The sequence below is a fragment of the Trachurus japonicus genome, chromosome 5, assembly GCF_045865225.1.
Source record: "Trachurus japonicus isolate A0001 chromosome 5, Traja_1.0".
NCBI classification, from domain to species: domain Eukaryota; kingdom Metazoa; phylum Chordata; class Actinopteri; order Carangiformes; family Carangidae; genus Trachurus; species Trachurus japonicus.
In genome coordinates, this window is record NC_140911.1 from 3,505,649 (window position 1) to 3,794,006 (window position 288,358).

Consider the following 288,358-nt stretch of genomic DNA (forward strand, 5'->3'; position numbering starts at 1 on the left):
TTGCAAACTTTTATTTCGGATGCAAACTCTAGGTAGATTACAATACCGGTATGGAGCGGCGAATAATATACACGAAGAAGACCAACGTCTGGTTTGGATTGGACCTATGGCGGCGCATTTGTCCCTGTAGACGGGTACTCTTGAAAAATGTTGCCATTGTTGTGTTTTACTTCCTCCTATGTACCACAGAGTAATGTCCTCCCAGTTTGGTTCCACTTAAAGGAGAATTCCGGTCATTTTGACCCCTAAATCGTTGTCCTGATGGTCACCCAGTGTTGGTTGGAGCAAAAAACGCGACTAAAATTGATGCAGGCAAACCGGAGTTACACCATGGCTACCCGGCGCTAGGGATAGCGACAACGCTAACCCATGGGGGCAATTCTTTCAACCACAACAAACACTCAGAAAACAATCAAATATCTCTGGTACAAGACTGGAATCCTTGGACACACCACTGAACTCATATAGTGTACAGTATAAACAGTATAAACTTTGTGTTTTTGCATGTAGCCACTCACCTCAGACAGCCGAACTCTGGAACATCCTGGAAAGACATTACTATCCGATCACAGAGCGCCTTCTCTCCCCGACACAGAAACAAACACTTTCTCCTCGTTGTGATGATTTCTTTACTAAAATAAACGGTGGAGCAGTGCAGTGGTAATGTCCAAAATATCTCAGACCTTTTATTGTTGTGGTTGATAGAATAGGCTATATGCCCAGCTGGCTAAAATCCAGGAAGTAGTGGTACTTCCTGGTTGGTACTGCCTGAATTTCAGCCAGCTCCTTTATTTCCTGTTGTACATGATTGGCCAAACTGATTAATCCCGGTGTGTCTGACCTCAAAACAATAATCAGACACACCTGGCTGGCTGAAATTCAGAAAGTACCAACCAGGAAGTACCACTACTTCCTGGTTTTTAGCCAGCTGGGCATATAGCCTATTGCCCCCATAGGTTAGCGTTGTGGCTATCCCTAGCGGCGTCTAGCCATGGTGTAACTCTGGTTTGCCTGCATCAATTTTACTCGCGTTTTTTTTTTTTTTGCTCCCCCCAACACTGGGTGACCATCAGGACAACAATTTAGGGGTCAACAATGACCGGAATTCTCTTTTAAACTGGTGTGAACGCTGCTGGTTCTCCAGAAAACACAGAAGTTCAGAGACTCCAGAACATGAACCAGAACCAGAACCCGAGCCGTGTGTGTCTGAAGCCGACCACTGAGGATCTCCACTCACCGACGCTCTGAGCGTGGTTGGACAGCGTGGACGGACATCGCTGGACTCCTCTGTTGCTCCTCAGGAAGAGAGCTCCGCCCAGTCCCTCCATCTCCTCCACCTGCAGCAGGCTGCTGGCGCTGACGGGGACTGGACACACCACAGCAACCAGACACTCAGTAACACTCAGAGTCATTAGAGCAAGGGGATAGTTCACCCAAAATTGAAATGTCACTCATTATCTACTCACCCTCATGTGGACTAAGAGCTGGGAGAAGTTTCAGAGTCCTCCGTGGCTTCTCTGAGTTACAGGGGGTCTCGGCGTAGCAGTGCATGTCCATATAACGGTTGCAAATGGATACCAACTGTCTTCGTAACAAAAAGACACACCAAAAAACATCCAAATACCTCCATGCTGCTCGTATGTAATGTCCCTCTTGTATTGAAGGCCCGAAATGTGAAATTAAATAAGTCTATATTTCAAGCTTGTTTTGTAGCGGAGGCTTCTCAAAGCTCCTCTTCCCGGTTTGTCCAAATTTGATGAACCGGGAAGAGGAGCTTCGAGAAGCACGGACATTACATACGAGCAGCATGGAGGTATTTGGATGTTTTTTGGTGTGTCTTTTTGTTACGAAGACAGTTGGTATCCATTTGCAACCGTCATATGGACATGCACTGCTACGCCGAGACCCCCTGTAACTCGAAGAAGCCACGGAGGACTCTGAAACTTCTCCCAGCCCTTATTAGTCGACATGAGGGTGAGGAGATAATAAGTGAAATTTCAATTTTGGGTGAACTATCCCTTTAAATATAAATCAGTGTTTCTGAGATTTTAAACAAATCCATCACCAAAGAAAAACACAAGACTCGCACAAAACTTGTAAAATCCCTGATGGTGCTGTTTTTGCAGAGGTTTTGTTTTGCATTCTCTTGCAACTTTTCTCTCTCTCTCTGGTTCAGAAGTCTTAAAATCCAGGGACCAGGACTCTGAGTCCCAAACTCTACTTTATTTTTTTCTTCTTCTTTTCTTTTCTTTTCTTTTAACTTCAGCAGCTCAGGGTCATCGAGTTCTGTTTCACCTGCAGCTTCACAAAGAAAAGAGCCGTCGTGCAGATTTCTTTCTCACTGTGCACGACGCTGTTAAACACCACAGTCAGGTGAAATATGAAATACATTTAATTACAGCTTCTCCATGGCTGCACAGGCAAGAAGCATAGAATCATATTGTGCAAGTGAAGTTTTAATTTGATACTATTCCTGATTCCTTTTCTGGTCCTCTTTCTCACTATGTTGTGTTTTGTTTTTGGTCCAGTCTTTGTCCTTTTCTATAAATGTTGATATGATAATTTGCATATTTATTATAAAGGCTATCATGTTGTTTATTAGTTGTTTATTGACTCCTTTATAGACATGGAGAGCTTGTGTCAGATTTGTCATGATCAAACTTCCAAAATCAAATCTGTGGTGTTGGAAAATAGTTTAACTTTGATGCTTAAAGGAATAGTTCACCAAAAAATGAAATTCAGTCATTAGTGGCTCACCCTCATGCTGATGAATACTCCGGAGTAGTTTTTTATTCCTCAAAGTGCATCTGGAGACCCGGGAGAGTCAATAGCACCCGACACAAAAACGTCCATAAAACTACACAAGAACCATTTAATATTCCACCACACTGCTCGTCCACTGCAATCCAAGAGTTTACTGGAAACAACCTCATTTAGGACATGTTTACAGCCTAAACAGTCCTGGATTGAATTTGCCTCTGGACTATCTCCCTTCAAGACACTTGGATTGCAGTGGACGAGCAGTGTGGAGGAATATTAAATGGTTGTTGTGTAGTTTTATGGACGTTTTTGTGTTGGGCGCTATTGACTCTCATATAAGGATTTCGTTGGACTAGGAACCGGCCTCCCGGGTCTCCAGATGCACTTTGAGGAATAAAAAACTACTCTGGAGTATTCATCAGCATGAGGGTGAGTCACTAATGACTGAATTTCATTTTTTGGTGAACTATTCCTTTAATGTCCAGATTAAACATCTGCACTAGCTGAAATTTTATGAATTGTATTTCTTTTATATGAGAGTGTGTGTGTGTATTTATGTGTGTACATATATATATATGCATATATATAGGTGATAGTTTGTATATGTGTATATATGTATAGGTATATTTTATTTTATACTTTATTTTACTCTTTTATATTATTGCTACATCTGTCTGCATTAGCTAAGCACTTTCTTTCAGAATGTTTGGAGCAGCTGACAGATGAATTTCCTTCGGGATTAATAAAGTATTTATCTATCTATCTATCTATCTATCTATCTATCTATCTATTGCATCTATCTAAAAAAAAAAAAAAATCTAAAAAATCAAAAAAAAAAATTTCCCCTCATCGTCTCAAGGAGTTCAGATAGAAACGCTGTCTGCCCCCTCACCTGGGCTCAGTCCCTCGGGTCCAGGGTCTTTGACTCGCCCGTTGAGGCCGAGCGGAGGCGCGGCTCGCGGCGGCCGCTTCCCCGGCACCTTGACGGTCACACGCAGCAGGTCCATCTCCTTCCCCGGCGTGTTGAGCATGTAGTCCTGCCAAAGCAAACAGCTGCCATGAACCGTCAGACACCAGCTGTCACATGCAGCCGCCCACTCTCTGCAGATTAGAAAGCTCTGGGGGACCGGTGATGAGAATAACAGCCTTATAAATAAACGGCGTTACTAACGGCGCTACTTTCTTCAGTAACGAGTAATCAAAAACGTTACTCTTTCTCCTGTTGTAACGCCGTGACCGTTTCTGACAATAAAATGCGCACGTCCACATAGATGCAAGTTATTAGTGGATCTATAGACATATATAACAACAACAACAACAACGGCTGATTAAAGTATCATATCTATAAAACTTAAGTTGATAAGTGTCTGTAGCATTGTCCCACACAACAATGCAGTGTAGTGGAGATAAGTGCACAATGTTAATAATAATGATTTGTTCTATTAAGTGTCAGTTTCATTCATTTAACATATTCAGTGTTGAGTTTCATTACATACAGTTGAATTTAAAAGTGTCATGAGGGGGTCCATGTAAAAATGACTATTTGCACTGCAAAAACTCAAAATCTTTCCAAGAATATTTGTCTTATTTCTTGTCAAAATGTCTCAATTTTAGTCAAAATTAATCTCTTTCCACTTTAAATAAGACTTAAAATAAGACTCATCAATCAAAATCTGCCAGTGAAAGGAAGTTTTTTGTGCTTGTAATAAGAAAGAAAAACTTGCTCCATTATCAGATTGTTCTACTTATTTCAAGTAAAAATAGGCTTGAAATAAGTAAAAAGTGTCTAAAAACAAGCTACTTTATGTGATGAGTCTTATTTTAAGTATAATTAGATTTGTTTTGACTAGAAATAAGACAAATATTCTTGGTAAGTTTTTGAGTTTTTGCAGTGTGGGCATTTTATTTGAAAAAAAAAAATGCAATAGTTGCTTTTCCTGGTAGTGAGTTACTTTTATAACGTTGTAACTCAGTTGGATGAGTTGGGTCACATACAGGGTGTGGAAATCACCACATCGTCAGCTAAAGTGAAAATGGAAATAAAAATGGCCGACTTCCTGTTGCTTTTAGGGTATAGGTCTTATTGACTTTTTTGTACATCTGGGTGTGATACATACGTGCACCAATTTTCATCCGCCTACGCCAACGTCACTCTATTCATTCTTAGCAAAATAAAATTTCAAGGGGGCGCTGTTGAGCCAATTATTCCCGTCCATGTCCAACAACTTGAAATATGAAACTTTTGTGCAGAGTTTCATGAGTGTTTGAGCATGGGAAAGGCTCCAAAAAGGTGATTGTTTGGAATTAAGTATCATAATAATAATAAACAGACCGATTACTTTTTAGTTAGTAAGTAACTCACGTTGACACTGGAGTGGTAGGACAGGATGCCGTCGTTGGACAGAGTGACGTACTTCTTCTTCCACTCTTTGTTGAGCGAACTCCCGCTGCGCTTCAACAGGAAGCCCTGATAACGGAGGAGAGGAAATTATCTCTGAGTCTCATGAGTTCATCTAACATTATATTATATTATATATATATATATATATATATATATATATATATATATATCTGTGCAGCGTGATGAAGAGTTCTGGCTGCCAACAACTCAACTCCCACCGGATGTTCATCATCAGGGCGAAACTTCACGATGATGAAACTCCCTGCACACGTTTTTTTTTTTTTTGATTCTGACGGTCGTTAGATTCATTCATCATATCTGATTCTGTGTCAAGTGTAAATGTGAGATCCGTGACCGACCGGCTCCTACCTGTTTGATGGGGATGGAGCGCCCGCTGCCCAGATCTCCTTTATAGTCGGCACTTCTTCTGTTGGAGTCGCTGCCTCTCCGACCCTGGACACAAACGCAACGGCTGCATCAGATTCGTTCAAAACATCCGAATGTGAAGAAGATTTGTTATTCTACCAGAGGATGTGTGCAGAAATGTCATGCTATATGGAAACCTTTCTGAAGATGCATGGAGATGTTGGACGCCACTAATATTCAAGTTTTATGCAAATGATCCCATATTATACATAATAAAACCCATGATTTTTTTTATTACATACTTTTTTGAATACTTTTTTTGGACCCTCCTTGCACCACTTTTAACTTTGTCTGTAATTTGTCTGTTTGTGGTTGATTACAAAATCAAAATTAGTTTATTAATACGCTTATATTACAGTATGTATGTTCAGTTAAGTTTCTTATCTCTATATATAAGCCAATTAAAAGACTTGGTGTATATATATTTACTGTGTATATCAAGTATAACTCAAAGTGCAGAATCTTTCCCCATGAATAACTGTGCATTTGATAAAAGCTATAGCCTACTGTCTTATAAAAGGCCCATTTACATCAATCAAATAATTAAGAAATTGATACATTTACAATGAAAGCAGAGTTTACTAGTCATCTAACAAGCGTCACTTGTTTTAGGATCTTTCAGCTCTTTGTTTTGGTTTTAATCGACTGTGAAAAAATGGCTTTGAACGAGTTAAACAGTTCAAGTTGAGTTCACAGTTTGTTGCCTGTTATAAAACTCCTCTAAACGCAGAGTCAGATTAATCCAGCGGCAACAGACTGATCAAAAACATCACCGATAAAAATCTGAAAACACCAACAGCTTCTGACTTCACATCATCTGTTCAACCACTGATCAAAGTGTAATGTTGAATATTTAAGATGAAGGACCAAAGTTTCACAGCAGCCAGATCCCAAACAAAGTTATGGGCATGTCTTCGATATGAATTTCTTTTTTTGGTTCTTTTTTTTTGTTGCAAAAACCGTCCTGCTTGATCTATGGTTTCGCTTTCAAAAGAGAAAGTGAATTTCTACAGACTAACGCCATGTGACCGGCCTCTTCGCCCACCATTTCTTATCAGATAATCTGTGTTGTTTTGACAAATAAAGGAGTTTCTACGACAGCAGAGCTAAATCCACATCGCAGTACGTCTCTGCTGCTGCTGCTTTTTACACTGAGCGGTTAAACCACCTGGTCCTAGTTCATGGACACCAACTGTGGATATGACAAGCTTTTTTGGTAAACCTTTAATTTACAGGCCGTTAATTATGTGATAATGTCAAGAAATAGCCAAGAAATAACAACTTATTGTGTTATAATGTCTAGAAATAGCCTAAAAATATCGCCAAGGAATAACAATCAATTGCGTAGAAATAGCCTAGAAATATCGGTCTATTGCAACAACCCAATTTAGTGGAGAAAAATTCTGGCCTTTCCTAAAAAATTCAAACCATAAAAAGCATGTGTAATCTTTTGCCTTTATGAAAAACATGACATTACTATGAAATTGACTGTTATTTCTTGGCTATTTCTAGACATTATCACATATTTAGGGTCAGTTTTTGGTGAAATGTGAAGGGAATAAAAAGCTACTGTACATCTGAAGTTTGGGTCTCTAAAAATAAAAAACAAAAACTCGATCAATACGTACAGCAAATCGAGAGGTCCGCCTGCGGGTGGCGCTGCGGACCGACCCCGGCGTGGCGCTGTCCTGCTTGTCCCCTCTGGTCGTCCTGCTGCCGATCTCCTTATGACTGATGACGGGCGTGGAGGGAAGGGACGAGGAGTAGTCGCTGCTCTGACCGCCGTTACTGGCCTGAACAGAGAGGAGCGAGATAACTGAGTTTAATGTGCAAGATGCAACCTTTTATTTTCTTTCTTTCCTTCTGCATTAGGGTCCTGATTAGCACCAGTGAAGCACCGGAGCAGTGTTCAACCTGCAGTCCTCGTCTTATCGAGGTAACAGGGTTCAGACAGAAGAGAAATGTTCCTCTCAGCAAAAAACAGATAGATAGATAGATAGATAGATAGATAGATAGATAGATAGATAGATAGATAGATAGATAGATAGATAGATAGATAGATAGATAGATAGATACTTTATTTATCCTGAAGGAAATTCAATTTCTCAGCTGCACAATAATCAAAATAAATCTGTCATATTTCTATAAGAAACAATCTGGAAGTACTGGAAAATATTCAGTTTTATACAAAAAATACTTTCAAATATGACTCTCAATCCTAAAGTTATCCATCTCACATATTCACTCTAAAGGAAACAAGATATTTAAAAACACATCTTACTGCAAAAGTTAGGACTAAATATCACTCAGACAGATCCACTTGTTCACAAAACGCTCTTCATTTATGGTCGCCCAAATATTTGAAGATGTAAAGTAGTTTTGAACCCATCTTGGTTTTTCCTTGTGCTTGTTTTCAGTGAGAAAGAGAAGGTGTTGAAGTGTTTTACCTGTCCTGGAAAGACACCCGACACCGGGGTGGATCCTCCGGAGTGACTGGGTGAGTTTGGGAGAGATTTACAAGACGCCAGTAGAGCTGCTTGTTTCTTGGCTGCCATGATCTTCTGAGCAGCTGCGGCACAAAAACAACAACAACATCAGAAAAACACATATTTTATACAGTTTCGCCCTCATTTCATGAATTTTATAGAAGTCAGTGTTGACTGAAAAGAAAAAGACAGAAGACAGAAGCTGAGAGGATGAAACCTGAACTGTGTCAGAAACAAGTCACACAACATGAAATAAAGATGTTTTAAAGGGATAGTTCAACATTTTGGCAAATTGGAGTTGTTTTAGAGGTAAATTCATGCAAAATCGCTGATGCGCGTTCCCGTCAGGGGCAGTTTTTCATCAAGCAGTCTCTGAATTTCCCTCTAAAACAACTCTGTCTGGTAACGTTCTGTTATTATCTCATAGCGTGGTGAATGTGCAGGTCACAACTTGTCCACCAGAGCGTTTTGGAGTTGTTGGATTGTGTATTTGATGAGTTTGATGACGGAAACCAAGAAATCCTCGGTAGCGTAGCTCTGAGCAGCTCACGGCTCTGCTCTGCCGTTCTAAAAATAGCTTGCACCGACAATTAAAGGTAACGAACCTACTGCTAACACTATAGGGATTATGGCAATGGGCCAATCTGCCAAAATGTTGAACTATCCCTTTAATAGTTTAAAAAAGTAATGCTTTCATGCTCATTAAAACATTAAATATTGTCTAATATTACCTTTCTGTATTTTTTTTTTTACCAACTATAGCTACACTTTACTCAAGCAACTCTTGATAATTTGTACAAAACTGTAGAGAAATGTGTCTCTTTTTCATATTTTTCACCAAAGAAAAGAAAAGGTGCACATCCTTCATATCTGTGGTTGTTGTTATGCAGCAGCACATACCGTCAGTGAAGACTCTGTTCACGTTGAGTCCGTAGGTTGCACAGGTTTCGTAGTATGTGCAGCGCCGCACGTCGGAGCACAGCTGCCGAGCCCTGGCGTCATCTATCACTCTGGGGTTGGTGCTGCTGATCTTATCTGGAGAGGGAACAAACAGATACGGCGCCGGTGAGTTGTCACCTCGCTCTGTGTGAACAACACCTGAGCCAAAGCACATGTGGCGCTTGAGAGTCTCACCCTGAGTGCCAACCACTACAAAGGGGATCTCGGTGACAGGTCTGAAGACGGCAAGCTGGTGGTAGATTTTGTAAACTTCCTGGAAGCTGGATTCGTTCTCCAGGCTGAAGACCAAGATAACGGCATCCACCCAACCTGCAAACTATAGGAGAAGAGAGGAGAGGAGAACAGAGAAATGGCAGTAGAGTAAAGACTAATTCATGCAAAGTGTAATTAGTTGTTCCTTTATCCCTGGTATTAAAGCTGTAAACCCACCTGAGCACCTGGGAGCTCAGTCTCCTCTCTGATTACCAACAGGTGGCTCTGTCCGTCAACCTGGACGTCTTTAATATACTGACGTCCTGCAAATAAAACAAGAGCCATGAGACGCTTTCAGCTGTGAAACTAATAACATACTGTATGATCATCCAGAATTAAAGGGATAGTTCACCCAAAACTGAAATTTCACTCATTATCTACTCACCCTCATGTGGACTAAGGGCTGGGAGAAGTTTCAGAGTCCTCCGTGGCTTCTCTGAGTTACAGGGGGTCTCGGCGTAGCAGTGCATGTCCATATGACGGTTGCAAATGGATACCAACTGTTTTCGTAACAAAAAGACACACCAAAAAACATCCAAATACCTCCATGCTGCTCGTATGTAATGTCCGACTTGTATTGAAGCCCCGAAAAAAATTAAATAAGTCTATATTTCAAGCTTGTTTTGTAGCGGAAGGTTCTCAAAGCTGGAGAACAGACCCTGGTTCGTCCAAATTTGACGAACCGGGAAGAGGAGCTTCCGCTACAAACAAGCTTGAAATATAGACTTATTTAATTTTTTCGGGACAATTTCGCATTTCGGGGCTTCAATACAAGACGGACATTACATACGAGCAGCATGGAGGTATTTGGATGTTTTTTGGTGTGTCTTTTTGTTACGAAGACAGTTGGTATCCATTTGCAACCGTTATATGGACATGCACTGCTACGCCGAGACCCCCTGTAACTCAGAGAAGCCACGGAGGACTCTGAAACTTCTCCCAGCCCTTAGTCGACATGAGGGTGAGTAGATAATGATTGAAATTTCAATTTTAGGTCCCTTTAATGTTATTAATTGCAGCGGTGCATGACAAAGCGAAACAAGTTTACAGTCACATTTGTAATTCATGTAAATGATATGATGAATCCAACCTTCTGCGTTTTCCAGCGGCAGGTAACTTCCCGTCATGTGTCTGTGGACCAGAGCAGACTTCCCGCTGCACAAACCTCCCAGAACACCCTTCAGAGGAAAAGGAAAATTGTTCATATGGTAAAAAAAAAATCCAACCTCAGTGGTTTATAAGAAAAAAACAAAGAAAGAAACAAAAAAACTGTGTCCTTGTACGTACCAGGTGAAGCTCCTGCACAGTTTGGCTCATGGGCCACTCTTGACTGCTGGTGCACGGAGCTGGAGAAACACACAAAAATACACAGGTGGAGGATTCATTAATAAAAAAAAGTTTTAAAGAAATAAGATCAGAATCACAAAGATTGCATTTAATATAGAGAATATACACCAACTCTAATCTTCTCTGTAGTTTATCTGTAGTTTATTATAAACTACAGAGAAGATTAGAGCTGGTGTAGGTTAGGTTATATCATGGATGTATTATAAATTAATATTAAATTATTTGTTATATTATTATGTTCTTATAATTGTTCCATGGGTTATTATGCACTTAGAAAAACGCTAATTTAGGGGCTAACAGTGTCCCCTCTAGGCTAGGCTAGGTTAACCATTGCCCAAATAAATTCACTTTCTTTCACCTTATCTGACATTTATCAAGAAGTCTTTAAGAAGTGTGTGATTTAGGAGGACTGAAATCTACAAACAGAAAACAGAGGTGGTTATTGTCCATTAAAAAACAAAAAACAAAAATACACATTTGAACAAATTCAAAAATGGCATCTACGCTAGGCTAGGATAACCATTCCCCAAATAAATTCACTTTCTTTAACCTTCTTCAAGAAGTCTTCAAAAAGTGTGTGATTTAGGAGGTTTAAAATGGTACAAACAGGAAACAGAGGTGATTATCGTCCATTAAAAACCAAAGAAATAGCATTTAAACAAATTCAAAAATAGCATCTAGCTAGGCTAAGCTAGGCTAGGCTAACCAAATAAATTCACTTTCTTTAACCTTCGTATCTGATATTTTCCAAGAAGTCTTCAATAAGTGTGTGATTTAGGAGTTCTGAAATGGTACAAACAGGAAACAGAGGTGGTTATCGTCCATTAAAAACCCAAAAAAATACACATTTGAACAAATTCAAAAATGGCGTCTTTTCACACTGCGGCTACAAACAAAACAAACACATCTGACTATGAGTCACCAAAATGTGCAAAAAAAAAACACTGCTGGGATTCAGTGTTTGGAGGTTACTGATCAAGAAAAACCTTCAAATATATAAAATACGAGCTTTAAAAACCCACAACATCTTGTGTTTGCATGTAAAACAAGCTAACTGAGCTAACACCGCCTGCTTTCAGCCTTTGTGCTAAGACAAGCTCAACAAGACAGCTGTTTACCTTTAAATTCTTTAAATCAATAAAGTTCACAGCAACAAAGTCAGAGTTGGTGAACAAATAGAGCTCATTATAAAGTCGCTGTGGCCTGTAGTTGTAGTTTAATATCTGTATTTAAACAGCTCAGTCAGACGAGGCAGGGGGGTCCAGGCCTCCAACAGAGGCTGCAGCTCCCAGAAAATTCAATCAAGTGTACAAATATGCATGTCTACACCAGTTAGCGAGCATGCCAGATATCTTTAGTTTACTCTAACATTATTAGGCATGCCACTTTTTTTTCTCTCTTTTTTGGTTATCTGGCAGAAAAGCCCTAACAAGTCATTTATTATTTTATTCAGGCTTGAATAGGCTACTGAGAGAGAGAAAAGGAAGAACTCAGGCGGCTGTGGTGAGATAATTCGTCTCATTCCCAGAACAGTTTCTCCTCTCATTTCATGAATTTTATAGAAGTCTGTGTCGACTGAAAAGAAAAAGACAGAAGACACTGAGAGGATGAAACCTGAACTGCGTCAAAAACAAGTCAAACAACCTGAAATAAAGATGTTTCAATGCTCATTAAAGCACCTACATATCATCTACTTCTAGTATGAAACTCTTAATAATTTGTAGGCTACAAAACTCAGAATTTGTCTCTTTTTTATATTTTCCACCTTGTTTTTGTGAATGTCCCATCACAAATACACAGTAATTCTGCAACTCCATTATCACCACTCACAAGCACTTCACCCCATGTAACCTGCCACGTTCGTGTTTGTGTCCTTGTCTTCTACCTCGTTCTTTGTTTTTATGTTGAAGAGTGTTTTTCTGTTTTATGGGTTTCCTGTTTTTATAATGTGCAATGATTGTGTGTATGCTAGAATACCACTGTGATGAGCACTGCAGTTGCAGTTTCACTGTATTTTAAATGCAGTGACAATAAAGGCCTCTTACGTTATGTTATCTTATCTTAAGTGGGATCAATAAAAAGTCTTATGTCGAGTCCTGTAAAAAATGTCAAAATTTCTCAAAATATTCCATTAAAAAGGGAAAAGCGAATAATGAATATACAAAAATATTGGTTTTAAAGGGAGAATCTGAAACCAAGTGTTTCATTGCTTCGATATTTGGTGTTTTTAGTTTATGTGAAGCTTTATTTTGTATCAGACAGGACATAAACAACAAATAAAAACGAAGAAATTTCATTTCCTGTTTTCTTATAAAAGTCTGTGACCTGCACCAGAATTTAATCAAATCTAAGTATTTATTAAAGACAGACAGAGAACAAAAGCGTGAGTAGAATTTCAAGTCAATTCACATTCCTCCATAATTCAATTTTTACATCCTTTTAAAATATCAATATCAATATATACCGAATGTTTAAAATTCAAAGCGAGTTTTGCTTGTGTTGGTTTTCTGCCTTTGTTTCTATCTGATAAGAAGCGTCGACTTGGCAGCAGCTACACGGCGACTCTGTGCTAATATTAAACGCTCACATTATGTTCCAAGTGTCACTGTGATAAATAGTTGTGAGATTATTGAGATTAAAACCCAAACATATCCGCTCCACTGGTTAACTGTGACCGTAATGATCGTCTCCCAGTCGGGGCTGATTTATTGAGTCTCTTTAGCAGTCTTAGGGTGGAATTTTTTACAGCGCTACAGCGACTGTTGTCATTATTATTCCTGTTATCATTATATATTTCCCTAGTTGGGAATAAAAGACTAACATACAAACTTGGTGCTGCTGTGATTAAGGCCTGAAAATGCAGTTTTCATACAGTTTCAAACTGGATGGACAGAATCTCACCAAATTTGTCGTAAATGCACATTTTTTAGATGCAAACCTTTTTGTCTGATTGATAATAAACTGTCTGTGCCTCATTATTATTGGACCATAAATAAATGAGCCCATCACAAAACAAAACGTTGCACTATAACAAATCTCAAAATATACTTTTCCATATCGCCTTCCAGTGGCCTAAAGGATTTTAGAAGGCTTTTATTTTGAAATTTTGCAAAAGTAGATGAAGTTAACGGCGCAGATTTGTACCATTTTTCCTCTTGAACACATGTTGCAGTGAAAAACGAATCTTTGAAAACGGCTCTATTGTCTTTCAGCTGTCATAACTCTGATTACTGATGAACTGCAAACACAGCTGAGGTTCATTTTCTCACAATATGAACAATATGAAAACCAGAAGCGACTAATAACACAGTCGTTAACGAAAATAAGTCGTTTTACTTGTTCCAACAAGTTATTATTTGAGCACAAAAAAGCGGGTTAGAAGAAGCCATGAGTTACTGCTTGCGGCTACATCTTTTATTATTTTTTATCGCTCCCATAACTCAGTCGTCATTTAATTTTGTGGTGATAGATATAAAGTATTATTATGTGTCTTATATATTCAGCCCTAAAGTTCTCCTGGAAGCTGCTACATTACGACGGCTTTGAAAAGAATGAGTGTCATTAGGGTGAATGCTGAAAGCATTCACACTATTGTTATTCAAATCTTTATTATTATTATTAATATTATTATTAGGGTGAATGCTGAAAGCATTCACACTATTGTTATTCAAATCTTTATTATTATTAATATTATTATTAGGGTGAATGCTGAAAGCATTCACACTATTGTTATTCAAATCTTTATTATTATTATTATTATTCTGTACACTTCTTCCGTTTTTCGGTCTTTAACTACTTCTTCATACTTTCTACTATTCAAACAATTCATATATCAAAACGTGCAGCTTCTTCAGGAGATCATTGGATCCATTCAACTTTTTCATTATCATTCATACTTTTCAAAATATTCAAACTTTATTGAAAAATTTTTCCCATAGGAATACATTGAAACTGTCTTCAAACTCTTAAAATCTTCTCCTTCTTTGAACTTCAACTGCTTCAACATACTTTCACCTACAGACTTCATTCAACTTTTAAAACATTCACAAAACTTTCAAGTATTCACGGTACATTCAACTTTTTCATATCTTCTACCATTATTGATCAGTACCCTTCAACTGTTCATGATAATTTTTTGACAAAATTCAAATTTAACATGCAAGTCAATGGCACGGAATTTTCAGAGCAAGAGTGGTGATGACATCAGCTAGAGTGACAGAGGTTCAAAAAATCCTCTGACACTTTGCTCTCTAACCTGTCACCACGGCCACAAATTTCACTCTGGACACATAATTTTCCCCCACTTTGGTAGACAAACTTGTCCTGTGTCTCACAGTGTGCTCGAAAACGCAGAGAGGCTAACAGAATTTAAACTGGGAGCCTCTAAGTGCAGCCAGTTCCCTCTCTTCCTCTCATTGACTCCCATTGTAAAGTAGGAGCAGATTTTCTGAGAAAAGCAGAAATGACCTCCTTATCTTTCCTGCGACTGTGAGAAAAGTTTTTGTCCTACAAACATTTAATGCACATTGGCTCGCTCAGGAAGGTCTCCTTGCCCCGATAGTCATGACCACATTCTGGTAAGAGGTACGGTTCTCTTTTCAGAGGCTGTTGTTCGGAGCTGCACAGAGCTCAAAATCTCACTGCTCTGCTCTGTGTGGTGCAGACAGAGAGAGAGACACACACACACACACACACACACACACACACACACACACACACACACACACACACACACACACACACACACACACAGACAGAGAGACACACAAACACAGAGACACACTGGCTTACAGCTCATAATCAGCCTCTAAATGAGTTCATATCTTTGAGGGGAATTTTTAAACATCTCTAATAATTTATTTCTCTTACATACATTTCAGTTCTCTTGTAATGGAGATTTCAGGATTTGGAGCTTCTTCATGTCCTGACTTTCCTCTTTAACGCTTTACTTTGAAGGACTTGAACTTTTTCTCATTAATTCCAACAATTCAGACCATTTCTCAATCATTTAAGGACTTTCACATTTTTCATTTATGAATGTATATCTTCACACTCTTTTTTTAAACGTATCTTAAAACAATTCTGGCATCATTCAGTCTCTTTCTTTCTTTCTTTCTTTCTACTCCCTTTCTCTTTCTTTTTACTTCATTCCTTGTTTCCTTGTTTCTACCCCATTTCTATATATACCCCAGTTCTCATAATGGATATTTCAGGATTTGGAGCTTCTTCATGTCCTGACTTTAGACTTTTCCACCTTCAATCCTTACATTTTACTTTGAAGGACTTGGACTTTTTTCTCATTAATTCCAACAATTCAGGCCATTTCTCAACCATGTAAGGAGTTTCATATTTTTCATTTATAAATTTATATTTTCACACTATTTTTTACACCTAAACAATTCTGGGATTTGCATCCATTCCCTATCATTCAGTCTCTTGCTTACAAGTTATACACTTCAGGTATTGCTTCATTTTTATACATATTTGTTCAACAAATACCTTCAAGCTCTTAATATATTTATTCATTTGAGTAGACCTATTTTTTCCACACCAATCTTCAAAAATTCAAGCAATTTTCCAACATCCTTCTTATAAGTTCTTCTTTTTAATTTTTTTCTCACCTATTTCAGATTTCAACCATTCAACTGTTAAACTATAAAGATGCAGGATTTCTACATTTTCCTCAAACTTTTTATTAACATGTTTAACTTTTACCCTTCAGATATGTTGTAGTTATTTTTAGTTATTCTGCCCTGATTGTAACTACTTCTATATTATTCTACTTTTACACTTCAGATATTGTTTCATCTATATTAGTAATGGTTCAAAAAAAAATTTTCTAACTGTTTTAAATAACAACAAATGCATCCATTCCATATCATTCAGCCTCCTGCTTACAAGTTATACTCTTCAGGTATTGCTTCATCTTTATTTATATTTGTTCAACAAATGCTTTCAAGCTGTTAATATATTTATTCATTTGAGTAGACTGAAATGTAAATTTTTTCACACCAATCTTCAAAAATTCAAGCAATTTTCCAAACATTTCATACAAATTCAACGTCCTTCTTATAAGTTTTACTTTTTAATCTTTTCTCACGTATTTCAGATTTCAACCCTTCTACTCTTACATGCTCGACTTTTAGCCTTCAGATATGATGTAGTTATTCTAACTTATCCTTCCCTTTAAAGGATTGTAACAACTTCTATGTTATTTTACTTTTATTCCTCAGATATTCTTTCATAAATTAGTAATGGTTCAACAATGTTTTCAAGCCACCAGTTTTAAACTTCTTTGAGTAGACTCAAGCTTTTCAATTCATTCAGACTATTCTTCATTAATTCAAGTAATTACCACCCATTTCATACATCCTCCATCTTTCATCTTCTACTTTTACTATTCAGATATTGTTTAATCTACATTAGTAATGGTTCAAAAATGTTTTCAAACTGTCAGTTTTAAGTAAATCTGAGTAGACTTCAGACTTTCAATTTCTTCATACTGATCTTCAACAATTCAAGTAATTTCAAACCATTTCATACTCTTCATATATTGTTTCATCTCTTCAAGATTTCTTCAGCAGTTTCTTAACTTAATTCAGCATAGTTTCAACAATTTATTCAGCTCATTCAGCTTCCAGCTTCCAGCATTCACCCGTATTTCCTTCAGGAAATGCATTTTCTAGTTATTCTTACTTCTTCCCTTTTTTGGCCCTTAACTACTTCTTCATACTTTCTACTATTCAAACAATTCATATATCAAAACGTGCGGCTTCTTCAGGAGATCATTGGATGTATTCAACTTTTTCATATCATTCATACTTTTCAAAATATTCAAACTTTATTGAAAAATTTTTCCCCATAGGAATACATTGAATCGGTCTTCAAACTGTTCAAATCCTCTCCTTCTTTGAACTTCAACTGCTTCAACATACTTTCACCTACAGACCTCATTCAACTTTTAAAATGTTCACAAAACTTTCAAGTATTCACGGTATATTCAACTTTTTCATATCTTCTACCATTATTGATCAGTACACTTCAACTGTTCATGATCATTTTTTGACAAAATTCAAATTTAACATGCAAGTCAATGGCACGGAATGTTCAGAGGTAGAGTGGTGATGACATCAGCTAGAGTGACAGAGGTTCAAAAAATCCTCTGACACTTTGCTCTCTATCCTGTCACCACGGCCACAAATTTCTTTCTAGACACATCATTTTCCCCCACTTTGGTAGACAAACTTGTGCTGTGTCTCACAGTGTGCTCGAAAACGCAGAGAGGCTAACAGAATTTAAACTGGGAGCCTCTAAGTGCAGCCAGTTTCCTCTCTTCCTCTCATTGACTCACATTGTAAAGTAGGAGCAGATTTTCTGAGAAAAGCAGAAATGACCTCCTTATATTTCTTGCGACGGTGAGAAAAGTTTTTGCCCTACAAACATTTAATGCACATTGGCTCGCTCAGGAAGGTCTCCTTGCCCCGATAGTCATGACCACATTCTGGTAAGAGGTACGGTTCTCTTTTCAGAGGCTGTTGTTCGGAGCTGCACAGAGCTCAAATCTCACTGCTCTGCTCTGTGTGGTGCAGACAGAGAGAGAGAGACACACACACACACACACACACACACACACACACAGACAGAGAGACACACAACCACAGAGACACACTGGCTTACAGCTCATAATCAGCCTCTAAATGAGTTCATATCTTTGAGGGGAATTTTTAAACATCTCTAATAATTTATTTCTCTTACATACATTTCAGTTTATTCTTGTAATGGAGATTTCAGGATTTGGAGCTTCTTCATGTCCTGACTTTCCTCTTTAACCCTTTACTTTGAAGGACTTGAACTTTTTCTCATTAATTCCAACAATTCAGACCATTTCTCAACCATTTAAGGACTTTCACATTTTTCATTTATGAATGTATATCTTCACACTCTTTTTTTACACGTATCTTAAACAATTCTGGCATTTGCATCCATTCCACATCATTCAGTCTCTTTCTTTCTTTCTACTCCCTTTCTCTTTCTTTTTACTTCATTCCTTGTTTCCTTGTTTCTACCCCATTTCTTCAACAGACTCTTCAACTGTTACATTTAATAACGCAGGATTTTCCAACATGTTCCTCTTTCATTTCAACATTTTTACTGGTTGTAGACCTTTGACACATTTTTTCTTTTCTTTCTATTATCTAAATCAGTTCAGGTATTTTTCCACCATGTCATGTGATTCAGCCTCCTGCTGTCATGTTATACGTTTCTACTTGAGATATTGTTTAATCTATATTAGTAAGAGTTCAAAAATGTTTCCAAGCTGTCAGTTAAACTTATTTGAGTAGACTCAAGCTTTTCAATACATTCATACTATTCTTCAACAATTCAAGTAATTTCCACCCATTTCATACATCCTCCATCTTCAATCTTATACTTTTATTCTTACGATATTGTTTCATCTATATTAGTAATGGTTCAACAATGTTTTCAAGCTGTCAGTTTTATATACGAGTAGACTTCAGCCTTTCAATTTATTCATACTAATCTTCAACAATTCAAGTTGAAATCACCTATTACCTATTACAAAGCCATGGATTTTTACATTTCCCCTTAAATGACTTAAATGTTAATTTTTTCATACTAATCTTCAAAAATTCAAGTAATTTTCCAAACATTTCATACAAATTCGACATCCTTCTTATAAGTTTTACTTTTTAATATTTTCTCACCTATTTCAGATTTCAACCATTCAACTATTAAACTATAAATTTGCCGGATTTCTACATTTTTCTCAAACTTTTTATTAACATGTTTAACTTTTACCCTTCAGATATGTTGTAGTTATTTTTAGTTATTCTGCCCTTTAACGGATTGTAACTATTCTACTTTTACACTTCAGATATTGTTTCATCTATACTAGTAATGGTTCAAAAAATGTTTTCAAACTGTTTCAAATAAATTGTGCACTTTAACCTTTCAATTCATTCATACTATTCTTCACTAATTCAAGTAATTAGCACCCATTTCATACATCCTTCATCTTTCATCTTCTACTTTTACTATTCAGATATTGTTTAATCTACATTAGTAATGGTTCAAAAATGTTTTCAAACTGTCAGTTTTAAGTAAATCTGAGTAGACTTCAGACTTTCAATTTCTTCATACTGATCTTCAACAATTCAAGTAATTTCAAACCATTTCATACTCTTCATATATTGTTTCATCTCTTCAAGATTTCTTCAGCAGTTTCTTAACTTAATTCAGCATAGTTTCAACAATTTATTCAGCTCATTCAGTTTACAGCTTTCAGCATTCACCCGTATTTCCTTCAGGAAATGCATTTTCTAGTTATTCTTACTTCTTCCCTTTTTTGGCCCTTAACTACTTCTTCATACTTTCTACTATTCAAACAATTCATATATCAAAACGTGCGGCTTCTTCAGGAGATCATGGGATGTATTCAACTTTTTCATATCATTCATACTTTTCAAAATATTCAAACTTTATTGAAAAAATTTTCCCCATAGGAATACATTGAATCGGTCTTCAAACTGTTCAAATCCTCTCCTTCTTTGAACTTCAACTGCTTCAACATACTTTCACCTACAGACTTCATTCCACTTTTAAAACGTTCACAAAACTTTCAAGTATTCACGGTATATTCAACTTTTTCATATCTTCTACCGTTATTGATCAGTACCCTTCAACTGTTCATGATCATTTTTTGACAAAATTCAAATTTAACATGCAAGTCAATGGCACGGAATTTTCAGAGCTAGAGTGATGATGACATCAGCTAGAGTGACAGAGAGTCTAAAAATCCTCTGACACTTTGCTCTCTATCCTGTCACCACGGCCACAAATTTCTTTCTAGACACATAATTTTCCCCCACTTTGGTAGACAAACTTGTGCTGTGTCTCACAGTGTGCTCGAAAACGCAGAGAGGCTAACAGAATTTAAACTGGGAGCCTCTAAGTGCAGCCAGTTCCCTCTCTTCCTCTCATTGACTCACATTGTAAAGTAGGAGCAGATTTTCTGAGAAAAGCAGAAATTACCTCCTTATATCTCTTGCGACGGTGAGAAAAGTTTTTGCCCTACAAACATTTAATGCACATTGGCTCGCTCAGGAAGGTCTCCTTGCCCCGATAGTCATGACCACATTCTGATAAGAGGTACGGTTCTCTTTTGAGAAGCTGTTGTTCGGAGCTGCACCGAGCTCAAATCTCACTGCTCTGCTCTGTGTGGTGCAGACAGAGAGAGAGACACACACACACACACACACAGACAGATAGACACACAGACACAGAGACACACTGGCTTACAGCTCATAATCAGCCTCTAAATTAGTTCATATCTTTGAGGGGAATTTTTAAACATCTCTAATAATTTATTTCTCTTACATTTCAGTTTATTCTTGTAATGGAGATTTCAGGATTTGGAGCTTCTTCATGTCCTGACTTTCCTCTTTAACCCTTTACTTTGAAGGACTTGAACTTTTTCTCATTAATTCCAACAATTCAGACCATTTCTCAACCATTTAAGGACTTTCACATTTTTCATTTATAAATGTATATCTTCACACTCTTTTTTACACGTATCTTAAACAATTCTGGCATTTGCATCCATTCCACATCATTCAGTCTCTTTCTTTCTTTCTTTCTTTCTTTCTTTCTACTCCCTTTCCCATTCTTTTTTACTTCATTCCTTGTTTCCTTGTTTCTACCCCATTTCTATATATACCCCAGTTCTCATAATGGATATTTCAGGATTTGGAGCTTCTTCATGTCCCGAGTTTAGACTTTTCCACCTTCAATCCTTACATTTTACTTTGAAGGACTTGGACTTTTTCCTCATTAATTCCAACAATTCAGGCCATTTCTCCACCATGTAAGGAGTTTCATATTTTTCATTTATAAATTTATATTTTCACACTATTTTTTACACTTAAACAATTCTGGGATTTGCATCCATTCCCTATCATTCAGTCTCTTGCTTACAAGTTATACACTTCAGGTATTGCTTCATTTTTATACATATTTGTTCAACAAATACTTTCAAGCTCTTTATATATTTATTCATTTGAGTAGACCTATTTTTTCCACACCAATCTTCAAAAATTCAAGCAATTTTCCAACATCCTTCTTATAAGTTCTTCTTTTTAATTTTTTTCTCACCTATTTCAGATTTCAACCATTCAACTGTTAAACTATAAAGATGCAGGATTTCTACATTTTCCTCAAACTTTTTATTAACATGTTTAACTTTTACCCTTCAGATATGTTGTAGTTATTTTTAGTTATTCTGCCCTTTAACGGATTGTAACTACTTCTATATTATTCTACTTTTACACTTCAGATATTGTTTCATCTATATTAGTAATGGTTCAAAAAAAATTTCTAACTGTTTTAAATAACAACAAATGCATCCATTCCATATCATTCAGCCTCCTGCTTACAAGTTATACTCTTCAGGTATTGCTTCATCTTTATTTATATTTGTTCAACAAATGCTTTCAAGCTGTTAATATATTTATTCATTTGAGTAGACTGAAATGTAATTTTTTTCACACCAATCTTCAAAAGTTCAAGCAATTTTCCAAACATTTCTTACAAATTCAACGTCCTTCTTATAAGTTTTACTTTTTAATCTTTTCTCACGTATTTCAGATTTCAACCCTTCTACTCTTACATGCTCGACTTTTAGCCTTCAGATATGATGTAGTTATTCTAACTTATCCTTCCCTTTAAAGGATTGTAACAACTTCTATGTTATTTTACTTTTATTCCTCAGATATTCTTTCATATATTAGTAATGGTTCAACAATGTTTTCAAGCCACCAGTTTTAAACTTCTTTGAGTAGACTCAAGCTTTTCAATTCATTCATACTATTCTTCATTAATTCAAGTAATTACCACCCATTTCATACATCCTCCATCTTTGATCTTCTACTTTTACTATTCAGATATTGTTTAATCTACATTAGTAATGGTTCAAAAATGTTTTCAAACTGTCAGTTTTAAGTAAATCTGAGTAGACTTCAGACTTTCAATTTCTTCATACTGATCTTCAACAATTCAAGTAATTTCAAACCATTTCATACTCTTCATATATTGTTTCATCTCTTCAAGATTTCTTCAGCAGTTTCTTAACTTAATTCAGCATAGTTTCAATAATTTATTCAGCTCATTCAGCTTCCAGCTTTCAGCATTCACCCGTATTTCCTTCAGGAAATGCATTTTCTAGTTATTACATCTTGTTTCAAGATACAGAGACGGAGACAAGGTTTTTCTTCACTGCTGAAAGATATTTCTGGGATACATGAATATAGTACATAAATAGTTGTTTGCTTGTTTGCTTTTATCTCAAATCTCTTTATTCTCACTATGTTTTGTTGTTAGTTGTTTGCTTGTCTTTCGTTTGCTTGTTTGTTTTTATTTTAATGCTCTTTACTTTCACTGTGTAATGGAAATCTTAATGTACAAAGGGTATATCCTAGGCATAATGAGCTACTGCTTCAGCCTACTACACCTTTTGGCTGCATGTGTTACTGACCAGTCTATGCATTTAGTCAGTCTCTTCTTTTTTTTAACCCTTCTTTCTGTCTCTCCATCCCTCCTTTCTCCACTCCTTTCCTTTCTTTGTTCCTCCATCCTTCTTTCCCTCCTTTCTCCCTTCTTCCCACCATCATTTCCCTTCCTTCCTTGACCCAATCTGTTCTCTTTCTTTCTTTCCTCCCTCCCTTCTTTCCCTCCATCCATCCTTCCTTCTTCCTTGACCCAACCTGTTCCCTTTGCCCATCCTTATTTTCTTCCTTTCTCCCTTCCTTCTTCCCACCATCCTTTTCACTTCCTTCCTTGACCCAATCTGTTCTCCTTCTTTATTTCTTTCCTCCCTCCCTTCTTTCCCTCCATCCTTCCTTCTTCCTTCATTCCTTCCTTGACCCAATCTGTTCCCTTTGCCCATCCTTCTTTCCTTCCTTCCTTTCTCCCTTCCTTCTTCCCACCATCCTTTTCACTTCCTTCCTCCCTTCTTTCCCTTCGTTCTTCTTTCTTCCCTGACCCAATCTGTTCTCCTTCTTTATTTCTTTCTTTCTTTCCTCCCTCCCTTCCCTCCATCCTTCCTTGACCCAATCTGTTCCCTTTGCCCATCCTTCTTTCCTTCCTTTCTCCCTTCCTTCTTCCCACCATCTTTTTCACTTCCTTCCTCCCTTCTTTCTTCTTCCTTCCTTGACCCAATCTGTTCCCTTTGCCCATCCTTCTTTCCTTCCTTCTTCCCACCATCCTTTTCACTTCCTTCCTCCCTTCTTTCTTCTTCCTTCCCTGATCCAATTTGTTCCCTTCCTCCATCTTTCATTCTTTACTTCCTTCCTTCCTTCCTTGACAAAGGAGGACAACAGGAGGTTTGACTAAATTAATAAAAATATATCATATCATATCATATCATATCATTGATCATTCAAAAAACCAAAGGCAAATGAATGTAGCCGACATTATACGCCTGCTTGTATCATTTTGCACATTATGATCATATAAATAAAATTAAATATATAACATATAATACATATATCATGTTGGAATAAACAATGTGCTATGAGTGCATTATAGGCCACACACACACACTCGGGTCAGGCTGTGTTCTGGGGCGGGGCCGTGGTGTCGGCCAACTTCAAACCACACACACACACACACACACACACACACACACACACACACAAACACACACTAACACCACCACCACCTCCACGCCCACTCCCCACCCCCCTTCCCCCCCTCTCCCCTCCATCAGCCGCGGCGTCACGCCACAGACCAAATAGCATCTCTCACGGCTTGCTGTTGCAACTCCATTTTCCAGAAGCCTCCAGCCCAGGTCTCCATACAATAAATGGTCTCTCATGGATACAGCGACGTGAGTGTGTGACTGTGACTGTGCTGCGAGTGTGTGACTGTGTGACTGCGAGTGTGTGTGTGTGTGTGTGTGTGTGTGTGTGTGACTGTGTGTGTGTGTGTGTGGCGTAGAGAGACACTGACCATGTCCACTTTGAACACACACACACACACACACACACACACACACACGATGCTGTAAATGTGCAGCCGTGTCTTCTTTTTTTTTTTTTTTACATATTTTTGCCGACGCTCTCCAGCTTCGTGTGGATGTGATGATGATGATGATGATGATGATGATGATGTGGTGAAGTCGGTCCGGCCTCATGTTGACGATGCTGCTCACACACACACACACACACACTGAAACACACACAAACAAACACACACACACACAAACAAACACTGAAACACGACGAAGCATCAACCAACCAACGAAGGAGTGGATGAATGAATGAATGGATGAATGAATGGGCTCCATTGGACGAGTGATTAACTCAGTGCACAGAGCAGGAAGCAGCAGGTCCGGATGAAACACAGCTCTGTGTCTCCCCAACCTTAATTATTCATGTCCCACTTACTCCTGACAAATTATTCAGAGCTTACTCCGATCCTACACTCTCTGTCAAAGATGATTGTCTTTCAGAATATGTTAATAAAGATTAAAGATTGATATAGTTGCATCATTTCCTTTTTTTAAATTTTTTTTTTACTTCTAATAGCAAACGACGCTTTAATATTTCACGAGGCGATTTCATGGCTTGATTTGGGGTTTTTAATTTTTTTTTTTTTTTTTGATTGAAAATCTGAATTAATTTGTGTTTGTTGAAGCGTCTGTTGAAGGGTTTCAGGAATTCCCCAAAACCAGTCGATGCAGAAGCTTCAGAGATGCAGAGAGAGAGAGAGAGATCAAAGCCTTTTACAGTAACAGCATTTCACAGTCGTCACTATTAACGCCTACAGTGCTGCAGAACACTCTGTACTAACTTGCAAAACTTTGCCGGTGACATTTATTTAAAAAAAATCTAATTACACATTTTTTAGGGGGCTTGACTGGTTGCCACGTCTTTACCTTAGCAACAGTAACATTTGACTCCAGATTAATATCTTCATGTTTCATTCATTTCTTTTAGCAACAGATGGAGCCTTCGTTCTCAATCTGCAAACCTATTGATCATTTAAAAAGGGGCTGCGACTAAAGAGCTGTTTTCATTATTAATTAATCTGATTGATCCGATTATTGTCCTGAGGGCTTGGTCTATAAAAACACAATTTTGTCTTTATAGCAGAGAAAGCTGAAGTTACGAGCTCATGATGCAGTAAATCCTCACAGCCAGAACCAGGATCCATCTCTAGGGGAGAGCTCTGTTTGAAAAAGACTTAACTCAACTTAACAGGTTTTATTTTTATCAATTACTTTAACTTCAGTCGATTCGTTTTTCCGTCAATTGAATAGAAAACCAAACCAAACACACACACACACGTCCTGCAGCTTTAAGTGGAAAAGTAGAAGATCCTGTGCTTTTATATCGCCCCTCCTTCCTTCCTCGTCTCCTCTTAAAGACGTGTGTTATATCTCAAAGGGAAACCACTTTATTTGATCTGAGGGGAATCTTCACTAAAACTTAGTTATTTTCCAGTTACGTGTAGTTTCAGATACACTGAGGCTCAGGGGGCTGTAATAAAAACTGCTGCAGAGCTGATTCACCAAAGTCAGGAGAGATTAGCAGCCGTGTCTCTGTCCCTGTACGTGTGATTCACTTATCATCATCATCATCATCATCATCATCATCATCATCGCTGTAAATCCACCTGTAGAAATCTCAGTTCCCACCTGATGACACTCACGTTTCACTCCTCCATTCATCTTTAAACAAAAGCAACAAAACAAGCAGACCGACGCGAACAACAGCTGATTTTAACACAGTATGTTAGTGCAAATCCACCGTCTGTGATAATAAGCCAAATATATTCCCTCTGACTCGATAATTAAACAACACCACAACTGTTGCCGTGCCCCAAATAAATGCATTTGTGAATTGTAAGAGGGTGGAGGGATGGATGGATGGAGGAGGGGCAATGTAAACGGTTATAAATATGTGATCCTGTTTAATCACATTGAACAAAATGGTCTCAGTTGCTTCGTCTCAACCCAAGTCAGTGAGCAGTGATGGATGAGCCACAGCAGCACTTTTTTTTCTCCTCCTCTTTTCTCCTCTGTTTTTGTTTTTGTTGCTGTTTTTGTGAATAAATCTGGGTAACGCTTTAATTTACAGGCCGTTAATTACATGATAAAGTCAAGAAATAGCAAATAAATAACAAGTAATTGCATCATAATGTCTAGAAATAGCCTAGAAACAACGGTCAGTTTCATAGCAATGTCGAAAAATATAGCCAAGAAATGTTGGTCAATTGCTAGAAAAATGGAGAAAAATTCTGGCCTTTCCCAAAAAATTAAAAGCATGAAAAGCATGTTTAGTCTTTTGTCTTTATGAAAAACATGACATTACTATGAAATTGACCCTTATTTCTAGGCTATTTCTAGACATTATGACGCAATTAATTGTTATTTCTAGGCTATTTCTTGACATTATCATATACACACTAAAACAGTTGGGTTAAAAATAACCCAATTTTAACCCAACTGCGGGGTTGAAAAAGGACAAACCCCTTTTTTGGGTTGTTTTAACCCAACGTTGTAGTTAAGTATAACCCAACTTTTAGGTTGAATATTGGGTTATTTTTAACCCAACTATTGGGTTGTGTATAAAGTGCTTGCTCAACCCAATAGTTGGGTTAAAAATAACCCAACGTTGTAGTGGCACATGGTAAATTCATGCAAAACCACTGATGTGCGTTGCCTTCAGGGGCAGTTTTTCATCAAGCAGTCTCTGCATTTGCCTCTAAAACAACTCTGTCTGGTAACGTTGTGTTATTATCTCATAGCGTGGTGAATGTGCAGGTCACAACTTGTCCACCAGAGCGTTTTGGAGTTGTTGGATTGTGTATTTGATGAGTTTGATGAGGGAAACCAAGAAATCCCATTAGCCTACGTAGCGTAGCGCTGAGCAGCTCACGGCTCTGCTCCGCCGTTCTAAAAATAGCTTGCACCGACAATTAAAGGTAACGAACCAACTGCTATGACTATAGGGATTATGGCAATGGGCCAATTTGCCAACATGTTTAACTATCCCTTTAAAGTCATATCCGTGACATGCTTTGGTCAAAATTCCCCAAGGATCAAACATCACAGCTCTCTCTGTTCAGAACAGCTGGTTTCAGTGTCTGTCCCTTTAAATGCAAATGAGCCACTCCTCACCAGGCCACGGCCCCTCTACAGGTACCTGCACTCACAGGTAGGGGGGGGATTATGCAAATACAAAAACTAATGACATCATTGCCTGACAACTGAGGGAACAGCTGGTAAAACCACATGGATTTCAACCTCAGGAGCCTTTTGGAGGTCGGAGGGCAAACACCCAAATATACGTTAAAGGGATAGTTCACCCAAAATTCAAATTTCACTCATTATCTACTCACCCTCATGTGGACTAAGGACTGGGAGAAGTTTCAGAGTCCTCCGTGGCTTCTCTGAGTTACAGAGGGTCTCGGCGTAGCAGTGCATGTCAATATGACAGTTGCAAATGGATACCAACTGTCCGAAAAAAATTAAATAAGTCTATATTTCAAGCTTGTTTGCAGCGGAAGCTCCTCTTCCTGGTCCGTCCAAATCTCGCGCGATTTTGACACCGGCGCAAATCTCGCTGCAAAAAAGCTTGAAATATAGACTTATTTTATTTTTTTCGGAACAATTTCGCATTTTGGGGCTTCAATACAAGACGGACATTACATACGAGCAGCATGGAGGAATTTGGATGTTTTTTGGTGTGTCTTTTTGTTACGAAGACAGTTGGTATCCATTTGCAACCGTTATATGGACATGCACTGCTACGCCGAGACCCCCTGTAACTCAGAGAAGCCACGGAGGACTCTGAAACTTCTCCCAGCCCTTAGTCGACACGAGGGTGAGTATAGATAATTAGTGAAATTTCAATTTTGAGTGAACTATTCCTTTAAAGAGCCTTCAGAAAGTTATATTTCCATTTCCAGGTGCAGGTGCAGCAACATGCTCGGGGGTGAACTCACCTTCCTCCTCGCTGGAGCCCCTCTCCATGGCCGGGTAGAGCGGCGGCGTGGTGTTGGCGCTGCTGGGCGGAGCCGCTGCTGCACTTTTGGTGAAAATCCCGCTGATGAACTTGAGCATCTTGCGGTCGCGGGGCGGAGCAGCGGCAGCAGCAGAACCAGCAGCAGCTCTGTGGATCGTCGCCCCGTGCAGATCGCTGTTGTCCAGCGTGCGACTCGTCCCTTTCCTCTGAGGCGGAGGAGGAGGAGGAGGAGGTCCCGGCAGCGAGACGGTCACGGTCTTGAACCCTCTCTCCCCCTGAGGGCTGTCCCGGGCCATTAGGCCTGAAAACCCTCCGCCTAAAGGAGGAGCGCCGGGGCGGATGAGCGTTCCTCTGCCGTCGCTGTCGGCCCAGGACGCGCGGTACGGCCCGAGGGTCGTGGCCGCCATGAGGGGCGACTGGTCCCCCATACGGTTGTCCCGGCGGTCCAGAGTCTTAGCCGAGTGGTACAGGCTGGCGTTGGCCTCCCTCAGCTCCCTCCAGGCGGCCGAGTTGCTCCCTGCATGTGACCTTTTAGGATTAGATTAGATTAGATTAGATTAGATAATATTTATTTCAAACCAAACAAAATGATATCTCATGTAGGCTACAACATAAGAAAATCCACAGGACACCATATAACCATATCCACCACTTTATTTTCCCATGATCCATTGCGTCACACCACAACGGAAGTGGGTTTTAGTAGCATTCTAGCGAGCGGCTAACTGGTAGCGTTAGCCACCGGTGTAGGCACCAAATGTGGGGGCTCCGGGCTGCCAAAACCGTTTTGACTGAATCTGATGTTTGTTAAGTCTATAAAACGAATTATTGAACAAACATTACTATTTCTGTGTGCACGTTTTTGTAATTAGTCATGGTTGTCGTAGTTGTTAGCTTTGCTGCTGCTGACAGCTAACAGCAGCAGCTAAGCTAACATCAGGACGTCAGCTGTTAAAACCCTCCCTTTGTCGGACACGACATGAAACTACTCCAGTTAGCTCAGTCATGTTGGAACTAGGATATCTGCTGGAAAAATGTATTTTTTTCATGGGCCGTTTATTGAGTTATTGTTGACACTGCTAATGGCTAACAGCTAACGGTTAGCCCAGCTAATCTAAAATGTTTGTTCAACAATTCGTTTTATAGACTTCATAAACATCGGAGTAGTCGCAATGGTGATATAGTGACGTGAAAATGTGACATAGCTAAAACCTCGTCCGTATTGTTCTAATTAAAATTACGTGATGATTATAAATAAAGTCATCACGGCCAATGTCTATCAACCAGTCTATCTATGCTATCAACAATACAGTAACGGTGGAATGGAGTGTCATGGCCACACCCAGCGTCATTCTCCGGAAAGTGGTGGATAGAGAGCCGAAGTGGAAGCAGGAAGTAGGCCTAACGGTCACCATGGGACCTCAATTCGGAAAAAGTCTCCATGTAAGTGAACGGTCAAAGTTTTATTTCGTGATCTGATTGAATTGTGCCATGAGAAAAAAATATGACCTCTACCTGTTTAAAACATCACGTTTAATGCCAAAAAATCAGCAGTTTATCGTAAAACGGCAATGGAAGAATGTAGTTTGTGTGAAGACGGACTACAGATCTGGTAAAGGACGGCATTTAGTGCGTGATGTCACCTACGCGACCTATAGTCTTTCTGGTTACAGATTCTTCGGAATTTAAAATTTCGATTTAAAAATCGTCCAAAAAAAATATTGCCCACCCCTAATAATCATTCAACTGTTTCACTGGTGGTAAAAATGCAGACTAAAAATCGAGAAAATCTGCAATATCTTAGAATCGCAATTTAAATTGAATCGGCATCCAAAAAATTGTAGAAGAATTGAATCGGGAGAAAAGCATATCGTCCCAGCCCTAATGTTTACTCTCTTTTCAAAAGCCTGGACTGCATGAAAGAGGCAAAAATAAAAGAGTATAGAAAAATCAGGCTTCTGAAACCTTTCTGACAGAATGAGATATAGACTGAGGTAAACTGCTACATTTTAACATTCATCTGCACACAAGAGCCTATAAATTAACAAACTCCAACAACACCCCCCCCCCCCCCCCCCTCTGACTGCCCCCTCATATATGCCTGCCTAGAACCGGCCCTGAATCAAATCAAATTATTATTATTTTTTTTTAAATCGATTTTTGAAAATATCGCGATACTTATGTACTACTAAAAATCGAGAAAATCGGCAATATCGTATAATCGCAATTTAAATCGAATCAGCATCCAAAAAAATCGTATAAGAATCGAATCGGGAGAAAAGCGTATCGTCCCAGCCCTCCTACCTCATCAGGACCTCGGGCCCTCGCTGGCCGACTTGCAGCAGCGCCGGCGGCGGCTGTGGCGGCGGCGGCGGCGGGGGGATGGAGAACGGGAGGCTGCAGCGCGAGCGGCTACCGCCCAGCTCCGCTGCTGCTGCTCCGTTCTCGCCCTTCAGGAACAGCAGCGGCGGCGGCTCCCGGTACAGCTCCGTCTTGGGGCGCATGGCGTCGGAGCGAGGCCCCTCCCGGCGCACGGGTCCCTCCGAGGAGGACGTTGCTGCTGCGTACACTTTGACCATTTGCCGGATCTGAGGAGGAGGAGGAGGAGGCGCTGCTGCTGCTGCTGCTGCTGCTGCTGCTGCGTGCACGAGGGAAGTGTCTTTGCTTTTGCTTTTCCCAGTGGTGGCGTTGATGAAGTCTTTTTGGTGTCCATGATGAGATTCCCGCCTCTCAACAGGTTTCCCTCTGCTGCTGTACTTCAGCTGCACCGGCGGCTCCACGCCTCCTCCTCCTCCTCCTCCTTCATCTTCATCTTTTCCCACCACTTCTGCTTCCCTCTCCTCCTTCTCAGGGACATGTCTCACCTCCACATCCTCCACCTCCTCATTCTCCTCCTCATTCTCCCTCTCCTTCTTCCCTTCCCCCTCTGGAAGAGCGTCTACATCCTCTGGCACGGCCTCAACCTTCACCAGAGTGAGGGAGATGAGGTAGGTGGTGGTGCGTTTCTGTGGGTTGCCCGCCGCTTTGCTCATTTGGGATGAGCACCAGCAGACCTCAGCACAGCGGTGGCGGCACCGGCTCTTCTTCTCCTCCTCCTCCTCCTCCTCCTCCTCCTCCTCCGCCTCCTCCTCCTCCGACCTATCCAGATCCAGATCCAGACCTGCTGCTGCACATCTCAGTTACGACAACCGGGACGAAACTGAAGCAGAAAAGAGACACTGAGATAAAACACAGACACATGATCAAACCTTGTGTTGCTGATTATGTCTGACACCAGGCTTATGATGGGTTTGCTGCTACTTTAATGAAGACACAAGGAGGAGGAGGAGGAGGAATCCTGTGAATTGCAAATTTTTTCCAGAATATAGTTAAAAAAGGCTGACCCAGTGGTGAAACAAGTCTAGACCATTTTTTTTTTTTAAATGCCTCCATTAATCCTCTTCAATGCACACCACCTCCACCTCCTCCACCACTACTACTACTGGTCTCCACCACTGATTCATTCATAATTTCAGCTTTTAAGCGTTTCCATCCTTACTAACTCATTTCATCTCGACAGGTTAAATGAAACACATGGAGAGACATTAGGAGACATTTTTTTTCCCTCTGCACAGTCTGTTGATGTCTTCGCCCTCAGATCTCAGACTGGAATTATGCAACAGTCAATACGTTCGACTGCTGATCCATTTCTTGCCTATATACGTACAGGGCTGAGATGAATACTGCTTGAATAATGCCACCTTTACTACACTGGTAGGTCTCTCTCTCTCTCTTTATTTTTTTATTTTCTCATATCATACCTTCATTTTTCCTGAAGAATAAGCCACTGCACTCTCTCTCTCTCTCTCTGTGTGTCTCTGCTTACGGCTCCTTGTGCGTTTCATTTGACGAGGAGGGAACAATTTTTATCTTGCCATCAGATTTTGTCGTTCGTATCAAAATAGCACATCAAACAAGGCTGAGAAGAAGAGGAGGAAGGAAGAAAAAAAGGAAAAAAGAAGAAGAAGAAGGAGCTCCAGCTGATGATGAGTCAAAGAGAGAGATGAAAAACAGGTGAGAGCAAACCGGGGGTTGGTTGGTTGAAAATGGGAAATCATTCACATGTCACGAAGCGTCTGGCAGCTGGAGCCTCAATCCGACAATGTCATGCATAACATTATGTATGCACGGTGTGAGGGTCAAAGAGAAAAGAAAAACCCAATAAAAAAACCCAAAAAAACAGCTGTTACAAATCCAGAAAATGAAAAGAGAGAAGAGATAAAGTGTCCGGCTCCATCCTCCTCCTTTCCTTCCTCGTGTTGTGCCTGATTCTGGATCTGTATCCACCTTCCACAGCTTCCTCTCGGTCACCGCATCCTCTCTCTCTCTCTCCTCCGAGTGCCTCATCCAATTAGCAAGTCAATAAAATGTGTCTGTGAGGCAGGAGGAAGCCCACCAGCTTCACCACAGCCCCTCCTCCCTCCCTTTTTCTTTTTTTCCCTCCTCTCTCCACCCCCTGCTAGCCGCCGTTAGCCCGGCTGCTGCTGCTGCTGCTGCTGCTGCTGCTGCTGCACACTGGGACTCATGAATCCTCAGCTCTGGGGATGAGGAGGCTCTGCACTGAGGGGAAGAAGGTGGTGATGGTGGTCGTTGTTGTTGTTGCTCACGTTCATCAGATTTTTATCTGTGCCGACACAACAAAAGAGACAAGGAGAGAGAGAGAGAAAAAACACCTCAGCTCTGCTCCTGCCAATGCATCTGCTCTGTCTCCAACCCTCTCTCTCTCCCCCTCCGCCTCACAGTCTGTCCCCTCTGAGCCAGAAGAAACAAGTGGAGGAAGAAAAAAAAAAAAATCTTGAATGTCTGTGCACGACGATACAAGAGAGAGACAATAATGAATAGAATAAACAATCAGAGAGAATAAATAAATTAAAATTTTAAAAAAAAAAAGAGGGGGAGGGAGGGAACATCTAATTAAATTGCATGAGAAGAAGATGAAGACGAAGAAATGATGGATAATTAAATGCAGGATGTTATAATGAGATGGAAAAAAGGGGGAAAATCCGTCGTGGAAATTAAAAGAAATGCATAAAAAAGGACATAAAAAGAAAAACACATAGTATTTGTGTTTACTCCATAATCTCCCCTCAGAGGGAAGCTGCCTGTCATCCCTCTGTGTCCTCGTCATAAACCTGTCAACACAACACGCGAGAAAATGAGTCAAAAATCATGTTAATCAGCGTTTTAAAGCTTCGGCTCAGTGATCCTGGATTTACTGTTTTATATCCACGTTTGAGCTTTTATTCTGATGAGACGGAGCCACTGCAAACGGCTGATTATTGTGGATATACGAGAAAACAAACAAAGTGGGTTTAACAGTTCAAACTTTTTGGGGGGGAAAGGTTATTATTAGTTATATTCAATCACTATTTAAACAGTGACCACAGCATTAGCCCAACAACACTAATCTAATCTAATACTTGTGTTAAACATGTTAAATCTGCCATTTGTTTGATACAGAAACTTAAATATAATAGTTTCCAAGACAACTAGGCTAGTTGCAAATGCATTCCCCTAAATCTTGGACTATTTTTTAAAAAAAGGTACAGTTTGTAAGATTTTCCTATAAATAAAATAAAATATAGACTTATGCAAAAGAAATAAATCGAAATAAATAAAATGTGGCGGTGACTGTGTCTGTAGATTTGCCAAAAGGTTGTATATGCATTTTATTGTGATAATGATATATATAGCCTATATATTTTGTATATTGTATCGTATTCCTTTTTTCAGTTGAGAGTTTAATGAGAAGTTCGATATCACTGAGGAAACACTGTGACTACTGTAAATCTAGCAGCAGGTTAGTTTAACACTAATCAAGCGACCTTGGGGTTTTTTGAAAGGGGCTATATAAATTGAAGTTGTTAATTCTAAGCTAACACTAACACAACCAGATGCTCTCAATAAAAAAAAAAGCATTTTTTAAAATGTTGGACTATAATTACCTGCAGCCTTTACAGGTGCAGCTCAATAAATAAGAATATGATGGAGGTCAGTGGACTTCTCTATTGAACCAGACAAAGAGAACATTTAAACCTCTGCAGGTGTTTGGAGTTAATAAGATGATCAGAGTGCGACACCATTAGATTTGATTCACTGAATATTTGGGTTTTCATTAAATATAAGCCATAATCATAACAATTAAAAGAAATAAAGACATGAAACTGTAATATACATGTTTCACTATTTGAATTGAACGAAACTGAACAAAATTAACTTCTTCTTATTTATTGAGATGCACCATTACACAAGATTATTGGCTGTATGTGCATTTTTTAATTATGACACTGTTGTAACAGTAGTTTATTCACCATATTGTGCCTTTAAACTGTGAAAGTTTCAAAGAGGAAATTCAGTCATACATTCTCTCTTTTAAAATTTCCAGTCGATCACGACGGAGACTGAAACTCACTGTGCAAAAACGGTTGCACACGTTTGTTTTGTTTTTTTTATAAAAGTTTCTGTGGGTGTGAAGAAAGCAGCGTTATTGAACTGGAGGGTTATTTCTAAATGTCTCTGCAGCTCAACCTGCAGGAAGATTTCAGTTCTGTGTTTCTGCTCCTACATAAACACAAGCATGACACTAAAAAACAAAAAAAACAGATAGAAAAAACATCTCATCTTTCTTTTTCCAGCCACATTCATGACCGGTTTATTTAATCACTGTTAGTGGGTTGTTAGTGGACATTGACTGTTTTATGTGGACTACCATCTGTATAATAATAATAATAACAATAATAATAATACACAAGTGAAATCTGAAAGTGATTAAAACTGTGTTTTATTCATTGGTAGTTGCAGTGCTGGTTTATTTTAGCAGTTGAAGGGAGAAAAAACAAAAACGTGTCAAACATAAAATGAGGTGCAAACTCTCCGTCCTCTGATAAACAGAAGAGCAATACCAGTATTTTCTGTCATATATACGTCTTTCTTGTGCGTTTTCATCTTTTTTTTTTTTTGTTCTGCTACTTTTAGACATTTTTTTTTAATACATTGTTTAATATAACGTTTGTACAGGTTTATATTTCTGTCAGAGATACAGTCAGATCACAAACGGCCGTCGCTCGGAGGCGTCAGACTGGTGTCAGCCTGTGACAGGAAAGAGATGACACGTCTGCTTCCTTCTGTCTAAACACTGTACAAAGGTAACAAGAGCAGCAGCGTTGGAGAAGAGAAGAGACGAGACGACAGACGACGAGTCCCCGCTGATGAGACTGAAATCAAAACTTCAAAAACACTGGTACTGTCCTTGAAGACGTGGTGACGACGCAGGCCGGCGTTACCATCATTAACTGTGACATCGTCGTGTTTGACGGCTTGCCACTGATCCTCAGGTTCACTCCTCTTCTTTTCATTTTTATGGTCCGTTTTCTTTTCTTTTCTTTTGTTTTTTTGATGCAGGAGCAGCACAATAAAAATCCAACAGCATAACCCAGACATCTCGGGGGGAGAAAAAAAAGGCAACGAACGAACGAACGCACTGAACGGAAATTGATAAATCCTTTAAGGTGATGGTCCAGGGTCCAGTGGGACTTAAGACACCGTTTTACCTCTCATGGCTTCTTCAGCTTTTTGTCTGAGTCAATGTCTCCTCATCCTGGAAATATGGATGTTCTAGTGCATTCAGGGCCGATATTCGCTTTAAGGGGTCGAACGTCAGCATGTTCTGTGGAGGAGACAACCAACAGCATTTAGGCATCAGATAAGTTTAAAAAAAACACAACCTTTATCTAAGGTGAGACACTACAGGGTTTTTCATGCACTGGTCAATTTGGAGATTTTGTGCCATTTTACTTCCTTAATATGTCTTCTTTCAGAATAGTGGAAAGAAATTGTAGAAAATCCACATTAAGGTTTTTATTTTACTTCATTTTGACTCTTTTTTTGTCTAAATTTCTCCTTACAAGTTAGTCTGAGCCATATGTCAGTAAGCTCTCTATCTTCTGAACAATGGCGCGGGCTCCAAAAACTGTAATTTCCTCCGTATCAGCAACAAAATCGTAAAAGTACGATTGACAATAACAATTCAATAGGCAAAAGGCTGTTTTCTCAGATTTTGTTTTTCCTCAGACTCTGAGCTAGAAATCTCCACTTCAGCAGCACTTACAGACACCAAACCTTCCAGTTTGATCCCTTTCTATATTCTGAAGGTTTTTGCAGAGGGGTTTGTTGATATATCATTCACAGCCTGATTTATAGGCTACAACATTTTATTCCTGAAATCATGGAGAAATTTGATTTCTTAGGGCTGGTATTATTCTAGTATTTTCTCATTTAGCCTACAGAGTGATAAAAAGAGATATGCAAAATCCCCTCTGTAAAAACCTTTGACTTGAATAGCTATGTCAAAACAAAACAAGAAAAGTAAAAGTAGCCTAGCTTTATCCATTGTCCAGATTTCTGTTCTGGAAAAGTAGGCTATGCATAGCACACGTAGCACACATTTAACTAACCTGCTTAGCTGCGTTTAGCTTAGCATAAAGCCTGGACGCTGAGGGAAACTTTAGCCTCAGGTGATAAAATCCACAATCCAGCTCCTCTAAAGTGTTTTAATTAACCTGTTACATCATGTTTGTTTTAATCTGTGCAAATAAATTATATATTATAAAATAAAATAAAAGGTTTATGCACCAGACTCTCAGTCTTTAGCACCAGTTGCCAGGCAACCGGCAGAAACTCCAGGCAGTTCCTGGTTGAAAAGGGTCGAACTCTCTCTGTGTTAATGTACACGGAGGAAAGTCATAAAAACTGAGCTGATAATAAATCGTAGGTTAATTTAGTTGTTAAGATTGTGTTGATCTAATTTAGTTATTTATGTTGTGTTGTTTTTGTTGTTTTTTGCACTCTGTCTGCAGATTTGAGCTTTCTGTTGGTCTATTCATCTGTAAAGGCTACTGCTATCTGGCAAATTATTTTATTATTAGGCTATTATATATTTATATCTATTCATTTATTCATTCTTTTTTTTGTCTCATGGATTTGATGGTTGTTTTTATTTGTATATATTTTTTATCATTACTTTTAATAGCTGCAGCACAGGTGGTTGCCCTTGACCTTGATTTCAACACTGTGGTTTTGTATTTACAAAAATATATTTTCTATTATATAGAAGCAAAAATGAACACATCTTTATATATCTTCTGCTTTATAATATCTCAGAAAAGTCACATTTACTGTGAATGTCCCTGTTTGGATCAAATATTGATTTATCAGACAATCTGTGACTTTAGGTGTATTTCAGTTTTAATGATGCAGAAATCACACTTTGTCTTTAAATAAAGCTCCTCTCTCCTCTCTGAAGCAGCTGATAATAAACAGCTTCTTCTGTTGCACCAGTGACATTTTTGTGGCTTGTTAGTTGAACGTCAGCCGACTGTGAGCAGCAGCGGAGAAAACATTCCTCTGGAGTCTGAGGTTTAAGCTGCTGATCTGTTTCAGCCGTCTCTCTGTTTACAGCCGCTGACTGTCTGTGTGTGTGTGTGTGTGTGTGTGTGTGTGTGTGTGTGTGTGTGTGTGACTCTCTCTGTTACCGGGCAGAAAAATGGATCAAACGGATGGAAGTCGAGTCACAGACCATGCAGAGTCAGACCTCACCCACCTGCAGTAGTTGTGCCCCCGGCTCATTTATCTCAGAAACAAAGTCGGCGACGGGCCGAGGCGTGAGCGGAGGGAAGTTCTTCCTGGAGAGCGTGACGTCGGTCGGCCACTCGTCCTCTGGCGGGAGGCCGATCAGTCTGAAACCACACGTTCATCTGGATTAAAAACAGCTACAATATGAACCGTGTATCTAATCTACCTGTAGGCTACACACGTATGGATTTTTTTTTTTTTTTTTTTACTCACTGAAATATTTTCCCCAGTTGATCCACTTCTGATTCTCCACAGAACAGCGGCCTGCAGACAAAACAAATCAATAAACAAATCAGTTTAAGATGTGAATATGAGTGTGATTGTGGTTTTCACCAGTAGATGGAGCTGCTGCGTCCGGCACCGACTGCTGAGTTAAATCCTTAAATCACCCATCACCTCAGCAGGAAAATACTTGGACTGTTACGTCTCGTCCCTAAATTCACTGGTTGTGTGTTTTGTTGGCAAAAAACTATTTGTGAAAGAACAGGTCATTGTGTTTGAGCTCCGTTTCTAAGCAACAACTACATTTCTTCTATTTCTGTAATATTACAAGCATGAATAAGCAAACCACACTGCAAAAATGTAATTTCTAGTCAAAACAAATCTCATTATACCTAAAATAAGCTTGTTTTTAGACACTTTTCCTTCTTTCAAGCATACTTTCAATTGAAATAAGAAGAAAAATCTGATAGTGGAGCAAGTTTTTCTTCCTTATTACAAGCACAAAAAACTTCCTTTCACTGGCAGATTTTTCTTCTTATTGCAAGTGAAAATGTGTTTGAAACAAGCGAAAATGATCTAAAAACAATTTAGTTTTAGGTGACGAGTCTTATTTTAAGTGGAAAGGGATGAGTTTTGACTAGAAATGAGACATTTTGACAAGAAATAAGACAAATATGGACAGAGTTTTTGCAGTGCAGTACAAACTGTTATGGCCCATTTTACAGTATCAACATAAAGAGAGAGCAAAAACAGAAAGACCATGCTAAGAACAGAAGAGAAATTAAAAAAAAAAAAAGATACAGTGAACACTGTGGTGCAAAAATATTATTTAGTGCATTTTTAATTCTCCATTCCTGTCCAACAGGAGATAATTGGCCCCTAAATCCTGTCAAAATCTTCCAAACTGTTTTTCTAAGTGGAGAGGGTTCATTAGCATCGTTAGCCAGGAGTTTAGAGACGGCAAGTTTTTCTTTCAGTTTCAGTGGGACAGAAGACAACAACACACTTAAACTCTGGGTCAGGTTTAATATTAGAGAGAAATATAAATATTATATCACAGACCAGAAATCTTGCAGCTTTGGAGTCTGATAACAACTTTAGAGAGACCTGGAATTAGCAGGTACAGTTATAAAACAAAACAATGAGTAATGCATTTAACTGCCATGGCCTCTATGAATGCTCACCATGCAAGTCTATTGATACATTCAATACTTATTTTCCCTGCTGTGTATATCTATGGTGTTATACAGGTTCAACTCTGTGGTGTCACAGTCTCATCATCTGATTAACTCAAAACACCTGCAGCCTGGTTCTCATTGGGGACGAGTGCTGGCGTCCATCATATTCTCATTTATTGAGATGCACCTGTTTATAAATGAGACAAGGATGTCTGTCCATTATAGAAAGTCTAGAGTATAGAGTCTCTGAGACATTTCACTTGCTCTGCACATTCAAAAATAGGACAATATGTCTTCACAAAATGTCTGATGTGGAGATATCTAAACAAATATTTGTCCTGAAGCTGCTGAAAAACATGAATGTAACGTCTGAAGTCCCTTAAATGCACCAATAATCAAGTTTAGGACCATTTTAAAAAGCTGCTATGAAGCTCTGCCCCTTCAACTTTGATTAAACGTCGTGTTTCTGCAGCGGGTTTTGGTTTCATATGTTTTCTTGCAGAAGGTTCAGACTTGTAGGAAACGTTTTATCTCTGCTGTGACACTGTGACTGTGTCTGGCAAAGCTCGGCTGTTTTTCACCGGTTCACCTCCGGACAGATTTCCCCTGAGCTGCAGATAAAAACCTCGTAATGAGATTCACTTAGAGATGATATCTGGACACTGTACCTGCTGCGTGTGGTCAATGTGAGACACGACCACACGTGGAGGCAGCCTCTCTATTCACACACGCTGGAAATCTATTCTCACGCTGCTCGTTGGGAGTTTCATTTATTTGCCTCCACTCACAGAGACTGAAGCAACAAGTTATTGTTCAAGAGTTTTGTTGATATTTAACCAAAGTCACGTTTTTCCTTGAACAACATCCCATGCTTTGTGTGTGTGCCATATGATTCATGTGCAGTGCAGAGAATGAAGTAGGAATTTTCCTCAAAAACATTTTTGTTAAATCAAATCAAAGTAAAAAAAAAAAAAAAAAAGCACCAAACCAACTGAAGTCAAACTCCATCACAATCTGTTTGGTATCAGTTCATATTTTCACCCTGGATTCAAAAACAATGACGCAGGGAAAACACAAACTCAGAGTCTAATCTCATCATAACATGAGCCACACACACAAACAGACTGTTTAGTTAGTGTGTGTCTGTGTGTGTGTGTGTGTGTGTGTGTGTGTGTGTGAGTGTGTTCCTCTGCTGACTCACTTGCGTCTGAACATCTCGGCGAAGATGCAGCCGGTGCTCCAGATGTCGACAGGTGTGGCGTAACTGGACTGAAGCAGAACCTCAGGAGGCCGGTACCACAGCGTCACCACCTGACACACACACACACACACACACACACACACACACACACACACACACACACACACACACACACACACACACACACACAAACACACAGACACCGGCTTCATCAACTCTGCTGAATCATTTTGATGAGAGTTTGTGGAGAGTTTGTCAGAACAAATCACTGTGAACACGTCAGTGAGCTCGGAGCTGCAGATGCTGTCGACTCAACTCTTTAAAGAGGAACAATGCAGGATTTTTACCTCAACGTAACGCGCCCCGTAACCCGTAATCTCTTGTTGATGACAGATAAGACTACACAGATATACACATGGTAACATGGTAGATGATAAGTAAGGGATAATGTACGCTTCGCGTCAGGGTTCCATACAACCTGTCGGGGTTTATTTCTCCACAACAACCTCCACACTATACATTAACCCGCTTATTACACAGTTTACGAGTTAAATCAATAATTTGAAACATAATGTTGATCAAAATACGGCTTTCATCGATTTAAAATTGCATCATTTAGCGAATCTGCAAGACTGCACGTCCGCTGTTTTGCTGGGCCTCCTCCCGGTCGTGCATTATGAAGCCTTTGATAATCAATCAGTGGATCGATGGATTACCATACAGGTGTTACGGTGTGTGCATTGTGTGTAGTCGTATCTGTTATAAACAAGAGATTAACTTTACTGTTTACGGGGTGCATTTGTGTCGCGGTGCCACCGAGACGACAGGAGAGCTGTGACACCGGGTCTGAGGCTCTGATGCAGGTCTGGTTTCCAGCCACGATGTGGAAGGAGCCTCCAAGTCATTTATCTAACATCACTATTAGTCCCAAGCTGTTTAATGACGTTAAAAATGAAACATAAGGTAAATATATCCTGCATAGTTTCTCTTTTCTGTGCTGCGCTGATCAGAGCGGCGTCCCTAGCAATGGTCTGTTATACTTGACGACGGTCATTATTCTGAAATAACGGACCGCAGAACGCAGCGATGGACCAATCAGAGAGCAGCATTCAATAGAGCCGTGTAATAAATAACGTTATCCACCGCTCCATGGATTGATTTCTCACCGGCTTTTAAATCATTGGTTTAACCAGCACTAGGACTCTGGAGCTGGTTAATTTAGGGGAAAATCCTGCATAGTTCCTCTTTAATGACACCAACAACTGCTGCTCCGTCTTGGATCCTCACCACAGGAGTGAGAGCCATGTGGCAGCTGTAGATCCGGGCCAAGCCGAAGTCGGCCAGCTTCACTTGGCCCTGACTGGTCACCAGGATGTTCTCTGGTTTCAGGTCTCTGTGCATCACACGGTTCGAGTGCAGGAAGGCGAGACCACACAGCAACTGCCTCATCAAGTCCTGCACAAAAAAAACAAACAATAAAAGACTTTTAGTTTAGTTGAAGTTTCTGTCCCAGATGCAGCAGGAATTCGTTCAGACTGTTCAGTTTTCTCACTCTGACGCGGTCGGGAGATAAACCCGGAGCCGGAGCTCTCTCCAGGTACGTCTTCAGGTCCTGGTCCACGTGCTCGAACACCAGAGTGACTTTAGTCTCCTGGTCCGACCGCTGGGTGGCGCACACGTCCATGAGCCTGGAGCACGGAGAACAGACGGTCAATTTGTGACTGTGGGAGGTTTTTAACTTTCCTCTTGTGTTCGGGTCACCAATGACCCGTTTTCAGCTTTTAAAGGGACAACGAGGAGTTTCTCCATCGGCAGAACGAAAAATTCCGCGAACAATAAAAAAGTCTCATATTAATGTGGACGAATCTACGTTACCCACACTTGTTAATGGGCCCATTTTCGATAAATATATCGTTTTATCTCTATCGTTATTTTGTTATTATTAGTGGTGGCGGAAATGCTGGGCGAGCCGACCAGCGTTTCCTTACTTTCGGTTTCGTGGACGCTGCCCGGCGAGTCATGAGAATAACGCCGCCGAATCGTCGTTTATGGTCGGAACTACGACGGTATGTGATCGTCTTTGAACCTCTGACTTTAATTCTTGATGAATGAAAACATGAGTCTGTCTTGCGCCGGTCAAATAATTTCACGGTGCGCGGAGGCTCATAAATGTAGTGTGAAAACTCCTCGTTGTCCCTTTAAATGCATAAAAAGTACCACATAAATTTGTTTATTGCATCAAGGCTTTTTGACTTTCTCTGGAACCTCTATTTAAAAACAACATAAAACATTCTTTTTTACACAAAATTTTAAAATGCTCTGGTTAAAATTATAGCATTTGTGGTTTTAAACCTGAAATCGTAAGTGCAAAACCAACCATTTCATGCATAACGACACCTAACAATGTAACCACAAGATGAGAACCAAATGAGATGATAAACAATTGTTTTTTATTAAGTGTTTAATGTGTTTTACAGCTGATTTAAGACTCAGGTCAAAACTGACCCCAACACAAGAGATGGTAGCAGAAAGCTACAAGAGGAAGGTTAAACGGAGGCCAAGGGGTAAACTGACAAAAAAGGCCCAGAGGCTGACACGAAAAATATTAAAACCAATATTTTCATGGATAAGGAAGTCTAACAATGTAACCGAGAGAAGAAAAACAAAATGTTTTAGTGTATTTTACAGCTGATTTAAAATACAGGTCAAAACTGACCCCAACACCATAGATGGTAGCAGAAAGATGACACAAGAGGAAGGTTAAAGACACGCAGACGGCTCCGATGGCGAGGAGGGAAGTCTCACCTGACCACGTTGGGGTGGTCGAACTGCTCCAGCCTCCTCAGCAGAGCCACCTCCCTGACGGTGGAGATGGGGAGGCCGTTCTGGTCCGTCTGCACGCGGACGCTCTTCAGGGCCACAAACTGGCCGCTCTCCGTGTCTCTGGCCTTGTAAACCGTCCCGTAGGCGCCGCCGCCGATCTCCGCCACTGGCTCGTACTGGATACTGGTGGCGTGGGCCATGGCCAAGATCCAACAGACTGACACACAAACACACGGAGCTCAGATTAGACACATTAACCTTAATCCTTGTCGTAAATAAATGAAATGGAGCTGATCTACTGGGCCCAGTTGTTCAAAAGTAATCTGATTGGATCAAATCTTGAAAATAGGTCCTTCAAAACCCAAAATGGATTTTGAATTGGATGACAAAACAACGGGATTTCAAAATCTGGATAATCTAGATCCAGATTGCACCTTTTTCGAACAGCTGTGCCCTGGAAATGTCCAAACTAAACATTCCTGGACTCAGACCTATGAAATCAGGAGCTTTTTTGCAACAAGAATCTGACGCATCAACTGGACAGAAAACCATTAGAGGAGAGGATACTGAAAGGTGGTGAGACATAAAACACATCAAAACAGGGATCAGGGATTTAAAGGAGACATATAATGCCACCTTTCCACAAATTAAAATAGTTCCCGGGTGTCTTAAAGAAATGTCTGTGACATCCTTCGGTCAAAATACCTCAAGGATCAAACATCACAGCTCTTTTCATCCTCTCTAAACAGCCCTGTTCAGAACAGCTGGTTTCAGTGCCTGTCCCTTTAAATGCAAATGAGCCACTGCTAGCCCCGCCCCTAGGGGTGGGGTTATGCAAATTTGAAAACTAGTGACATCACTGGAAGACAACTGAGGGAACAGCTCGTAAAACCACATGGATTTCAACCTAGGGAGCCTGAAAATTACAGATTTATTTGTCAATTCTCACATTTTAGGGGCTGAAAGGCAAAACAAACACCCAAATATCTGTTAAAGAGCCTTCAAAAAGTGACATTTCCATAATATGTCCCCTTTAAAAAAACACAGACTTCAACCTCACAGTGGCACCAAAGGAAAAGTGAAGTTGTAACCAGATCTTCAAATATTCATTCATAAAAAACAACTATGAAGAAGCTGCAATTCAATTCATGCAGTAGCTTCAGAAACTTAAAAAGCCATCAGAGCAGCGTTAACGGGCTCCAGGTGATCGTTGTGTCCAGGATTCACTCGTCTCTGCTCGGCCGTAAAGACACAACAACTGTCCTCAGAGCGACACTTTACACAAGCTGAAATTCATTGTTGTTTCCCTGCAGACGTTTCACAGCCAACATTTACACATCCTCCTCCTCCTCCTCCTCCTCCTCCTCTTCCTCCTCAACAACAACAGCTCTCGTGCTCCAAAATAATCTTTTGAATGAACATTAAATCTATTTCTATCCAGGCAGGTTTTGCTCGTGACAATCTCTCTGTCCAGTTTCCTCTTCTCCATGAGACTCGTGTCTGACTTAACATTTAAATGTATTCCAGCTTTTTGCCCTCCAGCTTGTTAGTGCAGCGGTGTCGTCGCTGGAGTTCGTCAGGGAGGAGGAGGAGGAGGAAACTTCATTGAATCTGTCACAGCAGCTTTTAAGATATCGAGCAGCAAACCCGTCTCTCGTCTCTACGGTAACGGGATAACAACAGCTTCTTCTTTTTTTTGCTCCTGTACAAGTTCAATCTGTAAAACAAAATAACAACCAGTGTGCAGCAGCAGCAGCGGGTCCAGAGCTGCAGCTGGATCTGCTGACGACGACGTTCTGGTTCTGTTTTGCTGAACGGTTCAAGATACAAAAAAATACAGTTTCAGCTGTTTGTGAGTCAGTAATATGAATAAAATCCTGTCAGAGAATGTGCAGTTTTTTAGTCAACGATATCAGTGCATTTTGTTCTAGAAACATGACAGCTCATGAATAAAGAAAAAAATCTGAATGGGAACGTCCAATCCAGAGAATCTAAGACTTTAAGAAGCTCTGTTTTTTGCAGGATAGCTACAGGTACTGATCCAGGAAAATACACAGTTAAATCTAATAATAACAATTATAACATTGCTTTGATTTTGCTCATTTTCAGGCTCCGTATCTGAGGGACCTGATTGAAGTCCACTGTTGTTACATTTACTTGAAATCTAGAGGTGTCACTAAGGTTACAGGTATGAGGTGCACGTGTAAATAAAACGTAGTCATCGCATTTCAAGCAACCTTTTTGCGATGTGTTTATTATCGTGCATATCGTGATATCACGATGATGATGAAAATAAAGATTAATCAGTCAGCACTACTATAGGTTATCATAGGGCTGGGCAATCAAATTTATCGATTAATTCGAATGTGTAGTTCAGATCGATTTGTTTTAATGAAATCAAGAGGCCTTTGACCCCTTGGTGAAACGGTTAGCATCGTCGCCCGCGGTGTGGCGGCTAGCGATACTGAAGTTAAACTCACTCGCCCATAAAAAAGACATGCTAACCCACTTGCCAAGTGGTCACTGACCTCTTGGTGAAACGGTTAGCATCGTTGCCCGTGGGTATAGTCACAGTCACGCGGTACCAGTGAGGAGAAGTGATGGCGTGTGGCGGTTAGCGATACTCAAGTTAAACTCACTCGCCCATAAAAAAGATGTGCTAACCCACTTGCCAAGTGGTCATTGACCTCTTGGCGAAACGGTTAGCATCGTTGCCCTCGTGACTGTGGCTATACCCGCGGACTTTGTTTTGAACAATTTCTGCAGATTAATTTTAAGTAGGGGGGAAAATCCATTTAAATAGTGAAGTTTTTTTTTTTTTTTTTTTTTTTTTTTTAGGTGTCGGCATCGGTTATGAGAAGCAGGAAGTTATCTGTATCAGTAAGAAAAAAAAGTTATTGTGCATCCCTGCTCTTTATCTCTTCTCTTCTCTGTTTGGTTTAAACGTCTGGTGCTGATGAGATCGGTGAGAGGAGAAACAGTGGCGTCAGGAGGATGCAGCAGAGCTTCATGGAGCTGCTCACGGGTCCTGGTGGTCGTCTGACTCTGACTAATGTGAAATATCGATCGGTGCAGCAGCTTTAACTAATGACAGAGACACAGGCAGCGAGAATCTGAGTGTTTCACCCACAGATCAACCGTACTCACAGTCAAGTGCACGAGAGTGAAGCCTCTAGACTGAAGAGTCATCAGACGAGAGCTCTTCAGACACTTCACGCTCTGAGTGTTGGAAAGTGCAACGTGTTCTTAGTCATATTCACCAAATGTTTAATAATCTACGAGCTGCAGGACAAAGTACCTGACCTCCTCTTCCTCCTCCTCCTCCTCTTCCTCCTCCTCCTCCGGTGACTCACTGAAAGGCGCGACACTATTGAGCCAACACACTCGCCGGTGGCTCGGCCAACAGCCGACAGGAACAACACAGGAAACACCTCCGGCCGATCTTTTGTGTCCCGTCGCTCCTCGACGTCTCCACTGACTCCGTCACGTTTCTCCCAGCTCTTTCCCCTTTTGTCTAAGTCTCAACCTGCCCGGTCCGTCGTCAAACCAGTTTGGTGCAGCCACAGCCAGCAAAGCCTCGGGCTGCACCATCACATCACATCAGTTCAGATGCAACAGATCCATGCATGTGTTTCCAGTCCAGGTTGTTTTAAATGGGATTTACAATAATGGAGGATAATTTAGTTTCTAGGTTCATGTTATCTCATAGCGTGGTGAATGTGCAGGTCACAACTTGTCCACCAGAGCGTTTTGGAGTTGTTGGATTGTGTATTTGATGAGTTTGATGAGGGAAACCAAGAAATCCCATGAGCCTCCGTAGCGTAGCTCTGAGCAGCTCACGGCTCTGCTCCGCCGTTCTAAAAATAGCTTGCACCAACAAATAAAGGTAACGAACCTACTGCTATGACCAATTTGCCAAAATATTGAACTATCCCTTTAATAACTGTGTAGCACTCTGGTCGACTGTGACTTGACTTGACATAAAAATGCATGAAACTAGAGATGAAAATAGGAAATTATTTAGTTTCAAATATTTTCAAGGCGCTTAAAAAGTGCGACTTGGAAGCATCATTTCTTCATATACAAGGAAAAACATGAACATGTTGGGGATTTATGTGTTTTAGTGCATACAGAACTATTTGAATGTGCTATGGAATTGACCTTGGGTTTTAACTGCTGGTTGGATTTAATAATGATATAACTACGTCATCCTTGGCTCTGAGAAACTGCTGTTGGCTATTATCACCACTTTTTAACAGACAAAACCATCTATTATTCAAGAGAATAATCAAATAGTTTAAAATAAAATAATAATAGTTTGTCAAATGCAACTTTCCAGGTAGAAACAGTAGAAACACCAGTGTCAGACTGTGAGAAAACACAGTGAACTTATTAAGGCAGGAAAAAGTGTGAAAGAGAGAGAAGGAGCAGAGCCTGAGTTAAATAGTTTCTGTGTAGCAACAAAAGAGAAGAAACACAATCCACTGGAAACCAAATACACAAGAGGAATTCATTCTGTAAATGTCTGAACGCTGCTGCAGACTGGGGCTTTATAGGAAACGTTTGCCTGCTGAACCTGCGGTGAAATGGAGATAAACACAGCGTAAATGTCACTGTTGTGTCTGAGGACGCAGACGCCTCTGATCACTGATCGTCACAATCACAGGACGAGTCTGTGAATAATAATGATGACATTTAGGATCTGGATGCAGAGTTGCAGCCCGACACATGTTCTGCTGATGTGTTGAATATTAAAAACGCCCAAAACAAGAAAACTTGCCACTGTGTACTGTATATAAAATTAGGGATATTTGGCTTTCGGATAGCCTGACAAGTCAGACTAGCTATATCATTAAAATGTCTAGTCTGGCAACGACCGGTAGACCTCGGCTCAATCCAGGGGGCGGGATGAAGGCTGTCTTTCAAACTGCCTCTGCACCAATAGGGTAGCGCTACGACCAATCAGAGTAAAGAGCAGGATGACGTCGGTAGATTAAACTTTTCCCATATCCTGTTGGCAAAACACCAAATACATCCTTCTTCAAAATGAATGACTTCAGTGCAGTTTCTTGCTCAACTTTTAAAGAAAATGACAAGTTTAATTCTTTCAAAGTTGATGCCAACGCCGATTCCTTTGCCAAAGCCATCTTGTCAAGTTTTTCACCGTCACAAGTATGTCGTCATGGCATTAAGCCGCCCAACGACTCTCTAAACAGATAGAGCGCTGTGATTGGTGAACACAAACAGTGTTCGAGACTCAAAAAGTTCCTATGGCTCGTTTCTAGTCCCACCTACGGAGCAAATAGATTTGCTGCCGCTAGGGTGCGTCTAGATTTCTAGGCTAGCTTTCGGATGAAATGTATGGAAAATGATGCTACGGTGATATCACATCATGACAGTAGGGCATTTAAGTAGAAATATTTCTTCTCCATCTCCAACAATGTATTGAAACCAAAGCTAACAACAGTGGTGGATAAACCACAACAAAACATGTCCATGTGTCAATAAGTTGTCATGTGACCAAAGGACGTCCACTTCTCTGTCTTCCTGTGTCTCTGTTCAACCTGCCGATGACACTCTAGTATTCACCACTTTATTTTCCCATGATCCATTGCGTCACACCACCCCGGAAGTCGGTTGTTTACGTAGCAACAGCTAGCGGCTAACGTAGCAACCGGACATCCACAACTCTTGCGATTGGCTTTATGGTCGTTACAGGCTCCATTCATAAAATCTTTAACTTTCCTTGAGTTGTTTGTGTATCCAACAACAGCACATGTCGTACCGGAGGACATTCTATGAACTTGTAATAATAATAAAAACACTTCTAAGACAGACTGCTAGGCTAGCTCCATTCTGCTTGAAGTGAGACAGAAGTGCGAAACCGACTTGTCGGTGAATTGAGTGTCATGGCGACGCCCAGCGGCGTTCTACGGAAAGTGGTGAATATAGTATAGTAATTTAGAACACGGCTCTCTTGAATACTCGATTCTGATTGGTCAATCACCAATATTCTGCGGTGTTTATTTCTCGATAGACCACCGCTGAGCGGACCGTTGCTAGGGACTCCATAGCAACGGCCGACTCTGCATGTCCGGTCACGGCCGCTGTTTTGCTGAGCCTCCTCCCGTTCGTGCATTTGAAGCCTTTGATAATCAAACAGTGGATCGATGGATTACCATACACGTTACGTGTATTTTGTGTAGTCGTATCTGTCATAAACAAGAGATTATGGGATGCGTTTGTGTCGCGGAGCTACAGAGAGGAGAGGAGCTGTGACACGGTCAGAGGTTCTGATGCAAGTTTACTTTTCAGCCACGACGTGGAAATAACTTAGGAGCCTCCACTCTCCCTGTAACAGGTTACAAGTCGTTTATCTAACATCACTATTAGTCCGAAGCTGTTTAATGACGGTAAAAATGAAACATAAAGTAAATATCCTGCATAGTTTCTCTTTTCTGTGCTGCGCTGGTCAGAGCGGCGTCCCGAGCAACGGTCTAATTTTACATGAATAAAATCTCTTTTTATCATTATTTTGTGTTACATTATTGAATGATTTTGTTGTAGGCCGTGTTCTAAGCGGGATAATGTATAGTTGGTCGGTTGTTCGCGTCGGGGTTCCATACAACCTGTCGGGGTTTATTTCTCCAGTATAACAGTAGGATGAAGACGACTGATTCAATACAAACTGGTTTAATCATTGAACCAGAACATTTAGTGGTGGATTCATGGATCAGACAGTTTGTTGTTGTGATGTTTTTGTGGTTAATCACCTTGTCAGAGAACAGCTGGTTGTGTTGTAAGGACTGAAACATTGAACAGTTGAACACGTGCATTCAAAAGCTTAGAGAAGGTCAAACTAAGTTCACCTGTAAAGGTTGAAGTGCATTCTGACATTTCATCTCAAAGCCAACTATATCTCTAACTTTTTGCAAGTAGTGTATAGATATATATGTGTGTATATGTGCAGCCAAACCACAGTAATTGAAGTGGTTTTCATAAAAACTGATATTAATGAGAAGGAGGAAGTGAAGATGTCTTATTCACACTGAACTCACCACATCTCTTCCTCTTGTACAGACAAAGTTGAGTCAGAGCGTCTGCGGACAAGAATCCGCCTGAATTCCTTCACACCAACTAAATTCCTGCCAAAAACATGAATGTGGAAACTCGGCTGTGAAATAAAGTTTCTCTCTCTTTGTCTCTCTTTCTCTCAAACAAACAAGATCGAACCTCAGAGACGTTTTCAATGTGACGTCATCAAGATGTTTTATTTTCCTGAGCAGATTTTCCCTCCAAGACGCTTCGATTAAAAAACCTCTAATTTCATTTCAGTGATAAAAACCTGTGATTTTTTAAATCTACAATGCGACAAAACGCGCATTCAACACACATCACCGGACGGATTGTACCGCATGAAGAATAAGATCCCAACAAAACTTTACCACCACTGCAACTAACGGCATACAGAGAAATATCCAATCAGATCTGAATCAATAAAGCGACATTTTATATGTGGAAAAAAAGATGTTTTGAAAATATCTGTATTTTCAAAACCGCAGTTCATACACATCCATTTTCTAATAAAGATACTTTCAACCCCATTCCGTAATACAAGCGTAGGTTTCTTTACATTTTCTGTTCTAACATTAGGGTTGGGTAGTAATACAGTAGTAAGGTGGTAAACCACGGTATCTTAAAATAGCAACCGTTTCAGTTTCATTACCGTCATTTAAAAAAATTGGGGCCTGATATATAACCAATTAAGTATAATTTATTTCACTGCCTAAATAATGAGTGTATGTCCAGCAGCTACAGGTGTGTGGCTGAGTTTTCAGTTTTACCCCAACAGTAGGAATGTTTTCCTTTTGGGAGATGTTTGATGATGTTGATGGACATGACATCATCATGTGACACCTCAGAGAAGAGAGAAAGAAAAAGACGGCAAGTCGCACATAGAGTGAGTTGGTCCTCGAGAAAAACTCAACTTCTGCAAAAACCTTGGATGTTGCCATGGTTATCATAGGCCTGTTTCTACTGCAGGAGTTCCTGGTAAAGAGAGGGGGGGGGACTTTTACAGGAACCGGCCGTGTCTCCCCTGCAAACCAGGACCTGCCTAGCCTCGCGTCACCAGGCTCTTCATACAGAGGGGAGAAGAGCCTGCTCTGTTAACTAAGCGAATCCAGAATTCACCAAATTCACCAAAGTAAAAGTGTTAAACTTTACAATAACTTGTAATACAATTACATACAATAAATGAAAAAGGTTATCTTAATGGCTCGAGGATTTTCTTGTAAATTATATTCTTTAAATTAAAAGTTTCACCGCATTTTATTAGCTTGGTGCTTTTATTATGACGGAAAGGCCTGTCTTTCTCGCCCTGGTTCCGGTTGCTGACCAAAACAGCCACTAAACGGCGACAGACCAGGACCTGCCGGGCTCTGGTGGTGACGTGCAGCAGTTTCAATCATCGCACAGACGTCGTGCAGCTTTCTATCTTTTGTTTTTACTGGTCTTGTTGTTGTTTTTCCGGCAGCATAGATGCTTTCTAATAAAACTGGGTTTTTTAATTGCTATTTCGATCACGTATTAAACATACGTTTTTTTTTACTACTACTACTTACATACGTCTTTTACCAACTTATTCTCTCTTTTTTCGGCCATGAAGATGCTTTTTTAATAACGCTGGGTTTTAAAAATGCTGCTTGTTTAGGGGCTTTCTCTGACTGGTAAACTGTGTAGGAGGTTTAACGGTATTGACATTTGGATAGCGCCCAACGCTAACTGAGATACTTAAAGAACAAAATGTACAAACTTAGAGACCATTTGAAAAATGTAAGAATAATCTAATTCAACAGTTACATTTTGTTTCTGTTTGGAAACCCAGAACAGAATTTCCCAAAACTTTGCGTGACTGAGCCTCCGTACAAAGAGAAACTACAGTCTGTTGTGAGTTCTCTGTGTTAAACTCTGAATGTGATGAAAACATTTACATTTTAAGGCTCTTGTGGTGATTTAACTACGACACGACGACTCTCTCCAGACGTGTTGAGTGTCTGGTGAAAGTGAAGCTGCAGCTGATCTGAAGAACAGTTTTCCATCCACAGCTCATTGTGAGAGTGAAACATTCCTCTGCAGGTTGTGTGGCAACTGGTGTGGGAGGCAGCGGCGCCACAAAGAGACGCAAAGTCCAACAAACACAAAAAAAATACTGGAGGAGGAGGAGGAGGTTCCTGTCACAATGTCGGAAAGTTACTGCTTTTCTATTTTGATCCCCAGTCAAAGCTGAAACTGATACAGATTGACATATTTACTTTTTAACGTTCATAATTTTGTCGCAATTATGAGCAACAGTTGAAGCTGCCTTCTTCTGTCAATATGCATGTTGATATCAATACATCTCTGATCAGTCAATCGAGATCCTTCTCTTACCAATATCAATAATATCAGTAAAAATGTAGTTAGTTCCTTTTGACTGACTTAATATTATTGTTTTAATATTTAAAGGGGAATTGCCGTTTTTTTACAATCTGGACCTTATTTCTAGCATAAAATACGATCATTTCCTCACCCAGATAACTTTGGTGTCATTACAAGTCGTTGTGATGAAATTAGCTCCAGCCGAGAGCCGCGTATATCCGTATAATGGAGTCTACAGGGCAGCAGAATGCAGCCTCTAAATAACACATTATCTGCAGAGAAACTCCTTCATTTCACCAATATTTAGTTATGATAGGCTAGTGCTATTCCCCTCTGAGTCCGGGGTTAGCTGTTATCAACATCCGGGGTCTGTAGGTTGACCTACTGACCTCTGACCTGGATGATGTCATCTCTGAGCGCCGCGCGGCTCATTCTGATAATAATCATTCCACTTCGGCATTCGGGTCCATTTTTATCTCAACTAGCCGGAGCTTTAGTGAGTCCAGGTTGAGGAGAGGAAGCCTGTGGAAGCTGAACTTCATCCAGCTGCTCATTTTGTTCTGACAAGTCAGAAACACGCAGAAACGGACCGTAGCATTAGCGGTAGCAACAAGCCGCGTGGCGCTCAGAGATGACATCATCCAGGTCAGAGGTCAGTAGGTCAACCTACAGACCCCGGATGTTGATAACAGCTAACCCCGGACTCAGAGGGGAATAGCACTAGCCTATCATAACTAAATATTGGTGAAATGAAGGAGTTTCTCTGCAGATAATGTGTTATTTAGAGGCTGCATTCTGCTGCCCTGTAGACTCCATTATACGGATATACGCGGCTCTCGGCTGGAGCTCATTTCATCACAACGACTTGTAACAACACCAAAGTTATCTGGGTGAGTAAATGATCGTATTTTATGCTAGAAATAAGATTGTAAAAAAAAACGGCAATTCTCCTTTAATCTTGATCTTGATCCATCTGGTCCCTTGGATCCTAACTCTATACTGTGTGTGCTCTCCCTGCTCTGCACAGGCTGAAGGACAGAGTGAAGAAAATGTCCAGTCAAATGAAACACGATGAGGAAAAGAGAAAGTCTCTGCAGGTTATTATTGGTTTCTTCCTATTCTTGGTGTTGTGTATCACAGGTAGTTTGAGGACACGCAGACACGTGTGAAGGAGCAGTAGCAGGACAGGTTCAGATGTTCAGGTTAGATCAGATCTAATGAACTGGAGAGGAAGAACTCGTCTCCTGCTTCCTTCCTCACCTCCTCCTCCTCCTCCTTGTGTGCACTGCAAAAACTCAAACTCTTACCAAGAACATTTGTCTTATTTCTAGTCAAAACAAATCTCATTCTACTTAAAATAAGACTCATCACATCAAAAGCAGCTTATTTTTAGACACTTTTTACTTATTTCAAGTCTATTTTCACTTGAAATAAGTAGAAAAATCTGATAGTGGAGCAAGTTTTTCTTTCTTATTACAAGCACAAAAAATTTGCTTTCACTGGCAGATTTTTCTACTTATTTCAAGTGAAAATTAGTTTGAAACAAGTGAAAATGATCTAAAAATAAGATTATTTTTAGGTGTTGAGTCTTATTTTAAGTGGAAAGAGATTAGTATTGAGTAGAAATTAGACATTTTGACAAGAAATAAGACAAATATTCTTGGAAAGATTTTAACCCTTTACTTCACTGCAAAAACTCAACAGTTTTTGAGTTTTTGCAGTGAAGTAAAAAGTAATGAAACAACATAATAAAACTCCTCAACATGTGTGTTTTGTCTGTGTGTGTGTAGGTGCAGAGCGAGCCATCACACTGAAGACAGAGAACCCCTCTAAATTATCATAGGGGAATCACTGTGGCTCATGTACAACATAAAACCACCGTCACCATGGAAACTATTGATAAAATATCAATACAGCTCCTCAAAGAATAAACACAATATCATGCCATTAAAGAGTAATTGCTGTTTATTTTACGACCTAGACCATATTTCTATCATAAAATACGATCATTTCCTCACCCAGATAACTTTGGTGTCGTTACAAGTCGTTGTGATGAAATGAGCTCCAGCCGAGAGCCGCGTATATCCGTATAATGGAGTCTACAGGGCAGCAGAATGCAGCCTCTAAATAACACATTATCTGCAGAGAAACTCCTTCATTTCACCAATATTTAGTTCTGATAGGCTAGTGCTACTCCCCTCTGAGTCCGGGGTTAGCTGTTATCAACATCCGGGGTCTGTAGGTTGACCTACTGACCTCTGACCTGGATGATGTCATCTCTGAGCGCGGTGCGGCTTGTTGCTACCGCTAATGCTACGGTTCGTTTCTGCGTGTTTCCGACTTGTCAGAACAAAATGAGCAGCTGGATGAAGTTCAGCTTCCACAGGCTTCCTCTCCTCAACCTGGACTCACTAAAGCTCCGGCTAGTTGAGATAAAAATGGACCCGAATGCCGAAGCGGAATGATTATTATCAGAATGAGCCGCGCGGCGCTCAGAGATGACATCATCCAGGTCAGAGGTCAGTAGGTCAACCTACAGACCCCGGATGTTGATAACAGCTAACCCCGGACTCAGAGGGGAGTAGCACTAGCCTATCAGAACTAAATATTGGTGAAATGAAGGAGTTTCTCTGCAGAGAGGCTGCATTCTGCTGCCCTGTAGACTCCATTATACGGATATACGCGGCTCTCGGCTGGAGCTCATTTCATCACAACGACTTGTAACGACACCAAAGTTATCTGGGTGAGGAAATGATCGTATTTTATGATAGAAATATGGTCCAGATCGTAAAATAAACAGCAATTACTCTTTAATGGCATGATACTGTGTTTATTCTTTGAGGAGCTGTATTGATATTTTATCAATAGTTTCCATGGTGATGGTGGTTTTATGTTGTACATGAGCCACAGTGATTCCCCTATGATAATTTAGAGGGGTTTTGACACTGACTGAGGCAGATGATTATTTACCATGATGATTTATTATTCACTTCCAAAACTGTTTCTGAGCCTGAATGTATAAAGATAAACTGCATTATAGACACAATATATCAACTTATAGTATAATATCACAATATATCATATATGTCACCATGTCATACGTGTCATATCATGAGATTCTTGTCAGTAGCTGCAGCATGAAAGGAAAATACAAATATGTCAACAACACTGTACTGAAGTGAATGGACTGAATTTAAACTTCAGAGTTCGATCAGATCAAAACAGGTTTGACTAACCCTACTCTACTATAGTTAGTAGTGTCAGATATAATCATCAGTATAGTCTAATTGTCCTACGGGGACACAAATAAAGCTGAACTGGACTGAAATGAGTCTCTCTCTGTCTCTACCTCCACTGTTGTTGTGTTGGTGCTCTTGTTGTGAACTTGTTGCTTCTGTAAACTCTGTTAGAAAGAGAAAGTCTGGACCTGCTCTGCTCTGAGAAAACTTTTCTGCTGCTGCCACAGTTCATAAAACTAAACTTAACTTGAGTTTTGAACTCTACAACAACAACAACAACAGTCACACACATAATGAATGACGACGAGGACGAGGCCTGAATGGTGTGGTCCTCTGGTCCTGCACAGCACAGCACAGCACAGGAAGTGAGTGGTCGGACTGTCACTGAGAAAACATCTCCTCATTTCCTTTTAGACTAAAAAAGAAACGAGAGAGAGAGAAAGAGAAAGAAAAAAAGAAAGAGGCAGAAAGAGAAACAGAGAAAAAGAGAGAGAGACAACATCTGGAAGTTTCACTGACACTGAGGTCATCGACCTGCGCCCTGAAACCAGCTGCTGCTGCACAGCCAGACTGTCAATATTGATCAGCTCAGACTTTTCATTCATTCATTGATCAGATCAGATCAGCTGGGTGAGAGGAGGAGGAGAAGAAGCATAAGGAGGAGGAAGAGGAGGAGGAGGAGGAGGAGGAGGAGGAGGCCCTGCTCTCCTGACACGTGGTGCTGGTGGCCCGGGCTGGTTCCTCCATAGCTGCTCCTTTGTTAATTAAAACGGGAAACACGGTGCAAGGCCACACACACACACACACACATGCAGTAACACACATATACACACAGTAACACACACACTCTCTCTCTCCAGCTCCTCGCCTTCTTGTTCACTGACGTGGCGGAGAGAGAGACAGAGACCGGGAGCGGATGAGACAGTTGACCGCCTGAGAGTCGCCTTTCTCGGCCACACGTTACATAAGACCCCGCTCCCAGGCTCCGTGCACCTCCACCTGATACACACACACATAAACACACACAAACACTCAGTGAACTCCGGCTGACACTCACCACTCGGCTCAGTCCCGGTCTATGAGGTTGACATGCTCATTAATCTGCCACGTAGGGACTCGAGCTTCCCCCCAGAACCAGAACCAGAACCAGAACCAGAACCTGAACCGGTCCAGTTCCCCGCAGGAGGATCTGGATCTGGGTCTGCTGCTGCCGGAGGAGGAGGATCAGGTCCGGGCCTCTGTCTCTCCTTCTTCTCCTCCTTCTTCTTCTTGTTGTTCTTCTTGTTCTTCTTCTTCCAGCCCGCACTCTTTGGCTCGTCGCTTCCTGTTGATTCAACTCCTGAGGTGGAGGAGGCGGAGCCACAGACCAGAGAGCGGCTCCTCATGGAGGAACTAGGCTACTTAAAGCTGCTGCTGCTGCTGCTGCTTTGCAAGAGAAAAACTACCAATAAACAATAATATTATATAGACTATAATCATACAGTATGGTTTAGTATATAATTAATAAAGGGAGTGGTGCTTCAGGCAGATCTAGATGTTAGAAACAAACAGAAGGCTGAAATGTACAGCCTACATCTTTATATATATATATATAAAATGTTTTCTTCTTTTATTTATATATATATATTTTTTTTTTATGCAAGTCAAAGACAAATTTAAGGACAATAAAGTAGTTCTACCCTTCTATTCTAAATGCATCTTGACTTTTTCTAAACTCCCTTTAAAGGGATGGGCTACTTCACCCAAAATCGATAATTCACCAATCATCTACTCACTGTCATGCCAGGGTTTGGAGAACCCATCAAAACGCTTTTGGAGTAGGCCTACATACAGATTCTATATGACACACAACTATAACTTAAGTTATAACACTTCACTGTTCAGCTTTTATTCATTGTGTTTGTTTATAGCCTAATAAAATACAAAACAAACAAACAAATGGCAGCACCAAAGTGGGTGGAGTTGGTTGGACTGCAAGAAAAAATGTCCCATGAAAAAATGTCCCATGAAACAAGAAAACATCAACAACAGCAGCTTCTACAATACCAATAAAGTTTATCAATGAAAATAACGATAGATAGATAGATAGATAGATAGATAGATAGATAGATAGATAGATAGATAGATAGATAGATAGATAGATAGATAGATAGATAGATCATTTCACAGAAAAATAACACTATACCAGATTATTAGTCTGATCAAACAAACTCCGAGCCTCTTTTACTCTTTTGCACAAACATTTTTAATTCATCTCTGACATATATATGGAAATCGATTACCATCAATCTACTTTTTTTTTCATGTAATCACTTACTTCATCAAATTGTTGGTTCAATGATAAAGAAGGAAAAATAAAACTGATCATTTACTTGAATACATCAATACAACCATGCATCAACACAGAAATGTACAAATGTCATTGTATCTGATAATATTCCATGTTTGTTACACAACTTCTTATTATTACATGTTTAGATTATAATGATAAGGGGAAAAATTATGTTATGTGGGAATAATGTGTAAAAACAACAAAGAAAGACCAAATATCTCAGTTAAAGGTAGAGTCTGTAGGCTTTTTCTAAAAAACAAAAACAAAATATAGACATTATACAAAAGAAATCCTGCTTCATCATCACCTATGGGCTTCTACTCATGTGGTTTGAATGTTGTATTTACAAACTCCAACGAACAAATCTACAGACTCAGCCTTTAAAGTCTTATTTTGGATTGAAAAGTAAGTCTGACTGGGCCTTGTTGCTGCTGTGTGTGTTTAAATGATTAAAATCATCAGTTTTGTTTAATTAGATTTGTTACAGAAATAAAAAATAAAATGGTGCTTATCAATACGGTGGTTTAGTGTTTAGTGTTTTAAGTACCCACCTCTATTTTATAACTTCATAAACTAATATGAGCTGATATTAGATAAACTTTTAACTGTAAAAAACATAATTTCTTTTTCAGTGAATGGTCTTTTCACACTGATGCTCATCCTGCCTTTTGGCATCTGTGCTTTCAGGAAGCTGCACCAATAACATGAATAAAGACACTTTTATGACTCAGTCAGCACTGACATCCAATAATAAAACCTTAAAAGCCAATTTCTGTTCTTTTATGGACATTCATGACACAAACTGCATGATGTAGATGTGACTACAACATTTTGAAAACAGCATGTGATTTTTAGAGGAAGCATGAATGGTGCATTTGTGGCCGTCTATAAATAAAATGAACAAAAAAACAAAAAAAAACTCCAGTTGGTCAGTTACACTTTATGAATCCTGGTGACCTGCATGCATGACAAATTTGCGTTGCCGTCTTTCAGAGCTTTTACAGTTTTACTCCCCAGTCATTTATGATCCTGCTGCTGGAGGCGGAGAAACTGAAGAAGAAGCGCTGTCAGTATCTGCTCTTGTGTGGCTGCTGCAGGAATGTAGCACAGTGACAGCGGCAAGAAGACGACTTGGTCTTGGTGGCTGGTTAAAAAAAAAAAACAGAAAAAAAAGGCTAAAACAAGGCAGCGCTTCTCTGAAAATGTGAAGTTGTACTGCAGGGCTTCCTGTCCCAGCAGCTGAAGAAACACTCTGTCCTCCACAGTCACACAGAACCAGTGCACATGGTAAAAAAAAAAAGAGAAGAAAAAGGAGTCTGAAAATCTAATAAATAAATCAAAATCCTTCATATTTGGTTTTTATCAGTTTATTACTGTGACATGTCAGATTGTCGTATATATAAAAAGACAGATTACAGTCTCTCTCTATCTGTTTATATTTATTGGCGATAATGGAAAATATTTACGAAACACATTCTAAGTACATCAAAAAATATATTCGGCTTTCAAATGAAGTTTGCTGCTGATGTTATGAAATGTTTTCTTTTCTTTCTTTTTTAAAATAAATGTACATAAATCTTTTTTTTAAATAAAATGTTTTCTTCTTTTTTATATAGCCTACAGTAGGCTATATAAATGTGTTTTTATGCAAGCCAAAGACAAATTTAAGGCAGACAATAAAGTAGTTCAACTCTACTATTCTAAATGCACCTAAAATGCACTATAACCTTTACCAGCTGAACTTAATTTGACTTTCTCTACACTCTAAACTCTCTTTAAAGGGATACTTCTCCCAAAATCGATAATTCACCAATCATCTACTCACTGTCATGCCAAGGAAGGGTCTGGAGAACTTCCAGAGTTCTCAAAACTCTTTAGGAGTTCCAGGGGGGGTCCGGCTGGTGACGGATTTTCATATAATGGCGGTGGATAGAGTTCACTTTTGAATGGTCCAAAACACACACTATGAAACATCCAGATACCTCCATACTGCTCGTCTGTACTGACCCAAGTGTCCTGAAGCCGCCACATGGAAAAGTTGTTCTGAAAAAATTAATGTGATCTCTGTTTTTTAATCCTTGTTGTAGCAGTAGCTCCCAGTGGCTGCGCAAGATGTGCAAGATTTGCTGCGAGATGTTCTTCCGTGTTTCCATCATACATCCAGTGGTTTACAATGATGAACCAACATCTCGCAGCAAATCTCGCGCATGCGCACAAACATCAACAGAGCCACTGGGAGCTGCTGCTACAACAAGGATAAAAACTGAGATCACATTAATTTTTTCTGAACAACTTTTCCATGTGGCGGCTTCAGGACACTTGGGTCAGTACAGACGAGCAGTATGGAGGTATCTGGATGTTTCATAGTGTGTGTTTTGGACCATTCAAAAGTGAACTCTATCCGCCGCCATTATATGAAAACCCGTTGCCAGCCGGACCCCCCTGGAACTCCTAAAGAGTTTTGATGACTCTGAAAGTTCTCCAAACCCTTCCTTGGCATGAGGATAGAAAGGGTAGAAAATGTAGAAAATTGGTGAATTATCCCTTTAATAATACCAAATGGTGTTGGCGTTGGAAAGCCTGATTAGTCACCTTTACAACGAGGTACAACTTGTAAGGATTGTGCATCCGTGGAATGACCACTACAGTACTGCTAAAAGTGTGAGTAGCGCCTCCCAAAAAATGTGCGAAAATCCAAAACACGTCCTGCTTCAATGACAGTTTGTATCTTCATCAGGCTGTTCACGTCCTGACATCATGAGACCAAGACCACACCTGTATAACAATCCATCAACAGGACCTGGTACCATGTGGAGGCTTCAGACAGATGATGGGATGGACGTCCTTTGGTCACATGACGACTTCTTTACACAAGGACATGTTGTTGTTGTTGTGGTTTACCCAGAAACTGTTGTTAGCTTTGGTTTCAATGTTGTTTGAGAAGAAGAAATGACCATTCACTAAACTGTCCTACTTTCATGTTATTATATCACTGTAGCCGGAACTTTTTTTTTTTTTACATTTTCCATAAATTTCACCCCAAAGTGGAATATCCCTAGAGTAGTAGTGTATTTCCACAGCCATACACACATCCTGTCTTGGTTTGTGGTAACAGGAAACACTGTGGTAAATTGAGTGGTTAATTTACTGTTGCACAAGCCTAATTATTAATATTTTATACAGCCTATTTATATTTAAAACCCTCAATATCAATGGCACCAGTGAATAAATAATCAATCACAAGAATATTAGAGGGATTTAAAATCGGAAATCGCCTGCACCTGAGCTCATGCAGGTAATTTGACCATATGATATAATAATTTAGATATAGCACTGATGTTTCTGCACAGATGTGTGTGTGTGTATGTGTGATAATTACTGTGTGTTTGACATGTTTGTTTACATCCTCTTTGAACTGATGAGCTCCTCCAGGGATCTCGTTGCATCAGCTCACTCAGGACATAAAACGGCCTCTGGCTCTGCACTAATGTTTCACTACAAAGCTCCAACAACCTCCTCAGACGATGCTGCTGCTGCTGCTGCATTATCACACAGATAACGACACACTGATCCACTTCTGTGATGCTCATATTCATATTCATGTTCATAATATTCTGTGTGAAGCTGTGACAACTCCTCAGATTTCTTTAATTGGCCCAAATCTTCCCAACTTGAAAGTGACTTTTGTGTAACACTGTTTGTCTCATCATGATTAGGCTATCAGTCAGAACTCATCTCTCCTTACTATACTTTACTAACCCTCCTATACTGTAAACTGTATTTCATATAATCTTCCACCACCAACTTCTTTTTGGCACCATGAGACACATAAAGAAATACCAACATGTATCCTCCTCCTGCATGATATATTGCATTGAATTTAAAGCTTACATACACATACATGAATGTAAAAGTTCATAATAATGTAAAAGTAATTAGGATAACACAACACAACCAATAAACCAGCGCTCAGAGATGACATCATCCAGGTCAGAGGTCAGTAGGTCAACCTACAGACCCCGGATGTTGATAACAGCTAACCCCAGACTCAGAGGGGAATAGCACTAGCGTATCATAACTAAATATTGGTGAAATTAACGAGTTTCTCTGCAGATAATGTGTTATTTAGAGGCTGCATTCCGCTGCCCTGTAGACTAACATTGTATGGATATACGCGGCTCTCGGCTGGAGCTAATTTCGTTGGACCGGTAATGACACCAAAGTTATCTGGGTGAGTAAATGATCGTATTTTATGCTAAAAATAAGGTCCAGATTGTAAAAAACAAACAAAAAAAACGGCAATTCCCCTTTAAGCTATGTTAACACAACACAACACAACACAACCATAGACTGTAAAAAGAATGGACGTAGCGTCCGTGACGTCACCCATTGGTTTTGGGGAGTCGTTTTTGTGACTCAAATATGGCGGCCTGAACAGCGCCATGTTGGATTGGCCGGCCGAGAACCCGCCCACTGGCCTCGAAGCAGCTGTCCACGGAGCTGCTCGGACCTGTCACTCAACGTTTCCGCGCCCTAATTGGCCAGAGTTTTAACCTAATAACAGTAAAACAGTAGAGTTAAAAAAAAAATTCACCCCCCTCAGAGTGTGTGCGGGGGTAGAAACTATCGATTGAGACGAAAAAACGTTCTGACACCAGGCTTTTAACATGTTTACTGAGGATGTAAAGTCGGCGATTTTAACATGGGGGTCTATGGAGAATGCTCCCTTCTGACACCAGCCCCCAGAGGAATCCGAGGGGATTGCAGTTTTTTGAACGCGGAAGTGAGCTTCACTTCTCAGACCGACAACTGCCCCCTTGAACACAACATATGTTTCACGGTTGTGTTCGCTGATGTTACTGTGAAGATGTGAGTTAGGTAGCGGGCGCGGCAGTTAGCGACCGTTCTTATTTTGTTAGTATGTCGACATTGTATAGCTTTATATCGTATGAAACTTTTGTCTTATAATGTTTTTTAAGTTGTTTTAGAGTGTCTGTATAGTTTTATGGTGCGTTCCAGGCAACCCGTAACTCGTATTTTTCCGACCTGTTTCTATGGTTACCCGTTAGAACGTACAGTCAAACTCGTAACTTCCCACCTGTGAACTCGTACTAGATCGATCTACTCCCAGTTCCCAGTTCGTAACTCGTAACTTGCCTGGAACGCTACAAACTCGTAACTGGTGACTTGAAGTCGTGACTTACGGGTTAAAAAGCCTGCCTGGAACGCACCATTAAATTGTTTCACTTTGAGTAACTGTGCTAGTTGTCAGAGGATTTGCCAGGGTTACCGTTTGCCCCGTTGTCATGGTGACCACTGTAGTTCAGAGGAAGTCCGGTAAAAAGTCGCTACCGTTTTTATTTGTTTGTGTGTTTACAGATAAGTGAGTAGCAGCAAAAATAAACCTCACAACACCTGAAACAAGAACATCTGATTCAGTGTGATTTACACCTACTGTGCACTCATGCTCTACTGGCCGATGCTCCGCCGAAACCGTTGCTCCCTCGTCAACAAAGCGCGAGGAACCGCTGTGTTTACGTTGCCACGGAAACCCCAGAAGAGCAACAGGAGGAGCTAAAGCTACACTGAGCGGACGGAGAAGCTGCGTTAACCGGTAACATGATAACACTTCCACTGAGTTCTCACCACATATAAGAGCTTTTCTTTTTTCTTTTCTTTTACTTTTTTAGTTTTTCCCTCTTTCAACAATAAACAGAGTATGATAGCAGCAGGACCATGTAGCTAAGAAGAGCTAATGACTATGAGCTGCCGATACCATGACATGTTGTTTTTGTAATGACATAGAATTCCTCTAGGGGTCGACATGAGGTCATGGTTTTATCTGGACCTATCTCTCTGAAAACTTTATAATAGGCAATTGGCCTATTATTATTTCTTCCCAGTGTTGTCTTTGCTGTCAGGCTCCTGATTCAAAACATGCCATGAGTAGCCTACCTTTTTAACCTGCACTTTTAAACTTGTAGGCGTATTTAATTATTTCCTAACTCTTTTAGCTGTTATATCTATATTTTTACATTTGTAATTTACATTTTCTTAATTTTAACTTAGTTTTTACTCAAGTGACAGGCAGCACAGCCTGGTGGGTGTAGTCAGGATTTCATTTCACTGCTTGTTGTAAGTGTACACTATTACTATGCATGTGACAAATAAAGTAGCCTATCTTATCTAGAAGATAAGTTGAGTCAAATACAAAATACAGCTGTATTGACCCAATGACCTCATAATAATTGCACATGCTGCTGCGATCAATTAAACCCATAAAGGCTAATCTTCAATATTTATTGAATAATCTAAGTGGCATGTACAGCAACATTACTCTGCGTGGGGTGCGGTGGGGGTGGGGTATTTGTTCTGATCGTCATGAGTCTGACACACATTAGTGTTGTTGTCAGTAATTGTTCAGCTGATGAGCAGCAGCACGTGGCCTCCTCCACGTCACGTGAGTATCAGCACCTTGGACAGCAGCCTCTCTCTCTCTCTCTCTCTCTCTCTCCTAACACACACTGGTGGAGCTGCAGCAGGATGGAGGAGGATGATGATGATGATGATGATGATGATGATGATGATGATGATGATGATGAAGACAATGAGAGAAGTTTGTTTGAGCTTCCTTCAGAAGAAGAAAGAAGAAGAAGGTGAATGCAACTTTATGAAGATCGATGAGGAGGAATGAGTCACCGCTGCAGCTGTCAGCGTGATCACTGTCTCACTGATTCAGTTAATTAGGCTAGATGATGATGATGATGATGATGATGATGATGATGATGATGATGATGATGATGATGATGATGATGATGCGCGTATAGTTTCCAACTACTACCCCGGAAGACAGACTTGCAGCCGGCTGTCGGGAATCCATGTCTGGCTTCCTTGCGCTCCTCCTGAGCGGTGGCGCAGGGATGGATGGGAAAAGAGGAGGAGGAGGAAGAGGAGGAGGAGGAGGAGGAGAGGTGGCCGCCGTCGCACGAGTGAGTTGTCGAGGATTTTTGTACCGATTCTCATCTTTTCATTTGTAAAATACCGGCTAGAGTGAAGAGAGAGACAACTTTGAGACTGAATGGACCGCGTGAGGTGGGGAGGAGGAGGAGTGGGCTGAGATCCGCCTGATGAGCCAGAGCCCAAGACGAGAGAAAGAAAGAAAGAAAGAAAGAAAGAAAGAAAGAAAGAAAGAAAGAAAAAGGAGCTGAGGCTACAGTGAGGAAGAGGAGACGAGAAGAGGAGGAGGTGCATGGACAGACGGATGCATGGATGGAGAGATGGATGGAGGGATGGATGCCACTGCGAGACAACAAAGGAGACGCGCGTGTCACCTGCTGTAATTTCACCCCCCCCTCCTGTAGGTAAATGAGAAACTCAAACATAAAATCGGATTTGACTTAGTTGTTAATAGGATTTAATATCAACCCCCCTCTCTCTCTCCTCTCTCTTCGGAGCAGCAGGAGGAAGAGGAGGAGGAGGAACAGGAACAGACTCTGGCTCCTTTTTGTTTTTCCATCTTCGGACACATTCTGATTTTTTTTTTTTTTTAACAAAAAAACAACAGCTACTACCGACAGACCGGAGGAGGAGGATGACTGACTCTGTCGGTGCTGGTGGTGTTGGTGTCGGTGCCTCCTCTCAGCGTCCATTGAATCCCGACAGAAAACGCCTGTGTCCATGAGAAATAATCCCTCCCCATTGGCTGGATCGCGGTGCACATGCTATAACAACAGGATATGCAAAGAGTTATGGGCTGATCTGAGAGCCTATCATGTTGTTCCGCACGCGTTTTTGACCCAGCCAGGTCCTTTATTATTATTTGAGCGATTTATTAAGAGGATGTGAAAAACAGATGTTCCAAATGCAATAATAATAATAATAATACTATTTATAATAAATAATAATAGTGATGGAGCTGCCACAGCCAGGCTGAAGAGAAGACACTTGGCTGTCCTGTCTGTCCTGTCTGTGTTAAGTAAAAGCAGCTGAAGAATGTTAAAGTATCAGATCCGGATGTTTTTCAGTGAACTCAAAGTGTTGCTGCTGATGCGCTCCGGATCGAGCAGGAGGACTGACACAGGCACAGACCCGGACACACGCACCTCCAACACCGACACCAACACCACTAACACTAACACCTCCAACACCGACACCACCGCTGGTACCACCGACAGGAGGATGCGAGGGCTCGCCATCGGAGGCTGTGGTTGGCCGCCGCTCAGCTGCTCGCACCAGGACGACGAGGAGGAATATTACGGCTCTGACCCGCGGCCACGCAGTCTGGCGTTTGAGGAGAATAATAAAGATAAAGACCAGGAGGAAGGAGGAGGAGGAGGAGGAGGAGGAGGTGGGGGTCTGGACTCTGCCTCCCTGCCGAGTCTCTCCGAGAGCGGATCCAGATCTCTGCAGTGCCGGATCTGCTTCCAGGGCCCGGAGAAGGTAAAGTTAAAATCTGACTGTTTTTTGTTTTAAAGAAAAGCTGCTGAGTGTGTGAACTGACTGACCCTGAATTCAAGGTTCCGGTGCATGCTGCGCTCCTGAGGACAAAAGGCTCCCCCAAAAATATAGCCTAAAACACGTGGCCAGCGCCGCTCAGATGGAGGAAGAGTGTTTAAGCAGGTCACCCTTGAATTTCCTATTTATCTCCCTGTGCGTTCTTTTGCTTGTTCTTTCTTCTGTCCTCCACAAATAGGCAAACATAGCCTACTGTTTGTGTAAATAAGTGACCCTGCGATTCTTATTATTGTAATGAATTTTGTAAAGTGTATCGATGTTGCACCATGGTGGTTTTACACTTTAAATAAACTAAACTAAACTACTCCACCGAGAAGTCTGGCAGCAGCAGAATTAACTTTGAAATAATAATAATAAAAAACCTTTGTGGGGGAACTAATCCAATCTGGCAGCTCCACTGAGACAAACAATGTTCAGGAGGATCATTTCAAATTTAAAGCTCTGGTGCCACATTTTACAGTAACAGGCAGGTGATGGTGGTGTGTTTTCATTCACCTGCACAGCTCCAGACTTTCAACATAAGAGACCATCCAAAGTGAAGCTGCAGAACTGATTTGACTGGACCACACAAGTGATGAAACTCTGTGTCAGGTGCATCTTCTGTTTATAAAACAAAGCAAAAGAGAAAAAAAAGCAGGATTTTCTGTTGCAAATGAGCCAGAAGGTTGAGTTTGTGCCACAGGAGACGTGATGATGCAGCTGTTGTGAGAGTGTCCATTCAGGCCGACGGTGATGAGTAGCTGATGAGTCATTACACATGAAGCCCAAACTGTTTCACATCATCTGTTGTTGTAAGTTAAAACAAAAAAGAAAAAACAATCCAGAATGACTATAGGATTAGAAAAAAAGAAGGAGAATAAGAAGAAAGAGAATTAATCTATCAGCAGTGATCTGAAAATAGCAGTGGGCAGAGGAAGGGCATCATCAGGAGGAGCTGTGTGTTTATTCTGTGAATTCCTCCTCGCAGGAATAAATTCAGCATCTGATGCTCGAAATTAGGCCATAAAAAAAAAGAAAAGAAGAAGCAACGAAGAAGAAAGATTCCTCGCCATAAAAGACCCTTTTTAGGCTATATACAGTATTATTATTATTATACAGGAGAGTCTGAGTGACGGACGGAGGCTCAGGAGGATCAGTTCAGGAAGTTGCTGGAGGAGGAGGAGGAGGAGGAGGAGCCATAACTGCAGGGATCAAACCTGTGATCAGTCCTGCAGGGGACAGGGAGGTCAGGCGTGCACGGTGCAGCTAGAAGGAAGACAGACAGAGCGGATAAACAGAAATGTAATGTTATTTTATTTACTAAAGACGACGTGATCTAACATGTGCAGATTCTGACGGATGAAATCAACCTTGAAGAGACAGAGAGAGAGACAGAGAGACAGAGTTTGCAGGAAGTTTTTTTGTTTGTTTGTTTCCTCCCTCCAGATAATTCAGCTAAATTAAAGGGATAGTTCACCCAAAATTCAAATTCCACTCATTATCTACTCACCCTCATGTCAACTAAGGGCTGTGAGAAGTTTCAGAGTCCTCCGTGCCTTCTCTGAGTTACAGCGGGGCTCCGCGCAGCAGTATTTGTCCATATAATGGTTGTGAATGGTGTTCACTTTTCTTCGTCCAAAAAGACACACCAAGTCCCCACCATGTCCCTCTTGTATTGAAGCCCCAGCATGAGAAATTGTTCCGCCGGTCAGTGCAAATCGCTACAAACAAGCTTAAAATATAGACTTATTAAATTTTTTTCAGAACAATTTCTCATGTTGGGGCTTCAATACAAGAGGGACATTACAGACGAGCACTATGGAGGTATTTGGATGTTTTTTGGTGTGTCTTTTTGGACGAAGAAAAGTGAGCACCATTCACAACCGTCATATGGACATGCAGTGCTGCACGGAGCCCCGCTGTAACTCAGAGAAGGCACGGAGGACTCTGAAACTTCTCCCAGCCTTTAGTCGACATGAGGGGGAGTAGATAATGAGTGAAATTTGAATTTTGGGTGAACTATCCCTTTAAAAGACCAATCACCAAGAGTCAGAGACAGAAGATGTAAATTGAGATGCGCAGGAGCGTTGTGTTGTGTCAGTGTGACACTCCCCGAGGCCCCGCGGACTGACAACACAAAAACCTGCACCAGATGTCCTGTGATTTCTTTTGAGGCTGCAGCAAAATGACATGAGAGGAGAACATATCAAAATAAGAGCGTGATAATAAACTCCACACTTTATCGTATATAAATATATATATATAAAGGCTGATTGGTGATGCAGTCATGGGTCGAAGAGGCCCAACTGAGAACATCAATAGTGAAATTTTCCCTTTCAAGCCGACAGCACATAAAAAAAAACGTGCGTTCACTTCACATGACGCTTTGGGATATCTCCACAATAACGAGGTGCTTTGCTTTTATTCCCATAATTAATCACAATTACTAAGTGTGAAATGAAAAAGCTTCCCCCCCGCTGTTATTTTCTAAAAAGTGTGTCGGGTTTGGAGGAGCCCCAAAAAAAAAAGAATCCACTGAACTCTTCTTTGACAGTTTACAATGCTTTATTGCTGCCATGAAGGAATATATAATAAGTGTGTGAGTGGCGGTGCTGTTCAGACTTGTCCTGACATTCACATGTGCTATTTTAGGCGCCTGATGATTTGTGCTTTGATAGGAAGCCCCACAGCACTGTACCACCACCACCACCACCACCACCACCACCAGCAGCAGCAGCAGCTCTCAGAAGTTTGAACAGGCAGCAGCCACAGTTATGGGTGCATGCACTTGTGCTCTGTTCACGTCGAGTGGAGCCACATAACCCACATGTCAGGTCTCTAAAAGCTGCAGGGAAGTCGAGTCGAGTCAAGTCGCGCTAAGTGGTGTGAATTATTAGTTCATGTTGTTTTCTTAGAGTAGGAAACACACCGTGCCTGTACAGAAAGTCATCATCAGTCTTTACTCACGGTCACATTACACCCTAGAAATTACAGTAAAGCTTCTTTTTGAGCTGTTTGTATGTACAGAATATAACCTTCCTCATCGCAGTGAAAATAACATTTTAAAACATTATGGACAAATAGTGAAATGTTTGTTTTCTCAGGTGCAACCAATCAACTTTTTCTAACTGGTTAGGAAAGCACCGATATCCGGCCCAGATAGTGACTAAATGGCTAGATTGGGTGTTGGATATTGGGGCTGATCTATGACACCGATATATTCACTTCAGTTCTATGTTTGTGACGCAGCATCAACAAACACAGAGCAACAACGTTTTTACAAAGTTAGGAAAGTATAATGTTAAAGTGGTATCGGCTATCGGCTGGTATACCTAAACCCAGGTGTCGGCATTGGGACTGAAAAAGCCGGATCGGTGCACCTGTAGTTTTGATTCCTTCTGAATAAAAGCAGCTGTTTCTTGAGAACACGGTGCTGCAAAGAACTCAACATGGTTGAAAAAAGTGCTTTAAAAGACGCCCAGGATAAAGTTGGAAGTCAAGTGAAAAGCTGCAGAAAAAGGATTTATTTATCCCTGTGAGAACCGCTCAGAGCTTCATTACAGTAAGAAGTGGAAAATGCACATGGCACCACCAACACCACCTACATCCAGATGACCAAGACATTTGAACTCAGATTAATTCTGCAAAGAAGAATGGGCAAATATTCCCTAATCTAAAGCTGGTAGAGAGAAAACCAGAGAGACTGATGGCTGTAATTACGGTAAAGCAAACGGTGGATCTATGAAGTATTACTGTAAATCAAAGGACTGACGACTTCTCCAACCCTGTTATTCTAGGTTTTTATAATTATTTTCATTAGTTTGATGTTGTAAGGGTTTTTTTTTACGTAAGATAAAGACTGCGTTTTACTGGGTTTTGATTGCAGGTTGTGTGACACCAATGGAGTAGAAGTTTTATTTGGGTCCTGCTCACTAAGTAGAATAAGAGGTAACAGGTGTCTTCAGGGAATCGAGTCATCGGCCGTTTGTGTGAGATGAGTCAGTAAGTGACCACATCAGTGATGAACTGCAGCAGAACGACTGTAGGTTTGTTTTCTCTTCTCTCAGCAGTTCTGCAGCAGCTGGTGGGAAATAGTTACTTGGCAAGACGAAGAATGTTCAAAATAGGACAAAGAGACGGTGAAGATGGAGAGAAAGAGAGAGAGAGAGAGAGAGGAGGATGGAGAAAGGAGGATCAAGAGAGTGCAGGGTGGGGAAAGAGAGGATGGATGGAAAAAGGGGTGGAGAGAGGATGGAGAAAGAGGAGGATGGGAAAGATGAGTATGGAGAAAGAAATGGAGAAAGAGGATGGAGAAGGAGGGATGATAGAGGAGAATGGATGAAGAGAGAGAGGATGGAGAAAAAGAAGAATGGAGAAAGGAGGCTCAAGAGAGTGAAGGCTGGAGAAAGGGATGGAGAGAAATGAGGATGGAGAGAGAGGAGGATGGAGAAAGAGGAGGGTATAGAAAGAGAAGGATGGAGAGAGAGTAAGAGGAGGAGGGAGAAAGAGAGGAGTAAACGTGGAAAGGCAGTGAAGTGACCAGGTGTTGAGTTCAGGAGTTTCTTCACCTTCAACACAAAACTGACAGAATCAAATTCACTTCAGAAAAACGTGAAGCTTGACTGAAAAGAGTCATAAAAATAGAAGTTAGATTTTCACCACCTCAGTCTCTCTCCTGCTTTTTTATCACTGCTAAACCACTTTTCCCAATTACATATCTATTATTCTAATAAGCTGTTTTCATATTTCATTAATCAAACAAATAAATAAATGTCATATTAGACTAAACCACAAAAATGTGCGTTGGTTCAACCTGATGATCTCTCTCCAGTTCTTTTCCACCTCATTCAACTTGATAGAAACCCATCACACAGACTGGAAAACTCTTTCTGCTCCTCAGTAGCTGATGTCTGTCTGTAGCCTAATCACCACCTCATGTAGCAGCACCTTCACTTTGCACAATAATTTGCACAATATTTATTATTACTGTACATACATGCATATTGCACATACAATACATTCTCTACTACCATTTACAACTGTTACCCCCATCTGTGTTTAGCATTTATCTTATTTAACTTCTTTTTTTGTATTATTCTTATTCTTATTATTCTTAACTTATTGTTCAGTTGTTGTTGTTGTTGTCGTACGTCTTTTATGTGAGAGCTATGCAAACCAGAGTCAAATTCCCTTGTATGTACGCAACATAATTGGCCAACAAATCAGATTTTGATTCTTTTAGGTTTTTTTTTTTTTGTATTATTATTATTATAGTATTTTTGTTGCTCTTTAATTGTTTTTCTATTTCTATACTTAGTTTTATATCTCTTGTGCTGGTATTTTTGATGTGGACAACAAAGAAATAATTTAATTGTCGAGGAAACATGTTTCCTTCTGTGCAAAATAAACACTTTGAATCGTGAATCTCCATCTCATAAAATCTGACAGTAGCTGCATCAGAGCTGCTGAGGATTTACGAGCTGAGCCGTTCATGATAACATTAATCATCTTTATTTTTTTATCTTATTGACCGTCGTCTGCACCAAATCAGTGGTGGTGACAGGCTGAGTGGACAGCAGCAGCAGCAGCAGCAGTTGTCTCTTTGTGAGTCTGGTCTTTGTGTGTGATGCAGTGCTGTGTGTGTGTGTCCTTCAGGGGGAGCTGCTGAGCCCGTGTCGCTGCGACGGCTCCGTGCGCTGCACCCACCAGTCCTGCCTCATCCGCTGGATCAGCGAGCGGGGATCCTGGAGCTGTGAGCTCTGCTACTTCAAGTACCAGGTCCTGGCCATCAGCACCAAGAACCCACTGCAGGTACAGCATCCTACTGTATAGAGAAACACTGTGGGGTTGCCAGGTTGCAGGGTTGCCAGGTTGGAGTGTCTGTCTGTCTGGCAGAAAAGCATAGAAATCATATGAACTCTTCAGAGTCTATTGCATTTTCCACTGTATTCCTCTCTCCTGGTCTCTTTATGTATTAATCCTGGTTAAACCTCAGTCCTGTGATGCACAATCAAGTAATTAACATCCTTTTTTTCAGGACAACCTGGACTTTCAGAATATTCGCCCTGTAGTGTCATACGAATGTAGAAAAAGATATACAGCTCTGGAAAAAATTCAGAGACTACTTAATAAATCAGCTTCTCTACATGTTTGGCAGTTGTTTGAATATGAACTTGTTTTCTTTTGCATTATTATTATTATTATTATTATTATTATTATTATTATTATTATTATTATTCAAGGTCTGAAAACACTGGAACTTTTTTGTTATTTTGACCAGTTGCCATTTTCTGCCAATAAAAGCTCTAAATGACAATATTTTTTATTTCACATTTGCGAGAAATGTTGTCAGTAGTTTATAAAATAAATCAAAAGTTTTTAATTTTACTCCAACACATACCTATAAATTGTAGAAAACCAGAGAAAGTGATCATTTTGAAGTGGTCTCTTAATTTTTTCCAGAGCTGTATGATCAGAAATAAGAAAGGAACATTCATATTTGTTGGAAACACGCAATAAATGATTGTAAACTTCTTTTTAGACACTATATAACTGTTCTTTGAGGTGTTTGGGATCAGGGGGAAAAGAATAAGGGCTCTAACTATGATACAAAATATATTATTTACATTATTTACAAAAATACCACACTCGCCTGGCATGAAAACAGGTCTGACATTTCTATTGGCTGCACTGGCTTTTTTGTCTTGTTTCCTGCAACTTTATTATCCCATATCTTGGTCTTAGCTTGTGTAAAATGTGTAAATGTTAAATCTATGCATTATTTATTGCATTTACGGCTGATTCTCCAATAATCTCGATCATGTAAGGCAACAGAGCATCAACCATCTGGATGTAAATGAACTCTCTGTGGCACACGGGTCTCCTACAGGACACGGATGTTTGAGGCAGGATTACTCTGCTTCTGTGTGAGCTACAGACTCACCAGTGGACTCTTTGTAAAGGCCCAAGTGTCCCGCTTTCAATAAAAAAAAGAATCACGTTGCTATCATACAAATCAGTAAAACAATCCCCCCGCCGACCTCAGAGGGTTAAGAGGGTCATACAGTGACCATGAGGTGAATGTGCTGGTATTTACAGTAACAGATTAATTCATTACCACCACACACCACCCAAAGGATCTTGTCTTTTTTGGGGGGTTGTTGGGGGGACTGATTCTGTCCAAAGCGACAGGAAGCACATGAGCGTTGTCTGTTGGCAGAAAGACGAAGCTATTTATACAATTTATTTATTTATTTTTTCTCTGTGGACAAATGGAGAGGAGGAACGGTGTTGTGGTGAGGAGGTAAAAAGGAAGATGCCAAGAACAAATGCACTGAATTCAAAGAGTTGGCAACATGACTCAACATGCTTGTGTGGAGTGTGTGTGTGTGTGTACGTCCATATAGAACACACACACACACACACACACACACACACACACACACACTCAGACGGTGTCACTGAGAGATTTCAGCCTGTGAATGACGATGGAACAAAGACCAGATCAGATCAGATGAAATTTCCCGTCCTGTCAGTCGCTCTTCAGGCCGGACGACAACATCAATCAGTCACAAAATGATCTCTTTTATACTTTATTATTCTTTATTGAACGTTTCTCATATTATTTAACATGACAGAAGAAGCACAGACGTCTGTAAGGAGCCCAAATAATCAATATAAATGACAATTATATGTATAATGCCCAATACGGACTCAAACCCAACTGATTTACATGTTCTTTGTTCTTATAAATAACCAAAGTCAAATATTATTGTACACATGCTCATCCATTTTCATTGGTTACACTATTGGTTGTGTACTAAGATGAATATTCACATTTCCTCCAGTAATAAGTAATTTTTTTCACATTTAAATCCAGGCGGAGCATTAGTTTCTCCATGTTGTATGCTCCTATAATAACATAATAAGGTGTTAGTGTTTTTTTTTTTAGTTATCCACCCTTTTTTGTTTAAGCCATTTGAAAAGCTTTAATACCTGGAAGAAATGATATATGAGATGTGACAAACTCTGGATCTGCGTCGACATTTCTGTCATCAGAGTGTGAAAGCATCGTATAGTTACATCACTGTGAACGTGTTAGTGAGCTGCACTCAGAGACCCAGAGTGAAGAGTTTCTCCCACAGAGGATGAGATGTGACGAGCGACATTAAAACCAACAGTGACACCAGAGACTCACTGCCAAGAGGAGGTTTAGACTCTCTATGAACCCTGATGGAAAAGAGAAGCTTCACTATTTGATCTCACTGTCACAATGTGTGGAGACCAGGACCATCGACTATCTAATATAATATAATATAATAATAATAAACAGATAAACCTCATATACTAATGAAAAATAACGTGCAATTCCTCTTTTTGACCTGTTATTATGGATCGTGACCATGTTTGAAACATGGAGCTCATTCAGACACATGACAGATGTGATATTTACACTTAGGTAGAGAAATTAGGGTAACAATTTATTTGACGCCTATCTCTATAACGCATTATGACCATACTTATAATGGAAAGATTAATAAATAATAATAGCACATTATAGAGCATTTTTCGAGGTAAATTCATTTAGTTTTTCGGCAAGCAGTCTCTGCATTTCCCTCTAAAACAACTCTGTCTGGTAATGTTGTGTTATTATCTCATAGCGTGGTGAATGTGCAGGTCACAACTTGTCCACCAGAGCGTTGTGGAGTTGTTGGATTGTGTATTTGATGAGTTTGATGAGGGAAACCAAGAAATCCGATGAACCTCCGTTAGCGTAGCTCTGAGCAGCTCACAACTCTGCTCCGCTGTTCTAAAAATAGCTTGCACCGACAATTACAGGTAACAAACCTACTGCTATGACTGTAGGGATTATGGCAATGGGCCCATTTGCCAAAATATTGAACTATCCCTTTAACGGCACATTTTCATGTGGGTTCATGTAAATGAAGAGTTTTTTGAAAACGATCTGGTGTGAACGATGTTATTTTTGAAAAACATAGAGGGGGAAATCTCTGTTTTTGCTGATGCAGTGTGGAAACGTGGCCTAAAGCAAAGAGACAAAGTAAATGTGTGTTGAGTTTCATAATGAGTCAAGTCTGAGTCAGAAAACACAAACGCTGTCGTCGTCACCTGTGAAACTCACCCGTCTCTGAAAACATGAACGGAAATGAAGTGAATTGAAGCTCAGTTTCTCTCTGCAGCTCCGCCTCTGTGGTTTGCAAAGACTTAAAGGGATAGTTCACCCAAAATTCAAATTGCACTCATTATCTACTCACCCTCATGTCGACTAAGAGCTGGGAGAAGTTTCAGAGTCCTCCGTGGCTTCTCTGAGTTACAGGGGGTCTCGGCGTAGCAGTGCATGTCCATATAACGGTTGCAAATGGATACCAACTGTCTTCGTAACAAAAAGACACACCAAAAAACATCCAAATACCTCCATGCTGCTCGTATGTAATGTCCGTCTTGTATTGAAGCCCCGAAATGCGAAATTTCCAAATTGGACGGACCAGGAAGAGGAGCTTTGAGAAGCTTCTGCTATAAACAAGCTTGAAATATAGACTTATTTAATTTTTTTCGGAACAATTTCGCATTTCGGGGCTTCAATACAAGACAGACATTACATACGAGCAGCATGGAGGTATTTGGATGTTTTTTGGTGTGTCTTTTTGTTACGAAGACAGTTGGTATCCATTTGCAACCACTATATGGACATGCACTGCTACGCCGAGACCCCCTGTAACTCAGAGAAGCCACGGAGGACTCTGAAACTTCTCCCAGCCCTTAGTCCACATGAGGGGGAGTAGATGATGAGTGCAATTTGAATTTTGGGTTTAAGTCAGAGACTGAGATGAACTATTATCTCTTATCAGCTTTTATCGTCTCTTTTCTCTCTGTCTCTGTCTCCCTCTGTCTGTCTCCAGTGGCAGGCCATCTCCCTGACTGTGATCGAGAAGGTGCAGATCGCAGCGATCATCCTCGGCTCTCTGTTCCTCCTCGCCAGCATCTCGTGGTTGGTGTGGTCGTCGCTCAGCCCGTCGGCCAAGTGGCAGCGACAGGACCTGCTGTTCCAGATCTGCTACGGCATGTACGGCTTCATGGACATCGTCTGCATAGGTGAGTTTTTACAGATGTTTCCTTATGAGAAAAGTGTCATTGTTGAGAATATAGCGACTATGTTTATGCATCCAGGTAATTAATCACACAACTGGTGAGTGTACCATTTAACATATATGATAATAAATAATAGGTTAGGGTTTAAATAGGGCAGTTCTCTTATGTAGAGTCATGTTTTTCTCTATAATTAGTACAATGACATCATTACTTCTTATGGAATTATTATTCAGATGCTGTACAACGCAGCACGACCAATTTATCTTCCAGTGAACACGTTGCATATTTGTTTATTCTAATTTCATGGACACCAATGAAACTAATTACATTTGTTTTGCATGAACATGTTTGTTTGTTTGTGTGACACAGAAAACATCAGACATATTTATTTTAAGACACGTGTACCGTCTGTAGCTCCATAAGTACTTCCTGGTACTTAACTCATTGAATGCCAAAGACAAGTGTGTTCGTTTTTTGTGCCCATGCGTTCAGTGCCAAAAACGTAATTTTACATTTTTTGATTATTTTTTTAAATTACGAAAATAGACACTAACACACCTTATGTGTGAATTTGGGAACTCTATGATGAACAGAACTGAAATACATGAAAACTCAAAAACTCACAATGACATTTTATCATAATTCGGCTTTTGATGGTGACGCATTGGGACGAATCAGTGGCGCATGAACGCGTTAATGTCAGGTCAAAACCAGGTCAAAATCTACCGTATTGACCTGAAAAAAATCTGAAAAAAGACATTTGGTGTCATCTGCTGATATGCAAAAAAGCTTTGGAAAACAGCGTGGAAAACAATGAGTTAAAGATGTTCAGAAATGGCCGTTTGTCCTGTTTGTCGCGCGTCCTTCCACAAGTTTCCATGAGTTGCCACACGAGTTTACCAGAGTAAGGAAAACAAATTTGATTGGTCGTTATCGAGCGGGCGGGATATTCAATGTTTGGGGCGAGACTGAGCTCTGTGTGTGTATGTGTGTAGCTAATGTAGCTAACTGTTAGCTAGTAGGCTTGTAGCGAAGTGATGGAGCGCAGGGATCCGGAGGAGGAGAGTTTGTGTCGGTGGTGGACGAGTCTTCTTGTTTTTCTCAGACGTTTGATTGACGGATGACGGATCCAATATCATTGGCTGATGAATCGTGAGCAACGTGACGCATAATTCGTGCGCCTGCATTATCCAATGCGAAAAAAAGCTACTAACTACCTACTTCAAACGCCCTGACGAAGACCGTCTGGTCGAAACCGGTCGGCGTCTCATATATTTTAATTGAGATATGCCCTAAATAAAATAAAGGCTTTTTAAAGAATTCCTTGGCTCAGTCGGAGTGCCTGAAGTAAGCGTTTCGCTTTTGCTTTTACTACCTCACTTTCACCCCAGATTTACGGGAAACTAGAATTTTGCACAAAGTTTGGGCTCCATCGTCTGATAGATGAGTTATTACACTAATGTTAAGACCCATAGTGGGCTCAAATTCAATGTTCTTTTCTGAACACCTTTAAAGGTACATTGTGTAGGAATTCCTCCCATCTAGGGGTGCAGTTGTATATCACAAGCAACTCAGTCGTATTTTTAATGCTGCATTCACGTGAGATTGGGCAGACGGCAGACAGACGACAGCCGCTGCACGTAACGGCATAAACAAGCCTCTAAGTAAACAAGTGGTCCGTCAGCACGAGGCAAAACAATACACGTGACAACATGTTGTCATGGCGATGTGGTATTGTTTTACCGGCTTTCTCTGGACTTCTGTGGCTAAAATGACATCTGGTTTGTTAGCGACGGCCGTCTGCCCGACTGCAGGTGAATGCAGCATCAGTGTAACGCTCCATTCCTCCTCACTGCGTTACCGCGGTGACTTTTCACAGACGCCACCTCGACCTGAGCTGACAGCTCCGGTGTCTCCGCTGAGTTTCCGTGGTTTCCTACCGTCACGCTGCCACTGGACGTAAAAACATGGCGACACCACATGGCAGCCAGCACCGAGCTTACCCGCTCCATGTAGATATGAATGATATGAACGGCTAATTCAGAGCTGAAAGGAACACTTCAGTTTGTTGATGGGGGGGATTACTGAGTAATGAAAAACATACTTTTAAACCAAATAATCGATTTTCGTGAATATATAACAGGAGAAGTTACACAATGTCCCTTTAATGAACAAACAACTGTTTGTCTATCTGCTTCCTGCCAGTGCTTCCTGCCTCTGACCTTTGTTTGTGTTTTTGCGCCCCAGGCCTCATAATCCACGAGGGATCGTCTGTGTACCGGATCTATAAGCGCTGGCAGGCCGTCAACCAGCAGTGGAAAGTGCTGAACTACGAGAAAGCGAAGGACTTGGGCGACCGGCTCGGCCCCGGCAGTAAAGGAGCCGATCGCGGCGACAGGAACTCTTCTCACGCCGACACGGGGCCGAGGCCGAGCCGCCACATCAGGACTATTCTGCACCACCACTGTGGATACACGATTTTGCACATCCTCAGCCAGTTGAGACCCAACAACCTCCACAGTGCCAACCACGAGGTGGTGATGAGGGTCACCACCGTATGAGGCCCAGTATTTACATATATCAGTATATGTACTTGAAGGCGTCGACTGGGATTTGATCCGACTCGGCCACAGAAACACTGCCGACTACGTCGACGTAGTCTCTGATGTTTTCACTGATTCTCCCTGAACTCAAAAGTTGGACGATGACAAAAAATCGAGCAAAGGGGAAAAAAAACATTGAGACAGAGACAACAAATAAAAAACTTAAAGACACATTTTTGGAAACAAACAAACAAAAAAAAACGATTCTTAACCATTTTTTTAAAAGCCACCATGAGCAGTGTTACACGATGTCATTGAAGTGTTTTTATGTTTGTTTGTTTTTACAGGATTCGATTGTGGAAACGATTGTGCTCCTTCACACTGCAAAAACTCAAAATCTTTCCAAGAATATTTGTCTTATTTCTCATCAAAATGTCTCATTTCTAGTCAAAACTAATCTCTTTCCACTTAAAATAAGACTCATCACCTAAAAATTAACTTGTTTTTAGATAATTTTCACTTGTTTCAAACTAATTTTCACTTGAAATAAGTAGAAAAATCTGCCAGTGAAAGGAAGTTTTTTGTGCTTGTAATAAAAAAGAAAAACTTGCTCCACTATCAGATTTTTCTACTTATTTCAAGTGAAAATATGCTTGAAATAAGTAAAAAGTGTCTAAAAACAAGCTACTTTTTAAGTGATGTTTCTTATTTTAGGTACAGTATAATGAGATTTGTTTTTACTAGAAATGAGACATTTTGACTAGAAATAAGACAAATGTTCTTGGTAAGATTTTGAGTTTTTGCAGTGCACATGTGACCACAGCTTCTCCGATCTGAAGCTGCACTCGTGGATCCGACGTTAAAATCACGTGACACAGTTGCTGAAAATAAACAAATCCTTAGTGTACATATCATATTTTATAATAAAGACCTTTGTCGATCTCAAAGGAAACATTTTACTTTGTACTGTATTATGGTTTTATTTTAGGAGATGGAGGCTTAAATGAACAAACAGATGTTACAGTCCTGATATATGCAGATTTGCGGATTTTTTCCTGTTAGAATTAGATTCATGTCACAATGCAACTAATGGAGAAAATATAAAGTTAAAGGTCGAGTCTGTAGATATTTAGTTTTCCTACAGACTCTACCTTTAAAGGAGTTTTTAAATGCAGTAAAAAATCTTTTATAAAATATATTCACTCTTATATTAAGTCGGCCTCTGGCAGATATTTGTCAAAACTGTGAAAATGAAAATGGTATCAGCATTGTTAAGGTTATTAGGTGGGAAAAAAAACTTGAAATGAGAGATTTCTTTTGTCATCTGTCATTCTTCACTCTCTCTATTCACTGTCAACAACCAAATAAAACCATGTTTTAAAAAAAATACTGAGACCTGATTCATGTTTCTGCTCTGTATTTTTAAAACTGTAACTCAAACTGAGGCTCAAAGAATCAGAGGTTCATGAAATGTCACTGAGCTGTTGACAGAGTGAAATGTGGAGGAAATTAAAGACGACAGAGACGACGCCCAGAGGAGCCGCTGCGTCTTCATTCAGAAGATCAAACAGGATGAAAATAATCACTGGGTTAAATAACAGTTTGGTGAAAACTGGACTGTCACTTAATGCATTTGTGTGATTTCACATAATCATAATATAATTGTCACAAATTGTCCTCACCATTAAAACAAGGTAGGATCAGGATGAATGTTAAATTTATCTATTTAACATTCATCCTGATCCTACCTTGTTTTAATAATAATAAAAATAAAAAGTGTATTTCTTTTGTTTTTAAGGTTATAGCGAAGGTACATTGCCATATTGATTGGTCTATTAATTATTATTTTTCTCTGTGAACTCGTTGTCACTTATACACTTATAAGAATTAATATAGCCTACACATTTCCTGTCCAGGGTTAAACACCTCTGAATTACAGATGGGCTCAGTTGCTGCTCTGTTAATGGTTTAGGGAGGTTCTTTATCATTTAAATAACATTATTTTTTAAATATGTTTAGTGTAAAATTGCTCATAATGTGATAGATTAATTCTCCTTTCCATTACTGTAATCCTCATAAAATAAACTATAGGTTTATTCTACAGTAGTAGCTAAATACCTGTTTTGTTTTATGGGGTGAAAACTCGTGTACATATGATTTTATATTTTATAAATGAAATATAATATATATGTATTTGAATTTGATACAGATAGTTTATCAATACTTCAGTCCGTGAAATTGTAAATGTGTAAATGTCACAAACCTGGCAACCCTGAGAGAGGACGCTCAGCGCGATGACGTCAAAACGCCGCGACTCACACAGCCGGTGGTGAAGTGGAGGAAAACAACGTGACTCGCTCCTCTGTTTATCTAACATTACACAAATATATATCGATCTGTACGACAGAAACATTTCGAGACCGGAGTGAAGTTTTTATTTTTATTTTTTATTCAACATGACGTCATCGATGCCTCAGAAACGTTTCTACAGGCAACGAGCTCATTCAAACCCGATGGCTCATCACACGTTTGACTAGTGAGTCCATGTGTTTATATCTTTGTATTAGGCTAATACTAATATAAAGTTACTGTGAGGGAGTCCATGTGTTTATATCTCTATATTAGGCTAATACTGAACTAATATAAAGTTACTGTGAGGGAGTCCATGTGTTTATATCTCTATATTAGGCTAATACTGAACTAATATTAAAGTTACTGTGAGGGAGTCCATGTGTTTATATCTCTATATTAGGCTAATACTGAACTAATATTAAAGTTACTGTTAGTTAGTCCATGTGATAAAGCTCTTTATTAATACTAAACTAATATTAAAGTTACTGCTCTGTCCATGTTTACCTGTTAATGTGAAGGTTTCTATGTTTCCTCACTTTTTAATCCACCAGTGACTCAGGATTTAAACTTTAAAGTTCATCTGTCCTGAAACAAACTCAATGTGACGCTGGATAATCCACAGAAAACACTGTGGAGGGTTTTGTCAAACTTTATCAAACTTAATTTGTAGAGCACTTTTCATACAGGAAGCAGCTCAAAGTAACCCTAACCCTTTACATGATTAAAATAAATAAATAAATGAAAACAGAAAGGACATTTATACACAAGCATTCACACACCTAAAAATTTAAAGTTAAAAATACTGAGGACATGCTGTCTTACACTTGGCAATTTGTACTTTTCAGTGTGGAAAACAGTGGATTAAAACTAAGATAAAATAGGTAAATAAATTAAATTAAAATTAAAATATAGAATCCTGGAAAACCTTGAAAATGGTTGGCCAATTTTCCAGTCATGGAAACACATGGAACATGAGTCAAATGTCTTGGAAAAGCTCAGAGTTGCTGAGTGTTTCCCGTATTGGAGCTGTCGTCTCCTCTGCTGAGTGACAGATAGAGGAGCAGCTCAGAGCTGGAGCGGCCTGGTTTACAAATAAAAACTACATGTTTTTGTGTTGTTCTATGATAAATTTGTCATAATTTCTGAGCGTGTAAGAGATTATTTCATAGATAATGTTTGAGCCACAGACTGCACATCTTTAAATCAGAGAGATGAATAAACATAGAAACAATCATGTACAAAATACTGTTGAAAAGAAAACTTCTCCAAAGCATGAATGGGACGGGGGATGTGTTAGTAACATTATTTTATTTAAATGTTTATTTAACAGGGACAATACATTCAACATTGCCACAGAAAACGGGAAAATGTGATGCATATTAAGACGTCTAGCTGCAGCTAATTTGCAGTCTTTGTCCCTGGTGGTCAGGCTTTAGAATAGAATAAAATATACTGAATACAAAAAAAAATAAAATGCAATGATACAAACACAGTGAATAATACAATGAATACGTACCATAAATAAACACAGAGTTGCAGTTGTACATTTCAGATTCAAACACAAGTTAAATTTAACATTAAACATTAGTAAAGTGCTGTATTGACAACAACTTGTGAGAAATTAGTGTTCACACTTCTGCCGCTGCTGGAGCCAGTGTTTAACTTTCACACTGAACCTCTTCACTTCTGTTTGGGATTTAATTTCTGATGGTAAAGAGAGTCTGTCTGTCTGTCTGTCTGTCTGTCTGTCTGTCTGTCTGTCTGTCTGTCTGTCTGTCTGTCTGTCTGTCTGTCTGTCTGTCTGTCTGCCTGTCTGTCTGTCTGTCTGTCTGTCTGTCTGTCTGTCTGTCTGTCTGTCTGTCAGACTGTCTGTCTGTCTGTCTGTCTGTCTGTCTGTCTGTCTGTCTGTCTGTCTGTCTGTCTGTCTGTCAGACTGAAGCAGCTATAAATGATTTCAAGGAAAGAGTGGGGACCCTGATATAAATAATTCAAAGGAATAAAAATGAAGATAAACACTTGTTGTAACCCTGGTGATGTGCTGTTGTCTCCTCAGTCCTGTGTGTCCCGAGGAGATGGACTGGTCCAAACTGTATCCACACTTCTTCACCGGAGACAAGTGTGAGACGGAGACGGAGACGGAGACGGAGACGGAGACGGAGACGGAGACGAGGCCTCGGGTGGAGTTTGCAGACATCGGCTGTGGATACGGAGGCCTCTTAGGTGTTTATTATTATCACGTCCACAGCTTCTCCATCGCTGTCCTCATCCTGTCCTCCTGTTCTTCTCTAACCTGTGTGTCTCGTGTCCCAGTGGAGCTGTCTCCGCTGTTCCCAGACCAGCTGCTCCTCGGTCTGGAGATCCGGGTCAAAGTGTCCGACTACGTCCAGGATCGGATCCAGTCGCTACGGACGTCTGAGCCCGGAAGTTACCAGAACATTGCCTGTCTCCGTAGCAACGCCATGAAATACCTCCCCAACTTCTTCAGTAAAGGACAGGTAGGTCTGATCTGATCCTCTGTGTGTGTGTGTGTGTGTGTGTGTGTGTGTCACCTGATTATACAGTATATATGTAAGTCGTACGATGATTAATAAGTTTAATAACATTTATGAGAGGTTTCAGTTTGACAAATCCAGACGGTTTCTGCTCCGTCCTGTTGTCATGAGCTCAGCTGAGTGAGGACGAGTCAAAACATCAGACAAGTGTCACAGAGAAAACAGGAAAAGTCACTGATTATAGGAAAAACAATTCATCTAAATTCAGCCTTGTGTTAAAGCAGAAGTAAGCGATCTGGTCGTTTTGGCTAATGCTGCGTTCCAGGCAGGCTTTTGAAATCGTAAATTACAGCTTCAAGTCACAACTTACGACTTTGTAGCGTTTCAGGCAACCCACTCGTGTTTTTCCGACCTGTTTTACCTGTGAAAGTCACTATAACGGCCACTCGTAACTTCCGACCGGTGAACTCGTACCGGATTGAACTGGTATGACTTCACAGGTCGGAAAAACACGAGTTACGAGTTTCCTTGAACGCACCATAACAGTCCTCGTCCCTACGTCACCACATTCACGGCGTCCCTTGGCTGCACACACAGCCCTGCATGCCGTTCTCTCTCCTCATTGGATAAAACTTGTAGGATACGAGAAAAGTTTTCTCCTCGGCTCAGAGCAGAGCAGAGTGACTGACCAAACACTCTATGTAAGTGATTGCTGTCGGAAGATACAACTATTTAAGACTTATATTAACACAAATATATCACTTACTTCTGCTTTAAGTTTCCCCTACCAAACAAAAACTCAACTGAGGTCGCTAAGTGGGAAGGTAACCGAACTGGGTCCTTACATTATTTATATTTATTTATTTGGGGTCTGAAAGGCGATGGAGAATCTTGACTCTCACAAACACCCACTAAGTCTATCAAAATGATAGATTAACAAAAACAACGGACCCAAAAGCAGAAGTAAGGAGTCACTGGGAGGAGGGATTATAATAACATAAATATACGTGTTGCTATCAGCAACCAATGGCTTCAGACGTATGAACAGGCCACAAAACCATTTCATTTCATTTCATAACCTTTATTTAAACTCGGAGATATATTGAGGAGTAACCTCATTTACAATATAGCCGAGATGAAACACAAAACATGTAAGGACAGAAGACAAGACATTTGAAACATACAAAAACATAACAGAATACCAGAATTTAAAGGTGACTATAGGGTAAATTGAAACATAGTTAAAAGCAGGAGCAGTTAGAGGTAAAATAAGATGTAGTTATAGTTTTAAATTGTCCTATTGGTAAAAGTGATTTTGCAGAGTGTTCCAGGTTGTAGGTGCAACGGTAAGAGAAACCGGTCTTTCCAAGTCCGGTGTGAACAGAGGGAACCTGCAGAGTGAGCCCTTCTTTTGAGCGTGTGCGATAGAGACCTGTATTAAAAGATACTAGTGAGTTAATATAAGATGGCAAGAGACCAGTAAGAGCTTTAAAAATAAATAAAATCCCGTGTCGATCACGCCTGGTAGATAGTGAGGGAATACAGGTCACAGTGATGAGTGTTGTAGCTGTCGCCAGTAATAAACCTCAGGGCTGAGTGATAAACAGTGTCAAGTGGATGTAAAGTTGTGGCTGATGCATGCCTGTAAGTCTTCCATAAGCTAACCATAAGTCTTCAAAACATCAACTTAAATAGCCTCAATCGTAAGTAACTTTACCCATCTTTCTCATTTTTTAATCACAACCACAAAATTGCAACTTAGTAATGAATAACTAGAACAGAAAATATCCAGTAGGTAGAGTCAAGCACCTAGCTTAACTTAATGTTTACTCGTGATAGACAATCAGCTACCAAGTTGTCTTTTCCCTTGATGTGGCGAATTTCAAGGGTTAGCTCCTGCAAAGCTAAACTCCAGCGGAGGAGTCGGCGGTTAGCAAAAGGCGATCTTTGCAGAGATAATAACAGAACGTTACAAGTTGTTTTCAAGGTAAATGCACCTAAAAAACAAAAAAAGTACTTTAAAATGGACTCACGAGTTGCTTTATAAAAGATTATCATGATGTTCTTGCAGAAGTCTGCGCAGGAAACGGAGACGCTGATGTATTTTGGCGTCGTCCAGATTCATCGTCAACACGGCTCTGATCAGAACCAATCAAATCTGATTTTTTTTCTTCCTATTGAGTGTAGAAGAGAGGATTTAAGCAGCATGAGAAGATGTAGAAAATGTGTGTGTATAACTCCTGAATCCACATTCCTGCAGTAAAAGCCCTGAAGTTCTTTACATTAACAGTTGATCCGGTGTGGACATTAATAACCTTAAATCCGAGCTGACAGTCTGTCGGCCATCGCGGCTCTGCCAAGGTAATAATACTAATTTTAATAACAACGATTCGAGGCCAAGAGTTAAACATAATTACTCTCCTCATGTTTGACATATGGACTGAATTTAATTACGCTGCCGTTGCTCAATAAATCTGGGATTTCACAACAATGGGGTCATTGACTGACACGCAAAGGCGTCGCCATCAGCTGAGAGCGAAACGCCGTTCATCCGTTCCAATTAGCTGCGGTAATCTGTGACTTGTTGAAACTCGCATTAGATTACACAGCAGCCGGCTTTTTAGTGCACCGGGGTTAATTTAGGTAAAGAAAAACACTTCACCTCAAATGCCCTGAGTGGGAATAAAACCTCAGAAAGAAAGAAAGAAAGAAAGAAAGAAAGAAAGAAAGAAAGAAAGGAAGGAGCAGAGGAGAAGTAACGTTCAAGTTTAAATCTTTAAATAATAATAGGTATATATAATATATAATAATTTGTTCAGTTTGAGCAGCTGCGTCTTTGCCAAAGTTGAGGTTTGAGGGAACTTTCTTTGGCTTTCATTTTGTGTTAAAGGGATAGTTCAGTTTTTTTTTACGGCTGTAAATGGACCCAAACTAACAGCTTTGATCTGTTGACCTTGTTTTTTTGTCCATTATATTCCAGGGAGGGGTCAAAAGGAAATGAATGAATGAATGAATGAATGAACAAGAAGTCTGGTCTCAAAATAATACACGTGTTTTAAGTGTAGGCTGTATACAAACTTTTTTACAGTGCATCGACTGGTTGGAAAAAAGTATTTTATTCGGGATTCGCTCAGTATTCCTCTGTGCGATACTCCGCCTCCTTCAAACACTGCTATTTTTTTGTTTTGTTTTATTATATTGAATAAGAATAATGCACAAATCCAACAAGATACATATACAGTATATGGATACTGAGCAGCACATCAAACTCCATAAACAGTCATAAACATTATATAATAATAATAAATAAATAAATAAATGCAAAAATATAGTTTAAGGATAAAGAAAAACAGCGATCAGAGGTAGCGTTTTTGCAAATTTTTGTTTTTGTGAATAAAAGAAATTTGCAAAAAAGATAATAAAGTTTCATCAGGTGTTCAAGAGCGCCATCTTCTGGATCAACACAGTATAAATAATATCTTTAAGGTAAAGGGAAAAGACAGATTTAGCAGCATTGAAAAAAAGTGATAAACTCCATTTTTATTTTATTTTTTATTTTTTTGGTAGATGGTCAGAATAAAAAAATAAATGTGAAATTGTTTCTGTATCACTTTTATCTTTTATAAAAAGCACAGGAGTCATCCACATCTGTAAATTTAGCAGACGTTATTACAATACAGTTAACAGAGTATTCAATTAACGTCCTACTGATCCAAACAGCTGATAGGCGGAGTGATACAGCGTGTTGCACAAAAGTGACTGTGACTGTGCACTGTAAAAAAAAAAACATTGTATATATCGTACAGTTAAAACAAGTGTGTTATCCTAGATGGGACTTCTTGTAGGCAGCGAAAACACACGGTTAGTTTGGCTCCGTTCACAGATATTATAAAACCACACTTAAAAAAAAAAAACCTGAACTATCCCTTTAAGGTTCTTTCTTTAAATTATCATTATTATTGTGCAGACTCAGAAACCACATCTCTTAAATCACATTCAGTTGGACTTTTTTCTTTTCCCAGTGTCAGTTTTTAGTGTTTAGTCGTCGTCGTTGAACAAAACCTGCAGAGGAATAAAAGCCGACCACCCAGACCAAGTCCCAATCCCTCTCACATGCATGAACGGACTTGAGTGTTGAAGCAGCATTTTCTAAAAAAAAAAAAAAAAAAAGACCCGACACGTTTTTCTTTTTTCTTTCCTTCGTCTTTGAATTATTTTTGGGGTTTTTTAAAAAAAGAAAAAAGCTGCAAAGTGCAAAAGGTTTTTCCATCTTCCATCAGCGGAGACGAGGCCCCCGAGGCGGCAGCAGTCCCCGGTGATTATCCCCACGTCTTTCTGTCTATACCTGACGTTATTTATTTTAACTAATAAAAAAGAAGAAGAAGTTTCTGGAAGGGGTTTTTAATGTATCAGTCAGTCAGACTAATATCACTGCTGCGCTTGTCAAAAACAGAGACGTGGGGGAAGTTTATGGGAAAAAAAATCAAGAGGGGGGAAATTCCAGTTTTTGCAATCCACACTGTTTAACAATCAACCACAATATGCCGCGGAGCGGGAAGGAGAAGTGATGACATTTATATATTTAAGAAGCAAATGATGGATGTGGATATAAAGATAAAATTTAAATAAAAAGTTTAAGTTTTGATATTGTGTTTTTTTGTTTGTTTGTTTGTTTGTTTGTTTGTTTCTGATCGGTTTTGTTTGTTCCAGCTCAGTAAGATGTTCTTCCTGTTCCCCGACCCGCACTTCAAGAAAACCAAACACAAGTGGAGGATCATCAGTCCCACGCTGCTGGCCGAGTACGCCTACACGCTGAGAGTCGGGGTACGTACACGACCGGTAAAACCTCAAATTGACTCAGATTCTGTTCAATCAATCAATTTTCTGTTTATGTAGTTGATTTATATAGCACTTTTTATACAAATGTGAGCAAAACAACACACACACATGCATAAACACAAGCGATTTCTTACTCTCTTTCCTCACTACTTTTTTAATGACATCATCACGCTGCGCCCCCCTCTTCTTCTTCTTCTTCTTCTTTGGTTCAATGGCACATGAGTGGAGCCACAAACTGTTTATTTCTGATATTCGATGAGCATCTATTGACATCAGCATCATGGATTTAGCTGCAAAGTTAATATGTGTTTCTTCTTCTCCTTCTTCTTCTTCTTCTTCTTCATAAGGTCTATGTGTATCATTAATTCAGGCTTATACTATACTATAATAGCAGCGTTAAATGATCAGAAAAAGACAATTAAATCGTAAATCACAATTATTATTATGGTAATTAATCATCAACTAAACTTTAATGATTATAACAGCCCAACTCTAACAAACTCAAAACAAAACAAATCTCAGAGATCGCTGCTTCAGTGTCATTGAAGGATAAAGTGACAGTATAACGATCATTCAACTGTAAAACTGTTTATGGTGATGAGTTAAAAACATGAGAAGATATTCTCACAACACAGTTTTAAATAACTAAAATGGTTTTAAAGATCGAATATGTAGTTGCAGTTGATTTATAAACCTTTCTAACCAAATAAAGATACTGTGGCGTTGTAGTCGGAGGTTTATTGGATGAACTGGATGAGAAAGGTGCAATAAACTGATTTAGATAACGGGGATAATAACTGAAACTAATACATTTAAACACCAACCGTAGCCGGTGTCGTTCTTCGTTATTTAACGTCTGGTGCAGTGAGAAGTAAAAGGTTAATTGCGTCAGTGACTGACAGGTTAATTAATAGTTAAACTAGTTGCTGTTTGCAGGCAAGTTCACACACACACACACACACACACACACACACACACACACACACACACACACACAATTACAGATGAAAACTCACAGGTGAATTATAATCTGAGTACGGGCTTGTCTTAAAGGTCGGATAGGTTAAAATAGAGAAAGAAAAACAAAATTATCGTTTGATTACAGTGCAGAAATCCATGAATTCACTGATGTACAAGTGGAGCAACGTGTGTGTGTGTGTGTGTGTGTGTGTGTGTGTGTGTGTGTGTGTGTGTGTGTGTGTGGCCTGCAGCTGGAGGACGTCTGCACACACCCTGCTGCTGCCTGACACAGCTGTCGGAGCAGAGCTGGGACACGAGTGTTGATGGAGGCCGAGGAAACAATGGAGGGCTTGTTTCTAAATTTGGCTTTATCACTTTAACTACTCCAGTGTGTGTGTGTGTTGTGTGTGTGTGTGTGTGTGTAAGTGTAAAAGTTTTCCGCCTCAGTGTGTTGTCAGATGTTACTGAAGTATAATTACAATCATTTCAGAAGTGTCAAAGTCTTTTATTGACAGTTACATCAAGTTTATTAAAAGCGTCCTTGATGGGAGCGCCAAAGAAGGTTTAGAAACCAAGAGTCAGTTTCCTGTCTCTGTGTCCCATGGGTTTCTCCTTGACTCCGCCCCCTTTAGGAGACCAGCAGACAGACCGTGACTCTGCCCCCTTTAGGAGACCGGCAGACCGTGACTCCGCCCCCTTTAGGAGACAGGCAGACCGTGACTCCGCCCCCTTTAGGGGACCAGCAGACCGTGACTCCGCCCCCTTTAGGAGACCAACAGACCAAGATTCCGCCCCCTTTAGGAGACCAGCAGACCATGACTCCACCCCCTTTAGGATACAAACAGACCGTGACTCCGCCCCCTTTAGGAGACAGGCAGACCGTGACTCCGCCCCCTTTAGGGGACCAGCAGACCGTGACTCCACCCCCTTTAGGATACAAACAGACCGTGACTCCGCCCCCTTTAGGAGACAGGCAGACCGTGACTCCGCCCCCTTTAGGAGACAGGCAGACCGTGACTCCGCCCCCTTTAGGAGACCGGCAGACCATGACTACGCCCCCTTTAGGGGACCAGCAGACCGTGACTCCGCCCCCTTTAGGAGACAAACAGACCAAGACTCCGCCCCCTTTAGGAGACCAGCAGACCGTGACTCCGCCCCCTTTAGGAGACAAACAGACCGTGACTCCGCCCCCTTTAGGAGACCAGCAAACAGACCGTGACTCCGCCCCCTTTAGGAGACCAGCAGACAGACCATCCGTGACTCCTCCCCCTTTAGGAGACCAACAGACTGTGACTCCGCCCCTTTTAGGAGACCAGCAGAGCGTGACTCCGTCCCCTTTAGGAGACCAGCAGACAGACCGTCCGTGACTCCTCCCCCTTTAGGAGACCAACAGACTGTGACTCCGCCCCTTTTAGGAGACCAGCAGAGCGTGACTCCGCCCCCTTTAGGAGACCAGCAGACCATAGCTCCACCCCCTTTAGGAGACCAGCAGACCATGGATCCTCCCCCTTTAGGAGACCGGCAGACCGTGACTCCGCCCCCTTTAGGAGACCAGCAGACCGTGACTCCGCCCCCTTTAGGAGACCAGAAGACCATGACTCCGCCCCCTTTAGGAGACCAGCAGCAGCAGCAGGTCTTGAGTCTATTGACTCCAATGGGAGAAATAAACGTGAGCTCAGATTATGATCCATTCTTTCGCTCCAGAGTCACTGAAGTAAATATTGGACTCATTTTTCACAAGACACATCTCTTCTGAACATTCTGACACTAAAACGGACAAATTTCAGACAAATCGGGAGAAAACTAACTTTGTTTTTCCATGGTAACATCAACTAACGTTTATGAACGCCCGCGCTGACTTATTTTCATAATGCTAACAGTCATATTTAGCATTGTAGCATTGTAGTGTACATATTTAATGTCGTAAGAAAATATAAACATCTCACTTTACTCTACGACAACGTTTATGAATCCACACATGTTCACAACACGGGTTGGAGGGACAGTGACCACGCCCACTTTAGGAGACAGGAAGTGAAGCTGTAACATTTCATATCATTGGTCCAGCTTGTAGTGAGACATCTTGTCATAGTAGAGGATCTCTAGTAGCGTTAATCTTTTCTTCCCCAGACGCCCCTAACAATCAGAATATAAGAGGAAGGAGGTACATAATACATGCAAAATGAGCTATTAGAATTAAAGTTAATAAAATATAGACAAGGACAACTACAATAGACAACAGACAACAAGATCTGATCACTTTCCATCACATTCTGGAGTAAATGCAGCAGACTTTGTGAAAAATTAATATTACTGTCATTCTCCAAACTCTAGTGTGTGTATATTAAACAGTTTCGCATCAAAATCCGACCCGAGCAAGTTTTTTTAATAAATATAAAATCTTAAAAATCTAAAACCGTTCACCTGAAGCAGGAGGCAGGTGAGGTGGACGTGACGAATCGCCGCTCACGCACTCGAGTGGATGAGAAACTGTGCCATGGCTGCATCCTTCTAAGAAATCCCCGTTCTACTAACGTTATCTGTGTAAAGTAAACGACAGCAGCAGGTGATTAACCTCCGTGTCGTCGCTGTGGTTATTTTTATCTCTTTAACGTTTAACTGTTTGCTCTGCAGAGGTGAGGACGCAGAGACTTCACTCTGAAACGTTTCAACACGGTGCAAAGATAAAAAAAAAAAAAGACATTTTGACAGTTTGTCTTTGACCCTTTCTTCTTTAATGGTTCACACACACACACACACACACACACACACACACACACACCCAGAGTGACTGGTATTTTCTCAGAACTGTGTCCATAACCTTTCCTCCTGTTTGTCTGCTCACGTCAGGGTTTGGTCTACACCATGACAGATGTGGAGGAGGTCCACCTCTGGATGGTGAAGCACTTCACCGAACATCCGCTGTTCACACGTGTCCCCGATGAAGAGCTGGTACGTTCGCAGGTCCTGGGAAAAAAAAAAACAGGTCGAATTCAGAAATAATCAGAATCTGAAGTTTTCTGAAGTTCACTTTTTAATTTATTGATCAGAGACAGTTTGTCTGCTTCTCATTGGTTAGAGGTTGACTGATTGGACTTTTTATAAACTGTTGATATCGTCGTCATCTTACTGCAGCAGATCTCCACACAGACGGTGAAGGTGAAGGTGGAAACCCAATTTGACAGAAATAGAAACAGCCTTTTTAATTGCATCATTGCATATTTATTAACTGCAAATATCTGATTTCAATGCTGTACACCAATGGTTCTCAAAGTGGGGTCTGGGGCCCCCTGGGGGTCCTTGAGAGGGTTCATGGGGGTCCCCAATTTTTTCTTGAGATTTTACCACTTTTTTCTAGAATTCTTAATTTTTTTTTTTTAGAAGTTTTCACCACTTTTTTTTTTTAAAGAATTATCTTTTAAAAAAATATATATATATTCTATCACTTTTTTTTTTTAGAAATTTTTACCTAAACTTTTTTTTCCTTTTTAAAAAAAAATCTTACCACTTTTTTCTAGAATTTCTTTTTTAAACTTTTTTTGGGAGAATTTTTACCACTTTTTTCTAGAAATGTTTAAACGTTTTTGGAGAAATTGTACCACTTTTTCCAGAAATTTCTCTATAATTTTTCCACAAATTCACGCCATTGGCCCTTATTTGAACATATAAAATGACAAAAAAGTAATCTTCTTCAGTCTCAGAACAAATATTTGTGTATTTCTAGTAATTTAGTCCAATGGGGTCCACGGTCTAATTTGTGTCAATTTAGCTGTCATTGATGTAAAAAAGTTTAAGAACCACTGCTGTACACCATCTTCCTGTGTGAAATTTCACAATAAAAGAAAAGCCCAATTAAAACGATGCTTGGGGTAGTGTGGGCCTCATAATTTGAAAAGAACACCGGAAGTGTTGAGTTTGTAGTAAATTTAAAAAACTCAGAAAAATCTCATAAAACTGCTTTGCGCTTAACTGTAATTGGGTTTTTCCTGCTCTGACCGTGACCGTTGTCGACCGTCTCTCTGCAGGTCGATGACGTCATCATCAGTCGCCTGGGAACCTGCACAGAAGAAGGAAAGAAAGTTCAGAGGAACGGAGGGAAGAACTTCCTCGCTGTTTTCAGGCGAGTCGAGGACGGTTTGAACAAACAGGAACAACGGTCAGTGGTTCAGACATGAGCTGGACGTCAGCGGTTTTCTTTTTTTTTTTAATTTTATTTACTGGAACTGATGATGGAGAAACATTTTCAGCTCCTCATGACACAGGATTTGTTTTTGATGGGGTTTTTTTCCACATAATTTTACATATTTCACTCCTCCTCAGAAAAGACGACGACCAGAAAAAGACTCACTAACTAACTTCAGACTTTTTTTTATTTTTTATCATTGCATCTTTTAGATTTTTTCCTCAGTTTGTTTTACCTTCATTGACGGAGCTGTTTTGGATTTTTCTGTAAATTCCTGCAATTAAACTTTATTTCTCTCAGTAAAACGACTTTGCTGTCCCAGATCAGTTTGTTGAAATTACTCGTATTATGATATGAGTTTATATTCGTGACATTAAAGGGACAACGAGGAGTTTTGGAAAAGCGAAGCGTTTTCACACTACATTTATGAGCCTCCGCGCGCACCGTAGAATTCTTCAACCGGCGCAAGACAGACTCATGTTTTCATTCATCAAGAATTAAAGTCAGAGGTTCAAAGAGGATCAGTTACCGTCGTAGTCCCAACCATAAACGGCAATACGGGGGCGTTATTCTCATGAGCATCTGCGAAACCGAAAGTAAGGAAACGCTGGTCGGCTCGTCCAGCATTTCCACCACCACTAATAATAACAAAATAACGATAGAGACAAAACGATACATTTATCAAAAATGGGCCCATTAACAAGTGTGGGTAGCGTAGATTCATCCACATTAACGTGAGACTTTTTTATAACCAAATAGAAACTCCTCGTTGTCCCTTTGATTTACCATTTATTAGTTTAGGAGGATAATCATCGTCTGGTTTAGAAATAATAACATCATCATATACGAGTTAAATGCAGTTATATTTTACAGTGCATTGAGAAACAACATGAAACTTGTTTAATTGCAGCTTTTTGTTTGTTCTCTTTAACTTTAATTCACTCATTATCCACTCATCGTGTCTGTTGTGGATCTTAAAGGTCGCTGTGTTACAGAAACTGGTGGTTTTTTATGATTTTAGCCGAATATTGCAGCAGGTAGGTATCTGTGGAGCGGGACAGTGCAGGTCTAAAGCCCGGCTGCTGTTAATGCTGCTGCTGCTGCTGCTGCTGCTGCAGGGCTGGTGATTAAGAACAGGACAGCACATGCCTTAATGACAGAAAACCAGACACTTGGAAAAACTGTGGGCGATTTCAGAGTAATTGAAGAACTCATAAACTAAATGTCATGTTAATAATATGAAAGAACATGTTCTTTACTTCAGTTAAATCTTTCCCTGTCGACATTCCACCGTTTTTGACAATAAAAAGTTTTCCTAATCATAACACAGACAGTGTTTTGTTTTCTGCTCAATTCCTGAAACAACATCTGTGTTTTCAGTGTTTAAACTGTTTTATTTCCTCTCCTCCATCACAAGCATGAACACATAATGAAGATGCCGTCAAAATAGTTATTTGTTCAAACCCCAGAATAAAAAATTAGCTTAAACTCCGAATGATACAACAACAAAACTCATCTGGCGTCTGTTTTTTGGCGACGTAGAGATGATTTGTTGATCCGTTTATCAGCCACATCTTGTGGCCTTCAACGGCTGAAACGTGTGTGACTGAAACCTTCAAAAAATTCAAATGACATCGACAAGTTTTTACTAATTTCTCAGCTTCAACTCTTTGACTCGTCTCCTCATTCCCTCACATGTTTTGATAATAAACGCATATAATGCAATAAAATGCATCACGTAACATGTAAGTACCATCAGGCTGTCGAACGAGTTTAATAAAAGATGTAAAAGCTGTTGCACCTTAATGTTACAGAGTGATCGACGCTGCTCATACACGATTTAAAAATACCCGTCTGAACATTTCACTCCTCAGATTATAACACACAGGGTTGTTGTGTTTTAACTTAAACTGGAAACATGAGGAGCCTGAGTAGCTGGACCTGATGGTGAAATGATGCCCTGGACATTTTCTTTTGTTCCACTAAACACCAAAAACCACAGTTTGTGTTCATGCTGCAGATTCTGCACAAATTAAACAAATTAATTGGATGGATGGATGGATGGATAGATAGACAGATAGACAGACAGACAGACTTTATTGTCATTGCAAAGTACATCAAAATTCAAACAAATACACCACACAATCATTCGAGTCATAGTATATAAAGAAAACATTTTTAAAAAAAACATAAAATGAACATTTTGTGGACAGTGTTGCACAAATTGTCCCATTTAGCTGCAGGTAGTTGATGTTTTTGTCGTCCTACCCGACTGTTCGCTGTGGTTTTTGCACAAATACAATGGAATTAAAGTAGAGACTCAGATTTGTTCATTTGATAAATAAAGTTTATTATTATTATTATTATTATTATTATTAATAATAATATTAAAAAGGAGATCAAAGAGACAGAAACAACAGAAAAAAAAACTCATTTAACTCTTCCAGACTTTGTAGAAAACACTCAACGACTTTCCAACTCTGCCTCCATAATCACACCCTGAAGCCTCCTCCCTCTCTTCCTCCTCCTCCTCCTCCTCCTTCTCCCTGGTGCTGATTTATTTATTTTTATTTATTTATTTATTTAAGGAGGACAATGCACATTAATGGACATAATAAAATGTAAAAGTGCCAGTGTTAGCCAACGGCTAGTTTCCGACTGTAGTCCTCCTGGCAAGGTGTTAAAAGCCATTAAAATAAACACAAGGACATAACAACAGAATTCATAACACAGGAAAAACACACATGTATCCAACAGAAACCAACAGACAAAAAAACTACAAAGGGAGACAATTAACATGACGCTACTATGACAAAAGGATGATGCTGCCTCGGCTCCGTCCAGTGTCTCTGCGTCTCAGTCCAGAATCCGTCCTCCTTCGTTTCCCACAGCTTTAACGACCCTGCTGAGATTCTTCAGAGCCACATCAGAGCGGCTCGTCTTCCTCCCCACAGGCCTGAATCCACCACCAGATCCTCTCTGTCTGTCTCACTCTGGTCTGGACTCTAATGAGAGAAAAACCTTCTCCTGGGCCCGAGGAGGTTTCAGCCCAACAAAGAAAGAGACGACGAAGAAGACGAAGAACTGTTCACTTCTTTATTAATCTGCTCCCTCAGCTGCCGACGCTGCTCATGACTTCACATCTAAGGAGGAAAAAAAACATAATCACCGTCGTCGACTTCCCCAGACTGGTCTCTCAGGCTGCAGGGAGGAAGGAGGAGTCTCATCGTCTCCTCTAGAAGACTTCATGTCACACTTCAGTTTCTATTCTCTGAAACATTTACACGGCAGGACTTTAAAACAACAGATACAACATTTTTATTTCCCTATATTCACTTTGCACTCTTGATTATTTCACATGGGACAGTTTGAAGCCAGAGTCGTGTTTCAAGCCTTCAGCCGCTGAAGAACTTAAAGGGATAGTTCAACATTTTACGAAATTGTCCCGTTACCATAATCCCTATAGTCATAGCAGTAGGTTCGTTACCTTTAATTGTCGGTGCAAGCTATTTTTAGAACGGCGGAGCAGAGCCGTGAGCTGCTCAGAGCTACGCTACGGAGGCTCATGGGATTTCTTGGTTTCCCTCATCAAACTCATCAAATACACGATCCAACAACTCCACAACGCTCTGGTGGACAAGTTGTGACCTGCACATTTACCACGCTATGAGATAATAACACAACGTTACCAGACAGAGTTGTTTTAGAGGGAAATACAGAGACTGCTTGATGGAAAAACTGCCCCTGAAGGCAACGTGCATCAGCGTTTTTGCATGAATTTCCCTCTAAAACAACTCTGTCTGGTAACGTTCTGTTATTATCTCATAGCGTGGTGAATGTGCAGGTCACAACTTGTCCACCAGAGCGTTTTGGAGTTGTTGGATTGTTCTAAAAATAGCTTGCACCGACAATTAAAGGTAACGAACCTACTGCTATGACTGTAGGGATTATGGCAATGGGCCAATTTGACAAAATGTTGAACTATCCCTTTAATGGAAACATCAAAAAGTCGATCTGATTGAAGCAAGAAGTGACTCGGTTCCTTTAGGTTTTGGTTTCGATCAACTTTTTATGTACTAAAGTCCAAAGGCGACGGGTTCCTCTTTCATTCAGGCTTCATGCTGCTGCACAGTTTCCATCAACATTTACATTTAATGAAGCTGATTCTGTAAAAAAAAATATTTATGAAAACAAACAAACAAAAACCCTTGGAGGATAAAAGTCAAAGGAAGGTGATTTTTCTTGCTCCAATGAGAAATATTAATGTATGTGCATGATAAACAGTGGGAAACGTGATCCGTGTAAAAGTTTTTAAAGTAAACTCTGCTGCTGACGGACGCCGGGGATTAAACATCTGCAGCAGCTGTGACGCCTCACACCTGCTGCTCGCCACATCAGGCCGACTGCAGCATTTAAACCAGTTTAAACCATCAGCATAAAGACACGGAGCAGCAGCAGCGTCGTCGTCGTCGTGTCTCCGCTGCAGGTGAATCTGACTCTGTTCTCTAACAGGAAGTCACATTTTAAAACATTTCATCCACTTTGTTTTTGGTCTGAGGTTCGATACGTGTGGTGAGTCATGGCTGGTGATGATGCAAGGACGTTGTTGTCTCATTTCCAGCGATACGATTCTCTTTAAAGCAGATATCAGTGGAATGTTTTTGTTAATATAAGTCCTAAATAGTCCTATTTTCCGTCAGCAATCACTTACATGAAGTATTTCAGCCTAAACACGAGTCTCTCCGTCACTCTGCTCTGCTGTAACCCGAGGAGAAAATTTTCCTTGTGGGATACAAGTGTTATCCAATGAGGGGAGAGAACGGCATGAAGGGCTGTGTGTGCAGCCAAGGGATGCGCGTGAATGTGGTGACGTAGCACGAGGACCAATTGATGCCTGACAAGGGCGGGGGCTGCTAACTCATGGTGCGTTCAAGGAAACTCGTACTTTGTGTTTTTCCTTCCTGTGAAGTCATACCAGTTCGATCTGGTACGAGTTCACGGGTCGGAAGTTACGAGTGGCCGTTATAGGGAACTTTCACAGACAACAGGACGGTAAAAACACGAGCTACGGGTTACCTGGAACGCTACCAAGTCGTAGTTGTGACTTGAAGCTGTAACTTACGGTTTCAAAAGCCTGCCTTGAACACAGCATTAGCCGAAACGGCCGTGCCGCTGTTATCTGCTTTAATCATTAGAAATTGATGCAGAAACTCTATTTTTAGCCAAAATTTAACTAAATATTCATATAAAGTAGATACATAGTAAACACAACAATATTATTTAACCAAAAGTCAGTGCAACTTTGGATTTTTTCTGACGGTTCTTTGTCTTTTAACCCATCCTGGTCTCAGTACGTGAACATACAGTGTGTACAGAAAGTATTCAGACCCCCTGCCATTTTTGAAGAATTGAATTGAGGAGTTGAAGGTCAATTTAAATACTTTCTGTACACACTGTATACTACATTAGTGTGAAAAACTACTTCCTGTTTGAACTTGAGACATTTTTTTTAAAATATTGATTTAGTGAAAAATCATTGTAGATAATTCTTAGTGTAGTTTTTATCTGTTATAATCAGTAGTTGTGCAGCAGCAGCAGAACGTCCATAATCAATCACATGTACAGTGTTGAGGGCACATCTGGAGTCCAGATGTTGTTGTTAACTCAGCAGCTTGAAACACATGACACAAGGTATAGGTACTGTACATGTTTCTCTTGAATTAATTAAATGCACCAATAACACAGACACACAGGTGACGTGTGGTGTTGGACTCGATTTCCGAAACGAATCGAAGAGCTTTAAGCTTCATTAATGAATTCATTAATGAATTATCTTATCTGAACTAACAGAATTTAAAAGTTAAAAAGTTGGGGAATCAGCTCATAAAAATAATAGTGAAACTGTTTATGTTCAATAAAACTGATGAATGAACAGTTTTAAAATATGTGACTCAAAGGAAACATTAAGTGTCCAATAAATAGTTCTGGAGAAGATTCACCCGGCCAGTTCAACTGTATGAAAGAATATTGAATCATATACGTATATGTATATATATTACATTTTTATATAGTCAACACTGTAAAAAAGAATAATAATCTGTAAAGAACCTGATTTACAGTCGGAGGATGAATCACTAACTCACTTTTTATTTCACGCCGACCGCTGAGTGAGGAGGGAAAACACTACACACAAGTTTAACACACACTCATTCATGTGTGTGTGTGTGTGTGTGTGTGTGTGTTGCACATCTGGGCACATGTGCAACACACACACACACACACACACACACACACACACACACACACTATATGAGTTGAACTGAGGCTTTCAACCTGGTTTTAGATTTAGGATCAGGTTAGAGGGGGACGATGGGGGTGTGTGTGTGTGTGTGTGTGTGTGTGTGTGTGTGTGTGTGTGTGTGTAGGGAGTGTATTATGTCAATTACAGCCCCCCATAAATACAGTTATACATAAAGGTACAGTGAGGTCCAAAAGTCTCCTGATCCGTGTGTGTGTGTGTGTGTGTGTGTGTGTGTGTGTGTGTGTGTGTGTGTGTGTGTGTGTGTGTGTGTGTGTGTGTGTTCTGTGATACCACCCAGACAGGCAGACTCTGCAGCCATGAACTTTAACACACTAGTCTGCTGGGAGTCTGGGCTCGCTCGGGGCTCGGGGCTCGGGGCCGGTGCAGTAACAGTGAAGGAAACGGCTCCGAGGCGTTCGCTCGCTGCCACAAAGGAACCTTTCTTCTTCCTCTCCTCTCTCTCTCTGTGTTATAGGATTTCTTCTTATTCATAATCAATAGCTGATTAATCCTCTGTTTCTCAGGAGGGGGAGGGGGGGCAGATTAATTTTTAAATCAGCCTCGTTGTGTGTGTGTGTGTGTGTGTGTGTGTGTGTGTGTGTGTGTAGTTTCTTCTTGTGTGGTCTTCAATTAGCAGCTGCAGAACGACTAAAGTGAAGATGAGTCGGATCTGAGCGGTTTTTCATTTGACACCCGCTTGTATTTCCTTTTGTTTTAAAGGGACAACGAGGAGTTTTGGAAAGCGAAGTGTTCTCATACTACATTTCCCATGAGCCTCCGCGCACCGTGAAATTCTTGGACCGGCGCAACATGGACGTCTTGCCAAGAATGTTTTCATTCATCAAGAATTAAAGTCGGAGGTTCGAAGACGATCAGATACCGCCGTAGTTCTGACCATAAACCGCGATTCGGCGGCGTTATTCTCATGACTCGCCGCAAAACCGAAAGTAAAGAAACGCTGGTTGGCTCGACCAGCATTTCCACCACCACTAATAATAACAAAATAACCATAGAGACAAAATGATATATTTATCGAAAATGGGCCCATTAACAAGTGGTAATGTAGATTCATCCACATTAACGTGAGACTTTTTTATAACCAAACTCCTCGTCCCTTTAAATGAAATTTTGAAATTGTGTTTATTATTCTGCCACTTTTGTGCACGATGATCATTCCTGTTATTGAACCAGTGTTTATTATTATTATTATTATTATTATTATTATTATTATTATTATTATTATTATTATATATTATTTAACCAAGTTTGTCCCATTGACAAGATGGGAGACCTGGCCAAGAGTGGCAGCACGTATAGTTAGAAAACAAACAGTTTAGGGCTGCAACTAACGATTATTTTCATTATCGATTAATCTGTCAATTATAAGTATATATTTTTTGGCCTTTTTGCCTTTATTGGACAGCACATAGTGAGATAGACAGGAAAGGGGGAGGCAGAGAGAGGGGGAATGACATGCAGGAAAGGTCTGCCCGACGCGGGATTCGAACCGGGGACGCCTGCGTTGAGGACTGTAGCCTCTACATGGGGCGGCTGCCTTAACCACTGCGCCACGCACCGCCCCTAATCTGTCAATTATGTAAACAATTAATCGATTAGTTGTTTGGTCAATAAAATGTTAAAAAATGTTGAAAAAGATCAATCAGTGTTTCCAAACCACCAGACGATGTCCTCAAATGTCATGCTTTGTCCACAAACCAAAGAGAGACTCAGTTTATTGTCATAAAGGAACAAAGAAACCAGAAATATTCACATTGAAGAAGCTGAAATCAGAGAATTTGGACTTTTTCTCTTAAAAAAAAACTACTCCAACTGATTGTTCAGTTATCAGAATAGTTGACAGTTAATTTAATAATCAATTATTGTTCGATTAATCTATTAATTGGTGCAGCTCTAAAACAGTTTCAGCACAGTGTCACATTAAACATAAAAGATACAAACAACAAACAATTGAATTTACAAAATCAAATAAAACAAACATTTCCACTCAATACACATGGATACTATGGGATGTATCATGGACTTAGAGATACCAGAGTTTGGAGTTTGAGCTCTGACTGCAAGTTGTTCCATGTAGTTGGAGCAGAAAATCTAAAAGCTTCTTCTCCATTTCTGTTCCGACCTTAGAGGAACAGTGAGATGTAAACACATTTATTAAAATAATAAAACTTTATTATTCAGGATTAAAAGAAATGATAAATAAGAAGGAATCATCTCAAGAATAGTGATAAAAACCAACGAATGTCTGCTTCTGTTTTATGTATTTGCATCTGCATCTGCATTGCCCTTCAGGGACAGTAAAGATTTACTACTATCTGAGCAACAACAACAACAAAAAAAGGGAAACCTGTGAAGATCTGTGCACGTTCCTTAGGTAAGCAAAAAAAAAAATCAAAGAAGTGTGAGTGAGTGAGTGAGAGTGTGTTTGTTTGTTCTTTGCAGTGTCAAGCACACGTCTTATCAGCAGACCGAGAAAAAAAAGACAAACAGAAGAAATCTTAGGTTTGGTTTGTTTGCAGTAAAGAAGATAAATGTTAAAACAAGGTCACCGTGGTTACAGGCTGTTTATGTGTTCATGTAAATTTCAGAGGTCAGTGTTTATCTGTCTCTGCTGACCACTGACTCAGCTTCTTCCACCCAGGAAGTCTCGTTTTCTCGTCTCGTGTCTCGTGTCGTCTCGTGTCTCGTGCATATGGACGGCTTCCCCTGACACACTGAGCTTGATCTTTGCTCCGCGCTGCACGTTCATGATCGTTGCCGAGCGTCATCGTTGGAGATCTGAAGTCTGCATCACATGTGCAGCAGGTCAGAGGAGCAGAGTGAGGTCAGATGTATTGAACCTACGGGGCTGGAAGTGGAAACGCCGCTTTCCTCAATAAGAGAGAAACACTCTTATTCAAAGAGGAAGGGTTTTTATTGCTCAATGCAGCTGCAGCCGCGTTTATCAAACGTCTGCATCGATTTCACGTTCCATCCTGCGATCGCACAACTCTATCTTCGTTATGTAACCGTCTTTTTTTCTCATTCATTCTTTTGTTACGTGAGCAGCTTGCAAAACCAAACCTCAGATTGTGATGTGTCTGTAGTAGCCGTCTGTCAAACAATCCAAAGTTTCAAATCAAACATCATCAAATCATAAAAAAATCAAAGGGCTGCACTGCTGAAAAACATAATGTCCAATGAAAAGCCCAGTTTCAATAAAAAAAGGTGGTTTATTTGACCAAAAAGGAGCAAAAAGCAGCCCTACATATGTATCTGGTGGCCTAAATGAGATAAAAACACAAATACCAAACAGGAAAACACCTAAACTAAACAAATAATAAACTGAATACTACAGTATAGCAGAATCTCATCATAATTACCTTTTTTTAATTACATTTTGGCAAATTGGCCCAATGCCATAATCCCTATAGTTTTAGGAGTAGATTTGTTACCTTCAGTTGTCGGTGCAAGCTGTTTTTGGATCGGCGGAAATATGATATGAGATAATAACAGAACGTTACGAGTTGTTTTCAAGGTAAATGCAAAGCCATTATAGTGCCAAAAAGAGAGTGCTTGCCGAAAAACTGCCCCCTACGGAAACACGCTTTGGCGGCTTTGTATAAATTTACCTCAAAAACAACTCTGTGCTTTGTGCACTGGCATGGATAGAGATAGGGGCCCACTGACATTACGAGTGCATTACAGGGCCCAGAATTTGGTGCTACGCCCCTGCTCATAATCACCATGTGTCTTGATATTTACATTATTCCTCCTCAGCTACAAAGAAAAGAAGATTTGATCTAAAATCTAAACCATATTTAATGTAAACAAAGTTAGGATTGAACAGGATTTGGGTTGTTTTTATCAACATGAGGTTGTGAAGCTCTTTGCTTTGACCCATGATGATGATGATGATGATCACAGGATTGCTTTCTAAACTCTGACACATTCCTGCTGCTTTCTTCTCTTTCATTCCTTTCTGCTCCTCCTCACTTTCTTCTTCAAATCTTCAATACGTATTCACTTTATTACCTAAAACTTCATTTATTATGGACATTTATGTTCTGATTTCTTTACTGTGGTTGTTGCCAACATCTGGTGAGAGTTTCATGTCAACGGCCCCATTAGAAATACTATATTTCCTTCAGTTTTCCCCTGCTGTATAGTATGTTAACACCAGTAGATCCATGTAAACAGCAGCAAAACCAGCCCAGAAGAAATGAACAAGTCTGGTTCAAGTTTTTGCCCGGAGTCAAAATAAATCATGCATTCTGAACGTTGACCTTTTCTTGAAATCAGCCCAGAAAATAAACACCAGAACACAAGGAGTTAGTGTTTCTGCACCAGATCCTATGACACCTGCTAACTGCTAAAAAAAAGAAAGAAAGAAAAGAAAAATAACGTCAAGTCGACCTTCTGACCTCGCAGCGAATTTGACAGGACATGTGATGTCATGGTGACACTGCAGGAAATTTAATGACACTCGAGCATAAAAATAAATAATAAAACACTGCACATCATCATTATCATCATCATCATCAGGAGACAGAAAATATAAGATGAGCTCATCTGTCATTAGTGTGACAGGATAAACCGTGAGCTTCACCCTCAGGCTGCAAACATCTGTATAGAAACCTATGGAGTCGTAACATCTGGGCTGATTTATTGGCATCATAAGTAACGTTCAATTTAAACGTTAATTATAATAATGGCGTTTGGTTTTATAGATTGTAGGGTCATTATTATTATCATTAATCATATCGTTCAGAGGAATCACACACATTATCATTAAGTTCCATATAAATCCATCTGTTCCAGTCAGTGATGATACAACTTATTATTATCATTATTAATCTAATTCTGTGAAATATCTTAGGTGTTATTATAGATAATAAATCTTCTGTATGGTGATATAAATAGTAAAAAACAACAACAATCAGTCATCTGTAATTGTTGTTAAATATCTTGAATTATGCTGATGTTGTGAACCATAAACAGTCTACTATAGTACTACAGTACAGTACAGTACAGTGGTGTAGTCTGAGTGATACTCATGTATACAGTACTCAGTATACTCACTGAAAATGCATTAATATTTCACTATACCCACTACAACAAAGCTATCGAACTATAGTCTATGTCAGTGGATCTCAAACTTTTTTACATCAAGGACCCCGAAATTGACACAAATTAGACCCCAGACCCCCATTGGACAAAATTTTGAAGCAAACACCAGAAATATACAAATATTTGTTCTGAGACTGAAGAACATTACTTTTTTTTAGTCAATGTACGTTCATTTTAGGGCCAGTGGTGTGAATTTTTGAAAATATTGTAGAAGAATTTCTGGAAAAAAAAAAAGTGCTTAAAACGTTAAAATATTTCTAGAAAAAAGTAATCAACAATTTTCAGGAAAAAAAAAAGATAAAACATTTCTAGACAAAAAGGGTAAAAATTTCTCCCAAAAAACGTTTTAAAGAAATTCTAGAAATAATGGAAAAATTTCTATAAAAAAAAATAATAATAATAATTTCTCAAATGATTTTTGAATTTTGAAGCAAACACCAGAAATACACAAATATTTGTTCTGAGACTGAAGAACATTACTTTTTTTAGTCAATGTATGTTGATTTGAGGGAATTTTTGGGTAAAAAAAAAGTGGTTAAAACGTTAAAATATTTCTAGAAAAAAGTAGTCAACAATTTTCAGGAAAAAAAAGTAAAAAATAAAAAAAAATCTAGAAAAAAAAACTGGTAAGATCTATATAAAAAAAAATTCTAGAAAAAAGTGGTGAAATTTCTAAAAAAAAAAAAAAAAAAAGCTTTAAAAAAATTCTAGAAATTGTGGTAGAATTTCTCCCAAAAAATAATAATAATAATAATTTCTCAAAAAAACAAAAAAAAAAAGATTAAATATTCTAGAAAAAGTTGGGGTCCCCCATGAACCCTCTCAAGGACCCCTGGGGGTCCCCGGACCTCACTTTGAGAACCACTGGTCTATGTAATACAGGCTAAACCCACTGCGACAAATAAAACACATGACTAGTACAGTATTTACTAATTCAATGTTATTTACAGTCATGAGTCCAAGCAGGATTTCTGTTGTGTAAATCTTTATTTTAGTTTTTTAAACTCTACAGACTCTACCTTTAAACCCTTCATCATGAAAACCTTGAATCCAACATAAACTCAACATCTTCTCGTCTCTTTTCCAATTCATATCTTTCTAAAAAACATTCATTTTAATGTCTATTTGAAGCTGTTTTCTTTGTATAGTATTTACAGGAATCTGAGTCACTTTGATCAGATTTCTCTCTCTGATCCTTCATCCTTACAAAAAAAAAGTGTATTCATTAAAATTCGGCCTACATACACAGTACAGTACAGTATATCTGCACCACCAGCAGTGGTTTCATAACATGCAGCGAGTGTTCATACTGTATGAGCAATAAATATGAAAGTGCATGTGAAAAATACAGTGTGAGATGTAACCCACTCCTCATTATTTCACAGCTGAGGCTGGATGGATCGACCAGTCAGCAGTCACTCTCTCTCTCTCAATCCTTCCTGTGTTTCTGTGAAACGGGGCTGATCTCCACGTTTCTGGTTAGTTGGAGCATTCGAAATGTGGGATCAAGTGTCAAAGCAGATTCTGAGTACTACACCCCCCCTCAGGGTGCAGGGTGGGGGGTTTGTTACTTCACAGTCCTCCGCACACATGCTGCATTTGGACGAGTTCCAGTTCGACTGAAATCAGGTCAGGATTTTCTCTTTCTCTCTTTCTCTCTCATTCTCTCGTTCTTTCTCTCTCTCTCTGTTGCTGGGAAAAGCCACCAAGTCAGCAGAAGATTTAGTCTAAAGCTGCGTAAAAAAAGCAGCAGAAGCAGCAGCAGCAGAAAAAAACACACAGGTTGTTCAGACTTATAATAAGAATATAATAATGTTGCATTGTTTTTGTTCTTCTGTAATAATTAGTGGCTCTTATTAGTGGATCAACTCTCTGCTGTTTTTTCTTTTAAGGTGGAACTGACCTGCAGCCCTCTCTCTCTCTCTCTCTCTCTCTCTCTCTCTCTCTCTCTCTCTCACACACACACACCCACACACACACACACACACACACACACACACACACACACACACACACACACACACACACACACACACACACACTGCAAAAACTCAAAATCTTTCCAAGAATATTTGTCTCATTTCTAGTCAAAACTAATCTCTTTCCACTTAAAATAAGACTCATCACCTTAAAAATTAACTTGTTTTTAGATCATTTTCACTTGTTTCAAACTAATTTTCATTTGAAATAAGTAGAAAAATCTGCCAGTGAAAGGAAGTTTTTGTGCTTGTAATAAGGAAGAAAAACTTGCTCCACTGTCAGATTCTTCTACTTTTTCTACTTACTTTGGAAAATTTGCTTGAAAAAAAAAAAAAAGCGTCTAAAAACAAGCTACTTTTTAAAATGTGATGAGTCTTATTTTATGTATATAATTAGATTTATTTTGACTAGAAATGACATTTTGACTTGGTAAGATTTAGATTTTTTTTGCAGTGCAGGTTAAATAAGCTGAATCAAGGATCTATAATAGGCTACCATTTTGGCCTCGAAGATCACAAACGGATCCACAAGTGCAATCAGTCAGTCAGTCAGTCAGAGCTGCACGATCATCAGAGAGCAAAGTGCTGCACAGAGATAAGCAGCCTGGACAGTAACTGGAGGGAGGGAGGAGGAGGAGGAGGAGGAGGGGGGGGGGGGGTCATGTCATGTATTATTTATCCATGGGAGCTCCACGTGCGCCGCTGCATTGCCCTGGGATGGTCTGAGCTCTGCGCTGTGATTGGACACACCTTCCTCCCACCAGCCGCTCCACGCCTCCACAGTCTCATCCGGGCGGAGCCACCATGCAGGCAGCGCCGGGTGGATTCCCCCAGGAAGAAAAAAAGTTCCAGCTTTTTTTTTTCTTTCTTCCTTTCTTTCCTTTCTTTCTTTTTTTTTCTTTTTCCTTATCTCCGCAGGTTCGAGCCCCCCCCCCCTCCTCCTCCTCCCTCCACCTCCAGCCGGTCTCTGTCTCTCCTCCTCATAAATAGAGGCTCCGTTGCGCTGCAGCAGCTCCATGATCGTTGTGAGGAAGATGCTGCAACAAGCTCTCAGAGTGTCCGGCCGCAGCGGCTTCTTCCCCCCTCTGGCCAAGTGGCTGGACCGCTGGACTGAGGGTCCGGCTGCAGCAGCGGCGGCGGCGGCTGCAGCAGCAACGGCCCCGGAGGGAATCGAACAGCAGCAGCAGGTGGTGGCGGCGGTGAAGACGCTGGAGCAGATGCCCGGACCGTCGGTCGCCAGCTTCGCCTGGGACCTGTTCGCCAGACGGGGGCTGTCACGGCTACACGAGCTACAGGTAGGGAGGAGGAGAAGTTCTTCTTACTGCTACACTGCAAAAACTCTCTGCAAAAAAATCTTTCCAAGAATATTTCTTGTCAAAATGTCTCATTTCTAGTCAAAACTAATCTCTTTTTTTCACTTTAAATAAGACTCATCACCTAAAAATTAACTTGTTTTTAGATCATTTTCACTTGTTTCAAACTAATTTTCACTTGAAATAAGTAGAAGAATCTGCCAGTGAAAGTTTTTTGTGCTTGTATAGAAAAACTTGCTCCACTATCAGATTTTTCTACTTATTTCAAGTGAAAATAGACTTGAAATAAGTAAAAAGTGTCTAAAAACAAGCTACTTTTTATGTATAACTATGTATGTATATGTATAAATATACTTATTTTAGGTAGAATGAGATTTGTTTTGACTAGAAATGACATTTTAGTTAGAAATAAGACAAATATTCTTGGTAAGATTTTGAGTTTTTTTCAGTGCAAGCAGTTAAAATGTGAAGTGGAGATGCAAAACAGACAGAAACATCCAGTAATAAGCTTCTGGATAACTGTGTGTGCCAGCTATCAGATGATTTCGAAATGAAAATATGCTTGAAAGAAGTACAAAGTGTCTAAAAACAAGCTACTTTTTACTGTGATGAGTATCATTTTAAATATAATGAGATTAGTTTTGACTAGAAATGACATTTTGACTAGAAATAAGACAAATATTCTTGCTAAGATTTTGAGTTTTTGCAGTGTAGCTGACACAGTAACCTGCTTTATAAAGAAAAAAGAAAAAAGAGTCATAGTAGAAAAAAAAGACTGATGCACAGGAGGACAAGATGTTTCTAGGAATATTTTTCATGTTCTCCTTTAAAAAAAAAACTCCCAGGCAGATTTTCCTGCAAGTTTGCAGTTTAGGAACAAAATGTCTCCTTTGCAGGTTTCTTATGTTGCACCATGATCTATGTGGCTTCTCTAGGCTTAGACTGGATCTGATGCTGGGACAAAGAAATCTCAAATGTGAAAATCAGTGACAAGCAAAAGACTTAATAACTTTGGATTCACTGATAATGATGTTTAAAATACAGAAAAATGTGATAAAATGAAAGAAAAAAAACAACAAAGTGTCTCAGTAACCACAGCCACAGGACTACCAACTTTATTTATAAACCACAGTGGTGCATTACAGAGGAAGAAAGATATATATCTATATAGATAGATGAAAGATACAAACAATACAAATAAAACAGATACAGATCAAACAAATCAAAGGATAAAAAACTTGAGTAACGTGAAGAGAGATCAGTAAAGCAGCGGTGAGTTAGATGCACCTTGACTTTGTGATTGATCGAGTCTCTGGACTCTGATGGAGAGACGAACATTTACCCTCATCAGGTGAAGGTGAAGATAGTTGGGATGAGATCTGGTGTCTGCAGAAACCAGATCTCATCATTCACACCATTTTTAAGTTTCCTGCGTGTTGATTTGCAGGTGTCAAACACTAAAAACGTTGATACTGAAGTGAAGTCAGCTGAGCAGAGCAGACAGATGTTCATTACACAGCAGCTCCTGAGTGGAAACATCTGGATTAGTCTGCTGTGTCTCCACCCACTGATCCAGATCTCTTCCTCTTTGCTTCATCACCAGTCTGTCTGTGCTGCTGCTGCAGGTTTCCTTAAAAACTCACCTGTCAACACCAAACAGTCGACCGATCAGATCTAGACTCATTCGGCCGATCAAAGCAGATGAGATTAGTGGTTTAGTTTAGAGAAGGAAGCTGCAGGCGACTTCGTCTTGGAGAGCAAAGTCTGAGACGATGCCAGTCCGCTTGAACAACGCCTTTTTTTTCTTTTCTTTTTTGTAATATATTTTATTGATTTCACAAAAACAAACAACAAACCATACAGCACAGACACAGCCAAACTGCAAAACAGAAATACACTATAATTCACATACATGAATTGCACATCATACAACATACAAAAATTGACATGGGGACTATATTGGGAAAAAGGAGAAGAGAACGGAAATGAAAGTGTTCTATGACTTACTGATGAAGGCAAAATATGGTCACCAGGAAGATAATTCAAGGAAAGGTTGCCAGACACTATAAAACAAGTCATCATTGCCCTTTAATGAGGCACTGATGTGTTCCATAGGAAAAAGAACAACGCCTTTTTACAGTAATACGATCCTCTCTCTGTCTCTGTCTATTCAATTCAATTAGCTTTACTGGCATGAACAAGAATTTGTTATTGCCAAAGTATTGTACAAACTATTTACAAATACATTTCAATATAACAAATATATATATACAGTATTACATATTTCAATATTCAACAACAAATCTCTGTCTCTGTCTCTGTCTCCGTCTCCAGCTGGAGGGGGCTCAGCGCTACGGCCCCATGTGGAAGGCCAGCTTCGGCCCCATCCTCACGGTGCACGTGGCCGAGCCGGCGCTCATCGAGCAGGTGCTGCGGCAGGAGGGACAGCACCCCATGCGCTCGGACCTGTCCTCCTGGAAGGACTACAGGAAGCTGCGAGGACACCACTACGGCCTGCTCACCTCGTGAGTGTAGATGCTGTTGATGCTGTTGTTGCTGTTGTTGTTGTTGCTTCAGTTTCCCATCGCTGTCTCTCACAACGACATCATTTCACATGCATGGTCATAAATCAGTTTTGCAGAAAGCATGTGCAAATAGATAGATAGATAGATAGATAGATAGATAGATAGATAGATAGATAGATAGATAGATAGATAGATAGATAGATAGATAGATAGATAGATAGATAGATACTTTATTAATCTCATCTGTCAGCTGCTCCAAACAATAAAATAGACAAGGGAAGAGAAAAACAAAACAAAACAAAACAAGTAACAGAAGAATGCAAGACAGAATATGTTTTATTTATTTATTATATAGGTTTTTAGTTTCTAATATTGGTTCTTAGGTTCTTATGTTATTTATTGTCTTCTTTTGATATTTTTTATCCCGACAAGGGCAAACACGCTGCAAACGGCTAAACACTGCAAACACAGGAATGATGAAAAACCAGAAACACATAAAACAAATGCAACAGAAGAACGCTGCAACAGAGAAACACTGCAATCACAAACGATGCAGAAGCAAAAACTTGCAAACCCACAAACAAATGCTGCAAATACCAAAAAGAAAAAGTTCTTCTGTTGCATTTGTTTTATGTGTTTGTGTGTTTTTGGTTTTGCATCCTTCCTGTGTTTGCAGCATTTGGGCCTTGTCGGCCACCGTTCACTGGTCCTGAGACACTTTTCATTCTCCGTGTTTTCTCTAGACGATTGTATCAAGTCAACTGGACTTAGTGTTTTGTCTCTGAAGACATTTCTGCACCTGATCCAAGTGGTTTCATCAGTTCGTGTGGACTAGACTAACTTGATGGTGTGGACTAAACTGGAGGAGAAACGTCTTCAGAGACAAAAAACTAAGTCCAGTTGTCTGGAGAAGCCTTTGACCTGGACCAACGAGAATTTGCACAGACAGTTCTCTGTGTTTTTAATGTAGAATGACAAATAAAGAATCAGAATCTGAATCAAAGCATCTGACTCTGTGTGTGTGTGTGTGTGTTTGCAGTGAGGGCGAGGAGTGGCAGGCGGTGAGGAGTCTCCTGGGGAAGAACATGCTGCGTCCGAAGGCGGTGGAGGCGTACGACAAAACCCTCAACAGCGTGGTCAGTGACCTCATCGCCAAGCTCCGCCTCAGCCGCCGGCCTCAAGGCCTCGTCAGCGACATCGCCAGCGAGTTCTACCGCTTCGGCCTCGAGGGTGAGTCACAGTCAGAGTCACAGTCACAGTCACAGTCAGAGTCAGAGTCAGCGTCGCGTCACGACTCGCTGGGCTCCGTGTAAACGCTGGTAATCAGTGCCAGACGCGTGTACAACACAGCATAACGTAATGTCAGTGACATTTTAAACACAAACGCCCGTCACAGCGCGATGACTTCAACTTTCCACCTTAAAACTACAGCAGCTAACCTTCACCTCTCTCTATTTATATAAATATATATATATACTCTATACATAATACATATAAACATAAGTTAATGTACTTTACTGTTACTCTCCTTTGTGCAGGATTTTCCAAATGTGATTTAAGAGGCAGAACTTTACAGATATTTGCGATCGAGTTTCTCGTCATGAGACAGAAAGAAAACTGAGGAACGGCCGACACAGATCAGGATTTGACTAAATATGTATAAAATATGTATATATATATATATATAATAACCGTACTCTGAGACTCAGTCAGGAAAAGAGATCTCCATCCATTCACAGAGATTTCCCCCAGACACCGGTTCTGTGTTGTTGAACAAAAACTGAGCCAAGAAAAAGACTGAGATGCACAAGAAAGAAACTAAATATTTCAACCTTCTACTCTTTTCTACTCTGAAAGAACCAAACAATTCAGGATCAACTCACCTGAGATATTTTGCATGTATTTATCGGGTCCTGCACATTAAAACTCTTTGATATTGTGCATTTAAACAGAGTAAAAATACTTTTTCCAGTTAGAAATAACAGCTTCTCTGTTTGTTTTCTACAATTATTTAAACTAAGAGAAGGAAATTATCATTTAAAAGGATGAGAACCGATGTAAAATAAAGATAGAGTTCATATTCTTTCTTTTGCACTGCTGATATTCTGGGTTATTTTATTTTATGGATTGTATAAAATAGATTTAAAAAAACGCCCCGGGGCTTCAGCCTGTTGCTTTTTTAGTCACTGAGTGAATGTTGTAGTGTGAAATGAACGGGTGTAATCACGTCTGATGATGTGTTGCTGTATTTAAGCATCGTGTTTATATCTGTGCTCTGTTATTATGACGGAGCAGGTGACGACTTGAATCAACTCTAAGATGTGGTTTCTGGAGTTTATTTCCGTCTTTCTCACCTCCTCGTTTATTAACTCATCATTTTCTCTCTCTCTTTTTTCCTGTCTCTTTTTTTTTCCGACAGGTATTTCCTCCGTGCTGTTCGAGTCCCGGATCGGCTGCCTGGACCCGGTGGTTCCCGAGGAGACGGAGCGTTTCATCCAGTCCATCAACACCATGTTTGTGATGACGCTGCTGACGATGGCGATGCCGAGCTGGATGCACCAGCTGTTCCCCAAACCCTGGAGCGTCTTCTGTCAGTGCTGGGACTACATGTTTGACTTCGGTGGGTCTCCTGCTTCGGTTTAAAGGAAACTTACAATCAATAACAACTAATGATTCGTTTTGTGTTGTAAAAGAAGAAAAAAAACTGCTGTGAAATCGGTCAAACTGATAAAACACAGAAGCCTCGGTCGATAGTAAAGATTACAAACCCAAAACAAACAAACATGGCGGATTGAGCACAGTTGTCGTCTTTGCACACTTCATGTAATTAAATTCCCTCCTTCTCAGCTTCCCATTGGCTGCTGCACGACTGGTTCTTACAGGACGTTAAGACTTTATCCGGATCTGAATTAACCATGTTTTTAAAAGAAATAATCAGGAGATTAAAGGCCTTAACCCTCACGCAAACCCTCAACCAATGTTTGAGTTTAGATCTTGAGCGTCAGTCACGAATCGATGATGAAGTTGTGGCTTTAATCTGCCTTAAAAGTTGTGTTATCTTTACTGTGCATTATTAATATTATTATTATTAATGCTGTATAATGTCTGTGCTTGCAGCTAAAGGTCACATCGACCAGCGCCTCACGGCCGAAGCAGAGAAAATCGCTCGTGGAGAGAAGGTGGAGGGTCGTTACCTCACCTATTTCCTGTCCCAGACGGGTCTGCCCATGAAGACGGTTTACAGCAACGTCACCGAGCTGCTGCTCGCAGGCGTCGACACGGTAACCACCACCTCTTCTCTTTCTCCATCCCTCCTCCTCACTGCAAAAACTCAAAATCTTTCCAACAATATTTGTCTTATTTCTTGTCAAAATGTCTCATTTCTACTCAATACTAACCTCTTTCCACTTAAAATAAGACTCGTCACCTAAAAAACAATCTCATTTTTAGATAATTTTCACTTGTTTCAAACTAATTTTCACTTGAAATAAGTAGAAAAATCAAATAAGTAGAAAAGTAGAAAAATCAAATTTTTTGTGCTTGTAATAAGAAAGAAAAACTTGCTCCACTGTCAGATATTTTCTACTTATTTCAAGTGAAAATAGACTTGAAATAAATAAAAAGTGTCTAAAAATAAGCTGCATTTGATGTGATGAGTCTTATTTTAAGTAGAATGAGATTTGTTTTGACTAGAAATAAGACAAATGTTCTTGGTAAGAGTTTGAGTTTTTGCAGTGCTCCTCCTCCTCCTCTTCTTCTTCTTCTTCTTGGCTGGTTTCTGTGTCTGCAGCTTTGTCTCCTTGCTTTTCTTGTTTTACCTCCTATATATATATTTGTTCAGTCAAAATGTAAAGCACTTTGAACGGCATCTATTTGCTTTGAAAGGTGCTATGTAAATAAAATTTGATTGATTGATTGATTGATTGTTTAAACGTTGTGTCTGTGACTCCTCAGATCTCCAGCACCATGTCCTGGTCCCTGTACGAGCTGTCCCGGCACCCGGAGGTCCAGGCGGCGCTCCGGGACGAGGTGCTGGCGGTTCTGGACGGTCGGAGGATCCCCGAGGCTGCAGACGTGGCTCGCATGCCTCTGCTGAAAGCCACAGTCAAAGAAGTGCTCAGGTAGAATACAGATATAACATAATAACATCAGTTGTTTTGTGTTTTTTTTACTGTCAAACACCTTGTAACATCCGAAGCACAGGATCAATCACGCTTTCTTTTCTTTCACTTTTCAGGTTATACCCGGTTATTCCTGCAAATGCGAGAGTGATCACAGACAAAGACATTCAGGTCGGAGGATACCTCATCCCCAAAAATGTAAGTGTGCGTTCAGACACTGAACATTTGAAGTAAATCACAACCAGCGTGTGCCAAGGTGCCAGAAAACCACAAATAAGTGTACAATAAAGGAGAGTATCTATCTACACACTTGGATCAGATGCAAGTTTCAATATCTTTAAAGCACCAGTATGTAACGTATTTGGCTTTTTATTAGCAAAAATCAAATCTGTCTTTCATAAATACATATTTCACTGAAGTGGAATCACAGCCGCATACAAATGAAAGCTTTCTCGTACCTTAGAATGAGTTGTTACAAGTCGTTACAAATACATAAGTGGGCGACGCACCGAACCGAGGCGGCCATGTTGCATCGCCATTTTTAACGTTGAGTGGCAGCGTGACCGTAGGTAACCACGGAAACTCAGTGGAGCTGTCGGCTCGGCCTGTTAAAACTGTCACCACTGTGTAGTGTGAGGAAGGACGGAGGCACTGGTGTTGCATTCAGGTGCAGTCAGGCAGACGGCCGTCGGCAAACCAACCGGATGTAATTTTACTCCACCAGAGAAAGACGGTAAAACGATACCACATCACCATGACAACATACTGTCACACCTGTATTGTTTTGCCTCGTGCTGGCGGACCACTTGTTTACATAGACGCTTGTTTATCCTGTTACATGCAGCGTCTGTTGTCTGTCTGACGTCTGCCCCATTTCACGTGAATCAACATCAAGAATATGTTACGATATGCAACCGCACCGATAGATGGGGGGAATTCCGACATACTGGGGCTTTAATACTGAATATGTTCAGATTTAATCCAGGTGTGCAGATATTCTCCTTTTTTGTACAGTCAACAGATTTATTAAAAGGGAAAAACTGAAACGTCACTTCTCTAAGTTGCTCAGCTGAAGCATCTTTGTGCACAGCGTCCTGGATGATTCGGGGGATTTTGATCCTCTCAGGGTCTGTGGGGTTGGAGGACGAGGACGTTATTATCAGGTCTCTGCAGAGACATATGAGAGTTTCAGTCTGTCCTGTCCTGCAGGCCGGGGGCCGTTGTTTCAGCTCGCTCTCAGAGTTCAGCTCCGTCCCCCAGCCGATCGGGGTCATTGTGTTCTGTGGGAGGGGGAAGCTCTGGCCCGGTGTGAGCTCCTCGGGGCTCTGGACCAGGTCTCCGTTACAGATCTCTATTCTCTACTTCGCTCTGAACCCCGACCGCTGTTGAACAGTGAACCGTGTCTGCAGGTCGACGCTGAATTAAGAACTCGAGGCCAAACGGTTTAAACTAAGGAGGTTTACATCTGGTGGAGGGAGGAGAGCAACATCCTCTCTCCTCTCTTCTTATTGTTCAGTTTTTAGTTTTCCTGCTTGTGCCAAATCCGTCCATTTCTATCTCAAAGCTCAAATCCTCCTCCAGATCTGTGTCCGTATACGTTCATGTCAGATCAACTGAATTTACCACAGATGTTATTGGTCCTTCAGTTTTTCCTTTTTAATAAAGTTGCATTTCTACAATCTTCTTAACATGTCATTAACAGTGTAGATTGACAAATAAATAATTAATATTTTTGCATAAGGCTGCAACATGGTCTGAACCCACACAGAAATATAATATATGACATATACGGTATGTCCCTTTATCCAGAGTGATGTCACCTATATTATTATCACACATATAAATCCTCTGGTTATATGAAGATATAACTGTGTAAATGTTTAAAACATACACAAAAATCAATAGTAAAGTTACTTAATCTACATGTATTGAATATTCTAGTGATTTTACACATGATATAAGATGTTGCAGCTATAACAATATATTAGATTAAATAGATGCCTACATAAAAAAAAACATATACATATATATGTCTGTATAATTTTGGCATAGATGCTTTATTTTGTATATAAAAATGTAATATATGGACATATATTATATTTGCATATGGGTACTTTCTGAATGCATGTGATGTGTTGTGTTGATCGTATTTCATCTTCTTCCCACCCAGACTCTCATCACTCTGTGCCACTTCGCGACGTCTCGGGATCCGGCTGTGTTTCCGAAGCCGAACGAGTTCCTTCCTCATCGGTGGCTGAACAAGGACCAGACTCATCACCCGTACGCCTCGGTGCCGTTCGGCGTCGGGAAACGCAGCTGCATCGGCCGTCGCATCGCTGAGCTGGAGCTCTACCTGGCCCTCGCCAGGGTGAGTGCACTGGATTTAGTTGGATTTAATCCAGACTGAGCCACTAGTTTTAGTGAAAATAAAGACAAGAACTTCTTTATTTGATGGAAATGATGGTAACCCTTTAATTTACAGGCCGCTAATCACGTGATAATGTGAAGAAATAGCCAAGAAATAACAATTAATTGCGTAGTAATGTCAAGAAATAGCCAAGAAATAACAATTAATTGCATAGTAATGTCAAGAAATAGCCAAGAAATAACAATTAATTGCGTAGTAATGTCAAGAAATAGCCAAGAAACAACAATTATTGCATCATAATGTCTAGAAATAGCCTAGAAATAACGATTGATTGCGTAGAAATATCAGTCAATTGCAACGATTTGCAAACATTCTAGCCTTTCCCAATTAATTGTTATTTCTTGGCTATTTCTTGACATTACTATGCAATTAATTGTTGTTTCTAGCCTATTTCTTGACATTACTATGCAATTAATTGTTATTTTTAGGCTATTTCTTGACATTACTATGCAATTAATTGTTATTTCTAGGCTATTTCTAAACATTACTATGCAATTAATTGTTATTTCTAGGCTAATTCCTGACATTTCTATGCAATTAATTATTATTTCTAGGCTATTTCTAAACATTACTATGCAATTAATTGTTATTTCTAGGCTTTTTCTTGACATTACTACACGATTAATTGGTGTTTCTAGGCTTTTTCTTGACATTACTACACGATTAATTGATATTTCTAGGCTATTTCTTGTCATTATCACGTAATTAGCGGCCTGTAAATCAAAGGGTTAACCAATGAAAGTCACTTATCACATGGTGGCAACTTAAATTAGTATATTATATTATCCAATGAGCTTGTGTTAAATCAGTTTCCTCTCTCTTTCTGCCCGTGGTCAGATCCTGGTGGAGTTTGACGTGAAGCCAGACCCAGAAGGAGTTTCTGTGAAGCCCATGACACGGACGCTTCTAGTCCCTGAAAATGTCATTAACCTCCAGTTTATCGAACGGTGACCTACTGACCCCACGACCGAGCTGATCGTCGCCGGTTATGTGAACGTGAACGTGAGCGTCTCTCTCTGAGCCCCAGAGGGGAGGAGGAGGAGGAAGAGGAGGAGGAGGAGGAGGAGGAAGAGGAGGAGGAGGAGGAGGAAGAGGAGGAGGATCACGTCCGAGTCCGAGTCGACCTTCAACCTTCGACGCATCAGAGACCAAAGCGCCGTTTGCACAAACCGAAGGACAAGCGAACACACGGGAAAAAGGACGAGGAGTGGCGGCTCGTCACTGAGGACTTCCACCGCCGGGCGCCATGTGACTCCATATTAAAGGGATAGTTCACCCAAAATTCAAATTTCACTCATTATCTACTCCCCCTCATGTGGACTAAGGGCTGGGAGAAGTTTCAGAGTCCTCCGTGGCTTCTCTGAGTTACAGCGGGGCTCCGCGCAGCAGTATTTGTCCATATAATGGTTTTGAATGGAGCTCACTTTTCTTCATCCAAAAAGACACACCAAAAAACATCCAAATACCTCCATGCTGCTCGTCTGTAATGTCCCTCTTGTATTGAAGCCCCGACATGAGAAATTGTTCCACCGGTCCAGGAAGAGCAGTGAACTGAGACACTGGGAGCTTCCGCTACAAACAAGCTTAAAACATAGACTTATTAAATTTTTTCCGGAACAATTTCTCATGTTGAGGCTTCAATACGAGAGGGACATTACAGACGAGCACTATGGAGGTATTTGGAGTAGATAATGAGTGAAATTTGAATTTTGGGTGAACTATCCCTTTAAATACTGTCACCACAAAGCACTTATTTATTTGCACGGAGGCCACTGACTGATCTCTTTCACTTTATCCTCGTTTTGTGAGCCAGAAACTGAAGCAGAGTTTTCTCTCCACCCAACTCTTCCTCCTCCTCCTCCTCCTCTTCTTCCTGACTCTGACTCTAAACTGTGATCTCCTGCACACACACGGTGCTGCGTTATCAGAACGTTTCCTGATTGTGCAAACATTTAATCTGAAGAGCGTTTCTGTAAATGTCATTCCTGTGTATTATAGGAGGCGTCGTGTTGAATTTCTGAGTCTCAGATAAACACGGTGATGATGATGAAATGTAAATTATTCAGGAGGAGCATTCGCCTCAGAGTGGAGACACTGTTTTCTAAAAAAAAAAAAAAAACCTCCGGCTCTTATTCAGAAGCTACTGTGACAGAGTTGTGTAGATATGATGATCTATGTGTATTTTATAAGGTGCTAATGGTGGAAAAAAAAAACCCTTAAGTGACTGGTTTCTTTAAAGAACATGGCAGCTGTGTGGGAATATGCCACTGAAATCTAAAAGTAGGCTGTAAATCTGTTTGTATTGTCTTTTAATTTGTCTTATTTTATTGTTTTTTATGTATCAACTTATGAGTGATATACCACCGTTTTTGTAAACTTGCTAAGCTTCTTGTATTTATTTTCTAATTTAACACATTTTGAAAACTATATTGCTCTAAAAACGACAAAAATTAAAAAGGTTTCAACTTGCGCCCTGGGTCTGTTTGTTGATTTTTTAAATTTTTTTTTATTCAGGCAGCTTATTATTATCACATGAGAATCCAGTTTATATCCATTATAAAACACTTGTTTCTTTTGTGTTAACACGCTGCCGACTCAAGCATGCAAATCTCCTTAAACACCATCAGCTGCATCAGATTATGTCGAACACATCAAACGCTCTCTTAATAGTCGTTAGTTTGGGGGTTTCTGGGCACGTAGGCAGTAATACTTTCTAGGAAACAAGATTGCTGAGTATCAAAGTTCCTGTGTGACATGTGGACCGAGTTGAAGCTCCGTGGAGCGGCAGGTCGATAATTTGGACCAATAATAAAAGGAAATCACTCGTTCATCACTCCGACCTGCCCTGCAGAGAGAGGGGAGCAATAATGTTTAACATCAAACACAGAAATCAGAGTCATTTTGTAATCTGTAGATGTCTGATATGAACCAGCGCCTCATTTTTCTGGGTAAAAAATTAAACATGGACGCACTGAGAAGCCCAAAACTGCATTAAAATCAATATTTGACAATGGAAATAAGAGATGGCGGTAGAGAAAACCTCCACTGGCACTGGGAAAAGAAAAAAAATCATACGACAAACTAACACTGGAAAAGTTTTAGTTTAGTTTCCTGTTGGGAAAAGGGAAAAGGAAAAAGAAGCTCCGAGCTGTAGAGGTTTGGAGGAATAACTCTGTAAGTATAACACGACATTTCCTGAGGTGCCCCCGTGGTCGTTTATGATGCTGAAGGTTATGTTGGTATGGACGGTGGTGGTGGTGGTGGTGAGTTAGGTCACTGGAAAGCAAGAAGAGAGACAGAGAATTGGTTTGAAATGAGAAAATACTATTTATTGTACTATTTATTTGTCTTAATTGGTAAATGTATAGCCTACTTACATCAGTAGTTGTGACATATAGGCACAGGGGGAAGGGAGCCACTGTGTTATTGTGCCAAAGGCTGCTCTTCTCTGATGAGAAAGAATGGAAGAGAAACCAAAACTAAATTTTCATGTATATGTGAATCATGTACATACAGAAGAACATGCAAAAGTTTGTCCACTCATGTTCAAAATGTCTGTTACTGTGAGCGGTTCATCAAGTGGAAGATGAAATGATCTCCAAAATACATAAAGTTACAGATGACACATTCCCTTTACATTTTAAACTATGTTTATAAGTTATCTGAGAGCTCAAGTCTCCTGGGTTTCCCATTATTTTGCAGGCTGCTGCTTTGTTTCCCTTTTTCACTCTGAAACTGTAGAAAACTAAAATAATACACTGATATTGATGAAAATATTGAAAAAGAGTGTTTCATGTTTAACTTTATGTCTTTTGGAGATCATTTCATCTTCCACTTGATGAACTGTTCACATTAACGTTTTACAAACTTTTGTATGCAACTGCACAGTAAGAGGAAGAAGAAAACAGCAGAGGAGCTAATCCTAAAAAATATGGGTACCTCCTGTAATTTATCAATGACTAATATCAGAGCCGTTCTATATTGTACAGTAGCCTATATGATATGAAAAATATAGGCCTTCAGGGTCAAGTAAAAGTTTGCCCCCCCTGGTCCTAAATGTGTGTTAATGTGAACGGTTCATCAAGTGGAAGATGAAATTATTCTAAGTTTTCACAGTTTTAAAACGTATAGAATTGCCTGCTCTGTGTATAAATGCTTTCATGGTTTGGCTCCACCACCACTGAAAGAGTTCATCAAAAAAAGAACAGTGAGAGGCATGAGCACCAGGGCTTGCGAGAGAGGTGACTGCGAGATTCCCCACAGGCGCACCTCATTTGGGACGTTCCTCCTGTCTGTGGTGGGGGGAGGCATTTGGAACAGTCTTCCCTCCACTATAAGGGAATGTCCCACTTACTCCTCTTTAAAAGGGAATCTCAAGCAGTGGCTTAAGGACACACAAGAGTGCGACCATTAACTGGACCTGGGGCGATATGACATAATTGTTTACTTACTGTGCTGTCTGTATGTTGTTATGTCTTGCACATTAATGTTTGTCCTGTCCAAGTACCGTGTCTAACATTGTTTTTATTGTTTTGTCTTTCTTGTCTGTGTAGTACACTTTTATGTATTTTGCTATATGTATTGTATTTATTGTTTTGTTTTTATTCCTTGTGGTGTACTGCTGTATTTTATTTATTTATTAGGGACGTCGGACGCAAATTAGCCGCCTGGCTATAATCCGGCATATTTACAGCAGTAGGCCTATTTCTTTTAGTTATACTAATGTTCATTAATATGCACTGTCCCTATTCAAATAAATGCTATTATTATTATCTCCAAAAGACATAAAGTTAAACATGAAACACTCTTTTTCAATATTTTTGAATCAATATCAGTGTATTATTTTAGTTTTCTACAGTTTCAGAGTGAAAAAGGGAAACAAAGCAGCAGCCTGCAAAAGAATGGGAAACCCAGGAGACTTGAGCTCTCAGAGAACTTTGACCAAGGTATCAGACAAGATATTTACTATTTACACAGTGTGATAGTTTACAAAAAAAACATAGTTTAAAATGTAAAGGGAATGTGTCATCTGTAACTTTATGCATTTCATCTTCCACTTGTTAAACTGTTCACATTAACAGACATTTAGACAAACTTTTGCATGCCATCGCTGTACAGTAGCAGCAGTAGTTGGTGTCTGTTCCCTCCAGAGCAGCAGGCGGCGCTGAAGCTCCGATCCAACTCCCAGGAAGAAGAAAACAGCAGAGGAGCTAATGCTAATGCTAACAGTCAGACGTCAGATTACATGTAGCCAGGCGGCGGCTAGCATGTAGCTAGCGCACATTGTGTTGACTAAAAGAGGCAGAAATAGTTCGTACAGGCTGCAGCTGTCGGACGGGATACACGAAACTTTGGAAAAAATACCGCGCAAAGGTGAGTCACGAGACCGGCTAACTGGTTTCCTTAGCTCGTAAAATGAAACCAACGTTTGTGCTAAGCTAATGCTAATGCTAACTAGCACAACATAAAAATTATCTTTATTTTTTAGATCAAATTAAAGTCGCGGGACAAACAGTCGGTGCTGCAGTGTTATCTCTGTTTGCTACTTTATCCGTTAATGTAGTTTAATTCCACATTAGTTATTAGCTTTTTAAAATAACGGGTTATAGCTACAGCTAACGACAGATGTAAACAAAAGACACTGCTAATTTGACTAGCATGAGGTAATAACAGCTTTAATATATACACAACATGTTACAGAAATGTTTAATACAATTGTTGATAATTTAATTTACTCTAAGACAAAGTCCTGGTTTGCACCTTACGTTTCTACATAGTTTATTGCTGAAATATTATAACTACAGGATGTCTCTCTGTTAACTCTTTTTAAAAAATATATTTGTATACCCATGTTTTATGTCGTTTTCTATTTCTATATTTGCATATTTAATTATATATATATATATATATTTTTTATTATTATTTATTTATTTATATACAACATTTAAAAAAACAACCCAAGTTGAGCAAAGTGCTGTACAACATAAAACCCATTTTATTTTTATTTAAAGACGGTGCTGCAGTGTTATCTGTGTTGACTACCTTATCCGACTATGTAGTTTAATTCCACATTAGATATTAAATATTAAATGTAACGTGTTATATCTAAAGCTAACGACAGATGTAAACACAACTCCCCCTGACTGCAACAACAGCTTCAGTAAAACACAGCCTGTTACAGAAATGTTTAAATAAAACAGTGGGTAATTTAATTTATGTCTGAGACGAAGTCCAGGTTTGAACCTTATGTTTCTACATAGTTTTATAGTTGAAATATCATGTTGTCATGTAGTGAGGATGATAGCAAAGTAACAACATACATGGTTATGAACAGATGACTGCAGACCTATGTGATTGATTGATTGATACCTTTATTGAAACCTTTATTTATCCTCATAGGAAGACTCAGGTGTCCGAAACAGCAACATTTAAAAAAGGAGAAGCAGAAGTACAAGTAAAGGCACTCAGTCATTAAAAAAAAAAGATAATTGGTTGAAGAAAGGTAATTTGCTACTAAGGTTAATAGATAAATAAATGAAAGGACAGCATGAGAGGCATAACCAACTTCTGAATAAGTATTACAAAGTCAAGATCCAATTTATTTCTTCCTCTTAATTCATAATGTTTAGTTTTTGTTTATTTGCACATTATGTAGCCAACATAAAAAACAATGAAAATAGAGAAGTTAAACATTGTCCAGGAGAGGTGGAAGCCCAAAAAAAGGCTTATGAAAATACCTCCCCTGTGTAAAAACAACAGCGGTTGTCTTCAAAGTCAGAAAAAGATTATAATGCAAAAATTTCATCACAACAAGGCAATTTACATACACAATGAACGATGAAGATTAACATGTGTGCATCAAAAACTGAATTATTTTTGTATATATATGTATGTTGTATTATATATATATATTTTTTTTTAATGCTGTGTCTGAGCAGATGCAAGCAGGTGACCCTGTGGTTGGAGCATCTATGGGAGTCGCTGGTGCCCAAAGTCGCTCAGAGGACGAGGAGTCACTGGGGGTGAAAGATGTGAAAAGGACAGCGACGCAAGCATTTGGCAGCGGTGTTCCCAAACGTAGAAGTTCCTCCAGGTTTGTTGTCGTGCTTTATTATGAACTTTAAACCATCGGCCATCAGCTGTGTACAAGACAAGTTAGACAGCTTTAATAAATCTTGATAAAACTACATCCTCAGGTCAATAAAGAGGAAGAAGTTTGACGATGAGCTGGTGGAAAGCAGCCTCGTGAAGTCCTCGAGTAGAGTCAAAGGCCCGCCTGTCATCGAGCCTGTTCGCTGTTCAGGGAGCGAACCTTCATCGAGTGAGAAGAAAAAGGTTCGTATCAACATTGAATCCACAGAAACCATCAGGAAGAGAAGTAATGACTGAAAACTGAAGTAGTAGAGCTCAAGGATCATTTCTGCGTCTTTGATTCTGTCTCTCAGGTGACAAAGTCAGGAACTGCTCTCACGCCGCCGCTCACCATGGTAATAAACCCTGCACCCATCACCAAAAGAGTGAAGAAGAGCAAACAGCCGCTACATATAACAAAAGACCTCGGGCGATGGAAACCCACCGACGACCTGCTGCTTATTAATGCAGTGTTGCAGGTGAGTAGTTAAGGTTAGGTTAAATAGCTTATAGAGGACCTATTATGCTCATTTCAGGGGCTTTTAATGTGATCTTGGACACCAGTGGAGCGCTATAGAAAGTTAAAAAATGCCATAACTATTGCGTACAAACTGTCTGTGCACTGCAGAGTGACACACCTCCTCTCACATTCAAGGAAGTCGTCTCACTCTGTATCCAAAAAGTACAGAAATTGACTTGTTTACTATTTCAGCATATTAAAAAATGTCGACCTCATCCATACAACCGTTCGTTTTGGACCCAGACAGCGAAAACACAAACACGCAGCCTGAACCAATGTCGTAGGAATGACTTTTGTGAGACGTCTCTGAACGGTAAACGCTAAAATCCACCACATCTCATATTATTATCATCGTACGGTTCGATATAACATCAACCTCCGACTTAAAATCTGCAGATTATTTACCACTGGGCGCTGAAGCCAGAGCCAGACGGCCAGTTGCCATATAGAAAACCTTCCGTCAACCTGTGACTGTGTTTATTTATTTGTACATGGATTCCCGTTAGTTGTCACTTTTGTGAGGACCATTCTTTTAAAGACGTTTAAAGACAAACAACTTTAAATCACAAGATAGTCAAGATAGTTGAACAATTAGGTCAAACTACATACACTATCAACAACAATCCCTTATAATTATAAAGTACAGCAAATAGGATAAAAGGCTTTAAACTAGCCTAGCTTATTAAAAGCTGGTAATAATTTGCTCAAAATATGATTTCTTCAAGCACGACACCTTTCTCGAGTGTCTTTTTGAATCTTGATTTATTATCAAAGTGAGACATTGGAAAAAACGTTTCAAACTCGAGCGTTTGCTGTGACTCAGAGCTCCTGAAACTTCAACACACTCCTACCTCATGATACAACACTTCCACGTCCTCCAGAACAACAAGTATCCAACATTTTAAACATATTTACAAGTCTGAAAAGCTGGAGAAGCATATTAATAGGTCCTCTTTAAACTAGTACAAAAAGAGTCTGATTATTATATGAACTACCAGTGTCAGACATGAGCACGGCGTGAATCTTTGTGTTTGTGTGTTTCTCTTTGCAGACCACAGATCTGACCTCGGTTCATCTGGGCGTCAAGTTCAGCTGTCGTTTCACTTTGCGGGAAATTAAAGAGAGGTGGTACGCCCTGCTGTACGATCCCGTCATCTCAAAGTAAGAGACTTTACCTTCCTGTCCTCAGTTTTTTTTGTTTGTTGACAACCTTATATCTTTTTATCACCTCTAAATCTCATTCTTGACGTTGCTTGTCTGTGTTTCCAGGCTGGCGTGGCAGGCCATGCGGCAGCTCCACCCGGAGGCCATCGCTGCCATTCAGAGTAAAGCTCTCTTCAGTCAGGCTGAGGAGGCGCTGCTGGCCAAGATCGGCTCGGTACGTTGATTTATTACCTTAAAAAGACAATTCCAGTCAAATTCAACCTGGGCTCTAGTTTTCTAATATTTTAGCTCTAAAAGAATGAATCTGAAGAACGTCAGACGTCTTCAAACACACACCATGTGTAAGGCTGAAAACGCAAAAGTCTGCTCCGATTGCTACGACCTGTGGAGGGCAGCGTTACGATGGCTGGTGTTAGGGCTTTGACATTTGCCCCAAAAAACATATTCGAACTGTGTTTGTTTATTAATATTAATATTCTAATATTTATTGATAATATTTGCTCCATCGGGCGATCCGGTCGCTTCGGGGGGCGATCGGACCGTCCTATATATAGCCTGCGCGCTTCTGTGTGTGTGTGTGTGTGTGTGTGTGTGTGCGTGCGTGCGCGTGTGTGAATGCCAATAAGAAACAGCGCTATGCGGAGATGAATGAACGGAAGACATGCGGCGGTGGTGTATTTGCGACAGTAAAAAAAAAAAAAAAAAAATTTGAAGGAGCTAAATGAATGTAGAGGAAACACTGTATATTTCAACTTCTTCCTCCGTGGTTTGTATATATCTATGGTCGCACTCGCAGCCTTTTGCTCTGCCATTGTTTTTCAGTGAAGAAGTGTGAACAGGCGTCAGGCGCTAACGACGTGATAACGTCATACTGTAAGTACAGGAGCCCCAGGTGATCAATGCTAATGAGCTCGCGTTTCAAAACTTCAACAGGCTGAAAAAAGCCTCGAATCTGGATTGAAAACTACGTTTTCAGGCAAACAACATTTACCAAAAATAATGCTTATTACAGGTTTGAATATTTAGAACTGCCCTAATATTCGTTCGAATATTTTTTTTTATATTCTAAAAGGAAGTTCGATGTCAAAGCCTTAGCCGGCGTACAGCCTGCTGCAAATCAAGAAAATTAAGAATTCTGGGTTGTACAAAGGTGTGCAGACTTAGTGGTGTTGTGTGTTGTGTGGCACGCTGCCACCGAGGCGCCTGGCGTGCACACAACATTGAACCGTCACCGTATGCACGCGGAATTCCACCCCAAAAATGCTTGTCTAAACGCAAAATAAAAAGTGAGAACGCAACGCCACTTTTGCGTTTTCTGTTCAGATCGTTTCCGTGTAAACGTAACATTACTTTTACTGTGAGGGAAACGTTGTGCCTTTGATTTAATCTTCCTTTATTGATAAAACAAAGGGGAGCTTCAGACCTGTAAACATACTCAGCACGAGACTTTGTATTACCGCTCCATTTCCAAACATGTCGTCTTTCTTGAAGTGAACAAACCCTTCGGTGTACGTTTGAAGACATCTGATGTTGTCTGTGATAAAATAAAATTGCAGTTTTGTGGGATGTAAACAACTTAAAGGGATAGTTCACCCAAAATTGAAATCTCACTCATTATCTACTCACCCTCATGTGGACTAAGGGCTGGGAGAAGTTTCAGAGTCCTCCGTGGCTTCTCTGAGTTACAGGGGGTCTCATTTCGGGGCTTCAATACAAGACAGACATTATGAAGGGGCAGCATGGAGATATTTGGATGTCTTTTGGTGTGTCTTTTTGTTACGAAGACAGTTGGTATCCATTTGCAACCGTTATATGGACATGCACTGCTACGCCGAGACCCCCTGTAACTCAGAGAAGCCACGGAGGACTCTGAAACTTCTCCCAGCCCTTAGTCCACATGAGGGTGAGTAGATAATGCAATAATAAATAGCCGAAGATCCGTCCACTCCCATTCTACGCTGCTGTGGCGATGCAGAGACAGACAGAACTGCTGCAGAACAGGAAGAAAATCTGCAGATTCATTCAGTTAGAACTAAAATATTAGGAAACTAGAGCCTCGGGTTGAATTTGCCTGGAATTGTCCTTTAAATTATCTCCTAACAGTGCACATTTAACCTCACTGCATGTTGTTCTGTTAACATTTGTCATCCAACAGACCAGTCAGCCCAAACTGGACGTGTTCCAGGATCTTCTGAGCAAACACCCCGGCGTCTTTCACCCGTCTCGAACACCCAAAAGCCTCCTGGTTCACTGGCAGCTGTTGAAGCAGTACTACCTACTGGACGACCAGAGCGGTGAGCTTCACTGCTCCTATTGGACAGTTTAAAATAAAAACCACCATTAAGGGACATTCTGACATTTAATAGTGTGTTGTCATTTAAATTTGTAAAGTCCTCTATTAAAACATGGACAGAGGGGAAAAACTGCCTAGTTGGAGTGACGACCAGGGAGGTTGAATTACTGCAAACAGCACTCGTGTCCTGGCAGCTTTAGACAGCCATAAAATATATTTTGACTTTTGGTTTTTTCTTCTTTTCACACAACCAAACTATTCAACTCTTAATTTGGCGAGCCAGAGTGCTGGGAGTCTTAATTAAATTACCGCTGCGCCTGCTGGAGTTGTCAAACTTAATTTGACTCGATGGTTGTCACTTTGCTCCTAGTTTTATTACAGTTATTTAGCACGTTAATGATCATGTTTTAGAGCCGACCAATGCTTTTTAGAAGCCAGGCGATAATAAAAGTCTGAGTGGATGAAATCAAATATGCCAAACATCTGTCGTAGATGAAACTTCTGATGCTTTTTATTATTTAAAAAGCCTCCCGGAGTTGGTTTTCTGAAACAATGTGAAACATGTGGTTTTGCTTGTGTGTTGCAGTCCAGCCGCTCCCTAAAGGTGACCAGGTCCTCAACTTCTCTGATGCTGAACAGATGGTCGATGACGTCAAATTAAAGTAAGGCAGTCTCTTCAAGGATAACACAGACACACACACACACACACACACACACACACACACACAAAAAAAACAAAAAACAGTTGTCCATCTTCTCACGGAAATATCGTATGTTCATGGGTTTTCAATGCCGATCATGTTTCTCTTCACACAGGGAGAGCAGAGACGAGGTTTTGGAACATGGTAAGAAACTATCATGAAGAACAACTCAATACAGTTCATATAACTCAGCATAAGTTACAGTGGATGAGCTTTAAAGGACAATTCCGGGCAAATTCAACTCGGGGCTGTATTTTCCTAACATTTTAGGTCTAAAAGAAGGAATCTGAAGAATTTCAGTTTAATTGCTCCTCTTTTGCGGTAGTTGTGTCTGTCCCCGCATCGCCACGGCAGCGATGAATGGGAGCGGATTGAAGTTCCGCTGCTTAGGCTGTTTACATCCCTCAAAGCCACAGACAGTGTCAGATGGCGACTCAAACATGCACCGAGAAGTTTATTTAGGAGCAATTAAACTGAAAATCTTCAGATTCCTTCTTTTAGACCTAAAATGTTAGGAAAATACAGCCCCGAGTTGAATTTGCCCAGAATTGTCCTTTAACCACAGTACAACACAATATTAGATTATTATTATTATTATGGAGAATAATCATAACAAATATAGAAATTATTTTCTCTTTCTTTTCAGAGCTGATGATTTCTGATCGCCACCAGAAAAGAGAGATCAGACAGTTGGAGCAGGAGTTGCCTCGCTGGCAGGTTCTTGTTGACAGTATCACAGGTGTGTAAAGTTTCTCAGACGGCTGTGTCAGAGTCTGGAGGAACTTATTTCTTATTTGTCTGTTTGTTTGTTTGTTTGTTTATTCATTTATTCTCCTCCTGTGTGTCTGCGTCGCCAGGGATGAGCATGCCCGACTTCGACAACCAGACACTGGCGGCGCTACGAGGACGGATGGTACGCTACCTCATGAGATCGCGAGAGGTGAGTGATTTAGTTGTTTAAGAGAAGATAGCCGAGGTTTAAAGGGATAGTTCAACATTTTGGCGAATTGGCCCATTGCCATAATCCCTATAGTCATAGCAGTAGGTTTGTTACCTTTAATTGTCGGTGCAAGATATTTTTAGAATGGCGGAGCAGAGCCGTGAGCTGCTCAGAGCTACGCTACGGAGGCTAATGGGATTTCTTGGTTTCCCTCATCAAACTCATCAAATACACAATCCAACAACTCCACAACGCTCTGGTGGACAAGTTGTGACCTGCACATTCACCACGCTATGAGATAATAACACAACGTTACCAGACAGAGTTGTTTTAGAGGCAAATTCATGCAAAACCGCTGATGCGCGTTGCCTTCAGGGACAGTTTTTCATCAAGCAGTCTCTGCATTTACCTCTAAAACAACTCTGTCTGGTAACATTGTGTTATTATCTCATAGCGTGGTGAATGTGCAGGTCACAACTTGTCCACCAGAGCGTTGTGGAGTTGTTGGATTGTGTATTTGATGATACGACTACACAAAATACACACATCGTAACATGTATGGTAATCCATCGATCCACTCATTGATTATCAAAGGCTTCAAATGCATGACAGGGAGGAGGCTCAGCAAAACAGAGGACCTGACCGGATTCGCTGAATTATAAATCGATGAAAGTCGTATCTTGACATTATGTTTCTTTTTTTTTTCCAAATCTTTTTATTGAGGTTTTCAAACAAGATGACATTAAGTGATATTGTACAATATGGGAAAAAGACATTTTGACATTATGTTTCAAATTAATTATTTCACTCGTAAACCGTGTAATAAGCGGGATAATGTATAGTTCGGAGGTTGTTATGGTTTATTTCTCCATAACAACCTCCGAACTATACATTATCCTGTACTTAAAACTGCATTTTAATTTAATAATAAAAATGATTTCATGATCTTAAACATTTAAGTGTGACAAATGTGCAAAAAAGTAAGAAATCAGGAAGGGGGCAAATACCTTTTCACAGCATTGTATTTTCCATGTGATACTAATTATTTTTTTGATTCGTGGTCCTACAGATTACGTTGGGAAGGGCGACGAAGGACAAACAGATCGATGTTGATCTGTCGCTAGAAGGACCTGCCTGGAAAATATCAAGAAAACAAGGTGATTAAGGCTGTAACGTCACATACCAAACACCTGAGAGAAGGAAAAACAACAGAACCAAAAGCCGGTGAAACATCCGTGTGGAGGCAACGCTGACAGACTGAACAGCTTGTACTTGTACAACCAGTGGAATTAGGTTCAGGCTTTGTTCCTGTTGCGTAGGTCCTGGTTTAACTAAAAAGTCCCAGCGGAGAGAAGAGTCCTCTCCAGGAATCTTTGGTGTGGGAGGGAAATACGTATAATCAGCTTTGTTTCAGTGTTAAACCGCAGTCAAGCTGCAGCTTTTGCTTTAAGCAGTTAGACAAACACAATCTGCAGAAGCTGCATAATGAAGTGTCACAGATTTTGGATCTGATGTGTGACAGATTTTACATTTCACAAGGTCGAGGTTTTTCATCTACATTTGTTTCTTTTATTGGTTTTAATCTCATGTTAAAGCTTCACAGATGTTTCAACTAACATCATTTGTGTGATGCTGTGGACAGAAAATGTAACTATGAATCATCATCAAGATTTAATTTAAGAAATATATACTGGTACATACTGTACATATACAGACTCCTGCACACTGTGATACTTGCACAAGAGAAATTTAATGGTCACAACATTTCGGTCCTGTGACCTTCTTCAAACAAACAGAAGTCACCTAAAGTAGGCAGCAGCTGCACGCCGGCTCCCAATCACAATGATTGTACAAAAAAATCAATGAATATATAAGCAAAAGATTATAAATACACAAGCAAACAATAATTGTGAACACATGTCAGGTGCACTGCATATTAAAGTTATGGTGCAGCACTGTATGGATTGCTCCAGAAAACAGTAAGAGCCTTTCAAACAGCTAATTTCATCGATAAATGCAAACCAGAAGATATGAGATGAACAAACAACATCATCATGAAACAGGTCATACTGCCACTGTGTACAAGGATTACAAGTGTAGATGAAAAAACCAATGAATAAACATATAGATTAAGGCCTGCAGAATCATTTGTATGCATGTCTATATGTATTTCTTTTTCTCTTTGTCAAATACATGGTGACCTTTATATGCTGTTGACATTCACAGGAATTATCAAACTGAAGAATAACGGAGATTTCTTCATCGCCAACGAGGGCAGACGACCCATCTACATCGACGGCAGACCGGTGCTGTCGGGCAACAAGTGGAAACTCAATAACAACTCAGTGGTGGAGGTGCGTGCTCCGAATAAGACGCATTAGAATGAATGAATGAATTTTATTATTGTGTCAATACAACAACAACAATGCCAGGGTTCAAGGGAAATAGTCAGAAATTAATTAAACAAATTTTCCTGTCTTCTTTTCCAGGCTTTAGAAATAAAACTAGCTTAGTCTTAAACACACTTGAAATTAAACAACCACTCCAGCTTCCACCAACATATTTCAGGGTTTTGTAATTATACCTCCCTCAAATCTTCATACTTTGTTCAATATAAAAGGAGATGAGACTCACTTTCTACTTCATCTAACTCATTTAACACATTTAACATATTCTGCTCTCCTCTGGAATATTTTTTAAAACGACCAACCTCAATGGCCAGAGGAAGACTACCAGATCTCAGATTAGTTAGACTTATTAGATTTAAAAATAAACCACAATATGTTTGTTTGTTTGTTTGTTTGTTTGTTTGTGTGGGACCTAATTGTTCTGTCTCTGTCTCTTCAGATTGCAGGTCTTCGCTTCGTGTTTCTAATTAACCTGGAACTCATCTCACTAATAAAAGCTGAAGCAGCCAAGATGACGCAGCAGTGAACGGCGGCCACCCAGCAGACAAATCGTATATATATAAATATATATATATATATATATACATGTATGTACAGGACGAACGGACCAGTCAGCGATGTCACAAAGAATCAGATCGACATGTGAACAGGAAACGTGAATTATAAACAGGCTACAGCTAAATCCTGGAACAAGATGAGTGACAGGTTTTTACTTGGTGTTTGAACATTTTTCATGTTGTAATGTAGATACTCTCACGGTAGAGCCTTGTTTTTTTCCCTCCCAGTTTTTCATAATATTGTATTTAAATTCTGTAGTAAATCTTTTTCAAGATATTAAACTTGTATACACAACGTGCTGACTGAGGTTTTCTTCACAGTCCAGTCTAATGTTTGGACATTAGGTTTAACATATTAACACAGAACTACTACAGCCTGTATCTATTGAACTGCGAACAACCAATAATAATAATAATAGTCAATTATTTAAAGGTTTAAACAGAGCAGTGAGCCTGATTGTGAAGAGTTGATGCATCCTGTTATAGGAAACCAGTCAGTCTCAACCTCTTTTCTTTCTTTCTCTGAACTTGAACAGTTTGGTGTTAGTAGATGCTTTTATTGTCCAGATGGGGGAGACTGTGTAGTAACACATATATTTTCCTGCAGACACTTTCCAGCGTTCAGGCCTCATGTTATCATCAGATAGAACAACCTGCTGTAGTGACAGTAGGTAGAGCTAGAGAGCTCTGTTGACAGAGACAGCAACTTCTCCACAGAACCAAATATGCACACTGATCTATTTGAAACTAACTCTAATTTTACTCAACTCATAGAACTTGTCTAGATTTTTTAAAATTCTCCTTGTCTAGTCAAGCTGAAATAGTTACATTAAACAGATAATTAACTGCAGAAATATACGAATATACACCGCCCGTCCAAAAAAAAAAGAAAAAAAAATCACCACTTGGATGCGACTAAACTAAGCTAATAGGTCAGAGCCTCCCATTGGATAATTACTGCATGGATGATTATGTTTCAGCTATTTCAACTTATCTAACCCTAACTGATGCAGTCTCATGTCTCAAACAACCATTCCTGTGGTCGTGGAGAAGATGTTCATCTGTTTCAGAAGGGTCAAATTATTGGCATCAAGCTAATAAAACATCTAAGGAGATTAATGAGACTAAAACTGGGTTAAGAACTGTCCAACGCATTATTAAAAACTGGAAGAACCATCATCTTTAAGGAAGAAGTGTGGTCCAATGTGACCACAGAGTCCAGACCTTATATTATTAACCCCATTGACAATCTTTGAACAATTAATGCAACTCTGGACAGAAATAAATGTTGTGACATTGCAGAAGCTTGTTGAAACGATGCCACAGGAAATGCGTGCCGTAATCAAAGTTAAAGGCGGTCCAACAAAATAGTACAGTGTGTGACTTTTTCTTTGGATGCACAAACTACACACGGGCCCAGCGTCTTTCCAAGAACTGGTATTAAAATGGGATTTACACATCATGAAATATTCATGGTTACTTCAGACACGTGATCAGAAAGCAGCCGACTGCTCACAACAGACACTATTGTTCCTGAGCAAACATTTATTTAAGGAGTGGGTAAAGTTTGAGTGTATTGTATTGTACAGTATGTGGAAATAGCTTCTCTCTGAGTCAGTAAGGAACATTATGTCTGTAACAAACGACCTGGATAAGTAGGAAATCCATATTAACCAATTACCTCGGTCCATATCCAATATCCTTCCCTGCGACTGCACAATCGTAGTGTAGAGGTTGGAAATATATTGTCATCAAAACACAGACGGTGAATCTGCTGTTGCCAAAGCAACTCAATCCGAGCTCAGTTAGCGATGTGCCACAGGGTTACAGTGTGTTTTCACTGGAAACCCAGTGTAAAAAACGTTAACGTAAACTATGCAAAGTTTATAGCATAGGTTTAAACACAGGAAACAGACATTTTACTCACCGTTCTTTTGTAATGTTATGTCAGTCTAACGTTAACATGTCATCTGAGGACACTGGAGTTTCAGCAAGAGAAGAAACTTCATTAAAAAAGAAAAGTTTTTTGCAGGATTTGTGGTGTTTATTTGAATTTCTTGTCAGTGTTCCCACTCACCGTCCGTCTTCTATTGTGAATTTTAGTCAAATCTGCACCACATAACATCAGTGAATCATGCTGTGTTTACTGATGTATTAAAATCGTACATTTAATACTTTTATATTCATGTTTTGAGGGAATAAACTGCATTAGATGAGATGCAGAGTGATGCTGTATGCTACAGGGCAGAGAGGTAACAAATATGTTGTCAGGTGGAAAATATGCTATGGGTAACTGTGTCTTAAACAAAAATGCATCTTAAAACATATGTAATAAAATAAATAACATAATTTTCCCCTTCATGCAGGAATGTAAAAGTCAAAACGAGAAATTCTTCCTACTTTCACTTTTGTTATGACTGATTCATTGTGGTCAAATGCTTTTTCCAGTTTGTACGCCCACAGCAGCAGGACACAGTTTCTCTGGTAAAACTGTAACATTTCACCACACACACATCTATCTACTACATTATAGCAATAAAGCTTCCTGATAAAGGGCCTTCTCATTGACTCACACAGATAAATGACACCAGTCGACATGGGCTTCTTGTCTGTGTTCAACTAGGTGTCCATCTGTAGAGGCCGTTGGCCTTTTGAGGAAATTCAGGTCCAACATAAAAACCAAAAAGCCAGTGGTGCGCAATGGTGATATGATTTACACAGGCAAATAAAAAAAAGAATAATTGTCTAAAACAAAGCCATTACATTTTCTTATCAATTCATTAGTCCAAACAAGCAAACAAACCAAAGAGAAGGGGTTCATGTTTCCTGAGGCCTCTCCTCCTCCAGTTAAAACAAACAAACAAATAAACAAACAAACAAAAACACAGATACTAATAAGTTATTCCTTCTGGTGTGTGGCCATCACATTGTTTAATTCCTCCCTCTAAGAATGATCATATCATATAGGCTATTTATGATTATGAGTTATTATTATTTTCTTTTTAATGTATTTACATATGTGAAATGCACATTAACAATTTCCCACTGAGGATTAGTCAAATATTCATGATTTTTACTGTTATTATAAACTACAACAAATTAATTACTTTCTTATTCAATCAATACTATATTACAATATTGCGTAATTAGCTGGCATTAATGTGGTTTATCCAAACCTTCAGTGAACCTCCCTTTATGAAATCAGTGCTGTCAACTGAGGTGCCTTCAGGGCTCGTCGGGAAAGATTTGCTACTTGGCAAAATCAGCAGTTGAATAAAGTTATTAATGTTGATTATCTATTAATCCATTTCGGTGTAGATTAGTTTAGTGTTTTTCGCACATGTTGGCAAACAAAAGAATGCTTTTATAGTGTCTTCTTTTAACTAATTAAGCTTTGTTAAACGGTTTAAAAACGAATAATGTCATCATCAGTAGTCAAAGGTGTCGCGGAGGGAGATCGTGTTTCATTTCCTGCCCGGGATGGATTTTTTTTTTTTTTTAGTTGTGTTCATGATTCATCCATTAATCGATCTAAATGTTTGTTATGTCCCTTTAACGTGACTTTATTTGAGGTGCAGGCAGCAGGAGAGAGGTGACTGACCTGTCCACTGCTGCCAGCGCGTTTTGTTTCCGCCGTGTGACGATTGGAATAAGTCCCAGTTTTCTTGAACGCTCCTCGGTCAGCAACGTTCTGGAGCTCCGGTCGGTGCTACCATAGCTACGTAGCCGGTGATTAGTAGTAGTAACGTTACGTACGGACGGGTGTTAACACCGTGGAGAGCATCTGGGTTCAAGCCGGCGGCGACTGACGCACCAGAAGTGAGTAACGTTAGCTCGGTTTGGTTTAGAAACATTCAACTTTTCTCCTCCTGTTTGTCATGAACTGAGTGAGTGAGTGGTGAGTGGGGGTCAGTCAGTCTCAGTCAGACCGGCTGTCGGTGCTAACTTCAGTGTTAGCTAAAGTTAGCCCAGAGGATGCTGCTGCTGCTGTGCCAGGTTTTTAATGCAGCTAATGGATCTGGTTTACACTCATGTAACGTTAAACGGTTAAAGCGGTTTACATATTTGTGAATGAAAGAGTTTAAATTTGACTGACAGGCAGCAAACGTCGTTGCTACCTGAGCTGAGCTGAGCTCGCCGAGATGTTTTGATGTGGTGTCCCATTAGTTTACTACCAACGGCACACGTTGCTAACTGGATGATATAACTTGTTTTGATACTTCTCATCGCAAACATATGTTGAAGGTGTGTATTTTTTTTATTTATGTATGTATATATATGTATATATTACCTTTAACGCCAAATGTGTGATTTTTGTTGTGGTTTAGTGTCAAATGTACGAAATATGTTCTAATATTTTTAAAACCGTTTTCGAATTTATTTTTTTAACGTACGTGGAACGTTGAGTGACCTGACGTCACACACCTCAACTGCCACCCCTGTTGACCTCGCGACAACAAGTGTAAACAGTTATAGGCTACTGTTTGTTTCAAGAGAGTTTATTTGTCACAAACAATAATACAAGATCATTGCAGTGAAATGACTTGTGCATGAACACACTCCAATGACTGTGCAGGTTAAAAACATGATGACAACATTAACCTGACTGGGAAAAAAAAAAGCTAAAAAGTAAGAAATGCTAAGACACACAGATATATTCTAAACTAAGGAACATACACACCAACAAACATTCAAAAGGCATAGTGCCAAAGTGATGATAATACAAGTTAGATTGGGGGTGCAAATGTAAACAACATAATTAGCTGTAAAAAAAAAAAAAAAGAAAAAAGAAAGAAAGAAAAAGAGACATACACATGTAATAAATGTGTGTTTACCAAAATCCTTTGGATGGTCAGTGGTAATTAATATTCTGCTTTTAGACCTTTAGTTATCACAGCAACAAGTTGAAGTCCAGTTGGCAAAAGCCCACTGATTAATTAGCCTAATAAAGTTTTATTCTATAGCACGATGTTCTTCATCTATTAAAATCAAAGTCGCTCAAAATCAGCACTTGATAACTGCAGAGCCAAGGTCAAGTCGTGACTGAAAGTCCTTTGTAGCCATTAAAGTGTGTGTGTGTGTGTGTGTGTGTGTGTGTGTGTGTGTGTGTGTGTGTGTGTGTGTGTGTGTGTGTGTGTGTGTAAAACACCTGTGAACCTTGGTGAACTATATGAACCTCATACCTGCTGCAATCCATACACTTCAACTTTAGGAAAACACAATGCGAAGAAACAAAGTGTGACAGAGTGTGAGTGTTGGGATTATTATCATGTCAGTTATCATATAATTCAAATGGTTTTACTTTTATCTTAGCATTTAGATCTCTGGATCTAGTTCACTTTGATGTGTCCTTAAATGACACTTTAACTTTTGTGCAAGTTTGTGTCTTTTGCATGTGTTTTCCGTAGAGCATGAAGCTCTCAGGCGGTCACTGTTATAGTCCTTCAGGTATTTCTGGATGAACACTGCCAACAAACAAACATCTGCTGTTTTTGCGACAAGTTCTTCTTGCTCACTTGTACAAATACCTTAAATTATCTTCGGCACAATTTCTTCAGAAACTTTCTAGTTACTTTCGACAAACTTCTTCAGAGTAGCCCATGTTAGAAATACACAACAACATCCTACATGATGTAGTTTAGTTCAATATATTTCCAGGTTGGGGAGCTTGGGAGAATATTAGGAGCAGAGGTGACGGTGTGAATCAGATTATTATCAAAAATAGACAGAAAAGAGCCTGGAGACAGTCTAACTCAAGGTTAGGGCTGCAGCTCATGTTTATTTTGTTACAAGTTGTACATAAAGTTAATGGGAAATGCAGCTGGTGACTGGTTTTGTGTGAGAGCAGTTAAAACAGGAGGTGAATTAGTGAAAGCTGGCTGCAGATAACCCTGGGCTAATCTTAATAGCCAGCTGATAAGACAGGTGCCACTGATTGATAAAGCAGCGTAGCACCGCCGCCACGATGTGCTGTCAGTGTACAAGAGCTTTTCTTTAGCTTTTTAAATTCCCCTCATTCTCTTCAAGAAAGAGACTGTGTTGTTATTTGTGGATCTTGTGTTGGTTTGGTCCCTGGATCAGACTGTGGAGTCATTATTGTGTCATTACTGTGAACAACAGAGGATAAATCCGGTTTTATTATTACATCTACCACTAAATACTAGTAACATGTTCCAGTGTGTCGGTCTCGTTGTGACTCTGGGCAGCGAGTCCGTCAGTGTTTACTATAACCACAACACTTGAGCCTTTCTCTGGTGTTTTTGGGGGGAGAGGGAACAGAAACTTGGCCTTCTCCCTTTCTCTGTGTCCACTCCCCCTCCGCCGGTTGGCTCCCGGTGCAGGATGAAGTCACTGCTGGTTGGTTGGATCAGGAGGAGTTGAAGAGTTTAAAGGTTCAGTTCAGTGTTTTTAAGGGAATGTGTGTTGAAAACTGCATGAAAACTGATGTTAGATTCACTATGTCGCTGACTACGCCTGTACTCAGGAGCTTATTATAGTCTGTTACAGGTTTTTACAACCTGAAATAAGCTTGTACACTTAACATATTTTCTAGCCTGAGTGTGCACTCTTTTTTAAAGACATATAAGGATAATTGTGCGGAAAGTATTTGAAGCTGCTGACGGTTCACAGAACAGGTTATGTATACGAAATGTGGACAAGAAAATAAACTTCGACACCGACTGAATGTAGGGAAATGTGTTCTGTGAAGGGAACTGGGATCCAAAAGGGTCAAACGTTTGCATGAGGAGACCATTACATCATGTAATGGATGTAATGTCAGAATTGAATGATTAAAATGTCAGTAATGCATGCATGGTCATCATTTTTGATCCATGCTCAGTTGCTTAGAATAACATACAGTGAAATTAACCTTAAAGAATGCAGAAATCACCTGTGTTACGGTGCATGACATCATTTATACAGTTAAATTGGCATCAATACAGATGGAAATCACAGTCAAGTGCAATTACTGTCAACTTTTCACTTGTGGAAATACAGAATCATAAAAAAATGAACTCTAGAGTAGGGCTGTCCTAGATGATTATTTTTCTCCCGATTAACCTATCAACTATTTCAATTAGTCAAACGATTAATTTTTCGACTAATCTAGTGATTATTTTTGTGGTTGACGATTTTTAATTTACAAAAACACTGTGGTACGCTGTCGCTGTCTCCGTTTTTCGAAGGCTGCACCAAGTCATTTGGCTTCTCTTTAAAATATTTCCACACTATTGACATCTTCGATCATCACTGCCTTCTTCTCCGTCTGAAACACTCACAGCTGGAGCCTCCGCCATCTTGTCCCACTTCTGTTTGTGAACGTTAACATCTGCGGTGCGTGTTTGCGTAATCAACGTATTCAACAACAACTCGACGGTATGTTGTAAGCGTCAACGTTGCATATTTATCTCACCGATGTAATGGATTGATCGGGACAGCCCTACAGTAGGTGTTTTATCTGAGCCTCCCCCCGCCCCCCCCCCCTCACCAGAGACTGCCTTCATCAACTCCTGCTAACATTTCCATATTTCGCACATTCTGTGACAAACTGTAAACTGTTTTCTTGTCTGTAACAACATCTATTGCACGTCTGTCCGTCCTGGGTGAGGGATCCCTCCTCTGTTGCTCACCCTGAGGTTTCTCCGACTTTTCCCTGTTAAAAGGGTTTCCATGGAGTTTTTCCTCAGTCGATGTGAGGGTCTAAGGACAGAGGATGTTGTTACGATGCCATGTAAAGCCCTTTGAGACAAACTGTTTGTAAAAACGGGCTATACAAATAAAATTGCCTTGCCTTGCCTTGCCTTGCCCTCCGTGTTCACTTGCATTTGAAGTGCACTTACAGTACGTCTAGAGTTTAAAATTTAAAAGTTTAAATCCATCATGGTTTTTGTGCTGTATTTCAGATTATTGGAGGAAAAGTCAATAATTAGTTCAGAAAGTCGAGCTTTGTTTATTGCAACTCCGTGAAATGAACCTTTTTCTCCTCCACTTGTTTTCTCCCTAGAACATCAATGCCATGCTGCTTCTCAGACGTTGCCACAGCCTGACTCGATTTGGCCCCCTCAGCGCTCAGAGGTAAGGAAAAGGAGCTGTGTCATGTCATCATGAGATGAATCATTTCCTTCATTTGTCACCGCCGATATCATACCTGATGTTTTATACTCTGGAATAAGTAGTAAATGTGGCGTACCACCAACAAAGTGATCTCCTGCTGGTCAAAGGTCTCAGACACTAAAGTTAACAACCTGAGCGTGTTGTGTTTTAACAAAGTCATTTTGAATTTTTAACATGATACATGCTGTAAATTTACTATCGATGTGAATGAATACTTCACAGGCATCAGGCGGCTCCCGCTGTGTCGGCGTGTGCAGCTCGACTCTGGAGCAGCAGCAGCAACCACCAGAGCTCCCAGCAGCAGCAGCAGCAGCAGCAGCAGTACGGTCCCAGCTGGAGATATGGGCTGGCAGGACTGCTGGCGGGGACGGGCGCCGTCCTGGTTTACGGCCTCCACCGACACAAGGTTGGCAGCAGATAAAATCTAGATTTAGATTAGAATAATTTATTGGCACAATAAAGTAAACAAGCAAGCAAATAACTAAAATACAATAAGCAGATTGTGCAGGTGAGATAAAAAAAAAAACAGACCCATAGTGGGAAAGTAAAAGTCCACAGCAGGAAACAGAACAAACAAACATAGAAACATAAAATCAGAAAGCACAAGTAACTCAAAGGTCACATATAGGACACAAAAAGTGTGTTAAATACCTGTAAATACAGTCTTATGTCACTGAAATATGTTTTAACTGCTCAGCAAAACATGCCAAGATATTTTTTGTTTATTCTGTTTATTTATTCAGCACAGTTTTAGTTTTTTTTTAACTTTGTTTTTCATTTTCATTTTGCGACAACAAGACAAGCTCATCAAAAAAGCAACACAAGATCACAGCCTTCCGCTGTCACAAAGCACAACATAATAAAGCACAACACAATAACAACAAAAAGCACAGTTTAATATACAGAAATATGTGCAGGGAGCGGCGAAAAACAATGCTGCCGAAACATAAAAAGTATGTTTGATAACAACAAATATACAAAACAAAATGATAATACGTATTTAAAAGTGTGTACATATATAGGTGTCTGTGAGTAGAATTAGTTTTTTGTTATTGCAATAGTAATAGTAGTATACATAATAGTACACATCACTAGAGATAAACAAATACAACCTGGACAACAATTCAAAACAGTTTAAAGAACAGCAAATGTGATTTTTTAAAAATATATACCATATCTCACAGCCACAGCCATTCATTCATCATTTACCACGTTTACATGATGTTTTTTAAATCGGAATTCAAGCTCTCATGTAAACGGGGCAAGTGTCTGAAAAGTCTGTTGTTTCTAAAGCAGCTCATATGTAGTTTAATTATTATCCAGGTTTACATGGTTTAACAACATTAAATCTAGTGCAGAAGGTTTGGCTGTGTTCCCTTTTACGGCAGTGACCTGTTGCACTCTGGGTTTTCTCCCGTCAGCTCGTTTCTCAGTTTTCATCACTCCGTCTTTTCATTCATGTTGAGTCAACGATGTGCGGACAAGAAAACTCACAGGAAGTAGAGTCTGAAGAAACCTCAAGTTCACATTATGACATCTGCTGACTGGAAATGTGGAAGTGATATAGTTGCATGTCATTGTTCACATGTTTTCATTTACCAAGCCTGAATATTTAGAGTTGTTTGTTTATTGTAAATCAAAGTGACAGAGAAACTGATTTAATTTGATATTTGAACGAGCAGAAGGGCGACTCGACCGACCGTTAAATCCTGTTTACTGACCCATCAAACTGTCTCACGCTCAGTTAGAAAACATTAACTTTTCCAGGCAGCAGTGCAGCAGTTGTTCTTCTTTATAAACATGTGAATAATTAACACAGTGATGATGCCGAAGAATGAGTGTGTGACGGCTCTGTGTGTGTGATGGTGGTGGTCGAATGAATCATGCAGCAGCTGTCTTAATCTTAATCCTCCATGTGTGATCAATCAATCAATCAAACTTTATTTGTAGAGCACTTTTCACACAGAAAGCAGCTCAAAGTGCTTTTACATGATAAGAGATAATAAAAACAGAGAGGACATTTACACAAATAGACGCATACACACACCCAGAAATCAAAACACTGAGGAGTTAAAAATACTGAAGAAATGCTGTTTTACACTTGACAGTCTGTCTGTACTTTGCAGTGGGGAAAACACTAGAGAGTGGATAAAAACGATAAGATAAAATAGGTAAATGGAATGGAATAGAATAAAATAAAAATAAATAGATCAAATAAAATATATAAATATGTGTAATATATAAATAATTCAAAGGAATAAAAATGGAGATACTGCATAAAATCAAAGTTTAGATCTAATAAAACAATACATCCTTCCTGTGGTGTGGTCGAATAAAGTCAGAAAATTACAGTTAAAACAGTGACAACAACTCTTTGCATAGCTGTATTTTCAGTTTATACATTATGCATATTTAATTTGGTAGTTTTTTCTATTTATTCTATTTTTTTAGTAATTTTTTCTCATCACATATTGATGTACATCATTTTATATGGATGTTGTTACGCGCGTCCCCGTCTCCTCCTCCCACTGTGGATGCACACCTGAGCAGGGAGAGGGAGCATTTAAGGGTGGAGGGAGGTGCGACTCTCTCTCTGACCACACACACACACACACTCTCAAACACGGCAAGAGGAGGTCCGTTTTCCTTTCTCCGTTTTTCTGTTTCGTTCCAAGCGTTATGGTTTTCCCCTTCTCCTGTGTCTCCCATGCGTATTTACGTAGATCGCTGGGCTTTGGTGTTTTGATTTGGTTTTGGTTCTTCTGTTCTTTAAGTAGTTTCCTTTTGTTAGGCAGCTTTAGTTGTCGGCGGACAGAGATCCTACTGCTGGTCCACTGCTGGGTCGGTCTCTGTCCTCCTCCTCGTCTCTCTTTTGTTTTGTTCAGTCGGCACCTACCTTCCTTTTTGAGTTCTTTGGTTTCGATTCATACTTTTCATTTTGTCTGAATTCAAAACAAAGCTTGGATCATTGCTTTTCAAAGTGTAAACCTTTGTTGGCGTCCTTAATTTATGTTACTGGCCTCTTTGCATCCAAGCCTTTGTTTCGTAACAATGTATATAGTGTCGTTTTTATTTAGCTTCTTATTGCTTGTTTTATTTTTGCTCTACTATGCCCTTGTATTATTGTATGTGCGCAACTGGATACTTTAGTTTCTTTAGGGATCAATAAAGTATCTCTAAGTCAGTCAGAGCTGTACCATACGTAGATGTTTTCAGGTGATGAGCTCTATATTTATTTATTTCAAACTAAATTAGGCATGTTTCTGTTTGTTCCTTTGTCTGTAAATAAGATAGTACATAACAAATTCTCGTGTCCTCTCTCGTCCAGGCTGAACAGGCCGACAGCGTCCGGGTGAAGCCGATAGAGGAGACGTCCTCCTCGTCTCTGCCCGTCTTCAGCCAGGACGAGGTCACCAAGCACCGCTCCCTGGAGGACGGTGTGTGGGTCACGTACAAAGGCGGCGTCTACGACATCACCCGCTTCGTGGCCATGCACCCCGGCGGGGACAAGATCCTGCTGGCGGCCGGCGGCGCGCTCGAACCGTTCTGGGCTCTGTACGCCGTTCACAACCAGGAGCATGTGCTGGAGATCCTCTCTGAGTACAAGGTGAGCTCACGTTTAGGGTCCAGAACCGATTTTCACATCAGGGTTTAAATGTGTTTCAATCGGTTTGTGGAAAAAGAAACATCCATGTCCATTAAAGGGATAGTTCACTCAAAATTGAAATTTCACTCATTATCTACTCACTGTCATACACTGAGTCGGCAACCAAGGAAACGTCACTTCCGGTCAGAGCCGTGGGGGAAAACAAACTGATTCCCCCATAGACATACGTGTAAAAACACAGCATTTTAAACTTTTGTCTAACGCTTGTCTGCTGTCATGTCTTAGTTTGAATCACTTGTATATGCTGACAAAGAGCTATATATTAAAAAACTCATCACGATCCGGGTCGATTGTTGTCCGTACATTTTAAAATATTGGCTCTTTCACAGTCAGTCACATCTCGCCTACACCGAGTCGGCAACCAAGGAAACGTCACTTCCGGTCAGAGCCGTTACACGGTTGGGTAAGATATAAAAGTTCAGGTTGTGGTTTTTCAATTTATTTGTGGTGCAAAATGGTACACAACAACTCTAGGCATTGTCTCCAAGTGTCTAGAGCCGGCCGGCGGCGACCAAGGGAACGCCACCTAAATGTCAGAGCTGTGGGGGAAGACAAACAGTTCCTCCATAGACATACATATGTGACTGACTGTGAAAGACCCAATATTTTAAAATAAGGACAACAATCGACCCGATCGTGATGAGTTTTTTAATATATAGCTCTTTGTCAGCATATACAAGTGATTCAAACTAAGACATGACAGCGGACAAGCGTTAGACAAAGGTTTAAAATGCCGCGTTTTCACACGTATGTCTATGGGGGAATCGGTTTGGTCTCCCCCACGGCTCTGACCGGAAGTGACGTTTCCTTGGTTGCCGACTCAGTATATGTCGACTAAGGGCTGGGAGAAGTTTCAGAGTCCTCCGTGGCTTCTCTGAGTTACAGCGGGGCTCCGTGCAGCACTGCATGTCCATATGACGGTTGAGAACGGAGCTCACTTTTCTTCGTCCAAAAAGACACACCAAAAAACATCCAAATACCTCCATAGTGCTCGTCTGTAATGTCCCTCTTGTATTGAAGCCCCGACATGAGAAATTGTTCCAAAAAAATTAAATGAGTCTATATTTTAAGCTTGTTTGTAGCGGAAGCTCCCAGTGTTGCTCTGCCGGAATCTCGCGCGATTTGCGGAGCCGTGAACTGGGTGTCAGTGCAAATCACGCGAGATTTGGACGGACAAAGCAATGAACTGAGACACTGGGAGCTTCCGCTACAAACAAGCTTAAAATATAGACTCATTTAATATTAGTCCACATGAGGGGGAGTAGATAATGAGTTTCAAAATTTAAATTTTGAGTGAACTATCCTTTTAATAAAAGGTCTGGTGGTTATTCAGTTTTTTTTTTGTTTTTTTTACAGTGAAAGCAGTGAGCCGTGGGTAAAATATTAACAGAGGAAAAAGTGTTTTCAGCAGATAAAACTGTAAACTGATCTTGTGATTGGACTGAGGCTGAGAATCAGCTGCCAACACCAAACACTAGGTTTGTGAGGTTAGGAATAAAAATAAGAATAAGAATAATGACTTTATTAATCCCCAAATTCAATTGTCTGGCGGCTCATCTACCATTTGCAGAAGAATTAGAAGGTACAAAGGATCTTCTTTATCTCTCCATCCTGCAGTGAAGAGTTTTTTTTTTGGTGATGCAAGTCCCATAATAGTACAGTGTGGAAATTTGGATTTCTCCAAACATCACATTCAAAATTTAATGGAAATATCTGCAACTTAAATCACCTGATCGCTGCAGAAACAGGAAGTAACAAAAAAATCCAAAGGGAGATATTTTCCCTCAGAGTTTCCAGTCGAATACACAGAGATTAATACCTAACCCTCTCTCTAACTGTATTCAGAGCTGTTGAATGTTATGTTGTTTATTCAGTCTTATCTTGTATTTGGTAACTGAGGACAAATATGTGAAGTGTGCAGTTTGTACTGAGGGAAAAAAGCTGCAGGTTACAGTTTTTCTTCTCACATCACTATTAACATTTGCACAACAGTTCGTGCATTTCTCAAAACAATTAGTTCAAACTGCAAAACCAACTGGATAACCTGCAAAAAAGCATCAAGTTTTACATCAAGGACCCCTAAATTGACACAAATTAGACCACAGACCCTACAAATGGACAAAATTCTGAAGCAAACACCAGAAATACACAAATACTTTTTTATCAATGTACGTTCAAATTAGGGCCAATGCCGTGAATTTTTGGAAATGTTGATGAGAAATTTCTGGGAAAACATGGTATAATTTCTCCAAAAAACGTTTAAACGTTTCTAGAAAAAGGGCTAAGATTTCTTTAAAAGAAAAAAAAAATCTTTTTTTTTCTCCAAAAATCTCCCCCCAAAAAAGTTTTAAAATTCTAGAAAAAGTTGGGGACCCCCTTCAAACCCGTCACTTTGAGAACCATTGGTGAAACTAAGCCAGTGTTTGTCTCCATGGTGACCACCAGGTGGGCGAGCTGAGGGCCGAGGACAGGAAGAAGCAGCAGGCGGTGAAGTCGTCGGACCCGTACGCCTCCGACCCGGAGCGCCACCCGGTGCTGCGCATCAACAACCTGAAGCCGTTCAACGCCGAGCCGCCGCCGGAGATCCTGACAGACAGCTACATCACGCCGTCGGCCGTCTTCTTCAAGAGGAACCACCTGCCCGTCCCCCAGGTGGACGCGGCGTCCTACCGGCTCCACGTGGAGGGTTTACCCGGCGGCACGCTGACGCTGTCGCTGGACGAGCTGAAGACCAAATTCCCCAAACACACGATCACGGCCACGCTGCAGTGCGCCGGGAACCGCCGCTCGGAGATGAACAAGGTCAGGGTATCCGCGGGGTCTTGAAAAGTATTAAAAGGTGATAAATCAATTTTGGGAAAATTAAGACCCTTAAAAAGTATTAAAATAAAGTCTTTTCACGACTTTATAAAGTCTTAAATTTTGAAGGTATTTTTTCTGAATTAGCTGTCCAAGAGTTTGAGTCCTAAAAAAACATTGTGAAAGTGTGTGAATTTATTCATTTTATTAAAAAACAAAGATGAACCAGTACAGAAAAAAGAAAAGAAGATTGTTGTTTTGGTTTTTTGAGAGTGGAGCAATGTTTTTTTTAATTTTTTTTTTTATTATAAACTTTGCCCTTTATTTATTATCCTAGCCTGTTTTGAATACTGTTATTGTATCATAGTGGTCTATAGTCTTTATCACAAACTAGAACTGTTAAAGGGATAGTTCACCCAAAATTGAAATTTCACTCATTATCTACTCACCCTCATGGGGACTAAGGGCTGGGAGAAGTTTCAGAGTTATCTGTGGCTTCTCTGAGTTACAGCGGCGTCTCGGCGTAGCAGTGCATGTCCATATAGCGGTTGCAAATGGATACCAACTGTCTTTGTAACAAAAAGACACACCAAAAAACATCCAAATACCTCCATGCTGCTCGTATGTAATGTCCATCTTGTATTGAAGCCCCGAAATGCGAAATTGTCCCGAAAAAAATTAAGTACGTCTATATTTCAAGCTTTTTTTGTAGCGGAACCTTCTCAAAGCTCCTCTTCCCGGTTCGTCAAATTTGGACGAACCGGGAAGAGGAGCTTCCACTACAAACAAGCTTACGAGCAGCATGGAGGTATTTGGATGTTTTTTGGTGTGCCTTTTTGTTACAAAGACAGTTGGTATCCATTTGCAACCGTTATATGGACCTGCACTGCTACGCCGAGACCCCCTGTAACTCAGAGAAGCCACGGAGGACTCTGAAACTTCTCCCAACCCTTAGTCCACATGAGGGTGAGTAGATAATGAGTGCAATTTCAATTTTGGGTGAACTATCCCTTTAAGTTACTGATGTAAATGGTTACAGCTTGAAGTGGCGGTGAGGTACAGTATTGAAAAATATTGAGAAGGTCTTGAAAAAGTCTTAAAACGGTATTAGAATTAACTTCTAACTCCTGTATTTACCCTGAAGGTGAAACAGGTGAAGGGGCTGAACTGGGGCATCGCCGCCATCAGCAACGCCACATGGGGCGGCGCCAAACTCAGGGACGTGCTGCTGTCGGCGGGATACGGCCCCGACGTGGCGCGCTGGGCTCGCCACGTCCAGTTCGAGGGTCTGGACAAGGACGTGACGGGGACGACGTACGGCGCCTCCATCCCTCTGAACAAGGCGCTGAGCGAGGACGGCGACGTGCTGCTGGCCTACGAGATGAACGGCGAGGAGATGCCCGCCGACCACGGCTTCCCCGTGCGCGTCGTCGTCCCCGGCACGGTCGGCGCGCGCAATGTGAAGTGGCTGGGGAAGGTGTGATTTGATTTCATTTGATTTTTATTTGTCTCAAACAAGCACATCAAAAGACAAACAGTATATGAATTGAATTGAATGAATTTATATTTATTTACGTGTCGTGCACCAATTAAGGCGCCCAGCCTATAAGGGCTTACAAGACACATTATCATCATATTTAGACACCAAACAAAATCATCAGAGCACAAACAAAAACAAACAAAAACCACATGGAATTCACATAAATAATTCACTTTTTCTTTTTGACCAGGCACTTTTTATGAAAGTAGCTATAGTAAAGACTTCTTTTCTGAAGAACCATTCCAACTTTACCTCATCATCAACCCAAAACAACTCCGGTTTCACATTTTGCATTTTCTGAAACAAAAACTGCCTGGCTTCGTCATATAACGGACAATGAAACACAAAATGCAGTTCATCTTCAATTACATTTAAATTACATAATGTGCATAGTCTTTCATCCTCAGGTACTGTGTTAAACCTGGGTGGTAGCGGGAACTGAGGCACTCAGAGTAGGAAGGTGATTTTAAAAAGCCTTTATTGCAGCATGGCCAAACAAATTAAAACCAAGCCAACGCGTTGCGGCCACAGGCCTTCATCAGGGCTGGTATAAAATGGCCGCCCATATGTAACCTGTCCTGTATATATAGAGAGAGGTCACATGACTGGGCGGGCCCCATGGTAGAAGCACATGTGATGCCAATCAGCAGAATACAATATACATCCACATCCAAACAGACATAAAAGGAGAATCCATAGGCGGCGCTAGGGCAGAAGGAATGGGGAAGCTACGGGACAAAAAAAAAAAAAAAGAAAAGAAAAAAGAAAGTCTTTACCCAGGCAGATATACTGTATATAGTTTTGATGTTCATCAAACTGAGATGCAGCAGAATGATTCCTTTCATTCTCTACTTGTTTTTTTTTTTTTTTTGCTGTTGTAGTAGCCCATAATTAACCTAATCAATGTTCTTACCCTAAGCAGCATACGCCACGGGGCGTTTGTGTCATATTTCTCAACTATTTCTTCAGGTTTAAAGAAGTTTCTTAGTTGTCGCTCTCGATGTACAGAAGCAACAGAGTTGACATCTGCTGTGCCATTGTCCTCATCCAGTTGCGCAACTGCTGTATCGCTGAGAATGTGCGCTCACACAGGTGTCCGTAGGTAGGCCGGTGACTGGAGGAGGGAGGCAGCGGGCTTTTTTCTTTTAATTTCGCTGGACTGTCAGTGACTAGCATAGCGAGGCAAAGGGGTAAGCTTCTATGCTGCGTGTTGTAGCTACGCCGTGTGTAGGCCTACGTAATGACGCAGGAAGCTAAGCTTCCCCTAGCCTATTGATAGCGCCGCCTATGAGAATAACACAAAAGTTATTGTGAGTTAAACCTATCAACTTCTATTGCCAGAGGGAGAATCCCAGCCCTCAACTGGGCACATAAAGATCTCTTGGATCTATCCAATGGCAAAGTCACATAGGGTTCTGAACAATATAACAGAATTCCAATACTTCTGGATACTTTGGAGCACAAATATTTCACGTGAGATTTCCAGCAGAGCTTATGATCAATTAAGACACCAAGGAACTTACTTTCGTAGACTCTTTCAATTTCCACATTTTCAATTTTCAAACATACCTCTTGCTTAATTGACCTAAGGCTAAGCTCCGCCCCCTCCACTCACTCAGACAAACAGTCAACGTTCGGTGACAGTTGCTATGGCAGCTGTCACAGTAGGAGACATTTCACAGGAGGCAATTGATGATTTTTGGAGACAGAAAGATTAAATATCATCTCGAAGTCACCAAAACTTCACTTAGCTTGACTGCTATGGCTGTCTGTTGCCGCGAAACGCCGATAGCGACGGGCTAATTTCTGTTAGCCTGTCTATGGAGTTTTACATTATACGTTAGCATTAAGCTAGCGGACTTTATGCTTAGTTGTGATACTGGCTAACATCTAAACATCTCTGACAATATGTTGCCTCAAATACGTTGTTGACTTAACTTAGAACAGATGTAGACATCCTTGTTAAGTTTATCCACGTTTAGTTGGTGTTGTGGTCTACAGCATAACTTTATCCAGAGCAGACACTTCTCTCGGTTGAGATGTGGCTTGGGAAAAGGTAAAAAAATCCCCCCCGTGGCTCAGCCTCTCGGGATACCTAGTGTCAGAGTTGCATGTACCCCATGCACACCGTTTGACCATTTTAAACTTAAAATGTCAAGAAAAAACATATAAAAACGAATGAAAACTGACTAACTGCAATGCATTTCAATGGACGTGGAAGCAGAGAATGTCCGAGTGTATGGGGCTCGCTATGCGCACTGTGATTGGCTCGTCGCGTTTGGGGGCGTGGCTTAGCCATAGGTCAACTGGACGATTTCCGAATGTCATGAACTTTGTTTTGTTTAGGAAAAAAGAAAAGAAGGTTCCACCGCACTCAATGGGGTACATTCAATAAATTTATTTGTTAAAACCGCAGCAACGCGTTTCGCCCCGTGGGCTTCATCAGGCTTGTGGGTCAGGCACTGACACTGCTCCTTTGTAGGCTCCCCCGGCAATCAGTGGGATCAGCCACAGCTTGCCATGGGCTGGCCTGCCTTCAACTCGTTACATCTCAACTCCTGACAAATAAGAACAAATGCTGCTACAAATGCCAATATACAATACACACATGTCTAAATTATACAAAATAAATCTGAGGAAAGACATACTTCCTAAGAAAACCCCTGTGAGGGAAGGGGAAATGCTGCTCTTACTCCTCACTTGGTGGCTCATCTGAAAGCATAACAAACAAATCATGAGCTACCGACACAAATGCACCACATGCAGTAGCATACAAAAAACATACAAGAAACAACAAATATAAGGACCTATACAAGTCAATAAACAAGTCAATAAACAACTGCATGAATATAATTCCCATCTCAAGACATCACAATGATATTAAATATACATAATAATGACATTCAATATACATATGAACTGAAATACTCAACTATTTCCAATGAAGGAAAAAAGGGGGGAGAAGCGGTCTCTTGAATATACTACCTGTGTGAAAAGAAGGTAGGTGTTGTTTAGGATTAACGATAATTTGTTTTCATCGAAGGTGGTGGTGAGCGGCGAGGAGAGCAGCAGCCACTGGCAGCAGAACGACTACAAGGGCTTCTCGCCCGGCACCGACTGGGACACCGTGGACTTCAAGTCGGCGCCGGCGATCCAGGAGCTGCCCATCCAGTCGGCCGTCACCACGCCGACCGACGGCGCCGCGGTCGACCGCAGCGCCGAGGAGGTGACGGTGAAGGGCTACGCGTGGAGCGGCGGCGGCAGGGAGGTGGTGCGCGTGGACGTGTCGGTGGACGGAGGGAAGACGTGGACGGTGGCCGAGCTGAGGAGCAGCGACAAGAAGGGACAAGAGGAGTCGTCGCCATCGCCGTCGTCAACGTCGTCATCGCCGCCGCCGGGCCGGGCCTGGGCCTGGAAGCTGTGGGAGGCGACGGTTCCTCTGCCGCGCGGCGCCAAGGAGATGGAGATCGTGTGCAAGGCGGTGGACAGCAGCTACAACATGCAGCCGGACACGGTGGCGCCCATCTGGAACCTGAGGGGCGTCCTGAGCAACGCCTGGCACCGCGTCAAGGTGACGATCCGAGAGGACGAAGAGGAGGAGGAGGAGGAGAAATAAAAATAAACTCAGCGGTTTCCGGTCCGATCGACCACCGACGGAGAACAAAAACAAACGCACAAGTTTGAACAGTGGACTTTAATTATCCATGATGTGTCATTCGGTCTTTCCATTTTTTTATTGGCGATCAAAAATCCAAAAATGAAGAAGTGACCGATTATTTTGTTTTTTTTAATCTAACGCACAAAAAACTAAAACTATTTTTTTATATTTAAATTTTAGGCTCAGATCAAAAACACAAAATGTAAAAACAAACCACAGGACTGAATTTGATTTTGATATTTAATCGATCGATCGTTCGCTAAGCCCCGCCCCCCTTGGTTTTTACTGTTGCATAAAAAATAAGGAGTTTTTAGTAACACTTTTTAATAAGCACACACTATTAAGCATTAAATACTGAATGTATCATTTATAACACATGAATACTCATTAGTATGTAGTTTGTAAACACAGTTAAACATGTTTTACTCATCAATGATAAGCACTAACTTTGTTTATAAACTACATACTAATGAGTATTCATGTGTTATAAATGATAAATTCAGTGTTTATTAATGTTTAACTAATGCTTAATAGTGTGTATTTATTATAAAGTGTTAACGAGTTTTCTGCATTGGTTTCAAAGCAAATTTCAGGAAGTGAAAGCTTTACAGACGCAGCAGCAGTAACGATCGATTAAATATCTAAATCAAATTCAGTCCTGTGGCTTGTTCTTTCCATTTCATAACTTTGATCTACGCCTAAAAACTGAAATATGAAAAAACAGGCTTTTTTGTGTGTGTGTATTAGATTAAAAAAATAATAATAATAATCGGTCACTTTTTTCATTTTTTGAGTTTTGATTGCCAATTGAAAGTGGAAAGAACGAATGATACATGGATTGGGGGACTTTGTCTGAAATCTGTTGGAGGACATTTAAAGGAGGGATGGTTTCACAAAGAGACAAAGAACACACAATATTTTAAAGTATTATAACAAAATCTATCAGGACTTAAAAAGTCAGTCTTAAAGTCTTAAGTTGCCTTCAAGATTTAAAGGCTTTTTCTCAGCAGCGGTACCGAGCTAAATGCAAATGACTAAACCAAAACATGTTGAGTCTCATCTGGTGATGAGTCACCGACACTTTGGTTATGAGTCTTTATAAGGAAAAAAAGAAAAGAAAAACATTTATTTTTATAATAACTAGGAACTTTCTTAACACTTGCACGTTATATAAAAAGGATTTGTACGATTACCATGCAGCTTAAAAGCCTCATTTTATTATTATTATTGTTATGCTTAATATGGAATTTAATTGAAAAGTAGGAAAGTTGTGACTTTCTTATAGAGTTATTTGCTTTAAATGAGGGCGACTTGACGTGCTTCTCTTTTTTTATACCAGTTCACGGAGACTGGAACCTGGCCTCGCTGAAGATCAGATAGTGAAATAACTTTTTGCAAGAAGTTTGAGTAGCTATAGAAGAAATAACCAGAAGTGGATGAGATCATCGGTTCTCGCTTTTTAAGTCGGCAAATCGCAGGTGAACTTTGTGTTTTGTTTTAAACCAGATGTGAGCTGATGTGTAGGAACAGGCCGGTCTTTGTGCTTCTTCCTTCCAGATGAATGAAGGCGACTCCCTACGATCATAATAAATCACGTGTAAATCCAGGTAAACCACAGGTAAATTGTTGACCTACATATTTTCACCCTGTTGGAACTCATTTGACCTGGAACAAACGGTGCAGCTTTGTGTTTTCCCCACAGTCGTGGAGATGTTCAGTCGTATCGATGTTAATTTTCATCTGAGTCATGTTTAACTGGGAATCTGTCGAAGCTGCCGAGCTCCTTGTTGCGGCTCGCAGCCTGTGATCAGCACTGCATTACACTGTTGGGTGTAAGAATGAACATTAAATCGACGTTGAAGATCGAAGAATAAAGATCTCTAATTTAAACTCTGGCCTTTTGATTCACTAAAGAGACGGCTTCTTGAAATCTGAAAGAAATCGGCCTGTTGGAATTAAAACAACCACACACAACACAACCAGTGCAAATCCTGCATCACATTATATTATTATTTATCAGAATCACAGGTCACATCACATCTTCTTCTTTTTCTTTCTAGGAAATCCTACTTCCCATACATGAAAAATCCCCACACTTTGCACAAAGCTTCAGTCCCATGCCAGATTTGCTCAACTCCAAGCTCATGTCAATATTCCTCCTTAATTTAAACACAATAAGTGTTTAAATTTGAAAACTTTGAAAATTCCTACCAAACCAACCATACATGCTACAGTTTTACAACTTTCACCAAAATGTCGCCCCCAGTACATTAGAAACTTTTGTACGTTTTAACTCAGTGCACATTATGAAGTCCATCACTGTAAAACTTATTGAATCTTTCTTGTCCCACAATTTTTGCTCAATTGACACCAAATTTGCTGCGACTGCATCTTCAGACCGTCCTCCACAAAGTTTCCTCCCAGATTTTTGACTGTAAACATACAGTATACCATCCAATTCTTGATGAATACATTCTCGATCTTACTGAAAAACAATGACAATATTTTAGAGTCATGGTCGATAAAGTTTGGCAAATATCAGTTTTTTAAAAGCATTTTGAATTCTGCTCTCATGGGAACAACTGGAGTCGATGTAAGAGTGATGTTTTTAAACATTAGATTTTCTCTTACGAAGCAAAACACTTATCGTTAAAAACAAATCACCAACATTTCTATGCTGTCAAGATGCAATATACAGATATGTTTTATCAGATTTTTGTCTTGATAACAGAATTTTTGACATTTTTGACAATCTTTGAAATCCCATTTTGTCCAAAATTGCCCCCAAACCGCTGCAGCAATGTAGCTTTTATTTTCCATTGATCTTCTGCTGTTTTTACAGAGGGAACAGGAAGTGAACTGACTCAGGCAGCCGCGCAGGAAAAAAAGAAAAGATGTTGCAGCAGGCAGCTGGCAGGAAGGAAGGGAGGACACTTTACTGCAGAAGATGAGTTGTCATGTCAGCTAAGTCTATTGTTACATTATTATTATATATATATAAAAAAAAAACATAAAACACAGTGAAATCTACAGTAACTTCAGGATTTATTTGTCTAAAACATTTGCATCTTGGAACCGATAATAAACCAGGATTTAAGTTCCTGTCTGTGATTTCTTGACGGATTTACTGAACTGGGAGTTACTGTGTTGTCATGACGATGAGTTTTATGTTTACAGCGATATGAATGTTCCTCCTCGTGTTTCCTCTGCTGATAAACACTGGGATGTTTCAGCTCTCCCCTCCATGATGGATGCTTCGTTTGTGTATCAGTATCTCGTGGAGTCGTTGACCTACTGAGGAGGGATTTTCTTCTTTTTTTGTTTGGCACCGATGTTTTGTATAAACTTTCCTCTGTGATCTGTCTCTGACTCAGAAAGTGACTAAAGTTGCGGTAAGCTGAACTGCGTCGAAACGGATGCAGAACAGCGCATTTTATGGAGAAGAAGTGCAGCTGAGCCAGAAGCTTCATCCGGGGAATTAATTTTATTATGTTGGTTTCACACAAACAATGAAAAGCCGTGAGTGCAACCAACACACAACAACACTCACCAGGACTGAGGAGAAATGACAGAAGAAGAAGAGGAGGAGGAGGAAGTTGGGTCAGCAGCAGCAACGAGGTGACGAATATCTGTTTAACTTTAGTAAGACGTGACTGAACTTCATCACATCAGGGAGGAAAACCTCGTTTTCATAAGCTCGGGTTTACCCATCGGTCATGGGGTTTGCTCTTAGGTCGTCCATCCATGGAGAACCCACACAGGAACATGGAGAACATGCAAACTCTTGGAAAGACCCAACATTTTGTCAAATTGGTCCATCGCCATAATCCCTATAGTCATAGCAGTAGGTTCCTTACCTTTATTTGTCGTGCAAGTTATTTTTAGAACGGCGGAGCAGAGCCGCGAGCTGCTCAGAGCTACGCTACGGAGGCTCATGAGATTTCTTGGTTTTCCTCATCAAACTCATCAAATACACAATCCAACAACTCCACAACGCTCTGGTGGACAAGTTGTGACCTGCACATTCACCACGCTATGAGATAATAACACAACGTTACCAGACAGAGTTGTTTTAGAGGGAAATACAGAGACTGCTTGATGAAAAACTGCCCCTGAAGGAAACGTGCATCAGCGGTTTTGCATGAATTTCCCTCTAAAACAACTCTGTCTGGTAACGTTGTGTTATTATCTCATAGCGTGGTGAATGTGCAGGTCACAACTTGTCTACCAGAGCGTTGTGGAGTTGTTGGATTGTGTATTTGATGAGTTTGATGAGGGAAACCAAGAAATCCCATGAGCCTCTGAGCAGCTCACGGCTCTGCTCCACCTTGCACCAACAATTAAAGGTAACGAACCTACTGCTAAGACTATAGGGATTATGGCAATGGGCCAATTTGCCAAAATGCTGAACTATCCCTTTAAAATGGCTTGACATAGTCATGATGGATCAAAGCTCCCAGTGGACGCTGTGGCCTCTTTCTGCAGGATAATGTTGCACAGTGAGTTCATCATGATGCTTTCAGGAACCCGACAGGTTCAAGGCGTCGACTCGAGTCCGATCAAGCGTCTCGACAGGTCTGAGCTGGGTTTTTGCAGCTACAAGGTTGAAACTACGTATATCAGATCAGACAGGTGGCTGTGACGTCGCTGTGTGTGTGTGTGTTTGTTTTGGAAACAGACGGTCGTCGACTCGGCAGCTTCATCTCACTTTTCCTTTCAGTCTTTTTCTGAACGTATCACTTATTACTGTCCTGCTGCTCATCATCCTCCCACGCCCGTTCTGTTCCTGCTTTCTGTTCCTCTCCCCTCACAGTCAGTAATAATATCATCATCATCATCATCATCATCATCATCATCATCATCATCATCATCATCATCACCATCATCATCATCATCATCACCATCACCATCATCATCATCTTCATCCAGGAAACAGAGGAAGCTGACTCGGACCAGTTTCGCTGCGCTCTGTAACTCGGTCAGAGAGATTGTGTCACATTGGTGGTAAATGCAAAACCACACACACACACACACACTCACACACACACACACACACACACACACACACACACACACACACACACACACACGGAGCTCTGGTTGACTTTCACTCTGCAGGGAGTTGTGATAGAGTGAGGAATGTGCAGCTTGTGGTCGGAGGTGGGATCCAGATACAGAACATACGGCTGTTAGAGGTTTATCTATCTGAGAAAGGGAGAAAAGCAGCCGTCGTCCTGCTGCATGAGTCGTTCTCAACTTAAAGGGATAGTTCACCCAAAATTCAAATTTCACTCATTATCATTATCTCCTCCCCCTCATGTCGACTAAGGGCTGGGAGAAGTTTCAGAGTCCTCCGTGGCTTCTCTGAGTTACAGCGGGGCTCCGTGCAGCACTGCATGTCCATATGACGGTTGTGAATGGATACCACTTTTCTTCGTCCAAAAAGACACACCAAAAAACATCCAAATACCTCCACTAATGCTCGTCTGCAATGTCCCTCTTGTATTGAAGCCCCAACATGAGAAATTGTTCCGAAAAAAATTAAATAAGTCTATATTTTAAGCTTGTTTGTAGCGGAAGCTCCCAGTGTCTCAGTTCACTGCTCTTCCTGTGTCAGTGCAAATCACCGGAGGAACAATTTCTCATGTCGGGGCTTCAATACAAGAGGGACATTGCAGACGAGCACTATGGAGGTATTTGGATGTTTTTTGGTGTGTCTTCTTGGACGAAGAAAAGTGAGCACCATTCAAAACCGTCATATGGACATGCAGTGCTGCACGGAGCCCCGCTGTAACTCAGAGAAGCCACGGAGGACTCTGAAACTTCTCACAGCCCTTAGTCCACATGAGGGTGAGTAGATAATAATAAAGAGATAATAAAGAGTGAAATTTGAATTTTGGGTGAACTATCCCTTTAATGCTAATCTGGCCCATTAACACCTACAGTACTGCCGACTTTTTGTAGAGATGAAAAGGTTGTTCCTCTTTCACTCCTGGAAATGTGGATTTAAGTTGGAGTTTAAAGTTTATATAGTGTTTAGTCTGTGCAGCACATACTGTATGATGATAACCACGCACTAACATCTGGAGTCCAGCTGTTTCACACATTCATTCACACACAACAGCCCTGAACTGCAAGGACGGATACAGCTAGGTAGAAATAACTCACACAACTACATGAAGATGTAGAGAGAGATGATCAAAAAGGAAAAAACTGACACTGCTGTTGTGAATCTAACGGGAATTAAATGTAGCTGACGACGAGGCCTCGGCTCGATTCATCTCCTCCCGACAGAAATAGCAACAACAAAACCTGACGAGATGCAGCAGCAGCAGAAAAACTTCTTCTTCACACTGAGCTGTCATCATAACACACAAAGTGCAAACGACAACAACTTTCAGATCTTTATTTATTTATTTTTAATATTTTGTGGGATGATATTTCCACTCAGAAGTGCAGAGGTTGACCTAAAAGGGATAGTTCAACATTTAGTCAAATTGGCCCATTGCCATAATCCCTACAGTCATAGCAGTAGGTTTGTTACCTTTAATTGTCGGTGCAAGCTATTTTTAGAACGGCGGAGCAGAGCCGTGAGCTGCTCAGAGCTACGCTACGGAGGCTAATGGGATTTCTTGGTTTCCCTCATCAAACTCATCAAATACACAATCCAACAACTCCAAAACGCTCTGGTGGACAAGTTGTGACCTGCACATTCACCACTCTATGAGATAATAACACAACGTTACCAGACAGAGTTGTTTTAGAGGTGAATACAGAGACTGCTTGATGAAAAACTGTCCCTGAAGGCAACGTGCATCAGTGGTTTTGCATGAATTTACCTCTAAAACAACTCTGTTGGTAGTTTGTTCCAGTTGTGTGCAGCATAACAACTAAATGCTGCTTCACCTTAAAGAGTGGTACATATTTTACAAAATCTGCCCTGGTATGTAAACATATGAGCACTGTAACTGCAACTGTAAGTCATTGTGTGTTTGTTGTGTGTTTGTGATGGAAATGTTACAGAGGAGACAGGAATGTGAAGGCGTCTCCTGTGGGTTTAGGTCCATAACTGAGCTGTGACACCTCTGTATTAACAGACGGATACAGGCCGTAATCCTGGAGCAGGAACACAGACGAGTCGTAGTCGTAGTCGTGCGTGGTGGAGGTGGGCGGCCTCTGCACTGCAAAAACTCAAAATCTTACCAAGAATATTTGTCTTATTTCTAGTCAAAATGTAATTTCTAGTCAAAACAAATCTCATTATACCTAAAATAAGTATATTTATACATATACATACGAAAAGTAGCTTGTTTCTAGACACTTTTGACTTATTTCAAGTCTGTTTTCATTTGAAATAAGTAGAAAAATCTGATAGTGGAGCAAGTTTTTCTTTCAAGCACAAAAAACTTGCTTTCACTGGCAGATTTTTCTACTTATTTCAAGTGAAAATTTGTTTGAAACAAGTGAAAATGATCTCAAAACAAGTTCATTTATAGGTGATGAGTCTTATTTAAAGTGGAAAGAGATCAGTTTTGACTAGAAATGAGACATTTTGACAAGAAATAAGACAAATATTCTTGGAAAGATTTTGAGTTTTTGCAGTGTGCTCAGTGGTTTGTAACTAACTGCAGCTTGTTGTCGACTTTATAAACCAGAGCAGAGTGTATAGTAGTAGTAGTTGTTGTGGATGGATGGACGGACGACGTTGCTGCTGCAGCTCTGAACCAGCTGTGCAGCTTCACAGCAGCAGACAGACTCAGCGCTGGCTGGGGGTCAGCTGGCTGCTCTGTAATCCTCATTCTTCAGAGGTGGATCATCGCAGCCGCAGGTCTGACTCATGCAACGGGGCTGAGTTTAAAAACTGCTGGAGGAGCGCTCTCCCTCACAGAGCCAACAGAGTCTCTCTGTCTGTCTCTCTGAGCTGAGCTGCTCTACTTCTACTGCTGCAGCTTTGATTCATTTAAAAAGCGTCGGCTCTGGATATCTGAGAGAAGGAAAGAGACGGTGGATGAAAACTTGGAGAAACATGGAGCTGAAGCTTCTGCTGCTCAACCTCACTGGAGCTTTGTGTGCTGCTGTGGTGCAGTGGACGGAGTTGGATGAAGCAAAGGTTTGGATGAATGTTTTATTTTTTAATCATCTTTACAAGCTGCTGTATGTTTGTACTTAAATAAGTTGGACTCACAGTTTCCTTCTTGTTTCTCCTCAGGCGTATCTGAAGCAGTACGGTTACCTGAACGAGCCGGCCGACCCACTGGACCCAAACCACCTGGAGGAAGTCATCGATGCCCTGAGGTGACGTTTCCCTTCTGACAGGAAGTGAAGCTGCAGGAGGAGGAGGAGGAGGATGTGGGGGAGTGAGTTTGAGTGTGAGTTTGACTGTTAGTTAGTGCAGATGTTGACTGAGCAGATGTGTGCAGGGTTTTCCAGAGGGTGAACGATCTGCCACCTACTGGCGAGCTGGATGAAGCCACGGTGGCGGTGATGAGGCAGCCGCGCTGCGGCCTGGACGACCCCTTCAACAAGAAGCTGCACAGATACAGACTGATGGGTGAGTCCAAGATACAACACAACGGTGTCCTTACTCACAGAGAAATAATGTCAACTTTAGCTGAATTCAACCTGAATTTAAAAATATCTCCTTATTAATATGAAACTATAAAGCTGCGGGTGAAAGGACAAATGTTTTTTATGTTGTACTAGAAGAACAGATCTTTTAGTGGAAGTGAAATGTTCTGTTATATATTATAACATATTTCTATCAGTGACTTTCTCTTTATGAAATATTGTGTAAAGTAAAAACATAGTAGAAATTTGAACAATAGACCATATAAACCATATAAATATGCATAAATAATACACACTTAGACATAGCATGTATATAACTATTCATATTTATAACTTATACATATTTCTTCATAAATGTATAATATATAACACAAACTTGGAGTCTGCTGTTCGCATTTATATGATATAATGTGTCATTTTTACTTATATAAATCATATGTGTAGATTTTACTAATAAGAAAGTTAATCAATCATTTAATCATTTAATTATTCCTTATTTTCTTGTCTTTACTTGTAAGTAAGAAATTTGGTTTTTGAATACGTATGTTCTTCATGGGTGAGATTTTCATATAAGCCCTTTTGGGTTTCATACCTCCCCTTCACACTCTCAAATAGTATGATTGTTCATACTATTTGAAATGATATGTTTGTGCAAAAAACAAAAAACTCATATGTTTACACATAAACGCATGCATGTTATATGATTATACTGTTTGCATACATGGTACGTATGTGCATACAGTATATATTCAAACCAAAGCTCATTGATATGTGTTAATATTATACATGTATGTTTACTCACTGAAAATCTGTATAAGCATAATATGATGTGATATGAAGATATAGTGTCAATATATTTGATTAGGAAGGTTAATATCTCCTTTTAATGTACATTTGTTGAATAAACTGTTGTTATTGTTGTTGTTGTGTGTCTGTCTCTGTGTCTCAGGCCGGTGGAGGAAGAGGAGTCTGACCTATCGTATCTACAACTTCACCCCGGACATGAAGAAGTCGGAGGTTAGAGCAGCGATGCGCTCGGCCTTCAGCTACTGGAGCGACGTGACCTCTCTGACCTTCAGGGAGATCGACTACGGCCGCGCGGACATCCGGATCTCCTTCCACAAGAAGGACGGATACTGCTCCGTTCCCTTCGACGGCCGAGGTCAGTTTCCACTACAGGCAAAAACACTGTTTATTCATGCACTGATCAATTTTGAGATTTTGGGCTATTTTTCTTCCTAACAAGTATTCTTTCAGAAAGTCGAAAAAAAATGGTATAAAAACCACATTAAGGTGGTTATTTTACTTCATTTTGTCTCTTTCATCAGTAGATTTCTCCTAAATTTACAAAAAGTTAGTCTGGCCCATGTCATGTCAGGTGTCATTGTAAAGCTCTCTCTCCTGAACAATTATATACGGTAGGCTCCAAAAATTGTCATTTCCTCCGTATCCGCAACCAATCGTAAAAGTACGATTTACAATAACAATCTATGGAATTTTACACTACAAATCTCTAAAGGCCGTTTTCTCAAAATGAGTTTTTCAGACTCAGACTCTGAGCTACAGTAGAAATCTCCACTTCAGCAGCACTTACAGACACCAAACCTTCCAGTTTGATCCCTTTCTATATTCTGAAGGTTTTTACAGAGGGATTGTTGATGTATCATTCACAGCCTGATTTATACAACATTTTATTCCTCAAAACAGGGCGAAATTTGATTTTTTTTTAGGGCTGGTGACAGTATTTTCTCATTTACCGAGTGATAAAAAGAGATATCCAAAATCCTCCTCTGTAAAAACTTCTGACTCTGATAATATGTCAACAAAACAAAACAAGAATTTTGAAAGTAGCTTTATCCATTGTTCAGATTTCAGTTCTGGAAATGTATGCAAATTAGCTCATATTTCATTACACATTTACATATTTAAACATAAATTTTGACAAAACTTGTAATAGAAAAAATATTTGTCTTAATGTGAGTGATAAACTTGGGGAGTTTCATAGTGATGTCTGTTAGTTTTTTGTTTTTTGTTTACCCTATTCATCTGTAGTGTCTCCCCTTCAGCAGAAACACAACACAACACAACACAACACAACACAACACCATGACTCTGTGTGTTTTCCTCCAGGTCACGTGCTGGCCCACGCTGAGTCGCCAGAATCCGGTATTGTTCATTTTGATGAGGACGAGTTCTGGACGGAGGGAACTTATTATGGGACTAATCTGCGCATTGTGGCGGCGCACGAGATCGGCCACGCGCTCGGCCTCGGCCACTCTCAGTTCAGAGCCGCGCTCATGGCCCCGGTCTACTCCGGTTACCGGGCCAACTTCAGGCTGCACGCGGATGACGTCAGCGGCATCCAGGCGCTGTACGGTGAGTGAGTGGGAGGATGGAGACGGAGGGGTTCACTTATTAGTCATGTTTGTGGATTTGTGAACTTTCACAAACTCCTGAAGCTCAGAGAAGTTGTTTGTCTCTGAAAAAGAGGCAACGACAGGTTGTTGTCCTGCTGTGTCATAAACTATAAACTGTTTTCTTGTCTGCACTGCAAAAAATCAAATATCTTACCAAGAATATTTGTCTTATTTTTAGTCAAAATGCCATTTCTAGTCAAAACAAATCTCATTATACTTAAGAATAAGACTCATCACATTAAAAAGCAGCTTGTTTTTAGACACTTTTTCCTTCTTTCAAGCCTATTTTCACTTCAAATAATCTGATAGTGGAGCAAGTTTTTCTTCCTTATTACAAGCACAAAAAACTTGCTTTCACTGGCAGATTTTTCTACTTATTTCAAGTGAAAATTTGTTTGAAACAAGTGAAAATGATCTAAAAACAAGTTAATTTTTAGGTGATGAGTCTTATTTTAAGTGGAGAGGGACTGTTTTGACTAGAAATTAGACATTTTGACAAGAAATAAGACAAATATTCTTGGAAAGATTTTGAGTTTTTGCAGTGTGTAACAACATCTATTGCACGTCTGTCCGTCCTGGGTGAGGGATCCCTCCTCTGTTGCTCACCCTGAGGTTTCTCTGATTTTTCCCTGTTAAAACGGTTTTCCATGAAGTTTTTCCTCAGTGGATGTGAGGGTTTACAGTAAGGGCAGAGGATGTTGTTGTGATGCCATGTGAAGCCCTTTGAGACAAATGGTTTGTAAAAACGGGCTAAATAAAATTGCCTTGCCTTGCCTTGCCTTTGTGCCAGACTATAATAATACAACCTCTGGCAAAAAATTATGGAATCACCACTCAAATCATCACGCAAATCACAGATATGGCACAAAACAACTTTTATACAAAACACCAACCTTCTGGCTTTAAGAAACACACAAAAAAAAGCAAGAAAGAAAATTGTTGTAGTCAGTCACATTTTTATTTTTTTAGATCAAGTAGAGGAAAATCACTCAATTCTGAGTAAAATATTATGGAATCACACTGGTAGCGTCAAGATAGAAAACTTAAAGCAGTATGTTTTGAAAACAGAAACTTCACAAGAAAACAAATGAGGAACAAATGGATGGAAACTGGAGTCGACCGTCTGTGACCAAACTATAATAAACCGTCTGAAGGAGATGGATTTACATAGAGTGTAGGCAATATTCAGTGATGAATCTTAATTCATCAATGAATTCAGTCATTACATCTTCAATAAATGCACAAGTTCACATGGACACTTTTCTGATTCCATCGATTGAAAGGATGTTTGGCGATGATGACTTTTCAAGATGATAAATGAATCTTGCTATAGAGCAAAACTGTGGAAACTTTCCTTCAAAAAATTCATAACTGAATATGACTTTGATCCAGTCGTCCACAGTCCATGATGCTTTCCATCAGCCCACTGTCACCTTGTTTTGTTCTGTTCAGGTGTTAATGACGACCTCAGTTTGTTTCCTTCAGGCGGTTTCTTACAGTTTGTGAAACTCTGACTGTTCAAACTGAGTTTAAACTCATTATTCATGAATGTTTAAAGTGTCAGGTGAAGTTGAGCTGCATGAATTCAACCTGTAACTTGTGTCTCCTCTGTTTTTTTACAGGAAAACGTGTCACCAGCACTTTGGCCAGTCCGACGACCACCGACGGTCTGTTCCCCACGGAGAGCAGCCAGAACACGGAGCCCGTCCCCGACCCCTGCACCGCCGCGCTGGACGCCATCATGCTGGGTAAGAAGAAGAAGACGACTGTAGCAGAGCTGGGATACTAAATGTCTGAGGTTTAAATAGGACAAACCTCCTTCAGAAAGCTCAGTAACAATATTCAGATCATGTTCACCTGATGTGTTTGATTTCAGCCATATTAAGTGGGAATAAATGTGGGCGTGTCCTAACTTATTCCTAAGAAAAAACTGCTTTTTTTTGTTGGAATATTTTATTTTTGCTTTTTTCCAAGAACAAAGTTACAGCGACAAACTGACACAACATAATCAAATCAGGGGAACATTGTCCACAAGGTGGCAGAGTAAAATGACAAGACATGACAGCACAATAGAAAATGAAAAAAGAAAAGAAAAATTAATAATAACAATGACAGTAATAAATGAATAAATAAATAAAGTACATTATACAGTAATCAAAGATAGCGAGAGAGACATGGGGTAGCATCGATGAAATTGGACCTTCTGACAAATAATAATTAAAAAATATAATTTAAAAAAAATTGCATATGAGATTTACATAGAAAATGACCTTACATACCTACTGTATCTATTTTGATGCACACATTTTCAACGCGGTACTACTATAAAATAAGTTGTAAAATATTAAGTAATTTTACTTTGCATCAATACAGTAATTATTCCTATTGAAGTTTCAGTAACAATTTTAAAGTTTTTCTTACCTTAACTTTTTCAAAATTGGCAAAAATATCCATGAGAAAACACATTTGGCGGCCATATTGGATGTCCCAAGTGAAGGCTGCTGGTGCATAAATAACTAACTGCACCCTGGTGGATTATCTGATCATTGCATCTACAGTATCTACTCAAATCAAATTTGATACAAATGGCGACATATTAAAGATGTTTAGGTGTCAGTAGTTCATAGGGTTTCCTGCTTATTTCACATGACTGATGCGTCTCTTCAGGTCCGTGGAGGAAGACCTTCGCCTTCAGCGGAGACTACGTGTGGACGATCTCCGACCTGGGACACAACACGCCGATGAGGGTCGACCGGCTGTGGAGGGAACTCCCCGGAGACCTGGACGCCGCCGTGCACTCGCCCAGAACCAACAAGACCTACTTCCTGAAAGGTGAAGCTGCTTCCTGGTTCAGACTGAGGCCGATGATGAGACGTTCACTTCTTTTCTTCCAGCTGAGATTTAAGAATATTAAAGGGATAGTAGCATTTTTTTAAAGTGGGGTTGTATGATCTACAAATAGCCCCTAAGTACTTTAATTGCAGTAGAAGACTCTCTGCACTCCTCCCGTTAGCAACGCCAGTCCATAGCCCTGCCCAGAGATTTACAACATACAGTGTTGTCAACAGACCCAAAGAAACGGCCTATTTTCGCGGCCTAAAAGAGGTTTTACCTGAAAAAAAAACACACAGTTCCATTGTTCGCTATAATATAATCAACTCACGTATCCCTCCGCCCAGGGTTAGCGCTCGCCGATCAGCAGTTGGTTAGGTCCAAATAAAAACTGCGTTTTTCCTGCACTTTGAAGGGCTGGAAAAATTATATTATAGCGAACAATGGAACTGTGTATTTTTTTTCAGGTAAAACCTCTTTTAGGCCACAAAAATAGGCCGTTTCTTTGGGTCTGTTGACAACACTGTATGTTGTAAATCTCTGGGCAGGGCTATGGGCTGGCGTTGCTAACCGGACTTAGGGGCTATTTGTAGATCATACAACCACACTTTAAAAAAAATGCTACTATCCCTTTAAGACTGTTTGTGTTCTGCCAGGGAGCAGAGTGTGGCGCTACACCCGGTTCCTGCTGGACTACGGTTACCCCAAACAGGTGAAGAGGATTCCTCCCAACATCGACGCAGCTTTGTACCTGGAGAGGAACAAGAAGATCGTCTTCATTAAGGTATCACTGATCACACAGCAGCTTCTTCCACATGAAACCACCTCCACATTCATCCTAATCTGAATTAAGCGCTATTGAATGTGGGATCCCTCAAGGCTCCGTCTTGGGGTTTGTATATAAAATAATATCTGTGAGGTATCAGATTCATTGCAATGTGTATTGTTTGCAGACGACACAAATTTTTTTTAGTTCGGGAAGTGATTTAAAAACTGTAGTAGAAAATATAAAAATCATGATATGGTGGTCACACTTAAAATGTGGTTTGATGAAAACAAGTTTAAAAAAAAAATCTGAATAAGACTAAGTTCATGACACATCTCATCATCCATCGATGGAGTTTCCTTCCAAATTTCGTTATTTTAGGTGTGATCATTGATGCAAACATTACATGGAAAGCTCAAATAACACAGGTCAAAAAATCAAAAGTGTCTAAGAACACATTTAGTTTGAATAAGGCAAAGTTTGTTTTTGATTTGATGAACTACTATTTTTTGAGAATAACTCATAAAGTGAATAATAGAGAATGCACAAGAAACTATAAGTTCATATGAAGTGTGCAGGTAGTTGCTCTTTGCTTATTGACTTTAATTGGGAAGTCATTTGCCAGAATTGATTTACTTACTTACTTACTAATTCAGCAGACCATCTAGTTCTAATTTCAAAAGGAAAGGCAGAGAAAATATGTTTTCTTCATCCTGCTTCTTCCCGGGCATCGAATATGTGAATTAATATTATCATTTTGTCTGTTTTGTTTCAATAATCCATGTGAAAATGATGATAATTGACCGTCTCCACCAATGTCTCATGTCTCAAAATGAAAAAAAAAAACAGAAAATGGGGTCATTTGTCTCTGCATCATGTATAATTCAAAAGTTGTTTAGATTTTACATTTTCCTTTTTCATGTTAGGAAATCCAGGGTGGCAACCAAATCTAGCCAAAATAAACACACATGGGACAATATTTCAAGTTGAGATCATCAACATTTGTTAACTAGACATTTCAAAGATTGTAAAAAAATATATATAAAAGTTAGAAAAAAATATCAATGGGCTACATGGGGGAGGAGTTCCTGTGATCTAATTTAGCCATTTTTTAAAACTTTTTTTGTGTTTATTTGAGTTTTTATGTACCAGTGGCCTCAAAAGTGCCTCAATAGCAAAATGAGCTGTTTTTAAACCAGGTTTTCTAATAGTTATGAATAGTTATTGTCACTCAAACTTTTGTGGATGCTTAATGAGGCACTTGACTTTGATATAATATAAGCATTTTTACTATTTAAAGTCAGGTTTCCAAAGGCTTTAAGGATTACAAAATCCTACTTGACTAGTAATGTAATGAAGTGAAATCCTTGATGCATGGAACAAATACAGATGAAGTGTCTCCTCTCTCAGGGTTCGGAGCACTGGCAGTGGGACGAGCTGAAGTACAGCGACCTGAGCATCTACCCCAAACCGCTGTCGCTGCTCTTCACCGGCGTTCCCTCCGCTCCGGACGCCGCCTTCACCTGGACCAACGGAAAGATCTTCTTCTTCAAGGGCGACGAGTACTGGAGGGTGAACGAGCTGCTGCGGGCGGACAGAGGATACCCGCTGAGCAAGAAGGAGCGCTGGATGAGATGCTAGTGACGGCGTCGTCTGACCACCAGGTGGCAGCAGGCGCTCAGTCAGAGGCAAACAGAGAGGCGCACTGCAAAAACTCAAAGTCTTTCCAAGAATATTTGTCTTATTTCTTGTCAAAATGTCTCATTTCTAGTCAAAACTAATCTCTTTCCACTTAAAATAAGACTCATCACCTAAAAAATTAACTTGCTTTTAGATAATTTTCACTTGTTTCAAACAAATTCTCACTTGAAATAAGTAGAAAAATCTGCCAGTGAAAGGAAGTTTTTTGTTCTTGTAATAAGAAAGAAAAACTTGTTCCACTATCAGATTTTTCTACTTATTTCAAGTGGAAATAGGCTTGAAATAAGTGAAAAGTGTCTAAAAACAAGCTACTTTTGTATGTATATGTATTAATATACTTATTTAAGGTATAATGAGATTTGTTTTGACTAGAAATAAGACATTTTGATTAGAAATAAGACAAATATTCTTGGTAAGATTTTGAGTTTTTGCAGTGTGTGTGGGGGTGTGCTGGTTTCACTCCAAATGGGGCATTGGCAACAACTGTGCAACCTCAACAACAACAACAACAGTGATCAATTGTGAAATATCATTTAACATGAAAGAAAAAGAGAATAACAGTGTGAGGACTGGTTTTATTTCACTGGACGGATCGATTCCCTCCCTCTGGAGCAGAAACAGGCCGATTCCTGTGAAACTGTGTTTGTGTGACTGTGAGAATTATGTAAGCTGAGCTGTGATCTCAGGGAGAAGTCGAGGGGAGGCCTTGTTCTTCTGTTGTGTTTTTCAAATCTCAAACATATGTGTTGCATTACGTCCTAATACTTTCAGTACGATGTAACATCATCATGGTGATTGGGAGTGTGCAGCAGCTTCCTCTAATGTTCAGTTCAGCGTTCGTCATCGTAAAACATTTAGCAGCATCATTACTGTGGCATGAAGCAAAAGTTTCTGTTAATGTGAACAGCTCATCAAGTGGAAGATGAAATGATCTCCAGAAGACATAAAGTTACAGATGAAACATTCACTTTACGTTTTAAACTATATATTTATTTATTTCCATCTTCTCCATGTTCAAACTGCAAGAAAAGGAAAAGGGCCATCAGCAAAGGTCTGGGCCCCTGCATAGTTAGTAGCTAGTAGCCCCCCCTTTGGAAACTATCCCAGTGTGTAAATAAGTGTTTTTCAACCTGAAATGTCTAGTATTTGATTAAAAAAATAAAAAATTACTGATAAAAATATTTTTTTAAAGCCCCAGTATGTAACTTATTTGGCTTTTTATTATCAAAAATCAAATCTGTCTTTCATAAATACGTATTTCTCTGAAGTGGAATCACAGCCGCATACAAATGAAGGCTTTCTGGTACCTTAGAATGAGTTGTTACAAGTCGTTACAAATACATAAGTGGGCGACGCACCGAACCGAGGCGGCCATGTTGCATCGCCATTTTTTTTTTACGTTCAGTGGCAGCGTGACCGTAGGTAACCACGGAAACTCAGCAGAGCTGTGGGCTCGGCCTGTTAAAACTGTCACCACTGTGTAGTGTGAGGAAGGACGGAGGCACTTGTGTTGCATTCAGGTGCAGTCAGGCAGACGGCCGTCGGCAAACCAACCGGATGTCATTTTACTCCACCAGAGAAAGACGGTAAAACAATACCACATCACCATGACAACATATTGTCACGCCTGTATTGTTTTGCCTCGTGCTGGCGGACCACTTGTTTACATAGACGCTTGTTTATCCTGTTACATGCAGCGTCTGTTGTCTGTCTGACGTCTGCCCGATTTCACGTGAATGCAACATCAAGAATACGTTCAGATATGCAACCGCACCGCTAGATGGGGGGAATTCCTACATATTATACCTTTAAATAATGATTACAGTAAAAACACCACGCACAAGCTTAAACAACAGCATTCAATACGTTCACGTTCTCAAATATAAATTGCATTCAAATAAATTGCAGCAGATATCTGAGCTGCTGCATCTTGACTGACGGCGGCGCGGGGTCGCCAGACATTTGTGATGTCAGAATGGGGTGATTAAAATATTGAAAAAGAGTGTTTCATGTTTAACTTTATGTCTTTTGGAGATCATTTCATCTTCCACTTGATGAACTATTTTAACATTAACACACGTTTAGGACCAAACTTTTGCATGATGACACTGAGAAATCATGTGGCATGGATTCTTCTTCCCTTTCCTTCCTTCCTTCCTTTATTCTTTTTTTTCTCCACATGGAAATCTAACATTTTGTAAAATTAAACAAGACGTACTGTCAGTGTGTGTGTGTGTGGCTCGACATTCCCACAATAAAAAGAAAAAGAAAAGGGATAAAAGGATAAAAGCTGTTTAATGTTTGCTGTGATGAAAGGCCGCTCTGTGCTGCATTGTGTTTGTCTGGAAAACCCCCCCCCCCAAAAAAAAAAAACCTCAGAAGCGCCATGGCAACCTCGACCAATTGCAGCGTAGGAAATCCTCCCCATGACCTCTTTATTGCCGATGAGAAATCTGGCCGGTGACGACGCTGCTGCAGTGTTGCTATGACACCGGAGAGACAAACAGCGAAGACAGACAGACAGACGGGTCGTTTTTTTTTAGTTGTTTTGTTTTGTATCAAACAAAATTTATTCATCTTTGAAATTTCTATCAACAGGTTATTTACAGATTCAGGTGACAAGTGCATCGTCCCTGCAACAAAACAAACAAACAGAATGGATAATTATTTAAAAATCTACAAATTAACATCAAACATGCTTTGTTTTTTAAAATTTTTTTGTCCTTTTTTGTCCCCAACACTACTTGGTTGTTGTATAAAATAAATTATAAAACGTTTACTTTACTCTAAATTCTTCACCTACTTTTATTCTGACGGAGCTTCGCTGCAAAAACAAAAACACAAGAAGGTGAAAGAACTGAATTAAGAGAAAAAGTGGTTTCCTGCTACGAGCTCAACACGTTCAGGAGCTTTGAAATACAAACGGCTGAAAGTTTTCTTTGCATCGTTTAGTTTTTTTGCTTCACGGCCTCGGGAAAAGTTCACACACACACACACACACACACACACACACACACAAAAACACACACACAGGATAAAAAATAAAATAAAAAACACACATCCTATGACGACGGTTAAAAAGTAAAGACAGGTAATAGTAACACAACAACAACACTTCATGGCGATGATGACTAAACTGTGTGAAAAGTTACAGTACAACAGTCAACGTTTCTGTGGCTCGTACTCGCTGTGATGGTGCGTTTTTAAAGGGATACTTCACCCAAAATATCGATAATTCACCCAATTTTCATCTACTCACAGTCATGCCAAGGAAAGAAGGGTTTGGAGAACTTTCAGAGTCACATAATGGCGGTGGATAGAGTTCACTTTGGAATCATCCAAAACACACACTATGAAAACTCTGTTTTTAGCCTTGTTGTAGCAGTAGTAGTGTGTTTTGTGTGACCTTGGCACTGTTGAAGATGAGTGAGTTGCGTTTTCTGCTTCATTGTCCTCCGTATGGAACCGCATCAGCGGTTTTGCATGAATTTCCCTCTAAAACAACTCTGTCTGGTAACGTTGTGTTATTATCTCATAGCGTGGTGAATGTGCAGGTCACAACTTGTCCACCAGAGTTTTGGAGTTGTTGGATTGTGTATTTGATGAGTTTGATGAGGGAAACCAAGAAATCCCATGAGCCTCCGTAGCGTAGCTGTGAGCAGCTCACTGCTCTGCTCCGCCGTTCTAAAAATAGCTTGCACCGACAATTAAAGGTAACGAACCTACTGCTATGACCTATAGGGATAAACTGAGACATTCCCTGTATGAGAAATCCCAGATGAAGAAGAACCCAGACTTATTCTGGATGTCTGAACGTGAGATGTTGTGTTGGTTTTTTAAAAGAGGAGGTCTACTGTATGCTCTATCTAGATTCATTGATGGAGCTTGGGAATTGAGACAGGAAGGATTATATCCCACATAACATCATGGTTTGCTGCTGCTTACTGGTCTGTATCCTGGAAGCCTGTTTGTTTGTTTCTGTCTGTTGTAATTCTAAGACGACACGCTATAGCCACTCTTGAACGTACAGTAGCCTATGTATTTAAATGTTTAGTGTCTTATAATCCCATGTGCATGATGACACTTCAACAAAACAATCAATCAAAATCAAGCAGTAGCTCCCAGTGGCTCTGTTAGATGTTCGTTCATTGTTGAAAACCATTGGATGTTTGATGTAAACACAGAAGATGTGTTCCCCCTGGAACTCCTAAAGAGTTTTGATGACTCTGAAAGTTCTCCAAACCCTTCCTTGGCATGACGGTGAGTAGATGAAAATTGGTGAATTATCGATTTTTTGTGTGAAGTATCCCTTTAATGCACAATGGGAGGAAATGGGAGGACCGCGCTTCACTTCAGTCAGCGTCAGTGTGTGTGTGTGTGTGTGTTGTAGTGGTTTGTAGCAGAGTCAGTCACTTCTGCCTCCTCCTCCTCCTCCTCTAAAGAATAAAAAGCAGCATCTTCCTCGTCTCCTCGTCTTCACACCGACGCTCCGTCCTGGCTCTGGCTCTGGCTCTGGATCAGTTTCAGTTTCTTTTTTAAAAACAAGTCTCTCTCCTCCGGTCTCCTCTCCTCTCCGGTGTCAGACCCTGACGACGGGCGTGGTGGCGGTGAGCGGAGCCGTGGAGCCGGTGTCGTAGTCCAGGTCGATGGTGGTGTGGTTGGAGGTTCCCAGGCTGCTAAGGGAAGTACCGGTGCCCATCTGTCTGTCCCGCAGACTTTGCAGGTAACTCTGAGGAGAGAAAAACAACCACATGAGACAACGGAAATTAACCTTAGAAACAAGAAACAAGTCCTTATATTTCTGTATATACATCTCTACTGGTCTTAGGGGAGAGTCGGGGCAAGATGAGCTAGGAAACCATAAGAAGAATTGAGTCATGTGACCGAATATTTAGGATCATCATTAATACATTTTTTTTAATTTTTTTTTAATTTGGAGGCGCCTTTCATGGCACTCAAGGTCACCTTACAAAGCAGAAAATAACAATAACAACAAGAAGTAAATACTAAATCACTAAAAAAACAAACAAATCTGCAATCTTCAAAAATGAAAGATGCAGGGGTGGGGAGGGCAAAGAGAGTTTAGAGGGAGTAGGCCTGTTTAAAAAGGTGGGTCATTGCATTTCATGGAGTCTGTGAAGGTAAAAACCACATGAGTAAAGGGGTTTGACATCACAAGATCATAAGTTTTTAATGAGAATTGTGGGTAAAACTTTAATTTACAGGCCGTTAATTACGTCATAGTCAAGAAATAACAAATAACTGCATCATAATGTCTAGAAACAACGGTCAATTTCATAGTAATGTTGAGAAATATCACCAAGAAATAGCGATTGATTGTGTAGAAACAGCCCAGAAATGTCGGTCAATTGCAAATTAACTCTGCAAATTCATTTCTAAGCTATTTCTTGACATTATCACCTAACGGCCTGTAAATTAAAGAGTTACGGAATTGTCTTTAGACCAAAAGAGATAATTATAAATGTGTTTTATACATCAGTTGTGGTATCTATGAGCTACAACATGAAGTATGAAAAGTGCCCATCTGTCTGTCCCGCAGACTTTGCAGGTAACTCTGAGGAACGAAAACAAGCACACATGAGACAACGGAAAACCTTAGAAACAAGTCTTTATATTTCTATTCATCTCTACTGGTCTTAGGGGAGAGTGGGGGCAAGATGGACGAAAGCGAAAACATTTGCCAAAATGTTTTCATTCATCAAGAACGAAAGTCGGAGGTTCGAAGACGATCAGATAGCTACCGTTGCAGCTCCGACCATAAATGGCGTTCCGGCTGCGTTATTCCCATGACCCGCCGGGCAGCGTGCGGGAAACTGAAACTAGGAAATGCTGGATGAGTCCACCACTAAATAATAATATCACAATAACTATAAAGACAAAACGATATATTTATCGAAAATGGACCCATTAACAAGTGGGTAATGTAGATCCATCCACATTAAAGGAATAGTTCACCAAAAAATTAAATTCAGTCATTATTGACTCCCCCTCATGCTGATTAATACTCCAGAGTAATACTCCAGAGTAGTTTTTTATTCCTCAAAGTGCATGTGGAGACCCGGGAGGCCGGTTCCTAGTCCAACGAAATCCTTATATGAGAGTAATAGGACCCGACACAAAAACGTCCATAAAACTACACAAAAACCATTTAATATTCCTCCACACTGCTCGTCCACTGCAATCCAAGTGTCCTGAAGGGAGATAGTCCAGAGGCAAATTCAATCCAGGACTGTTTAGGCTGTAAAAATGTCCTAAATGAGGTTGTTTCCAGTAAACTCTGGACTATCTCCCTTCAGGACACTTGGATTGCAGTGGACGAGCAGTGTGGAGGAATATTAAATGGTTTTTGTGTAGTTTTATGGACGTTTTTGTGTTGGGCCCTATTACTCTCATATAAAGTTTTGGTTGGACTAGGAACCGGCCTCCCGGGTCTCCAGATGCACTTTGAGGAATAAAAAACTACTCCGGAGTATTCATCATCAGCATGAGGGGAAGTCAACAATGACTGGATTCCATTTTTTGGTGAACTATTCCTTTAATATGAAACTCTTTTATAACCTTTAAAGAGAACGGTTTGTTTGAACATCCTATGGCCTTTTGTTTTGGTCTTACTGGGGTATGAATAATTTCAGACAGGGGGATTTTTGTTCACAGTTTAAATAAACACCTTTAACAATGTAACTTTACTTGAATAAACTGGTCATGGCTCCAGACTTTTCCTCCGTGTCCTATTTATGTAAAAAATTAATAAATTCCTTGTATTTGACATGGGAATGAATAATTTTGGGGCTTAAGTGTACAGTATGAAGAGTGTATATTAGTCAGCAACAAAACTCTAATTGTCTTGATGTAGTGTAGCTGCTCATCTTACCCCACTCTCCTCTACTGGTAAAAGCACAACAACAACAACGACAACAACAACAGTTTATCTAGAACTACCACAGCACACACGCCATGTGGGGCGACACTGACCGGCGCCAGTAGGTCCCCAGCGTAACGTTTCACTGGGGTGGGTTTACGACGGTAAGTGCCTTCCTGCCCACCTGCCTGCTGCCGCTTCTTGGCGTCCTTCTCTCGGATCCGCATCAGCTGCACGCGCTTCTGTCGCCCCCTGATGACGACTGACAGGACACAGAGGACAAGAGTCACATACTGTAAATACATAATAATAATAATAATAATAATAATAATAATGAAGCACATCTGTAGTTAAGTCCTAACTCAAACATCTGGAAATGAAAAGTTAGATTCTGGACTTTCTTTCTTTACAACTTTAAAATCATCTTTAATCTCAGAGAGCTGCAAGTTTTATTTATGTTACTGTACAAAGACTAAATAACTGCTAAAACATATGAAATAAGTTCATTTTAGCCTTTTACAGTTTTTCTCGATTGTTTACACACATTTTCTGAATGCATGCCTCATACTCTCAGAACTCTACACACAAATCCAAAAACACACACACAATGGGCAAAACCCCTAACTTCTCCTGCAAAATGAAACTTTACATTCAAAACAATGTTATATATTCTCAAAATGCTATTTTAGTCTCAAATGACACACACAAACCATCATATGACTAGACATTTATAACAACCAGTTGAACACTGATGTGCTCAGTGTAAAACACTAGGATGAATGGAAAACACTTCTACTCCATTCATCATAATGACTTAGGTTTTTTTTTTTACTGTAACTACAGACAGTACATATTTTAGAATATTGTTTTGATACTCAGAACACTCAAATACACCTTAACAAATGAAATGCGTGAAGACGCGACCGAGGTGGTCGTGTGACTATGCAGCCGTGCTGCTGTGACCACAAAAGAAGAAAAAAAAGAGTCGGTCGGGGTCAGCTGGTTTACGGCCGAACAATTTTGAAAGACTGAATACATAATTTTGACAAGATGAGAATACTGTAACATGTAGCTCACCTAGTAGAGCAGTACTCTTTGTAGTCAAAGACTTTGTTCTAGTCTAGGTTCGAATCCCTCTATCAATATGCAATTTTGGTGATCAATGCATTTTCTTTTCTCATCATCATTATGATCACTGCTATGTGTGTGTGTGTGTTTGTGTTGTGTGGCCTCTCTGTTTGGTTTCTCTCTTTTTGGTGTCAGTCCATCACTGCCTGTTATGCTGCCCTTTTTTGCTAAAGCTCTGATTGCTAATTGTAAAACTGTGTGACAGGTGTTTACCCATGTGATGAGTCAGTGTGAATAGTAGGGAAAGTAACTTTAGAATTTTGAATAACAGTGTGTTACTCGTGAAAACAAGAGATTTTCTTCATGAAAATTGTGCCAAATGCAGAGAATTGTGTGTAGTGTTTTGAAAAAAGTGTGTTATAGAACTGCAAATTGAGTGTAAAGCAGGAATTGTGCTTGTAGTTTAGCAGATTTGGTCAAGGGAGTTGGTGCATGAGTTAGATGTTGAGGCCATTGTGTCTCAAGTACCAAAAATTGTGTGTAAACAATCGAGAAAAACTGTAACTGCATTAATATGAACATTTTATACAATGTTTTTGTTTAACATTGATTTTCTTTGCAATAACTTTGATGTATCTTCACTGTAGGTCTCCTCATTCCTGCTCCAGAGTCATTTTCTTTTTCCGTTTCCATTAAGAATAAGAATAAATATAACTTCATTGATTCATTCATGATTATTATTATTTATACATCTATGTAATATCAATAAATTACATTGATTTCCAGTCCAATGGATTTATTAAGGATTTCAGGAACCTAACATGAATTGAATTGAAACATGAAAAAAAAACCTTTTCCCTTCCCAGTGAGAAAAGTTCACATGAGACAGAACAAAGAGGCAAAGTTTGGTTTAATATCTGTCACTGATCGGCTCATGACTCCTGCAGCGAGCGTGAATAAGATCAATCATATGATCGTTAAATAAGATCAATCATATGATCGTTGAATAAGATCAATCATATGATCGTTGAATAAGATCAATCATATGATCGTTGGACGCTGAATGTTCCTCCTTCATTAAAGGAGGTCGTCGTCACTGGAAAAATAAATGTCTCATTTTTCATTTTTTATTTCTACTTTGGCTCCTTGAAGCCGTCAAACATGTAACTGTCTGGAGTCACAGGCCCCGCCCCTTTATATTGTTATAGGAGAGGAGAGGAGAGGGGAGGGGGAGAGGAGAGGGGAGGAGAGGAGAGGAGAGGAGAGGAGGAGTGGAGAGAGGAATGTAGGAGAGGAGAGGAGTAATAGGGTAAGATAGAGAGGAGAGGAGAGGAGAGGAGAGGAGAGATAGAATAAGATAGAGAGGAGAGGAAAGGAGAGATAGGATAAGATAAGATAGATAGGAGAGGAGAGATAGGATAAGATAGAGAGGAGAGGAGAGGAGAGGAGAGATAGAATAAGATAGAGAGGAGAGGAAAGGAGAGATAGGATAAGATAGAGAGGAGAGGAGAGGAAAAGAAAGGAAAGGAAAGGAGAGATAGTATAAGATAGAAAGGAAAGGAAAGGAAAGGAAAGGAAAGGAAAGGAAAGACAGGATAAGATAAGATAGGAGAGGAGAGGAAGGACTTCCCACTTCCCAGTCTCTGCTGCTTTATAACAGTAGTAAACAACAACAACTCTTCTAACAGTAATAAACAACAACTCTTCTTCTTACCCTCGGTGTGTGAGGAGAGGAGGGGAGGAAAGGAAAGAGGAGAGGAGAGGAGAGGAGGAAAGGAAAGAGGAGAGGAGAGGAGAGGAGAGGAGAGGAGGAAAGGAAAGAGGAGAGGAGAGGAGGAAAGGAAAGAGGAGAGGAGAGGATCGTGTTCTTACCCTCGGTGTGAGAGAAGCTGTCGTCGGTCAGCTTCCACTGCACCAGCACTCCGATGAGGCTGAGCGCCGGCCAGATCCCCAGGATGACCCAGCTGTACCAGCAGAGCGGCGGCCCCGGCGCGAGGCGCAGGCACTCGTACACGTGCGTGGCGAGCGCCAGCATCTCCACGAAGTAGTCGGCGCACACGGTCATGATGGCGGCGCCGAACACGGCCGTGGACAGCATGGTGAAGAACTTCTGCCACTGCAGCGTCAGCACGGCGAACAGCATGCCGGCGCCTAGCAACGCGCCCAGCGGCACCCACACCGTGGCGGGCGTGTAGAACTGGTGTGCGACCAGCAGGGCGGCGAGGGCGAGCAGCAGCCCCAGCAGCAGCCCCGTCATGAAGAGGCCGACGCTGCGCACCAGCATGGTGACCAGGCCGCACAGCAGGCCGATGCCGAGCCCGATGCCGGCGCTCGCCTCCACGCTCAGCTGCGTGTCGAGGACGTGCTCCTTGTGGCACAGCAGGAAGATGATGACGGAGCCGAACATCAGGCCCGACAGGAACATCACGGCCTTGAAGCAGCGGTAACCTGCAGCAGAGAGGAGGAGGAGGAGGAGGAGGAGGAGGAGACGCCCATATAAGGAGGTTTTTATTTTTTTAAAGTATATTTTTCGGCTTTTTGCCTTTATTTGATAGTGATGACAGTAGAGATAGACAGGAAATGGGGAGGCAGAGAGAGGGGGAATGACACGCAGGAAAGGTCTGCCCGACGCGGGATTCGAACCGGGGACGCCTGCGGCGAGGACTGTAGCCTCTACATGGGGCGGCCGCTCTACCCACTGCGCCACGCACCGCCCCATAAGGAGGTTTTTATTAAGGGGATAGTTCAACATTTAGTCAAATTCTCCTCTCACCATAATCCCTATAGACCAGAGCGGCATTTTTATGCAAATGAGAATGACTGATGCATCCTGGGTAATTTAGGGGCAGCACCCGGCATTTTTAAATTGCACTCAGTGGCTTTTTGTGTTTTGATGGAGCGTAGACTAACTAACAATCAATTTGAATGTTTTATTTTTTGTTTCTTTTGTAGCACTATGTCTCATAATTATTTTGACACCCTCTTTGAAACCCACCGTTCACGCTAGTATCTTGAAAAATTACAATTAATTAATCTACCGGTATGCTCATTTAGCCTCCCACAATGATCAATGACTCCACACAGTGGCCAGAAATGTCTTACCCAGACATCTACACGTATTTGGTCGAATCACCGGGTAGGTTTTGGCTAAGTGTTGTCTGTAAATACCCTGTTAATAGCCAACTTTTTGTTAGTTAGTTTGTCAAGCCAGTTAGGCTGAACTTTTCAATGGAGGGATGCCAGGCGCTGCCCCTAAATTACCCAGGATGCATCAGTCATTCTCATTTGTATAAAAATGCCGGCTCTGGTCTATAGAACGAATCACCTTGTTGTTTACAACTACTTCCGGGTAGAAAATCAGCATGAGAACAATAATGATGGACGAGAGTTTCGCTACAAACATCTCATTTTTCACGTCACTATATCACCGTTTAGACTAATCTGATGTTTGTTAAGTCTATAAAAACCAATGATTGGACAAACATTACTATTTCTGTGTGCACATTTTTGGAATTAGTCATGGTTATCATAGATTAGCCGGGCTAACAGTTAGCTACCTGTTTAACTTTAATAACTCAGTGACTCAATAAATGAAATGAAAAAATATTTTCTCCAGCGGATATCTGAGTTACAACATGACTGAGCTGACTGGAGTAGTTTCATGTCGTGTCCGACAACGGGAGGGTTTTAACAGTTGACGTCCTGATGTTAGCATTGCTACTGCCGTGTCCCTGTCAGCTGAGCCACTGATGCTTTCTAGACACTGTGATTCCCCCAAAACTGAATACTGTAAATACCACACATAGCAACACAAAACACACACACACAGAAATAGTAATGTTTCTTTAAACATTTCAGATTTGTCTCAACGGTGATAGGACGTAAAAATATGATATAATATAGCTAAACTCTGGTTCGTTACTACTGTTCTCATTCAAATTCGATTCAAGACGATTCGGTCTATAGTCACAGCAGTAGGTTCATCACCTTTAATTATCGGTGCATGTTGTTTTGAGATCAGCGGGGCAGAGACGTGAGCTTCTCAGTGAACACAACGGAGGCGCATGGTATTTTCGCTTTTGTCTCATCAAACTCATCAAATACACAATCCAACAACTCCAAAACGCTCTGGTGGACAAGTTGTGACCTGCACATTCACCACGCTATGAGATAATCATGCAACATTAACGAGACAGAGTTGTTTAAAGGTGCATTCACACCGGACCTTTTATTTTTGTCGCTGGCGACGAGTTTACATATTAAGTCAATGCAAACGAGCGATTGAGCGATTAATTGCTCAGGCGAAAAATTGCTGGGGCTCCGAGTGACAGCGACAGAGCGAGAAATCGTTTTTTCATGAATCTAAGTCCAACACCCGCATTTTGTTATAATTTGTTGCATTATGTAACAACTTATTAGAAGTTTATTACATATTGCGTCCAAGAATTTTATCACAAAATGTGGCAGATTGTTACCAAATGCGGCGTTATTACATCATGAGGTGAAAATTGATTACACTATTACATAATGAGGCATTATAACATAGTTGGTGCAGGTGTGGCGTGCAGGAAGTCTTCCTTTTATAAATAATTAAATAGATATACAGTATAGTCATATATCAAAACATAGTTACTGCCTACTGAGGCTTTATTGCATAACTTAAGTTACAGGAAGCTCATGAGCCGAGAAGAAACACCAGGCCGAGGCCACGACTCGTGCATAACACAGGAAAAGTGCGTCATCAATTATGTTTCTGAGCAGAAAATGTGCTTGGATCAATTACGACCGGTTATGTTGGCTGGATTTGATTTTTAATGAATCCCTCCCTTACACCACAGAGATCTAGAGTGAGGAACTGACAGAGTAAGAGAAACAACTACCCCCATTATATGACTGTAATTCACACGTGTTGCTGCACATGGATCCAATCAGAGTGTGAGTGTGAGTGTTATGTCATTGCGTGTCCTCACCAAAGAAGCAGTAAATGATGCCGAACAGGCAGCACATGGAGCAGATGACGGCAGGGATGATGTCATACTTCCTCTCGATCTCCAGGCTGCAGGCGTTGACGTCGGTCGGCCCCGCCCCCGCCGGCCCCGACCCCGCCCCCGAGCCGAACCCCGAGCCCGAGCCCGGCCCCGGCGGCGCCAACCCCAGCCCGGTGGGATCTGCCATCGGTTGGCTGAAGGACAGACGGACGTGGGCAGGATGGACGACGATGAAGCTCAGGACGAGGGGCAGAAAGCTCTGGAGGTGGAGGAGTTACCTCAGGTCCATCGGAGCAGCTGACACGTCTGAGAAGAAGAAGCAGAAGAAACAAAACAGATTTATTTTTTGAGCACATTTGTAGCTCTGCAGTATGTAATAACGCTGCTATATGTAAAAATGTAATACATTTTAACGCTGCATTTTGTAATAATCCGCCACATTTTGTAATAAAATTCTTGAACGCAACATATAGGCTAATATACTTTGCCGCATTTTGTAATTAGTTTTTACTCTTTATGAAAAAAATGTAATAATTCAGTGTAATATGTAACAACTTATTACAAAATGCAGCAAAGTTTATTAGCCTACATATTGCGCTCAAGAATTTTATTACAAACTGCTGCGTGGTTACATCATGAGGTGACATTTCTTTTACATTTTTACATAATGTGGTGCTACAACATTTAAAAACAACAAATCTTGACCAAAGTGCTTCACAATTATGTGCAAAACAAGAACAACAATGACCAAAGAATATTAAAAAGAGAGAAAAAAGACAGAAAGAAAGAAGATTTAAAACAGTGGGTACAATAAAATAAAAATCAGAGGACGATGGAGTATTTGTACTACGCCGAATCAAATGCCATGGAGACAGGTTTTTAGCCGTGTTTTGAAGAACAAACTGAATGTGGCAAATTATTCCACAGTGTGAGTTTGTGAGGACAAAGTTACAGTTGACCTGAAGATTTCACACTTCACCTTCACTCCTGAGTCAAACTGACACTCTCACACACACACACACACACTCAGCTCATTCACATCCAGCTCCGTCACCTGGCGACAGCGTTTTGACTTCACTCACTGAGTTTTTAACGTAACTCAATTAAAATAATCAAGTTAAACCTGAGACACGATGACACGCTGAAGAGGGGGAAAAGTTGAGCAACACTTTTCTGTGACTCATTTGAAAACTTTTTCTTTCTGTTTTTTTATAACTGGGATGTCCCTTCTCCTCCTGCTGCTGCTTCACCAGCTTTGTTCATTGTTACGGACAGAAAACAACCACACACTTTACTTTAGTGGTGATCTTCTTCGCTGGGGCAGTTCACACACTCTGCTCCTCATTATTTATTAACTTATTTGTTATTATGTTGTTTACATCAGTGGTTCGCAAACTTTTTACATCAAGGACCCCTAAAATGACACAAATTAGACCAAGGACCCCCATTGGACAAAATTTTGAAGCAGACACGAGAAATACATAAATACTTTCTTAGACTGAAGAACGTTACTTTTTAGTCAATACATTCAAATTAGGGCCATTGGCGTGAAGTTTTGCAAATATTGTAGAGAAATTTCTGAAAAAAAATGGTACAATTTCTCCAAAAATGTTTAAACATTTCTAGAAAAAAGTGGTACAAATTCTCAACAAAAAAAAAAAGTTAAAAAAAATGTGGTAGGATTTCAAAAAAGTTAAAAATATTCTAGAAAAAAGTGGTAAAATTTCTCAAAAACAATTCTAGTGGTAAGATTTCTCAAAAAAAGTGGTAAGATTTCTCAAAAAAAAAAGTTTTAAAAAAATTCTACAAGAAACGTGTAAAATTACTCAAAAAAGTAAAAAAAAAAAAAAATTCTAGAAAAAGTGGTAAAATTTCAAAAAAAAAAAGAAAAGTTAATGAATAAATAAATAAATGAAAGTGGAAAAAAATTCTCAAGAAACTAGAAAAAAGTTGTTAAATTTCAAGAAATAAAGTTGGAGACCCCCTTCAAACCCTCTCAAGGACCCCTTGGGGTCCTCGGACCACACTTTGAGAACCATTGGTTTACATTAACTTTTAATTTTTTATCATCACTTTGCACAGTACGGTCACTTTGGCACTTTGCCTTTTAATTGAATTGTTAAATGTTTGTTGTTGTCTGTTGTTTTACTAACTGTTGTCTTAGTTTTTTTGGATTTCTTTTCAGTCAGATTAGTTGTCGTGTCCTGTTTTTAACCTGCACAGTCATTCTGAGTCTATGCACACGTCATTTCACTGCAATGATCTTGTATTATTGTATGTCACAAACAAACTCTCTTTATTCTTGAATCTTAAATAATCACACAGCAGCAGCAGCAGTAGACGTGAGCGACCTCTCTGCTAAAACCATCTCATGCTCTTAAAATATTAGGTCTGGTATCTAAGCTGGTGGCTGAGGGTTTGCTGCTGCAGGGTGGACCGGCCTGTGTGTGTGTGGAGCTGCTGGCGGCCTCGTGCATGATCTCACCACAGCTCAGATCCGATTACAGCGAACTCACGTTTTCTACTCAAGACAAACACTCGGCCTTTTTAGCTTCTCTCCAGATCCACGTCACTCTTTCTCTCTTTCTCTCTTCTCTCTTCCGTCTCAATCTGTTGTCCCACATTGAATCTACATTTTCTCCACAACACTCAAACGTCGTGACACAGTTTTGGTTTTTTTTAAAAATATATTTTCCGGAGACACACGGCTGTGTAATTTAGTGTCCTGCCTGTGAGTGACTTTACTTGGAAAAAATGAAAGTCTGTCGGAAAGTTTTCTTTTCTTCTTCAGTCACACACACAGTTCTCTCACTACCTATCTCTCTCTCTCTCTTTCTCTGTTTCTGTTTTCTATCAGTCACAACTGAATTCAGAGACTGAAAATGTGTCTTCAATCACCGGCTTTTTTCCTTTTGGAGTCTGTTACTTTGCAGGAATTATTACTGCTTTGAAGACGTGCATGTAAAATAAGAATGTGGACTGGAGTTGAAACGTGTGTTGGATTAATAATCAGATCAAGACTCAGTCAGTTTCTTCTTTTCACAGACAAACTATCACAAAATGTTCAATAAGAATCATTGATTGAAAGTTCCTTTAAGTTTAGCCCTGATATATTCAGTATTTATGCAAAACAGTTTGAAGGGAGTGAAGTCATGTAGTTAAGTGTGTTTACAGCTGAAGTGAAGACTTTGGCTCAATGAGACAGAGACAGAGCATTAATAAACTAATTTAAAATGAGAAAAGATGAGAAACCAAACTCTTGCTAGAGGATGAAATAATAAAAAAAGAAAAAACGACACATGGTCGATCAATGAAAGGAGTTTAAATCTCCAGATCTGAACTCGTCAGCGAGTTTGCCCATATGTCGTGTCCGTATGTTGTTGTGACACACTGGACTTCCCTCGTGACCCTGAACAGGATAAGAGGGTTAGAAACAAAAAAAAAAAAGGGACGAGCAGCGACAGGAAGAACTTCGCTCTTCTGGGCTTTTGTTTCCCTTTTGGTTTTTGGGCGTTTCTCAACTTCTCGTTACTGTTGATTCAGTCACAGGAGACGAACAGGAGGTGTTTTATGTTGACGTTAACTTTTACATCTGAAGAACAAATATTATAGCTCTGCCTCTGACTTAACACAATAATATAACCAACAGCATCACGATAGTGTTGTTTTCTAATCACAACAAAAGCAACAACAGTTATGACTCTTAAAAAAAAATCAACATTTACTATTGTTTCAAATCAATTCAGGGGGAAAACTGACTGAAAATGAGCAAAATCAAGGCAACGTTGGCTTATTTGGCTCAAGTAATCGGCAAAAAGTAAAATTATCTGACTTGTCTGTGTATTTTGTTAATAATTATTGGCCAATTTCGGGCCGATAGTTATCATGTATCCCAAAAAATAAAGAAGTATGTTTAGGTTTTTCAGATGAAGCAGCAGCTTGGAGCTTCATCCAACATTGCCTGGTTGGTTCAATCTCCAGGGTCGTTGATCACACTAGTGTGATCAGATCACATGTCATTTTCAAAGCGCCGTAACAAAATATCCCGTTCACCTGGAGCGCTGCTGTCAACTTCTCTGGAAAACGCAGATTTGAAACTCTCTCCCAGTTTTTGTTTGACATTGATGGACCATGTAAAACCGGAGATATAATGGTGTTAATTTGATATTACAAGCGTAAAGATGGGATGAGATGAACAGTTTTTGTCATTTTTGGTTTGGTTTTGGTGAAAGCAGTTGATAATGCTCGATGTGATTTTTGTCAATTTTTGGGCCGAACATGTCAATAAAGTAGGTTAAAGTGAAAAAAGAATTGTCAGATCATAGCTGCAGTTGTGATGAAAAAAAATATATATTAAACATGAGTATGGTGAATCATTTTCTACAACAAAACAACCAAAACAGGCTCAGACCTTTACAGCAGCATGTACTGGTTGTGTATTTGTATATGGGGGGGTTGGATAATAAAATAGACGACATATCACATTACAGTAACTTGTTTTTTTTTTACTGTAATTACTGTAAGTACTTTCTCTAATGGCTTCAATCGGAGCAGAACTGTGAGTGGATGTTCTGTGGTGCAGATTATTGCATTTGGTGAAACCATGTAAATAAGTCATCATTGTCACTAATAGACCATAATAAAAGCAGCATTTTGCCGCCGGTAATGTGGCACTTTACTGTACATGAACACCTGTGGACTCTCTCTCTCTCTGTCTGTCTGTCTCTGTCTCTCTCCTCATGTTTCCAGCTCGGGGAGTCACAGTGGTGTCCTGTGTCCTGAGTGGAGCAGCCTGGGAAGTCTGCAGCGCTGCTCTGGGAGAATGGAGCCATTATGAGGCACAGAGAAACAAAAAGGCCCGAGAGGGGAGAGAGGGGAGGGAGGGAGGGGGGAGAGAGGCCCCTGGAGCTGTGACCTCTGGTGGCACCAAAAAAAAAAAAAAGAAGAAAAAAAGAAGAAAAAAACTGGAGCCCCTCAGAAAGAAAGAAAGATGTCCGACAGCTCCAAGGAAACAGGTCGATCCCAACGTGTTTGCTTTGAGATGAGCTGCCAAGTGTTTGTCTTCACTGGGCCGGTGGTGAGCGATGAAGGGAGGAGAGAGGAGGAGGGAAACACAACTATCTGTCTTCATGACTGGATGACTGGACTCTCTCTTTCTCTCTTTCTCTCTCTGGGGCCCTGAACGCCTCACAACTCGTCCCAGCTGACTCCCCTACGAGCCGAAGTCGCCCGGCAACAAATTCAACACAAGAAACTAGAAGACTGAGAGTGGAGGAGTCGTGTTAGTGTCAGCATGCTTTAACACACTCACTGGGTCGAGTCTGACAAGCTGCTTAGCATCTGAAAACCACTGTCACCATGGAAACTATTGATAAAATATCGACGCAGTGCTTCAAAGAATCAATTCACTATCAAACCATCAAGAAAACTTGCTATGGTGCTTCAATTTTCAAAATACGCATCATGTGTCAGCTGCATATTAACAGGCAATACAATAATAAAAGGCTGTTGCATTTCTTTACTGCCCGCTGCCCGCCTAAAGGCCAACAGGAAGCTAGGACCTTTATTTTGAAGGGCGCCGTGCAAAAGTAAATGACACTAGCGAATCAGAAGCAAGTGAGGCGTCTGAGGCCCGCCCACGGATGGAAACAAAATATTGGGTGGTAAATTTGTTTTGTTACTAAGAAGAAGTCAAATTTAGAGACTGTCACCATCATGAAATTATTAGTTGATGATTAATTGCCGTACAAATAATTGCAATTAATGATCGAATTGTCTTTTTCTGATCATTTTATGCCGCTAGACAAACATAGTTTAATAATACACATACACCTTATGAAGAAGAAGAAGACGAAGAGCTGTTATTTGGTTACAACTAAATCCATGATGTTAATGTCAACTAGAGAATGCATTTCCTGAAGGAAATACGGTTGAATGCTGAAAGCTGGAAGCTGAATGAGCTGAATAAGTTGTTGAAACGACGCTGAATTAAGTGAAGAAATAGCTGAACCAATCTTGAAAAGATTAAACAATATCTGAAGAGTAAAACTAAAACATGTAAGAAGGAGGCTGTATGAAATGGTTGGAAATGATCATCGAAATGTGGTCGTCTAATATTGGAAATAAACAGTTTGTTGCTCCACTCATGTGTCATTTAACCATAGCTGAAGAAAAAGAAGAAGGAGAAGAAAGGGGTGTAACGTGATGATGTCATTAAAAGAGGACCAGTCAAACCTCAGACGGAGGAAAACGGCGAGGAAACAGAGATGGAATCTGACATTTCTGTTAGTTTCATCCAACTGTTTTTATACAGATGAAGGCAAAACCATTTGAACCATTCTGCAAAATGATCGCTGACAGCTCATATGATTGCTATCAGGCCGACTTTAGAGGTCGATGAGAAGTGAGAAGATCCACTAAATTATACCAAATGTCACGGCGATCCATCAGGAAGTCGTCTAAATATCAAACTCTAGAATCACTAAACTCTGAAGGATTCTTCCCCTGATGACCACGAACGTCTAACCTTGTGTTGAACACTTTGGGCCTGTCCCAATTCTCCCCCCAGCCCTAAATATTTGCCCTAACCCTATATTTTGCGCGTTCTCGTGTAGGGGTAGGGTGTCCCATTACTCTAGTAAGGGGAAGTGCGATTTTGCCCTTAAAATCAGCCCTCAAAATGTAGTGAGGTCTGATGCGGGCTTAAAACTAAGTGGAAGATGAAATTACCCGTTGTCACGCTCAATCACCGTTTAGACAAATCTGAAATGCTTGAAGAAACATTACTATTTCTCTCTGTGTGTGTTTTGTGTTGCAATGTGTGGTATTTATTGGGGGAATCACGGTGTCGCATCAGTGACTGCAGCTGACAGGGACAGCTAACGGCAGCAGCAAAGCTAACGGCAGCAGCAAAGCTAACGGCAGCAGCAAAGCTAACGGCGGTAGCTAAGCTAACATCAGGACGTCAGCTGTTAAAAAAACCCTCCCGTTGTCGGACACGACATGAAACTACTCCAGTTAGCTCAGTCATGCTGTAACTAAGATATCCGCTGGAAAAATATTTTTTCATTGACCGTTTATTGAGTCACTGAGTTATTAAAGTTAAACAGGTAGCTGTTAGCCCTTCCAATTTATGATAACCATGACTAATTACAAAAATTGTTTAGACTGAGATAAACAAGCACAGCCAACGCAACAGGCAACACAACAGCTGGAACCGCCAACATTTTTCCTGAATGAAAATAGTAGCACACTCCAACGGTAGAATTGTAAACATGTGATGTATGCTAGCACGTTCGCTACGTTCACTACACTAATTTGCATATAGTGGTGTCCCATTTCCATAGGGAAAGATCTTCAGCCACTTTCCCTCAACGAGGGGAATTTACGGTTGAGGGCACTCAGGACCAAGTGGAAGTTTTAAGGGGGAGAATTGGGACAGGCGCAAATGTAGACATGTTCCACCACAGTAAAAAGAAAACATCTCCAACGTGCAGCAGCAGCAGCAGCTCTGAACGGTGATGTTAAATGTGCTGAATTCAGCAGGAAGACACAGAAAACATCCTCCAGAAGTCTCACTGACAGCGAGCTCACCGAGGAGCCGACAGACAGATGGGAGCTGAGGGTTAAAACACAATACGTATCAGCTGCAGATGAGCTGTGGAATATTGTGTTGCCCTTGAAACAAAAACTGGCCCCCAGAGTAAACTCCCCCTGAACAAACACAGCAGGGGAGGAGGAGGAGGAGGAGGAGGAGGAAGAGGAGGAGGAGGAGGAGAAGGGAGGAGGCCGAGCTGCTGCTGCAGAGTCTGAGTGCTCAGCTGCTGAGGAACAGGCCGGGGCGGCTGCAAGTTCCCCACATAGCTGATAGAGGAGTGTTTTTAATCGAGTGGTGGTGGGCATGTGTGTGTCTGTGTGTGTGATTGCAGCCGAGGATCCTGCTGCTGCTGCTCTGACTTGACGGCCGCGACCAGCTGAAGATCTGGACGTCTGACAGACGCACTTGGACGACTCCTGCAGGAATGTGAGATGAACACACCCGGCCGGGGGGTTTTCACTCTGTGTGCGTGTGTGTGTGTGCGCTCGGCAGTTGTTGCAGCCGTTCATCATGGCAACAGCTCAACACACACAAATCTGTGTAACATTCGTTCTTTCCGTTTTCAATTGGCAATCAAAAATCAAAAAATCAAAAAAAGGGTCTGGTTATTTTGTTGCTTGTTTTTTAATCTAACACAAAAAACAAATAAATATTTATATTATTATATTATATTTATATCATAAATATTTCATATTTCAATTTTAGGCTCAGATCAAAGATATGAAATGGAAAAACGAGCCACAGAACTGAATTTTTGAATTAAAAAATCAAAAAAACTTGCACTACTATTATTCATTTGTACTTGTATCGCTGCTACAGTATTGTGCCTTCTACTTTCTTCTTCTTTCTAGTTTAGTTCTACATGCCCCGATTTATATATATTTATATATATATATTCTAGATTTGTAGACTGTCTTAAATGTTTATTTTCTGCACCGAGGGTCTGAGAGAAACGTAGTTTTAATCCTCTGTATATCCCGTACATATTGTAGAATAGACAATAAAGCTGACTTTGATTTTAATATTTAATTGGTTGTTTGCAACGATACGTTAGCTCGCCAGCCACCACGATGAAAATATACCTGGAAAATCCCACTGAACTTATCAGTTGTCACACGTTTGGTTCATCTCGTGTCTGGTGAGCTAACGTATCTTAAACACTCATTACTCAACTTCAGGGTCATGTCAACCAACCGACCAATGACATATTACAATCAAATTCAGTCCTGTGGCCCGTCTTTCCATTTCGTATTGTTGATCTAAAGGAAAAACTGGGCTTTTATTTGTTTTTTGTGTTAGATTAAAAAACAAATTGGTATAAAACCCTATAAAAATCGGTCACTTTTTCATTTTTTGAATGCCGATTGAAAATGCAAAGAAAGGATGATACGGTCACAGTGGGCGTGATTAAAAATGGACGCCATATTGTGCCAGGATTTAAACTTGTGTATAAACATGAATAATAGTAAATCTACGCTGCGATCGCCACATCTGCTTTTAACTCCACGCTGGCTGGTGAAGACATCAGACGGACAGAGACTTCCTGTCTCTCTTCGGAGCAGGAAGTCAGGACCAGATGAGGAAGTGGATCATCAGGTTTCAGCAGGAACTGACCTTTGTGTCGTGTTGGTGTTGGTGTCGGTGGCAGAGCAGAGAGAGAACGGAGCGGCCGGGAACCAAAGAGCTGGGTCATCAAACCGTTACGTTTCAACTCAACTCAACAACTGGGAGCAACTGGGAACGACTGGGAACGAGTGGAAGTGAATGAAGCAGGAAAAAGGCAGAGCAGCACCGGCGATATGAAGAAATAAACTTGTAATCTGGATAATCTGTGCATGCAACACTTGCTATTGTCTCCCAGCGAGGCGTGTTGGTGCTGGTCGGGCTGGAAACAACAAAGCACCACATGATGACGTCATCATTTCACACTGTTTTAACTGCACACACTTGGGAGTTAAAGATCCGTGCAGCCGCGTTCACACCGAGCTGATTCACTGATGAACAATGTGCAACAATCTACAAGTTTACACAGCGACAAATCAAGTTTACACAGAAGAAGAACTGATAATAAAAAAAAACCCCGAGGGCCCTGAACGCAACACGTTTCCTGTCACCAGAACAAAACCCGGCTCGTAGGAGCCGAGAGACAGAAACTCTTATCATTATTATTCTTTTAATCCATATTTAACCTTTCACACTCCTCACACACACATATACATGCAACAGAAATGGGAATAAGACGGAGGAAATCTGCTCCCTGAGTGTGTGGCTTAAACAAATCAGCTGTTTTTCTGTTGAGCTGCGTGCGAAATACAAAGTCGACTCCGCGGGAAACATTTGCATTCACAAACATGAGTCTCTGGCTGTCGCTGAGCTTTGAATGTGGCTCGAGTGACTGGATCCCAGTGTTTGTGTGGACTTCATGGTCCTATGGTCCACTGGTCTGTCCTCTATCAGCTGCTTCTCCACTTCTCTATCACACATTCACCTACAAATACTTTAAACAAAACTCAAAACATGTGTAACTTTGTAACAAAAAACAGTCTAAAGTAATAAACGTTTGCCTCTAAATCCTCATAATCCACATATTTGTGACCACAGCCTCCAAACACGCAGCTTTCTGATCATTACACACTACACAGTTATGAAAATTCCTGATTATTCCCAACATTTTTATATATTCTCAGTCTCCGTCTCTTGTCCATGTGGCTGTGGGCAGTGGAGGCTGATAATGGTCACTTGTTGTCGAAGGTTTATTGGTACTATCTCACTGCTTCTCCCTCTTAATCTCCCCAATCCCATGCTCCGTCCAGACAATAGAGGCCTTTCAACTACAACGAGGCTGCAGAGCTACTTATAGAGAGAGAGAGAGAAGCATGAAACACAATGAGGAGCCTTTTGAAGAGAGTCACATGATGTCACTGCTGCATGTGTGGTGTATATTATACCCTATGTCAGAGGCTGGATGTGGTTGTTAACGTAGTGAAATTGTGACAGAGAGGAGTGCGAGGAACTGATCTCCAGCCAGTGAGACGGAGGAGCAGCTCCATGGGTCGGGGGTTTGTGGTGGAGAGTCCATATGTCAGAGAGAGACGGAGTATAGGAGATGATATATGTTTACAGTAAGTGTCTCTGAGAGTTTCACCGACACCCTGTCATGTCCAGACATGTTCTGACCTCTCAGCAGCAAATCATAGTCTTCATTCAATAAGTTAAAGATGAACTATACTAAGATTTGTACCTTAAAGGGATACTTCACCCAAATTTTCACCCAATTTTCTATTCACCGTCATGCCAAGGAAGGGTTTGAAGAACTTTCAGAGTCATCAAAACTCTTTAGGAGATTCGGCTGGCAACGGATTTTCATATAATGGCGGCGGATAGAGTTCACTTTTGAATCGGGGGGGATATTCGAATATATCCTAACGAATTACGGGGTCATTCGATATTCGTTCGAACCTCATTTTTCTAAAAAGTGACAGCCCTACTATGAAACATGAAAAAGTTGTTCAGAAAAAAAGTAATGTGATCTCTGTTTTATCCTTGTTGTAGCAGTAGCTCCCAGTGGCTCTGTTGATGTTTGTGCACATGCGTGAGATTTGCTGTGAGATGTTTGTTCGTCGTTGTAAACCATTGGATGTTTGATGTAACGGAAGAACATCTCATGCAGTTACTGGGAGCTACTGCTACCTACAACAAGGATAAAAACAGAGATCACATTCATTTTTTCCAAACAACTTTTCCATGTGGCGGCTTCAGGACACTTGGGTCAGTACAGACGAGCAGTATGGAGGTATCTGGATGTTTCATAGACGATTCAAAAGTGAACTCTATATGCGGCCATTATATGAAAACCTGTTACCAGCCCCCTGGAACTCCTAACAAGTTTTGATGACTCTGAAAGTTCTCCAAACCCTTCCTTGGCATGATGCTAAGTAGAAAATTGGTGAATTATCGATTTTGGGTGAAGTATCCCTTTAAAGGGATATTCCTCAGGGCACCGTGCCACGCTATGCTATCAAATAAAGGCAAAAAATGCCCAAAAAATATACTTTAAAGGGATATTCCTTCTTACGCCTATCCCCTCCAGAGATCAAGTTACCGACCACAAACTTCTCCAGTTGTATTGACTTCAGCACAGACAGCCAGAAAAACACTGCTGTCTATGGAGCCACCAGGCAACCTCCATCAAAAAAGCCGCTCATATCCACAAATAATGCTCAGAACAGCACCAAACTTCATCAACAATACAAAGAGGGTCCCATTCCATAATACCAGGCATCAAACACCCGCTAGCTTTGACTGGTTTATACTGAAAAGAGACAAAAACACAACTCACCCACTCTCCTCCAACTGCTTCCTACTGATACCAAGTGCAGTAGAAAAGTCAAGACCCTAGTGACGTTCAGTTCCTAAAATGCAGCAGCTTTTCTGACTGTGATAGTCTGAGCAACTCAACTCTGAGAGGGAGGAGAGGGAAGACAGAGAGGAACTCGGTAATCGACTCGTCAGGGCTTCCACACGACTAGCGAGCGGCTGGAGGAGAGTGGGTGAGTTGTGTTTTCGTCTCTTTTCAATACAAAGTCGGTGAGAAGGCAATCCATGGAGCGATGTCTCCAACTTCATCAAGAATTAAAGTCAGAGGTTCAAAGACGATCACATACCGTCGTAGTTCCGACCATAAACGACGATTCGGCGGCGTTATTCTCATGACTCGCCGGGCAGCGTCCGTGAAACCATAAGTAAGGAAACGCTGGTCGGCTCGCCCAGCATTTCCACCACCACTAATAATAACAAAATAACGATGGAGACAAAACGATATATTTATCGAAAATGGGCCCATGAACAAGTGTGGTTAACGTAGATTCATCCGTATTAATATGAGACTTTTTTATTGTCGCAGAATTTTTCGTTCTGCCAATGGAGAAACTCCTCGTTGTCCCTTTAACAAGAGATTGCAGGTTACGGGGCGCGTTACGTTTGTGTGGCGGTGTCGCCATGGAGACGAGAGCTGGGACACCGGGTCGGAGGCTCTGATCTTACAAGGTTGGTTTTCAGCCAAGAGACGCTAGGTGGAAGGCAGAGAGCCTCCATTCTCCCTGCAACTAGTTAACAAGTCATTGATTTAACCAGAACTAGGACTCTGGAGCTGGTTAAGGTACGAATGGAGCAGAGTTCCACCTTAAAGGAGAGGATTCTGCCCCTTTTTCACAAATTAAAGTAGTTCCCAGGTGTCATGACATCGCTCAAAATCCCCAGAGGATCAAACATCACAGCTCTTTTTTCAAACCAGCCCTGTTCAGAACGGCTGGTTTCAGTGCCTGTCCCTTTAAATGCAAATGAACCACTGCTTGCCCCGCCCCTTCTACCAGTCCCAGGTTGAGATGATATTATGCAAATTCAAAAACTACATCATTGCCAGACAACTGAGGGAACAGCTCGTAAAACTATGTGGATTTCAACCTCAGGAGCCTGAAAATGACATGTTCTTTTGTCAATTCTCACATTTTGGGACCGGAAGGCAAGACAAACACCCAGATAAGAGCCTTCAGAAAGTGATATTTCCATAATATGTCCCCTTTAATATCAGATTGGTGCTTCCCTAAGTTTCTGCCGCAGTCAAATCACATACATCAGTGAGTAAATGGTGATGATTTGTAGGTGGGTTTGCTGTAGTGGTTCAGACACAGTCGTGGTCCAGACCTCCGTGCAGAGAGTAGATATATATATTGATATACTGTATATATGTGTACATGTCTGCAGTACTTCCACTGCAGCTCTGTCATTTAAAGCAGCCATTTAACCCTCTTTGTCAGACTGCACTCTGCAGTAATTGTACCTCCTACAGCGATCTCATCTCACAGGCCCAAAATATCACGTATGTCCTTCATTTTTGTTCCGAGGAGACACCAACACCCCGGCGATACCCGGTGTTTAACGGGCTATAAGTAGCTCCGGGGACGTATGGAGGTTCAAAATGACGGGTATCACTTCTTCATGTGGTTTTCCTCTGTGACAATGGGGCTTCTCTTTACACCCAGGAGTCTCTCTCTCTCCAGACCAGATCAGACCGGACCAAGGACTTGGACTCTGGGTTACTCGTTAACAAATACAGTGTAGGTTGATGTATTGAGTCGTACCTCAGCCTTTACCACAATTAAAACGCTGCTCAGGAGGATTTAACCTCTGGACGTTATTTAAACTCACACTGACCTCTCTGTTACTCAACAACTGGTTTTTAAAAAGCCAGATCTGTTTTCTTCTGCGTCACAACAACAACAATAACGATAAAGTAGAAGTAGAACGATCTAGTCCATCTGAACTGTTCTTGGGAGTTTTGCCTTTGTTGAAACCAATTACACACACAGCACAGCAGGCTCATTATTAGATTAACCACAGCCATGATGATGATGATGATGATGACGATGATGAGTCCTCATGATCATGACGAGCTCATCACTCATCACTTCTTCAATCTGTCCCTGAATCAGACGCCCGAGCACGTGGACCGACCGCAACACAACAGATTAACTCATTAAAACAATCACTATAGTTACACAATTAGTGTAAAACTACATTTGGATCTGTGATCATGGTCGTTTCCTACTGGTTTCTCCAGTTTATCAAACTTCCTACTGCAAATGAATGGTCAGTTTCACTTTAAAAACTATAAAAAACGTCCGACGTGATGTTTGTTTGGTCTTGTACCAAAACAAACATCCGATTAGAATATGAGTTGTTGTCCAAGGTGTCTCTATAGCAACACAACACTGACTAACAACAACACACAACAATGTAATGAGTCGACACATGTGTTACCTTTATAAATAGATATAAAAGAGTTGCCGCTCCTGTGATTTGGACTTTACAGCTGTGATCTTTACATTACATTACATTGCAATCAATAGTGCAGCCTTATAGTGTGTAATATGAGCACTAATATTATAAAGTACAGCAAGCAGCGAGGGTCATTTTGGTCAGCTGTTAACTAGATTTATATTGGTAAATGGATTTGCATTGATAGATCTCTTTGCAAAGTCTCAACGACCACTCAAAGCACTTCACACACACTTCTATCTACTGTATCTAGCAAATATCTTTCACACACACACTCACCCACCAATGATGTGAGACAAAAGGAGCCGGGGATCGAACCACCGATCCTCTGATCAGTGGACAACCTGCTCTACCTCCACCAGACTGAAATGAGGTTTTAATTAGGAACTCTTCGTTAACGATCCCAGCGAACGAACTAGAGCTGCAACAATTAATCGATTATTAAATGAATTGTCAACTATTTTGATAATCTAATAATCAGTTTGAGTATTTTTGAAGAGAAAAGTCAAAATTCTCTGATTCCAGCTTCTTAAATGTGAATATTTCTGGTTTCTTTGTTCCTTTACGACAATAAACTGAGTCTCTCTTTGGTTTGTGGACAAAACGAGACATTTGAGGACGTCGTCTGGTGGGTTGGGAAACACTGATTGATGTTTTTCAACATTTGTTAACATTTAATTGACCAAACAACTAATCGATTAATCATAGATCATCGACAGGTCAATCGATGATGAAAACAATGGTTAGTTGCAGCTCTAGAACGAACGATGTGGACGAGGAGGAGTGCAACAACAACAGGACACCAGCTTCATTAACAGAATGAACTCCAGCCTGTGGCCCTGTTGTCTTCAGCAGCCTTTTGTTTATAAAAGAGAGCAGATCCAAACAGCAATTACCCCCAGACTTCAAATTAAATCTAGTTCTCATAAAACCAGAATCCCTCCAACGACACTCACTCTCGCTCGAGGACATTTTAGTGTTCGTCATCGTCTGTGCTTCCAGTTTTTCCTAAAGTTCATCTATATGGTGTGATTAATTGATTACTGGAGTAAAGATGAGTCAGAGTGATGTTGAAACATCCCACAGACAAAAAGATAAAGATAAAAGATGTAAAAAAGCGCGACCCTGCTGTGAGCCTCTGGGTTAATTAAAGGCCTCCACGCGGCTTAAACAACATGTGCAGTCTTAACTTTCATCAGCCCTGCTCTCCTCTTTCCCAGGGCAGGGACGAGGTTTCTCCTTCTGAAACCATCTGGTGCAGCAGCCAAGGCAGACAGACTGTAACTACAGACTGTATACTCTGTCCCTCCCCAGTAAAGACATGGAGCTGAAGGCTGTCATCATCATCATCACACTGGCCCCGAAAAAACCAAGCGGCACCACTCACTCCTCCTCCTCCTCCCACACAGCGCAGCAGAACCACAGCACCAGGACTCCCTGCACGCTACGTGGGCCCTGAAGGGTCATCAGATGTTTCTGGGTGTAGTTACTCTGCACACAGGAAGTTCAAGTGTCCAGATGTGGAGTTTTTTATTATTATTATTATTATTACTACTAATAATAATACAAAATGCATAAGATTTAAATCACAGAGGAGGTAAAACTGGTCAGAGCCACAGTTCTGCTGGGTTGCTGCTGCTGCTGCTGCTGGGGGATTTTGGTGTAAAAGCCTGGTTGGGTGCACAACAATAAAGCCCTTATTATTACGGATCATTATGTCTTTGTGCTGCACTGCAAAAACTCAATCTTACCAAGAATATTTGTCTTATTTATTTCTAGTCAAAACAAATCTCATTATACTTAAAATAAGACTCATCACATTAAAAAGTAGCTTGTTTTAGACACTTTTGACTTCTTTCAAGCCTATTTTCACTTGAAATAAGTAGAAAAATCTGATAAGTTTTTCTTTCTTATACAAGCACAAAAAACTTCCTTTCACTGGCAGATTTTTCTACTTATTTCAAATGAAAATGTGTTTGAAACAAGTGAAAATGATCTTAAAAACAAGTTAATTTTTAGGTGATGAGTCTTATTTTAAGTGGAAAGAGATTAGTTTTGACTAGAAATGAGACATTTTGACAAGAAATACGACAAATACAGTATTCTTGGACAGATTTTGAGTTTTTTGCAGTGTGTGGAGCTGACGGATAAGTTGCATTATGTCCCTCAAGTGCAGGAAAGTTTCACAGAAGAAGCAGCTACGTGTTAGTTACAAACATTTTCCAGCTGTGGAGTTTGGCTCTGATCAGTCAGCAGCAGCAGCAGCAGCATCTGGACTGGAGGGGGATCACTCATCCATAATCAATAATACACATTATACATAATGAATATATATAATACCGCAGGGAGTTATTGTTTCCATGGAGGTGGTGGAAGTTTCAAACACACACAGACTCACAAACAAACAGACAAACCTCATGTGCAACAACATCAACACACACTTTCTATCAGAAATAATAAATAATATGATTAATAGTAAAAGTTTCCATTAAGTTAAAGTGTGTTTTATACACTTACCGACCGAGGTGTGTGTGTGTGTGTGTGGAGCTTCCCAGTCGGCGCTGTCAAACAGGAAAAACAGCCCACCATGCAGCGACACAAAGCGGCGGAGGGGAACCAGGGAGAACCGGTTCTGTCGACCTGGATCACAGTTTAAACATGTTCATAAGAGGAATCATAACAATAAAGAAAATTCCTCTTATTCTTGTTCTTTTCCTTGTGTTGTCGTTGTTCCTCTCTTCCTGTGGTTTACGACTGGAAGTTAACGTCTCGATCGGCTTCGTTTTCCCGACTCACTCGGGATCAGTCGGGAAACTCCGGAGCGAATCTAAAAACCGTTGACGTTAGAACCGAACTAACGTCAACTAGCTGCCGACAAGTCTCTCTCTGGAAAATCTACACGATCCTCCTTTTCTCCTCCTCCTCTTCTTCCTCTTCTCCTCCTCCTGTTTAAAGAACACAAAGGAGGAAAAGTTTCCCCTCCTTTTCTTCTCCTCCTCCTCCTCCTCTTCTGCTTCTTCTTCCTCTCCGGAGCTCCGCGGCCACAGCTCCCTCCTCACCTCCGTCCAGCGACGGTTGGTCCGTTGGAAAAAGAGCTGAGGGGAGGAGGAGGAGGAGGGAAAGGGGGGGAGGAGAAGAGGAGAGGGAGAGGGGGGAGGAAGCAACAGATGAGCCCCAGGCCTCCTCCTCCTCCTCCTCCCCCGGGCTGGTTCAGTTCTACCTGCGGCAAATCTATGGGTGTGTTACAGTTTTGGTTTTTAAATCACTCAGATCTAATCTCTGATCAATGAACGTTGAAAGTTTATTTATTTACAGTTTCTCTTTTGTCTCCCATCCTGTCGAATCCAGCCCTGATGTAACGTTATAGGTTCAGGGCTGCAGATCTGATTGGGACACAAAAGTGATAGCCTATATATTTTTTTGCCTGTAGGCCTATATGCAACTCATACCATGATGCCACCATAAATCACAACTTGGTAGAGGCTCGCCATATCATTCAAAAAGTACTGCACAGGGAATCATTTATTGTGCTCACCTTTCTTGTTTCGTATGACTGCTTACTCAACTGTTATATTAGTAAATCATCATTTTAAGGGTCTCGGGCATGTAATGTCTACACACGTTCATTATCTTTTGCCTCCCTCTGACCCAGATCCCCAATTCTTCTCACCATCTTCCTTTTCTCCCAGTGTATGGGATTAGCCTACTTTATGCATGATTAATTGATATCAAAATATGAAGCCCTAACCAAGTTGTGTAAACCAACTGATCATGTTTTTACCATGCCAGTTATGCTGGTAAAAGATGTGAATTTTGAATTTTGATGTGAATCTAAAATTTGAAGAATGTGAAGTCTGAAAATACATTTGTTCAATTTTGAATAATTTAGGGTATTTTTTTATTGGGGGGGACAATTCATGTTTTTTAGAAATTGGGGGGGGGCAGGGGGCATGTCCCCCCCGGGATCTGCACCCATGGTTAGGGTAATAAAAACCACTTTAACAAGGGTTTCTGTGGCTCTAATAACGTTATCAGCCAGAAAAACTAACAACAAACTAACAAAAACAACATTTAATGGAATAAACTCTAGAACAGTGAGTCAGATAATGACACACGGAGGAGCTGTGAGTGTTTCAACCGTCAAAACTGTCAACCTGCAGGGATTAATAAAGTTTTTCTGGTCTCATCTGAAAAGAAATGTGATTAATCAAAAATAATGTTGGCCAAATAATATAGGCTGGGGCCCCTCAGACAGATAACTTACTTTGACTTATTTTATACAACTTAACATCAATGGCTCATCAGAAAGGTCACCAAAACATTTAATTTAAACCTGGTTCGGTTTACTTTCCATGTTGTCTTTTGTCATTTGAGCCCAAATTGTCCAAATTTAAGACACTTTTCCTCCGTAATAGTAATAAATTACATCCTTGATTATGATTGACATCCTTGTGAAAACGCTAAATCCAAAAATGGCACATCCTCCAGAGGTCAAAATGTTAATCTGTCTCCTCTGGTTTTGGCAATTTGATTAGTTAGAAATGTGTAGTTAATTATTGCAGGTCAATATGAACTCAATAGGTCTCAGTTGGAGCAGCAGTGGTTTACTTCATGTGGATGTCACTATCCAATAAAGTTGTGTGTAATCAGATTACATTACCAAGAACTGGGACATGTGAAGAGCTTGTAAAGAGCTATTAATCCATTTACATTGACTTTAAACATGCATTTAAATTGCTTAAAGGCACTAGATTTGATTTTCAAACCTTTTTAAGGTTGTTTTTTGACACAATTAAGACACGACTAAAACTAAAACACTAAAACTGTACTTTTGTATTGGAGTCAATGGGCAGTAGGGATGGATCAGGCTGCACTCAGAGGCCTCCAGTTCAAATTCTGTTAGTCTCTGTGCTTTTGTGAGCGCATTGTGTGAGAGAGAACACGTTTGTCTACAACTGTGGAGAAATTCATGTGTGTAGAGTGTAATTTGTGGCCGGGAGAACAAGAGAAAGAGAAAAGTTTCAGACGATTTTTTTAGACCCTCTCCCATTCTTGCCGATGATGTCACCCACTCTAGCCCGGAACATTCCGCGCAATACACACCCATTATAAATTTGAATTTTCGTAATGATTTTTAAACTGTCATCAATCAAAAACTGTTAAAGATATCAATAAGCTGAGTTATATCTGAATAGTTGGACATTTTGTGAACGTTTTAGAAGTTGAATGAAGTCTGTAGCTGAAAGTATGCTGAAGTAGATGAAGTTCAAAGAAGCAGAGGATTTTGAAGAGTTTGAAAACGGTTCCCATTCATTCTTAATGAGAAAACAATTGCTGCGAAAGTTATGTGGAAAAAGTGAGTGTGAGTGAGTGCCAGGGAACAGGATTATATTTATTTATTTATTCATGAACGACTGCACAGACTGAAGAGGCCACAACACAAACAGCTCAGAAAGGACACCCACGTGTTGTTGAGTGTTTACCTCGACCAGTGTTTGACATATGGAGATGTTTTTGTTTTGTTGTTTTTTTCTTCAGCTCAGGTTGGAAGTGATTGCTCTGGCAGGCCTCGCTGCTGCTAACTCAATATTTCACTGGCTCATCATGATGAATGCGTTTCCAGGAAGATTTAGCAACAGACAAGTTGTTTGGCTAAACAGCTGAGGACAAAATACACAGTTGATTTAATAACTGAGAAACTGCACCGTCCCCTTTGTGTCTCTTTCTCTCTCTGTGTGTGAAGTGTCTGATGTCACTGTGGATCAGAGCCACACTCGTTTATCATATTCTCCCACTTCTTTTTCTTCTTCTTCTGGAAAGATATGAAGTAAGTAAAGATGTTGTCCTCTCCCTTCCAGTGAAGTCTGAATCACTGCTTCACAAAATCAAACAAAGAAAAGGCCAAAAAGGAAAAAAAACACATCTTGAACTTGAGAGAGAAATTTCCAACAATCCCACATCACATCTCCGAGTCGTCTCGTGTTGTGTTGCACAATACGTAGTTCAGTTCAGCTCTAAACAGGTTTCGTGGTAAAATACAAAAACAAAACTCATTGCAGGTGAATTTTTCCAGCCCTCGCAGTCGCAGATGAATTTCCAGAGAATGTGCCCAACGATTAGACTGTGCCCTGAGGAAACGACAACAGCAGAGAGTCTGATTCACCTTTTCATTCTGTGTTGCTACTGTTTGAAAACTCCAGATCCAGGCCTAATGTGTTATACGATATGATATCTAGTCTATACACCAGAAATAATTTATGACTTTCCTTTAGCTTTTCAATGAAACCTCACTCCCTCATTTCCATTAATAAAGCACCTGGTTTCCATTTACCCACACAGTTTGCACAATAACTGGCATAAAATGCATCTGTTACTCACATGTACGCGACGCAGCTCCTCAGGCGTTTTCCTTTCATGTTTCGGTTTCAATGAGTTAATGCAAGTCACTCCGGTGCATGGATGGTAAATCATCAGGTTACAGTGTCTTAATGTTGCAATCTTTTTAAAATATGAATTAAAATGTTGGACTCGGGCCAGTCAGTGTAGAGCAGGTATTTTTCCCATTGATAAGAACATGCAAATAGGAAGATTCCTATAAACGTTTGTATGTATGATGGTTTTAATATGTTCCCTGCAGGCTGATATAAAAACCTAGTTTGGTTTGAACTCTGATATACGTTTAAAGGGATAGTTCACCCAAAATTGAAATTTCACTCATTATCTACTCACCCTCATGTGGACTAATAAGGGCTGGGAGAAGTTTCAGAGTCCTCCGTGGCTTCTCTGAGTTACAGGGGGTCTCGGCGTAGCAGTGCATGTCCATATAACGGTTGCAAATGGATACCAACTGTCTTCGTAACAAAAAGACACACCAAAAAACATCCAAATACCTCCATGCTGCTCGTATGTAATGTCCGTCTTGTATTGAAGCCCCGAAATGCGAAATTGTCCCAAAAAAAATTAAATAAGTCTATATTTCAAGCTTGTTTTGTAGCGGAAGCTTCTCGAAGCTCCTCTTCCCAGTTCTTCCAATTTGGACGAGAAGAGGAGCTTCCGCTACAAACAAGCTTGAAATACAGACTTATTAAATTTTTTTTAATTTAAATATTGGAGGTATTTCAATGTTTTTTGGTGTGTCTTTTTGTTACGAAGACAGTTGGTATCCATTTGCAACCGTTATATGGACATGCACTGCTACGCCGAGACCCTCTGTAACTCAGAGAAGCCACGGAGGACTCTGAAACTTCTCCCAGCCCTTAGTCCACATGAGGGTGAGTAGATAGAGTGAAACTTCAATTTTGGGTGAACTATCCCTTTAACCTCCATGAACAACACTCACCCTCCCCACACTGTGCACACATGCTTAACTCACAGCGGTGTCTGCAGACTGTCAGGTCGGCTCCTGGCTCCGTGGGATGGGGGGTGGGGGGTTGCAGGGCAGAGCGGAGCAGATGCAGCGACAGGAAGTTACTAACGTGGTCCAGATGTGAGGACAAGAGACCACCTTCCGCTCCACAGCTGGAAAACGTGGACGACTACAGGCAGCGACTGCAGACAGACACACACACACATACACAGAAAGATCCACAAAAAAACATTTGTGTAGTTTCAGATATTAAAACTGTGATTGATCTCTTTACTCACTGCAGAGGAGTGTGAATAAAGTTTTGTTTATAACTTTATTCTAATGTGGCTCATTAACAGGTTCTAATGGGATATAAAGTGACTCCACTTATAACATAGTTAACTCCTCCACTGAGTACATCAAAGCTGTGCATTCAACATGTCGGCACCCTCTAGTGTTTGAAATGATGCAGTGCAAGATTAAAGAATAAAACACTTAATTTTACAAGATTGATTCTTTTTTTTATTTAACCAGATTAATTAATTTTACACAGAAACTCAGTTACAAGTTTTCTCCAAACTGTTCTCAGACTGACAACAACAGATAAAAAGAACTTAACCAGGATTAAGCAGAACTACACAAAGGCACAAAATCAAGTGCTTAATATAAAGAGAGAAAACAAAACTAAACAGTTTAATAGGATTTATGTATAAACAGGGCAGAGACTCTGCTGCTTTGGGCTGTTTGTTGGTTTTCCATTAGTCACGTTTCCATTGACTGGACATTTTTCAGATTCTCCAGAGAGAGACGAGAGGGGACGTCTGTCTGTGTCTTACTCCTCTGTCCACAGTTTTTTTTTTTTTTAAGAGTCCATTAGAGGCCGTCACTAATCCTCATCATCCTCTTCATCGATTAAAACCATCTTCCGTCGTCGCTTCACAGGAGCAGAGGTGTTCAACTCCCCGTCTGAATCTGCATCGCCATCCACGTCCATCACAGAGGAGGAGTCTCCTGTAAACACACAAAGTGCTGCGGATTATTCCTTTTTTAAATTCTTTTTTCGTGACTTTTCTTCTTATTTTCATTTTTGTTTTTGTTCTTTTTCATATCTTTTGCTTATTTGTCTTTGTTTTTCTTCTATTGTTGAATCTGCTTGTGCATTATGTCCATATCTATACTTTTAGACATGATAATAATAAAACAAAACACTTGTGTCAGGATTAATGTGAGAACAGTACCATCCTCCTTCTCCTTCTCCTTCTCCTCCTCTTCATCATCATCGTCGTCCTCCAACACTCGGCTCCTGCTCCTTTTCGCTGACGTCTTGCGGCTCTGGGACCTGGTGGTGATTGTGCAGAAAAAAAGTTGAAGAAGAATTAAAGGAGATTAAAACTAAAAATAACACATTACTCAGCTTAACTGATAAACAAAAACATTCCTCACCTCTCGGCTGGACTGTGTGTTTTCTCAGAGGGGGTGGAGTCTGACACTGGAGCTGAAAACAAACAAACACACCTAACACTTTAACACATTAAGCAGCAGATTTAATACAACACATTTTTAAAAACGCTGCACCTGGAGAAAACCTGCTGGTCCCTGTGGTTTCTCATCCGGCCTCTAAGAACCGACGCTCCGGAGGAATCTGATCGCTACGTGTGATTTTACACTTTCCATTTTTAACCTAGCGTTGCTGCTTTTCTATGTTCGACATTTTGAAAACCATGAGTGAAAAGGTGAAAGAAGAAATGGATGAGATGAGTAAAAGAAAACAGAAATATGGACAGATTGCTAAGACAGAAACTCCCATGTGTTTATATTTGTTTCTGTATTTACCCGTATTAACTTTGGTTTTATCTGTATAAGGATTGGCAAGATGCGCAATCCAGAAATAAATTTAAAAAGTGTTTTAATAGCATGCATCAGATGTTTTAAAATGTACATTTTGTATTCATGTTGGTTTTGTGTCATTTGAAATGAGATTTGAACATTTTTGAATCACAAAAGAATGATAAATATTAAATATTTTAAGTGTACTTATAGAAAATACTGTCATTCTGAAAACATTAAATTGAAACAGATTGTTTTTGCTGTATTTCTATATTCAAAATGTGAATGCATGGCAATACTGAGCAGGACATCTCTTAAAAACACCACTTTTTTTCTACATACCGGTAATGTGACAAATTATTTGTTGTTAATATAACATTTATTCCACATTTGAGTCCAGATTTATTTTCCTGTATATATCTAAGATCTGTATGAAAGAATACTGGTTGCACCACTTGACACTTGACACCTGGCTGTATTCTTTATATCTATTCTTGGCTGCTTGACAAACCGAAGCAGTTTATATTATATAGGAGGCAGGTTTAATTGTGCACGGTGTCGCTTTACACCGGCTGTGACAGACAGAGCTGTAATTAAGTGGAGTCATCTGATCCCAGGAGGCAGAGAGCATGAAGTTCCCACACATACCTGTCGGCTCGGAGCCGGGGGGTTGTTTCCTCTTCCGAGCGAGCAGCAGAGCTCTGAGAGCCTGAGCTCTCTGTTCACCTGAGACCTCCTCCTTCTCCTCCTCCTCCTTCTCCTTCTCCTCTTTCTCCTCCTCCTCCTGGGGATCTCCAGCTGGACTCCTCGGCCCGTCCTCCTCCTCCTCACCACCTTTAGCTTCCTCCTCTGTGGGACTCAGAGCTGCAGCGGCGCTCCGGAGCTGTGACACGCTGAGCTTGGCCGGGATTCTCCAGAAAGTTTCCTGATTAACAAACAAGTCAATTATAACTTTATTGTTTTGCAGTCAAACACAGAGACAAACAGAAGCTGTGTCTCACTTCCCACACTTCCATGAGTCCACTGTCATGTAGTTTACTATCTACATTATGTGCTTACCTCTGTAGTGTGTGGATTTCGACTGTCTCAAATCCAATACTGTCATTGTGCACTTATTTATTTAGCGAATGCAAAGTCTTTCAGCCAAGCAGCATTACGCTCCGTGTGGATGCATTGGTTTGAGAACGTGTGATTTTGCAAGTTTAGACGTCAGATAAATTAATTTTGTGCATCGCAACTAAAAATTCAAGTGGACTTTCATTCATCTGTCATAGTAGAGAAGCAAGTCAATTATGTTTCCTATTGAAATGCAAACAGACTGAGAAATAGTTTTTATGCAAGAGCCATAACTGCTCTAAACGCAGCCGACTGATTAATTAACTGAATCACATGTGCAACATGTGTGTACGTGTGGTGTGCTTGTTGAGAGTGTTCTTTTTAACCTGTGTTTTTGCCTTCATTGTTTTCTTCTTAATGACACTGAACTGCACTTTGTGCTTGTTGCAAAGACAATACACACATTCTATTCTATTTACTGGCTTAGCCTCTACAGAAATATCACACACACACACACACCTGTTCATCTGCAGGAGCTCGGACTCCCAGTTTGCGCAGCAGCTTCTTGAAGCTCTTGTTGTCCATGGCTTCTTCATTGTCCTCGGTCAGAGGGACCAGAGCGGCGGGCTGAGAGAAACCTGACGGAGTCAACCATAAAACAAACATCCCATCAACTCACACTAAAACTAGAAAACAACTTTCAATAAAGAAATAAAAGTGAATGAGTGAGGAAAGTGTTTTTCCGGGAACACTCACCGTCTTCTTCACGGTCGTCGGCTGTTTTGTACAGACGGTTCTGCAGCCACAACAACGGGCCGGACATCCCTGATAGACAAGAACAAGAAACTTATTTTATTCCACATGTTCAAGAAAGTTCATAAAACATCATAAAATGTCTTTATATATTTTCTAAACCGATAAAAACTGGCTCTAGCATCATCTTGCTGTAAATATGTTTGAAAAGAGAGATTACAAATATGAATTTAAAGGAGTTCATATGTTTAAAAAATTAAAATCTCGGACTAATTGAAGGTTCATCCATCTCTGTAAAAGGGTTGGGGTGCACATATGGAACAATCTTGAGAATTAATTGTAATTATGTGGGTCTCTTCAGAGATTTAAAGGTCTCCTCAAAAACTAATTAATTGATAAATATAAACAAAAGGTTTTCTGGTAGTTACTGTAAGTGTTGTTCAGTTCTTGCTTGGAATAATTGTCAAATGCACTTTCTCCAACTAACTGACAGGGAGAACGGCTTCTCGCTCCCATGTTAAACAAAGGTTTTTTCATGAAAGTGACAATAAATTGAATTGAATTGTTAAATGGTGTTGTATATTTGATGGTGTCATTATCATTGCAAAAACACTGGAAGAGGAAATGGGCAATCTGCCAGATCTAGGCCTTTTCGGTTAAATTTAAAGTTGTTCTTTTATGTTGCTTTGTCGATTGACCAAAATAAATCAAATCAAATCAAATCTTGAAAAATAAATCCAACCTTTAAATGATAAACTCATCAGGTAGTTTGTCTTTCTGTCTCACCTTGCAGTTTTAAAGCTGTCACCATGGTGACGAGGTCGGCTCTCTTCTCCACCCCGTGGCTCCTCCTCGCTCCGTTCTGCGATCCCTGCCTCTCACGGTCTTTATCTTCATCTCCACCTTCATCTCTATCTTCCTCTTCCTCTTCCTCACTCTCCTCAGACTCGTCCTCCTCTTCGTCCTCTTCCTCGTCTCTGTCCACAGAATCGTCTGGAGACTCCTGCGTCAGTCCGGTGAGGAACTCTTCCTCAGTCTGCGGCACAGAAACACAATATATTTATAGATATACGTATATAAGGATGTCACGATTATAGATTTTCTTGGTACGATTATTGTCAGAGAAATCATCAGGATTATTAAATTAAATAATTTTACAACACGATGAATATGTAAAATCAAATATAGTGAAAATATTATTACATTACTAATTAAATACTATTTAAAGTATCTATTAATACAGGACTAATTATTATTCCTTCGGAGGGAGGTACGTTAGGTAAATTGATATTAACGTAATTTAACCGAGTCACTGTGTATTTACCTTTACTTCGCCGTACAAAGCTGGGTGAGTTTCATATCGGACGTATATTTCCTCCTTTGGCCGCTACGTCGTTGCATCATGTTTGACAGGCTGACGAGCCGTCATCGACTTAACATGTTTTCTTTTGTTTTTTTCATTATTTGCATCTGCATTTATTGTTGCTCTGTTTGAAAATTCATTATGTAATTCTCCAGGCAGCAATGTTTTAGTAGTAAAATGATGAACATTTACAGCTTTTTGCAACTTAACATCAAATCATCAAAGTGTCCTCAAAAAACATGTTTGTTTGAAGAGAATCAGTTTCCTCTGCCAAACTTCACGGTTGGCTCGCAGTTGTTGTGTAACTTTGTTTTCGTTCCGTGCATGTTGCGCTGATCTGCTGATATTGTTCAGACATAATCTTTTTTTGGAAAATGACAGGATTTAGGAACCTTTACGATTAAATAAGCGTGGCAATTAATTGTGAAAACAAATAATCCTGACATCCCTATGTATATATATATATACCTATATTTATTATTATTTATTATTAACATGCACAGTCAGGTTACCATTCCTCTCCCGGAGCTCTTCCCCTGAGGTTTCCGACTCCTCTTCTTGTACAGCTCCCTCCGCTCCGACACCAGACCCAGACTCAGCAGCTTGTCCACCACTCGAGCGCGAGACCGTTTGGCTGTGAGCATCTTCATGATGTTACCCAGCACATCTGTAAGAGGACAGTCACATAGAAAACCATTCAATCATTCAGTTTCTTCACTTAATTCAGGAAATGCATTCTCAAGTTCATTCTTTGTTCCTTTCATGAAAGTGTAGAGTACAATACAATATGATGGTACACAAATCTATAATTGCATTCAAATCAACACCTTTCATGATTGGAAAAGGAGCAGTAAGAAGAATAAACTTAAACTCAAAGAATCTTAGATTGTCTGTCACTTCCAGTCACCTACACCCTTAATCACATCAACAAAAAACAAAACAACCAATATAAAATTAATTTATAAAACCAAAACAATTCAAAATTTGAACATCTAGTGAAATGTCCAATGTATATTTTCTAATTTGTTTCTGTGTATGCTTTTTTTTAAAATGAAAAATATCTGTACAACACTTCAAATTGTTCTGTTGAGAAATCCAAACTTTTACTCCGACACAGAAGTGCACATTTGTTTTAAGGTGGTCTGAGCAACTTGATGCTTGAAATCAAATCTCCTCCTATGATTTTCATCTTCTTCATCTCTTTAATTTTCAATAACCCTGACTTAGTCAATAAAATATTGGTATGTTCTCTAAATTCTTTTTTCTCTAAAGTTTTCCTGCGACTGACACAGAGGTGAAACTGATTTGAGACACAAAAATGGAGTCTGGTACCGTCTGAATCTCTGAACTCGTCAAACAGCATCCGCAGCTCCTGCTCCTGCTCCTCGGTCCACAGAACGATGCGGGTGCCTATCCTTTTGGAAAAATAAAAATCGTAAAAATTAAAATTTACCACCGTGTGTTGTTATGTTTTATGCCAAGTGACAGAGATCATCGTCCTGTTCAGCACCGAGTGAAGACCAGAGGAGGTTCTGCTGAACTATGAGGCAGTTGAGTTGTGCAAAAATAATAAGGACATGGTCAAATATATTTTTTGTGAGGTCACAGTGACCTTTGACGCCAAAAACTTATTTAGTTTTTATCTAAAGTGATGTATAAAGCCATAAAAACGCCAACAGACGTGGACACAATTGTTGGTACCCTTCCGTTAAAGAAAGAAAAACCTGCAATTGTCACTGAAGTAACTTGAAACTGACAAAAGTAAAAGAAAATGTGAAAAATAACGAAAATCAGACACTGGTTTTGAATTGTGGTTCAACAGAATTATTCTAATAAACAAACATCTGTCAACACTTCTGCCCACAATAAATTTCCCTCTGGGACAATAAAGTATATCTTATCTTATCTTACAAAGCTTCTGGGAGAACGTCCTCTGGTCTTTTTACTTTAGTCAGTTTCAAGTTATTTTCCTCCTGACGACACTGACACATCAGTAACCACGTCTCCATCCACATGTTTTTATTCACATTAAGCAATATCGAATTAAAAATGAAGATTACTTCTGTTTCTTCAGCTCCTTGGCGTTTGCCACCAGGCCCAGATGAACCAGCTGCGTCACCACCTGGCGCCGGGTGCGGGAGCTGTTGCTGAGTAACGGCAGGAGAGTCTCCACGATATCTGGAACTGAAGCACAAGAAGACGATGGAAGAAGAAGAAGAAGAAGAAGAAATGGAGTCGATAACTTCACTCTGCAGAACTTAACAGACAGAAAAGATGCACAAACTAAAGTTAAAAACAGGAGCTGAACCTTCAGAGTCGCGGTGTTCCTCGTAGAGTCGACGCAACTCGTCGTCCTCCTCCTCGGTCCAGGCTGGTTTCTTTCCCTCTCTGACACACGATGGACAAAGACAGACGAGGTTTTAAACAACAGAACCAAAGATTTGATTCAACCGTGTTAGCGATGTCACGATTATAGATTTTCTTGGTACGATTATTGTCAGAGAAATAATCACGGTGTTATGATTATCGCGATGCTAAAGTCATTAATTGTCATCTATGGTAAATGTTTAAGTTTGAAGCATTTATTTTTCTTTATTATTATTATTATAAATGACACACTAACATTTAAATTTCTACCAATCCAATGTTATGTTAGGTAAATTGACATTAATGTAATTTAACCCAGTTACTGTGCATTTACCTTTACTTTGTGTACAAAACCAGGTGTGTTTCCTGCAGGTGATGATTCATATCAGACGCATTTCCTCCTTTAGCTGCTGCTTTTTTGCAGCAGGTTTTACAGACGAGCCGTCGTCAACTTTATACTTTTGTATAAATAAATAAATAAATAAATCTTCCTCTGCCAAACTTTACCACTCGGGCACGTCTTTGTTTTGCAACTGGCATAGAATACACATGGTTGTTGTGTAACTTTGTGTTTGCGCTGATCTGCCAACATGGTTCCCTAATCTTTTTTTGAACCTACTGCGAACCTACGAACCTACTGCTATGACTATAGGGATTATGACAATAGGCAATTTTGCCAAAATGTTGAACTATCCCTTTAAGAGTATTGAATACCAAAAAAAAAAGGGAGCAACAAACCCTTCTTTGCTGTAGCCTTCTGTCATCTCTCGTACGGCCCCCACGTTCTTCCAGAACAGCAGTTCAACGTACGCCTTGTTGTTCTGAGCCGCCACAACAAAGAAGCGGTTCAGCACGAACTTGGAAAACGTCACCAGTTCCTGTGACGGAAAAGGAGAAAAGAGAAAACTTCAGCTCCGGTATCAAACCCACAGTCGACTTTATATCACCGGTCCAGGTGTTCAAAGGTAATCTGATCGGATTTAGGATAATGGATTAGATCAAATCTTAAAAATGGATTGTTTCAAAACTAAAAAAAAACAGATCCTGAGATCAGATTAGATCATGTGATCCAATCTTGGTTTTAATCTGGATCAAACCCTCAGTTTGTGTTTTTAGTAGGATCGGGTTAATTTTGATCCAAAACATCTGGATTATTCTGATCCCAGCAGTTTGGTGGATTCAAGGTGGATTTCAGGAACAAAATGTGATTTAAATTAAATTCAAACTGGTCAAATAAACAATATTTATAATGTCGTATACAGTATATACATTTAATGATTTATATGTTGCACCTGATTTTTAAACCATAACAGTGATTAGAAAATAAAGTTAACTTTTGAATATTCTACAACTGAATAACTTTTCCCCAAACTGAATTTAATGAATTTTAAAATTTGAAGTTTAAATTTTAAACATATTCACAATGTATTTGACTAATGTACTGTATATTTGCCAGACTAGATGGGGTCTGGCTGTTTAAAAGACACCCCGTTTTCAAATAAACACACTTTGAGTGAGCTCATGCTGCTGTTCTACCTGTTGTTTACAGACCTCAGTGTGATACACAGGCGCATTTAAACACTCATTATCCGGATTTGGTCATCTTGAAAAGTTTGTATCTGGATCAGACTGATCCAACTTTGCTTTGAACAACTGGGATAAAAATAAAAATGTGATCCTTAAAGGCAAAAGAATTCAAAGATTTCAAAATCCGGATACTTCTGATCCAGATAAACCCTTTTAGACAACTGGGCCCAGAAGCTGCTCCACATTAAACTTTTATATCTTCTATGGTGTTACTGTTCTACCTTGTATGCAGCTGCAGCGGGATCGCTCATGATCTTGTTGAAGACGTTGAAGACGGAGAGCTGGTAGAGCAGCGCGTCCATCTTCAGGTCGACGGCGAGGCGGTGCAGCATCCGGGCGATGCAGTGGTTAGTGTGAGGCGTGTTTTTGGAGTACGTCTTCAACAGGAGGATGTACGGACGCACGATGTTGGGGCTGGCAAACCTGAGAGGAGGAGGAAGAGGAAGAAGAGAAGGTGAAGAAGACGAGGCTCACTACAGGTTTTTGTTAGTTTGTTTGTTTGTTTTCCTCACCTCTTGATAAAGTCTAGGAAGTTGAAGTCTGTTTCAGAAACCTGGACCGACTCCAGCTCCTCTTCCTCCATCTCGGCTCCGTCATCGTCCTCCTCCACCACCGGATCGGGAGGAGCAGACCCTGAAACCAAAACGTGAGGTTAGTTTATCAAAAAGTTTTTTGTTTTTTTTAACGTAGGAAACAATGTGCAGATTTACTAGATGGACAAAAAGGAGGGAACTCGCCACACTGTATTCTCCCAAAACACTGAATAATTAATTAGAGGATTACATGATAAAAGGACAAGGACAACGTTTTGAGTGTTTGGCTCTTCGTCGGGTCAGTCAATTAGAGCCCTACTTGTTTTCTATACATTTGGGTTATTATGTTTCCATAGAACCAGTGTCGAAAGTGTGTTTCCATAGCCTATTTTACACGTTCTATATCAAAATTCTCTGTACATATCATTTCCCTCTTTGTATAGGGAAGAGGAACCCCTCTTCCCTATACATATATATGTTTATAATATTTTCTTTGGAGCTATACCCCAGACTCCATTGTATATTTTTCTTGTATTAATTTGGGTTGTGATATCATCATGAATTCATTAATTATCTGTAGAACTAATGCTTAAAATGTATATTTTGTGTTAAAAAAATGTTTTGTATACATCATTTCCCTTACTTCTTAGGGAATCGGAACCCCTTATATGTATTTTTCCCTTTGGAAACAGAGAAAATGTGTGTTTACAGAGAAAAGTTATTTTTCCCATCTTATACTGTATATATTTTTTCCATACCAACCTTACTCTCATCAAATACGACAACCTCTTTCCATTCTAATACTTGCAATGCCAATGAATATCTATAGACTTTGTATTGTTTTACTATGGATTCCTTATGACCTCTTGATCTTTATTAAAACGTTGTCCTTGTAATAAATTATTCAACATTGTGGGAGAATACAGTGTGGCTAGTTTCCACCTTTTTGTCCCTTTACCTTCCTGTACTTAGCACCTGGCTACATTTTGGATGTGTGTGAGCTTTTTTCTTTTTCAGATTTAATAGATGCTCAAAAACGAATCATTATGCAAATGACGATGACCAGACGTACTGGGCAGGTTGGCGTGCAGGATCTGTTTCAGCAGCTCCAGTTCCTCTTCAGGTTCCACATCAGCCGAACCGAACACGTCTCCCTCTGGCCAAACCTCCCTGAATGAAAAAAAAAAATCTTTAAAAACTTAAGTAATAGTTCACCAAAAAGTGAAATTCAGTCATTAGTAATAGGGACCAACACAAAAACGTCCATAAAACTACACAAAAACCATTTAATATTCCTCCACACTGCTCGTCCACTGCAATCCAAGTGTCCTGAAGGGAGATAGTCCAGAGTTTACTGGAAACAACCTCATTTAGGACATTTTTACAGCCTAAACAGTCCTGTATTGCGCTCTGACGTTCATGCATGTGAACGTGAGAGCGCGTCCCAGGCAAATTCAATCCAGGACTGTTGAGGCTGTAAAAACGTCCTAAATGAGGTTGTTTCCAGTAAACTCTGGACTATCTCCCTTCAGGACACTTTTGCAGTGGACGAGCAGTGTGGAGGAATATTAAATGGTTTTTGTGTAGTTTTATGGACGTTTTTGTATCTCATATTAGGATTTCGATGGACTACGAACCCCCCTCCCGCGTCTCCAGATAAAAAACTACTCAGGAGTATTTCAAAATGATTTGTGAATAAATAAATAAATAAATAAATAAAGTAAAATAAAATAAAATAAAATAAAGGTCACATTTAAAAACCTGTGTAAGTCAAAGTGCTTTCCATAAAATAATAAAAATATACAATAGTGAAAGGTACAACCACACTAAAATGACATAAAATACACACAGACATAAGACAAAAAAAGGTCAAGTCAGAACTCCCTGTAGGTCTGAAAGTATTTAGAGAGAACTAAACCCTCTTCAAAGACCCGGCAGCATGTCTGACGTGTAATTAACTGACCGGGCGGCTCGCAGCATTCCCAGAGCTTCCGGTCCGGTCCGAGCCAGCAGGGCGTCCTGCACGCGCACCATGGCCTCGGTCCGCTGCTCCTCCAGAGGAGTTTCAGATGTGGCATCGAACGGCACCAGACTTTCACTTAGAGACGCCGACAGCTGCACAAAGAAGACAGACTTTGTAAATGTTTTTGGGGGGATAGTTAACCCAAAGTTTACCTGCTGCGAAAGCACCGGAGCTATGTTCACTATATGAGGAGTTTTACTATTACATATACGTATATATATTACCGTAATGCCCGCAATTTCATTTTCAAAGGAGGGAAAACAGAAAGAGCTAGAGTGGAGAAGTGAAAGATATAGAACAGAAGAGACATTGTGTGATCCTGTGGTGTTTTTTGAGAGAAACATTGTGAGTGTGTGTTTGTGTTTTAGCGGTGCAACGGATCATTGTTGATCTGTTGATCCATTCGTATCGCTCTCCGCAGATCAGTTGATGGAAAAAAAAACTAAGTTGTGCGTGCATGTAGTGTGGCAACACTTCTCCCAACATGTGTACTTTTGCACAGTTTTTTTTGTTTTGTAAACCCAGAGTCCTATGGTGCATTCAAAACAACTTGGAAGTCGGAAATTCCCAACTCCGACTTCCGACATCATTGCGTTCACGCTGCAGGAACTCGGAAGAGAAAAAACATGGATACCCAAAAGAAGTTTGGCATATTGTGGCTCATCGCTGAATACGAGAAATATATGCAGCAGCAAATTATGTTTATTTTGGATGCAAACGAAGAGGAGAGGAGACGCCGCAGATGAGTGCACATACATATAAGGTTACAGCCTAGATAACCGTTAAACGTTATTTCCGTTACATACGAGGACCACAATTTCACACAATACAACAATCACAGCTTAATATGAACGTATTTCATATACTGCAATTCATAAAACACAAAAAATATGCATTAAAACCTCAACAAATAACTTACTTTTTTTTTTTATTCTAACCGTTTAAGACGAGGGCCGCCATGTTTTGATGTTGTCGTGCAAGACATCAAGTCGGAAAATCTGAGCTCTGAAATGATACCCGAGTTTCCGACCTGTAATTTCCGAGTTCAACGCCGTTCACTTCACTTTTGACAACTAAGAGCTCGTTTTTTTTTACGACTTCTGAGTTGTTTTGAACGCAGCACTAGATTAAAAAATGACTGAGTTTGATTCACAACATGTACAGGTTTCCACTTCAAATGTCAAATCTAAACTTCATGTGCAGTAACAGTTTTTTTCCTCACTAAACTCCTAAAAAAAACCAAGCTAATTTAGTGTTTTCTTTATTTAAACTGCTAATACTTCCACACCATGTGAAATAATCATTTACTCCTGGAAAAAGAGGCCAAAGCACACAGACTTAAGATCATCTTCTGACCATTTTATAGCCTTAATAACAAAATACAGAATCCGCTATAAAGAGTTAAAGAGTCTGGTGTCAGATACATGAGCTACATCTGCTCTCTTCTCTCCACACTGACCTGAAACCCTGAAGTCTTCAGCTCTTCCTCCACGATCCTCCAGCTCTCCGCCAGCGCCTCCGGACTCGTCTCTGGAGCCGCTTGTTTCTGTTTTCCTCGAGACTTTCTCCGCTTCACCCTCTTCCTCTGCAGCAGCGTGAAACAGAGACGTTAAATCTTTTAAAGCCGACACTAACGGGAAACTAAACGTTTAATGTAACAGAGGAGCTCACCTGGACGACGAGGTTGTTGCGACCTTTGCAGAAACGCTCCAACATGCGCAGGAAGAGGTGAGTGGACTCCACCAGGTCTATGAGGTACGAGTGAGGCTGCTTGGTTTCATCAAACTTCCTCAGCAACGTCAGGAAGATCTCCCTGTACTCCATCAGGTAGAAGATGTTGCCTAGGGAATGACAGGAAATAGAAAACAGGAAATTATTTTCTTCATCTCTTTTCATTTTATTTTATTTTATGTCCAACATAAAACATAAAGCACACCATACAATAAAACAATGCATACAAAACATCCAATACACACACAACATTAAACCACAATCACTACAATAGCATGACATACCATATAATAAATAAGTAGTGCTTGGTATAAGGCAAGAGTAGTGTGCAAAGTTTGCAAAGTGCTTGTTAGAGAATATAAAGTGTCAGCAAAGTCCTGGATACCAGCGATGGTAAACTGTGGTGTAAAGGAGTTATGCACAGCACACTAGTAATTTAAAATCCATACAGAAATGTTACAAGGACAAATCTATGTATCGATAACACAAATACAAGCTACAATACAGAAATTAAAATGGATTTTCAAGTGGGTTTTCCCACAGGGCCTACATGTTATATGAACCACGTGTTTGCCCATTCATAAATCACAGACAGTATCACCAAGGTCAAGTTAAAGCTGACAAGACTGTGAGGCAAGGAGCCATTTTTGTGTTTCAAGACAAAAGAGATTATGATCAAGGATGTTTTTTTATATTGGTAGGGAGCCTATTCCACTCATTGATTGGCTGTTTAAGAAAAGGTGGTTTGTTAACTGTCCATAACCTTATTTAAAGCATTGCATTATGTTAAATCTGAACTCTCCAGGTCTGGTGTCTCCTCCTCTGTGTCTCTAACCCTCCTCTCCTCCATGTGCATTCATTTGTCCTCTTCCTGGTCCGTCCAACAAGCTTGAAATATAGACTTATTTAATTTTTTTCGGAATTTCGCATTTCGGGGCTTCAATACAAGACGGACATTACATACGAGCAGCATGGAGGTATTTGGATGTTTTTTGGTGTGTCTTTTTGTTACGAAGACAGTTGGTATCCATCTGCAACCGTTATATGGACATGCACTGCTACGCCGAGACCCCCTGTAACTCAGAGAAGCCACGGAGGACTCTGAAACTTCTCCCAGCCCTTAGTCCACATGAGGGTGAGTAGATAATGAGTGAAATTTGAATTTAACTATCACAACTATCACAATTACTCCGGAGCTTTTTAATCAAGGTAAAAATGTTGCATAGCCATGGAAAAAATCCTGCTTAGTTTCCCTTTAAAACAGGCTTATATTTCACATTTTAATACAATTCATCAATCAATTTATCTGAACTGGAGCTTCTGAGTTTCTTACTTTTAATCACATGGCAGCTCTGTCTGATGCTCTCGTCCTGTGAGCGGTCCATCTCGTTCACCGTCAGCAGCAGCTCCTGATACGCCTTCAGAGCCAGGTGCATCCTGGGAAAAACAAAAACAAACAACTGACATGAGTCTGTGGTCGATTCACTGGTTTGATGTGTTTGTTTCTCGGCGCTCTCGTCACCTGCGGGACCAGGACGTCGCCTCTTTGCGGTCAGTGAGCAGCATCTCGTAGTAGTTGGTGATGTTGCGCTCGATGAAGTGAAACGCCCGGATGGACATGGTCTCGGAGACCAGGTCGGCACGGAAACCGTTGCCACGATTGAAGGCCATGAAGAAGCTGAGAGCCCACAGGTAATAACTCTCATCGTGCTCCTGGGTCTGCTCTCGGATCAGATTCTCCTGCAGGAAGAAAACAAAGAGACGGCCTCTTCAGTATTTTATCCTCGTCCACAAAAACAGAGTCAGAAATAAATCAAAGACTCGTTAAAGGGATAGTTCAACATATTGGCTAATTGGCCCAACCCCTATAGTCATAGCAGTAGGTTCGTTACCTTTAATTGTCGGTGCAAGCTATTTTTAGAACGGCGGAGCAGAGCCGTGAGCTGCTCAGAGCTATGCTACGGAGGCTAATGGGATTTCTTGGTTTCCCTCATCAAACTCGTCAAATACACAATCCAACAACTCCACAACGCTCTGGTGGACAAGTTGTGACCTGCACATTCACCACGCTATGAGATAATAACAGAACGTTACCAGACAGAGTTGTTTTAGAGGTAAATTCAGAGACTGCTTGCTGAAAAACTGTCCCTGAAGGCAACGTGCATCAGCGGTTTTGCATGAACTTCCCTCTAAAACAACGTTCTGTTATTATCTCATAGCGTGGTGAATGTGCAGGTCACAACTTGTCCACCAGAGCGTTGTGGAGTTGTTGGATTGTGTATTTGATGAGTTTGATGAGGGAAACCAAGAAATCCCATGAGCCTCTGTAGCGTAGCTCTGAGCAGCTCACGGCTCTGCTCCGCCGTTCTAAAAATAGCTTGCACCGACAATTAAAGGTAACGAACCTACCGCTATGACTATAGCAATGGGTCAATTTGCCAAAATCTTGAACTATGCCTTTAACATCATCTCACCTTGACCAGGTACATGAGACGGTTGTAGCAGTTCTCCAGGAAGTCGACACAAAACTCTCGCAGGAAAAGTCGAACGTTTAAGGCCGAGCGCCGTTTGTCCTGACTGTCCTTGATCTGACGGTTCTTCTTAGGAACACGTCTCACTGATTTACCCGTGTCATGAGTGTAATTCTTGAACTGAAAAACAAGCAGAAAAACGAAGATGAAAAGAAAAATATGACATTTGCATTAAAACTTAAGACGATCAGATCGAGTTACGTTTATATTATTATATTTCAGGTGAGTGGGAGTTGCTGCACTGCTCACGTTGTTAATATTTCTGTGATAGATCACATCTTTGTCTCCGATCGCCTTCAGACCTTGAACCACGAAGGAGCCTCCAAAACGAGAGTGTCTGAAAGAAAAACATCAACTGTGAAACAGAGAGGAAAACACACACACGTCTACTCCGATGATTGTACTTCTAAAACAACTTTACGAGGAGGGAGGAGGAATATTTGACCCGTTCTGTATAATGAAGATGACAAAAGATTTCTACAACATTATAAACACATACAGTGTCTTCATGCAAAAGTTTGTCCCCGCCCTGGTCCAAATGTCTGTTAATGTGAACAGAAGCCAGACCGGCACCCCCAGTTAATCTGTCACAAGATGTCTGCATGTTTAATATACACTACTCACAAAAAGTTAGGGATATTTGACCAGAATCTCCCTATAAAAAGTTCCTGCTGCAGTGATATTCTGTCATGAAGCCTTTTAAGTAGAAGGATGCAATGGTCATTTCTTTATCTCAAACTAAAGCTAACAACAGTGGTGGCTACAGCACAACAAACATCTCAATGTCTCAATAAGTTGATCAGTTTGATCAAAGTGTCGTCTTGGTCTCATGATGTCACCATGGTAACATGGTGGAGAGGAGAGGGAGAGAGAAGAGGACTGTATACAAACTGTCACTGACCCAGAACATTTAGTGTTTCCATGACAACTGAACCACTAAACCAGACGGTTAATCACCTTGTTAGAGAACAGCAGGTTATTCAATAATGACTGAAACATTGAACAACTGGACGTGTGCATTCAAAAGTTTAGAGAAGGTTAAATGAAGTTCACCTGTAAAGGTTGTAGTGCATTTTAGGAGCATTCTGAAATTGAATCCAAAAGCCAAACATCCCTAACTTTTTTCTGAGTAGTGTAGATCACTGTGCTTGAATAAAAAAACGTATCTTGACAGCAAACGGAGCATCGTCTCGTCTCGTCACCTGGTTCCTCTTTGTAATGTGCGGGAGCGTTTCTCTGCCTGCTCCCTCTGCCTCAGCGCCTCCAGCTCCTCAGAGTCCTTCATCTTCTCCTCAGCTGAACGAGCCTGACCGGCGCTCACCAACGCCTCCGGGGTCTGACGGGAACAAAATTTAAAAAAGAAGGAAGACTCATTAAAACAGAAAAAAAACAGCTGGTTTGCTCTGTCAATCAAAACCTTAAAATAAGTTGTTCAGTCTGACCTGATCTCTGAACATGAGCGAGATGATCTCCAACACGTGCATACTCCACTGCTGCTCGCTCTGCGCCGACGCCAGGAACTTGACCAGGTCGTCGAAGCCGCTCATGTGAATGGCCCAGAGCACGCGGTCATGGATGCTGGCGTCATCGTCCACTTTCTACAGAGAGAGAGAGACAGAAAGAGAGAGGTTGGATTTACAGCTGGAAAAGAGTTCGTCTTTATGACCAGAGTAGTGATGTCACTATTATGGATTTTCTTCTACGATTATTGTCAGAGAAGTATATAAATGTATACTGTCATATTCGATTATTTGTCTATACCAAATGTTTTAGGCTCTTCAGATGTTGAGATTTCCATCTATTATGCAGCAGTTACATTACAGCCAGTGTCCAAAATAAACTATTTTAACTGACAAGGGCCTTGTCCACACGAACACGGGTATTTTTGAAACCGAACTTTTATGGACCCCGGTTAAAACATTTTTTGCGTCCACACCACCGGTGTGACAAAAAATAACTCCGTCCACATGAAACCGCAAATCCATCTAAACAATGTCATGTGCATTCCAAAGCAGTAGGTGGAGATATCACTCCTAACAGGAAATCAGCTGTAACTTGTACAGAGAGAGTGGAGGCTCAAACAGCTCAAACTGACCGGCACCGCGAGACGAGTCCGCGCTACTAACACCCCGCCCGTAAAATACACAAATACACACATCGTAACGATAATCCATCGATCCACTGATTGATTCTGAAAGGCTTCATTGAAAACAAATGTACAGGACGGGAGGATGCAAAACAGTGGGGAAGTGACCGCAATTTACAACTTGATAAAAGCCTGTTTTCGCCATATCAACATTATGTTTACATATGGTGACAACGCGATTTTGTATTAGTGTCCGCATGTTTAGTGATTATTGATATTCACAGTAGCGTCTGAGTGGTCAGCGCATGGTCAGCGTCGAGAACTTGACATGCTAGCAACAGTAACTAAGGGGGGGCGGGGATTTATGAAAAATGTACGGTTTTCCTGTCCACACATGAAGCTGAAACCGGAGTTTTAGAAAAAGTTCACCCTGGACTCCGGTTACAAAAAACCCACAACTGCGGTGACGTGTGGACGAAAGGCCAAACCGTGTAGAGAAACACACGGTTTCAAAAATACCCGGGTTCGTGTGGACGGGGCCAAGAAGAACAGTGAGTCCTGCAACAGATAATATTTTAGTGCTAGAATGATCACTTAAGTGTGTGTCATGCAAACATTCCACCTTAAAGGTGTCTGATAGGTGCCAGTTGCACAGTGATTAAAATATTGAAATTGTTAATTGGAAGAAGAAGAAAAAAGACAGAAAACCACACAGCAACTCTGATTTGATTAACTCTGTTTGCAAGATGTGAATAAAGAAGCTGTGTGTATTTGTTCAGTTGTACACTGACTATTTATTTTGTTATCAGTATAGTTTTTATTTGTATTTTACCTTATTTTAGTGATTGTTTTTATTGTCTTAACTTCTGTTGTTAATCTATGTTGGTAATTCATGTGTTTTTCCCACTGTAATTAATATTGCTGGCACTGGATTGTATTTATGTTGTGCAGCACTTTGGGCAACTGAGGTTGTTTTTAAATGTGCTTTATAACTTAAATTTGAGTTGAGTATTAAACCTGTTTCTTTTTGAGATGCGTGTTTGAACTGTTCCATGATGTTATATTGTGGTTAGAGTCAGACCTTCTCTTCACACGGGTCTGCAGGGACATGCAGCACGTTCCTGACCAGCAGCAGGATCCTCTCGATCAGCAGGTTGTCTTCCTCCTGCCTCTGCTCCCAGTCCTGACGGAGACGAAGGTGAACGAGGAGGAAGACGAGCAGGAACCGAGGTTATTTCATCTGACATCATCATCATCATCACACAAACAGTTGGATGTTTTATCAGTGAAACACTCACCAGCTGCAGAAGGTTGTACAGCGTCTCACTTAAAATGCCAAACACTCTTTCACTGGCAAAGGCCTGAAGAATAAACGCAGAAGACAACAACTTAAAATCCAACTCACACCAACACTATTACATATTTACAAACATATGAAAATTAAAAAGGAGACTTCACCTCTTTATAGGCTTGTAAATGAGACGTCACTCGCAAAAAGTGATGTCTGAACACCGGGTCGTCTGGGATCTTTCCAAAGCAAAGCATCGCCGGCTGAGTGAGGTTGACCATGAGCCTGAGAGAAAAACAAAAACAAACACATGACAAAATGTTTATTAAAACAGAACTGACTTGTAAAAGTGGTATTTAGTTCTTACATATTAACAGCATTAAGGTTCCTACCTGATGCAGGCATCAAACAAGGTTTTATCTTGTCTGTGCTGAGTGATAATGGGCAGAAGGTCGTTCTGTATAATCTGACCGGCTCCCAGCTGCTGACGCACGTCACGCGTGTCGTCTTCATGGCGTAAATACCTGATCAAGTCTTTTACACTCTCTGCAACGCACAACACAGGAGGACAATAGGTAAAAGATTAAAATGTTAGAAGGTGAAGGTCCCAGACTGAGTTGACCGCTGCAAAGACATGATTTTTTTTACATGTACAAGGACACGTATGACTTTATCTGCTGATATGTTGTTGCTTTCTCTCTTTCTGTTTTGTTTAGTATGTTTATGTAAAGTGAAGATAAAATAAAATCTGATTATGAAAAAAAAGGAGATGAAAATGTAAAAAAATTAAATAAACAACATATTGACTGTAACTGAATATTTTACTACTACACTTACCCAAACAGTCACTCTCCTTGTGATAAGTGTCTCCCTCCAGATAACCAAGAGCGCTGCAAGTCGCCAGAAGTTCACAGTTCATCCTGAGGAGGTTCACACAGGAAGATTAAGAGAGAGACAAAAACATTTATAATATCAGTGTCAGTCAATGATGAACAAGTTTAATAGAGCATCACAAAAACCTGAGCAGTTAAAGCAGTGAGCACCTTAACCCGACTCATCTTTACTGACAGCTAGCTAGTATGAGAAAACTTAAACTTTTCCACTGTGTGTGATCAAGTTTGGTGTGTTGACTTTATCAAATCTGAATATTTAGAGGGAGTTTAGTGTTGTACGGTGGCCTGGAGGGGTCAACGCACAACAACTCAACACATCATGCAAAGACAGAAACATGCAACCAGAAAACAACTTTTGAAAAAAATCTCACAACAAGACAGAAGTGTTTCTAATAGTGTTACTGATAGCAATCCCATGTGAATATGTGATATTGACAGTTTGGAGATTTTGTAAATCAGTGCTGCTCTTAGCACAAACCATGATTCAAATGTGTATATATGTCTATTTCTTCTTATTTATTATTTTGTCTTAATCATACTCTATTGCAAATACTGCTGCCAGGTTTATATACCTCTATTCACAGGCAAAGTAAAAACACATGATTTTGGATTTAAAGTGGTTTAAATATGTTTCTCTGACACGTCACTACACCATAAATATACTTACACTGTGCTAATAGTACATATTAGCAATATCATCTGGATCATGTGATATTGACAATTATTATAACATCCAAACATCCAAACAAACACAGCATATTTTACAAGACCAACCCCACTATCTGTCTCTTTATTTTACTATTTCCAACTTATCTACATGTATATGTTTAGACATGCCACTGTTGGCGTAGAGCTGTAAAGTAACTTGGTAGTTTTACTCAAGTACTGTACAAGTTTAGGTGTATATACCTCTATTCACAGGCAAATATACTTCAGTATACAAATAGACGAGTGAAAACACATGATTTTTTAGGATTTAAAGTGGTTTATATGTTTCTCTGATACCGACTACACCATAAATATACTTATATTGTGCTAATAGTAAATATTAGCAATAACATCTGGATGTGACATTTAAAGATATTATAATAAACATCCAACACATCATATTTTACAAGACAACCCCCACTATCTGTCACTTTTATTGTGACTTTATTTAACTATTTCCAACTTATCTGCATGTATTTGTTTAGACATATCACTGTTGGCTTAGAGCTGTAAAATAACTTAGTAGTTTTACTCAACTTCTGAACAAGTTTAGGTTCATAAACCTAAATTCACAGGCAAATATACTTTACTATACAAAATAGACGAGTGAAAACACGTGATTTTTTTAGGGTTTAAAGTGGTTTATATGTTTCTCTGATACAGACTACACCATAAATATACTTATATTGTGCTAATAGTAAATATTAGCAATAACATCTGGATCATGTGGCATTGAAATATATTATAATAAACATCCAACACAGCATATTTTATAAGACAACCCCCACTATCCGTCTCTTTATTTTACTATTTCCAACTTATCTACATGTATATGTTTAGACATATCACTGCTGGCGTAGTTTTACTCAAGTAACTTACTGTACAAGTTTAGGTTCATAAACCTCGATTCACACAGGCAAATATACTTTACTAACTTATATATGGTTTAAATATGTTTCTCTGTGACCGACTACACCATAAGCGCTGTCTATTGTCTAATAAAATGTCAACATTAACAACAACAACAGCTGCTGTTCTTCCACCTGCTAATGTTATGTAGCCACCAGTTACTGTTAGCTCCTGTTCTCAACGGTCGGAGCGCGCTCTGGTTCAGAGGAATAAAAACCGACATATTCAGTGAGTTACCTGGCGGTGTGGACGTTGTTCCTCTACAGGTGTCGTGTTTAACAGACTGTCCGCTGGAAAGTTTGGCTCTTTTTCATCAGGACGTCGCTGGTAGTAGTTTTTTTTTAGTCCCACTCCCGGCGACTCGGACAAGTCTCGCGCCAATACAGCGGAAGTAGAATGTCGTCACTTCTCTTATTAACAGGCACATGGCAACCCTCAGTTTGGTATTTCAGGCATCAGGTTGTCGGGCGGTTTAGCGACAGGTAGGGCGTTTACTAGTGACATGGTAATTGTGTAAAGCTTGTTGATAGATCAGAGAATGTGATTGATTATGTTTATCTTCTGGGTGCCAGATTTTAGGAAGACAGTGAGATTTGCCTTCAGTTTGAGCCACAATGTCGCCTGAAAGGTTAAACTGAGGGCATAAGCCGTTAGGAAAACCGTCTTATCAATGTGGTTATTAAGCTTCTTGGCGTTTTGGGCTGTTGTTGTCATTTCTCAACATTGATAATTTGATTGTCCGACAAAATACGCCTTTTCTAATTAGTTTTTACCAAAGACAGTAAATAGTAATTAAACAGACGGTGGCCCGGGTTCAACTCACTACATAACTTAAAACAACACATGCAAAAGCACGCATTCAGAAAAAAGTTCAATTTGACAGCAAATTGACTGTAAAAACTCACAACATGTCACCTGCTAATTATTACACGAACGTGCTGCAAAAACTCAGACGACCATCGGAAGAGTTTCTTTGGACACCAAAAAGTGACAGACTGTGTAACAGAATTACGGTAGTGCTTAACTTTAGAAGGTGTGCAGGGCTACCTGTTTGACATTCAGGTGAGTTTGTTTGGTTTCTTATAATGTCAATATCACGTTTCCCACATTTTTGCTAATGTGTAGTGTTATCTTAGCATTAGTCCAGGGCTCCAGGCTTGCTCCGAAATGGGGTCATTTCGCCCATAAAATTTGAGACAGTGCAAGTAAATAATTTTTCATCTACTTGCACATGTGCAAACAGAATACAGTGGAAACCGCTTATAGTGGTCACGGATATAGTAATCAACTGCTTATATAGATCAAAAGGCTTGGGACGGAATCATTTCTATACAAATGCTGTTTAAATAATTTGTTTATAGTGATCTAGAAATCCGCTTATAGTGTTCATTTTTGGTCATTTTATGGATGAAAACATGCGCAAAACAATTTAAAAACTACGTGTAGCCTATTTATTATTTATTTTCGGCGGTGTCCCTTTAACGTGCACTGCTGCAGCAGCCTGCACATGTAGCTGCGCTGTGTGTTGTTGTGCTGTGTGTTGTTGTGCCGTGCGTCAGCTGGCTGACTGAGACACATGACTGTGGGTGCAGCGCGGCTGTTTGTGTTGTCTGTTAAAACATGGATGAATGAAACCTATCAACTTTATATCGACCGCGGACGTCAGGAATAGATTTTGGGCTTTTGGCTCGTTCCTCTCCGCATAGCGCTCGTTGTCCGTTATTGGCGGAGAGAGAGAGAGAGAGAGAGAGAGAGAGAGAGAGAGAGAGAGAGGAGCGCGCACTGCATGACAGCAGCGCGCGGTAAAGTGAAACTCTGACAGTGATGTTGCCTGTTCATTCACGAAAACCATCCTGAAACACTCTCAGTCAAACAAGGTGGGGAATGAGAAACTGCGGCGCTACTGTAGCCTAGAGTAGTTCGCTAATTTTAAAAACACACCGGCAGCGCCCGCGGATTTGTACTGAGACGTGTCACGTGAGTTACTGTAAATGATGCTGTGTGGAAAACCAGCTGTGGTCTGTGATCAAGGTGCAGACCGGTGAGTTTGGAGCTGACGAAATTATCGCGCTGCTGACAGCCGTTTCATTACATTTTTCTCATTGAAAAACTATACAAATGGCATTTAGATGATGTTCTGCATAAAAAATAAGTGAAATAATAAAAATTCGGTTGTAGTAATCAACCACTTATAGTGATCAAATTGACTCTGGACAAACGTGATCACTATAAGCGGATTCCACTGTATTTGCCTTTTTTTTTTTTAACACTGTTGAAACATGGAAGAAGCGGCTCAGAGAATCTGCAATCTGTCACTACAGGTGTCGTGTTGGGCCAATCATGTGTGTGAGGATCATGAATGAAAAGAAAATGTGAGTATTTGCTTTGCAAGTCGATTTATAGTATTCACCTCAAACTTTTCTGCATGTGCTCCAAAAATGTTATGTTAGCGGGGGCACTGAAAAGGTATTCTGTTGCCGTGCATTAGCTTAGTCTTTAGCCTGGTCCATCCGTTTTGTTTTCTTTTTTGTGAAACACTTTAAATGTGTAGTGAATAATTGCAGTGCATGTGATTTTTTTTTTTCTTTTTTTTTTTGCATGTTTGTGTCTTTGCATGTGTTTTCTTTCGCTGCAGTGTGTTGGGTGTCTGAAGTATAATTTTCCTGACTGTCTAACTTTAAACTGCATGTTTCTGCATACAGAAAAATGGTTGTGTTTGATTTGTGACTTACAGTACAGTTTATGCTTTAAATGCACAATTAGAATAAGTAATGATGACCTTCCCAGATAGCAAAAACCTTTTGGCATCCTTTTGGCCCAAATCTGGCTGGTCATTTTGGCAAGATTATGGCCAGGCTTCCGGGCCCTAAATGGCCCAAAATAGGCAAGCCAAAAACAAACCAAAAGGAGGCCAAAACTCACCCAAAACTAATTGTGGCCTTCCAAAATACAGCCATAGCTGCCCCAAAAGAGCCCCAAATCCCCAAAATCCAACCAAAATCTAGCCAAAAAGTAGCCAAAACCGACCCAAAGAGAGCCCAAAAAGTAGCCAAAAGTGACCCAAAGAGAGGCCAAAACTCACCCAAAACGAATTGTGGCCTTCCAAAATATAGCCATAACTGCCCCAAAAGACCCCCAAATCCCCAAAATCCAGCCAAAAAGTAGCCAAAACTGACCCAAAGAGAGGCCAAAACTCACCCAAAACTAATTGTGGCCTTCCAAAATATAGCCATAACTGTCCCAAAAGCCCCAAATCCTGCCACCCAAAGCTGATCCAAAATGAAGCCATAATGCCAAATGATTGCTCCCCTTAATAAACTTTAAATGTACCTTGCTATGTGTCTATGTGTATTGGAAAAAAACAACAACAATAGGAAGATTAATATTATTTCATCATCTTTTTATTTTTGAATTTACTGTTGACTGACTCCAGGCTGACAGGTTGCAGGTCCCCAGCCCAGTAAAACCATCACTGGTCTGTGCTATGCTGCATCTGTGGTGGTAGAGCAGATGGGGTTTCTTCGTGTGGCATCTAAAGTGATACAGACAAAGAGAAAACAAACGTAACTTATTACTTCTACTGTAGCCTAAGAATGCTTTATTAAAGGCTTTATTACAGTTATAAAACTCACCCACTTTAAGTTGTAACTTTTCCATTCATCCCTCGTCAGGTGTCCTTTTCTGTCTGGTCCTTTGGCTTTAAAATGCCCCATACCGTAACCTTCAAAGTGGCAGGCCCAGAAGGTCCAAGAGAGATGACCTGAAAATATTGAGATCATTACCTACATTGATTTTCAAATCAACTAGCCAACCATTACATTACCCTACTCTAATAAAATCAAAGGCAGCTCACCAAATCCTTTTTATATTTAAAGCAGAACTATGCAGGATTTGGGCTGTAATTATTGTGGCTCAGAGTCACTGTGATGGTTGAGTGACCTGTTATGAAGTGAATGGGGTCTAGGCCAATGCGCTCACCCCCCCACTGGCTGAAAACCGCACTTGCAAGATCAGTCGTCCGTCTCGGTGTTACAAATCTCGTCAATGGATAGAAGTATCGCGAGAAACTGCTTTACGGCAGTACGAGATAAGAACGCATATGACGTCATGCATGTCACGAATCGTGATTGGTTTGAGTTCGGAAAGTCGGAGGAAACCATGGAAACATGAAATGTTTACTGATGAAGTTCAGCTTGTGGCTAACAGGGAGCTAATGCTAACACAGATACACACACCATGGGTCTTTTATAAGATAATGTAATAGGCTACATCATGACACACACACACACACACCTTCGCGTTTTGGAACCTTTATTCCTGTGTGTGTATGTCTGTGTCTTTGTGCCTGTGTGTGGCTGTATTAGCGTTAGCGCCGTGTTAGCGTTAGCTCGGTGTTAGCATTAGCTCCGTGTTAGCATAGCGTTAGCTCGGTGTTAGCAGGGCTTAGCAAACAGCAGTAAACACAAGCACGTGTAGGGGGGGTGGAGGAGGTGGCGGCGGCGAGTTTTTTTTTTTTTTTTTACGACAGTGACATGTGCCTACCAGAACTGTGGGGGAGCTCCGGAGAGGGAAAAAAAGAGAAACCAACGAAGGAGCGAGCTATTTCCGGCCGAGCTGCATAGTTCTGCTTTAAGGAAGAGGCTGGGTCTTCTTCCAGGGCCATCATTTGCTCAGTGATCTGCAATAGGATAGGAAAAATAGGATAAGTATGCATATGATATTTTGCTTATAACTGAAAAGCAAAGAAGCAATTAAATCACAGATAATTAGATTTCTCCCTAGAAGCACATATGGCAGAGAATAAAGTGGGTTTAATATAACAAAAGGTTTCACAGCAGTAGGCCTTTTCAGTCCAAATTGGTGGCAGCACTATCACAACACCACCTAGTGGCAGTTAGAGCTTCTTGCTATACTCTTTGGCTTAAGTTTGGAGTTTTCTTTGTGTTTTCCTGCCTGGCAGCTAAAATTATTTATTAATTATTGCTAAAAAGCACAGCAACATGAGCAATGCTTTTTTTGGTGGATATACTTTCAACGCTAAATGGTAGGCTATGCTGCTTTCAGCAGATATTCACTGTAGGCTAAAGGAATGACTGATTGTTGCTAGCTAAGTTAGCTACTATCTGTGCAAAGGTTAGTCAGCTACCAATTATATCAATTACATTAAACTATCTCATATACTCACTGCCAGTGTATATACTGTATCTATTAAGTTATCTGTGCATATCATTGATGTAATTAAATTGAATGAGCTGGCTGTGCCTGTTTGCTACGAGTTAGCTCATAGCTCACAGCAGTTTTGTTCCCATCGAAATAGGAAAAATTAACATAACTGTGCAGAAAACGTAAACCTTATCGGGTATTTAAACAAGGCAATGATAGAAAATCAGATTTTACTAAATTTAAATGTCTATAATATCATGTACATACCTCCGTGTTGATCAGCTTGAGAAAATGAAGTAGGAGGGCTGTCGTCGGTTGAAACTGTGTAGAAATTCCCGCCGTTTGCTTGGTCTTTTGGCTATCCTTTGGCTATACAAACACATGCCAAAACAAACCATCGGACGTTGCCGCCCTTTGTCCAATCTTCTGGCTTGCCATAAACATGCCATACCACCCCCTCTACTTGATCCCGCCTTTTGCCTCATCTTCTGGCTTGCCATAAACATGCCATACCACCCCCTCTACTTGATCCCGCCTTTTGCCTCATCTTTTGGCTTGCCATAAACGTGCCATACCACCCTTCTATTTTATCCCGCTCTTTGCCCAATGTCTTGGTTAACCAGATATATGCCATAACTCAGCCATATATTGCTGGCACCAATTTTGTCTATTATGGCTAACCAAAACCATACCACATTTGAGCCAAAGGGGTTTCACAAAGCCAAAAGAAAGCCAAAAATGCCAAAAGGATGCCAGAATACAGCCAAAACATTTGCTATCTTGTATTGGAACAAAAACACTGGAAACAAATAACACAATTTTTTTGTCACTCCATAAGCATCACACAGCACAGATGAGCTCCAATTAACTTTATTTGCACTTAACATGTTCATTCATCAGTCGTGCCAGATACACACAACATTGCAAAGCACATTCAGCAAAAGCCTTTTCAGTTGGTGACTGTCACATTTTCACTGTCACATTTTCTCTGTGCGTTACATGTTCATCATGAGTGAGACTCGGAGGTTCGTCTGCACAATAAGAGGTTATAAGCGAAGCGTCTAAAACATAATAATGCGGACGTGTTAAAGTATTCTCAGTCTGTCTTGTACTGTAAAGGGCCTTTCACACCGAGCGCGGTATGCGCTGCGCCCACCGCGAGGTACAGCGCAGACAGGCGCAGAGCAGGGCGGCAGCGCTCACATATATGGCGCAGGTTGCTTAGCGACCGAACAAACAAGACAGGATTTGGGGGGGTATATACAAAGATATGTTCGCCAGGAGCTACAAAACGACCGCTTCCAGGTGAACTTTAGCGTCAGGCTGAGCAGGGAGCAGTTTAACAGCCTGTTAGAGAGAGTTGGTCTGATCCTCAGGAGGATGACAACTCACTCCATGCATCCGTCACTTTAAAGGATCATAGGGCAGGATTTGTGAGAAAATACCCATGCGTTTTACGTTTTTTAAATAATAATGGGTAAGGAAGCGTTCAAAACCAAAAAGAAGGAGCCCACCCGCGTATCTCTCCATTGCTCTGAACGGGGTCTGTGATGCAAAATGCGCTGCAATTCAGGGGGTGAATTTCGCGCGCTGGCCGGCGGACCTGACGTCAGCGCGTCCACGACTGCCTTCGAATGGATCAATGGAATGGAGACATGAAGAGGGCAACCGCGGCAGAGCGACTGATATAGTAACAGAGTGGCGACACTCCCTGTTATATCGCTCTGAACCACGGTGGATCTACTGTTACTGCCAGCAAACGAAGAAGCAGGTGTGTGTGTGTGTGTGTGTTTCCACTTATCCCCCTTTAAACATTTTGCACTTTTGGTCTAACTAAGAATAAATTCAGAACAAATCAAACTAAATGTGTAAACAAACAATCATACAGTCTTACATGTTGGGCATGCATGTTAATGTTTGAAATAACTCACGATTAAATAAAACTAAAATATAGATAAGGCTACTATTAATTCAGCTCCATCAAATTGGCTGCACTTTTTACTTTAATATACTTAAAATGTAGGTAATTATGTATATTATTATTTATTATATATATATTTTTTAGGACCATTGTCACAATATTTCACAAGTTTTGTTTAATTCACTAAGATATCTGCATCTATATTTGCCTGTATCCAAGCAACAAAATTCAATCTTAGTCAATATTTATCCATTACTTTCCATTTTGTGTAAGTGCAGTTGTAACTACACTACAACTAAAATCGTAGAAGCCAGCAAGACGCACACAGAGACCGGGGTTCACCCAGGGCTCACCGCTCTGTTAATGCAGGTCAAACACGGTCTAGTCCCTCCCACTCTCCCACCCGGAGAGGAGAGTTGCCTGACTGCTGTTCCCGCAGGTCATTGTCAGCTGTTTCTAACCCCCTTAATTCCCTGAGGGATAACTCTGCTTAATCGTGGCGCGTATAAACGCTGTCTTGCTAGGAATCCGGTAGGCCAACACGTGCGCGACGGATGGTCGCGTCGTCAGGTTTTTTTTTTTTTTTTCACGGGGCCTCTATTAATTTGCGGGGCCCTACGCAACGTGCGTAGTGTGCGTATTGGGTGAACCGGTACTGCGCGCAGCGGCTGTCGCGTCACTGGCCGTTCTCATTAATCCTGCCCTATGATCCTTTAATTGAACGTCTGGCCGTTTGTTTTCACTCTGCAAGCGGCTGATTTTGTTTCAGACTCCACTACATCCTTTCCTATTGGACGCGCCGAGATGTCGTCACAGCGCGCTGCGCCCGGATTAAAAAAAATTTAATTCGGGCGCAGCGTGCCGCTCAGCTCGGCGCAGAGCCATTCGCCCGTGCGCCGCGGTAGCACATACACAATGAATGGGTTTGCTGCCGCCTTCCGCCACCTGCCGCGTTCGGTGTGAAAGGCCCTTAAAGCAGATATCAGTGGAATGTTTTTGTTAATATAAGTCCTAAATAGTCCTATTTTCCGTCAGCAATCACTTACATGAAGTATTTCAGCCTAAACACGAGTCTCTCCGTCACTCTGCTCTGCTGTAACCCGAGGAGAAAATTTTCCTTGTGGGATACAAGTGTTATCCAATGAGGGGAGAGAACGGCATGAAGGGCTGTGTGTGCAGCCAAGGGATGCGCGTGAATGTGGTGACGTAGCACGAGGACCAATTGATGCCTGACAAGGGCGGGGGCTGCTAACTCATGGTGCGTTCAAGGAAACTCGTACTTTGTGTTTTTCCTTCCTGTGAAGTCATACCAGTTCGATCTGGTACGAGTTCACGGGTCGGAAGTTACGAGTGGCCGTTATAGGGAACTTTCACAGACAACAGGACGGTAAAAACACGAGCTACGGGTTACCTGGAACGCTACCAAGTCGTAGTTGTGACTTGAAGCTGTAACTTACGGTTTCAAAAGCCTGCCTTGAACACAGCATTAGCCGAAACGGCCGTGCCGCTGTTATCTGCTTTAAGGTGTGTGTTGATTAAAGGGCAGCGTCTGACAGTTTGTTAGTAAGTCATATCTACGACACAAACGTCTAAAATCCTGCTTTTTTATTATTATTTGTTTCTTTTTTTTTTTTTTTTTTTTTCAACTAGCTACTTTCAAGCCTGCAGTTTTAATACTTGGCTACAAATGTGTGGTCGTCTAAGGAGTCCACGGGATTGCACTGTAAATTTTCCAGCTTTTCAGACTTTTATATGTTTAAAATGTTGGATAATGGTTCTAGAGGCCGTGGAAGTGTCATATCACGAGGTTAATGCATTTGGAGGTAAACCCTGCTAGATGATTGGGATTTCTCTGCACACCTGTTACACTCGGTTGCGCTGAGTTTTTTTTGACATGAGCTCGCATCTACGTCATGGCGTGCCGGACTCCCCTACATGGTCATGCCGAGGTCTCTGCTCCAGCCGGCCCCGCCTCCTCCCATGCTGCTCTGTTGTGCCTGGTGTCACACAGCGGAGAGCGGAGCGGACTACTTCCTGCTTCTTCCCTGCCTGTTTTAGCGCTGTAGCGTCACTTTACTAAGTTTTATTTAGAAGTTTACGCCGACGTTTCATGTAAGTGAAGCTGTACCTGTGTGAGCAGCGACGTACCGCCGGGGTGACGTTGTTCGCCGGACCGACGTAACGCTGGACCGACGGAGCACCGGAGCACCGGAGCTGCAGCGGCTCCTCACACAGGCAGAGCCCGTCTGCAGGCCTCCTTGGCCGGGCAGGCGTCCGTGCTCATCGCGGTAGAGAAAACCATCGCTAATAAACATACCCGCAGGTTTTTTAGACGTTTACCGCCGTGTGGTTAGTCTATTTAGCAGAATGTTGGTCTCATTGATGAAATCTTGTGGCAGTTGAATTAGTTTGAATGAAAAGTGAAGCTGTGAGAAGGAGGAGGAGAGGAGCAGTGCTGCTGTAGTCTATGTGCACAAATCACCACGTTTACATCAATAAATAACTGTTTTACAATGAACTGACCATTCTGCATATATTTTTAATTTATTTTATATATTTATTTTTGCATTTTTATATTACATGTTACATGGTTACAGTAGCCTACATGGCAAAGACTATAGCCTACCATCTTTGGTTAGGGTGAGACGGTCATGGGCACATTTCATTACACAATGTAGACTGGTCAGATGCATACTGGAGATCTGGCAATTTGCCTACTGCAGATTTAGCTTTTGTTTGCATACTACATTTTGGCCAAATCAGTATAGGTACTAGTAGTAGACATCGTCATGGTAACGCAATGCTGAGGGAGTGGTTCATTTGCATTTAAAGGGAGGGGCCACTGAAACAGACCGTTTTGCAGAGCCCTGTTTTTGAGAATGCTGTGATGTTTGATCTTTGGGGTATTTTGACCGAAGCACGTCACAGACGTTTCTTTAAGACACCCAGGAACTATTTTAGTTTGTGCAAAAAGGAGCATAATAGGTCCCCTTTAATAAAGTGTATTTTTATTTGCCTAGCCCTACAAGATGACACACGTGTTAAGCAAAACAGTCGGGGTGGCTGAAAAAGCACCAGAGTGACACTGTCTAAAGGGATTCATTCGTCAACATTGCACCAAATACTGAGAGACTCTGCTAGACAGATAAACACATAACTAGTGGGAATGAGGGTTTCATATGGACCAGTCTGTTTTTTCAATGTTTTTCTTTATTTTTTCATGTTTTTTTTTACTCATTTTCTTTTTTTGCTACCATGGCACTGGCTGTTACAGTTTTTCCTAATCATTTTATTCATCCTTGTTGTCACCCTTGTCTTTTATACATAGCATACTTGCAAACTCGCCCGATTCACGCAGGAGACTCCCGATTTTTAACCCTATCTCCCGCGATGCTCCCGGTCAGTAATTTCTCCCGCTAATCTCCTGATTTTACAGTGAAGGAAACAAGTAAGATTGTGGGGATATTTGTTGTAGTATCTGGCAACCCTGGCCTGCCTGCACGTGTGAGGCAAGCCGGTGGCATGACTCAGTCACTCACTGGAGGCAGTGATACGCCAGGTAGCGCTGATACTGCCGGTCTCCTGCCCCTGTCGACGTCGGCACGAGTAGATCTGTCGGTCCGAGTGGACGTGGCGGCGCGGCGGCATTCGGTTTCATTCCCCCTCCCCCCTCCGTGCACGTCCGCAGTGCACCGCTCCATGGATGTGCCCCCCCCATAGCAGAGGAAACCCTTGAATGGCTGGTTCAGACCCTAGATTTAAAATATGAGTTTTGTTTTTGCTTGTGTTTTTTCATTCACTCCAACCATTCTTGCCTTGAACCTCAGTCAGTACTAAATGTGCTTTTTTAAATCTGAAGCAAATGTCGTCTTGTCTGTTCCCTTTATGTTCTTCTCAGAGTACACCAGAATGCTTCATTTATGTGTTAAAATCACACAATTTTCCCCCCAGACCCCTCTACAGGGGTCTAGTGACTCACCTTTTTCACCCCTTCTGAGTTTACAGATATGCATCTTCAGGTATGCACACCTACAAGGTCACCTTTGGTCAGCCTTCTGGTACTCATTTCAACAATTAAAACTGCTCATTTTTTTCATTGTCCTCAATGGTAAACAGAATCATTTATTGAATATCAAGGAAACAACAGTTTCAGAACAAGGTTACTTCATCAGATTTAAAATACAAGGCAAGAAATTACGACAATTTATAGGCGAATGAACCCTGATACACCGATGAAAAAAAACTAACTAATTAGTGGGATCTAATTCACTGATTCTGGACTCCTTCACCACCTGATGGGAAGAGAAACAGTCAGATTATATCATTTTCATCTCATATATTTGTAAGTAACTGATGCTCGTATAGGCTATATATTCCTCACAATTTCCTTAATGCAAACAATACCAAACTATGTATTTTTGCATTACGTCTTGTCATTCTTTTGTACCTCTCCATCTCTAGTCTCTACTGTCCTTATCATCACAGTCCTCATGCTCACACTGTCCGGAGTTTGTTCATGGTCTACGAAAAGTCAGATTAAAGCTTCACTGAGATTTTTTTTTACATTCAAATACAATTGATGCAGTTGATGTATGAGTGAAAAGTGAAATGGAGCTGTTAGATTGTTATCATCTTATATTTGATCTGAGATCTGTCTTACCTCGGTCTCCAAGGTGATTGCTCATGCCGATATTTAAGATGGGGACAGTGATCCTAAACAGGAATATGAGGAATGTTTTGTTATAACAAAAGGCCTCTGAGGTTATTAACTTGACAGACCTGGATTACAATCTGACTACAGAAGAAGAAGAAAACTAAAACTAAAACACTAAGAGTACAGTTCCTCACCTGCTCTCCTCCCCCTCCAGGAGGTTACGGTAAGTGGCGATCTCAATGTCCAGAACCATTTTCACATTGAGGAGGTCCTGGTACTCCTTCAGATGGCGAGCCATCTCCTCTTTCAGTTGGCCCACGTTGTCCTGGTAGTTGCCGATGTCGTTGCCAAACTGGTCCTCCATCTCACGCATCTGCCTGAGCAGAACTTCGTTCTGGAGACAAAACACAGCACAGCAGCAAACGTGAAAAAGTTTTTTTTCACATCCCCTTGGCCAAGTTGCCAGGGCCCATGATCAATTGGAGGCATAGTGACAGGACCCTCAACTGTCACATCTAGGTAATGATACTGCATAACAGTATCATTACCTGCATACAGTATATACGATAACTCACCTTGCTCTTCAGTGCATCGATTTCACATTTAAGAGACTGAATCTGCCTCTTGGACTCGTTGGCCTCCTGCTTGGACTGCCTCAGAGCGTCGGTGTTTCGCTTTGCAGACTCGGTCAGATCAGCAAACTGTTGGGAACAAAAGATGAAACACACATGAATCAATCATCATCTTGTCCCCGACCCCACACCACACACTCCTCCTCCCTCTGATTGTCTGATGATGTTGTACCTTGGACTTGTACCAGTCCTCAGATTCCTGCATGTTCTTCTTAGCGATGTTCTCATATTGAGCCCTGATGTCCCTCAGAGCTCCGGTCAGATCGGGTCTGACAGTGCTGTCCACCTCCATCTTCAGCTGCTGCATCTGGACGCTCACTTGTACATCCTGGATCTCCTGATAATTCATGAATGGATGCAAAATGAGCAAAAGGCACCAAAATACAAGCAGAAACTCAAAATGCTCAAAGAAAAAACCATGCAAGCACCCCAAAAACAGAAATTAGGATGTGGTTTAAGCTTCTTAATTCCACAACTGATGATCATCTCCGTCAGCGTCCAGGTAGTTGACACCACCATCATGTGCAGGGGCCTGAATACTTTCTGAAGCACAGAAGAAGCAACATCACTTACTTCATCATGGATCTTCTTAAGGGATTCAATCTCGTCCATCAGAGACTCGATCTTCCTTTCCAGCTCCAGACGGGACAACGTTGCATCGTCCACATACTACATGTTTATGTGTGAGAAAAAGACATAAAGGACTGTAGTATCGATTTTCTTTTATGCTTTGACCACATAAATGATATTTTATCATGCTGAAATGATTATTAGAGGATGTGACACAAAACTTGAACAATTGGCACCTGGAATATCATAAGTCTCTTTTAGTGCATAGAAAGTACAAAGTTTCTGGAAAGGCTTCAGTCAACAACTTACAATGATTCAGCTGATTTTTTTTTGGGATAAATTAACAGTCAGAAAAGTATTTGCACATCCAAAATGTTAGATGCAGGTGCGTAGGAAAGCATCACTCGTGTCTTAAGAAATGGAAAAAGGAGGTCCTCTTCACACTGCTCTTGCAAATCATCACCGTTTAATAATGAAACTGACATTTTGATCGTTATTAAATGGTGATAATTCAGAAAAAGAAGAGTTACACGATCTTGTTTTTCTTTTACTGAGGATAAATGAACAAACAAAACAACAGGGTGGATGTTTTTGTCCTAGGTCAGTGACATCTGTATAAATCTGCTCTGTCATGTTACATTATTAAACAGCTGCTTTTTTCTCTCTCTTATTTTTCTAAACAGCTGCTTTTGACCTGTTACATGAGCCCGAGCGAGGACGCTGTAATCAATATGATCAGCAGCCTCACACGGTGAGTGCAGCAGCAGCAGCATGTGTTTACCTCTCGGTAGGCGACCAGGTTATTCTCAGCATCTGCCCTCTTCTGGGTCTCTTCATACAACCTTCAGGGACAAAAAGCAACACCAAATATTTCAACAAACAGGAAACAGAGACAAAACATGTTGATTTTTTCTTTCTTTCTTTCTTTCTTTCTCTCTCTCTCTCTGTCGTCCTGTCGTGAGGTTGCACCGGGGCATCAGCTGACATAAAGCTTCCTGGATCAATTTGTTAATTCACTCTCCTGTCTTTTTTTTCTTGTTTATTTTTTCTCAGTTATCTCTTACTTTTGTGATTTTGTGTTGTTGTTGTCTCCAATGGCATAAGTGTATGTAGCAGGCATAGGCATTTATGTGTATGTTGAATATAATAAGTATGCACATGAATGTATACCTAAATTAGAAATATAATGAATATAATTCGTTATTACATAGTAAAAACCTATTGCATAATGATACAGTAACCCGGAAGCTTGTAATTAGGGGGTGGGATTATGTTGTTTGTGGTTCGATGACCACTTTTATTGATTTATTTATTTGTTATTGTTGTTTTTGTTCGAATAAAGAATAAAGACTACCAACCACCACCACGTCTTTATTGCCAGGGCACCCCCAAGGGACTCTTTACCTGCTCTGTGCTTAAAAGTGCATTGTGTGCAGCACAGGACATTACGAGCGTGTCGGCGCAGTGATGGATGCGACACGGCGGTGATGCCTTTCGTCTTCTTGTATATCGACTGGACAAAGCCACAACAGGGCGATTATGGGATCAACAGGAAGGAAACACTTGGAAATGTTCTGATCGTTCTGATTCTGAGAGGTCCTCAGATTATTCTACCACTCATGCACAAAACATGTCTGTACCTTTCTGTCCTATCATCTACGTATCTAGAGGAGCACCGAGCTTCAGTCGTAAATGGTAAATGGTCTGTATTTAGTGCTTTTACTATACCTGAAATGATACCCAAAGCGCTTTACAGTACATCACATTCACCCATTCACACACTGATGGCAGAAGCTGCCATGCAAGGCGCAAACCACGACCCATCAGGAGCAAGGTGGGTAAGGTGTCTTGCCCAAGGACACTACGGCAGCAACCGGGACAGAGCGGCCAACCCTCTGATCGTTGGACGACCCGCTCTACCACCTGTCGTGTCATGATCGTTACGCCTTCATGGAACACTTTCCTGTATCACAACACCAACCTCTGCTTGAGCAGGTACATGTCCTCGGCCAGGTTGTCCTTCTCCAGCTGGTACTGGTCGCGCTCCTTGCCGATGCCGTCCATCTGGTGCCGCATCTTCCTCACCTCCTCCTGGAAGATCTCGGAGGCTCGGTTGGGCTGGCCGTGCTGCTGCTGGCCCTTGAAGGTGTTGAGCTCCTGCTGCAGGGCGCCGTTCTGCTGCTCCAGGTAGCGCACATTCTCGATGAAGTTGGCGAAGCGGTTGTTGAGCTCCTGCAGCTCGGCCTTCTCGTTGCTGCGCGTGGCGAGGAACTCCTGGTTGATCGCCTCGGCCAGGGTGAAGTCCACCTTGTTGTAGGTGAAGCGAGGCAGCTGAGCGCTGGGGCGGGAACGCTGCTGTTGGTGGTGGTGGTGGTGGTAGGCGGCCGCACGCATGACGTAGTCCGCCCCGGAGACGGGCATCCTGGAGGACACTGGGGAGTAGGAGGTCATGGAGATGTGGTGCGGGCCTCCGAACGTGCGCCGGGAAGAGGTGGAGGTTTGGATTAAAGAGTGGCTGATGGTTCGGTTCTCTGTCAGTCGGCTGGCCGGCGAGGAAAAGGACGGAGAGCTGGAAAAGAGGAGAGCTCGGTGATGCTCGTCGTGAAGCAACAGGACATCTGACTGGGGGTTTTTATGCACTCAAGCTGCTGGCTATCCCTCCCTTCCTCAATCGCTCATCAGCATACAGGCCACTCCCTGCCCTGCCTCCATCTGTGTGTTTTCCGTCTCACTCTCATCTGGGCTCCTCCACCCTTTTAACCAGAGCACTTGGCTGGAGGCCAGAGCAGCTTCCACATCGGTTGCTGCTTTGATAACTAAAGATGGTTGTTGAAGTTGTTTTAGGTAAATTTATGCAAAATGTTTGTCATGGCATGGGTTCGTTTTGGATGAGAGAGAAAAATGAGTAGCACCAAGTGGCAAAAATGTTCACAAAACAGGACGGAGTACAGACAAGAAAAACCAAGGTATCTACAGGAAGGTTGAACACTTACACTGGCAGTTAGTTACCTACAATGTCACTAGGCCGAGAACTCCCCCTTGAGTGAGCCGAGCTCCCTTTAAATACCCCTAAGTTTGGATGGAGCTTTGCTCCGCTGGAACAATGAAAGTGCGTTTCTGTAAGACTGGGCAGCAGCTCCAGTCTTACAGTCCTGTCTTCCTGTTAAGTTTCCCACCTGTTTGATTACCTCATGTGTCTCACCTGTGTCTGATTGCACCACCTGTGTCTCGTTTCCTCGTGTTTCCCTTTGTCTCTTGTCGGTTCATTTGTCGTTGTCATGTTCCATGTGATGTTTCCCGTTCCCAGTGAGTTCTTGGTTTTTTCTCTTTTCTTTTGTACTTTGATTGCAAACCTGTTAAGGACCTGGGCCTGTTGACCTTCTAGTTTTTGCTTTGTGTTTTTGTTTCCTCCCCATGTTGTGTTTTACCTTGGTTTTTTGAAATAAATAGTTTTTGTTGCTTTGCACCTGGCTGTCTGCATTTGGGTCCTTCCCCCCACAAACCTGACACACATGTCCTTTGCCAGCCCCACCTTACTGTCTGGCTCCCGGGATTTCAGACCCTTTTCAAAACGCCGCTGGTACTTTCGCGAGCCCTTTGTGCCCCTCTCAAACAAACTGCTGTCCAGGGTTGAAAAGAGTTCTGAAGCTGGCCTCTTAGCCTGCCCTGGGACCGGCTGCACCCCCGCTCTGGCCTGGGCACGGGTGATCACCTGACCCGACAAACCCCGACCACAGTCACTGTCCTTGGCACCCGCTTCCTTACTTCCAAGATCAAACAACTTTTCCATGTGGCAGCTTCAGGACACTTGGGGCAGTACGGACGAGCAGTATGGAGGTATTTGGATGTTTCATAGTGTGTGTTTTGGATGATTCAAAAGTGAACTCTATCCCCCACCATTAGGCGTGTCTCCACTGCAGGAACCTCCCCCACAGGGCCGCTTACAGGAACTTTTACGGGGCCGAACGGAGTCCCTGCCTGGGGGTAGGTACTCGGATCGGCCCTGAAGAAGTCCTGGTGGGGCTTGAGATTTACTCTGTGCTGATTGGTCAGACTCAAAGCAGGATCATGTGACGCTAAGAGAAAGCCCCAAAATAAGATGCATTATAACCCAAATAAACAAATAAAGTAAAGTAAAGTATAACCCAACGTTACTAAAAATGGAAAAACAATAACTCAGTAAAAGACGAGAGTAGCAGTAGGCCTGGTAAAAAAAAAAAAAAAAGAGTGGTAAAAAGGTGATCGCGGCATTACATGACGATCGAGACGGCTTCTTTTTTTTTTAAGAAAGCTATACTGATAGAAAAAACAACAACAACAATAGCAGTAAAAAAATTAAAATAAAAAACGCTGCACAACGACCACGCAATGATCGAAACTGTTGCACGTCGCCATAAGAGCGGCATGGGCCCTGTCTGCAGTGGAGACACGGCCACCGAGAGGGCTGAGTGAGAGGACGGTTCCTGTAGAAGTTCCTACCCCCTCCTTTTACCAGGAACTCCTGCGGGAAAAAAACTCCGGTACAGCACCGTTTAAAATGTATGCGGAAGGACGCTGTACCACTGGTCCTGCTGCATACCTGACGTGGTGCAGCACACCTGTCGCTCAACTAGGATAGTTCCACAGCCAACGTAGTGTTACATTCAGCCGGGCCTGAGACCAACACATAACACACGTTTACATGACACTTGAGAAAATCTAATTATTGTCTTAATCCGACTATAACTGGACAGCTGAGTGCATGTAAATGCGTTAGTCCGACTAATATCAGAGTTCTCCAACTCCGATTCAGACACCCAGTTAATGCGATTGGAATTCGACTTTCTCCGGCATGTATACACTTCAATTGGAGTTTAACTGGATAACGCATGTGCGCTGCTCTACACCCCCTGCGCTGGTGTAAGACCCCAGAACAAAAACATCCAAGAAAGCCGGTCGCAGAAGCTATTGTTGTAGCGTTACGGCGTTCTTGTCTGCCTCAGTGGTACAGTGTCCTTCCGCATACATTTTAGTCCGGTCCCTGTACCAGATTTTTTTTTTTTTTTTTTTTTAAATGACTGGAGCACGAGCCGAGTTTTCCTCTACTACAGCTGAACAGATGACATGTGGTCAAGACGTACAGCAGAGACCTAGCACAGTTTCATCGGTGCATTTCATTATTATAAGCCTGTGCATATTCTCATTTGTCCAGGTCGTCTCAAAGGAATTTAAATAGAAAGCTCTCTGTCCTCAGACTATCGCAGGTCATCACACAGGGAGAGCATGGCTGTATTCGAAACTCCATACTATACTGCTAGTACGTACTGATTTGGCCAAAATGTATTATGTAGTATGCAGTATGCGAACAAAAGCAAAATCTGCAGTATGCGAAAAGTTCCAGGATGTCGTAATGATTCGGAAAATATTTCCAGTTACCAGTCTACATTGCGTACTATATCCCACAATGCAATGCGCCCCTGACGTCTAACCGTAACCAAAGATGTTAGTGTAGCCGTGTACCGTAACTATAGCTTAATAAAATAAAACTTAATGCAGACTGATCGGTTCATTGTAAAATTTTTATTTTTTTTAATTACAGCGCTAGAGCGGGAAATAAAACAGCTTTTAACCTGTTTTACAGCTACAGTACCGCTACCGGTTGCCGTGAAATGCATTCTGGGAAACTCGTATACTGCATACTGCGATGATAACGGCGTCGGTCTGCTGAAGTAGCATACTGAATCCCACATTCAGTATGCAGTATACAGTACATACTAACGCAGTATGTAGTAGGCAGTACGGTAGTGTGCGGTTTCGAAAACAGCTCATGTCTGGCTTGTGTGATGAGTGTGCTCCAGAGTTTGATATGAATGTTCACAACAACAGTAACGACAACAACACTTTTTCAACATTTTTGTTTGTTTAAAGCTCTTAACACATTTATTATCAGTTACTATAACCAAAACAATATTAGCACTGACAAATAAGACTTATGTGAACATTCATATCAAACTCTGTAACACACTAATCACACAAGCCACACATGCTCTCTCTGTGTGATGGCCTTGGTAGCAGACAGTCTGAGGACAGAGAGCTTTCAGGTTGAAGTTTATAATAATGAAATGCACCAATGAAACTGTGCTAGGTCTCTGCTGTACGTCTTGACCACATGTCAACTGTTCAGCTGTAGAAGAGGAAAACTCGGCTCGTGCTCCAGTCATTTAAAAAAAAAAAAAAAAAAACTCTGGTACAACGACCGGGCTAAAATGTATGCGGAAGGACGCTGTACCACTGGTCCTGCTGCATACCTGACGTGGTGCTGCACACCTGTCATTCAGCAGCATACCTGATGCTCTTATTTTTTTAACTAGGATAGTTCCACAGCCAACGTAGTGCTACATTCAGCCGGGCCTGAGACCAAACATGTAACACTTGAGAAAATCGAATTATTGTCTTAATCCGACTTTAACTGGACAGCTGAGTGCATGTAAACGCATTAATCCAACTAATATCAGAGCTCTCCAACTCTGATTCAGACACCCAGATAATGCGATTGGAATTCGACTTTCTCCGGCATGTATACACTTCAATCGGAGTTTAACTGGACAACCCATGTGCGCTGCTCCACACCACCCGCGCTGGTGTAAGACCCCGGAACAAAAACATCCAAGAAAGCCGGTGGCAGAAGCTGTTGTTGTAGCGTTATGGCGTTCTTGTCTGCCTTTGGAAGTCACCATGATAACGAGAGATGATGTGCACCTTATCTGCACAACAAGTAACGCACACATTACATACGAGATGAACAAAGCTGTAATGATTAACCATCTCACTGTTGTTTGAAAACGCCAGTCTACCACCTGGCTAAGAGGTCAACTGGAGAAGGAGCCGTATTAACCTGCTGAAACGACGCATATCGCCACCTGGTGTTGAGGAGGAGGAACACGCTCCCATCAGTTATTTGATTATCATGACAACATAACAAAGCACTGACAAATAAGACTGATGTGAACATTCCATATCAAACTCTGTAAAACACTCATCACACAAGCCACACATGCTCTCTCTAGCTGCATTTCCATTACAGATTTTCGCAAAATAAAAGCGAATTTCTGAAACTTCGAAAAAGTGCAATTGCTATTTGCGGGTGTTTCCATTGAAAGGTATTTTGCGAATGAGCCGTAATGCGTCTTGCGTTTCTATGGTGACGGCACAGCGATCTCAGCTGCCGACAGCTGTTGCTGTTATTGTTTTTAACAAAGACAAAAACAGCGCTTGATTGCTGAAAGGCAAAGCCTGTGTGGCGCTGCAGCGGCCACAAATAAGGGCGCACTCACACTAGGGCCAGTTGTACCGTACCGCGCGCTGAAGCCCGAATGCCCCCTCCCCTGTCCCCCGCTGGCCCGCACTCACACCACCTCCAACCCAAGCGTGATCAAGCACGGTTGCCTCCGTTGATATAGAGGGATTATTTGTTTACCAACACGGTGGATGTGCGCATTAACCTGACTGCAGAAAGAACGGAGCCTTTTAAACACCAGCGTGGTTGTGTCCACACACCCGTACTGGTTTATGTGACTTAAGGTGACATGTCGGCGCAGGAGGGAGTGGAGCGTGGATGCGAGCCAAATCTCCTTAAACCATGCACGGAAAAGGAGAATGATAGAAAAGGTTTTTTTAATTTATTGAGAAACAATGCCCATCAGCAATGCATGACAATAAACATGTGGTTCATTTGTCCCCTCAAGTTAAAAAAAACGGTAATAAACCAACACAGCGTGGACACACACAACTCCGGTGACGCCGGTGACGTGTAGAAAAGCGAAAAAAGTGTTTCCATTACACTTTTGCGATACACGTTTGTATCGATACGTCTCAAAAACCACCTCATGAGAGCGTAAAAACTTTGTAGCGATATTTGAGAGTTTTTTCGAAATGTAGGTGTTTCCATTACCAGTTTTTAATTTTGATATTTAGGTTTTGCGCATTTCAAGGGGTAATGGAAACGCACCTACTGTGTGATGGCCTGGGTAGCAGACAGTCTGAGGACAGAGAGCTTTCAGGTTGAAGTTTATAATAATGAAATGCACCAATGAAACTGTGCTACAGTAGGTCTCTGCTGTACGTATTGAGGAAAACTCGGCTCGTGCTCCAGTCATTTAAAAAAAAAAGGTAACACTTTACAATAAGGGTCCCTTAATTAACGTTAGTTAGTACATTAAAAAGCATTAATATATAAACTAATGTGTTAATTAATGCTGAGTAATGCATTCATAATGATAACTAATGACATTATTCAACTTTTTTATTACTTAATTTAGTAACTAACTTTGAGTAGTAAACATTAATTAAAGTAACACTGAGGAGTTTTTCGGCCTTAAATAATGTTTCCAGACTCATTGCAATGGTAGAAAAATTCTTCCTCCCCCCCTCCCCTCTGCGTCGAGGGAGAGACGTGGTGGGTAAAAGCAAAACTACGGTTCTCCTCTGGTCGTCGTCGCCGTTGTCGCCGCCCCGCCCCCCGACCACCCGCCGCACAGTCTCCTTGCAAACATGTGGGAAACACTGTCGTTTATTAATGGGAATAAACACTGGATGCGCTGGCTGATAAGTTTCGTTTTCGTTTTTCCCCCCAGACGATAGCGCTTCTCAACCAGATGGTGGAAGCACTGAGCTGAAACTCCGCAATGTTGCTTTAAAGGGATAGTTCACCCTAGAATGATATTTCGCTCATTATCTACTCACCCTCATGTTGACTAAGGGCTGGAAGAACTTTCAGAGTCCACCGTCCCTTCTCTGAGTTACAGGGGGTCTCGGCGTAGCAGTGCATTTCAATGCAACGGTTGTAAAGGGACACCAGAGCTCTTCGTAAAAAAACACACACAAAAAACATCCAAATACCTCCATGCTGCTCGTATGTAATGTCCGTCTTGTGCTGAAGCCCCAAATTGCGTAATTGTCCCGAAAAAAATTAAATAAGTCTATATTTTAAGCTTGTTTGTAGCGGAAGCTTCTCGAAGCTCCTCTTCCTGGTCCGTCGCGAGATTTGGACGGCATTGAAATGCACTGCTACGCCAAGACCCCCTGTAACTCAGAGAAGGGACAATGGACTCTGAAAATTCTTCCAGCCCTTAGTCAACATGAGGGTGAGTAGATAATGAGCGAAATATCATTCTAGAGTGAACTATCCCTTTAACTGCTTACTAATAGGCTACATTAATTAATGTGTTTCCTAATCCTAAGTAATGCATAATAATGATTGTTAATATATCTGTAAACAGTTAATTAATGCTTAATAATGTGCTAACTAACGTTTATTAAAGCAGATAACAGCGGCACGGCCGTTTCGGCTAATGCTGTGTTCAAGGCAGGCTTTTGAAACCGTAAGTTACAGCTTCAAGTCACAACTACGACTTGGTAGCGTTCCAGGTAACCCGTAGCTCGTGTTTTTACCGTCCTGTTGTCTGTGAAAGTTCCCTATAACGGCCACTCGTAACTTCCGACCCGTGAACTCGTACCAGATCGAACTGGTATGACTTCACAGGAAGGAAAAACACAAAGTACGAGTTTCCTTGAACGCACCATGAGTTAGCAGCCCCCGCCCTTGTCAGGCATCAATTGGTCCTCGTGCTACGTCACCACATTCACGCGCATCCCTTGGCTGCACACACAGCCCTTCATGCCGTTCTCTCCCCTCATTGGATAACACTTGTATCCCACAAGGAAAATTTTCTCCTCGGGTTACAGCAGAGCAGAGTGACGGAGAGACTCGTGTTTAGGCTGAAATACTTCATGTAAGTGATTGCTGACGGAAAATAGGACTATTTAGGACTTATATTAACAAAAACATTCCACTGATATCTGCTTTAAGGGACCCTTATTGTAAAGTGTTGCCAAAAAAAAAAAAAACCTCTGGTACAGCGACTGGGCTAAAATGTATGCGGAAGGTTGCTGTACCACTGGTCCTGCTGCATACCTGACGTGCTGCTGCACACCTGTCGCTCAGCAGCATACCTGACGCAGCATACCTTCCGGATCTCGGATCCCTCCTCCAGACTTACGGTGATCGTGTTACTGTACATGATTACGTCACTTCCTGCTTGTGCCTGTAGTACTGTTGTTGTGTTATGTGGCTTTTCCACTACACAGTCACGGCACGACTCGGTAAAGGTGCTTTCCCACTACAGCTGAGTTCTCTAGTTCCTCCTCAGCAGGGGCCGGGTCGTCGCGGGGCCGCGTTGTCCGTCTCTCTTTTTTCAATACTCTCGTCAGCTCCAGACTCACTTGTCTGTTCCTCGATTACGGACCACGGCATCGTTTTCCGCACGGCAGTCATTTAACTCAGGTGAAGGAATAACAACAGTCTCGGTACAGATCAGTGGTCGCTGTTGCTTCTCATGTTGGACGTAGCGCTCGCACTCTTCCAGTGACGACGCTCTGCCCAATCAGTGGAAGGCAGTCGGCTGACGTCACGTTTTAGTATCGCTTCGACTCGCTTGGAACCAGGGCCAAGGAGGTACTAAAAATAGTACCTGGTACCAGGTACTAGGGCTAGTGGAAAAGCAAAAAAAAGCGGGCCGTGCCGAACCGTGCTAGTGGAAAAGCGCCATTAGACTCTCTCTATCCTCCATCTAGTTTTGTGTTAACTTAACCGATTTAAGCATCACTGTACACTACGCTTATTTTACACACGTTTCTGTCACTTAAGTCTTTAACAGGACTTTGTATTTCCTCACTCAATTCGTAATATTTGCCGCAGGTCCCCTAGCTAAACGTTACCTAGCATACTAGCTATGGCTGCCCTCTCTCTTTCCGCTTCTCCCTCCACCTCTCCCTCCTTCTCCTGCTCTGTGTGCCAGATGTTCAGTTACTCCTCTCTGCCTCCTTTACTGATAATGGTACATGTAGTAAGTGTAGTTTATTTGTAGTCCTGGAGGCAAGGCTTAGCGAGTTAGAGTCCTGGTGTAGGTACCAAATGTGTCCGGGCTGCCAGAATGGTCCAGGGCCCTGCGCCGTGTGATGACGTGGCACGCCGTGATTGGCCATGATGACGTGTTGCATTATCATTGGCTGGACGTTTACCCGGCTAGGATAAATACACAAGAAGTGGGCTCAGTTTCAAAGTATATTTTGTATTGAAATTTCTTCTGCTTGTAAGATTTGTAATACTAAAGGGGGGGTGGGGGGGGCAGAGTGGCTGCTTGCCGGCAGGGCGGGGAATCTGGGAGCACAGGGAGACAGGGTCAAAACGAGGCAGGAGACACGGGAGCAAAAAACATGAAGGAGTGAAAAAGGCTGGGGACAAAAGCACAGGAGACTAGAGAACACTGGATACTAGAGATTCTGGAGGCCTGTTAACCTGGAAGAAGCGGCTCAAAGAATCTGAAATCTGTCATTATGGGTGGTAGACCAATGTGTGTGAGGACCATGTATGAAAAGGAAATGTGAGTATTTGCTTTGCAAGTCGATTTACAGTATTCACCTCAAAATTTCCTGCATGTGCTCCAAAAATGTTATGTTAGGGAGCCACTAACAAGTTATTCTGGAGGCCTGTTTGTCTTTGCATGTGTTTTCTTTCGCTGCAGTGTGTTGAGTGTCTCATGTGGCCATAGTAAGAAAACTCTTTTCAATGTAGAGCACCTGTCTGTGATGTAAGTTGAAGTATAATTTTCCTGACTGTCTAACTTTAAACTGCATGTTTCTGCATACAGAAAAGTGGTTGTGTTTGATTTGTGATTTACAGTTTATGCCTTAAATGCACAATTAGAATAATAAGTATGATGACCTTGGCTTGTATTGGAACAAAAACACTGGGGAAAAAAAATTATTAACACAATTTTTTTGTCACTCCATAAGCATCGCACAGCACAGATGAGCTCCAATTAACTTTATTTGCACTTAACATGTTCATTCATCAGTCGTGCCAGATACACACAACATTGCAAAGCACATTCAGCAAAAGCCTTTTCAGTTGGTGACTGTCACATTTTCACTGTCACATTTTCTCTGTGCGTTACATGTTCATCATGAGTGAGACTCGGAGGTTCGTCTGCACAATAAGAGGTTATAAGCGAAGCGTCTAAAACATAATGCGGACGTGTTAAAGTATTCTCAGTCTGTCTTTCTTGTAAGGTGTGTGTTGATTAAAGGGCAGTGTCTGACAGTTTGTTAGTAAGTCATATCTACGACACAAACGTCTAAAATCCTGCTTTTTTTTTTAACTTATTTCTTTATTTTCTTTTTCTTTTTTTTAAACTAGCTACTTTCAAGCCTGCAGTTTTAATACTTGGCTACAAATGTGTGGTCGTCTAAGGAGTCCACGGGATTGCACTGTAAATCAAGGCCTCAGGTGGTTCGTTAATAAAGTGTTTTTTTATTTGCCTAGCCCTACAAGATGACACACGTGTTAAGCAAAACAGTCGGGGTGGCTGAAATAGCACCAGAGTGACACTGTCTAAAGGGATTCATTCGTCAACATTGCACCAAATACTGAGAGACTCTGCTAGCCAGATAAACACATAACTAGTGGGAAAGGGGGCTATATGGATCAGTCTGTCTTTTGTTTTTTTTCAATGTTTTTCTTTATTTTTTCATGTTTTTTTATTCCTTTTTATTTATTTATTTTTTTGCTACCATGGCACTGGCTTTTACAGTTTTTCCTAATCATTTTATTCGTCCTTGTCGTCGTCGTCCTTGTCTTTTATATCAGTGCGGCCTGAATCCCTCTCCGTCTCCCTCCTGGACTCCTTCACCACCTGACGGGAAGAGAAACAGTCAGATAAGATCATTTTTAATCTCATATATTTGTAAGTAACTGATGCTTGTATATATATTCCTCACAATTTCCATAATGCAAACAATACCAAACTAGTTATTTTTGCATTATGTATCTTGTCATTTGTTTGTACCTCTCCATCTCTAGTCTCTACTGTCTTTATCACCACAGTCCTCTTGCTCCCACTGTCTGGAGTTTGTTCATAGTCTACGAAAAGTCAGATTAAAGCGTTGCTGAGAATTTTTTTTTACATTCAAATACAATTTATATATATTTATGATTCGCTCCAAGAGTTGAATCATAAATGATCAGTTTGATGGAGTTGATATGAGTATATGAGTGAAGTATATGAGGTATGAGTGAAAAGTGAAATGGAGCTGTTAGATTGTTATCATCTTATATTTGATCTGAGATCTGTCTTACCTCGGTCTCCAAGGTGATTGCTCATGCCGATATTTAAGATGGGGACAGTGATCCTAAACAGGAATATGAGGAATGATTTGTTATATATAAAAAAAAGGCCTCTGAGGTTATTAAAGGAGAATTCCGGTCATTTTTGACCCCTAAATCGTTGTCCTGATGGTCACCCAGTGTTGGGGGGAGCAAAAAACGCGACTAAAATGGGCTCTTTGCACAGCTCCACTACTTCCTGAACTTAATGCTGCTCCTTCATTTCCTGTCTTACATTATTGGACAACCTGATTAATCCAGGTGTGTCTGACCATTGTGACTACTCAGACACACCTGGATTAATCAGTGTGTCCAATAATGTAAGACAGGAAACAAAGGAGCAGCATTAAGTTCAGGAAGTAGTGGAGCTGTGCAAAGAGCCCATTGATGCAGGCAAACCGGAGTTACACCATGGCTACCCGGCGCTAGCGATAGCAACAACGCTAACCCATGGGGGCAATTCTTTCAACCACAACAAACACTCAAAAAAGAAAAAAAGAAACGGTCAGAGATATTTTGGACATCACCACTGCATTGCTCGAACCGTTTATTTTAGTAAAGAAATCATCACAACAAGGAGAAAGTGTTTGTTTCTGTGTCGGGGAGAGCAGGCGCTCTGTGATCGGATAGTAATGTCTTTCCAGGATGTTTCAGAGTTCGGCTATCTGAGGTGAGTGGCTACATGCAAAAACACAAAGTTTATACTGTTTGTACTGTACACTATATGAGTTCAGTGGTGTGTCATAAGGATTCCAGTCATGTACCAGAGATATTTGATTGTTTTCTGAGTGTTTGTTGTGGTTGAAAGAATTGCCCCCATACAGTAGGTTAGCGTTGTCGCTATCGCTAGCGCCGGGTAGCCATGGTGTAACTCTGGTTTGCCTGCAGCAATTTTAGTCGTGTTTTTTGCTCCAACCAACACTGGGTGATTACAATCTGACTACAAAAGAAGAAGAAGGAGAAGATGAAAACTAAAACTAAAACACAGAGAGTACTGTACAGTTCCTCACCTGCTCTCCTCCCCCTCCAGGAGTTTACGGTAAGTGGCGATCTCGATGTCCAGAGCCATTTTCACATTGAGCAGGTCCTGGTACTCCCTCAGGTGGCGAGCCATCTCCTCCTTCAGGTGGCGGATCTCGTCCTCCAGCCGGCCCACGTTGTCCTGGTAGTTGCCGATCTCGTTGCCAAACTGGTCCTCCATCTCGCGCATCTGCCTGAGCAGAGCTTCGTTCTGGAGAAAAAACACGTGAAACAGTTTTTTTCCTCATATAGGGAATGATACTGCATAACAGATAAGTATATACAGAAACTCACCGTGTTCTTCAGCGCATCGACTTCACAGTTGAGAGACTGAATCTGCCTCCTGGACTCGTTGGCCTCCTGCTTGGACTGCCTCAGAGCGTCGGTGTTTCGCTTTGCAGACTCGGTCAGATCAGCAAACTGTTGGGAACAAAAGATGAAACACACATGAATCAATCATCATCTTGTCCCCGACCCCACACCACACACTCCTCCTCCCTCTGATTGTCTGATGATGTTGTACCTTGGACTTGTACCAGTCCTCAGATTCCTGCATGTTCTTCATAGCGATGTTCTCGTATTGAGCCCTGATGTCCCTCAGAGCTCCGGTCAGATCGGGTCTGACGGTGCTGTCCACCTCCATCTTCAGCTGCTGCGTCTGGACGCTCACTTGTACATCCTGGATCTCCTGATAATTCATGAATGGATGCAAAATGAGCAAAAGGCACCAAAATACAAGCAGAAACTCAAAATGCTCAAAGAAAAAACCATGCATGCACCCCAAAAACAGAAATTAGGATGTGGTTTAAGCCTCTTAATTCCACCACTGATGATCATCTCCGTCAGCGTCCAGGTAGTTTACACCACCGTCATGTGCAGGGGTCTGAATACTTTCTGAAGCACAGAAGAAGCAGCATCACTTACTTCATCATGGATCTTCTTAAGGAATTCAATCTCGTCCATCAGAGACTCGATCTTCCTTTCCAGCTCCAGACGGGACAACGTCGCATCGTCCACATCCTACAAAAAACCATAGAAAACTGTAGTATCTATCGGTTTTCTTTTCTATGCTTTGACCACATAAATTATTAGAGGATGTGACACAAAACTTGAACCATCGGCACCTGAAATATCATAAGTTTCCTTTGGTGCATAGAAATATTTTAAGTACAAAGAGTCTGGAAAGGCTTTAGACAACAACTCACAATGATTCAACAACGTTTTTAGGATAAATTAACAGACAAAAGTATTTGCACATCCAAAATGTTAGATGCAGGTACGTAGGAAAAGGAAAAAGGAGATCCTGTCACACTGCTCTTGCAAATCATCACCGTTTAATGATGAAATTGTTATTTTGGTCGTTATTAAACTGTGATAGTTTAGAAAAAGCAGAGTTACGGGGTCTTCTTTTTCTTTTTCTCAGGATAAATGAACAGACGAAACAACAGGGATACAGGTGGATGTTTTTGTCCTGGCTCAGTGACATCTGTATAAATCTGCTCTGTCATGTTACATTATTAAACAGCTGCTTTTGACCTGTTACATGAGCCCGAGCGAGGACGCTGTAATCGATACGATCATCGCAGCCTCACACGGTGAGAGCAGCAGCAGCAGCAGCATGTGTTTACCTTGCGGAAGGCGACCAGGTTGTTCTCAGCATCTGCCCTCTTCTGGGTCTCTTCATCCAACCTTCAGGGACAAAGAGCGACACCAAATACTTCAACAAACAGGAAACAGAGACAAAACATGTTGATTTCTTTTTTCGGTGTGTTTTTTAAACCAAGAACGCTCTTTCTTTCTTTCTTTCTTTCTTTCCTTCTCTCTCTCTCTGTGTCGGCCTGTCGGGAGGTTGCACCGGGGCATCAGCTGGCAAAAAGCTTCCTGGATCAATTTGTTAATTCACTCTCCTGTAAAAAGGGTTTTGGGAGGTCGCCCAGTGGGATCAGAAGCTGCTCCTTTCAAACTAATGTGGTTTCCCCCCTCCATCCCCCCTCCCTCTCCCCCTCCCACAGGTCAATAAGGTCACCCAGACACTCAATAAGGTTATGTACACACACTTCCCCTCTCTCTCTTTCTCTTTCTGTGTGTTTTTAAAAGATTTTTAAATAGTCGTTACACCGGCAGCGACTAGTACAGACCGGCTGAAGTTTGATCTGCCGGCCCGTCACACAAGATGTCGTTTCTGGAGATTTAATTAAAATGATTAAAATGATTTTTAATTCTATTTCAGTCCCGATGTCTTATCATAATTAAATTATCATAATTAAATTTCTCTCATAATCTAAAACAATGGCTGCTGGATAACCAAAGTTGCCAGCACGTTTAAAAGCACGGCACTTGTTACTCAGTCTCTTAAAAAATGTATTTTAGTACCTTAACGCACTCAATTTATGGAATTATCTTAAAATCTTATGGAATATGAATTGTGGAATTTTAAAATGTTTTATCGTATTTTGTATTTTGTATCTTGTATGACTTAGCTTCTCTTTCCATTGATTATATAGGATAGGCTACACCTTTCTCAGGTGTGTTGCACTTGACCTGGTCTTTTTAGATGTGGAAACTGTGTTTTTGTATTGTCTATGTGTTGTCTACTGTCTATTTGTGTATCACTCTTGCATAGTAGTCTTGTGGTCTGTGTTTCCTATGTATGTGTTATATGTTACATGTTGGGACTGCAGATGGAAATTAGCTGTGAGCTAAATCTGGTGCAACCATCTCTTCATTTTCTGTAAATTATTAATGTAATTGCACAATGTCCCTTTAATAAATCTAAAAAAAAATTGTTTTAAATGCTTCTGCAAATCCACTTACACTCTGCAGCAGTGACTCATTCTTGCTGAATTATCTCACAATGTGACCAACACAAATGAATGAATGAATCGGACCATTACTGCAAATAACTTTTCCCCTTTTGACCGATGGTTCTGTCTGGATCCAGGACGACTCGTGTCCAGACTGGACATAAAGTAGATTAGTGTTGGATGGAGAGAAGGGAGGAAGGGGGTGTGGGGTGGGATGGGGCTGCTCCCTCATCTTTAATTCATGTGCTGCTACACGGGGAACCTTTTGTCCTAATGGGGTCTCTGGCACCGTCCCATCAGATTTAAAAAAAAAAAATACACACACACCTAATGGAGTCATTGAGTCACATTGATTTTTCCTGACGCTGTTCTCACCAATGCCTGATACCCAACCTCTCTCGCTCTCTCTGCTCTGCTCCCATTTCCTCCCTCTCTCTCTCTCCATCTCCCACCCTCCTCCTCCGCTGGCCCCACCCTGTGTCCAGTCTCTCCATCCTTCATCCTCTTCCATCCTTCATCCTTCATCCTCCTTTCCCATCTTTTCCATCTTCCTTTCGCATCAACACAACTGTGCACATTCGTTATTCGTTATTTAAAGGAACTTGTGCGTCACCTTCTTTACTTTATTTACTGTAGCATCAACTTGTTCAAAAAAAAAAATACAGGGAGGAGGAGGAATACTGACCAACACCAAAGATTTTCTTCTGTTGTTTCTCTGTTTGTCATTTAAAATTGCCTTTTTTTTTCTCAGTTATCTCTTCCTTTCATAATTTTGTGTTGTTGTCTCCAATGGCATAAGTATATGTAGCAGGCATAGGCATTTATGTGTATGTTAAATATAATACGTATGTACATGAATTTATAGGCTACCTAAATTAGAAATATAATGAATATAATTGTGTTATTACATAGTAAAAACCTATTACATAATGATACAGTGACCAGGAGGCTTGTAATTAGGGGGATTGATTGGGATTGAATAAGTTTATACTTCTTCTCACTCCTTTCTTATATGAAATATACATATATATTACATTGTTTGTGGTTAGATGACCACTTTTATTTATTTATTTATTTGTTTATTTTTGTTTTTGGTTGTTTTTGTTTGAATAAGGACTAAAAAAAAGACAAAGACATCAAGGAGCTTGTTGCTCTTTTCTTTTCTTGTCACTCGTCCTGCAACTTGTGCACAGAATCAGTCTGGTGCACGTGATGCAGTGCAACGTGCCTGTTGTATCCTTGTCGTTTATCGTCGCTGCTGCTGTTGTGCCACGCCCTACACCACCCACCACCACCGCCGCCGCCCCCGTCTTTACTGCCGGGACGCCCCCAAGGGACTCTTTACCTGCTCTGTGCTTAAAAGTGCATTGTGTGCAGCACAGGACATTACGAGCGTGTCGGTGCAGTGATGGATGCGACGTGGCGGCGACGCCTTTCGTCTTTGTGTATATTGAGTTTCCCAGCAATGGGATCAATAAAGTATCAATCAAATATCGACTGGACAAAGCCACAACAGGGCGATCATGAGATCAACAGGAGGGAAACACTTGGAAATGTTCTGATTCTGAGACGTCCTCAGATTATTCTAACGTTACCACTCGAGCAAAAATCGTGTCTGTACCTTTCGATCGTATCATCTACGTATCTAGAGGAGCACCGAGCTTCAGTCGTGATGGTTATGTCTTCATGCAACACTTCCTTGTCTCATTGTATTGTATTGTATTGTATTTCATTAGCACATAAAAGATATATAAAACAGCATATTAAAAAGTGAAACAACAACAGCAACAACAAAAAAACATACAAAGTATACAGTAGATAAAGGAAATGTGCAGGAGAAACCAAAAAACCCCTAAGGCCTTCCCTGTCTCATAAAAGTGCATTGTGTGCACAGTACACAGTACATGACGAGCGTGTCGGTGCAGTGATGGATGCGACGCGGCGGTGACGCCTTTCGTCTTCTTGTATATCGACTGGACAAAGCCACAACAGGGCGATTATGGGATCAACAGGAGGGAAACGCATGGAAATGTTCTGATCGTTCTAACGTTACCACTCAAGCACAAATCGTGTCTGTACCTGTCGGCCCAATCATCTACGTATCTAGAAGTCGTGATCGTTACGTCTTCATGCAACACCTTCCCTATCTCTCGTATCACCAACCTCTGCTTGAGCAGGGCCATGTCCTCGGCCAGGTTGTCCCTCTCCAGCTGGTACTGGTCGCGCTCCTTGCCGATGGCGTCCATCTGGCGCCGCATCTCCCTCAGCTCCTCCTGGAAGATCTCGGAGGCTCGGTTGGGCTGGCCGTGCTGCTGCTGGCCCTTGAAGGTGTTGAGCTCCTGCTGCAGGGCGCCGTTCTGCTGCTCCAGGTAGCGCACCTTCTCGATGAAGCTGGCGAAGCGGTCGTTGAGCTCCTGCAGCTCGGCCTTCTCGTTGCTGCGCGTGGCGAGGAACTCCTGGTTGACCGCCTCGGCTAAGGTGAAGTCCACCTTGTCGTAGGAGAGGCGAGGCGGCTGAGCGCTGGGGCGGGAACGCTGCTGCTGTTGGTGGTGGTGGTGGTGGAACGTGGTGCTGCCGACGGCGGTTGGGCGGCCAGACATCATCACCGGTGGCGACGCACGCATCATGTAGCGTCCGCCGGGGCCGCCGGGCATCCTGGAGGAGACCGGGGAGTAGGAGCTCATGGAGATGTGGTGAGGGCCTCCGAACGTGCGCCGGTAGGAGGTGGAGGTTTGCATCGAAGAGTGGCTCATGATGGTTTTTTGATGGTTTTCTCTGCCGGCGAGGAAAAGGACGGACGGACAGACGGAGAGCTGGAAGAAGAAGAGAAGAGAGAGCTCGGTGATGATGCTCGTCGTGAAGCAACAGGACATCCGACTGAAGGCTGCTGGGGGTTTTTATGCACTCAAGCTGCTGGCTATCCCATCATCCTCCTCACCCTCCCCTTCCTTCCTCAATCACTCATCAGCATACAGGCCACTCCCTATACCCTACCCTCCCTTCCCTCGGTGTGTTTTCCGTCTCACTCTCCTCCTCCTCCGTCTCGACTCCTCCACCCTTTTAACCAGAGCACTTGGCTGAAGGCCAGAGCAGCTTCCACATCAGTTGCTGCTTTGATAACTAAAGATGTCTCCTACTCCTCCTCCTCCTACTCCTTTTTGCCTCTCCCTGATTTTAATCCTTCATTGACACTTTGCATCGTTACTCACTTCTCTCTCTCTCAGTTTTCCTTGTAGTTTCTCCAACGTGACACCCGTAGTTCAATTCAAGAACGTCAAGGATTCTGTTACCTGCTTCCCAATAAGAAAATGTGAAATTCAAGCCTAAAATTGAATCAAACGGATTCATTGATTTGATTTTTTTTTCTCCCCCCTCCTCGTCTCTTTTCCATTTGTCTCCCTCTCTACCCTCTCTGTCTGTCTCTCTGCTATCTGTCTGTCTCTCTCTCCTTTTACAGTAATGGAATACTTTATTGATATTCTGGGCGTCTGGGGTTAGAGCCATGACTCTGCAGTTATTCTATCCTTTTCAAACACACTGGATCCAGTTAATCCCTGTTGTCAGAGTACGAGTTGCATGGCAAAAAAAAAAAAAAATGGCTCCAGATATTTTCCATGAACAATTTGTGGGTGGTTTCGGTGCAGATTGTTCGAATCGCGTTGACTCGGAGGTCAAAGAAGAGGAAGAAGAAAAAGAAGAAGAGGAAGAGGAGGACGGCGATGCTGCAGCAGCTTCATGAACTCAGTGACTTTACTTTCCCCCGGTGGCGTCATCATCAATATTAGTTTTATAGTTTGGCATTTGATGGGATCCTGAAGTAGCAGCATAAAACCAACCTATTAGCACGGTTCAGAGCGGATGTTGTTAACGCACCCCGTTCTGGTAGTTTCTGCAGAAGAGATGAAGTTTAGTCCAAAGTGTTAGTGCCTGGATGAGGATTTCAAACATTATCTGACAAAACAGCATCTTGCATCATGAAACACGGCGCAATGTAAAGAACATAAGAGTGTGATCAGGATTATATCAAGGAATAATACTCTGCAACAACACAAAACTTTATAGGACCATGTGCCGGTGCCATAGTTCCTGTCCCTTTTTTTCAGTCATTACTCTGATTTAAAGAGGAACTCAGCTCCATGTGTCCCTTGTCTCCAGCTCCAGAGTCCTAGTTCTGGTTAAATCAATGATTTGTAACTAGTTCCAGGGAGAATGGAGGCTCTCTGCCTTCCACCTAGCGTCTCTTGGCTGAAAACCAACCTTGTAAGATCAGAGCCTCCGACCCGGTGTCCCAGTTCTCGTCTCCATGGCGACACCGCCACACAAATGTAACGCGCCCCGTAACCCGTAATCTCTTGTTTATGACAGATAAGACTACACAGATGTACACCTGGTAACATGGTAGATGATAAATAACCTCATCCACCGCTCCAAGGATTGATTTCTCACCGGCTTCGTTGGAAACAAGTTAATGCACATGGAGGAGAGGAGGGTTAGAGACACAGAGGAGGAGACACCAGACTTACATAGCTCCTCTTTAAAGCAACAATATGTCATTTTTTGACCTTAAAATAATGTTTCTAAACTTATTTTAGTGGTAGACAAACGGTTATCAGGATGAATCGTGCCACCGCTGCAGCCTGAGCGGGGTTGCCAGTGCCGGTGCCAAGCAAAGAGGGTTTTGTGTGTCTCCGGAGCTCTGGAGGGGAGGCTGGTCGGCCGTGCAGCCCAGCACAGGCCACTCGTGTGTGGGTGAGAGGAGCAGGGAGTATTGGGCTTGAGCCTGTGGTGTACCAGGACCTACTGTAATGGGAAATTTTTATATAACTCATGTGTGCCTATGCAATACTGTGTAACCAAGACTATATGACTATTTCTGATGGAGTTCAGAGGTGACCTATGTACACCCTTAAAGGTTGTGTAAGAAACCTCTGTGTGAACTGAGAGAACACATGTAGACAACATATGCGGATGCTTCTGTTTCTTCTAATGATATGTGCTGCTCATTTGACCCCTGTGGAGACAGAGCTGTGAGCTACAGTGACATGGGGCTGGGAGAGGTTGAGCAGATGAAGACTCGGGCTGGAGATAATCCCATGAGAGAGAGTATCGTATTTTGTCTATTTGGCATGTATTTTGAGAACTATAGGATTGGCCCTGAGAACATCTTCAGGCCACTCACTCACTGACTGTACTCCTGTTCGGTTGTGTTTGTGACTCCATTCATGAATGCTTTATTAAAACTCAAGAAAGACAGCTGACGTGTCAAGATATTCTTTTTTGAATACTTCATTGAACGAACAACATTTTTTGCCGCCACACTCACCGAACAGGAGAGTTACAGAGTGCAGTTGCAGCCGGCGTGACCTCGCTCAGATTCATCCTATTATCAGTTTTTCTACCACTACCACCACCTCAACATTATTTTGAGGTAAAAAAAAAACAAACGAGTGTTGCTTTAAAACCGTCAAAAGTGGATTACTGAACGTTTTGCTTCTTTATTTGCGTGTTTCTGCTTTTATATCAAAAAAGCTATATCTGTAAACCCGTTTTCTTTTTTTTTCTATATATTTTTGGGGCCTTTTTTTTGTCTTTATGCCTTCTGCCAACATGGGACCTACTTCCCAACCACTCGATGACCGAGCACCACGTAAACCTTTGTTTTTAAAGGTGTTCAGAAATGGCCGTTTGTCCTGTTTGTCGCGCTTCCTTCTACGAGTTTCCACGAGTTTACCCGAGTAAGGAAAACGAATTTGATTGGTCGTTATCGAGCAGGCGGGATATTCAATGTTTGGGGCGAGACCGAGCTCGGTGTGTGTGTGTGTGTCTCAGACATTTGATTGACGGATGACGGATCCAATATCAGTGGCGGATGAATCGTGAGCAACGTGATGCATAATTTGTGCACCTGCATTATCCAATGCGAAAAAGAAATACCCCACTTTCATCCCGGATTTACTCGAAAATAGATTTTTGCACAAAGTTTGGGCTACATCGTCTGATAGATGAGTTATTACACTAATGTTAAGACCCACAGTGGGCTCAAATTCATTTTTCTTTTCTGAACACCTTTTAATGTGATATACTGTATTATTAAAGGAATTATCATTATTATTATTTAGTTGTAAGGCTGGAAAACTGAAGATGCATGAGAACGATGTGAGAGTTGCAGGGTTCAGGTTGGATGTGATGCATTACGTCAGCGAAGATCCTCACAAGTATAGAAAGAAGGCCTATGATGTGTAAGTGTAAGTGTGTGTGCATGTGTGTGTGCATGTGTGTGAGGTCTATAGTCATTTTAATTGACCCAGGCCTCCAGTCCACTGTAACTAGTTGATGTAATTCTGAGCATGCTCAGTGTGGACTGGGTGTGGCGCCGGCCGCCCTTTGTGTCCCCGGTGAGGGATGCTGGGAAACATTAATCCTGTCCAGTTACAGCCTTCTTACTCTCTCTCACACACACACACACACACACACACATACTGTAGTATCAAATGCAACACACACACACACACACACACACAATCACACAATCAAATAACACAATCTCTTCTTTCCTTTTCTCTTAAACACATGCACACTGTTATTTATCAATCTGCAGCTTCTGCTCCAACACCAGAGCTCAACTGTCTTTTCTGATTGAATTTAATTGTGGATTTCCTCTCTGCAGCGGAGCGTCTGTTACACACACACACTTACACACACACTTACACACTGCAGTAGAAATAAAATCATCTCTTTGTCAGTCACAACCACTCACTTCCACCACCACCACATGGTTTCCCTGTTTCTAGATCTGCTGCTGCTGCTGCTTCTCTCTTCTCTCTCTCTCTCTCTGTCATAAATGGATCATGTTAGTCTTTGCTGTGTAATCTAATCAACCTGCTTTATGGTCAGTAACTCTCTCCCTCCTCCTCACCCCCCTCCCTCCTTCCCTCCCTCCATCTCACGTCCTGTCTCACCCTCTCTGCCCAGAGCTCGTTTCACTTTTCTTTTATTTTTCCTTCCTCCTCTTCTTCCTTCCTTCCTCTCCTGCTCCGAGCTGCTCGTTCTTCGGCCTCCATCAGAGTTTTTAGACGATATCTGGACTCACATGTGACAGACAGGCAGCAGGGATATGTTGAGAAAGAAAGAAAGAAAGAAATAGATAAATAAAACAAACAAATAAACATCCACATGAGTGGTTTGTGGCTGTGGACTGTATCAGTAACACAAACCCTCAGACAGATGTCACCATTAGACATTGATCCCTCTGGTTCTTGGAGAATTCCCACAGGAGCCATAAATCCAGTCAGGACAGAATATCTGGTCCCGTTTCCACACGTTGTATAGTCACTGTGTGTGTGTGTGTGTGTGTGTGTGTGTGTGTGTGTGTGTGTGTGTGTGTGTGTGTGTGTAGGGATTGTGCATTTAGATTTACACTCACAGTATTTCTTATAGTGGAAACGAGCACATAAGGACATAAACACCAGTTTAATTTATAGAGGAAAATAAAGTTCAACACTTCTTATATTTCCTATATGAAGTTTAAGAGTTGTGATAATATAGAATAGAATAGAATAGAATAGAATAAGGTTAATTCATGGTTTATTTATAAATCATTTCCATTGACTAATTTTGTACATTTGTTGAATTTCCAGAAACTAAATAAATATAGAAATGAAAACATATGGACATATACATACAGTATATATAGTGACATATACTGTATGTTTAGACCATATGATGTGTACTGTAACACATACTTTGATATCCTAAGGTATTTTACATGAATACATAATATATGACACATACGTACATGGAGTATAATATTCACATTTACAGGTACTACGGTACATGTTCATTAATGTGCATTGTCCTGACTTCTAAATAAATAAATGAAATGAAATGAAATATATGTCACTTAATATATACAGTATATACTGTGTCATATCGATTTTACCAGTATAAATCTCCTATACAGTATGTAGTTAATGGTTACAGTATATTACACACATATATGATGTGTCCAAACCAAAGCTCATTGATTTATGTTAACAGTAAGTAAATAGAAAAGGCCGACATAAATATTTTAAATTGACTTGAAAAAATTGTTAAGATTCTTTTAACATATATATTTGTGACATATAATATATCATATAAAAAATGTTTAATGTTGCTATTTTCCATATACTGTATATCCAAATATACACATTTCACAATGGGTAAATCATTTATGTGTAATCATACCACCATATATCCAGTAGATGTATACAGTGTATGTGATAATTATACATGTGACATATATGGCAACAACTTCCTTGTTATTGTTATAGGGCCGTCCATATACAGTATGTTATATATCACATTTCCATATGGTGTAATCAGTGCTTTAAGTGGGCCGGTACTCACCGGTACGGAGTACCGGCACTTCTAGATTTTAACCCCCGGCGTACCGGGACTTTTTACGGCGTACCGGGGAGTACCGGGAGTCTGGACATACTCTGTCCTGTTCTCATTCTCTCTGACCGATTTGTGATAGTGATGCCTCTTTCACCCTGAGCGCCACGGTTCTGTTGCCCTGTTCTCCGCTGCTCCTCTGTCTCTCACTGAGGGGCGGGGCTGCCGCGCTGTGCGCTCTCTCATCCATGACTCTCTCACATGCACGTACGGAGCGCACGCCGCTGCCTCGTCATAGTATAACTCCATGTGTCCAGACGAGATGTGAATGTGGAGCGACTAAAACCTTCGTGAGTTACAGTGTAAAGCCATTTACATGACTTTCCAGTGGTAGCCTACCAATAAGTAGCCTTCCACTTACTGTATTCAACATGCTTAAATGTGAGTCATATTTCCCAAAATGCTTAACACTACTCGTTAACAAGAGCAGAGTAAAATGAAAGCTCTTACTGAGAAACACTGTGAAACTGTTGCTGTCAGCTTGTTAGAACAATGACAGCTGTCTGTGGAGGCTGTTTATTTGGCCACAAATCACAAAAACTTCTTGATTTTAGTGAAAATTTTAATTTGGCAATAATTTAGGACAGCAATTAGGGAAGGATAGAGATACTTTATGAAGTGGGTAAACTTAAAATAACAAATACTGATTCATTTGTCGTCATACATTATTCACAGATGGATTTTAACAAGAAAATACTTTTTAAAAATCTTTCTGGAAAGTTCAATTGAACGTTTTTCTTTTTTTAATCAACATCATATTTGAATGTAAAGTAGCCTGTCACTTAATGATGTGCTGGTATCGACCGCCCACCGCCTAATTTACCAGCCAACAGCTGAAAAGGGGAGTACCGGCACTTATTTTTTCCCACTTAAAGCACTGGGTGTAATTCATTCGTTTCAATAGTGCATTGCTGTGTTTCATAAATGCAAAACTGTTTATATTAATATTTTTTTATATATACAATATATTTATATATCTTTCGACAGTCTGACCTGGGGAACAGTGTTGTGCTCGATTGTGTGAATAACTTCCTCTCTCACCTGCTCACAGCAAATCACTACAAGGTGAGTCAGTGTCAGTGTAAAATGTTCTTTCAAATAAATAAATAAATAATAAAGGTGTTTTTGCAGAAGACGTGACAATATGCATTGCATAACAAAGCGATGTTCACTGCGGTGGGTTTGTGCAGCGTGGAGGACAGATGAAGGAAACGGCTTCACGTTCAGATCTGTTGCTAGGGAGTGGCGGCGGCGGCGGCGGCGCTGAGCAATAAAGTGTCGCTCAGATTAATCAGTGGCCGGATGATGTCACCGCCTCACCTCACTGACTCATCTGCAGTTTCACAGCTCAGAGAAGAAGAGAGGAGAGGCACAAATGTGGAAAAGAAGGAAGAAGGAAACCTCTCTTAGGCAACAGTCGGTTTTGTTTGTTTTTTACTTTTTCTTTGTTCTGCTTCCTGAGGACAAACGTTGAGGACAAACGCTGTGGCCTATAAAAAGCTGCAGAAGCTGGAGAAGCTGGAGAGCTGTCGGGGCCGAGATGGAGATCATGGGTGAAAAATGGCCGAGCAGCGTCGGGTGCATGAAACCGAGAGACAGAGTTAACAGTGGAGGAGGGTGGAGGGATATTCATTTAGACTATTAATAAGGAGAGTCTTTACAGTTCACAACTGAATGTGAACTGTAAAGACTGAACCGTGAAATAATTGTCATAAAATTACTTTTTTTTTTTTTTTTTTAATTGGACCCTTTATTGGACCTTCTGGCAAATAAATAAATATGATTTTTTTTTTTTTTTTTTTAATGTTATGGTTATGAAATATTAACCCTCCTGTTTTCCTTCTGGGTCAAACTGACCCAATCTGTTCACTTCCTCCATCCTTCCTTCTTTCCTTCCTTTCTCCCTTCCTTCTTTCCACAATCCTTTTTCCTTTGCTTCTTTCCTTCCTTCCTTCCTTCCCTTCATCCTTACTTCTTCCTTCCTCTTTTGATCCAGTTGACCTGTCTGTTCCCTCCCTCCATCTTTCTTTCCTTCCCTTTTCCCTTCCTTCTTTCCACAATCCTTTTTGCCTCCCTCCCTTCCTTCCCTTCATCCCTACTTCTTACTTCTTTTTGGACCCAATCTATTCCCTCCCTCCATCTATCTTTCCTTCCTTTTTCCCTTCCTTCTTTCCTCCCATCGTTCCCTTTGTCCTTCCTTCTTTCCCTTCGTCCTTCCTACCTTTCTTCCTTCTTTCTTTCCCTTCGTCCTTTCTTCCTTCCTTCCTTCTATCCCATTATCCTTCCTTCCTTCTTTCCCTTTGTCCTTCCTTCCTTCCTTCCTTCTTTCCCTTTATCCTTCCTTCCTTCCTTCCTTCCTTCCTTCCTTCCTAACTTCCTTCCTTTCGTCCTTCCTTCCTTGACCCAGAAGGACAGCAGTAGGGTTAAGTAGTTTTACCTTGCATCAATGCAGTAACTATTCCTATTGAAGTTTCAGTAACAATTTTTAAGTTTTTCTTACCTTAACTTTTTCAAAATTGGCAAAAATATCCACTAGAAAACACATTTGGATCACTGACCGACAGCGGCCATATTGGATGTCCCAAGTGAAGGCTGCTGGTGCTGGTGCATAAATAACTGCACCCTGGTGGATTATCATGTATCTGATTGTATACATTAGGTTTTTCAGGGGGGAAAAAATCACAGTGAGGATGTAGAGGTCTGAAAAACTCATGTATTTTCATGTATCGAATTTGATATAAATGGCGACATAGGGTTAAAATCAGTGAAAACAGATTTTTCACTGCAGCCAAACTTTTTTTTCCCTCCATCTGATTTTATGCACGTCGACCGACAGATGTCTTTGTTTCCTCTGCTGCAGTGACGTCAGCCTGGTTTCCTGCACTGCAGCGTGTCATATAATGTACTGAACATACAACCAGCAGCAGCAGCTCTGTGTCGGTGCATGAAACATATCGTAATAATAAATCATACTGAGCCGAGCAGAGGGCAGAGCAGCCCCACACACATCACTGCTGCTCCTCAGCGTCTGCACAGGCCGACTGCATCCACATGTTTCTGCACATAAACAGTATATTTCTGTTTTTTTTATTATTATTATTATTATTATAGACATGTAATTTGCTGCGTCTGCATATTTTCTGATTTACTGGACGTTACATCTCTCTGATGTGTTTTCTTTCTACGTCTCAAACTGATCCCAGTTCACTATTGTTTTTAATGAAGCTTTTACTAAAGCACCACACATACAGCAGTTAAATGTCAATTTGTTGATAAACTGGTTTACTTAAAGCAGAAGTAAGTGGTCCGGTCGTTTTCGCTAATGCTGCGTTCCAGGCAGGCTTTTGAAATCGTAAATTACAGCTTCAAGTCACAACTTACGACTTTGTAGCGTTCCAGGCAACCCACTCGTGTTTTTCCGACCTGTTTTACCTGTGAAAGTCACTATAACGGCCACTCGTAACTTCCGACCCGTGAACTCGTACCAGATCGAACTGGTACGACTTCACAGGTCGGAAAAACACGAGTTACTGGTTTCATTGAACACACCATAACAGTCCTCGTCCCTACGTCGCCACATTCACGGCGGCCCTTGGCTGCACACACAGCCCTGCATGCCGTTCTCTCTCCTCATTGGATAAAAACTGTAGGATACGCAGTGGCGGCTGGTGGTCAAATTAGTTGGGTGGGCTAATAAATAAATTATACCCATTAAATGGTTAACACAGCTAAAAGTTCTGGTTATCCCATCTCACAAAAGTATAACAACTAACTAGGCCTACACACTGCATTAAGTAGAAGGGTCTAGTCCAAAAAAAAAAAAAAAAAACTTCACCTGGTTATCTCACACATAGGCTACACACACAGTCTCTCTCTCTCTCCCTCTCTCACACGCACGCACGCACGCACGCACGCACACACACACACACGCACGCACGCACGCACACACACCCGACGATATTGCTCAATTAAAAAAAAAAAAAAAGACGATATATGCAGCTCATATCGACGGCCTTTCTGGTCTGTTGTCGCCATGTCATTTAAGTCTGGTGCTCCCAGTGAGTTTAAAAACTAGATTCTCCACTTCGTTCATGTTAGCAAAGACAGTTTAGTAAAGTATGCTAATGCTACCTGTGATGCTAGCGCCTAGCGCAGTAAGCTAGGCTAATGCTACCTGTGATGCTAGCGCCTAGCGCCGCTGTTTCTGTCTTCTCCCTCCCACAACAACACAACTTTTCCTCCGGTTCCTGTCATTGGTCTGAAAACAGCGGTGTTGGGCTAAATGAAATTAGCCCCAATGACAAGTGAATCAAGGGGGCGGGACATGACGCCTGTCAATCACTGACCCTGCGTCAGCCCGCTGCTGATTGGTCAGAACCGATCGGCCTGTGGGCTGAATGAAATTAGCCCCAACAGTCGGTCAATGGCGAGGGCGGGACCTGGCACCTGTCAATCATCCACAGTCGGAAAATGAATGAGAGCAGACTCGGTGAGCTGGGGCTGATTAAAATTAGCCCATTTAGAGATATCCTGTGTTTTTCTTGAAACTATTTAATATTGTTGCCAGTTCCGATTTTACTAAGACTTAGAACAATCTTTTGTATGTTATTTAGAGAATATAATATAGGCTATATATAATATTTTTTCCTCATCTTTTGTTGTGTAATGTAGGGAGGGCTTAGCCCCACTAGCCCATTGATACCAGCCGTCACTGAGGATACGATAAATGTTTTCTCCTCGGCTCAGAGCAGAGCAGAGGGACTGACAGACCCGTGTTTCGGTCCAAACACTCTATGTAAGTGATTGCTGTCGGAAGATAGAACTATTTAAGACTTATATTAACACAAATATATCACTTACTTCTGCTTTAAAGGGATAGTTCAACATTTTGGCAAATTGGCCCAGACAGAGTTGTTTTAGAGGTAAATGCAGAGACTGCTTGATGAGAAACTGTCGCTGATGGCAACGTGCATCAGAGGTTTTGCATGAATTTCCAAACAACTCTGTCTGGTAACGTTCTGTTATTATCTCATAGCGTGGTGAATGTGCAGGTCACAACTTGTCCACCAGAGCGTTTTGGAGTTGTTGGATTGTGCATTTGATGAGTTTGATGAGGGAAACCAAGAAATCCCATTAGCCTCCGTAGCGTAGCTCTGAGCAGCTCACGGCTCTGCTCTGCCTCTCTAAAAATAGCTTGCACCGACAATTGAAGGTAACGAACCTACTGCTATGACTATAGGGATTATGGCACTGGGTCAATTTGCCAAAATGTTGAACTATCCCTTTAAAAGCAAAAAAAGAACATATATACACTGCAGAATTACTATATTAAATAGAACCAGACTACTAAATAGTCAAATATGAAATATGTGTCATGTATTTACCTCAAGGTTTGTGCAATGATGTGGAAATGTATTTAGCATGTTTATTATCACATTAGAAATAACTGCAGCAGCACAAAGGAAACACACACACACACACACACACACACACACACACACACACACGATGGTGATAAAGTTTCCATTTTAATCGTTTATTTCAGGGTATCAAACATTGTTAATGTTCTGTGGCGAACGTGATTTAAATTACGTTGTAAATAAATGGAGCTTAATTGAGTTTACACTGATTTTTATTACTTTTTTTCTCCAATTGGTTTTAGTTGTAAATACTGTCGACCACAAAATAAGAGAAACAAGACAATAAGTTCTACAAACTAATCATGTCAGTGCCAATTAATAAAACATAATGTAGGTCAAAATAAATATCACTTTCAACATGTTTTATTACACATTTTTTTAATATATTTCGTACAAATGTGGCTGTGCACGGGGGCCGGTCCACGTCTCTGGTTCTGGTTTCATACATTCAGGACATTACTGGGAGTGTTAGGAGTATAAAGCCAATACGTTATAGAGTGTGTGTCGTGTATGTTCAGTGCATTGAGTTGATGATGATGATGATGATGATGATGATGATGATGACGTTCAGACGATCCGTCCCTGCAGCAGAGGACGACTTTCTCCAGGCGACTGTCGACTCAGCAGGTTCCACAACAACAGAGGCACCGACGTCACCGCGGAGCTGCCGCCGTCGCCGTGGTCGTCTCTCAGAGGCTGGTACTGCTTGAACCGCCTGTTCACACACAGGACAGGTGAGATAGGTGAGTTACATTTATACGCATGTTGCAGTCATACTGGGACAGTTCAACATTTTGGCAATTTGGCAGTTGTTTTAGAGGTAAATTCATGCAAAACCGCTGATGTGCGAAAACAAACCGAACTAAGAGCTTTTGGTTCGAATGGACTGTTTAGTGCGCACCAACTGCTGTTGGTGTGAAAGCGCCCTTAGATGAGTTTGATGAGGGAAACCAAGAAATCCCATGAGCCTCCGTAGCGTAGCTCTGAGCAGCTCGCGGCTCTGCTCCGCCGTTCTAAAAATAGCTTGCACCAACAATTAAAGGTAATGAACCTACCATGGGCCAATTTGCCAAAATGTTGAACTATCCCTTTAACATTATATCAAAACTATATAAATCATATGCTACATACATGTCTGTGTTTTATATTTACGTATAATATGAACATACTGTATGTCAATGGGCTTTGGTGTGGATATATATACAGTATGGGTATCTGTACATTAGAGGCACATTATGTACATGTACATGTACATGTACACAGGAGTATTTTATTGATAAAAATCAATATATTACAGAGACAGTGATAATGTCGCTCCACCACTTAGTATTAAACCCTCATGAGACACTGACTGCTCTATTAATAAACAGCCTGTTGGTCTTCTCTCTACAGTGACTGAGATCATCTGATACTCTGATTGGTTTATTGCATTTCATCCCCCAAAAAGCACTTCAGCATCCGCCTGCTGCAGTGGACAGTCTTGGACCTTTAGTGTCTCCAATACTTCATGAACTATGTTATATGTCACTATATGAATCTGTTGTCCACACTATGTATATATACAGCTCTGGAAAAAAATTAAGAGACCACTTCAGAATTATGAGTTTCTCTGGTTTACTTTTTACCATTTAAATGAATGTTTTTGAGTAAAATGAACAATTTTGTTTTATTCTTTTAACTACTGACAACATTTCTCCCAAATTTTAAATAAAAATATTATTATTTAGAGTATTTATCTGCAGAAAATGACAGCTGGTCAAAATAGGAAAAAAGATGCAGTGCTTTTAGACCTTGAATAATAATAATAATGCAAAGAAAATAAGTTCATATTCATTTTCATTTTCTTTCTTTTTTTTTTAACTTAAGAAGAGTTGGTGGAATAACCCTCATTTTTAATTGCAGCTGTGGTTTTTATAACCTTCATTAAATATGTTTTGGTCCAGGTAAACTCACTGATCATGTCAGTGAGTTTTGCTTGTGTTGAAATTCAAAAGACAGTTGAATCGAACGGCTACCAAACATGTAGAGAAGTTGATTTATTAAAGAACATTTTTAAGTGGTCTTTTGATATTTTCCAGAGCTATATCGGTTTACACATTAAAGGGGACATATTATGGAAATATCACTTTTTGAAGGCTCTTTAACATATATTTGGGTGTTTGTTTTTCCTTTCGGCCCCTAAAATGTAACAACTGACAAATCTGTAATTTTCAGGCTCCCTAGGTTGAAATCCATGTGGTTTTACGAGCTGTTCCCTCAGTTGTCTGGCAGTGATGTAACTAGTTTTCAAATTTGCATAACCCCACCCCTACCTGTAGAAGGGGTGGGGCAAGCAGTGGCTCATTTGCATTTAAAGGGACAGGCACTGCAACCAGCCGTTCTGAACAGGGCTGGTTTGAGAGGATGAAAAGAGCTGTGATGTTTGATCCTTGGGGGATTTTGACCAAAGCATGTCACAAACATGTCTTTAAGACACCTGGGAACTATTTTAATTTGTAGAGAAGGGGCAGAATATGTCTCCTTTAAGAACTCACCTGTACATCAAACCAATACAACAGACGACGCAGGCGAGAACCATGACGCCCAGGACGGTGGCGGCGGTTCCAGCCGGGGAGCCGACGGATCCTGCAGAGGAAAAAAACACATTTCATCGATGAGAGAGAATAAAAAACCTGCAGATGAAGTTTAGTTTAGTTATTATTTAGTGTTTCTTTTACTCACCGACTGTTACGCTGACTCTGGCGCTCGCCACAGCGAGACTGACATCATTGGTCAAAGAGACGTTGATGCAAAACACTCCGGTGTCGTTGAAGAACTGGCGGAGGATCATCTGGCAGTCTGGAGAGGGCGTGGCGACGCCGCAGACCGTCTCTACTGGGGTGATGCAGTCGGCGTCTGAGACCACGGTGCAAACTTCACTTGGTAAACTGAAGAGTTGGAGACACAGAAACAAAGAGACCAAAGATTAGTGCAAATAAAAACTTGTTTTCACCTCTTCTGCAAAACATTATCCACTAATAACACTACATGACACAGTTTCCATGAATCCAAACCAGGAAGTAAGTGATGCATTAGTTACAATATCAAGATAAGATCAAATCAATACACCTCTAATGGTGTACGGCTGAACAGTAAGTGAACCTCTTGACCCGCTCTGTCTGCTCTATTTATTGAGTTGGAGCCACTTTATTTCCATTTCCAGGCCCCGACAGCTTCGGCTTTTAGACTCATACGCTGTCCAGTGGTTACAGTGCAATATTTTAGTTTGTTCAGTTGTCAGGGTGTGATCTGATGGGAGTCAGGGTTGTTATAGTCAACTAAGACTAAAACTAAAACTAGCAGCGAAAAAATAATCTAGTAAACTGAAATAATAATAATAAAAAAGAGAACTAAATCAAAACCACAATGAACAATGTAAAATTAACTCAAACTAGAGTTCATCAGCTTAGTTGTAGTTTTCTTGTCGATGTCTAAAGCTGCAGGAAGAAAACGCCACAGCTCAGTATGGGACGACTTGGAGTACGACCCACAGGTCGTACTCCAAGAACCTGATGAACCTGATGAGGACTGATGGGAACATTATGGGATGGATGCAACTAAAAGTTCATCTCACCAGGTCTGACAGAGGCTTTCTCCTAAAACCTGACCAACTACAACTAAGACTAAGACTAAATAAAAACTGGTCAATTCCTCTAAAATAAAAACTAAAACTAAATAAAAACTAGTAAATTCCTCTAAAATAAAAACTAAACTAGAAGTAGTACTAAGACTAAATAAAAACTAAACTAAGACTGAATAAAAACTAGTAAATTCCTCTAAAATTTAAAAATAAACTAAAACTAGTACTAAAACTAAATAAAAATGTGTCTAAAATAAAAACTAAACTAAAACTAAATAAAAACTAGTAAATTCCTCTAAAATAAAAACTAAACTAGAACTGATTCATCACTCGTTGAAACTAAACTGGAATTAAAAAGCAAACTGAAAAACTAAAACTTTTAAAAATAAAAACTAATGAAAATTTTCAAACTATAATAACCATGTTGTGAGTTTGAATGGGAAGAAAGAAAGAAAGAAAGAAAGAAAGAAAGAAAGAAAGAAAGATGTGATGGTTGATGGATGGAGAGTTTCTCTTTACCTTCCCTGACAGGAAATCGTCAGGTCCACAGCGTTTTGCTCCAGTTCAGTGGCCAGAGACATGACGTTGGACACCAGGACAATCTCTGCACTTTCAATCCCCTCTGCAGGATGGACAGATGAAAGAACAGATATATTTTATTATTCATACTCAAAGTCTAATTTGCCATAATAATAACAATAATTTAAAAGAAGATCCATGTTAACTCACGGACGACGTCCAGAGAAGTGGCCAGGGAGCCGTAGCGGTAGACGGTGCAGTCGGCCGTCAGCTCCGGAGCTTGTCTTTTAGCCACGACCAGAGCAACTTGTGCTGCGTCTGTTTCCACCTCGGCCTGAACTTCAGCGTCGGCCGGAGCTGCAGCCGCTGCTTCTGCTTCCTCACCGGCCGGTTGCACTGGGGGGAGAAAAAACAAGAAGAACAACACAATCAGACTGATTCAGACACAGAAAATACAGAGTTCAGATCAATGACAACCAATAAGAACAAGAATAAGAATGACTTTATTAATCTCATGTCTTTATGTTAACGATTATACACAAAAACAAAGAATAAAAAAGTCAAATATTGCTTGGTTCAAGCCCTCGATTGGACTAAATAAATGATGATCATGTGATCGGAACAGGAAGTCAGGTATCACAGTTACAGGGTAGCAAAGTCCTGAGGTTGTTTGGATCCTTCGTCTTGTTCTTGTTGTTCTTCTACCTTTTTGTCTTCTTTTTCTTTTCCTCCTTCTTCATCATTATACAAATAGATTGGCTACTAGGGAATAAATAAAGTCTGTATCTCTATTTACTGTTTTGTGCAAATGTATCCAAAGAACAAACAACACAGCGTCTGTATCTGTGTGTGTTTTGTCACATGATCTGTCGTCTTCTTTTGTCTATTTAACATCTCCGTTAACAGTAAAGCGCAAGAGAGAAAAGAGAGAAAAAGATGGGAAAATCCTCGCAATAACAAAAACTTGGGATGAAGATTCAATATAGTTTATTGTTTTGTATGTTTTTGTTTTTGGGATTGTTGTTGTTTCTTTTTATGGTGGCTGTGGAGTGAATTATTTAATCTTTTATTTATTGAGTTATGATATGAATTTATGGTGCGTGTAAAATATGTAGTATGCACTTACTGATTATATGTTTTGATTATTTTATGCTGTTAAATGTAGGTTCCTTTTGTTTGTTTTGTTTTTGTTTTGTTGTTGTTTTTTTTGGTTTGTTTGTATTTTGTCCTCCCTTATGTTTTATGGTGTTGATGGGTTTTTATGTTACTGCCACCTGATTATTGTGTATTTTTTCTTTTCTTAGAATGGAAAAAAAAAAGAAAAAAAAAGAAGAAATAAATTAATGAGAAAGAAAGAAAGGAAAAAACAAACAAAAAAAACAGTAAAGTGCTGTCTCACCTGTTGCAGCTGCAGTCGCTGCCACTGCGTTCTCCGTCTCCACCGCCTCGGCCTCAGGTTCCTCTGCAGCCGCGGCCTCGGTGGCGACGGCAGCAGCAGCGATGGCGTTGTCTGCAGGAGCCTCCGTCGCAACCACGACGACCGCCGTGGCAGCAACAGCAGCAGCAGCAGCAGCAGCTTCAGCATCAGCATCAACAGTCGTGATAATTTCAACTTCTTCTGTCACAGGAGCGACTGTGACACCGTCAGCGACTTCGACTGCAGCTTCTCCTTCTGCAACAACGGGTGCGACCGAAGCAACAGCAGCAGCAGCAACGGCGGCATCGACCACGGCGACGTTTTCTGCAGCTGCGTCTGTCACCACCGCAGCTTCATCTGCAGCGGCTGTGGCAGCATCTTCAGCTGCAGGAGCAACGGGAGCAGCAGTGGTCACGTCTCCAGCTGCAGCATCTGCTTCTTCTGCAGCAGCAGCAGCGTCTGCTACTACGGCTGCAGCTGCATCTGTGTCTGCTACAGCTGCAGCATCTGTTTCTACGGCAGCAGCAGCATCTGTTTCTACGGCAGCAGCAGCATCTGTTTCTTCTACAGCTGCAGCAGCATCTGTGTCTGCAGCAGCTGGATCTTGCTCTGCTGGAACAACGGCTGCATCGCCTGCTGCAGGTGCAACCTCCTCCGCTGCTTCTGCATCTGTATCTGCTGCTGCTGCTGCTGCTGCTTCTCCGTCGGCCGTTTCTGCAGCTGTGTCCAGCGCCGTGGCGTCAGACGCAGGAACCTCCACAGCGGTCGTGTCTCCTCCCTCGGCCGGAGCTGCTGCCGTCACGACGACGGCCGGAACGATGGAGGCGTCGACGACCGGAGCCGCTGAGAGAAAAGTTAGAAAACAACTGAGTAAAACTTGATTCAGGACAGCGACAGTGAAACGGATATCATATGGTCATATTTATCAAGCTTCTTAGAATCTAAGCTGCACCTAAAAGTTAGTTATCAAGCATCTCACTCACACTTTGAGTGAAGTGTAGGACTGAATCTGAAGTATCAGTCTCAGAGCTGAGTTACCAGTACTATGCGCCATAAACTGAATTTTAGATGACGTCACTTCCAAATTTATAGGAATGACCAATCGCTGACTGGTATCCTTATATACGAATATAGAAATATCGCAGAGAACAGTTAAATGGTCGATGGGAGTTTATATTTAACAGTATTTTGACCCTAATCTACAAAATAATACAAAATATATAGGCTACATTTGGAATTAAAGCAGAAGTAAGTGGAATATTTGTGTTAATATAAGTCTTAAATAGTTATATCTTCCGACAGCAATCACTTATATAGAGTGTTTGGTCTGAAACACGGGTCTGTCAGTCACTCTGCTCTGCTGTAAGCCGAGGAGAAAACTTTCCTTGTATCCTACAACCTTTATCCAATGAGGAGAGAGAACGGCATAAAGGGGCGGTCCTCTCTGTGTGTGCAGCCAAGGGATGCGCGTGAATGTGGTGACGTAGGGACGAGGGCGGGGACTGCTAACTCCATCGGCTGACAGGAAGTTAGCCAAAACCACCGGATCGCTTACTTCTGCTTTAAGTTTGAGACTAGGACTAAATTCCACAAATTCTCAGCACTTAAAGGACAATTCCTAGCAAATTCAACCTGGGGCTCTAGTTTCAACAGAATTATTGAATTTCTTTTTAATGTCTCCTGTTCTGCAGTAGTTCTGTCTGTCTCTGCATCGCCACAGCAGCTTATAATGGGAGTAGACAGATCTTAGGCTGTTTAGGCTGTTTACATCCCATAAAACCACTTTTTTTTCTCCACAGACAACGTCAGATGTCTTCAAACATACACCGAGGAGTTTGTTCACTTCAAGAAAGACGACATGTTTGTAAACAGAGCTGTAATACGAAGTCTCGCATGAGAGTCAAGTTGGGGCTCAGTATGTTTACAGGTAGAATAAACAATGTCCAGATTTACTCTCGCTGCTACAAAAACGTAGCTCTGAGTTGATTTTCCTTTGTTGATAAAACAAACAACATACTGAGCCTTCAACTCGACTCTTGCACGAGACTTGGCGAGATCGCGCAAGACTTCATGAGACTGTGTATCACAGCTCCGTTTACAAACATGTCGGCTTTCTTGAAGTGGACAAACTCCTCTGTGTTTGTTTGAAGACATCTGACGTTGTCTGTAGGAAAAAAAAATTTGCAGTTTTGTGGGATGTAAACAGCCTAAACAGCCTAAGATCTGTCTACTCCCATTATAAGATGCTGTGGCGATGCAGAGACAGACAGAACTACTGCAGAACAGGAGACATTAAAAAGAAATTCATTCACTTAGACCTAAAATATTAGAAAACTAGAGCCTCAGGTTGAATTTGCCTGGAATTGTCCTTTAAGACTAAAATGGCCCCTGAACATGATCTTTATGGTCTTTAAATCTCACCGGCCGTGGGGTTGGCGCAGCCGTTAGGGATGCTGGCCATCAGCACCACCTGAGGCTTGAAGGTGCCGACGGCCAGGTAGGTGTGTGTGACGCTGCGCTCTCTGGAGATCAGAGTCCCCGTGCTGTCGCCGAAGTCCCAGCTGAAGCTGATGTCGGCGCTGTCGAGGTACTGGCTGGGGTCGTGCAGCTGGACGTTGAAGGCCACGGCGCGGTTCTGGATGAAGTTCTGGTCGTTCTGGTTCACGTCGTCGACTTGGGCCAGAGACACGGTGAAGGGAACCTGGTCTGAAGACGGAGGAGGAGCACGGAGGAGGTGTAAAAAAAAAAACATGGGGACAGAGATCCAGATTCTTTACTTGAGTAGAAGTAAAAGTACCTGTGTAAAAAACGACTTTGGTAAAAGTGAAAGTACTGATCCAAATATCTACTCAAGTAAAAGTACACTGCAAAAACTCAAAATCTTTCCAAGAATATTTGTCTTATTTCTTGTCAAAATATCTCATTTCTAGTCAAAACGAATCTCTTTCCACTTAAAGGGACAACGAGAAGTTTTGGAAAAGCGAAGCGTTTTCACACTACATTTATGAGCCTCCGCGCGCACCGTAAAATACGATCACATACCATCGTAGTTCCGACCATAAACGGCGATTCAGCTACGTTATTCTCATGACTCGTTGCGAAACTGAAAGTAAAGAAACGCTGGTCGGCTCGACCAGCATCTCCACCACCACTAATAGTAACAAAATAACGATAGAGACAGAATGATATATTTATATCCGATTAGAAACTCCTCGTTGTCCCTTTAAAATAAGACTCATCACCTAAAAATTTACTTGTTTTTAGATAATTTTCACTTGTTTCAAACTAATTTTCATTTGAAATAAGTAGAAAAATCTGCCAGTGAAAGCAAGTTTTTTATGTTTGTAATAAGAAAGAAAAACTTGCTCCACTATCAGATTTTTCTACTTATTTCAAGTGGAAAATTTGCTTGAAAAAATTAAAAAATGTCTAAAAACAAGCTACTTTTTAAAATGTGATGAGTCTTATTTTATGTATGATTAGATTTATTTTGACTAGAAATAAGACAAATATTCTTGGTAAGATTTAGAATTTTTGCAGTGTAAAAAGTACAGGCTCTTAAATTTACTCAAAAGTATTTCTAAAAGTAAAAAGTATTTCTATTGCACGATTCACTGCAAAGCTAATAACCACACAATAATTTATCTGGAATCCATTACATCAATGTTATTGTTTGAACAAACATTAAGTTTACCTTCCAGACACAAGATGTATCCTAAAGTACTTCACTATAGTCAATTGTAGGCATTTGTATTGTACAAATGAGAAAAAAGAGAGCGAGACGACCCGCCGGCGTGATATGAAGACCCCGACCCCGCTGAGGAGGAATTACTGTATGAAGACTCAGCTCAAGTGGAGCTATAATTTTATTTTGCTGCGGAAACCCTGATAAAAAAAGTAACAAGCCTTTTGGGGAAATATAAGTACAGAGAGTAGAAAGTACCGATATTTGCGTTAAAAATGTACTGAGTAAAAGTAAAAAGTTGTCAGAAAAATAAATACTTCTAAAAGTACAAAGTACCTGAAAATTCTACTTAAGTACAGTAACAAAGTATTTGTACTTTGTTACTTGCCATCACTGCATGGGGATTGTTGTAGAAATACAAATGGTAACACTTTACTTGAATAGGTATTCATAAGATTGACATAACACTGTCACAACCATGACATAACAGCTGTCATAAACATCAATGAATACTTATGACAGCTGTCGTTAAGTGTCATTCAGTAAGTTATGTCACTTTTAATGCAAAGTTGACATTGTTTGAGATGTTTTTGTTCTGACAACTTGACATAAAGACAATGTAAACTGTCATAGCAGACCTAATTGCCAAACTTTAAAAATTATGTCAAGTTCTCATAACAAGGAACATCTCAAACAATGTCAACTTTGCATCAAAAGTGACATAACTTACCGAATGACACTTAACGACAGCTGTCATAAGTATTCATTGATGTTTATGACAGCTCTTATGTCATGGTTGTGACAGTGTTATGTCAATCTTATGAATACCTATTCAAGTAAAGTGTTACCATACAAATAAATAGATAGAAGTAATAAAGTCAGGAGGAACTGTGAGTGTGACCTGTGATGGTGAACATGGTGGAGGCGTAGCCCAGAGGGATGAACTTGTCTCTGCTGCGGCTGTGGTAGATCACCACCTCCATGTTGTAGGAGCCCAGCGGGACGTTGTCGGTGCCGATCGTCAGGAACGAGGACGGACCGTCCGCCACCTGCCAGTAACGCCCTGCAAGAAGAAAAACACAATGTCATTATTATAAACAGCCGGACTGGGGATCAATGCACAGAGACTCAGGATGATGATAACAGTCGGTTACCTGCACAAGTTAATACATGATATTATTTGCTTCAAATAGATTCAGTTACCAAAAGAAGATCATTTATTTTATCTCATTTTGCACATTTTGCACTTTGAGCTGCATTATGTGCTATTCAAATAAAGCTATTATTATAATAAGGTCAAATTTAACACATTTTTTTCTGTTGCATTGGGTTGTCACATGTAAAAAAAGTGATGATCACACATCATGGAAAAATATTTTTAAAAATCTGAGATGAAGAAGCTTCTCCTGGTGGGTTTACAAGCTTCGGGTGGAAGAGTTGATTGTTTACTTTGGTAAAACGAGGTCTGAAAACCAGAAGTAGCTCCTAACTTATTCTTTATTTCACCTTTTTGTGTGACGTTTTGGCTACTAATTAAGATGGGCTAATTAAGAATAACTTTGCAGCTACTTTCTAGTGTGCAGACCTCATGTTTTAGTTCTTATATTTTGTGGATGTGCGTGTGTGTGCTTCTACAGTTTTTCTTGGTTGTTTACTTTCTCATCTCATCACTCAGTTATACAGTAACAGACTGAAACTAAAAATGAAACTGTGTGAAATGTGTTTTTACCCCACGTCTTCCACACAAACACGTAGTGAGGCTTCTTGTTCTGGCTCCGGGGGAACGGCGTGCCGTCTGGGAAACATCCCTTCTGCTCCGCGTCCTGGTCGGGATAAACAGCCTGACCCTCCTGGTACTGTCGCCCTGAGAGACAAGACACAGCATTCATCACTGATCACAGGTATCATCACGAAACTTCCATTCAGACAAATATTTTTTGTATTACAAATTTTGTCAAATTCTATGTTTAAACATGTAAATGAGGCAATATCTAATTAAATATGCGCTAATTTGCATACATTTCCAGAACAGAAATATGAACGATGGATAAAGCCACTTTTAAAATTATTGTTTTATTTTGTTGACATATTAGAGTCAGAAGTTTTTACAGAGAGGATTTTGGATTTTATCTCTTGTCATGTTTTTGGGAATAAAATGTTGTAGTATAAATCAGGCTGTGAATGATATATCAACAATCCCCTCTGTAAAAACCTTCAGAATATAGAAAGGGATCAAACTGGAAGGTTTGGTGTCTGTAAGTGCTGCTGAAGTGGAGATTTCTAGCTCAGAGTCTGAAAAACTCTTTCTGAGAAAACGGCCTTTAAAGACTTAAAGACTGTAAAATTGCATGAATTGTTATTTGTCAACCGTACTTTTACGATTTGTTGCTGATACGGAGGAAAGACAAATGTTGGAGCCTACATCATTGTTCAGGAGAGAGAGAGCTTTACAATGACACCTGACATGACATGGGTCAGAATAACTTTTGGTGAATTTAGGAGAAATCTACCGACGAAAGAGACAAATAAAGTAAAATAAAAACCTTAATGTGGATTTTCTACCATTTCTTTCTACTATTCTGAAAAAAGACATGATAAGGAAGCAAAGAAAAACGCCCAGAATCACAATGTTTGATCATCATCTCACCATCGATGGTGCAGTTTCGTGCCCAGACCACCTGTCCGTCGGAGAGCACCGTCTGGTTGGGGGGGAAGTTCAGGTTGATGGTGAACGTCGCTCTGGCTCCGGTCAGAGTCGGGGCGTCGTTCTTGAGGTCAAAGGTCACTTCGCCGCCGGACCAACAGTTCCTGAACCTGGCGTCTCCGTCTCTCCACACCGGATACATCCTGGAGTTCCAGGAGCGGTAGCGTGTGAACTGACTCCTCGGCTCTGTGAGGGAAAACCACAGTCAACAAGAGTTCATAACACACTGAAACAAAGAAATATTATAAAACATAATGACATTTTTATTTATCTTTAAAAACCCCAAGCTGCTTCTGCTGTGGAATTATATTTTATTTTATTCATTGGGGTTTACTGTGTTTTAATTTTCATGTAAATATGTGAATACTGATTATTTTCTGCTGTTTGGAAAATCTTTAAGGTTAAGGTTGAACTTTATTCATCCTCGAGGGGAAATTCATTTGTCACAGCAGCATAAAAAGAGAAATTAAAGTGCTAAATAAATATATATTAGTAGTAATATAGTAGTATAATTTTATTCATCCATTCAACAGAACATGATATATGGATTTCTATGTTAAGTATGGCTGAAAAGGTGTATTGTAGGCTAAAGCAACAGCTTATTTTTGCCTAGTAGGAAAGTTGGAGAAACAGAACAAGATTACGAGATTGCACAATTTTAAACAATGATTTTTTTTTTTAATCTAAACTGAAAACAATAGATAATATTAATCTGAGCAAAAATGTATTTATAAACTATATAAACTTGTACAGAATAAAGAATACATTATGTAAAAAGACTGAAATACTGTGCTCTCCACTTGCTGCACACTAAAAACTCCTGGGTTTTTTCTTTAACCCAATTTCTGGGTTTCTCATGTTGGGTTAAAATTATGGGTTATTTTTCAGAGAGTAACATATAATCTGGGTCATAGAGCTAATATTTTAACCCAATTCTTGGATTGTTTCCAGTTATATACCATATCTGGGTTATGTTTCAAAAAGTAACCCATTTTCTGGGTTACACATTAAAAACTCTTGGGTTATTTCTTTAACCCAATTTCTGGGTTGCTTGTGTTGGGTTTCAAATTATGGGTTATTTTCTGGAGCTTTTACTGTGTGGATACATTTTGGGGTTAGTATACCAAAAATAACATATCACAATTTTTTTTTTTTACAGTACAGTAAAGTTTTTACATTGATTTGATTATTTTGCAAGTTGGGCGGTGCAACCTAACTATTTCCCTGTGTAAAAACAGAACATTTAGGCCAAAGAAGCTTCCTGAACAAATTTTAATCAGTTTGTGCAACTTTTTGTGCTCAGTACAATGGACATTTAAGAGCGTTAACATACCTAAGACTTCAGCTCGTCGGCCAACACTACAACTCATGAATTATCATTGGATTTAAAAGGTAAAAGAGAAAAAAATTAAGATGATTAAGATCTGCAAAGAAAAATCTAATAAACCAAAATTATATTGTCAACGTTTACTCTTGTGCTTTTGTGAATTAACTGACATGTTTGTAGAAGACAATGATCATTTGTCTGTAGAGTGAAAGATGTTTTACTGCGGTCTACAGACAATAAATATCCAACCGAGTTGCAACAGCTGATCTCACCCCAGGGTAAGTCACTCCTCCTCACTCTGCTAAACTCTAACCTCCATACTCCAATCTGATTGGACAAGACACCATGTCATTGTCAAACATACAAAAAGTAGAAGTTTTTTTCCACATTGCCTGTTCATTCATTAGTTTATTTTTTTATTTCTCTTATGTGTTGTTAGTACATTTTTCTATTTGGGAGCTTTAGCTTTTACATTATTCACATGCAAATTTAATATATACTGAATTACTATGTTCATGTATAATAGGGTTGGGGGGAAAAAATCGATACAGCATAGTATCGCGATATTTTGCGGCGATATTGTGTCAATAGACGGATGCCAAGTATCGATCTGAACAGAATGAAGTTTATCTTATTAGAAAAAACAGATGTTAACAAAGTTTTCAATTGGAGACGTCATAATTTGCAGTTTGAAATGTATCACAGCATATTTTTAATATCGCAATAATATCGTATTGAAACACAGGTATCGTGATCCTACCTCTAATGTATAGTAGGCCTATATGCTAATATTGTAGACCAATGTTTCCACAGTCCAATTATGATTAACACTAAAAAAGAAGATATAAAATATATGCTGTTTATACTCAAATTAGATGTCATTAACACATATGGTTGCAAAATCTTATTCCAAATTTTAAAAATCATCATCTGGATATTTCCAAATATACAGAATATAACATGGTATTTCATTTTTTATCTTAATATTATATCCCGAGGATGGTCTTGTGATATAACAAGCGACATATACGTCAACATCACTCTTGACTTTCATAAAAACGTATATGTGATTTATTAGGCAACATTTAAATCAGAATATGTTCAGCTCTGATTGTGGAGTCGAGGGTGCGTTCAGGAAAGTCGAGGTTCTTGGTGGTGAGAGTCACGCGACTTGAAACAATCTCCTCCAATCCCTTTCATGTGACCATCAGCTGAGCAGCAGCATCAGTAATCCCAGACTGAGGCTGAGTGTGTGTGTGTGTGTGTGTGTGTGTGTGTGTGAGAGAGAGAGATGCACTACTTAAAAATGAAATTGTTACATAATGACCAATTATTTTCACATTTACAAGAATAATAATGTATTTTCAAAAAGAAATAGCATTATGAATTTCAGTATTTTCCTGATTTACACCAAACACCTTTGGAAAATCAGTGTAAGAAACGATTTGATGGTGTGAAACTGGTGTGTAAACGATGTTTGTAGGCTTATAATGTCCCTCTTTTTCTAACAGAGGCATGAAAGAGGCAGAAAATTACATATCAGACCATTTGATGTGCACAATCACACACACATAATCACTAAAGACCCACACATAAGCTGCCTAAACTAATAGGAAGCAGAAAATTACATTAGACACAGTAATTAAAAATGATTATTTAAACTCACTGTTGGTTTTACCTCACACCCACACAGAAAAAAAATACAAATTTAGTAATTTAGTCTTAAATAAAATAGAAAATTGAACTTATATCAACAAAATCTTTGCATTTAACACATTTAAGTGGAAAAAAAGTCAATTGAAAAGTTGTTTTTAGTGAAGAACCAAGGAGGAAGTGATCAAATGAACAGGAAAAAAACCCCTTAAAAACCACCAGATTATTGATTGTTTGATTGATTATCAATATCTTCTCATGTAACCCTACTCACTTGAGGCATCGGTTGATGATGTCGAGGCCCAAACCAGCAGAACCACCGTCACCAGAGTCGTCGTCGTCGTCGTCGCCATCCTGAGATCCTTCACCCGGCAGAACCTGAACCCCAACAGACCAGACCAGAACAGACCAGAACTCCCACTGAGACGATTTAAGAGGAGAAACCTCCTCACGCTCTTTAAGGCGGCTCCTGAGTTCCTCTCACCTCTGACATCATTGTGAGTCTGTGAACTGGCACCACCCACCTTAAAAAAACACAAACAAACACTAATATGTGTGTCCACTATTGTTGTCAGTTTTATAACTTTTACTTCATTGTTTGAGCCTCATTTAACTGTTGTTTAACTGTGTATCTCCAATAAAGTGATAATGAATAATAATAAATAGATGTTTGAACACTGATATGTTTTTAATTATAAAACATTAACAACAGAGCTGGTTAATATGTAGCCTATAGATGTTTATCCTGTGCTACAGCATAATACATTTCATAATATCCTTCATTAAATTCAATTAATGATATTATGACGCACTATAAAAGAGGCAGAACTGATGATCTACCCACTCGTTTATTCCTAATTAAACAATAGGCATTTTAAAAACAAAGGTAAAAAAAATATATCTGTAGAAACACGAGTGAAAAATAAAATGCAGAAACTTTTCTGTTTTTATCACTATTGTTGTCAGTTTTATAACTTTTACTTCATTGTTTGAGCCTCATTTTAACTGTTTATTTTTGAGTTTCTCCAGTAAAGTGTCTATAATAAAGCTAATACAGATAAAGGTGCATTCAAGAGAACTCAGATTTTACAACTTCACTCATTTCCTGGTGCAAAAAAAATGGTTTTCTACACAATATGAAGAGTGAATGTTGTACGTGTGACGGATGAAGGAGGGGGGAGAGGGGCTGAGATCTGGCGGCCAAGCCCGAGTCATGCCTGTGTGAGTGTGTGTGTGTGAGAGAGTGTGTGACGTCTGACCTCACAGCTATGTGTGCGTGGACGTCACAAGATGAGTGTGTGTGCACGGCAAAATCAATGGCATCCTTTTTTTGTTTTCTCCCTCAGCCTCCTGTCGTCCAACCTCCAGGCTGCTGCAGCTCTGAGAATCCGAGTCCTCGTGGTGGTAACACACACACACACACACACACACGCACACACACACACACACACACGCACACCCGTGCTCGCTGTGTGAGGCGCATCCTGCACAGTTTCATTCAGGAGATTAACAGAGGGAAGTCTGGAAATGATCATAAAGACACGACAGAATCGATTTTCATTCATATTATTATTTATTTTTATTTAATTTGTGCACATTCAGACTCTTCTGAGTTTATAATGAGCCTCAAAAAAGTCAATAAATCCTGAAACAAGATATCATTGATACATCTATGTTATTCCAGTGGCCCAGAGTCTAAACTGTGAGTGCTATTCACCCGGGAAAAAAAACAGAAATGCAACATTTAGATGTGTTTATTCACCATCTAAAACATTATAGATGTTTTATACTGTGTTATATCATAATAGGTTTCATAATATCCTTCAATAAATTCAATTAATAGTAATGTAACGCGCTATAGAAGAGGCAGAACTGATGAGCTACCCACTCGTTTATTCAAAATTAAACAACATGCAAAGGTAAAAATATAAATGTATGAAACATGAGTGAAAAATAAAACACAGAATCTCTTCTGATCTTCTCTGCTTTTGGATTTAGTATTCATTCTTTATCGGTTTATTATTTTATTGATTTAAACCTTATTTATCCCAAAACAGCATCAGTTAAAAGGAGACACAGAAGAGAGTCATTGAAAAAGATAAAGAAAGGCAATTAATTAATAAAGTTAATAAATGAGTAACTAAATAAAAGGACAGCACAAGAAAGGCAAAGTAAAAGTATTAAAGGGCCGAAAAACGTACTTTACTTTAGATCTTGATTTAACTTTAAAATGTGCACTTTGTTATATACAGTATAATAATGAAATAGATGTTTGAACACTGATATGGTTTTAATTAGGATAAATCGTATTAACAGAGCTGGTTAATATGTATTTTCCCACCGCTGCTGTTGTCTCATGTCAGTGAGTCTGCTCAGGCTGCTACATGTGACCTCTCATGTGCTAACAGCAGAGTTCAGGGGGAAATAAATCCGCCCCACAGAGCACCTGACCCAACATACCACAAGTAGTCGACCATCAGCTTCTTTCCTCATTAGTCTCTCCACTCTATAGGATCTTAATAGCTTTGTTTCAGGGGGATTAGTATGAAATTTACTCACAGTCTGAGTTTCACACAGAGGAAGTCATGGGAAATAATAATGGTGGTGATACGAACCGATAAAAGTTTGTGTTCTACATGTGCTCTGAAATTCCTGGATATTTATTATAGATTATATTAAATATGCAGAATTATAACTGTGTTCAGAAAGTTTTCAGACCCCCGGGCTCCTCAAACTGTCTCCACCTTCAAGTCCAGGCTGAAAACCTTCGTCTATGACAGAGCTTTTACTTAGAGCTGGTCGTCTCCTCCTCTCCTCTCCTCTCCTCTCCTCTCCTCTCCTCCTCTCTCTTCCCCTTCCCTACCCTCTCCTCTTTCTCCCCCTTTCCTTTGCTTTCCTCTCCTCTCCTCTCCTCTCCTCTCCTCCTCCTCTCTCTCT

The 288,358-nt window shown here is 40.6% G+C and overlaps 13 protein-coding genes and 1 long non-coding RNA gene across 16 annotated transcripts in view; 6 read left to right on the forward strand and 8 right to left on the reverse strand.

Annotated features, from left to right (window-relative positions):
- LOC146986801 (arf-GAP with GTPase, ANK repeat and PH domain-containing protein 1-like) overlaps nt 1-31,711 on the reverse strand; it is a 46,834-nt gene extending 15,123 nt beyond the window's left edge. Inside the window, exons 1-13 of the mRNA XM_085775677.1 lie at nt 30,984-31,711; nt 28,660-29,207; nt 10,573-10,631; nt 10,376-10,463; nt 9,463-9,548; nt 9,208-9,349; nt 8,974-9,108; nt 8,035-8,156; nt 7,216-7,380; nt 5,531-5,614; nt 5,123-5,227; nt 3,653-3,797; nt 1,238-1,366 (exon numbers count right to left, since the gene is read on the reverse strand). Coding sequence (XP_085631803.1) covers nt 1,238-1,366; nt 3,653-3,797; nt 5,123-5,227; nt 5,531-5,614; nt 7,216-7,380; nt 8,035-8,156; nt 8,974-9,108; nt 9,208-9,349; nt 9,463-9,548; nt 10,376-10,463; nt 10,573-10,631; nt 28,660-29,207; nt 30,984-31,711 — 2,536 coding nt within the window. The remainder of the gene's footprint in view (nt 1-1,237; nt 1,367-3,652; nt 3,798-5,122; nt 5,228-5,530; nt 5,615-7,215; nt 7,381-8,034; nt 8,157-8,973; nt 9,109-9,207; nt 9,350-9,462; nt 9,549-10,375; nt 10,464-10,572; nt 10,632-28,659; nt 29,208-30,983) is intronic.
- A 3,771-nt stretch (nt 31,712-35,482) lies between these two features.
- On the reverse strand, nt 35,483-57,757 carry cdk4 (cyclin dependent kinase 4). The gene is made up of 8 exons (XM_085775678.1): nt 57,489-57,757; nt 43,755-43,989; nt 42,502-42,637; nt 42,237-42,404; nt 40,950-41,059; nt 38,562-38,612; nt 38,317-38,452; nt 35,483-36,384 (listed from the first exon to the last, which is right to left on the reverse strand). Exons 2-8 carry the CDS (start codon nt 43,970-43,972, stop codon nt 36,283-36,285), a joined length of 921 nt encoding a protein of 306 aa, XP_085631804.1. The 5' UTR covers nt 43,973-43,989; nt 57,489-57,757; the 3' UTR covers nt 35,483-36,282.
- A 1,778-nt stretch (nt 57,758-59,535) lies between these two features.
- On the reverse strand, nt 59,536-64,277 carry LOC146986803 (uncharacterized). Its single transcript, XR_015035812.1, has 3 exons — nt 64,226-64,277; nt 60,589-60,779; nt 59,536-60,015 (listed from the first exon to the last, which is right to left on the reverse strand). It is a non-coding gene; the product is annotated as an uncharacterized LOC146986803 (long non-coding RNA).
- A 2,461-nt stretch (nt 64,278-66,738) lies between these two features.
- On the forward strand, nt 66,739-79,953 carry LOC146986804 (E3 ubiquitin-protein ligase MARCHF9-like). Its single transcript, XM_085777971.1, has 4 exons — nt 66,739-67,202; nt 72,912-73,067; nt 77,177-77,369; nt 79,614-79,953. Exons 1-4 carry the CDS (start codon nt 66,756-66,758, stop codon nt 79,925-79,927), a joined length of 1,110 nt encoding a protein of 369 aa, XP_085634097.1. The 5' UTR covers nt 66,739-66,755; the 3' UTR covers nt 79,928-79,953.
- Nucleotides 79,954-82,233: 2,280 nt separating this feature from the next.
- On the forward strand, nt 82,234-94,937 carry mettl1 (methyltransferase 1, tRNA methylguanosine). Its single transcript, XM_085777972.1, has 6 exons — nt 82,234-82,445; nt 84,315-84,481; nt 84,572-84,756; nt 89,464-89,577; nt 93,403-93,504; nt 94,578-94,937. Exons 1-6 carry the CDS (start codon nt 82,366-82,368, stop codon nt 94,725-94,727), a joined length of 798 nt encoding a protein of 265 aa, XP_085634098.1. The 5' UTR covers nt 82,234-82,365; the 3' UTR covers nt 94,728-94,937.
- Nucleotides 94,938-109,127: 14,190 nt separating this feature from the next.
- Nucleotides 109,128-119,566, forward strand: cyp27b1 (cytochrome P450, family 27, subfamily B, polypeptide 1). The gene is made up of 9 exons (XM_085775679.1): nt 109,128-109,437; nt 111,790-111,980; nt 113,020-113,210; nt 114,400-114,600; nt 115,098-115,261; nt 115,935-116,101; nt 116,218-116,299; nt 118,272-118,469; nt 119,367-119,566. The coding sequence occupies exons 1-9, from the start codon at nt 109,159-109,161 to the stop codon at nt 119,478-119,480; spliced, it is 1,587 nt and encodes a 528-aa protein (XP_085631805.1). The 5' UTR covers nt 109,128-109,158; the 3' UTR covers nt 119,481-119,566.
- A 4,154-nt stretch (nt 119,567-123,720) lies between these two features.
- Nucleotides 123,721-134,538, forward strand: mcrs1 (microspherule protein 1). The gene is made up of 14 exons (XM_085775680.1): nt 123,721-123,902; nt 125,468-125,622; nt 125,726-125,864; nt 125,975-126,139; nt 127,232-127,341; nt 127,450-127,558; nt 129,500-129,638; nt 130,224-130,299; nt 130,454-130,482; nt 130,985-131,077; nt 131,196-131,278; nt 132,348-132,435; nt 133,505-133,632; nt 134,126-134,538. The coding sequence occupies exons 2-14, from the start codon at nt 125,468-125,470 to the stop codon at nt 134,210-134,212; spliced, it is 1,401 nt and encodes a 466-aa protein (XP_085631806.1). The 5' UTR covers nt 123,721-123,902; the 3' UTR covers nt 134,213-134,538.
- A 3,336-nt stretch (nt 134,539-137,874) lies between these two features.
- suox (sulfite oxidase) lies at nt 137,875-155,912 on the forward strand. The gene is made up of 7 exons (XM_085775682.1): nt 137,875-138,062; nt 142,249-142,319; nt 142,581-142,764; nt 145,687-145,965; nt 148,471-148,827; nt 149,969-150,301; nt 153,408-155,912. The coding sequence occupies exons 2-7, from the start codon at nt 142,261-142,263 to the stop codon at nt 153,978-153,980; spliced, it is 1,785 nt and encodes a 594-aa protein (XP_085631808.1). The 5' UTR covers nt 137,875-138,062; nt 142,249-142,260; the 3' UTR covers nt 153,981-155,912.
- A 5,817-nt stretch (nt 155,913-161,729) lies between these two features.
- On the forward strand, nt 161,730-170,371 carry mmp19 (matrix metallopeptidase 19). Its single transcript, XM_085775683.1, has 10 exons — nt 161,730-161,850; nt 161,972-162,132; nt 162,232-162,317; nt 162,443-162,573; nt 163,540-163,752; nt 164,721-164,966; nt 166,630-166,755; nt 167,675-167,839; nt 168,496-168,623; nt 170,016-170,371. The coding sequence occupies exons 2-10, from the start codon at nt 162,031-162,033 to the stop codon at nt 170,244-170,246; spliced, it is 1,428 nt and encodes a 475-aa protein (XP_085631809.1). The 5' UTR covers nt 161,730-161,850; nt 161,972-162,030; the 3' UTR covers nt 170,247-170,371.
- Nucleotides 170,372-173,093: 2,722 nt separating this feature from the next.
- Nucleotides 173,094-200,728, reverse strand: LOC146986810 (transmembrane protein 198-like). Of its 2 annotated transcripts, none has more exons than XM_085775685.1 (5): nt 200,194-200,728; nt 183,225-183,548; nt 180,127-180,702; nt 177,371-177,448; nt 173,094-175,035 (listed from the first exon to the last, which is right to left on the reverse strand). In XM_085775685.1, exons 2-5 carry the CDS (start codon nt 183,427-183,429, stop codon nt 174,983-174,985), a joined length of 912 nt encoding a protein of 303 aa, XP_085631811.1. In that variant the 5' UTR covers nt 183,430-183,548; nt 200,194-200,728; the 3' UTR covers nt 173,094-174,982. The 2 variants fall into 2 exon arrangements, with proteins under 2 accessions (XP_085631811.1, XP_085631810.1); XM_085775684.1 differs by having other exon boundaries at nt 177,300-177,448; nt 200,194-200,724.
- A 4,866-nt stretch (nt 200,729-205,594) lies between these two features.
- timeless (timeless circadian clock) lies at nt 205,595-227,058 on the reverse strand. Its single transcript, XM_085775686.1, has 30 exons — nt 226,914-227,058; nt 225,004-225,086; nt 224,559-224,712; nt 224,337-224,451; nt 224,177-224,239; nt 223,960-224,061; nt 222,235-222,390; nt 221,995-222,128; nt 221,042-221,129; nt 220,736-220,912; nt 219,784-220,001; nt 219,595-219,698; nt 218,202-218,371; nt 217,990-218,115; nt 216,471-216,622; nt 215,580-215,677; nt 214,487-214,607; nt 214,196-214,397; nt 213,126-213,265; nt 212,329-212,408; nt 212,081-212,204; nt 211,353-211,435; nt 210,533-210,687; nt 209,444-209,693; nt 208,661-208,729; nt 208,424-208,542; nt 207,497-207,773; nt 206,465-206,516; nt 206,260-206,360; nt 205,595-206,032 (listed from the first exon to the last, which is right to left on the reverse strand). The coding sequence occupies exons 2-30, from the start codon at nt 225,083-225,085 to the stop codon at nt 205,908-205,910; spliced, it is 3,837 nt and encodes a 1,278-aa protein (XP_085631812.1). The 5' UTR covers nt 225,086; nt 226,914-227,058; the 3' UTR covers nt 205,595-205,907.
- A 10,949-nt stretch (nt 227,059-238,007) lies between these two features.
- Nucleotides 238,008-243,406, reverse strand: LOC146986812 (plasticin-like). Its single transcript, XM_085777874.1, has 10 exons — nt 243,120-243,406; nt 241,598-242,185; nt 240,398-240,458; nt 239,620-239,715; nt 239,219-239,383; nt 238,990-239,115; nt 238,609-238,808; nt 238,421-238,473; nt 238,208-238,281; nt 238,008-238,052 (listed from the first exon to the last, which is right to left on the reverse strand). Exons 1-10 carry the CDS (start codon nt 243,404-243,406, stop codon nt 238,008-238,010), a joined length of 1,695 nt encoding a protein of 564 aa, XP_085634000.1.
- Nucleotides 243,407-251,466: 8,060 nt separating this feature from the next.
- LOC146986813 (plasticin-like) lies at nt 251,467-259,506 on the reverse strand. 2 transcript variants are annotated; one of them, XM_085775687.1, is made up of 9 exons: nt 258,805-259,506; nt 255,466-255,526; nt 254,762-254,857; nt 254,361-254,525; nt 254,132-254,257; nt 253,828-254,048; nt 252,791-252,843; nt 252,501-252,574; nt 251,467-252,347 (listed from the first exon to the last, which is right to left on the reverse strand). In XM_085775687.1, the coding sequence occupies exons 1-9, from the start codon at nt 259,392-259,394 to the stop codon at nt 252,261-252,263; spliced, it is 1,473 nt and encodes a 490-aa protein (XP_085631813.1). In that variant the 5' UTR covers nt 259,395-259,506; the 3' UTR covers nt 251,467-252,260. The 2 variants fall into 2 exon arrangements, with proteins under 2 accessions (XP_085631813.1, XP_085631814.1); XM_085775688.1 differs by lacking the exon at nt 252,501-252,574.
- Nucleotides 259,507-271,024: 11,518 nt separating this feature from the next.
- On the reverse strand, nt 271,025-285,824 carry pmela (premelanosome protein a). Its single transcript, XM_085775689.1, has 12 exons — nt 285,696-285,824; nt 282,385-282,627; nt 281,467-281,601; nt 280,639-280,800; nt 278,474-278,758; nt 276,649-276,895; nt 276,035-276,534; nt 274,846-275,001; nt 274,636-274,738; nt 273,219-273,424; nt 273,032-273,122; nt 271,025-271,212 (listed from the first exon to the last, which is right to left on the reverse strand). The coding sequence occupies exons 1-12, from the start codon at nt 285,772-285,774 to the stop codon at nt 271,065-271,067; spliced, it is 2,355 nt and encodes a 784-aa protein (XP_085631815.1). The 5' UTR covers nt 285,775-285,824; the 3' UTR covers nt 271,025-271,064.
- Between the last annotated feature and the right edge of the window lie 2,534 nt (nt 285,825-288,358).

Excerpts from the sequence above, each read along its gene's own strand:
- LOC146986813 (XM_085775687.1), bottom strand. The coding sequence starts at position 259,394 with ATGAGCCACTCTTCGATGCAAACCTCCACCTCCTACCGGCGCACGTTC. Across the intron at positions 255,527-258,804 it reads ATGGCCCTGCTCAAGCAGAG|GTTGGATGAAGAGACCCAGA; the intron begins GTTGGTGATACG and ends TTGTCCCTGAAG. Across the intron at positions 254,858-255,465 it reads ACCTGGTCGCCTTCCGCAAG|GATGTGGACGATGCGACGTT; the intron begins GTAAACACATGC and ends GGTTTTTTGTAG.
- LOC146986812 (XM_085777874.1), bottom strand. The coding sequence starts at position 243,406 with ATGGAAAAGTTGTTTGATCTTGGAAGTAAGGAAGCGGGTGCCAAGGAC. Across the intron at positions 239,384-239,619 it reads TTAAGAAGATCCATGATGAA|GAGATCCAGGATGTACAAGT; the intron begins GTAAGTGATGTT and ends ATGAATTATCAG. Across the intron at positions 238,053-238,207 it reads TAGAGACTAGAGATGGAGAG|GTGGTGAAGGAGTCCAGAAT; the intron begins GTACAAAAGAAT and ends TCTTCCCATCAG.
- suox (XM_085775682.1), top strand. The coding sequence starts at position 142,261 with ATGCTGCTTCTCAGACGTTGCCACAGCCTGACTCGATTTGGCCCCCTC. Across the intron at positions 145,966-148,470 it reads AGATCCTCTCTGAGTACAAG|GTGGGCGAGCTGAGGGCCGA; the intron begins GTGAGCTCACGT and ends GGTGACCACCAG. Across the intron at positions 150,302-153,407 it reads ATGTGAAGTGGCTGGGGAAG|GTGGTGGTGAGCGGCGAGGA; the intron begins GTGTGATTTGAT and ends TTTTCATCGAAG.
- mcrs1 (XM_085775680.1), top strand. The coding sequence starts at position 125,468 with ATGCAAGCAGGTGACCCTGTGGTTGGAGCATCTATGGGAGTCGCTGGT. Across the intron at positions 125,865-125,974 it reads CATCGAGTGAGAAGAAAAAG|GTGACAAAGTCAGGAACTGC; the intron begins GTTCGTATCAAC and ends TCTGTCTCTCAG. Across the intron at positions 130,300-130,453 it reads GTCGATGACGTCAAATTAAA|GGAGAGCAGAGACGAGGTTT; the intron begins GTAAGGCAGTCT and ends CTCTTCACACAG.
- cyp27b1 (XM_085775679.1), top strand. The coding sequence starts at position 109,159 with ATGATCGTTGTGAGGAAGATGCTGCAACAAGCTCTCAGAGTGTCCGGC. Across the intron at positions 111,981-113,019 it reads CACTACGGCCTGCTCACCTC|TGAGGGCGAGGAGTGGCAGG; the intron begins GTGAGTGTAGAT and ends GTGTGTTTGCAG. Across the intron at positions 116,102-116,217 it reads ACAGTCAAAGAAGTGCTCAG|GTTATACCCGGTTATTCCTG; the intron begins GTAGAATACAGA and ends TTCACTTTTCAG.
- pmela (XM_085775689.1), bottom strand. The coding sequence starts at position 285,774 with ATGGCGACGACGACGACGACGACTCTGGTGACGGTGGTTCTGCTGGTT. Across the intron at positions 278,759-280,638 it reads CACCATGTTCACCATCACAG|ACCAGGTTCCCTTCACCGTG; the intron begins GTCACACTCACA and ends CTCCGTCTTCAG. Across the intron at positions 276,535-276,648 it reads CCAGCAGAGCAAGATCCAGC|TGCAGCTGCAGCCGTAGTAG; the intron begins TGCTGCAGACAC and ends AGCAGACACAGA.
- LOC146986810 (XM_085775684.1), bottom strand. The coding sequence starts at position 183,429 with ATGGCAGATCCCACCGGGCTGGGGTTGGCGCCGCCGGGGCCGGGCTCG. Across the intron at positions 177,449-180,126 it reads CAGCTTCTCTCACACCGAGG|TCGTCATCAGGGGGCGACAG; the intron begins GTAAGAACACGA and ends GTGTCCTGTCAG. Across the intron at positions 175,036-177,299 it reads CTGGGGACCTACTGGCGCCG|AGTTACCTGCAAAGTCTGCG; the intron begins GTCAGTGTCGCC and ends TTCTCTCCTCAG.
- mettl1 (XM_085777972.1), top strand. The coding sequence starts at position 82,366 with ATGACGTCATCGATGCCTCAGAAACGTTTCTACAGGCAACGAGCTCAT. Across the intron at positions 84,757-89,463 it reads ACTTCTTCAGTAAAGGACAG|CTCAGTAAGATGTTCTTCCT; the intron begins GTAGGTCTGATC and ends TGTTTGTTCCAG. Across the intron at positions 93,505-94,577 it reads GTGTCCCCGATGAAGAGCTG|GTCGATGACGTCATCATCAG; the intron begins GTACGTTCGCAG and ends GTCTCTCTGCAG.
- timeless (XM_085775686.1), bottom strand. The coding sequence starts at position 225,085 with ATGAACTGTGAACTTCTGGCGACTTGCAGCGCTCTTGGTTATCTGGAG. Across the intron at positions 221,130-221,994 it reads ACATTACAAAGAGGAACCAG|ACACTCTCGTTTTGGAGGCT; the intron begins GTGACGAGACGA and ends TTTTTCTTTCAG. Across the intron at positions 206,033-206,259 it reads GGAGAAGGAGAAGGAGGATG|GAGACTCCTCCTCTGTGATG; the intron begins GTACTGTTCTCA and ends GTGTGTTTACAG.
- mmp19 (XM_085775683.1), top strand. The coding sequence starts at position 162,031 with ATGAAAACTTGGAGAAACATGGAGCTGAAGCTTCTGCTGCTCAACCTC. Across the intron at positions 163,753-164,720 it reads CGTTCCCTTCGACGGCCGAG|GTCACGTGCTGGCCCACGCT; the intron begins GTCAGTTTCCAC and ends GTTTTCCTCCAG. Across the intron at positions 164,967-166,629 it reads CGGCATCCAGGCGCTGTACG|GAAAACGTGTCACCAGCACT; the intron begins GTGAGTGAGTGG and ends GTTTTTTTACAG.
- cdk4 (XM_085775678.1), bottom strand. The coding sequence starts at position 43,972 with ATGGCCCACGCCACCAGTATCCAGTACGAGCCAGTGGCGGAGATCGGC. Across the intron at positions 42,638-43,754 it reads GACCACCCCAACGTGGTCAG|GCTCATGGACGTGTGCGCCA; the intron begins GTGAGACTTCCC and ends TCCGTGCTCCAG. Across the intron at positions 38,453-38,561 it reads CAACTGGGGAAAATATTTCA|ACTGATCGGCCTCCCGCCAG; the intron begins GTGAGTAAAAAA and ends GTGTGGTTTCAG.
- LOC146986804 (XM_085777971.1), top strand. The coding sequence starts at position 66,756 with ATGTTAAAGTATCAGATCCGGATGTTTTTCAGTGAACTCAAAGTGTTG. Across the intron at positions 67,203-72,911 it reads GCTTCCAGGGCCCGGAGAAG|GGGGAGCTGCTGAGCCCGTG; the intron begins GTAAAGTTAAAA and ends TGTGTCCTTCAG. Across the intron at positions 77,370-79,613 it reads CATGGACATCGTCTGCATAG|GCCTCATAATCCACGAGGGA; the intron begins GTGAGTTTTTAC and ends TTTGCGCCCCAG.